The sequence below is a fragment of the Mauremys mutica genome, chromosome 6, assembly GCF_020497125.1.
Source record: "Mauremys mutica isolate MM-2020 ecotype Southern chromosome 6, ASM2049712v1, whole genome shotgun sequence".
NCBI lineage: Eukaryota > Metazoa > Chordata > Testudines > Geoemydidae > Mauremys > Mauremys mutica.
The window spans coordinates 27,072,960-27,342,639 of record NC_059077.1 but is presented as its reverse complement, the minus strand read 5'-3'; the positions used below and the strand labels follow the sequence as shown (position 1 = coordinate 27,342,639).

At 41.9% G+C, this 269,680-nt stretch overlaps 4 protein-coding genes and 1 non-coding gene across 6 annotated transcripts; 4 read left to right on the top strand and 1 right to left on the bottom strand.

Moving 5' to 3' along the window:
• The first annotated feature begins 14,917 nt into the window (after positions 1–14,917).
• RPL37 (ribosomal protein L37) lies at positions 14,918–19,413 on the top strand. The gene is made up of 4 exons (XM_045020146.1): positions 14,918–15,055; positions 16,029–16,164; positions 16,839–16,923; positions 19,299–19,413. Exons 1-4 carry the CDS (start codon positions 15,053–15,055, stop codon positions 19,366–19,368), a joined length of 294 nt encoding a protein of 97 aa, XP_044876081.1. The 5' UTR covers positions 14,918–15,052; the 3' UTR covers positions 19,369–19,413.
• Positions 19,107–19,187, top strand: LOC123373471. The gene has a single exon (XR_006580751.1). It is a non-coding gene; the product is annotated as a small nucleolar RNA SNORD72 (small nucleolar RNA).
• Positions 19,414–42,624: 23,211 nt separating the features above from the next.
• On the top strand, positions 42,625–74,564 carry PRKAA1 (protein kinase AMP-activated catalytic subunit alpha 1). The gene is made up of 9 exons (XM_045021285.1): positions 42,625–42,891; positions 57,328–57,469; positions 61,176–61,269; positions 62,121–62,265; positions 64,143–64,230; positions 66,294–66,518; positions 68,546–69,032; positions 69,188–69,314; positions 71,305–74,564. The coding sequence occupies exons 1-9, from the start codon at positions 42,762–42,764 to the stop codon at positions 71,547–71,549; spliced, it is 1,683 nt and encodes a 560-aa protein (XP_044877220.1). The 5' UTR covers positions 42,625–42,761; the 3' UTR covers positions 71,550–74,564.
• An 8,204-nt stretch (positions 74,565–82,768) lies between these two features.
• TTC33 (tetratricopeptide repeat domain 33) lies at positions 82,769–169,384 on the top strand. 2 transcript variants are annotated; one of them, XM_045021197.1, is made up of 5 exons: positions 82,769–82,789; positions 84,445–84,677; positions 126,578–126,659; positions 149,319–149,450; positions 167,036–169,384. In XM_045021197.1, exons 2-5 carry the CDS (start codon positions 84,454–84,456, stop codon positions 167,387–167,389), a joined length of 792 nt encoding a protein of 263 aa, XP_044877132.1. In that variant the 5' UTR covers positions 82,769–82,789; positions 84,445–84,453; the 3' UTR covers positions 167,390–169,384. The 2 variants fall into 2 exon arrangements, with proteins under 2 accessions (XP_044877132.1, XP_044877131.1); XM_045021196.1 differs by lacking the exon at positions 82,769–82,789 and adding an exon at positions 83,067–83,215.
• Positions 169,385–171,167: 1,783 nt separating this feature from the next.
• Positions 171,168–183,412, bottom strand: PTGER4 (prostaglandin E receptor 4). Its single transcript, XM_045021195.1, has 2 exons — positions 181,634–183,412; positions 171,168–173,317 (listed from the first exon to the last, which is right to left on the bottom strand). Exons 1-2 carry the CDS (start codon positions 182,453–182,455, stop codon positions 172,724–172,726), a joined length of 1,416 nt encoding a protein of 471 aa, XP_044877130.1. The 5' UTR covers positions 182,456–183,412; the 3' UTR covers positions 171,168–172,723.
• Positions 183,413–269,680: the final 86,268 nt, after the last annotated feature.

Sequence of the window (269,680 nt, the reverse complement as noted above, 5' to 3'; positions counted from 1 at the left end):
GGTTTTGAAGGAGCATTTTGACAATGAGCTCCAGTAATGTGTCTTTCTGTAATGAATTGAGCCAAGCATTGTTTACTTGCCACATTGAATGACCTCTGTAATGATTCCTGCCAGAAAGTTAATTGTGGTCTGCAAATGTGCCGATTGCCACTGTGTATGAATTTCTGTTGCAACCACCCTGTGTAGGTCACAAATAAAGAATCCCTGTCTTTATAAGACTAAATTGTTATTAAACAACAATACACAGATTAACATTTCTTACAAGGGACATGACAGTGAGCAGCACCCTCTGATGTGAGGATTTCACAGCTGAGTGTAAATGTAGCTGCCATTACGGGAAATGTCCCTACGGGTGGAGTGCAAGGGGTATTGTGATGGGCCAGGAACATAAGAGGAATGTGTGTAGGGAGTTTGGGGAGTCAAAGAAGGCAGTTCGGTATGGGATGCAGGGGGAGTCAAGCACACATGTGTTCCACCTTCCATGCAATCAGGGACCTCAGCATCTCTATTTGGTCCTCCGTGAACTTTATTTTCTACTCCTGACCCTGTATTATCCACTTCTGGCTTTGTCTCCTCTCCTGGCTATCCATTTCCAATTTTTCATTTATTGTCTCTCTCCATGCTCTGTGTTCACTATCGGCCTGATCTGATGATTGCAGCACTATGCAAAACTCCTCCTCATTTGCTTCTTTATCTGACAGAGGTGCTACGCCAGTGTGTAGGAGCTGGCTCTCAAGAAACAATAAACAGAGTCTGGAATCAGAAAAGTTACACACGCCTCTTTCTCACTTTCCCTTGCAAGCATGAAGCATGGCCAGAGCACCAAACATGGTGAATTCGGCCGGGGGGGATGGTGGTGCAAGATGGAACAAAGGGTCTGAGTGGGTTCAGAAGGGGATCGATCAGTACAAGAACCTAGGGACACTATTCTGAATACTGGCACCATTTTCAAAAAACGGGGGTGATTGAAGCTGAAATCACACTACTGATGCAAGGGTGCATCTCCTGCATGCGTGCAGCTTCAGACTGGGTCCATATGCTGCTCACCTGGGTGTTGCTTTGGTTCCTGCAGAAGTAATTGCCGATTGTCACGGAAAAGTTTTCTACAATGGGGGAAGAAACAAAGCAGCTCTGCCAAGGAACCTTTGGCAGAGGATTGCAGAGTATCTGCAGGCAAGTTTCCTAGAGATCTCTATGGAGGATTTTGGGGAGATCTAAGTGGGCATTAACAAACTTTTCTGCATGGGACCCTACTGCGTGGCTGCATAGGGGAATGTGAAGCAGATGCAAACAGTATCTAGTGTTATTAATTTCTATTCCTTCTCTCATGTGCACCAAATAACAAAATAAAGGACACCTCTACCTCATGTCACTGGGCACTATCAAAGCAAAATGAGCTCCTCTCTCCTGCTTCAGGAACACCAGAGCCGGACTGCTGGGACTGGCTAGACCCCTCCGGAGTCAAAAAGAGGTCCTGACTCGCCACACCACCAGCCGAGCCTGTCCCACATCCTCCTCCAACTCAACCTCCTTGTCCACCACTTCATCCTTGCAGTTGACTCTGTTTGCTGCTGCCTCCAGTCCCCCCAGAATATCCACAGGGCTCTTGGCAGGGTTGCCACCAAGGATGAGATGCAGCTCCTTGTAGAAGCCGCATGTTTTCAAAATCACACCAGAGCGATGTTTGGCCTCATTTGCCTTCTGGTATGCCTGCGTCAGGTCCTTGATCTTAGCACGGCACTGCTGCATGTCCCTTTTGTGCCCCTTCTCATCCATGCCACGAGCAATCTGCTCTTAGGTGTCCAAGTTCTTATGGATGGATCGGAGCTGCGACTGCACAGCCTCCTTTCCCCACAGACCCAACAGATCCAGCAACTCCAGTGTACTCCAGGCCGGAGCACATTTGCTGTGGAAAGCCAACATGGTCAGCTGGAAAGATGTGATGTGAGCTGTCCAAGCGCAGCAAACAGGAAGTGAAATTTCAAAAATTCCCGAGGCTTTAAATGGGGAGGAGTACATGCTTGTGTACCTGGCTGCAGGGCAGCAGAGTAGAAATGCTTACCAGAGCAGTCATGATGGGCATTGTGGGACATCTCCTGGAGGCCCCTTAGGGCAGGGTTTCTCAAACAGGTGTCACCGCTTCTGTAGGGAAAGCCCTTGGTGGGTCGGGCCGGTGTGTTTATCTGCCCCGTCTGCAGGTCCGGCCGATCGCGTCTTCCACTGGCCGCAGATTGCTGTTCCGGGCCAATGGGAGCTGCTGGAAGTGGCGGCCAGTAAGTCCCTTGGCCCGCGCCATTTCCAGCAGCTCCCATTGGCCTGGAGCAGCGATCCGCGGCCAGTGTGAGCTGCAATTGGCCGGACCTGCAGATGGGGCAGGTAACACACCGGTGTGATTTTGAAAACATGCGGCTTCTACAAGGAGCTGCATCTCATCCTCAGTGGCAACCCCTCCTCCACTGCCAAGAGTCCTGTGGATATTTTGGGGGGACTGGAGGCAACAGAAACAGAATCAACTGCAAGGATGAAGTGGTGGACGAGGAGGTTGAGTTGGAGGAGGATGTTTGAGAAACCCTGCATTAGGGTGACATAAGCAAGCGCAGTATCTACACTGACACTGCATCACTCTAAGTTTGTTGCAAAAAGCTCTATGTCGCTCGTTGAGGTGTTTTATTATGTTTATTATGTAGCAAGAGAGTTTAAATTGGGGGGAGGAGCATTGTTGCATGTACGCCTCCAATGTTTTGTTGACGAAACCTGACTTTTGTCGACAAAACTGTGTAGTTTAGACTAGGCCTAAGGCTACTTTCTGCTGGAAAAAAATAAATGATGGGGTTGCCCTTGATCCCAGTAAAGTCAATGAGAATTATTTTGCAAACACCTACACAGGCCAAATAGTATTTAATTTATAAGACTATTCACAAGAGGTGAAATTCATCCCTGTGCTGAAGGGAAGTGGAAGTTAAGTGATGTAGATGGCTGATTTTTACCTGACTCATTTTTTTCCAGGTTCATTATCCATTGTATTCCCAAACAAAATCTGTGAAGCTAGTTTTTGTTCTAGCAAGTATTTTGCAACAGTTTTTCATTACAGCAACTAAGGGTCATTGCTGATTATTTTTATTATATATTAAGAAGAGCACCCAATGTTGCACCCTTTTCTATTAGAGTAGTGTTGTGTGAAAATATCTGGAAAAAGAAGCAAAAGGCCAACCATGAGGCAGAAATTGTCTTGTCCAAAATGAGAATTCCACCACCAGAATTATTAGTATAATGCTTCATTCACTGGACTACTGATATTCCGCCTAGTCTGGAGATGGCATGAAATGCTGCTGTCTGTATTTTAATTCAAACTAAGGTTAGCCGGTATATAATTACATCTGTGATATTTCCTTGTAGGCTTCTGACACTTGTACAGGATTGATGCGTAGGTTTCTCCATAGTTTACAAGGCTTTAAATGGCCTTGCATCTTCACTTTTGTCTGAGTTCATTATCTGTTATGTTCCCAAGTATAATCTATGCTCTGTGATTGCTGCGGATGCCAAGGAGCAAATCACAGTTGGGTGGAGAAAGAACACTTTGTCATTATGGTTTTTAATTGTGCCATTCACTCTCTTTCTGAGCGTTTCTGGATTTGTATGGGAGTGTTAATGTCATCTGGCTTTTTCTAATTAACTGCAATTATCTGCTTTGCTTTCAAGGTATTTATTACATTTCAGAGATTAATGTAAAGTGCCTTGGGATGCGTCTCCATAAAATGTGTCAAATGACATTAATGTTGTACTAACTACAACTCAAATGATTTTCTCCCAAGGGACATTTCAGAATGTTTTCTTATATACGCTAATGTGTGCTTCAGTATCTAGGTAAAACAAACAAAAATGAAATGCTGAGAAAATTTCCTAGCTTGCATGAATTCACGTTAGATTAAACTCGAGGACATATTTTAATCATTCAATGCCTACATTGAATTTTGAGGGATTAAGTGTGACTTGAGTGGTGCAGCCTCATGTTGGTCTGGTGTGGGGCAGAATTTCACCCCATATGCCTGCATGTGCCAGCAGGTTTTTTATGTTATTTAGGGCTAAATCATCACACCTAGTCCTGTGTAAGGAGTGGCATGTAGCTGGCACAAGCACTTAAATGGCCTACAGTAGGGCAGTATGTAGGGGAAGACATATATACTTTATGTGGCAGGGAATAGAACTCCATTGGTCCCAAATAAGTTAGCAAAGAAGGGGCTAATAGGAGTAGGCAGAGGAGGAGCCATTGCCTCTGTGCTTTATATGGATTCAGTGACACAAAACCACACATAGCATACAGATGGGCTGCACTAATGTTTAAGTTGTTTTTGGGATGGGGTATCTGTCCCTCACAAGCCCTAAAGACAAAGAGGGTAACGTTTTTCAACATGCCTAAGTGATTTAGAAACCAAGGTGCCATTGATATTTTTATGGGACTTAGATTTCTAAGTCACTTAGGTGCTTTTCAATATAGTATCCACAGTCTACTCTGGCTTTGAACAGCAAGTTAAAAGTCAACTATGAGGCTTTGATACTTCCAGTTCTTTTGGTATATCTGCATTATTATTATTATTGGAAATATTGTTATTAATTGATCAGAAAACAAAACTCTTCCTGTGAGAAATTTTGAATGAAAAATCTTTGCTTAAAATGTTTCAGGCAAAATCTTTCAATTTTCCTTCAGGAAGTTTCAAAACAATTCAGAACCAAAAATGTAATAAATGCCTCTCAATAAAGAAAACAAAATGTCCTTTATTTTGAAGGAAACTAGAAAAAAAAGGCTGACAGACAAAACTTGACATAAACAGAAAGGCTTTCAGAGTTATGTTTGTCAAAGTACAACGGCATTCTTGGGGCCATCTGAAATTCATCAAGATTTTGTCAGGTTGCACAAGAGGTTTGTAATTAGTTCTGTCTGCAGCTTCAATGCTTCTCATAATGTGCTTTCTTCTCATAGAGACACTGTCAGCTCTAACTGGACCCAAAATTTAAGTTTTGTGAAAATAAGCTTTTGCAAAATTTAAGAGAGTGAGCTAGATTCTTTGCTGTGGTGAAGAACACAGTACAACTTGTGGGGGTGGGTAGTAGTGTTTAATGCACGCAAAGCTGACACTTAGCTTACTTTTGCACTCCCTGATTCTGGGCTGGCTCTATGTTGGTCCAGAACCCCCAACATTAAGTAGAGCAGCCTAAAGACTGAGCTATGTTTAACTAGCTACCAACAACCTCAAAAGGCCAATTTGGCAGGTGGGTTCAGCTACGTTTAAAGAAACCTTGGCCTTGCCTCTTGGCAATGGCCACATCATAGCTATGCTGGATCCATGCCAATGGAAGATATCCCCCCACCCACCCAGTACTGGTGTGATTTTCCCATTGCTGGTTACACTGGCTTTAGAGCCCATTTGCACCAGCAGTTTAACTCAAGGCAGCTGTACTATAGCAAAGACTCTGGGCCACTATGCGTCTATGATATTTTAAAATAATGAAATAATACAAATGTTTCTGTTTGTATGCTTGTATTAATGGTGATTTATTTGTACTTTTTTATTTGCAAATAATAAACATTCATGCAGTATTTACACCCCAAACAATGCAGCTAAAAATGTACAGAACCTGACAGTGAACTTGACTAGAAACTATCTATAAATAAAACTGAAAGTGACTAACCTTTTGTCATTTTCCAAATTATGCTCTAGAGCCATAGCTATATAAGAATGGAGAGCATATCACATGAGGGCTTTAAAAAGGACTTCCATCCCAAAAGGTGTCATTCATTCCAAATTATCTTTTAATCCTTTCTGAGTCTAGGCTTATTTAGAGGGAGGACCCCAGGAGTGGAAGCCAAATGATGATGTTTCTAATTTGAGGAGAATACCAACAGAGCAGTTTATAGCTGACAAAAATGTTCATTGTACAGCTCTGTTGAGACTTCAAGCTAGCAAATGGCTTGGAGAAGTTTTGGATGATAATGAAAGAAGAAAATACACAACAATTCCAAGAATAGAAAGCTAAAATCTAGGCACTAATGTAATAATAAATCTAGAGGCCCCAAATAAGACTGGGGTCCCATTGTGCCTGACACTGTACAGGCGCATAGTAAGAGACAGGTATAGTCCTCAGCATATTTACTAAGGACTGTATTGTGCCTCTAAGGCACAGTCGGCACTGGCATAACCACTACAGCAAAAGAGCTAAGAAGCACTGAACCTGAAAAAGACATACTGGTTGTTACCCTGCTACAATAGAAGTCAATGACAAAACTCCCTGTAAACTGATGGAATGACTCAGCAGAAAAAAGTCAGTCAGCAATGTTTTTTTCCTCAAGGGTTAGTATTTATAATATCTTAGTAAAATAAATTAACAGAGTGAGTAGAAAATTCCCCTGTTTAGGATTCATCCCAGTCCTATGATCTTTTTATTGTGGAGCCCAACCTTTCCAAAAGTATTTTTTCCCTCTCCCAAGCAGACACTCTTAGTGTTTGCCAACACTTAGCGTGTTAAACCATACCTAAAAAATTAACATCATTGTAAATTCTAATGTAGACACAGTCATGCTGCCTGGAGTGGCTCATAACTCTGAGTACCTGTCTCAGGGCAGACTGTCAGAAAAAAGTTTATTCCAGGACACAAACTTTTGTTGCTACTTGGGTTAAACACAATTAATGATAAACATTTGTGCCTTGTTTAGGCTAGAATTTGCACTAATTGGTTAATATGTTAACGTATGAGTAAAAATTCCAGTGTAGACATAGGCTTATAGACCTTCCCCTCATCTGTGCAAGGGCCAGGGGAAGCTGAGCTGAAGTTACTCCGAGGGCCAGATTTTCAAAGGCACCGAAAGATGTAGACAGGTGCCTAGTGAAATGGGAGTTAGGTGCCTAGTCGCTTTTGAAAATCCCACTAGGTGCTTATCTGCATCTTTAGATGCCCAAATAGCTTTGAAAATCTGTCCGCCAGTGACTTCATTGGAAGCAGGATTCATGTTCAATACCACAGTTCCAAAGAGCCCAGCTGCTGTGCCACCTTTGAAGAGAGTGCAGCAAATGCAAGTCTTTGTGCCCAGCTAGCTCCATAGCCGCTCTGGAGAGATTAGCACCACTATAGACTTGCATTCAGTGAAGCACATGGTCCACCTTGGCTCTTCTTCAGGTATGGAATAGTTCAGGAAGCTCCATGTGCTTTCTGTGTTCCCTTTGCACATGCTTGCAGGGCTGGGCACAATCTAGTCCTAACAGTTCTTATTAAGAGAAAGAAAATGAGAAACTGCAGGCACTGCAGATGTTATGTTGGAGTGGAATTCCCAGATGCAACATATATGCTTTGTTTCCAGTAAATGGAAAATTGCCTAGACCCAGACAAATACGTTCCAGAATAAACAGAGGAAAAGATTTGTAATTATAGACTAGCACTGATCTGCTTTATTGGTCCTTAAACATTTAGGCCCAGAGCCGAAGCTGATGTAAATTGCAGTAACCTTATTGACTTCAATGGAATGTGCCAATTTACGCCAGCTGAGGAATTGGCTTCCACTGTCTACAAAGTCAGAATTGACAATTAGCTACTTCATTTTTGTCTCAACAGATTTTTTGATAATTTGTGCAGTGTATCAGAGCATTCAAATAAATACCCAAAGAAAGCCAAACAATTCTGTAACCATGAGCAGAAGACTTTGTGCAAATGACAGTTTTTCCTACTTTAAAATGAGTTAACATATTTAAAGTAGTAGCCGTGTTAGTCTGTATCATCAAAAACAACGAGGAGTCCTTGTGGCACTAGAGACTAACAAATTTATTTGGGCATAAACCCATGAAAGCTTATGCCCAAATAAATTTGTTAGTCTCTAAAGTGCCACAAGGACTCCTTGTTATATTTAAAGTAGGGCAGCAGCTTTCTAAAACAACTTTACTCTTTCCAGACAAGCTACAATTACATGATGATCTATAAAAAAAATGATCATTTGGATCAGTTGCACATCAAGCTCAATGTTTGTAAAGTGCTTTGGGATGAAAGGTAAATTGTTATAAGTACGTGGAAGTAAACATAAATTATTTTTATTATTTTCCAGATCAAGCCTACATGACACAGTTTGCTGTATTTCATCTTCCTTGACTTTCTAATTAATGGCAAAGAGTTCTGTGGCACCTTATAGACTAACAAATGTATTGGAGCATGAGCTTTTGTGGGTGAATACCCACTTCATCAGATGCATGTAGTGGAAATTCCACTCTTTGCCGCTTTTACAGATCCGGACGAACACGGCTACCCCTCTGATGCTTTCTAATTAATAATATTCACTGTGACAAACATTTTTTTTCTTCGCTTTTGCACAATGCTGTAAGCATGTGTCATATTTTTCAAAACTCAGGACCTAAATTACTCCTTGGAATATGTGAGGAAGTGGGCCTTAAGGATTTGTGTTGGCAAACATGCATTTTGTGAACTCAAAACAGATTCCCAACACTTAGCTCATGTATATTTTATACAATTGGCTTTGGCTCATATTCTTAGGTGCAGAGTTTTGAAAATGTGGTCCTTAACCACCATATTTGGCACTAACTCGGACCAATGTTAGCAACCCCAGCAAAGAGGCCAAAGAATGACTGGGTCATGGAAACTGAATTACCCTCTTACCTTTGGGCATGGACGCTGCTGTCAAGCATTCATGCCCATTGCATAAGATGTATAGCAGCTTCCTGGGAAAAGGGGAACAAGATGTCATGCTCTTACGTCAGACTGTTTAAGGGTAGGTTGGTGTCTAGTAAACTTATCAGCATCTATAATTTAAATAAAGGTGAGACACTTGACAATAAATGTGTAACTGGTTGGATGACACAGTGAAGGTATTGTGTTGGCATAGTTGCATCTGGCAGGGTATCCAATTCTGCATGAAGCAACAAAGAATTAAGAGGGTGATGTAACCATCTTGTTTAAATCTGGCCTTAAATTTAGATCTCCCTTTCCAAACTGCATATAAATGAGTGTCCTGGGAATGGGGTTAAGATGGGCCCAAGATTAGTTTATTACCAATTGTCCTGCTATGCCATAGAGTCCCTTTTGAGCTTGTCAAGTTCCTCTCTGCAGTTGTACTGGAGTCGCTAAAGCTGATTGTTTTTGAAGATGGCAAGATAGCTCTGATTTTGTGGCTAGAATGACAGCCGTAAGGCTGATAGTGGTTTCTGGATCAATTCAATGCATCTTGGGTTTAGATTGGGATGAACTGAAGGTTACACCCTTCTTGTGGGCTCTCCTTAGCTTTATGGAAGGAACATGTCTTTCCTGCCGGGGAGATGGTTGTTTCATCCATCTTGGATGTTGTTACCTTGCCCTATGAGGTAAATGGAGCCAAGGCACTTCTAGAGAGTTCTAAGTGAAAATACTGTTCTGCTGACTGTTCTATTCTACTGATGGCTTCATAGGCGGCAGGTTCGTATAATTTTTGGTGGGGCCCAAAATGGTGGTCCCCCCCCGCCCCGCTCTCACCCTGTAAGCTGATATAAAATGAAGCTGCAATGCGTCAGCACCACAAGATTACAAGGGTCAATTAAAAGTGGAAAGTCAGAAGCAGCACTTGCTTGCTTCAATATACAGTATTAAATTTTGTTGCACCTGTTGTGACAAAGTGGGAATGTTCTTAATGTTTTCTCTGAATACTGTGTGGGTGCCTCAGTTTCCCCTGCAAAGTGCCAACTGACGGTGTTGGGGACAAAGAGATCAGGTGGCCTCCTTGTCCGGAAGAGGCACAAAGGCCAGATGAGGGAGTGTCAGTTTGGAGCTGGCTGGGGAAATCGGGAGAGGCCCAGAACTTGGGTCTGGGCTCCCCACCCCCCAAGATGGACCTGACTGAGGGGTCCTGTTTTCTGTACCTACAAGCTCTGTTTTAGACTGTATCCCTGTCATCTAATAAACATTCTGTTTTACTGTCTGGCTGAGAGTCACATCTGACTGCGGAGTTGGGGTGCAGGGACCTCTGGTTGCCCCAGGACCGGGGAATCATAGGGTCAAACACTCAAACATAATAAAAAAAATCATAGGGTCAAACACTCACGGAAGCCCCAGCAGCTGCTAAGGTGAGTGCTGTCCCTCTCCTGGCCGGAAGTCCCGTTCGCGTCTCCTCCAGGTAGGGGCAGGGGAGGGGAGAAGAGGCCCCCTCCACTCCCCTCCCTCTCTACAGCAGCAGTTAGTTAGCATTGTTCTTATGCTAATGCTGCAGCAGTAGCCTTAGGCTACGGCAGCAAAAGCAAGGGAGAGAGACACTCGCTGTGCGCTGTCTTTACATTCAGGCAGGGAAGCTTCGGGGTGGGGGAAACCTAGCTCCAAATATTGGTGGAGCAGAGCCCCTGATTATGAATATTCCTGGGGCTTTAGCTCCAAGAGCCCATATAAGTTGGCGCCCATGGATGGCTTGGTAGGACTTTATAATGATCTTTTGTCCTTGTCTATCAGTATAGTGGCCTTGAATGCCCTGACTCCATCTCCACAGGTCACTCTGGTGTCCAGATGATAAGACAGATGTAGTGTAAGGGAGGGCAGCTAGCAGAAATCATACACTGAGTCTGACTATTTGGTCCCTTAAAGTCTTTTTGAAATCATATGCTGTGGCTTCGCAGGTAGTAAGGAAGCATTTCATTGTCTCCATTGTAACATCCTCAACATCCAGAAATGTGGAACTGTTCAATGTGGCAGACAGTTATCGAGCACGATGTTTTAGTGACAAGTCTGTGGTTTCTAATGGTGTAGATGGAGTCTCTCCTGGGTTGCTTCATCCCTTTCTTTCTGAGAGGTCTGAGAGAGCTCCTGGGTGACTGCTCATCTGCCCTAAAGGCTCTCTCATGGGGTACCAGAGGTTTCTGTCTGTCACTCTTCCTGTTCAATGTGAACATCAAGGTTAGGGCCTGATCCAACTCACAGTACAGTCAAAGGAAAGAATCTTGTTAGTTCAACAGCACCTGAACTGGTTGCTGCAAGACCCATCTATCTCCCCCAGCGTTTGCTAAGGAGCAGATTGAATGACACTGGATAGTCAGATGTGGGGGATTATTATTAAAGTATATTTTGTGACATGGGGTTGTTTTGAATGGGTGGGTTGTAATTATCCTTAATTTTGTAAATTTAAATATCTGTGCAAGCACCTAGAGTCTTGGATTGATAGTTCTTAAAGAAATATGATTAAATAAAGGAAGAAATGTTATGACAAAATGTCCACGGCCACAATCTGGACATCTCTGTACTCAGGGCTGCCTGACACTTCTCATTATAAGACCCTGTTTTCAGTTGATCATAATTTTGCCAAACTTTAACCATTCAGGCTGAAATTTTTCATGCCAGGTGTCTGCTTCAGGCTGAATATTTTTTAAAAGTTTGGTAAAAATGGTTCAGTCATTTCTGAGAATGTGATTAGAAAAAAATACATTGCTTTATCCATGTTAAAAAAATTCTTACAGTCATTTCATTGAGAAGCCCTAGCATCTCCATGCTGTGGAGCAGGAACTTGATATTTGGCAGAGAGGTGGCCTCTGTATCAAGGATACACCTTTTGCTGTTCCTGTGAAAAAATACCACTTCAATGCAGAGAGTACAAGAACCAGATCTGGCGTGGGAGCGGGGTGACAGAGGGAGTAAATTAGGACAAGGAACCAGGGGTGAGGGGCAGAGGGAGAGACTGAGGGTATGTCTGCACTAGAACTGCTCCAGTGGCATAGCTATGCCAGAGACAGAAGGGGTTCTTCCTTCACTGTAGTAAATCCGAGAACCGGTAGCTAGGTGAATGGAAGAATTCTGTGTCTACGCTACCACTTATGTCAGCAAAACTCATGTCGCTCAGGGGTGTGAAAAAACCACCATTCATTAAGGTGGTTTTATTATGCCAATGGGAGAGCTCTCTCCCATCAGTATAGAGTGGCTACATGAGTGATCTTTCAGCAGTGCAGCTGCATTGGTACAGCTATAAGCTCGCTAGTGTAGACATGGCCTAACTCAAGCTAACTGTTGCAGTGAAGATGAGGCCAGAAAGAAGTGATGAATTATTTACTGATTGTTGAAAAGTACTTTATTTGTTGTAGGTTAATTGATTTTTTTTTTAATGCAAAGGCATGGCCAATGAAAAATGAAACACACTGATGTTCCTAGGTGTCTTCTTTCTACTTTGTTCCAATGTGTAGAAAATGGAGTGTTTTATCCCTGGAATATGATGCAAATCATGACACCACACCTATACTGTTTTGAGAAATGTAGTTCAGTAGTTTTGTTGCAGGCATGTTTATTTGTGACTGGGGACATTGAACAGAGGTTCTTAACTGTGATATATGGACCACTGGTGGTCCACATAGTTTTTGCTTGTGGTCTGAAGAGAACTAGCTGGTTATGGGTCATGACCTTCCTCATTTCCAGCTGCATTAAAAGAAGCTAAAACTACAATAACTACTCTCATATTATTTATCTATGTGAGCAATTGCTATAGTTCTAACAAGAATGGGAGGTGAAGTGGAGTCCAAGCAATCGTGAATGGAAGGAGAGGTGTCCATGAGACATTCTCTCTACTCAGATGTCATCCACACTATAAAAACCTCTAAAGAACCCCTGCATTAAAAATATGAGAGCTAAGAAACCTTATTTTCACTAAATTGTGGTACTGATTTGGTTTCATTATATGTGAGTTAATTTTTTGTGTTGTTTTTGTGGAGGAGGAAGATTTTAATGTTTGGGAATGAGGGGATTATGGGTATCTTTTGTTACAGATAGAAAAGAACAGAACATCCAGGGGGTCTCTCCCAGTAAGGTGTAGGAGTGCTGGAGGCAGAAATGGTTACAATAGTCAGTTTTGTTGCAAGCTTTTTTTGGTGGTTTATTATGCATTTTACCTAGCAATTTTTTAAACTAAATATTTTTTCTTCTACCAATTTTCTTTTTTAAATTATTGTAATCAAATAGAAGCTTTTAATACAGTCACTGATTTCTAAATGACATGCCCCAGCTTCTCACATATGTACCATCTTTGTTTTATTACAATAATAGAGATTTAAGAATTAAGCACAACTATAACTTTGCAATATTAATTTCAATCAACTGACACAATTCAGTCATTTAATAGAGAGTCATCAAAGGGTTTCTTAGTAAATTGTGTGATAGGAAGGACTCAGCTAAATTACACTGTCCTCTAGTGGCAATCAGTGTTGCTGTAATCTACATTCTTACTAGAAATAATAGACTGTCTTGTGGTTAAAGGAGAGCAGATATATGGGATCAAATTTTTTGGTAGTGTGTCCACTAATCTTAGGTGCCTCATCATTTGAGTGCTATCTTGATACATTTTGGACCAGATTTTCAGAGGTGTCATGCACCCACATCTCCCAGTGACTTCAGAGAGAGGCAGAGAGAAAGAGCCCACAGCTCTGAAAAATCAAGTTGGCATCCAGAAATTAAGGCACCCAAAATTAGTAAAAGTTGAAAAATTTGCCTTGGGTTCTATTCCCAGCTCTGCCACAGTTTTCTTGTGTGATTGCAAGCAGCCACCTAAGTCACAATGTTCAAACTTCAATGGGAGCTGAAAGCACTCATGGCTTGAGGCATCTCAGTTTGGAAACATAGGTTTTTAGCTTCCTTGGCCTTGTAAAGAAACCTGGTAGTACAATCACCTGCTATGCTTGTAGGATATGTCAGGCCTGAATCTTTATTTGTGTAATCATCTTTTCCTGTGTAAAGTATTTTACATCTACTTTGTAACTCACTGTGCCCAGGTATAAATGACTAAACAGGGTGAAAGACAATGGAAAATCAGGTCCTTCATATCCTCGCCACAAAATTTCTTGCAACAGTGCACCAGTTTTGCTAGCACCAATGCAGTGCTAGTGTGGACTGGAAGTGCTGTGCTGTAGCTGCAATGGTATAATTACTTATTGAGTCCCTGGGCACTCCTACAAGGCTCCTTCTCGTGCTGCTATGACAACTCTGAACACTGAGCTGCTAGTCAAAACTCTCACTCACTCACTGTCTGCATGCAGGGCTGAGAACAGCTGAGATGGTACTTGGTCAATCTTAAGATTTACCCATTTGCCACCTCCAATATCCCAACCTCCCATAGCACTAATTAAAGGCTCAAAAGAGATATGGAAAAAATACACCTTTATTAACATTTTTAAACATGTAAGCAAACTGGGTTTTTTTGGTTCTACAGGGGACTCAAATTTATTTTTTAAACAACATGTACATGGCACACATTCCAATGTGCTTACTTTAGTGGCTGTTGCCATGCCAGTCTGTCCACTACCACTGCAGCATCTCCCAAGCTCCTGATATCAAAATAGAAAACAGGGAAGGGACATTGGTTAAAAGATACATAGCAAGGTTTATATGAGGAGGATCGCCCAGACCCAGTTTGTATGCTGTAACATACATACATGCTGTCCGAGTTGTTTGGATTTCCCATGGTCTCCTGGATCCCTGGACTGTCATCATCCCGATCCTGAAAGATGTCCTGACCAGGCCACCGAGGGAAAACCACATGACTTCATCTCCATTTGCACTGGCTAAATCCCAAACAGTACCAGGCTGTGAGCCTCTTTCTCTCTCTTTTCCCCCGTGTCACCCCGGCTCCCGTCCCCGGCTCCCCCGTGTCACCCCGGCTCCCGTCCCCTCCCTCCGGGCCCCGGCTCCCCCGTGTCACCCCAGCTCCCTCCGGGTCCCGGCTCCCCCGTGTCACCCCGGCTCCCGTCCCCTCCCTCCGGGCCCCGGCTCCCCCGTGTCACCCCGGCTCCCGTCCCCTCCCTCCGGGCCCCGGCTCCCCCGTGTCACCCCGGCTCCCGTCCCCTCCCTCCGGGCCCCGGCTCCCCCCGTGTCACCCCGGCTCCCGTCCCCGGCTCCCCCGTGTCACTCCGGCTCCCGGGCTCTGCCACCCGGCCCTCGGGCCCAGGCTCCCCGGCCGTCTCTCGCCGGGCCGGGCGGAGCGGTTTCCCCGCCGCACCCGGAAGTGGCGGGCGGGATATAGCGGAAGCGCTGGGCGGGCCCGGGTCTCTTTGGTGCTGGCGGCCGGAGGAAGATGGTGAGTGCCGGGAGGGGGGTGGGGGGAAATCCGCCGCCATCCAGCGGGATTCGGGGGCTTGCGTGGCGCGGAGAGCCTGCCCGGGGCCCGGCCAGTCCGTACGTCACGATGGAGCTGCGGGCCGGGGCTCCAGGCCGCCTCTGCTGCGAGGCCACGGCGGGCCCGGCCCCTGCCCCCTCTTGCCGCGCTCGGGGGCTGGAGGCGCTGGACACGCTCCCACTGAGAGAGCGCGGGGTCTCCCGCCTCCGGGGCCCCCTCCGCGAGCATCTGCCCTCGCTGACCCCGAACCACGGGGCTCTGCGTGGAGCGAGGCCTCGTGCTGGCGAGGCGGCCTCCCTAGAGCTCGGTGTTGAGGGGTAACCCGCCAACCTGCCCGGGTGGTAAAGATCCGGTAAAAGCCTCCTGCGCGTTGGGGCTCAGTGGTGCCCGAGGGGGTTGTGGTAGCGCTTTAATAAGGGGAGTCAGGCAAACCTTGCGGGACGTGAGGGGGGGGGCTGCCTAGGTCTGTGACTTGTCAAAACGATCCTGCCGAGTTGTCTTTTTGACGAAAATATAAAAAAATATCATTGGCTTGTGCAAAACGAGCCAGCCCTGTTGGTGAAGTGATGCTATTCCCCCAGTTTACTCGCAATGAGAGATCACTTGAGGGGTTGAGAGAGAACAGAATTAGGAATCTGTAAACATTTCTAAGCAGTTGTGCTATCTCATTTTTCTGTCATAAAGGTGGGATATGCAGGAATGTAAGTAATTCTTGTTTAAGAAAGTGAGATTTGGTACATAAAACTGAGATGTGTATGTTAGATGTATTTCCACCTCTTCATTTGTGTGTACCATTGGTTATTTCATTAAAATGTCTGAGTGAGAGTTTCAGAAGACTTTACTTTGTTTTGAGGTACATGGTTAAGCGCTAGCCAAAACTGTATTTTTATTTAATACAGCTTTCTGACATGCAAATTCCTGAATTGTATTTCAGACGAAGGGAACATCGTCATTCGGTAAGCGCCGCAATAAGACCCACACTTTGTGCCGGCGCTGCGGATCCAAGGCATACCATCTCCAGAAGTCCACCTGTGGGAAATGTGGATACCCTGCTAAGCGCAAGAGAAAGTGTAAGTATGGAACCTTCAAAAATTATTTGTGTAAACTTGTTCTTTGAATTAGTTTTTCATGAAGAAACTGTTTATACAGTACCAGGATAGTCACTTGTGAAAGTGATGGGTCTGTCTAAATAAACACAGCCAAAACAGTGGGCTTTTTTGTGATTTAATAGAAAAAATATTGTTTGTATAAGGAGTTCTGTGGTATTTTGCAATGCGCTTTAGAGTTTTCAAGGAGCTTTTTGTTCACTACCCTCTGTTTTCTTTATTTACATAGGCCTGGTCTACACTGGGGGGGTGGGAAGGAGAGGATTGACCTAAAATATGCAACTTCAGCTATGAGACTAGCGTCTATAGTAGACGCGATAAATTGATCCCCGATAGATCGATCACTACCCACCAATCCAGCAGGTAGTGTAGACATACCCATACAGAAATTACTATGAGAAAATGAGCACCAAGTTGCTCTGCGTATAGCTATATGTCTCCAAATCAAATTTATACATATATACAATGTATCCTGTAGAAACAATCATTGTTCAATGTGTACATATTTAAAGTATTTTAGTGGTATTACTGTTGCTCTGCTTCGTTCCCACTGTAAAACAGGGATGGTATTTGCCTATCTCATTTTATACACTTAATTGTGTCGGTGAAACAAAATAAATCTCTAAATTGCATTCTAGATAACTGGAGTGCCAAGGCTAAAAGACGCAACACCACTGGTACTGGTCGTATGAGGCACCTGAAAAATGTCTACCGTCGATTCAGGTACAACACTGAATTTCAAGCATGCAAGTTACACTGTAACATGAGATCTTACACAGACTTCAAATACCTTTTAAAAACCCATTATCTAAATGAACACTTATTGCCATTTTCTTTTGTAATGTATGCAGTACATATGTAGTCTTAACTTTTTCAGTTTATTGTAAACATCTTGTGATGTAAAAGGTATTTGATTCATATATTTGACCCAACATTCCTTGGTAGCCTTCTCCATTTGTTTAGACTGGAAGTTCTGAGTTCTAATGTAGGATCTGCAACTAACATGCCAAGTGAACTTGCCTAAGTCAGGAAAGGTTTAATGAATGTTTCTAAACGCTTTGGAAAGCTCAGTTAATGGGAGCTACATACTAACAATATTGTTAGTTTTGATTGTAATCCAGTTTGGATTACATGAACATGAATCAGAAATGGAAGCAATATTATTTCTAAGTGTGAAGCCGTGATCTGCACTTGTGGTAACTTAATGGTATTTTTAATTAAATAATTATACCAGTGTTTTCCATTATTGTTGTGGAGTGAAGAACACAAGAGGAGAAGTAGCTAGAGGGGTTTTATGCAATGATAATACATTCTCTTTGTGATGACTGGCTTTCTTTTTTGCACTTTTATTTGCACTTTTTGCACTACTGCATGTTTGGACTAGATGTGCTCTAGCAGACTTTAAAGGACTTTCAGACTTTCACTTCCATTACTAAAATGACCTCTTTAGAAGGTATGTCTTGTCCAGCACTTGTTTCTGTTGAGGCGATTACTTCATAATGTTATAAGATCTGCTGATGCTGCCAGGCACTGATAAAGTGAGTTGAAGGCATTCTGCATCTCACAGGATTGGGCCCATTGTCCACTTGAAAGAGTACTCTTTTTTTTTTTTTATCTTCTGGGTGGTGGTAATTGCATAGTAACTACCTGCAACTCAACCAATTCCTGAAGCAGAACTTCTTGTAACAGATCCTTGAAAGATTTCAGAGGTTTTTGTCCACATGTGGCATTACCAGCAGAATCCTAGGATATGAGTGTGATGATAGTATTTTGTTTTAAATTGTGGAGGAAATCACATCATATAAAAGAGAAACAAATGTTTGACTAATTTTGATTTCCATAACAGCAGCTCATTAATATAGTTAACATATGTTTGTTAGCCTGTTCCTTTTGTAAGAAATGCCACGATTGCCAGTGTTGATGAGTTAGCAATTTGGTATAGACAGTACAGTAATACTAATCCGGGAACATATATCTTTTTAGCACTGAGATAGTTATGTTTGATAAGTTGAAATTGCATTCAAAGTGAGAATTAATCACTTAAAGGTGTGCCTTTCATGTTTCAACATGGAGTTCATGTGTAGTTTAAAGCATCACTGCTCCATGAAGGTATAAAATAAAACTGAAGTTTCCTTTAAAATGAACATTGATTTTAATAGTGATGTCTGTAGTGTTGCTCTTGAAAGTCCAAAAAAGACTTATAGCTAGGGTCAGCGTTAGCTCTTATTCTTTTGGTCCGTGTAGTCCTTTCCCAACAGCACTGTCAGAAAAAAGTTGTAATAAATCACATAATGTCCCGCTTCCTGCAACCTGCTACTTGATACATCTAAGGCCATGTCTATGATACCACTTAAGTTGCTCAGGGTGTGAAAAAACACCCCCGAGAGACATAAGTTACACTGACAGAACGCTGTCTATGCCTTCTCCTGACGACATAGCTAACACTGCTCATGGAGGTGGTTTTATGGCATAGAGCAGCTACACAAGTGATCTTACAGCTGCACAGCTGTAAGATCACTAGTGTAGACATGGCCCCAAGGCATTGGTTAGCTGCATTTAATTGCCTTATCTTGGTGAACTTTGCAGTGACTGTTGCCTTGTTTGTTTCTTTCCTAGCTGCTCTCACTTTTTCTCAGTTTACTTAATTAGTAATTGGAGGCTGGGGGATTTGTGTTTGGAGTAGCCTTACATCTAATCTTACAGTACTTACTAAAGGGAAACCCCCCTTGGCTTCAAAAAATCACTTGCTGGGAAAAGAAAAATAGAATGATTTCAACTGTAGTTTTACCTGAGTAAGCACTGCAGAATTGCTTCCATTATGTTGGGACATGAACTTCTGGGTAATATAACTTAACTGTTCTAGTAGGAGTGAAATTTTAAATAGACACACTGAAATGTTCATGAGCAGCTTGTCAATGATGTTTCTCTTTAAAAATGTCTGAACATATGAGGTCCATAGTGATTTTGACTTGTAACTGAGATAAGCTGAACCAAATACATTGTCTGAAACTTTCTAATAAATACCACTTTATGGAGCCTGGAATATAAAATGCTTTAAAAAGACAGTAACCCTGTTGTTGTTGTTTTTGTACGTACAGGAATGGATTCCGTGAAGGAACAACACCTAAGCCCAAGAGAGCCGCTGTTGCAGCATCCAGCTCATCTTAAGGACTTATCTGTTTGTTAAAATAAATGATCTAATTCAGAAAAAAATTGTTGGGTTTTTTTTATACACATTTTATTTTGGTGAAACGGTAAGAGTATCTATATATGTGTGTGTGTGTAATAGATTCTGACAAAGTGTTGTGTTGAAGTTCATTAAACACATTCCTTTAAGTGATTTCTCATTTTATCATATTTATATCTTTAAGAGTGTTCATCTAAATAATGTAATTGCTGAAGTTTTTTATGGGCAAAGTATATAATTCTTTATACCAACACAATTTTTACGCTGAATAATTTCAAAACTCCCTTTTGCATAACAAGTCTTCTACATATACAGCCGTAGGAGATGTTCATCAATTAGTAGCTTTTGGTTGATATAACTACTAATTTGTACACAAATGTGCACAGTTCTAGATACGACTAAATAAGATGCACAATTTTTTCCTTATTCTGTCTAAAAGAAAGCAATTCACTTACCAAGGAACTATAAATATTCTCATCTCAATAGTCGCTGTATGCACTGGAGTGTACTTTAAATGACAGCCATCAGCTAATTAAAGCCATACGTTATTCTTAATGTCAGTCTGTAAAGGTTTTATTGACTTAGAACTGCCTACTTTCAGAATATAAGGGAAAACTTTTTTTAAAAGGGGTTGTCTGGTCTTATCTTGTATTTTAGTGTACTAATGTTCTGTTCACTGTTTTTTTCACAATTTAAAAAAGACAAGTCTGCAAAAAGTGTCTAACCCATTTGTTCAGAGGGTCATCATTTGGGTTGAGTGAAGTTTACAACTATGGAAAAAATAGTGTTTAAGTCCCTAATGAACAAGTGGTTTTAGCCTAGTCCTTATTACTAACAAGACCTAATCTGCAATTGAGGGTCGGGTATCTGGATAGACACCTCCCCTGCTCCTCCAAAAAGAAAACAACAAAAAAATCAGGACAGTAGTAACATTCTGTTGCTAGGATTAAGGTACCATGTATGAGGGGTTCCACCCCACCCCCAGGGGATTAGTGCTCTGGGGGTTAGAGATGTGCTGTACATGTGAGTTACTTAGGTTAAATGAGCAGATGCTTTGTGCATTAATCTGTATGTTGTGGGAGAGGGCTGGTTAGGAGTCTCTTGGAATGAGTGTTGATGGTTCTCATACTCTATAGCCTGCCCTGGAAGACTTGGTTGGTCACTCACAACTGGTTCTTTCTCTCAGGATGATGCCATTGGAAAAACTGCTGTATGGTGAGAGTGTAGGCTGGGTGCAGTGACTTGAGGCCCCTTAAGTGAGGGAGGGCAGAACAGGCAAGTCAGCAAGGCTGAGCATTTCGTGGCACAGTAGGCCTAAAACCAGGCTGAGATGTTTATGGTTCCTTTTGTTTCACCTTGTAACAGTTCAGGAGTGGAGGGTGTCAATAAGCATCTGTTACTTCACCTTATTACACTATTGAAAGAAGGGTCAGTTACGACTAAACTTTATACTCTAATATTTTAAAAGGATGTTAGTCATGTCTTTGCTTCCATAATCTAGACCTGGCTTGGAACTGTAGAATGATTACTGTCGTGGTAAATGTCTACCATATACCCATCTCCAGCCTAGTATATGGTAGAGCACAAGCAAAGAAAGACTGGGGAGGGAGTACAGCAGATGTATCCAAACTATGTAATTGTAGAACTACTTGGGCCATTTCTAAACTAGGAAAAATTATTACTGCCCTACTCTCCTTCCCTCAGCTGATCCTGTTATGATAGCAGAAACCCACTCTATCCATCAATTGTTTTGATATTATCACTTTTGTTAAAGGAGACATTTTAAGACTCAACTTATTTTAATTTCAGAAGCATTAATTCAACTACATAAAGTGCTGCGGTGGTGGTTTCTTACGTTAGTCCTGTAAGTATGTATAGTTTGGCTAAAAAATGCCTATGCTTCATATGTGTAATGAGATGCATCTGTAGTACATGGACACCATCATGGCAGAAGTGTAACTGAGCAATGGGGATGAAATTAAAAGAAGGTAGGCTGGTTAGGAGAGCTTCCTACTATTGAATGTTTTGGCATATCCCACTTCTCCATCATCCTTGAATGTGAGCATCCCCAGCCCTTGAAGCATAGGGAAAGCTTCTGTCCTAACGCGCCTAGCAATAGTAGATGTGACCTGCTAGGTCTTTCCTTCAACAGTATGCAAATTCTTTTTCTATGTGGCAAAAAAAAAGTTAATCTCTGATTTTTTTCAAGGACACAACTGACCTAGGAATTTTTATTTTGTGAGCAATCAGATCTACTGACTAAAAAATCCAATATGCTGTTGTAAAGAAAAATGCCTAGCCCTTTGCTACTGCTGTTTGTCAGCTTCCCTGATGTGAAATATATTGGTCTGTACTATCTGTCAGAAAAAGGTCAGTTTATGTCATGATCAAATAGAAGTGTTGGAGCAGAAAATCGATAATGTGTACAATGCTGAAAGAGGAATGAAAAAGGATTTTTATACAGTACAGCAGTATAATAAGCTGTTGATTTCTTGAACAAGTGAAAATTGTGCAAACATGTTCAATTACACTTTTAAATTTTATTCAAGGGAATTTCATAAATGATGGATGTTAGAGCAGCAGTGATTTGTATGACTATGCTATGTATAACCTGTATGCTCAAAAGGTCTGTTTCACTTCCCTCCCCTTAATCTTCTCTCCCTCTTGGAATACCTGTGAAGTGGCTTTCCCCCTCCCTCCTGGAATGCTTGTGGAATGAATGAGCTGGTTGAACAGCTGGAAGATCAGAAGAGCTTCCAGGTAGACAAGGTGTCTGGGACTCTAATTAGGCAGCACTCACACACCCGAGGTGGAGTGTGACCAGCCAGATGCAGCCAAGTCATCTCTAGTCCCAGGCCATGAGGAGCAGATCCTTAAAAGGGGAAGGGGCCATGTGCTCAGGAGTGCACTCATAAGCTTGTACCTCCCATGAAGGCCCTTCGCCCAGACCACCTGGCCAGTGGTTTGCCACATTGCATTCCATCAGGCCTCGGGAAGACTTACCTTCATCACACCCTCCATCGCTGTGCTGTGGGACACTTACCTTGAAGGATCCTGACATCTCCAGTGCCGTGTCTGTCCTGGGACCGTGAGTATGCGAGTGAGAGCGTGACGCCCCCCCCCCCCACACACACACACACCTTCTTTTGAGCTTAGCTATCAATATAATAAATGTGCTGCTTTCTGCCAAACTCTGGTGGGTCATTAGTCATCCTTAAGCTTACTAGCTGGCCCAATTTCAGGTAACAATAGAAACAAGTCATACAGGCACAGTTGTTGGAGCTGTTGGTCAATATCAGTTGAACGTTGTTGAATTTGTGGACTGAAGACTGAATATCATCATTTTTTCCAGGTTCTTTGCTGTAATCTGCTAAAGAACTGATGTTTTATTATTGTAAGAAATGCCATAAAATAGTGATAATTACTGGTGAACTATTTAATGTTAAAATCACACTTGGATTTGAGAACCATTTTTCTTGAAGGGTAGGTGTGAATAAATAAAAACTAAAGTTTACAGTTTTTTAAACATTCTGAAGCTTTCCAATACACTTAAGCTTGTCCATATTCTAAAAAAAAAAAAACAACTTTTAAATAAATACCTATTTATTGATAACTATCCTATCAATGGTGACAGGCATGGCAGAGTGGTAGTCATGTTAGTCTGTATCAGCAAAAAGAATGAGGAGTCCTTGTGGCACCTTAGAGACTAACAATTTTATTTGAGTATAAGATTTCGTGGGCTAAAACCCGCTTCATCAGATGCATGGAGTGAAAAATACAGTAGGAAGACACACACACCACACACACCCTACCCCTCTCCCTGGTCACTCAATTACAGACCTAAAAGTCGCAATTATTCAACAAAAAAACTTCAAAAACAAACTCCGAGAAACTGCAGAACTGGAATTAATTTGCAAAATTGACACTATTAAATTAGGCTTAAATAAAGACTGGGAGTGGATGAGTCATTACACAAACGAAAAACTATTTCCCCATGCTAATTTTCCCCCTACTGTTACTCACACCTTTCTCTCAAGTTTTGTTGAAACTTAGTAGACCAAAGTAGGTGGAGGCTGTTTTGTTTTCTTGTTTGTGTGCAGGTTACTTTTTTGTCCAAAGTCTCTTAGAGAATTTCACAGCATTTAAAGTAAGATAGGGGGATGGAGGCATCCATGTGGTGACCTGACATGATGTCCCAGGAGATGTGCTGCCTGCCAGAAGCCCACATCTGAGAAGCTACGGAAAGGGTGCTGAGGATCATCTGTCCCTCTGACAGTTACTTCATTGCTGCTTATCCATGGAGGCACTCATGATACTGTCAGGTCTGACCATCAACAGTGACTACAGGGCTCGCGGAGCGTGAGGGTAAAGGATTCAGGGGCGCAGGTTGTGTTCTTGTCCGTGCTCCCACTCTCAGGGTAAGGGCCCAGGCAGGGACATGCACATCCTGAGGATGAATGAATGGCTGCACGGATGATGTCGATGGGAGGATTTTGGCTTAGTCCACCATGGGATACTGTTTCAGAAAGGAGGTCTGTTGGGACAAGAAGGGGAAGAGCATCTTGACGCACTGACTCACCAACCTAGGGAGGAGGGCTGTAAACAAGGTTCAAAGAGGGCAGGTGACAAAATCCCACAGGTAAGCATAAGTGACCTTACCAGAAGTCTGGGGGGGAGGGTGTAAATAAGAAAAATTACAATAGTGTTATAGGAGCAACAAGAGGGAAATCATTTCAGATGTCCATACATAATATGAGGAAAGAACAGGAAGAACTGGAAGTGGATGAGACATTTCTAGAACAAATAATATCCAAAACACGAGGCCTGGTAATAATTGGGGACTTCAGCTACTCTGACATTTGTTAGAAAAGTAAAAGGCAAAACACAACTGTGATGTTTCACTCCATATTTTTTATGAAAATATGCTTGATGTAAATGACATAACTGAGATGTACTTTATGCAAGATATCATTGGAAAGGTTATAATTTACTGAATGTGATTATCCAATTTGTATGTCTGTATCATTTCTGTATCTGAAGTTAGGAATATTAGCTATGTATCTGTATTTCAACTATATACTTTGGGTGACGCCCACTACTAACACTTTAGGTACAACAATGGAAAAGCCAGACATGGCTAGTGGCCCATCAGCGAGGACAATGGACTGTGAAAAGGCTTGGCCTTCCTGCGGATGCTCCATACTGCCACTGACTCATGGACACTGTAATACTATAGTATTAGGTGACAAGACCACCTGACTCTAAACATTACCTGGGACTGCTTGTAACTTGAAAAGGAAGGGGGAGGGAGCTCAAATTTGGGAAACAAAGGATTCCTGCCTTATGTAAATCCTATTTAACGGTGGGGAGGAAGGTAAACGAGAAACCTCCTCTCCAGGACCTGTCTGCCTAAGAAGAAAGACTACTAAAGCCACCTGAAGGGAAGTCAAGGGGGAAGTCCAGACTGAGACAGGGGTCCAGTCAGAAAAGGAAACTTTGCAACCTGCCTAAAATAATATCTAGGGTGAGAATGTACATTTTGTAACCTGTTTCTTAGCTTGCATATTTTTGTTTTATTGGGTCAGTAGTCTGCTTTGTTCTGTTATCTCTTATATTCACTTACAATTCACCTTTTGTAGTTAAACTGGGATTATAGTATAAATAAGATTATGTAATTTCTAACTGGGGCAGGGGCAAGAAGTGCATAACTCTCTTCACCTTGAGGAAGAGGGTGGATTTTTATGAGCTTGTGCTGTGCAGATTTTTCTATTTTGGGTTTTATCTCCCAGAACGGCACTTTGCCCTACCTGTGTGATGCAAAGAGGTGGGAGAGCCTAATATGCCAAAGCAGGGCGAGGGAGCCGAGGCTGATTGAGCAGGGGAGGCTCAGTGAAATCCCAGTACATCAGGTGCCATCCCAGAAGGGGGGTCCAACCCACCACAGTCTGTCAGAACAACATTTACAATAAGTTCTTGGAATGCATTGGGGAAACCTTTTTTGTTTCAGAAAGTGGAGGAAGTAACCAGGAGGATGGCCATTTTAGACTTGATTCTGACCAACAGGGAGGAATTAGTTGTGTATCTGAAGGTGGAATGCAATTTGGGTGAAAGTGATCATGAAAGGAATGAGTGAGTGCATCAGAATACGGACAATGGAGCTAAAACAAAAAAAAAAAGACTTTAACGTACTCAGAAAACTGCTAGGTAAGGCCTCCTGCAAAAACAATCTAAGAGATAAAGAAGTTCAGAAGAGCTGGCAGTTTCTCAAGGGACGTATTAATGGAACAAGTGCCAACTATCCTGATGTGAAGGAAAGCTAGGAGATTACCCTAACTCATCCCTAGGGCTCTGTGACTTCTGCAGCAGCCCCTCCCCGCAAAGATTTAGTCATGGATATTTTTAGTAAAAGTTATGGACAGGTCACGGGCCATAAACAAAATTTATGGCCCGTGACCTGTCCATGACTTTTACTAAAAATACTCATGCCTAAATCATAGCCTTACTCATCCCTCAACTAAATTTCAGTGGTTTTGTAGGCTTCTAGTTATTGCACCTTGTGCAAAGTTTCCCCCAAAAGACCATTCTTCAGGCATCTAAGACAAAGGAGAATGGGAGAGAGAAATGTTAGTGTGCTGCATGAGGCTTTGTACAAGTCTCCAGTAACTGTAAAAGATGTGTGGCTTAAGATAGTAAGCCAATGACACTGAACACACCTTTTAGGGGGGGAAGACGGTAAATATCTTCCCCTTTGTGCTTTCCCCCCGTCTTCCAAATCCCTATCACTGCACCTTTCTTTCATAGTGAGATGTTTGATTGCATGGGAGAAGCTTGCCTTTCCTTCACTGTATTATGTCATACAAACAGACTAACAACGTTTTCTGCAATAACAGCAAGAAAGCATCCAAAAATGTCTTGAAGCACATACTATAGATTTATGTCTCAGAAAACTGAGAGTTACGACAGCCTTAGCCTGCTCTTCAACTTATGTTCTATTGCTTGACCTGACCTAAGGGATACGCTAGATCAGATCACCCCCTCCCATAGCAGAGTGTGAAGGGAGGAAATGTCCAGGAGGATTTTCTTCTTAGTCATTGCTTTTCTGCAAAGTGAGTAGCAGGGCCTGTTTACAACCCCCCTGGAATTGGTCCATGAGAGACTATGGGATTCACATTCCATGACTTTGTTCTCCTGGCTACTCAGTGCTTAATTTTTGCCAGGGCTGAGCCCCAGCATCCCTAGTCTTGGCAGTTCGTAGCCTTGGCACCTCTGGGCTTGTCACATTAGTTATCAAAGTAAAAAAACTGCTTGAGCCCTGGCACCTCTTTCATTACAAATTAATCACTGTCCCCACTACTTGCAATTGCTATCCATAGGACTGACTCCTACCCCAGCAAGTGGCTTAAGAAAGGCAATTCATCCCTAAAATGTATTACCTTTCTGGAAAATGTCAGTGGAGCTAGTGGACAATGTACATCCCACCCAACACTGGGCTGCTCACTTTCCACAATCTTCACAAAAGACTGCCATTAAAATAGCCTATCCCTCCCCCAACATTCCAGCTGTGGATTTTATAGGTGCATGATCTGGTCCACTTAGATTTTTCTTCAAAGCAAATTAGGAATTCCCATATTTACTTTAATAGAGCTCAATTCAATGCTGTGCTGAAGACCCTCCAGATTCTGCTGAAACTAATAGTTCATAGATTATAAAGCCAAAAGGGACCATTGTAATCATCTAGTCTGAGCTGTATAACACAGGCCATAGGACTTCGGTGAATTAATTTGTTTGAACTAGAGCATACCTTTTACACATCCAGTCTGATTTAAAGATTGTCCATGATGGAGAATCCACCACACCCCTTGGTAAGTTGTTCCTATTGTTAATTATCTTTGATGTTAAAAATTTGTGCCTTATTTCCATTGACATTTGTCTAGCTTCAGTTTTCCAGCCACTAAGTCTTGTTATACCTTTGTCTACTAGATTGAAGATCCCATTATGAATTTTTTGTTCCCCATATAGGTATTTATATACTGATCCCATCAGCCTTTATTCTGCTGTTTGTTAAGCTAAATAGACTGAGCTTCTTGGCCTACATCTTCAAAGGTATTTAGGCTCCTACTTCAATTAATTGCAATGGAAGACAGGAGCCTAAATACCTGTGAGGATCTGGGCTCTTGAGTCTATCGCTAGCGATATTTTTCCAACCCTTTAATAATTTAATTCAGATCCCTAAGTAAGAGTGTTTCAGGATCAAGTCTTAAATGCCACAGAACATGCTGTTCTCTGTTCCATTTATTTGTTCTAAGTTTTGACTGTTAAAGGACGTTTATGTCAATTAATTAGAAGTTTAATTAGAATTTGTAAAGAAATTGGGCACCTGACATTAATTATTCATAAGTTTATAGATATCATGCAAAATTAATTATAAAGTAAATAATCTTCAGCTGTTCCTTGATAAATGGAGTCATTAATAATTATTTTAAATGTATTATATATTTAGAGAGGAGGAAAAGATCAGAGTTGTTTCTGATAAAATTTTGGAATAAAATTTCAGGTAGACATCTACTTGGCCTCAGCTTTTACATGTGCAAAAATTACATGCCTGCACTTTGCAAATGCCTGTGCATTCCCCATCCTGGTTGTTAAACCTGGTGTAGTTACTGCCATAGTATCAGACTATATTCCTTATGAATGGGGTTGATGAGCTGTTTCACCCATGGCCCAGGATACTGTATCTAGTTATATGGTCCCCTATCACCATAGTTACTGAGTACCTCAGAATCACTAATGTGTTTATCTTCACCATATGAGAAGTATCTCCAATTTACAGAGCGGGAACAGAGGCTAAAGGTCACACAAGAAGGCCATGCTAGAACTGGGATTTGAAGCAACAGCTTCAGAGTACCAGGTTAGTGCCCTGACCCACGAAGCCATCTTTCCTTCTTGTATGAAGAGGTACCACTTTAAAACAAATCCTAATGGGACGGAAGCTTGAAAGAGGAAAATGATTCCACAGGGAAAATTATTCAAAACTTACATTTAAAATGTAAAGGGCGGTGGGGGGCTGTTGGGAGAAGTGGCAAGTCTTCATGAAACAAACTGGATCAGAATGAAGTGGACCTGTTATGACAGAAAGCAAGTTGTCCACTGGGCCCAAGAAGGGGAAAGTAGTGAAAAGGTCACTGTGTAGCGTTCACTGCTCAGCAGAGTTATTTTTCATGTGAAACAAAGGCAACTAAAGGAGATTAGTTATTCTAACATAGAAATAATCCTAAATGTGTAAGAAATATAAACATAGTGTAAACATGCTGAAGGTACTTAAGATCAGTTCAGATGTGGATAGTCCATAACAGCCTCCATGCTATGAGACCAATGACCCTCTGAGTAGCATACCGGATGAGTCACAGGAAGGTTAAACAAACAAACAAACAAAAATGCACTTTGTCTACTGTACAATATCAGAGGAGAAAAATATATTCCTGATCTCAGCTAGCAGCCACTTTATAGTCTGAAACAATAGCATCGCAATTTATTATTATTCTAACTAAGGCTGGCCACAAAAATATAGACATATTAGAAAATAAAATTAGGATTTGTCTTCAGTTACTCTATCCAATACTTTCTTCACATTAGCTTTTATTACACACTGCCTGTATTTCCTGTAAACAGGAATTAGTGCCTTCTAAGGTTTCATTTTGACTTCAAGAGGTCAGTTGCTGTAGATGTTAGCAACTGCTTTATTAAATTTACTCCAAATTCCTGTTTAATTTAAAAATATACAGGTGACTGGTTAACATGTTATGCATTTTGAGTCAAATTCTGCTGTCAGTTTCACACAAGTGTAATTCTTATTTTCAGTAGCCACTGTTTCTCTCTCCTGTGGCTTAGAGTTTCTAGTTGGGCTTGTTCATCTAAAGGGGGCTTTTAAAAAAAAATCCCCAGATTAGACAAGTTTCTAGTTGTGATCCCATCACAATTTTACAAAGACAGGGCTAAGGATACAATCAAGTGTCAGATAAATATTAAAGTGCTGATTTAATGTTTGAAATTTGAAGACTAAAAACCATAGACAGCTGCAGCGGCACAGGAGCCAGCAAACAGAGCTGTAAACAGGGGAGTTTGAGTGGGACTTCTGTTGGAGGAGAAGATTTACATGATTTAGGTGGGAAGCCTATGACAGATACAGAGGCAGCAGTTGTAGTGACCCAAGCAGTGGAAGTCACAATAAAGGTGACTGGATGTGGAAGCTGCATGATCCTGGAGGGAGTACCTGAAAAGAGTTTTGTCTGCAAGAAGTGCTACCTGATAGAGCTGAAGGAAGAAAAGATCCGAGGATTGGAGATGCAGGTGGAAATGCTGGTCGAGTTTAGAAGGGGGTTCGAGCGGATGATGGAGCAAAGACATGATGAGGCCGAAGGGAAAAGCTCAGACTTGCAGATGGAAGCAGGGTCCAAAGAACTCTGAGGGGAGACTGCTGGGTGAGGAAAGTGAACGGTGGAAGCATGTGACTAAGGCCTGGTCTACACTAGGACTTTAATTCGAACTTAGCAGCGTTAATTCGAACTAACCGCTCAACCGTCCACACCAGGAAGCCATTTAATTTGAACTAGAGGGCTCTTTAGTTTGAATTTGGTACTCCACCCCGACAGGTGGAGTAATGCTAAATTCGACATGGCTAGCTCGAATTAGGCTAGGTGTGGATGCAAATCGAACTTAGTAGCTCCGGGAGCTATCCCACAGTGCACCACTCTGTTGACGCTCTGGACAGCAGTCCGAGCTTGGATTCTCTGACCAGCCACACAGGAAATGACCCGGGAAAATTTGAATTCATTTTCCTGTCTGGGCACTTTGAATCTGACGTCCTGGCTGGACATCGGGGCGAGCTCCGCAGCACCTGCAACGATGCAGAGCTCTCCAGCAGAGGAGTCTGGCCAATCCAAGAATAGAAAGAGGTCCCCAGCATGGACAGACCGGGAAGTCCTGGATCTGATCGGTGTGTGGGGCGAGGAGTCTGTGCTGTCGGAGCTGCGCTCCAGCAAGCGGAATGCAAAGACCTTCGAGAAGGTCTCCAAAGCAATGATAGAGAAAGGATACAGCCGGGATGCAATGCAGTGCCGCGTGAAAATCAAGGACCTGAGACAAGGCTACCAAAAAGTCAGAGCGGCAAACGGACGCTCCGGAGCCCAGCCCCAGACATGCCGCTTCTACGAGGCACTGCATGCCATTCTAGGTGGGTCTGCCACCACTGCCCCACCAGTGACCGTGGACTCAGTGGATGGCATAGTGAACCTGGACAGTTCCTCCTCGATGTTCGCCGGTGGGGAAGATGAGGAAGGGTCTGTGGAGGACGGCGCAGGCGACAGAGAACACAAAACCGCTTTCCCTGACAGCCAGGATCTCTTCATCACCCTCACAGAGATCCCCTACCAACCCTCCCCGGCCGTTAACCCGGACTCTGAATCAGGGGAAGGATCAGGCGGTAAGTGCTAGAAACATGTAAACATTTATTTTTTATAAAACAGGTATAAAAAAATAGAAATACTATATATAAAATTTTCAATGAAAAACTATATGAAAAGTAGGTCCACACATATAGGGATTGAACAATAATCCTCCAGGGACAATTCAAGAAAGGTCTCATTTAGGTCCTCGAAAAGCCTCCGCAGGAGGTTCCTGGGGAGAGGTGCCTTGTTGGGTGCTCCGTGGAAGCACACTCTTCCGCGCCAGGACATCCTTATGTAGATGGGAATCATCGCCTCCACAAGCATGGCCGCATATGGTCCTGGTCTCTGCAGGGCTTCCCTTAGCATCCGCTCTTTGTGACTCTGAGGGACCCGCATCAGGGTGATCTCGTTAATGAAATGCTGCATCTAATTAGGGCAATTAGTGTATTGTTACTGTTGTGAATGGTTGACTTTTACTTTGCATAACAATGACCCTCGCTTAACAGCCACGTGTTGTAGGCCACATAGGAAAAGCATACATTGATCTTTCCCGTGCACTGGCGGGAGTGGCTGGAAAAGGGTCAGAGTATATGATTTCCAGATTGCCTTTAGCGGGAGGGCACAGCTATCCATTAACTGATAAGCAGAATGTACTGTAAGGCTTACCAGGACTGTCTGCTAGACGGATTCAGCTGTCTCTCCCCACTTGTCCGCTCTCCTGTGCAATGCCGCAGCCAATGAGAGAGTATTCCGAAATCTCGAACTTGGCCCGAGATCTCGTGAGACTTGTTGCCCTGTATGGTCTTGTTCAGAGAAACTGACTAGACTGTGTTCACTGTTCGCAAACATGTATCTGTTCAAGGAAATCAGTTACTTTTCCCATCACACAGCTTCTGCTCTTTCCCGGACTGCCCCGGCATCCCCCTCGCAGAGGCTGGCGCAGATTAGGTGGCGAAAGAAAAAGACTCGGGACGAGATGTTCGCGGAACTGATGGCCTGCTCCAGAGCCGAGGCGGCAGAGCAGACACAGTGGAGGGAGACCCTATGTCAACAGCATCGCACACACATCGAACGGGAGGATAGGTGGCAGCAGGAAGACCAGCAGGCGACTCAAACGCTGCTTGGGCTAATGAGGGAGCAAACGGACACGCTCCGGCGCCTTGTTGATGTTCTGCAGGACCGCAGGCAGGAGGACAGAGCCCCCCTGCAGTGTATCTGCAACCGCCCTCCCCCGCCAAGAAGTCCTGCCCCCCCCTCACCCAAAAGTACAAGACGGAGGGGTGGTAGGGGCCGTGAGAACTGTCACTGCACCACTGCATAGCGCTAATGTACTACACACCTCTCACGCTATACATTTGTAGAAGTGCTTCCCTTACAGGCTCACCCAGTCCCAAATCCAAGTTTCATCCCCCCACTGTGTATTAGATTATTAAAAGCTGTTTGCTGTTATTCACTGTTTCGGTCACGTCTTTCGTGTCAGAGGATTTTTTTGTGTATGGGGGGGGGGATTTATAATTGCACGATATAGCCTACATTACCAGGGTACAGACTTGGGGGCATGATCAACTGCAGGGCACACACACACTGCAGTCAGTAGGCACCAGGGTCACTCTGTGTGGTGTATGCTGCCCCGTGTCATTCTGTGATGTGTATGCTTGTCCAGGGTCCTAGCGCCTGCCACCCCCTTAATGTTAAGGCACGCTGCCCTTACCATGCACTTCCACCGTAGCAACGAGCCTCTCCGCTGCCCTGAGCCCCAGCAAGAGCCCTCATCCACGGACAGATACTCACCCTTCCCCCACACCCCTCACCCCTTCCTACGCCCAAACCCGCAGCCCACTGCCGTCATCCAAACCCCTATCCAAAGAAGGCACCACTCGCCCCTTCCTGCAAACCCACCCCTTCCTGCAATCCCTCCCCTTGATGCACAACCACTTGCAACCGTCCCCCACCCCAGAGACCTATGTAGGAGCAGGAGGATGTCATTCCTCTTTGGAACAAGCGGTCTGTACATCAGTGCACACCGTGCCCAGCACAGTATGCGTCCATGTTTCAGCAACTGCACAGAAATGCAAAGTAAAACAAAGATTTATTAATAATGAGTGTAACAATTAATTTGATTTAAAACGTGCTTTGGAAGTGGGGGAAACTTGGAGAACAGGGTATGTAACCGCAGATCGAAATCGACACATACAGACACAGGCCCAGGGTCAGTTTCTCTTGAAAGCAAGTGGAGAGTCATAGGTTACCCTGCTCTCCGAGGAAACTAGCTTTCAAAGCCTCCCGGATACACAGTGCTTCCCGCTGGGATATTCTCTCGGCACGGGTGTCTGGCTGAGCGTAAACTGCAGCCAGGCGATTTGCCTCAACCTCCCATCCGGACAAAAAGGTCTCGCCCTTGCTCTCACAGAGATTGTGGAGCACACAGCAAGCAGCAATAACTACGGGGATATTCTTTTCGCTGATGTCCGAGCGAGTCAGTAAGCTCCGCCATCTCCCCTTGAGATGTCCGAAAGCACACTCCACCACCATTCTGCACTTGCTCAGCCGGTAGTTGAAGAGTTCCTTCTCTCTGTCCAAGGCGCCTGTATAGGGCTTCATGAGCCAGGGCATTAGCGGGTAGGCTGGGTCCCCGAGGATCACTGTAGGCATCTGCACATCCCCAACCGTTACTTTGTAGTCCGGGAAGAAAGTACCTGCCTGGAGGCGTCTAAACAGACCAGAGTTCCTGAACACACGCGCATCATGAACCTTGCCCGCCCACCCAATGAAGATGTTGGTAAAACGTCCCCTATGGTCTACCAGTGCTTGCAGCACCATAGAAAAGTAGCCCTTTCGGTTAATGTACTCGCTGGCCTGGTGGGCTGGTGCCAGGATAGGGATGTGAGTCCCATCTATAGCCCCACCGCAGTTTGGGAATCCCATCGCGGCGAAGCCATCTATGATGTCCTGGACGTTTCCCAGAGTCACTACCTTTGAGAGAAGTTGCTCAACGATTGCGTGGGCTACTTCAATCACAGCAACCCCCACGGTAGATTTGCCGACGCCAAAGTGGTTCGCTACTGACCGGTAGCTGTCTGGCATTGCAAGTTTCCAGAGGGCTATGGCCACTCGCTTCTGCACACTCAGGGCTGCTCGCATCCGGGTGTCCTGGCGCTTCAGGGCAGGGGACAGCAAGTCACAGAGTTCAAGGAAAGTGCCCTTACGCATCCTGAAGTTTCGCAGCCACTGTGATTCATCCCAGACCTGCAGCACTATGCGGTCCCACCAGTCCGTGCTTGTTTCCCGGGCCCAGAATTGCCGTTCCACACCATGAACTTGACCCATTGCCACCATGATCTCCACGGCGCGGCGTACCCTGCTTTGTGAGAGGTCTGCGCCACTCTGTGACTTCCTGTCCTCACCGCGCTGACGGAGCCTCCTCGCCTGATTTCTCAGCAGCTGACTGTGGAAGAGGTGGACGATAAGGTGCGAGGAGTTGACAACGGCCATAAGTGCAGCGATGATCGCAGCGGGCTCCATGCTCGCAGTGCTGTGGCGTACGCGCTGTAACTGACAAGAGAAGGGCGCGAACAGATTTCCCGCCGGAGCTTTCAGGGAGGGAGGGAGGGCGTGATTGACGGTTCAATGATGACAGTTACCCAAAACCACCCTCGACACATTTCTCCCCCCAGCAGGCATTGGGGGCTCTACCCAGCATTCCAATGGGCAGCGGGGACTGCGGGAACTGTGGGATAGCTTCCCACAGTGCACCGCTTCCAAAGTCGACGCCAGCCCCGTTACTGTGGACTCAGAAATTCGAATTAGTGTATTTACTGTGGATACACAAATTCGACTTCATAAGGTCAAATCCACAAATTCGACTTAAGTAGATTCGAAATAGTCTTGTAGTGTAGACAAGGCCTAAGCGAACCAGGCAAAGGAAAAAACGGGCTAGTGAAGGAGCAATAGAGCTCAGGAACAGGTTTGCGGAGTTGGAAAATGAATATTGCAAGGGTGAATAGGAATCGAGAGGACTTGCAGCCAGAGGGAACAGGGGATAGACCGGAGAATCGCACTGTCACCAGGAAAAGGCAGGTCTACGTGATTGGGGATTCCTTACTGAGAAGAACAGACAGGCCTATAACCAGAGCTGATCCAGAGAACAGAAGGGTGTGCTGTCTGCCGGGTGCTAAGATACGGGATGTGGACCTGAGGCTGAAGAGGATCCTAACAGGAGTGGGAAAGATTCCACTGATTGTCCTTCATGTGGGAACAAATGATACGGCTAGATTCTCACTGGAACGTATCAAGGGAGACTATGCCAGGCTGGGGAAGACGTTTAAGGAAATTGAGGCTCAGGTCATCTTCAGTGGGATTCTGCCTGTTCCTAGAGAAGGGCAACAAAGGTGTGACAAGATTATGGTGATCAACAGATGGCTCAGGCAGTGGTGCTATAAGAAGGGCTCTGGGATGTATGGCCACTGGGAGGCATTCATGGACAGAGGACTGTTCTCTTGGGATGGACTTCACCTGAGTAGGGAGGGAAATAGACTTCTAGGATGGAGGCTGGCACAACTGATTAAGAGAGCTTTAAACTAGGAATTGGGGGGAGATGGTTGGGAGATGTCCAGGTAATCTCCACGCTGGATTTTAACATTGAGAGGGAAGAAAACGAAGCAAGAAAGGATACTGTCGTGGATAGGAGAATGGATATATGGAGGAAGGATAGTGTAGATACCAGTCTAATAGGTGATATTGGCAGTAGAATGTCTGGGCCTAATCGGGTAAAGAATGTGAGCAAAGCCAAACAGCAAGAATTAAGACGTTTGTACACCAATGCAAGGAGCCTAGGTAACAAAATGGAGGAACTACAGTTACTGGTGCAGGAAGTGAAACCAGATATTATAGGGGTAACAGAAACATGGTGGAATTAGTAGTCATGCCAGGAGTACAGGTATTGAAGAGTATGTGCTGTTTAGGAAAGACAGAAATAAAGGCAAAGGTGGTGGAGTAGCATTGTATGATGAGGTAGACTGTAAAGAAATAAGAAGGGATGGAATGGATAAGACAGTCTGTCTGGGAAAAAATCCTATTGGGGAAGAAAGCTAGTAAAGCCTCCACTGAGATGCTTGGGGTGTGCATTAGACCGCCGGGATCTGATTTGGATATGGATGGAGACCTTTTTAATGTTTTTAATTAAGTAAATACTAATGGGAATTGTGTGATCATGGGAGACTTTAACTTCCCAAATATAGACTGGAGGACAGGTGCTAGTAATAATAATAGGGCTCAGATTTTCCTAGATGCGGTAGCTGATGGATTCCTTTACCAAGTAGTTGCTGAACCAAGAAGAGGGGATGCCATTTTAGATTTGGTTTTGGTGAGTAGTGAGGATCTCATAGAAGAAATGGTTGCAGGGGACAACCTTGGTTCAAGCGAACATGAGCTAATTCAGTTTAAACTAAATGGAAGGATAAACAAAAATAGATCTGTGACTAGGGTTTTTTATTTCAAAAGGGCTAACTTTAAAGAATTAAGATAATTAGTCAGGGAAGTGGATTGGACTGAAGAACTTGGGGATCTAAAGGTGGAGGAAGCCTGGAATCACTTCAAGTCAAAGTTGCAGAAACTATCAGAAGCCTGCATCCCAAGAAAGGGGAAAAAGTTCATAGGCAGGGGTTGTAGACCAAGCTGGATGAGCAAGCATCTCAGAGAGGTGATTAAGAAAAAGCAAAAAGCCTACAAGGAATGGAAGATGGGAGTGATCAGCAAGGAAAGCTACCTTATTGAGGTCAGAACATGCAGGGATAAAGTGAGAAAGGCCAAAAGTCATGTAGAGTTGGACCTTGCAAAGGGAATTAAAACCAATAGTAAAAGGTTCTATAGCCATATCAATAAGAAGAAAACAAAGAAAGAAGAAGTGGGACCGCTGAACACTGAGGATGGAGTGGAGGTTAAGGATATATCTAGGCACGGCCCAATATCTAAACAAATACTTTGCCTCAGTCTTTAATGAGGCTAATGAGGAGCTTAGGGATAATGGTAGGATGACAAATGGGAATGAGGATATGGGAGGTAGGTATTACCACATCCGAGGTAGAAGCCAAACTCGAACTCCTTAATGGGATGAAATTGGGGGGCCCAGATAATCTTCATCCAAGAATATTAAAGGAACTGGCACATGAAATTGCAAGCCTATTAGCAAGAATTTTTAATGAATCTGTAAACTCGGGGGTTGTACCGTATGACTGGAGAATTGCTAACATAGTTCCTATCTTTAAGAAAGGAAAAAAGGTGATCCGGGCAACTACAGGCCTCTCAGTTTGACATCTGTAGTATGCAAGGTCTTGGAAAAATTTTTGAAGGAGAAAGTAGTCAAGAACATTGAGGTCAATGGTAATTGGGACAAAATACAAGATGGTTTTACAAAAGGTAGATCGTGCCAAACTAACCTGATCTCCTTTTTTGAGAAGGTAACAGATTTTTTTAGACAAAGGAAATGCAGTGGATCTAATTTACCTCGATTTCAGTAAGGCATTTGATACGGTTCCACATAGGGAATTATTAGCTGAATTGGAAAAGATGGGGATCAATATGAAAACTGAAAGGTGGATAAGGAACTGGTTAAAGGGAGACTACAACGGGTCATACTGAAAGGTGACTTGTCAGGCTGGAGGGAGGTTACTAGTGGAGTTCCTCAGAGATTGATTTTGGGACCAATCTTATTTAATCTTTTTATTGCTGACCTTGGCACAAAAAGTGGGAATGTGCTAATAAAGTTTGCAGATGACACAAAGCTGGGTGGTATTGCCAATACAGAGAAGGACCGGGATATTATACAGGAAGATCTGGAGTAAACTGGAGTAATAGTAATAGGATGAAACTTAATAGTGAAAAGTGCAAGGTCATGCATTTAGGGATTAATAACAAGAACTATTGTTATAAGCCGGAGAGGCATCAGTTGGAAGTAAGGTGACCAGATGTCCCGATTTTATAGGGACAGTCCTGATTTGGGGCTTTTTCTTATATAGGCTCCTATTACCCTCCATCCCCTGTCCCAATTTTTCACACTTGTTGTCTGGTCACCCTAGTTGGAAGTAACAGAGGAGGAGAAGGACCTCGGAGTATTGGTTGATCACAGGATGACTATGAGCCGCCAAAAAAGCTAATGCGGTCTTGGGATGCATCAGGCGAGGTATTTCCAGTAAAGATAAGGAGGTGTTAGTACCGTTATACAAGGCACTGGTGAGACCTCATCTGGAATATTGTGTGCAGTTCTGGTCTCCCATGTTTAAGAAGGATGAATTCAAACTGGAACAGGTACAGAGAAGGGCTACTAGGATGATCCGAGGAATGGAAAACCTGTCATATGAAAGGAGACTCAAAGAACTTGGCTTGTTTAGCCTAACCAAAAGAAGGCTGAGGGGAGATATGATTGCTCTCTATAAATATATCAGAGTAATAAATACCAGGGAGGGAGAGGAATTATTTAAGCTCAGTACCAATGTGGACACAAGAACAAATGGATATAAACTGGCCATCAGGAAGTTTAGATTTGAAATTAGACAAAGGTTTCTAACCATCAGAGGGAGGGAAGTTCTGGAACAGTCTTCCAAGGGGAGTAGTGGGGGCAAAAGACATATCTGGCTTCAAGACTAAGCTTGATAAGTTTATGGAGGGGATAGCCTAATTTTGGCAATTAATTTGTCTTTGACTACTAGCGGTAAATATGCCCAATGGCCTGTGATGGGATGTTAGATGGGATGGGATCTGAGTTACTATAGAGAATTCTTTCCTGGGTGTCTGGCTGGTGAGTCTTGCTCACATGCTCAGGGTTTAGCTGATTGCCATATTTGGGGTCAGAAAGGAATTTTCCTCCAGGGCAGATTGGCAGAAGCCCTGGGTTTTTTTTGCCTTCCTCCACAGCGTGGGGCATGGGTCACTTGCTGGAAGATTCTCTGCACCTTGAAGTCTTTAAACCATGATTTGAGGACTTCAGTGGCTCTGACGCAGGTTTGATACAGAAGTGGATGGGTTAGATTCTGTGGCCTGCATTGTGCAGGAGGTCAGACTAGATGATCATAATGGTCCCTTCTGACCTTAAAGTCTATGATTCTATTATTCTTTATGATATTTACAAGAAATAAAACATGCACAATCTTACTTTCTAATTTCTGCAGTAAGGGCTGATCCAAAACTTACTGAAGTAAATGAGATTCTTCAATAGGCTTTGGAATCAGTTTTAAATTATTGTATTTAATATTTAGGCAGGAGGGGTGTAATGTAAGAAATAATCTGTTTCTGCATCTGTTAAAGAATATTTTGCAAGATTAGTGATCTCTACAGAAGAGTGCCTTTCACCAGGGAGTTGATAACCATTTCAAGAACAAACTGTGGAGCTTTCAACTCTACTAGTGAAGCCAAAAATCCTTTTAAAGTCTACAAGTTCAATAACTGTGACACAGATCTTATAAAAACTATAACACACTATAAATTAAGGCAGAGAGGTGGATGATGACTTCTCACTGGATAACATCTTGCAGGCACCCACATGTTGTTACAGTAACAAATTTCAGGAAAGGAAAAAAGTTAACATTTTCATAGTATTTACTTAGAACACATTGAACACATGTTGTACATCCTATTCCTGTATGAATTATTAAATGCATATGTGAATATACTGTTTGTTAAAAAAATTTGACCAGCTTTTCCTTAGAAAATGCTGTTTCATCAAAATCTAAACATTTTGCAGGAAAGTGTTGACAAAAAAATTCAGTATGATTCAAATTCAGATGGAGATTTCATTTTGTCTCTCATCTAGTTTTGACTTATTTTATTCCAACTGTTTCACTTAGACTATTTTTAACTTTTAAAAACTTATTTAAATATTCTATTCAATGTTTATATCATTTATATTTATATTGTGTTATTGAAACAAAACACTGACATTATCTAAACAAAATACTGTATTTAGATGTCATTTTGATGCTGCCTACATAAAATACTTCAGAATTTTTGTTCTGTGGTAAATTTCTAAATTTTTTACTTTTGTCCTGATTTGCACAGGGAGGAAATTTCAAAGTGTCATAATTTCCTGCACAACAAAAATTCCATTTTCTAATAAGCTCTGTTTATGGTCTTAACTATATAATTATACAGGTTGTACAGTGAGTCAAATTGAAGATTAATATAATTTTTGAGTATTTAAATTAATAATCTTGACAGTGTTTTTATATTTTAATTATCTATTTAAATATTATCAATATGTGTTATCTATCAATATGTAGCATCTGTGCACCCAACTACAGTTAAATTTATGCAAATACATACGTACAGTACTATAGTTTCTGGAGCCACTGACTGCAGACATTTCATCAGTCAACCAAATCCATCTGCTAAAGCACTCTTCGCTGTGACCATCAATTGTGAGTTGAAGGCCTGACTAAATAAAAATTGCCTAATTTGCTTCTGGTGTCCTGCAATAAGCATATTGTTTTTATAAGGTCCTTTGAGAACACCTTGCTGCTAGTTGTGGATATGTTCTAGGATCTGGCAACAGGAACCCTCAAGGTCAACTTATGCCAGGGCTACACTAATAACCTTTGACAGTATTTGTAATGTTAGTTTAGGGGCGTGATTTTTTTTAACAACACTTTTATATCAGCAAAAGCCCTTATCTATTTGCCTATAATGGAAAAGAATGCTTTAGCCAGTGTATCTTGGTAAGTTTGGGGGAGTCGTATAAACTATACTAGCAAACTTCTTCTAGTGTAGATTATACCTTAGTCACTACAATGTGACACACGGAGAGAGATAGTCCCACAGGTAGCTGGGACATTGACTTTTAACGGCTTTATAGATCATAATTTATGTCACCCTACCACCATAACAAAGCAGCAGCAACTAAAGCATTTTCCTTTTCTCCTCCTCTTTGCCAATTTCTCTTACTCCTTCAGGGCCAAGTGTGACCATTCTTACTGAGTAGCAAATTATTCCAGAAGTGGGCTCACTGAAATCAGTAAAAGTAGCAGAATCTAGTCTTCAGTGGAGACTGGATGCAGGGGCTGGGAGAGGAGAGCACACCAGTCTCACTTGTGTATTTGTATTCAAGAAAAGAGGAAGTGCTATAATATCTTGGTTCAATACAATGTTGCCTTCTCTTCTGCAAGCAGTGTTCATGCAATTTGTCAATAGGACCAGTTGGGGGATCAGGGTGCTTATCATTGTGGTGGGAGGATTTAGGGCTCTTCTAGGTTAGCTGATAGGGGAGTCAGCCATCCCTATCTTTTTGTTTTTATTCTCGCAACAGGATCTGAACTGCACATGGGCACGTCCAAAACAGCTAACAATTTCACTCAACTTCCCAAATGATTTAAAATGATGAAAAGGTTGAGGTGGGGGACCAAGTGAAAGACTGAATTTATAGGTGTCATTAAAAATGCAGTCACTTCAGTGACTCTATTTGTGGATCATTTTATTCTGTACTTTGAGCTCATAAGACATTCCTCTTTGTATTAGCTAATGTTTTTTCTAGGTACAGTTCAATGTGTAGGTTTTAATTTTTAAGGCCCTATAAGGTTTTGGTGCTCACTACCTTATAGAGTGCTTATCTCCTTCCATGGTTCCACAGTTGAGCTCTGGAGGCAAAGATAGGCAGCAGAGGTTCCCTGCCTCTAGAATCCTCTCCCTTAATTGGCCTGATAACCTGTTTGTTGACATTTAGTCCCTTCAATGGGACTACTCAAGTCGAAGTTAAGCACGTGTGTATCTTTCTAAGAAAAGCATTTTTTTCAGGTCATTTCTTTAGCAAAGGTAGAACAGGGTGAGTTTGTTTTATTCAGGAATGGAGGTCTCTTTGAATTGACTTCTTGTCGATTTTATTTCTTAATTTTGATGCATAAACGTGACGTATATGGCCAGAACCAGGGATGGATACATATTTAAGTGCAAAGTAAATAACCAATATCTTGAATGGTTCCTGGAAGTGAAAAATACAGCATAGTTTTTATGTTACTGGCATCTCAAATGTGATTAGGATGCAGGCAGCTTCATTTAGCCTCAGTAGAAACTTGCAGGTATTCTCCAGGAGAAGCCTAGCCCCCCAATACTAAAACTTGACATTTTAAAAGTCACTTCACTATTTACAGAGACAGATTCCCTCTCTGCAAAATTGTACAACTGACCAGGTCGCAGTCCATAGGAAATCCCACTCTGATGGCAGTCTAACAATACTCATCACTGAACCTACAGTGGTAACATTTTATCCATATATGAAAAATGGTGCATTCTTTCACAGCATTTTTATTGTAAGTACACAGTATGTGCAATATCTCCCCACTAAGGAGACCTGGTGGCCCTGAAAATTGGGAAGAGTTAGCGAGAGCTTTTTAATTTTCTGGAGATGCTGGTTTCCTGAAGGAACTGCCAGCTGGCTGAGCTGGTAACACTAATTGGCCTGGGCACATGTGCACTTAAAAGAGAGGCTTCATCAAGCCTGTCATAATTTAACATCACCACTTAACACCCTGCCTTCCTCACTCCAGACCTTCCAGTGACTGCCCCCTTTCATTCCGCTTTTCCCCCACCTGTAGAGTCACCTTTGCAAGGTGGCAGAGAACGGTGGTTGCCTGAGATGGGCACCCTTTTCTTTATTCTCCTCCCCCACCTGTCCCCGTGAATGTCCCACCCATTGTTGCAAGGTACAACCCCAGCGGTGGGCGACTACAGGACCAGGACGGAGCAGCAGCAGCCGCCCACTCGCGCCACGCCCCCGCCAGGTGCACAGTTAGATGATTCCAGAACCACCCCGGAAAGGCGAAGTGGTTTGCCCTTGCGGAAGGCGATAAGTGACTGGCGTCCGGACGTGCGTCCGCTTCCGGGTTTCGGTGCGGGCGGGCGCTGCGGGTTTGCTCCTCCCCCGAGCCCCTGTCTCTCTCTGGGCTATCGCTATGCGCAGACTCGGCTCCTGGCTCAAGATGGCGGCGGCGGATAAACAGAAACATGAACACGGGCGGGTGAAGATCGGGCACTACATCCTGGGGGACACGCTGGGCGTGGGCACCTTCGGCAAAGTCAAGGGTGAGAGCCGAAGGCCCCCCCCCTCACAACCCGAGGGGCCGGGGGACCTGCTGCCCTTTTCCCTCGGGGCGGGGAGGGCTGCGGGAGCTGGGGCCGCTCGCCCCTCCCGCCGGCCTGAGGGAGCTGGGTCCTCGTCCCCTGCCCGGTGTACCCGCCGCAGCCACCTCGCGGGCTGGCGCCTCCCCCCGCTCCCCAGTCGCGCTCCCCCCGGGCCTCAGCCTGACCGGGCGCCGCGCCGGGAGGCCTGTGCTGGAGGGCCGCGCCTGAGCGGGTGGAGCCCGCGCCGTGCCCGAGGCGTACGCGGCGAGCGCCCGCGGGGCCTGGTTGCCATGCGGCCTGGGCACGTACCGAGCAGCCCGGGCGCCTGGCTCGACTTCGCTCGTGGCTGGGCTCTCCCGGGGCCCCCGGTTTGCTCCTGACACGTGCCTGCCTTTCTCATAACGGTGCTGCGGCAGCGCGCAGCCCTGGAGCCCCGTTATCTGCCGGGCAGGACTTGCACCTCTCGGCCAACGACTGCCCATCCGGGACTCGCCCCTCCGCTGGCGCTGGCGGGGGTGGTGAAGGCGATCAGGGCTGTGCTTGGTCATGTGCACTAATCACAGTGAACTCCCCACGGTTTAACAGTCATTTTCCCGGTGTTGGCTCGGCCACGGTTTCAGACAGGATAATGGGTTAGATGAATCATCGGGTTTGGTATGGCAGGTCCTGAAGTTTAACTAGAAACCAGTGAGGTAGGCTGGTAAAGCAAAACCGAGCAAGGACTGTTAACCTGAAATTCCTGGAACTTCTGCCCTCAGTGGAGGGACAGATAGCTGGGTCAGGGACACAACTCTTTGAGTGCAGGGGTGATATTTCATTGGGACATCTGTAGAAGGTGGACACATGAGAGACTGGCATTTCAGTTAGGCCTCAATTAAACGTTTAGGTTCCAGTTTCAGTAATGTAGTTACAGCATGGAAAATAATGAAATCAGTGCAATGCTTTTTTAAATCATCTGCAGTAGACAGTGATGTGGAAATGGCCTCTGCTATGTTGTAAGCATTTGTGGGAAACTACAATTGAATTTGCTGATTTTGACAATGGGTGGAACCTATTGTTTTAGAACAAGAAGTTTAGAGGAGGAATAGCTTTTTTTCCATTTAAAAAAAAACACAACCTACTTAAGAAAACTTACTTGCTGAAATTCAGTATCACATCTTCTGAAGAGTGACTGTAACCATATTAGTATTTAGAATATTCTGATTTATGCAATAAAAACATCAAAGTTAACATTAATTTAGTTTTTGTACTTAATTTTGTGATATTGCCACCAAAGTACTTAAAATTAAACTTTGACAATGTAAAGTGCTGCATAAACAGTCATGTTCAGCAGCTTTAAGGCAGGAAGTTTTCCCAGTTTACAAATGGGGAAATGTAGGCATAGAAAAGTTTTGATGAACCCTAACTCATTGTATGGCCTTGGGTATGTCTACACAGCAAATTAACCACAATAGTAGTGAAGATGTGGCAGTGTGGGCTAGCAACCAAAGTAGTACCGCAGATCCCTGGTGGGTTTGTACTTGGGCAGCTAACCTGCACTGAAGTTTGTGCTGCCAATTCCTCATTATTATTGCTATGTGGGCTACTAGATTAAAACGAGTGTGGTTATGCCTCTCTGTGCTTCAGTCACACCACCATTTGGACTTCATGTGCTGAATCCACTAGACCCCAATATCCTCAATATCTTAAAATAGGTGAGAGACCTGTTCATATATTGTGGATGTGTAAATTAAAAATCTCCCCTCAGAGCTGAGTTTGACAAGATAAGTTTTGGGGGTGGGGAGGGGGAAGGGGAATCTTTCAAGGAGGGCAAGATTCTTGAATGAGATTCTGTGTTCGTGTGCATGTGGCTTTACACTAGAAAAAAAATTGTGTTGGAAAATATTAGCTAGCATGATAAACCTATTTTTATGTTAGGATGGATGAGGACAAGTTTTTTTTTTTTTGTTTTTTTTTAAATGTCAGCTGGCTTCGTCACCTTAGAGGTGACCCATGACTAACAAAGCTTTAAGCACAGCTTGATCTTGTCTGCACTGGGTGTTAAGTCATATCTAACGTCATGTTAACCTGTTTTCTAACATGACGCAGTCCCCCGTATAGACATGGCATAGGTGGCAAGAGTGAGTTTGGGGAGCTTGCTGCTGTTCTTGCCACTGAGAAATCTGTAAAGGGAGCATGCTGTTGCCACATCCAAAGGAAAATCCAGCACCTAGCCAGCCATCAGATATTCCATCAGCAGAGTCATTCCTTACCACTGTCTGTTCCTTCTCCTTGAATCCATCTGCCCAAAAGCAGCATGAGGGTTTTGGTCCATGTAATCTCAGAAGCCCTAGAACTGAGAATACCTGGACTTGTGAAAGGGATGGAATTTTCTTCACCTGTGATTACTGGGGTTGTGGTAGTGATATCCTGTAAAGCTGCTGTGTACCACAACAGAGCCAAACCCTAGCCAGAATGTGCCTCATCCAGAAAATGGCGATGGGGTGTGAAAAACAGGATTAAACTAAACTCTTAAAAATTTATTGGAAGACAAGAAAATAACTTTCTGCAGGTAAAAAGAAATCCAAAAACTGAAGTGCCTACCCTGCAGAGTTATTGTAAAATTCTGTATTTATGAACTGATCACATTTCCAAGTGCAGATAGGGGACGCAAGATTCTTCATAAGACTTTTTTCCTCCATTTAAAAAAAAGTAATAAACTTATAGGAAATAGTGTAGCGGAAACTTCTTTCTCGATACACACTGGAGACAAAAGTAAACCCTAAAGATGAAATAGTGCACTTTTTTTTGTCTATTCCAATGCCCAAACTAGTGCTGGAAATCTTAGTCTGTGTAAAATGCCCAAATATGTCTGTCTTGAAGCACTTAACAATAAAATTATTGCATATGGCCAAACCAGAAAATAAGGTGGTGTGGAAGAGATGTTAAAGTGGTCAAATAATGTGGATGCTCAGCAAAGACGTGTGCATAACTTTCACCTATGACTTATTTTAATACGTATGAACTTGTTTAACTTCTATTTTTAAGAGGAGTCAAAGGTATTCTAAACTTAGTTTCTTTACTGGTCAGAATAAGCAAACTCAAGCTACAGTGTGATTAAAACAACCTTCAATCTTGACCGTTTTCTCTTCTAGGTAACTTAAAAACAGGTTTAGCTTATGTTGACAGAACAGTTTCATTATGCAGACTGCAGTCTAGACTAAACCTGTTTTCTAAAAATTTCCATGTTTGAGTTTTTGTTAGCATGGCTTATGAAGCTTGATAAATTGTGATTACTGTGAATAAACTACTGAATGTACATTTTTGCAGATTAACACTAGCAAATATATGCTACTGACTTTCACCATAAGTAGAGGTGATCCATCAGTATAGTTGCTGATCTTGCAGCTTGAAAAAACAAACCAAGTTATTCGAGATGCTTTTGTTCATAAACATCCTACTATAGGTGTGTGTGCATTCCTGATACCTCTTAGCCAGCATTGTCCATTGGAGCTGCCTTTAAACCCTCATGCCCCTGGGAATAGCCCCAATAGCCCTGGATTCCTTCACTAACACAGAAATCCAAGTAATGTCTCCATATCAGCAGGGAAAGAGGGCAGGTCATGGCATCCACGTGGACAAAGGCATCTCAAAGAACAGTTACAATATGTTAAGTAGTCTTTCTTCTTTGAGTATTTGTCCACATGGATCCCATTGTAGGTGATTGGCTTCCTTATCTTATGAGTGTAGAAGAGCCTTGCCAAACTGGGCATCTGATCTAGAAGATGTGACAGTGGATAGGGACTACTTGTATGAACTGAATTCCAGGTGGTAGTTCTACAAATATCTGGGAATAGGGATTTCTCTTTAACAAGCCACAGATATTGACTGGGCCCTAGTGGAGTAAACCTTAACTCAAGATGGAATAGCAAGTTTGTTCAGAATAAGCCATCTTAATGCAGTCTGTAACTCATTTTGAAAGTCTCAGAGAAAACAGCCTGACACTTAGACTTATTAACAAAAGCCACAGAAAGTCTAGGTGTCTTATGAAAATGTTTTTCTACAAAGATAAAAGGGCATAGACCTACGTACATCTTGTGTGTGGACTTTCTTCTCTGCAAGAGAATTATGTGGTTTAGGAGAAAACACTCTTAGGTGTATAAACTGGTTGGTATGAAAGTTTTTTAAACTGCTTAGGTGCAGTTTGAGTGTAACTGTCTTTATGACATGATATATGGCTACCCTACCATTAATACTTGAATTCCTTCCCACCTGCAAGTCAAGAAGATAGCAACTAGGAACACTGTCTTAACAGAAAGGGGAAACAAAACGTTGCCATTGGTGAAAATGGCTGGCCCATCAAATATTGAAGTACTGTATTCAAGTTCCGAGTGGGAAATGGCTCCTCATTTGGTGGCAACACATCAGTCAGGCCTCTTATAAATCTGTATACTGCAGGGTAAGAAAAAATTGAGTGACCAGTCACTGGTGGAGGATAAGCTGAAATAGCAGCCAGGTGGACCCTAACAGAGCTAATTGAAAGCTCAACATGTCTTAAAGATGAGTAATCAAAGATGGTTGATATAGGAGAGTCTGGGGTTTGTACATTATTCTGAATAGACCACAAAGAAAAACATTTCCTCTTTGCTTTGATCTGTCTTTCTAATAAAGGACTTTCTACTTCGAATCCAAATCTTGTGCGTAGCTGCCAACCATGATTTCTCCACAGAACTCAGGCTGCGAGATTCCGTGCTGTAGACTCTGGGTTGGATGAAGTACAGGGCCTTAGTTCTGGGAAATTATGCCTGGTAGATCTAGAAGTGGAAGAAGTGGATTGATTGGTAGATGTCTCAGGTTGGAATACCAGAACTAGCATGTTCAGGCTGGAGCCATCATTATCATCCAAGCCTTGTCTTGGTGAAGTTTTCTTAGAACTCCGGGGATTAATGGAATGGGAGGAAAGGCATAAAGCAGATTATTCTCTTGGATCAGAAATGTATCTGCTATAGAACTCAGACTTCTCCCTGGAGCAGAACATTTAATGCATCATGTTTATGTTGGTAGCAAGCAGGTCTATCGAAGGAAGACCCCACTTTTGGAGTACCTGATTCATAATCAGAACTGAACTTTGCAACTCCCATTTGTGGTAACTTTTTCTGCTTTGGTGATTTGCCATATTGTTTTGGGTACCCAGAAAGTGAAGAGCTATTGGGTTGATCCAGTATAGGATACTAGTCTCAGAGATATATTGCTGTATGACATAATAGGGATTATCTGCTTATGTAATGCATAGCAATTGTATTGTCTAACAGAATTTGAATGGCAGTGCTCTGAATGAGGGGCAGAAATGCCTTGCAAGCTAGACTTAACTGCTGTGAAATACAGTACATTTTTGTGTAATCGAGACTCTGCTTGGGACCATATGCCTTGTGTTTGGGGAGCTCTCCAAACTCATCATGGGAATGTCTGTCACCATAGTCTTTGAAGGGGATGGTACGTGCAACAGAACACCTGGGCAGACACTTGGAGGAGCCATCCAATAAGGAGAGATGACAGCACCTTGTGAGGAATTTGTGTGTCTGTTTGGCTGATGAAATGTCCTCAGCCAAAAACAAAGGGACTAGAGATGTAGCGGTGCATATAATTACTGGGTGCCGTATAATGCAGCAGGCTGAGACAAATCCATAGTTGAGGGAGACTGAATGTGATCAGTGATGTGATTTTATGTTGAAAAATTCTGAAGAAGGAATACTCTTGCTGGCTTGGAATCTAGGATTGCTGTTATGAATTGATTGAATAGGAGTGAGGTAGACTTGACTTGGTTGATCCTGAGGCCTACCTTGGAAAACAGTTGAGGAACTGAAAACACCCTTGTTGACCTGACCTCTGATCAGCCATACGTTCAGATAAGAAGACAAGACCTCTGTGCTTACCAAATGCCTGACTGTAATAGGAGCTCATTTAGGGATCGGTGCCCTTGGAGCTGTTGACAGGCTGAATGGAAGGACTCTGAACTGAAGATGAAGTCCATTGACTGTGAATCCTAGATACTTCCTGTGTGTTGGATAAATTGACCATGGCAATATGAGTCTTGCAAGTTGAGAGTTACAAATCAGTTTGTGGGATCTAAGAAAGGGATTATGAAGGAAAGGATGACCATCCGAAACTTGACATGACAGATTAACTTGTTGAGATGACAGATCTAAAATTGGCCACCATCCACTTTTTTTCTTCAGGATGAGGAAGTAGTGAGAGTGGAAACGCTAAGTGGATCGCTAAGAAACTGGTGGTGCTTCCTTCACTACACCTAATCAGAGTATCTTTCTCTGCGTTCAGCAGAGTGCTGAGAATGTTTCCTGAAGAGGTATGGGGATGTGGAGCTGTCAGAGACTGAAATTCTTTTGGTACAACTTTTAAGACCCATTGGTGGTAGTTAATTGCAACCTATATTCTCCCCCGCGCCCCCCCCCCCAAAAAAAAAAACAGGAAAGAAGGGGTGTAAAGTTCCTCTGTGATTGGACTTGATGAAGAGTGCTTAGTCAAAGAGGAATTCTTTTTCTGGAAATTGAGGTCTCTTCCTAGAAAAATCACTAGCTCTCTGATACAGGTATGAGGAAGACTGAGGCCTTTGCCTTAAAAAATGAAAAAAAATGTTTGTTTTTTCTCTCCTGAGATGGCATAGATAGATCTAGAAATTGGATTGTCAGACTGGAATTCTTCAGTGTGCGCAGTATCTCATCAGTTTTAAAATTAAACATCATGGCACTCAAAAGGGATCTTCACTAGTGGCCTAAACCTCTTTTGGAACACCTGCATTCAGAATGGTCTTCTCATACTGACCACAGTGGCCACTGATCTGGTTCCAGTGTTGGAGGTACTCCATGAGACCTGCCAAATGGTTATTGCTACCAATGGGCCTTCTGAAAGAAATTTATCAGATAGCTGTAACACTTTGTCCCATTGTATGTAATTGTACTTGGCCAGTAAATCTTGGTAACTGACTATATGAATTTGCAAACTAGCAGAAAAGTTAACTTTCCTCCCCAGGGGATACATTTTCTTGGGCTCCTTGGCCCAGATCTATAAAGGGTTTAAGGGCCTAAAGTTTTGTTGTAAAAGTTCTCTATGGACTTGTTCCTGCCTTTGGGCATAACACATTACCTCACTCCAGGTATCTAACATCTAAGCTCTAGCAAGATCCTCAGGCACAAGAATGTCTGTCTTCTGGTTTCTGTCACCTGCAGGACCCAGTATGGTAAGTATACTCAGATGTAGAATGTCAAATTTAGTTGATCTCTCTTGTAAAATTTCATGGGGATCTCAGACATGTTTGCCGTTCTTTTAAGAAGGCCCTCGAAGGTCCTGAAATTATCTATAGTTGATGTACTCCTAAGGAGTCCTACCCTCATCAGGTGAGGAGGAGGATTTGAGCAGAGGCCCAGGTTGAGCCTCATATTCTTCCACAAGGTCTTCCTCTTCACTAAGATGTTTGTGGTCTGCAGGTTGTAGTTATTCCTGATGGACAGATTGAGGTTACCTAGCAGAACTTTTAGGAGGAGGCGATCTTATTACTGGACCTTGAAGTAGAATAAGGAACTAGCAGTAGAGGCTATGAGATTCTGAGATTAATAGGGCTGGATCAGTTTCCCATAAAGGAAGAACATATAGTGACACAATGGAGGGAACCATGGAGTGAGAGACCTCTCTGGAGCATGAGGCTTGTGCTGAGAACTTCTGACAGGAGCACTCTCACAAAATAGTCTGTGTTAGGGCAGATATCTCCTAGGCACTCCTATCATGAGGCTCAGAGGATGCTGAAAAGTAAAGCGCCTATAATGGAGCTGCAGGTATCTGTGGAGTGGAAACCAGAAAAGTCTCTGATTTTTAAAGCCTGTGAGGGAGCTACCCATACTGATGAGACTGGACAGGGAGGGATTTATGTTTGATACCTCTAGGTTCCCATATCAACAGAACCCTGAAAACGTGATAAGAGATGTGTACAACAATGAAGACTCTGGTTCATCAGTGATCATAATGTCCACCTGAGATGTAAATGCAGCTTTAGTAGATGAAGGCAGAACCGGGGCCATCAGTACTGGAAGTACACTCTTGGAAAAAGTCTTGTCAGACTGCAGTGCTGATAATTGAGGCCGATTGTGCAGATGACAGTGTTGTCAAGGAGGTGACGCTGATCACTGATGAAGCAGGAAGCGGTACAGAAGGTAGAAGATGCGATCTTTCAGTCTTAGGCTCTCTGTGCCAATGTGATTTTGAAGGGGCTGATTTTGGTACATGAGCATGGTGAACCTTTGTTCTCTTCTTGGCTTAGTTCTAAGCTCCCCCAGGAGATCTGTGATCTTTCCTGTCTTAGGCAGCAGAAGCTACTGCCTGACCCAAGGAGGGATGGTGAACAAACTTTCCCAGCAGCTGGAGGTTTCTTGACTAGCAGATTTTATTTTCTGGAGTGACATCCATGTAGTTGGGGCACTTGAAGTTGGTTTCACAGCAGACAGCAGCTGCTCCTTTGAGTCAGACACACTGCATAGATTTCTCCATCTAAAATTTTTTCACGTGCATCACAACCCATCTGTGTGCATTTGTGGGGGAGGGGAAGAGAAGCTACAAATGGCACATTGGAAGAGTTGCATCCCTAGACAAACCAACCAAGCATCAGTGTGTGTATTAACAGTTACAGCAGCCTCTGATGCAGGGCACATTATAAAGTCTGGGAACTTGCTCTGCACCACTAGTCATGGTACTGAGGAGTAGATTGAGGTTTTTTTAGCCCAATTGGCTTTAATTTATCAAACAACACTAAGCTAATTATAATCCTAAACTATCTAAGAGCTATGGGGAAACGGGACATTGGGGACTTGGGTGGTAAGAAGTAACTGAGTGGCAGTTGGGGATGTCCTTCTCTTTATACTGTTGACCATACTGATCAGTGTCTCATTATGCTTTATGACTAGGCCATAAGTGAAGTGGAAAACTTGTATCTTCTAGTTTGTAAAGCTACAGTTAATGTAATGCTGCACTGGTAGTTTTACCAGATCAGGAATGCAATTGTACTAAGGGCTGGAAGGAGATTATTCACCAAAAATATGTGAATTGTTTTATTGTTGTAACTACTTGTTTGACTGGCTCAGGTGTGTTGTGCAACTAAGAAAAGAAAGTATTTAGTAGTAAGCAAATAAGGTACAAAACATTCTGAAAATGTGATAGATCTTTGTTAAATTGTTTAGCTATGAGTTGTGTTAATGTTAAGTTTTTTCAAGAATGTTTTTTTTTCTCTTGTTAAGTTGTTTAACTGAGGGGAAATGTAAAATGTAATTTCTGTGCTAGTTGCAGAAACATACCAGAAAGATAGCATAAGATAAAAGATCTTGTTGCTTAACCAACATGCATGTTGTACCAAGTTACAGCTAGTGCAGATAAGCTTTGACTTTTGGAGAGCTAATTTCAAAACAAGATAAGAAACCGGTAAGAACTGGTGTGTAAGTCTTGGATAATGTATTAAAATCTTGTCTGTTGTAACCTGGGGAATATATATGAACAGAGTTGAGCTTGCACTTTGGGACATACTGAAAGATGTAAGTGCTGTGAAATTGTTCCCCCTATAAAGTAATGACCTTTCTGCATTGTGCTGATCTATTTTTGATTGAGCCTAGGTTATCGGAGGACTTATCAATAGAATAATTGAACCCCAATAACACCTTTTTGTGAGATAATGTGCACAGCCTCAGTGGACACTGCTGGCTAAAAGGTTGATGGACAACCTATAGTAAGATCTTTGTGGACAAAGGCTTCAAGAACTGTAAATTTCCTCTGACTCTTTATTGCTGTATTGTTTCATTTTTATTGTAGACTTGGGTGAAAGCAGACTGTTCCTTCTATGGGTTAGTTAACTTTTTTCATCCCTACTAGCTGCATAAGTTGTCTTTGCAAGACCAACATGAGATGTTAATATCCTAACAGGGATCTGACATTTGTGGTCCTAATGCTCTGGTTATGCTTCCATACTTCATGTGGGTTCTGCTGTGCTGACTAATGCAGCAGATATTATATGTAATGCTGCTTTTAGGTTTTCTTAATGGTCTGTCACAATCTCCTATAAATAACCCTTCCGTGTACCTAAAGTAGTAACAGTATGGTTTAAAATGTAGAAATACTGAAGTCCCTGCCTTCAAGGATTTTGAAAATTAATCCATTCACTCTTACACAGGCAGATTTGGGACAGGTTAATATCTCACAGCAGGTCAGGATTATTAATAAAACTGAGTTATCTGGCCCCTGCTGGAGTCTTTTCTTGCTGCAGTGTAAAACTCCAGCAGCAGGGTGCCACAGGAGCCTCCCCCCACCAGAGCCTTTCACTGTATTGTGTACTTACATGCGTAGTGCCTGTACTGTATATGCCACCTTTAGTATAGATATAGCCTTACCAGATCTTTTAGAAGGTAGGAAAGGTAGAGCAGTGAGGCTGGAACCAGGTAGGAGCTGATCTTTTGAAAGTAATGTGGTTAAGATGTCAGGAAGTAATAATGCCAACCACCATGCTGCTATTCCTAACTCAGGGAGAGCTGCTCACCACACTTAACTGAGCTACTGGACCATATGGGAGGTGCAGTTGTGTCAGGGAACAACAGATGCGTCACTACAAATTTTCAAGAGCACTATGATACAAGTTCTACCGCAAGCAGCTGAAAAACTGGGAAGTACCACGTGGTGTAAAGGAAAAGCTGGTGCTAGGTGCAAGAGTTCTTGGCCTCTCTAGAAACTGTTGGAAACATCTAGGGAAATCGGAAGCAAGAGCTGGTGAAAAGTCCTAAGAGGAAGAAAGACTTGAGGAGCAGAATTAGGGGAAGGGCTAATCAATACATTAGAATAATACGCTATTTAGGAAGATTAAACTTCACTGTTTAACTTCCAAATTCTTACAGGCTGTTTTTGTTCAATAAATTAAAAGGAGATGGAGATACTGCAGTCTTTCCCATAGCTTCTTCTCACTATTTATCCAGTATAATCTGACAAAGGATTAGGGAGTTGAACCTGAGAACTAATTTGAACTGGTATTATTAATTGAACCTGAACCATAATTTTGTCCTATCTACTAAACCTGAACTGGGGGAAAAATATTGGGTTACCAGTTAAAATAAAGGTTTGGCATTTTTTAAGCTCAGTACAGTCGAACCCATTTATGTCGACCTCGGTTAACTTGCCAATCCTGTTAAGTCGACGGTTTACAAGTGGAACCGCCAGACTCCCTCTTTGGCTTATGAGTTTCTCATCCCTTATGTCGATTTGCCGAACCCTAATATCTCGAGCCCGTCCCCGACCCACCGTGTCCCCAGCCGCCGGCTCCCCGGCTCTCCAGCCGCGCGGTTCCCCAGCCGCCCGCTTCCCGCGTCCCCAGCCGCCGGCTCCCCGGCTCTCCAGCCGCGCGGTTCCCCAGCCGCCCGCTTCCCGCGTCCCCAGCCGCCCGGCTCCCCGCGTCCCCGACCCACCGTGTCCCCAGCCGCCCGCTCCCCGGCTCCCCAGCCCCGCGGTTCCCCGCTTCGCCGTCCGCCCGGCTCCGCTTCCCCGCCCGCCCCCGCATACCCGGTCCCTGCCTGTCCCCGCCCGCCCGCCCGGCCCGCATACCTGGTCCCTGCCCGTCCCCGCCCCACATACCTGGTCCCGGCTTCTCGTGCCTCCGTCCCGCCGGCTCCGCTTCCCCGCCCGCCGGTCCCCGCTTCCCCGCCCCCGCATACCCGGTCCCTGCCTGTCCCCGCCCGCCCGGCCCGCATACCTGGTCCCTGCCCGTCCCCGCCCGTCCCCCGCCCCACATACCTGGGTCCCGGCTTCTCCTGCCGCCCGCCCGCCGGCTCCGCTTCCCCGCCCGCCGGTCCCCGCTTCCCCGCCCCCGCATACCCGGTCCCTGCCTGTCCCCGCCCGCCCGGCCCGCATACCTGGTCCCTGCCCGTCCCCGCCCGTCCCCGCCCCACATACCTGGGTCCCGGCTTCTCCTGCCGCCCGCCCGCCGGCTCCGCTTCCCCGCCCGCCGGTCCCCGCTTCCCCGCCCCCGCATACCCGGTCCCTGCCTGTCCCCGCCCGCCCGCCCGGCCCGCATACCTGGTCCCTGCCCGTCCCCGCCCGTCCCCGCCCCACATACCTGGGTCCCGGCTTCTCCTGCCGCCCGCCCGCCGGCTCCGCTTCCCCGCCCGCCGGTCCCCGCTTCCCCGCCCCGCATACCCGGTCCCTGCCTGTCCCCGCCCGCCCGCCCGGCCCGCATACCTGGTCCCCGCCCGTCCCCGCCCCACATACCTGGTCCCGGCTTCTCCTGCCGCCCGCCCGCCGGCTCCGCTTCCCCGCCCGCCGGTCCCCGCTTCCCCGCCCCCGCATACCCGGTCCCTGCCTGTCCCCGCCCGCCCGCCCGGCCCGCATACCTGGTCCCCGCCCGTCCCCGCCCGTCCCCGCCCCACATACCTGGGTCCCGGCTTCTCCTGCCGCCCGCCCGCCGGCTCCGCTTCCCCGCCCGCCGGTCCCCGCTTCCCCGCCCCCGCATACCCGGTCCCTGCCTGTCCCCGCCCGCCCGCCCGGCCCGCATACCTGGTCCCCGCCCGTCCCCGCCCGTCCCCGCCCCACATACCTGGTCCCGGCTTCTCCTGCCGCCCGCCCGCCGGCTCCGCTTCCCCGCCCGCCGGTCCCCGCTTCCCCGCCCCGCATACCCGGTCCCTGCCTGTCCCCGCCCGCCCGTCCGGCCCGCATACCTGGTCCCTGCCCGTCCCCGCCCGTCCCCGCCCCACATACCTGGGTCCCGGCTTCTCCTGCCGCCCGCCCGCCGGCTCCGCTTCCCCGCCCGCCGGTCCCCGCTTCCCCGCCCCCGCATACCCGGTCCCTGCCTGTCCCCGCCCGCCCGCCCGGCCCGCATACCTGGTCCCCGCCCGTCCCCGCCCCACATACCTGGTCCCGGCTTCTCCTGCCGCCCGGCCGCCGGCTCCGCGTCCCCGCCCGCCGGTCCCCGCTTCCCCGCCCCGCATACCCGGTCCCTGCCTGTCCCCGCCCGCCCGCCCGGCCCGCATACCCGGTCCCTGCCGGTCCCCGCCCGCCCGGCCCGCATACCTGGTCCCTGCCCGTCCCCGCCCGTCCCCGCCCCACATACCTGGGTCCCGGCTTCTCCTGCCGCCCGCCCGCCGGCCCCGCTTCCCCGCCCGCCGGTCCCCGCTTCCCCGCCCCGCATACCCGGTCCCTGCCTGTCCCCGCCCGGCCCGCATACCTGGTCCCTGCCCGTCCCCGCCCCACATACCTGGTCCCGGCTTCGCCTGCCACCCGCCCGCCGGCTCCGCTTCCCCGCCCGCCCGTCCGTCCGTCCGTTCGTCCGTCCGCCCGGCTCCGCTTTGCCGGATCCAGCCACGTGCAGGCAGCGCGGTAAGGGGGCAGGGAGGGGGTGGGGGGGTGGATAGGGGTTTATCTCGATCATTGGTTATCTCGATGGCTTTTGGCAAACCCCTAGGCCGTCGAGATAACAGGGTTTAACTGTATTTAAAAAACTACTTTGATATTTAGTTATCTGTCTTCTGTCTTTTTTGCTGGGTTTGTAATTGGTTAACTTTTTCATAACCACAACTTTCCATATTTTTTGAACCATTCCTTAGTGGTTGGGCTATTTTTATTACATAAAAGAAATATTGGTAAGGTTTTGGGTATGTTACCACTAATTAGTGTGTTTGTGCTATAAATAAGTAGTGGTAAAATAACTCTTCTAAATTGTATATGGAGTCAGATGGACTGAAGAGTAGTTAAATAGACTTTAATTTCCAACTGTAATTGTGATTGAATAACTGCTAAAAAACCTTCAAAGTAACTGAAGAAGCATAAGGTATGCAATAACTCTATGGGAGAAAAACCTAAGACTCTGATTATTGGCAGAACATTCCTTGGAGAATGCGGGGGGAGCAGACTTTCAAGTTGATAGCTCCAGAGAAGTATGGGCCTGCAAGCAAATCAGCCAAAAAGCTTAAGTGATTTATGCACAGTAGGCCAATGGGATCCCCCCTTAACAAGATGGGTAATGGTGGGAATACAAAATAGCCTTTCAGTTGAGGATTCTCTTCTTTGAGGTATAGCAAAAATGCAGGAACACATGAAAAAATATCAAGGCCCTGAAAGACGTACAGAATCCCTGACTAAACAAAGCTAGTGAATTAGGGGTATAGGTTTGTTCTTGTACTTCTAACTTGACTCCTGATCTTACCCTGCAAGTACAGAAGTGGGGGAGCTTCTAAATAAAATTTCACCTATAACCTTCTCCAGGATAATGGGCATAGGAGGAATACTCTGATCTTGCTAGGATGTTTCCAGACCACAAAAGGTTCCAAATGAGATTTATTTTTCTGAAGAGAGCTTGGCAATCCTGACTGACTGTTCCCTTCATCCTGGCAGTTGGCAAACATGAGCTGACTGGGCACAAAGTGGCAGTGAAGATATTGAATCGACAGAAGATTCGCAGCCTTGATGTAGTAGGAAAAATCCGCAGAGAGATTCAGAACCTCAAGCTTTTTAGACATCCACATATAATTAAACTGTAAGTTTTTAATTTTTATTACCTCTATAATTAGCATTGTTAATATCAAATATAACATGTAAACTTAAAAGTAGAGAGCAATGTTACATTTTATTGGAGCAGTAACCTCCTCTCCCCCCCCAATCAACTGTCTAATTTCAGGTATATGGGATTTTTTCCAGTGCTTTTGTTGCAATGCATTTTAAGGAAACTGATTTTCTGTGCAAAGATTTTTTTTCCTTAAATCTTTGTTGGTTGCAAACTCATCAGTAAGCTAGTGTTCATAAATGGACTCGCTAACAGAAATAAACACACAACCCTTCTGTCTCAACTGCTAGTTAGTATTAAGTGGTTATAGTGGACCTTATTTTTCTGTTTGCAAAATTGCTGAGTAATTTGGGGTGGAGTTGATGGGAAATAGTTCTATAGGGAGGTTCAGACTTATTCTACCCTAAAGTGTTTTTCTAGTTTCATGCCACTTAGTGCAGTATGGTGTATCCAGATGTAGGTTTGCCCTTTAGAAGTTTATTTGAGCCAGGGAATCAGTAATCTGTGGCATACATAACTTTAGTATATAGAAGGGGAAGAACTCTGAAAGGGTGTGTCCTCACTGCAGAGTTAACTCAAGTGATCAGCCTTCAGGTATGAGCACCTGGGTTAGCCTACCTCATCTGTGAGGGGCAATTCTGCAGTCAACTGGCATCCACACTGGTACTTTTGCTCATATGAGGCATTAAAACTTGTAGAGTTATATCTCCTGGTACTTAGCACTGCAGTAAGTTGAGCTGCTCTGGTTCTCTCCTAGTGAATTGTGGGAGAACTTGTCTATCATTCTGGTCACAGGTGGGAGTGGGGGTTGGAGGAAGGCACTGGAGGACTATCAGCAATTAAGTGGCTTAGCCTGCATTCATCCGGCAATGTTTGTGGGCTCCAGTCGGAGTGTAAGCAGCATTTAGGTTTTAGCCTGTACCCCAGGATGGACCAGTTAGCTCAGGTGTTAACCACCACTGAGCTTGGATGGGAAGCTTTTTATATTAGAGCTGCGTTAGGGTAACACCTAAACACCAGAGAGTTCCACCTGTAACAAACAGGGAAATCCTCCATCCCCAAATCCAAATCTTCCCCAGTTAAAACACTGCAAGCTTAGACAACTGAAACCTCTTTTCTTTACTCTGAGATTGCAGTGCACACCTATTTCTAAGAAGTTATTCAACACTATCATGATTTATATAATGATAAAACTTTTTTCCTAACTATTTTTTGCTCAGTCTTAAATGTTTCTTCCCATCCAAGTGTTTAGTTGCAATGTCAAGGTATGGTTTCAAGCTTATTTTATCAATTAAGAACGATTAAAATTCTGTTTTTAAAAAAAAAATTGCTTGCCTTAATTTGAAATATACTCTGTGATCTTGACCCTTCTTAACAGTAGGCCACAACTTTCCGCTTCTAAACATATATTCAGCTGATCAGATCTTAAAATTGCATGTTAAAGGTTGAGAATTTCATGGCTAAGGTGCTGCAATATAAAATTTATTTCTCTACAAACTGGTCTCACTGTCTCTAGAATATTAGTTTAAGATAGTGTTTCCCAAAGTGTGAAGCACATCCCAAAAGACTGAGAGGGTATAAAGTACTAGTGGGCACAGGGGATGAAGGGTCTCAGATGTTTTCCAGAATCGAGTTTTATATTTTGAAAACAGTAAGACCTTGTCTACATTAGGGAAGTTTTTCTGGCCATACAAGCCATGCAAACCTTCATAGTATAGATGCAGCTTGTATTGGGATAAATGTGTTTCTGCCAGCACAGCTTTACACCAGTTCCCAGGAGACATAAGCTATACCCACGAAAGCACTTTTATGCTGGTATAAGTGCATCTACACTAGGGCTTATACCAGCAGAGCTATGTGGGGGAAGAGGAATTCACATCTGACATACCAGCATAGCTATAAGTTCAGAGTGTAGACCAGGCCCAAATCTCTAGCTGTAACAATTGTAAAGTTAACCCTGAAAACATAACCCTAGTGCAACTGGTGCAGTAATGTCTGGCTAAGGCCAGGTTAACACTTAAAACGTAAGTTGACATGGATACTTGTAAGGGGTGTGAAATAGCTACATTATGAGATTATGCTGGCGTAGCTATGCCAGCATAGTTTGCTGCTATAGCCCTTGTGTGGACATGGCCTGAGTTTTCAGATCACCTGAATGAGTAGCTCTGAGGTATAAACTGCCCTATTTATTTTAGTGGGTGTGTGGTACCTGGGATGACCAGTGATACTTCCCATCTTCTTTGAGCAATGAAATAGTTAACAATGTTGACATTTATGTAGTACCATATTATGAAGATCTAAACAATATATTTGGAATGAATGACCACTCCTGTTGGGTATGCCTGATACCATGTGTTGGGATTGAAACAGGGTGTAATTTGTTTAATTTTCTTTAAGGGAGGCTCAGCTTTCACAAGTGTTTAAGCTAGTGTTTCCTAAAATGTTACTTGTTAGAAATAACTTCAGAAGTCATAATAATGCAGTATATTAAAGAGAATTTATTTGTAATGTAAGATGCTAACAAGTCATTAATGATAAAGAACGAGTCACTAAAATGAAGTATCTCAAATTAAACTATGTAATACTAAATAAAACAAGAATTAACTGCCTTAATCGTCTTGTAAGGTAGAATAAGAGCCTCAGAATTCAGGATACATTAGAAATGAGTATTAAAATATATTCTGTTCAATATTTTTGATGGTTTACAAGTTAGCAAGTATTAATTACCCAGATGGTCTGAGAGCTCATTCTTGTCAGTGAAGCTCAAGAATAACTTCAGGTATGCTGAAACTTTTTTGTTTTCCCTTACCCTGGGAAATCTTCCTATAAGAAAACACTGTAGTCCTTCCGTTTTGTCTACAAGAAGTTCATTAATTTGTACCATGACTATACATGGCATGCCTAAACTGAGTCACCACATGACTCTGCTGCTTGTCTGTCTTCATCCATCTCCTACTGTTACCCCTACTTGTCACACCTCCTCTAAATATAGACTGTATAATAATCAAGAGAGAGACCTAGTCTTTGTTTGTTCTGGAAGTAGTAGCTGGCTTTTGTGTTTTGTAGAACTCCTACATCAAATGTTGTATAGGAAACAGAGAAAACAAGTCCAAGCACGTTGAATAGTAGATTAGACAAACTGTTAAATTAATTACTTTTGCATTACTGTAGTAAGCTTCCTAACTTTCTCTGCAACTATTCTATCTCCTTAAATGCCTTCTAAACTCCTTATACCCCTTCCTGCTTGTATTTTATAAATATATTAAATGTTTGACTGCTTGTACAATAACAAGAATATTGTGTCACCAGCGATGCCCTTCGTCTCTAACAAGTACTTGTCTCTTCCTTAGCTTTTGCTTTAGTTATGGAAAGGGGGTTATAATATTTAATAGGCCTGAGAAACATCCGTTCCTAATCTGCTGCCTAAAACTGGGCGTCCTACTCAGAAGTGTAAATTCTCATTAATGTGCTTCCACCTGTTGCTGAACTGGTCCCACTCCCTGAAGAGAGATACTGAAACAGGGACGTCTGAACAACTTAATTTCATATAGGAAATATTTAGTTCTAAGGTATAGCTCATCCAATTAATTTAACAAAGCCCAATACTGTTTTAATTATGAGTAACTTGTTGTATCTTGTGGATGTGCAGTGGAATTAATAGATATGTTACCTTTATCAGGTACCAAGTCATCAGTACACCATCTGACATTTTCATGGTGATGGAATATGTTTCTGGAGGGGAACTGTTCGATTATATCTGTAAAAATGGAAGGGTAAGAGGAACTTCAGCTCTACAAAACAGTAGATTACATTTTATAATCGCTTTTGCAAAAATGTTTCTCACTAGGTGAAGGCCTGTTCTTATCTAGTCTTGCAATTAGCAGTAGCGTGTCTCAAAGTATCCTGTCCTTTTTCTACGTTAGTAAACTTTGCTCTGAAACTAACACTAATAAGTGGCATCTGCTAGTTTAAACTTATGGAATTTCATTCATTCATAAATGTAGTTTTATCTTATTTGAAACTGCACTTGCCTCTTTAATTGAACAGCGATATTAATTTTAATCAGTCAATTACTGCATCTGTGCAAAGCAGACTATACATTTAGAAAGTTAAAAATGACTTTATATAAAGGTTATGATCAAGTTAAATTCACAACTTTTGGTGTTTGTTTCAACCTGATGTATCAAATGCTTTTTCTCCATAAAGCAAAATTGGTGAATGTGAGAGCTCTAAAGATAGTCATTCTTAATCACATGACATCTTTGACAGTCATGCTTCTGAAATTGACTGGGATAAGCAAGTTTTGACTGTGTAATTGACTCAGTGGATAACATTCCTTAAAAGTGTTCTGTTTTAAGGCATTGCAGGCCAGAAAAATTCATTCTGGGTTCTACTACTGGCTTTGCCACTGAATCATTGTTGTGGCATTGGCTAGTCAGTTCATCTTTCCATCTGTTACTTTATCTATAAAGTGTCCAGATTTTAAAATACTTAAGTGTAACCTGTTGCATTCTTTATTTCATCCAAAGACACTTGCATGGAAATGTAATACTTATGTCTTGCAGATTCAAGAAAAATGTTGGACAGATAAGAGTATTTTAAATGGCTTCTTTTCCTTTCTTAGCTTGATGAGAAGGAGAGTAGACGTTTATTCCAGCAAATCCTTTCTGGTGTGGATTATTGTCACAGGCATATGGTTGTACATAGAGACTTGAAACCTGAAAATGTACTACTTGATGCACACATGAATGCCAAGATAGCTGATTTTGGTGAGCTTTTATTTTGTTCTAAACTTGATAATGTTCAAGTTTCATTAGATGCTATTTATTAATGCAGAAAATATTCAATTATTGGAGTTCTGATACTTGGATACCAGGGTGACGGGCACAGTACAAGAACCTAAGAAGGTCCCAAAAAGAGAGATGAGAACATTGCTTAGTGCAAAGTTCTCTTCTCCTTATAGGCCACCTTTGAGCCAGACGTTTTCTGTGACTGGATAGAAATTAATCGTTTGGCCTGGTCTGGTAGAATAAAAGTGTCACTAAAAAGTATTAAATTATATTTAGCATTTAATGCATGCTACTCCATTTATTCCAAGATTGACTTTTCCTTATCTTCTATGTCTTTCTCCACTTGTAAAATCAGGACAACTCTCCACCTTTTATTTTAATAACTCTAATGTCTTCTGATCCACAAGGGCAGTTCATCAAACTTGATAAGAACCACATCATTCTAGTGAAAGGCATTAATGATGGCATAGTACTTAGTACTATTCAGTACTACTTTCTATATCTAACTATAAATTTAACTTAAAATTAAAAAAGTAAAAAGCTCTACCCTGATGATGATGATAGAGTATAAAACTGAAACTTAAGATAATGAAGGGTGAAAGCGGAACTAACTTCTAATTCTTGCACTTGCTATATATTGTCTGCTTAGCCAAGAGAAGGAAGGTTATAGTTCTTTACTTGTACAGACTTGCTATAAAAGAGCACAAAATAGAACTACAGAAAGACAATGGCAGCTAGTTTTCAGGACTGCCAGCATTAGGAAACCTTCTTGCCATATAAACATAGAAAGGTATCCATATTGCTACATAATCCTGATATTTCTCTTGTAGACATAGTGGATTATACCCGCCCTTGTAAAGCGCTTTGAGATCTCTGATGAAAGGTGCTATATAAATGCTAAGTATTCAATTATTTCAAAGGTATGGTGTTCAAATACATTGGGGGTTGGGAATCCTGTTAATTATTTCTGTCAAAGGGGATTACTACGTTTATACGCAGAATGCTTTTAGATGAACGATTACTTATTCTGTTACAGCAAAACAAAATGCAGTATTAACTGTTAAAATGGCTTTATTACCATGCATAAATTTTAGCAAAGCTGTTGAACTTATTTAACTAAACAAAAGTATTTATAAAGAAACCTGTTCAGTTTAATAAGTATGAAAACTAGTTGAGGCACTCTTGCCTATCACTTCAGATTCAAAAAAGGGAATATTGCATTAATGCAGTAAGCTATAGCCAGAACACTCAATCCTATCCAAGCTGTAGTCTGCAACTTCCCAGTGGATGTTAAGAGATTGCACGTCTCCTGCTGTAGGTATAATCACTATACTGTTCTGTAAAGAGCTGCTATTGAATCTTGTGTTCTGTCGAAGCTATTCCTTGGACTGTTCTGTGGTAGTCTTCCACTTCAAGCATTTGGAAGCAATCACAGTTAAGAATGTTTTCTCTTGTTGAAGTCCCACCTTACTGCAATCTTGTGTTTCCCTTAGAACAACTCAGTCCTCCATTATGTCTCTGGACATTTCCAAAACAGACTTTTCTTGCTGCGTCTTGGAATGAATGTATTCTCTCAGGCATGCCTAGATCATGTGCATACATGTCTTTAGTTTTGCTCTTCAACATCAGTTCAGTAAAACTAATTTCTGGTATACTGTATGCAGCATCTTACACTGCATTGTTCTGTTTCTGTATACATTCCAGTAATTCTAAACTGCTGTACTTTATAACTTAGAAAAAGTAAACTGTAATTTATTACTCCTATTAGCATTAGTGGTTGGATTAAGATGCACATACAGTGTGTAATCAGTTTGCTCTAGCTGAATATTTTAGTAGCTGCTTTTGTGCACTTTCAGGTCTTTCAAATATGATGTCAGATGGAGAGTTTTTAAGAACAAGCTGTGGTTCCCCTAACTATGCTGCACCAGAAGTAATTTCAGGAAGGTAGTATCTCTTATATTCAATAAATGTGTGCATGTAGTTGAAAAATACTTTGTTTAATATTAAAGATAACAAGACAGTAGTATAGTATACAAACTCAGAGTTGAAAAATGTTGACTTTCCCTTTCTTGCTAGTTTTTGAAGTTTACCTTTACATTGATTAGTAGCCTAGTCAGCTTTATTGGCCCCTTCAGTGTCACTGTACTGTATCAAGTAGTTCAAACTGCAGTGTGTTTATGCTTTACCCAAGTAAAAATGCAGTTTTGTCAACTAGAAAATTCATGTACAGTGAATATCATAAACTGGCTCTATCACTTTCCAGAATTTCCAAAAAGGTCTATTTAGTAGAGTGTTTTGCCAAACAGTGGGTCCCAACCCACCAGGGGATCACAGGAAGGTCTCAGATGGGTTGCCATGTCCAGTGTTGGATTAACCCATCACTGGGCCCTGACCTAGGCAAATGTTGTGGTGCAGAGGAGTGGACTGGGGGAGATGGACAGCAAGCTCTCCCCACATTCACCCTGCAGTGGCAGCTACTGTGCTGGAAGGCTGGGCGCATCTTTTTGCTCCAGTGCAGGGTTGCAGCATCATTCAGGTTTGGCCTGGCTTCCCCTTTGACATGGGGGGAAGCTGGCCAAATATGAGTGGTTCTACAACTCCATGCACCATGTTGCAATGCCTGGAGGTAGGTGCAATCTCATGTGATAGGAGCTGCCTCTGCAGGGTGAATGTGGGGCATGGTCAATCCCCAACTCCACCAGGCTTCCTCTCCACATTGGGCTGGAATTAGGGTTGTGCTGCCAAGGCAGAGGGGGTATACATATCCTGGTGAGTCATAAAAAGAAAGCAGCAGAGAGTCCTGTGGCACCTTATAGACTAACAGACGTATTGGAGCATGAGCTTTCGTGGGTGAATACCCACTTCATCGGATGTCACCCACGAAAGCTCATGCTCCAAAACGTCTGTTAGTCTATAAGGTGCCACAGGACTCTTAGTCTGGATCTGTAACAGCAGCAAACACGGCTACCCCTCTGATACTTGATAAAAAGAAAAAAACCTGAATGCAGTCAGTGGGTTGCCTTATTAAAAAGTTTGGGAACCACTGGCCTAATGAATCATAGTACACACTTTGGAAGTAGCACTTTACTGCCTGGAACTTAACTGTTTTTCAGAAAATAAAGTTGGGTATTAGTGCAAACTTTTACTGTGGCATGTTAGGCCCAAATGTCACTTTCCCTTTTTTAGCTCAATCCTGTAACTGTTAAATCCACCAACACAGTTAGTCAACAGTAGAGTGCAGTCAGATGTGTGACTTGCAGCTTGTGTAGGTATACCCATGCTAGCTTTAATCTAGCTAACTTGCTAAAAATCAGCAATGAAGACACAGCTCTGCTTGCTAGCAATGCAAATATGTACCCTCCGGGGACTATGCAAGCTTGAACAGTCCAAGCTGAAGTCTATGCCACTGCTGCATCTTCATTGCTATTTTTACAAGATAGCTAGATTAAAGCTAGCACAAGTATACAGTACCTACACAAGCTGCAAATTGTACCTCCAGATTGCAGGATAAACATACCCTTAGTGTCATCTGTTCTGGGCAACCCACTGGCTTCCACCCCACAGCAGTAGTTACTATTGCTGAGTGTAATCCAGGCATCTGATTTATTAGTAAATGGGACAAGGAACGATGGGAACTTAATTTCCCAGCCTCCCCTCCCCGCCCCCCCCAGATGATATTTGTGGTTTGGATATAATTTGCCACATGAATATTTACGTTGATCTGCCTTGTCACTGTAGTATGGTCTTCCCCTCAATTTAGCACTATGGTAAATTACATAGATGGGTGATTCACACAAAGACAGAGCAGAATTCTTCTATATATCCATGTTCTACCTGTCTGGTAGAATTCAGCTTCACAATCATGTGCATACTGTGCCTCCCCTGAACAGTGCTGGTAGGCCTCAATTTGTCTGTGTCCCTTTAACTACTACAACATACAAACAAGTTGCAAAAATATGTATATTGTACTACGCTACTATAATATATTAACAGGTAACTTTTTCCAGATTATATGCAGGTCCAGAAGTAGATATTTGGAGCAGTGGGGTTATTCTCTATGCTCTGTTATGTGGAACCCTTCCATTTGATGATGATCACGTGCCAACGCTTTTTAAGAAGATATGTGATGGTATCTTTTATACCCCTCAATATCTGAATCCATCTGTGATTAGCCTTCTGAAACACATGCTGCAGGTGGATCCTATGAAGAGAGCTACAATCAGAGACATTAGGTAAAACACTAATTGATGTCTAATCACAGATGCCACAGTGATGGTCCCAGTACAAATCAACAGAACTAAGAAATCGTTCATAAAAGTGCTTCTGCCATACAACCTACTGTTACAAATACATATACTAACTTAAAGTGTTTTGGCTTTTGGAAATCTGACAATTCTGGTTCCAAATGGCAAAATTTGCTTATGACTAGAATTCTATTACTAATACACTTAAAAGGTGTTGAAGTTCAAGAAATTAAAGTGTCTGTATTGATCCTTGAGGGGGAAAAAAGATCCTGCTAAAAATTGGGATCAGGGCAGAAAGACATAAAGATGTACAAATCCTAAAGAAAGATAGGTGTTAATGTTAGTGTGTAATATAATACTTTTCTTGCACCTTCCATCAGAAGATATCCAGTGCTTTATGAATGCTAGGCCTTTAGCATTCATAAAGCACTGGGTAGGTGGGTGACGTACTAATCTTATAGATCCTTTTAACGAGTAAGGTACAGAGAAGCTAAGTGATGTGATGAAGGTATCTGGGGAAGACTGTGGCAGGGTAGAGGTAGATTTGATGCCTAAGCAAGTGCTTTAACCATAAGAACTGCTTCCACTCCTTGACAGGACAAATAGCAAAATAAATCTATTGGTTTCCTTGATTACATGCCCTGTTACATTTTCATATTTTTAGATGAAGATTTTCATAGACTTTACTACAAATTGTCACTGTAATATTCTTGTTTCATGACATATCACTGGACAGTTATGTAGCTAGTTCAATGCACTGAAGTGACAAATCTGTTCTTTATTGTATTTTCCAATGGATTAGAGAACTCTGAAAAATCAGGTTTCTGTTGTATTTTAACTTTTATTGAGTTGTGAAATATAAACTGTTTGTTCTTTGTTCTTGTATGCTGGTTAATACCAGACAGTACCAAAGGGTGGGTTGCAGCCTGACAGACTTTTACCCTTTCCTTGGTAGTTCAATCTACTAACTTTGGAGGCAGTGAGGGAAGGTGACTCTTGAATACAGATTAGAATGAACAATGGCTAACAAAATGTCAAAATTCCAGTTTCATTATATATACCAATCCCTGTCCTAATACCTATCAAGGAGATTATTCTATACAACAGGACTAGGGAACTTTTCTTATGCACAAGTAGTATGTGGCTGTTGGGATTGGAGCAAACTGAAATTTTTCAACTAATAGTAAATTTGCCAAAAAATGCATTTTTGAAGGCCCCAGAACTATTTGTGAATTTGGGTCAAATTCAACAAATGCTTTTGGCAGAAAAACATTTTTTGAAAATCAACAATGTTTTTTTTAACCATTTCAAAACAAAACATTTTGACTATTTCAGAATTTAGCTGGACTTTTTTTAAAACTGAAAAAAACACAAGAAAAAACCTTAAAATTTGTTTTGGGTCAAATAAACCTTTTTTTGAGGTTAAGCCTATGGATCGAAAAAAACAGTTGTTGGTTCAGGTATAGTTGGGAGGAGAAGGGAACACCTAATGCCTGATAACCAGCAACCAGTAGACATTGTTAAAATCAGGCTGAAAATTCCAAAAATAAGGAGTTTGTGTTTTTGTTACTGCCATCAAGCAGTTGACAGACAACCTGCTGGAGTGTGGTTCAAGTAGAGTAATATAGAGTTGAAATATTAAGGCCATGTCTATGCTAGGTGAAAAAAGTGGCCAATACAATGTAAAATCCTAGTGTAGACAAAGCAAATTGTAGTTCAGTGTTCCTAGTGTATGAACCTCTGCCCCCCTATGTCAAGTAAAACGTACTAACTTTTAAAAACACACCTCTTTTTCTGGTCTTGACCTGACCTAAAACAAAATAGAGCTTTCAGGTTTACTGCTAATGGTACATAATGGGTTATCCTGACATCAACAATTTTCCTTTTTAGGAACCCTAAAATGCTTTTCTAAAACTAATAATTAATGAAAGTTTGTTTTTAACTATTTGGTTTTCCTTAAAAGTTTACATAAAATCTGTGTGGCTGAATTCAAAACTACTTATTTGTATATCCAGGGAGCATGAGTGGTTCAAGCAGGACCTTCCCAAGTATCTCTTTCCTGAAGACCCATCATATAGCTCAAACATGATTGATGATGAAGCCTTAAAAGAAGTGTGTGAGAAGTTTGAATGCACAGAAGAGGAGGTGCTAAGCTGTTTATATAACCGAAATCATCAAGACCCCTTAGCAGTTGCCTATCACCTCATTATAGATAACAGAAGAATAATGAATGAGGCCAAAGATTTCTATTTGGCAACAAGCCCACCAGATTCTTTTCTTGATGATCATCATTTATCTCGCCCTCATCCTGAAAGAGTGCCATTTTTAGTAGCTGAAGCACCACGGCCACGCCACACACTTGATGAGCTCAACCCGCAAAAGTCAAAACACCAAGGTGTAAGAAGAGCTAAGTGGCATTTAGGAATTCGGAGTCAAAGTCGACCAAATGACATCATGGCAGAAGTTTGTCGAGCAATTAAACAATTGGATTACGAATGGAAGGTGAGGGCACAAATGGCTTTCTGACAGATAGTTATGTTTCGCTTAAAACACTAAATTGATACCTTACTTTAGGGGGTTTGTCTTTTTATACATTTGTCACTCATTCTTTAAAAATTATAATGGAAATTAACTATTTCATCTTTATCCTTTTCCAGGTTGTAAATCCATACTACTTGCGTGTTCGAAGGAAGAATCCAGTGACTAGTATATATTCTAAAATGAGTTTACAGTTATACCAGGTGGACAGTAGGACGTACTTACTGGATTTCCGTAGCATTGATGGTATGTGAAGGAGAATAAATACATAACTATTGGAATAATGTAACTATAAACAATTGAAGAAACTGTAGTGGTGTAATTCAGACTTTCACACTTAAATATCAGTTAGAAATGTGGTTTGGAAGGCTATAAGGACCTGGGGCATTGTCTTCACTAAAGAAAAAAGGTGTGAGTGGGCTTAATTTGTTAGCTAAGTTTGAGGTAAAATCTTGGCAAAGACAAGGCAGTTGTAGTTTTCACATGAGTTGGCAGGTCAAGATCAAGACAATGGGGCAGACTAGTCTTAACCTGGATCTGTTAACTACAAACTGCCTTGTCTCCACTAGGATTTTACTTCAGGTTAACACATTATTTCCTAGTGAAGGTAACTTGACAAAACTAAGAATGCAGAGTTGTCCCATATTCTGCCACATCATGTATCATATGCATGATGTATCTCTGTCTGCTGTTACTAAAACTTCTGAAATAGTTAACGATAGACACATCGTATGTGCAGTGAATCTGTTTACAGTAGGTATGGTCTTAGGCTAGACAAGCTCATATAGAATGAGACACTTTTACGTGCCAGCTCGTATGTGTAAAATGAATGTGTTTGTGGTAAATATCTAGTTCTATGTTTGGGAGTTAAGGTAGGATAGAGGTAAAGTGGTCCGTTTCTGAATTTGTTCCATATGGCTACATTAGTTATAATGATGGGTATTTGGGGACTACATAGAAAGCAAAACTTGGATCACAGGACTACGCTGATAGGTAGAGGGAAGATGGTGCAACAGACTGAAAAGTTTGAACGGGAGGAGGATGTCTGGCTGAGCGACTGATATGTAGTTCAGCTTGAAATTCACTTGCGTATAGGATGGTATAGCAGGGTATAGGGTTCATACAAAATATATAGAAAAATATGTTGTGTAAAGGCGGCTTATGCTGTAGAGTGACTGGGTATGCAAGGAGGGCCCAGAAGAGAGATTCTGCAAAACTTTGAAGGTAGGCTTTGTCAAAGGGTGGTGTTGACCTGCAAGTACAGTAACCCTGCCATACTTTCTGATACCTTGGCTTTGTGAACTAATATACAGCGGTCTAGCTGTAAAATATTAGTTGAAACACACATACTGTTATAGTTGTAACTCTCAGAAAAACGTTGGTTTGGGGATTTGCTTCACAAAAAAGCTGCATTTCTTATCTACAGATACCCTTATTATCCCATATACACCTATGCAAATTGACTCTTTTTTATGTACTTGTAAAATTGATCTGTGGCTTGTAGACTAAGTAGTCTGATATTCCAAAAATAAGCTCCTTTTAAAACAAAACAAATAAGCTCCTTTTTGTTTTAAGTTACTCTTCCAGTTGCTTTAGTTCCACCCCTTTCCCCCCCCCCCCCAAATCCAGTGACAGAAGACTGCAGATGAAAGTCTCAGACAGAATTGTTAATAACAAATCAGGTTTTGGGGTGGGTGTGCCAGATCTAAGAGTGAATGGTTATTTACAATCTTTACTATGGAATTCCAATCTCATAAACTGGTCTGTCAAAAACTGCAAAGTGAGGGACAAGTTCAGTGGTGTGAAAATTTAAATATATTTTAAAAAATTGTAGAAGTTCATAGTTTAGATAGACCATAACTCCATGCAAACATACTTTGTAAACTAATTTGAGCAGATGGTAGTTGAAGAATGGACTAGAGGGCTATTGCCCTCGGTTTCTTCAGCTAATTTGATAACCTGTGCCCAAATGTCTCTGAGTAACTTGAATGTCAAACACCTGTGTTAACCCTGTGAAAAAATACAGGGGTTTGCTGCATCTGATGTACATATTTTGATTTGTAACATACGCATGCAAATGCTGTGTAAATAAAAGTAGAAAACTAGATTACCTTTCAAAGACTTGGTATTAATTGGGGGCGGGGGGAGAGAACCTCAGATTCTCAGTTTAGTGGCTATCGGTTTCATTTGCCATTGTAAAGGTGGTTGTTTTTTTGTTTTTTTCTTCTTCCCCTAGATGAAATTATTGAAGCAAAATCTGGGACTACCACACCACAGAGATCAGGTTCTGTGAGCAGCTATAGATCTTGTCAGAAGGAGTCTGATGGTGATGCACAAGGAAAATCTGCAGATGTGTCCCTTACCTCATCAGTGACGTCTTCACTTGACTCTTCTTCAGCTGACTTAACCCCAAGACCAGGGAGTCACACCATAGAATTTTTTGAGATGTGTGCAAATCTTATTAAAATACTTGCACAATAATTTTAAAGATTGGCTTATTTCTTTTATAGCAATAAGCATGCCTAAATCATAGTCAAATGCTTCCTATTATAATCAAGTTACAATTAACTAAGGCGCTGAAGACTAGCCACATAATGCAGTTTGCACAGGACTGAAACATGATTAAGAGCAGTTAGACCTCTACTACACTGAAGCTGAAGTGAGTTATGATTACATTGTCCACTATTCAGTAGTATAATACAGGTACAATAAATTACAGGCCCTTTGGGCGGTTCTCAACATTTTACACTGAGTGCACATTAGGCTTCATAGAACATTACTGTTAACCATAAAGACTGTTTTGTTTGATTTTTATGCTGGCGATAATTTTGTTGCAGTGTAGGTAAATGTTCACCTGCTAGCCCAGTGGCCTATGAAAGCGACTTGTTGGGCACAATCTGCAGTTGTGTCCCAGTTTCAGTATACTATTCAGTTGTCTAACAGCAGGAACGTGTTCAAGCTGCTGTGGTGTTCATCCCACTTATAATTGGCAGTAAATAGTCAAGCTCGTTTGGGTGAATATTTTAAAAGAAATCATAACTTTGATAGATTTTGATTGTGTATGTGTTGGAGAGTTCAAACAGTCAGCATTTCTTATGCATTTGAATACTAAGTAAGCACTAAAGATGAAATCCTGTGAGCTATATTAAGGTCAATGAAACAATTGTGGTCCCATACCACAAGGTTTGAGAAGGCTCATGGAAAGGAGATTCTTCAGTCTCCTCTTCACCATGGCACAGTGTTCCACAAGAGGGAAGGCTTTCAGTGGGTTCATGAACTGTACAGATTCACTAGCCCATCTTAGAGTAGTAGCAGTGGAGCAGCTCCTGGCATGCTGCTACAGGCTGAGGATTCTGTTCCTTAGCCCTATGTGTGTGTGCTTTTCCAGAATCTTGCACTGAGTTTATTCTTAAATGATCAGTGTTCTTTATATCACATGCTGGGCCAGCTATAGGACTGTATAGAACTCATTTTGCAGTTGGAGCTATTTATCTAGATTAGGATGCCCAAATCACTTTTATAGCACATCTTGTTGTTTTTAATTAAATGATTCTAAAGTTAACAGTGCAATTGATCAGTCATATTTAAACTGAAATATACAACTGATCAATGCTCATAAAAGCACATAAATTTGAGTGTTAGTATTCCAATGAACTTAACACTTGATCACAAATGTTGACATAATTGGCATGAATAGTTTAAGGCTTCTAAATTTATCAGGCCTGTTTCAGTTTTTCAGAAAGAAATGTGATTTATTTGATTTAAAAAATAAATTAATATTAGAGAAATCATAGCATTTCACATACAGAAACATTTAAAATGTTTTTCATTATTTGTAATTGGACATATTTTTGCTCCTTTAGCTATGATAAATACAAATTTAAAGCAATTTGTGTATGCCAGAAAATATGTTTAATCTTTCAGTTGAGTTGTATGTTAACTTCAAAATGTAGTCCGCTAGAGCTCTTTCCCCCTCCCCCCCCCGTTTTTCTTTACAATACCACTTTATAATTGAGAGAACCCAAACATACAGAGTGAAGTCTTGACTACAGTGAAGTTAATGGGAGTTTTGCCAGTGAGTTCAATTTGTTCAGGATTCACCCGCAGTGAACTGCTAAATACAGATGTAGTAAGAATAGTTTATCCTTGCATAGAGTAATACAATAATCTGGGTTATCTGACTTTAGAAGTTCATCCATAAGTGTTTCTAATATGCACTGAGTTTGAAGAAACCTGCAGCTGCTTAAGCCCCAGGATTTGCTGTGTTTTAGCATTATGAAATTGGGAGTTGCCTGGTCTATCCAGTAACTCGGTACAAGTTCCAACTTCAACTCTTGTTCCCCTGTCTTCAGAGAAGTGTCACACATGGTCCTTATAAAGCAGGATTACACTACTGTATTTCAAAAGAGAAGGCTGTATTTTTTGTTTAAAGATGATGCTTTGGGTTTATACTGCTGATGTAATTTAGATGTTAGCATGGGGGACCATACACAAATTCTACTTTTTAAAATGTTAGTCTTGTCAGAATTAATTCTGATACAATTATTCAATAAGTTATTGTGATCCCTTTTAGCTATGCTGTTTTATTTTGAAATTGTTAAATATTGCACTTGTACAAATAGCATAACAAACGCACAGTCTTTTAATGCAGTATTTCCTCATTTGGGAACACGTAAACTGTCTCTTTTGCATATGTTAGATTAAATCCTTTCAACCAATAGCTGTTCCTAGCTTGCAAATACTTTGTAATGCTGAATACACATGTAAAATGTCAAAGTGCATATAGCTTTACTTTTTTATACTTTTCCAGCTCTTTTTTTGCTTTAAGGCGACCATGTTTTTACTTTGTCTTGGTATATGAAGTTTAACATATATTTCTGGCAGAATGCATAGTTTTAAATAAAGTAAATTTTATTGGTATGATAAGTCAGGTTTGATGGCCCCAGGCTTTCTCATTGAATTGATTATTTTTTTTAAACACGGGGCAGTGAAGGAAGAAGTGAGACTATTTAAGCTGTTTGATTCTGGCTTTATTCATCTGTTTCATAACTTTACCTCTGACAGTTTAAACTACTTTCTTCATCAGACCTTCTTATTGCTCTTGCAATGAAGACATAAAGCTGACTTTCTTAAAATGTTACATTAGTATCTGGCAATAGGCTATCAAAACAAATTATTTCACTGCAAGACATAGTGGGGCTATGTTTGGGGAGATCTGACTCAACTACATCGTTGTTAATTGCAAAGGGAATACTGAAAACTGCTTTTTAGATTATTCCCTCCTCCCCCCACCCCCCAGCTTGCTATACGTGGAGAGGCCCCTCAAATATTCTTGCTTTTTTCTCTTGTAATTGTTCATAAGACGTGGATAAATCTGTCCACGTGTAATGTAACTTACACTGGTAAGGTGGTAAAAGTCCATCTTTGTGGTGCAATATTTCAGAGACCATTTTCCATACGTCTTGACATTGAAATAAAATATTTACTGTCAGTTGATTACTATTGTATGTTGTAAGAAATGGACACTTTTTTTCTTACAAACAAGATGTGCCTACTTCCTATTGCAATTTTTGGCAATACTGAATGAAAAATGCTTGTTATAGCTGTATGACTTTTTACCTTTCAAGGATGTGAAATTGTATGTTAGTCAATATAAAATACTCAACTATCTCTTGTTTGAAAATTGTGTGCATGCTACTTTGTCTTTTGGTATCCATACATAAAATTTTGTATACTAATTTAAAGCGGATGCTACATTTATTTCAAATCCAGAAAACTATAGATTAAACTAATGGAACAGCAATAACTCTGACCACTGAATGAATTCCATCTTTCATTTCTGTAGCACGCTCACTGTTGATGCTACTATCTTCTACAAGACAATTATCAATAACCATGCTTTATGACTGCTGCTGACTACACTAGCTCACTAGTTTAATCTGCTTTACACCGCACAAGTCTACACCACAAAACTTGACTTCAGATGAAAGATTAGTGCTGAATGTTCAGCACTAATGTCTAAACACATAGAATATCAGGGTTGGAAGGGACCTCAGGAGATCATCTAGTCCAACCTCCTGCTCAAAGAAGGACCAACCCTCAAATGGCCCCCTCAAGGATTGAACTCACAAGCCTGGGTTTAGCAGGTTAATGCTCAAACCACTGAGCTATCCCTCCCCTTAATGCGTCTGTGAATAATGGCTCCAGTTTTATAAGCATGGGCAATAAAATCTGTAGCAAATCTTGGCAATACCTGCAAGAATTTACTCCATACAATTCCCTACCGGTATGAACTTCCTCTTCAGGTAGTCACAGACAAAGAGGGTTATACCAAGAATCCTGTCTGTCAGAGCTTGCCGAATGCTATTGTAAAAGGCTCCTAGGATCCATAATTTCTACAATAGAAGTCCTAACTCTTGAAATGCTGTTGAAAACCTTTGTAGCTTACAGATGGGTGTTAATACTTGCAGGTTTTCAAAGAAAATATTTAAGCAGGTTACTGTGGCATGACATGATATAATGGCTGGAAGTTGGAAATAGACAAATTCAGACTGGCAATAAGGCATATATTTTTAATGGTGAGAGTAATTAACCATTGGAACAATTTACCAAGAGTTGTGGTGGAGTTGACATCACTGACAATTTTTAAATCAAGATGGTATGCTTTTCTAAAAGATGCGCTCCAAGTATTATTTTGGGGAAGTTCTATGGCCTGTGTATACCAGATCATTTAGTCAGTTCTATGGCCTGTGTTATACCAGACTAGATCATAATGGGCCCCTTCTGGTCGTTGCATCTATGGGAGAATAAAAAGGCTCCTGATGTTTGGTGGTTCTGTTAAATGCACCTGCATTGAAGTGGTTAATGTTGACAGACAAATGATTATACCTTTGCTACTTCAGTATTTATTTACAGACTAAAATAGCAATGCATTCTTTAATGGAGAGGGCTGGTTATGTAACCAGGCTTAGCATCTAGTCTCTGAAATTGGGGTCTTTTTCAACCCTGCAACACAACCTGAATTCTACAACCTGGAACTGGCAGTGGCCACCAGGAGTGGGTCAGTAAGGGTGGTGGCCTAAGTAAGTATGAAGAACTATAAGGAGACACCATTATTTGTGTTGTGTTCAGATCTGAATCGTAGCACTTACCTGTACTTCCAGCTGCCTTCACTTAAGTATAGATACTTAAGACTAGAAGAGACTATTGTGATCATCCAGTCTTCCCTCCCTCTGAGGGAAATATACATTATGCAACTAGAGACACTGAACCATATCAAATGTCTGTATTCCACAGGAATGAATGGCTCACAGTCCTGGAGCAGGAATAGCTTGACTGTTGAATTCTAGTATAAAATGTGTAACTTTTTTTTTAAATTGCAAAATAAGCGAGTATTTCTAAACATACTAGACATGTCATAAGCAACAAAGAGTCCTGTGGCACCTTATAGACTAACATGTATTGGAGCATAAGCTTTGGTGGGTGAATACCCACTTTGTCACCATTCACCCACCAAAACTTATGCTCCAATACATCTGTTAGTCTATAAGGTGCCACAGGACTCTGTCGCTTTTTACAGATCCAGACTAACATGGCTACCCCTCTGATACTAGACATGTCATACTAACAACTGGCCTTTTTAAAAAAACTGAAATGCTGGCACATGTTACAGATTTCTATTTTCTTCCAGGGGTTTAAAGGTAATTCACTTAATGTCGCTTAGTAATTCTGTTTCATACACAATACTTAAATTAGGTGTAGTTGTATTGAATGGTGGAAGGATTTGTTGGAAGAGTTGTCAATGTGTTATGAGGAGAGGTGTATGTTGAGGGAACAAGTGTGCTTCCTTTCAGTGCTGAATGGAGTAGGCCATCAGTGCACAAGTATAATTCTTGTCATGGGGATTGTTGGCAGTCTGGTAGCATACATGACTGGACTCAGGTGTAGTGAGGGGGTAAGAGCAGGCAATGTCTTGAAGGACTCCCCAGGGCAAGGATGAAAGGGGGGTGCCAATGCAAGTCTGGGGTGGCTTGTGTGAAGTTGGCTCAGTATTTTTATAGGCTAGTTGTATGTAGCTCCTGTTTGATCCACCTGACTTAAACCAGTGTTTTGCCTTGACAAAGAGGAGAGCTTGGACTTTGTTCTTTAGTGCTCATGTGCTCTGTTCCCCATGCGTTCTATAGCACCTGTGATGGTAGAGCACTGTTTGAAGAGAACAGAGCTAAGGTACACACCACCTTTGCAATATAAACTTTAACTGTTCCCTGGTTTTTCAGAGGTTTGAGTGTAGCTGGACTTGACGTTCTAGAAGGTACAAGGCAGCACTGGGCAAAAAAGTCTCAGCATTCCCATGCTTTACAGCCCACTTCTCTCCTCTCTACTGTCTCTGGCTCCTTGGTAATGATAAAACTGGCCACAGCAGGCCCTGATTAAATGACAGTCCCTGCACTGCTCCTAATCATCTCCTCTCCCAATTCTCTGCTTGTCAAGCCCAGCCATCCTCCACATAGAGGGGTGGGTGTCAGTGAGGGCCCTACAGGTCCATCTAAGCAAAGAATGCAGGGACAGACATGGAGGCATGTTTTGAAGGCAAGGACAACTGGAATGATGTGCATGTAAGGGTCTCGGGAGATACAGCTGAGGCTCCCCTGCAGAGCTGTGACCCCCTTCATTTCTTCCCCTACTCTTCTCTGTGAGGAATTTGGTGATTATTTGTGTGGGAACAGGACATATAGGTGTACTTCCCTTCCCCTGGAAGTCTGGAGAGAAAAGTGCCCAACTTTCCTCCCTTTCTGATTCTCCTGTCAGTAATTGAGCTCCCTCAGATCAAAGGTGTCAGATCTATTATTTGTCAAAGGGTCATAAAAACACCTACATTTTTTTGGAAATCCAGTTCTTTGTCAAAGCACTAGTCATCAAACTGGGTTTTCAAGAGCTGTATGGATGCTCTCTTGCACAAAGGGTTGTGATGTAGCTGTTCTAAAGCACAGCCCAAGAAGGTGAGGGTTGGCAGTGGGGCACAGTCCCCAGATTGCACCCTCCCAATTCCCACCACCACCACTGTGCCAACCCCTCACTCCCTAATTCTGCACCAAAAATGTTACACAGTCTCCTTAGTGTGAGCTACTCATATCAGGAACTCTTGACAATGACTCAGCAACTTGCTTTTCTTTGATCATACTCAGTTCATTTGTTTTGGAAATTTAATGAGGTGTATGAATCGTGATTACAATATCCTAATTTCAAAAAAATCTTTCATTCTTCCCTCTTTAATGCTAATTTCCTTCATACTATTACTCAAAGAAAATCAGAGAGGCCATCTGGATTTTAGAGCACTTTAAAACTTCAGGCCTTAAACCAGAAACTTGGCGCTCAGAACAAAACTTGCAAAAGGAACTCCTGCACAACACAGACTGAGAACAAATCTGCATAACATTCTCTGAAGGCTGCCAACGGAGGGTTCAACTCACAGTTCATGGGTGCAATGTTCAGCTTAAATGCAATGACTACAGTTACCTTAAGCTACACACAACTTGTGACACCAGACTGTTTAAAGTTAGAGCATTTGCAGGCAGAATTGCAGCACAGGGACTGAAGTGTGCTGCATCAGGTTAGCTTAGGCTGGCCTGGAGTTACAAATTTGACCCTTAGTAACAGCTGCAATGCTGTTTTCTCAAAGTGGCAATGGATGCTGGGCCATAGTTGAGATAAATCCAAAGCAGGTAAAATTAGTTTGGGGAGGATTATACCACTAGGTTGAGTTCCAGTTCAGTGCAAAAAAAATAAGACACATAACCACCAGGTGATTTTTGGAAATGTATTTCTTTTTTTCCTTTCTTTCTTTCTTTCTTTTTTTTTTTTTTTAAAGGGAGCTGTATCTAAGGAACCTCTTGGTCAACTTTCTTGATCCTAAATTTGCACCATTAATCCTACCCAATACCACAATGATCACCTCATTTTCTAGATCATTTCTTGTTTATTTCCTTTTTTTCTTTTTTTGAAAAGTGACCAAAGGTCTCTACTCCTCTGGTTCTCATGGTCCTGACCATGTGCTGGTCCAGCTGGAGGTGGTCCCTGCTGGGGAAGGGAGATGAGAGTCCTTAATTCCAGCACAGTAGTTGCTTTGTTGTACTATACTGTGGAGGAACCAGCTGAGCATGAATACTGACTGCTCTTGGAGTGAAATTTCTGCCAAGAGTGCAGTCTCCTGGATAACAACTTTCAGTACTTTAACTCACTGCTCAAATCATTGAGAGACAAGTGGGTGAAGTAATATCTTTTATTGGGCCAACTTCTGTTGGTGAGAGGAACAAGCTTTTGAGCTTACACAGAGCTCTTTGGGTCTGGGAAATGTCATGTCATATTGTCCGATGGCTTACACAGCGTTAATTGGTCAGGCAGAAGACTTGTCACTTCAATTGGTGCAGAAAAAGCTGATGAGGTACCGGAAAGATTTCATAAAAATAGCTGTAGCCTATTTGAGTCAAGAGGATGTGAATCATCCTATAACACCATGATTTAACTTGAGCAACAGTCCCCCAAAAATTAGCAGTGAAATTGAAAGATGGATGATAGTCACTCTTGGATCTTTTCATGTGCTGTGGACCACTTCCTAAGACTGAGGTCCCCTACAGGGACACCTCCCTGGAACCTGATCCCTGAAGTGTATATATACTTTAGTGCATCCCCTCTATTTGTAACTAGATTAGTATAATAATTCTGATCCATGTTTACAGTTTCCATTGCTCTAATCTTTCAATGATGTCACTTTACAATTTGGTTCTTTCCTATATATTCACTCTGTTCTGATGTAGTCCTCCTTCAAATTTGATCACAGTTGAATTTACACCAGGGAAAAATACAAGGTGAAGGACACAAGCAGTAATACAGGGCGCACAGAAGTGTATTTTGCTAAATCAATCTTTAGAAACCCAAAAAAGTCCTGTATAGGGCTACAAGTACTTATTCAGTGACAGATGCTTTACTGTTGTGACAGAAGCAGCTTCACTGACTATACAGAAGTGCTTGGCAAACCACCAATGGGTCACAGACTGCAGATTGAGGAAGAATCATAAGATTTTGTAGTGTGGAGAACTACCTTTAGAAGGACCTACTTTCATTATCTCCGCATCAGGCACTGCCAAGAGGTTGATGAGACAATTTTAGTGAGGCATTTAATCATGTGTAATGAACTACAGTAGCACTTTGTAATTAAGTGCATTGTAAAAGATGAAAAATAGGAAGTATATTTCTTAGAAAGTTACATAATCAAGAGTAACATTAACTATCTTTCTGTAAAAAGTTGTAAAGTTATACAGTGACCATACTATCAAACTTTATCAACAAACCTTATCAAGAGTTCTTTTCAAATAGTATTGGTCTTGTAGCATTAGACAGAGTTTGACGCTAATTAATATTTTACCAGATTGACTCTGTTGTGGTTGGTATCAATAAGTAACAGAACTGCTAGGAAACAGTCAGGCTAAGGACCCTTGGACTAGAAGTTGTAATGTTTGATTTAAATGATGTTTATCATTGTCAAGAGACTGGAAGATAAAATATTACATGTATATTTCCCTTTTCATCCCATGGAATCTCCAGACATTTTACAAGCAGTCAGAAATCTATGGTACCCAGTTGCAGAAGTATGAATTACAGGATCAACCCGTAGTTAAGTCCACACCCCTACAGGTAGGCCTACACCTTGGCATCTAACTCCGTGGTCTAAACTTTTCAAATCCTTCACCTTTTATTTTTTGAACTTATTAAAAACTAATCCAACCACACCCAATGTTTACATTAAGGCCTTTATTCTAAATCAGATAAACTACTTCTCCATTAATAAAGGGAATTTGGTCTATTTTTCAACCATTTCTGATTTCTATGCTCTGGATTTAACCACTTTCTATACCAAATGAGTGAAGACAAATCTCAGAGGTGTGGCTTTATTTACATAGAGCTTACTGTTTCCCAACGGACATTCTTCTTACTGATTGGTGATTGTACATTGCAAGTAGTTCAGGGGCTATCTGGACATCTACCTTGGCAAGTACAACTGTTGCCACGATACATTTTATCCTGACAACACCCCCCCCCCCCAAATGTGATTTTCTTGCTGCACTTTTACCAATGCATTGATTCCTACATGTCTAAATCTACAGTTGCAGAAAAATGAATTCCTTATATTTGCAACACCCTTTTTTTTTTTTAAAACCATATTTTCTGCCAAAGCTGCTGCACAGCTTCTGTGCTTCTCTGGAAATATTTAGGCTCTATCTGAAGGAATGTTTCTAGGAGTTTTTGAGTTGGTTACTATTTTTCTTGCTCTTTTCTGGGTGAGGGGTCAGGGACTGTTGATAGATGGATAAAAGTGCTAGTAAAATAGGAAGTTATTTTCAAAGACAAGGCAACTGAAATATGTGGTAGGATCATACATTAAGGCCTGATCTTACGTCGACCTAACTCTGTAAGCTTCTATATTAAAATGTAGTTCCCACCAACATAACTCGCCCACTACACCAACTTAACTCCACCTCTGTGAGAGGTCTAACACTAAATCAATGTAGTTAGGTCAATGCCATGTCAGTGTATACACTGCATTGCTTATGTTGATTGTTGCTGCCTTTCAGAAACCGTCCCCCAGTGCCCCACGCTGGCAGTTAAATCAGTGCAAGCCCTCCTGGTGATGCACACTGCTGACACAAAGCATATAGTAGGTGTATAAAACTGAATCAATTTCTGTGCTGGCTGTATGTTACCATAATTTAAGTCAACTTAATTTTGTAATGTAGACTTGTCCTAAGACTATAGGATACCTGAGGCAGGAAATATTTACAATTTCAGGCACTGTTGAATTCAATATACCTACTTTATGCAGCAACATACATAAAAAGAGAAGTCAATTGATAAAGCTTAACAGTTGCAAGAGAATTACTAAATGGTGTCATTCCTACTACCCCCACCATAATTAAGAACATAAGAATGGCCGCACTGGGTCAGACCAAATGTCTATCTAGTCCTGTATCCTGTTTTCTGACAGTGGCCAATGCCAGATGCCCCAGCAGGAATGAACAGAACAAGCAATCATCAAGTGATCCATCCCATTCCTAGCTTCTGGCAATTCCTGGAAAGCAGTTTACAGTTAAATCTATTGAGATAACTGGGAAGCTTGAATGTAATTACTTTTGCTCTCTTCCTCCACGCTGAGCTGCGGAGAGTGCCTGGGACCTACCCAAACCTTCATTAAAGTAAATGGGGGAAGGTTTGACATGCACATGGGCAGCATGGTGCTGAGGGTCGCTGGGTAGCTGAAACACCCTTGGTTCTTGAATAAAATGAACACTGTGAGAAAACCAATAAGCACTGTGCGAAAAGAGCAAATATTCTAATGACAGCACTTTGGTAAGAATAACGGGTAGCTCCTGTCCCGGATATTCCACAGCTTGCAATTGTTTGGGGCAAGTTTTTTGGAAAACGACAGCTCGGGCGTTCCTGTGTGTTTCGTTTGCGCCCTGCTCCCCAGGCAGGTGCGGTGCACGATTATTAAATTAAGCCTGTTGCGTGGCCATGGTCCAGAAGAAGCGAGAGGCGAAGGGAAGGCGGGATCTCCTGGGGCAGGACCTTTTTAGGTCACTGGCCGCCTCTGCGCTTTGGACTCGTTACCTGGCTCGCTCTCCCAGTGCGGTTACTGCCCGGGGCAAGCACCTCCCGTGGAGGCAGCTGTCAGCGCTTGGTTCCCGCGTGTGTGAGACGGGACGGGGGGGGGAGGGGGGGAGCGGACCGTGCACAGGCCACGTGATCTGCCGGTGGCCACGCGCTCCCACCCCGCACGAGGCTATTGCCTAGGGAAGGGCGGCTCCCAACCGGTCAGCTCCGCACCGCGGCGGGGGCGGGGCAGGGCGGGGCGCGGCGGTTCGCCTCAAGCCCCAGAGAGCGGGCGCACGGCCTGCTGGGAGTTGTAGTCTGCGGGCGGGGCCAAGCCGCCCCCCCCCTCTTTCCCCCGCGGCTGGGTGAACCAGCGGACAGGCCCAGGAAGAACAACTTCCGCTTCCCCCCCAGGCGGAAGCTGTTTCCGCTTCCGTGCTGGGCGGGTTCAAAGGTCGTGCGTTTCGAGGTGGCGGAAGAGCAATAGCCGGAGAAGGGGCCAGGTAACGGCCTCCTTCCGCGGTGCCCCGCGAGCGAGCCCCCCGCCCTGGCCGCGCTCTGCTCTGCTCTCCCCCTCCCCTCCCCCGCTTCGGGCCCGCTCCCCAGTGGGTGGGCTCCGGGGCTGCGGCTGCCGCTGTGAACTAAACTAACCCGCTGGTTCGGGGTCGGTCAGTCTTAGGCAAAGCGCCAGCGCCCCCGCCCGCGCCCCCTCCGAGGCTGGTGGGTGCCCGGGAGGTTGAACCAGGGAGCCCCGGAGCCTGTAGCTGTGAGTCAGGGCAGCTCCTCCTCGTGTGGAATGGATCAGGCACAGAGGGGAGGCGTAACGTGCTGATCGGCAAGTTGTACAATCTCAGATTTCCCCCCCCCCGACCCGGTATTATACGTGCCAGTGATTTAGCCTTATAGCCAAGTATAAACAAATCATCTGCGTTTCCTTGGCTCTAGGTGGCTTTGCCAAAAATAAATGTTAAACCATCATCTTTCCATTACATGTTTCCGACAAAGTGGGTATTCACCACCAAAGCTCAGGCTCCAATATGTCTGTTAGTCTGTAAGGTGCCACAGGACTCTTTGCTGCTTTTACAGATCCAGACTAACACGGCTACCCCTCTGATACTTGACATCATCTTCTGGACGTTCTTCCTTCCACAACTGCACCAACATCTCCCCGCGCCCCTCTTCCCCCCGCTGCTGTTCCTTGCTGAATGAGAAGAGACCTTCAGCCTGCCCCAATGGTCAAAAAATTAAAGCCCCTCACAGAGAACATCTTGCTGATAATGTGGTAGCAGTATGCAGAGAGAAAAGTGCTCCCAAGTAAGCACTTCCCTAGATATTTAGGGCTTTATAGATTTAGACCAGTACCCTAAATTCCATTCACATTCCAAAACATAGTCAATACACATCCTAGTTATCACAGGTTTTTGTAATTTATGATGCATGTTTGATCACCTCTTGTGCCCTCTGTCCTCTCTCTGTCAGGACTACTTCAGCATTCAGCTGCTTCAAACAACTGCTTCTCTTTTTAATCAGCCCGACAGAGAAATGTTTCCCATACAGTTTCAAAATTACACTGACGTTGTGTGGTCACTAGACTGCCAGCAAATTCAATATTCATGTGATTGAATGGGAGTTTGATATGTTATTTTCTCTGTATCAAGATGAGCAAATTAATTTACTGTTTTTTTCCTCTATACACATAGAAACCAAATTGTTAAAAAATGTTTTCATCTAGTTTTTTAGAATGGCTTCCTTTGGGTGGAAGAGGAAGATTGGGGAGAAGGTTTCGAAGGCCACTTCCCAACAATTTGAAGCTGAAGCTGCTGATGACAAAGGTCTGGTTGATAATGATGATGATGTTGACTGGCTCCATGCCACTAAGAGAAGAAAGGAGATTCTGTTGGAAGACTGCATGGAGAAAAGTAAACAGCTGAAAGATGAAGGTGCACGTTTGGCTGAAAATAGGAGGTACCAATATTATTTTAATCTTTATTAGGGTAACTTAACACTAAATACCATTTTATTTGTTTCTAACTCATAGGAAGTATCCAATAGAGGCTTCCGGATTCACATATGTTTAAAAAGATAAATCCTGCTAAACTACTTATTAAGTCCAGTGCTGAATCAGTCATTACTAGAGCTGAATGCATAATTGATTTTTTTCAGTTTAGTTGCTGAACCAGAACATTCAACTTTTTTTTGCTCATTTTGAAACAAAATTGAATTTTGTTGTTATTTATTCTCAATGAAAAACTGAAAATTTTTTGTTCAGGTCAAATAAAGCATTTTGAAACGTGATTCAAAATGACATTTTGAAACAACTTTTTGAACTGTCACAGTTTGATTTTAAAAAATGTTGTTTCAAATTTACACAGTTTGACTTTTTTTTTTTAATTTGGTCAAAACTGTTCATTGAATTTGACTTGCAACTGCATTTTTCTGCATGCTTACTAATTGACTGAAAAATTTCAGCCAGTTCTAGTCATTACCATTGACAACACTTTGGTGGCCTACATGAATGCATAGTCTTTCCTTTTTTTATTAGATATATGTTCATACCGCATAAATCAACACCATATGGTGTATCTTTGATGGTAGGGTAGTCTCAGCAGAGAGATGAAAAGCTTACTGAATATGAACACTGAACTATCTTCTTAGCCTAGGATACCCAAAACAAGCTTTTGATAACTTTGGAGGGGTGAGGTAGAGACATTTCCACGTCACTATCATACTGCATCCAGAAAAACAACCTTAAGATAGAGAATATATTTAGCCTATTCATAAAACAAGTTAATATAATTGTATACAGCTTTTGTGTCTCTTAGGTCTGTTATTTTAGGCCTAAAGTATTGACATTCCTCAAAAATAACTAAAACCAGTTTTAAGTACACCTGTACCTCGATATAACGCTGTCCTCAGGAGCCAAACAATCTTACCGCGTTATAGGTGAAACTGTGTTATATCGAACTTGCTTTGATCTGCTGGAGCGTGCTGCCCCCCCCGGAGCGCTGCTTTACCACATTGTATCCGAATTTGTGTTATATCGGGTCACGTTATAGCGGGGTAGAGGTGCATGTTGTCAATATTTTTTAAGGTAGCAACATTTACTGCTTATGTAGATACTTATACCAGAAAGCACAAATTACACCACATACCAAGATGCATTGTTAATTACTTTGCAATCATTCAGTATTGGAAGTACCATTTTATCTGTTTCACCTTTTTGATTTATACATTTGAAAGAGATTGTATTTTCAATCTTGACAATATGAAAACATTCCTATTCTATTGTATTGAATAGAGTTTTATACCACACTCATCACCATAATATTCCTAAACACCTGCACTCCTGTAGCTGAGTATTTCACTTGATACTGACCGTGTGTGTGTGTGTGTGTGTGTGTGTGTGTGTGTGTGTGTGTGTGTGTGTGTATATATATATATATATATATATATATATATATATGGTATAAGCTGGATCTGATTCTTTCTTTCTTTCTTTCTTTCTTTCTTTCTTTCTTTCTTTCATTTTGCTTTGGGATATTGGACATAATGAAGGAATTCTTGGCTCATTATGTATCTTGGTATCTTTTTGTGTATTTTTACCTTATTTTTGTGTATTATATAAAATGCAATAAAGCTTTTAAAAAACAACGAAGAATCTCTGGTATATACATGGGCAGGACACGGATAGCATTAAGATTAACGGAAAAAGCTTATTTTTTTCTAACTAAATATTTTGTTAACATAAATTCCACCATCAATGTCTATGGCCTTTATGGCTGGTACACACTATGGTAGTAAGATGCTTATAGGGCTTATAACTTTATGGCAGTCCTCAGGTTTTAAAAAAAATTCAAAATATTTAATGTAGTTCAGAATTGAAAACCCTCAGTATGGACCTCTCTCAGTCTTTTCATTACTGCATTGTATTGACTAGTGGAGGGTCTGAAAGTGAGTAGGCAAACCTGGGGTAATCGTCTTCAAGGAAACTTCAATTAAAATTTCTTGTTGGCATTGTGGCAGTGGTGTTTTTAGGAGTGACACAGCTTAGCACATAGTTTTGGGGTGGCATTTCTTGCATGGGGGAAGCCTGGAAGAAGACAAAGTTGGAAGTGAAAGAAGGAAACGGGGGTATTGAGGCTGGCGTTACTGGTGGGATGAAGGGGGTGAAGTAGGAAAGCAAAAGGAGACAAGAGCGAGAGAGGCTAGGAATGAATTGTCTAAAGACTTGACAATGCAATTGACTTGATAGGGAGTGGAAGGATTCAAAGGGTGTGTGTGTACTGTGATTAAAGGAGTAGGTGAAGATGATGATCTTTGGCAACAGCATTTTTGATGGACTCCAGGAGTGCAAGCTAAATAGGTGAAAGTCAGAAGAGTAGGAGAGGTTACAGGATTCAAGGTGGAATAAGGTGCAAATGAGCAGTTTGGATTAGGAAGGAAGAAAGAAAGAAAGGACAGATCTTTGAAATCTTGTGTAAGAGTGTGAGGTTTGGTCATTGCATAGAGGATTTTACTCGTTCTTTTTGCTGATACAAACTAACATGGCTACCACTCTGAAACCTGCTTAGATGTGGTGGAAGAAGTGGGGGAGGGAGAGGAGCCAAAGATGTGCCCTCAAGGTAATAGAGAAGATGGTTATGTTATCAACACTAAGGGATGCACTGGAGAAGATTTGAAAATAAAAATCAGATCAGTTTTGACCATGTGGTGCTTGTAATAATGCAGATCATCCGAGATGAGATATCAGTATAGGCTTGCTTACCCTCAGAAGTTACACTTAAATTGGAATAAAAATCAGGTTAGTTAAGCAAGTGCAACTTTCTCTGTGGGCACTTATAATCTATATGGCACATGCGAAACAGATATATTAGTTTAAATCTGTTTTAGGAGTGTTCATATAGAAAGTTGCACTGGTTTAAAGCAAATCAGTTTAGAATCACACCTTTGTGAAACCAGTGTAACTTTGTGAGTAGATTAGGTGTAACAGAGAAATCCAGATTGGAATAAGTACTAAAGTCCTGTTTCTATCTATCCATGATCCTTGAAGTTTATGATATGGAGAGTTAATAGTAAAAGAAAGTTAGAGGAAAATTCGAATTTTAGATAAAAAGATAATTAACTTGTAAGTATTGCTGTGGATATGTTTTGGCTCTTTCCTGCTCCTCTGCAACAGGAGTTGTGATGGCAACTTATCCAGGAGATGGAGCTAGAGACCTTTTTAACCAACATACCTTTGTAGAAGCCTTGCTTATTATCTTGAAGAATGGGGGAGGGAGGGAGAGACAAATATTTTATTTTGTACAGGCAGAAAATTTTAATTTTTTAAAGGTTCTTACTAATAATTAGCATTTTATATTGTAGTTATGTAGATTTCATGTTTTTAACAAAGTTAAAAGTTTGTAGAACCCTCACATTTCTGCCGACATGTATCCTTTATTCCATTTTGTACTTCATTAAAAAAAAACCCCAACCCTCTCTCTAAAAGCCCAGCACATGCTATGAAGCATGGTGATAAAGCATTTCAATAACACTTTTTCATTCAGAACAATCTAAAAGTTGGCCAATGTCCTATATTTTTACCTTTGTTCAAAGAAGATAAATAGTTTGGTTTCTCTGTTTCTCACATGTTAATGTAATTTAGGTTCCAGATTGATAGTTGTACTGTACCCATTCTCAAATTTTTCTTCTTGTGGCAGCAAACTCAGCCAGGGATGCCACAGTGTTGTGGGCAGAAGTAAGTTATTGTTAATCTTGATAGCATACTGATTGTACAGGACCGTTAGGAATTGCTCTATTTACCATTTGTTAGTTATTGTGTTTTATTATTACCACATATACTCGTTCATGAGCCAAATATTTTTGGTAAAAAAGTGACACATCAGAGAACGGGGGTTGGCTTATAAATGGGTCTTCACCAAAATTTGATGACTTTAAACTCTATGGAATCATTGAATTGAATATCTAATACAGGAATCGGTAACCTTTGGCCCGTGGCCCGTAGGGTAAGCACCCTGGTGTGCCGGACCAGTTTGTTTACCTGCCGCGTCTGCAGGTTCGGCTGATGGCGGCTCCCACTGGCTGTGGTTCGCCGCTCCAGGCCAATGGAAGCGGCAGCCAGCACATCCCTCGGCCCCCGCAACTTCCCACAGTCCCCATTGACCAGTGGGAGCCGTGATCGGCCGAACCTGCGGATGCGGCGGGTAAACAAACTGGCCTGGCCACCAGGTCTGCTTACCCTGGTGGGCCGCGTGTCCGCAGGGAGCTGAGGGGCTCCATGCCTGCAGACGCTTCAAGTAAACAAAATGCCCCAACCTGTCAGCAGCTTACTCTGATGGGTCGGGAGCCAAAGTTTTCCAACCCCTGAAATATAGGGTCAGCTTATGAAAGGGTCATACAGTTTTTGCTATTTTTACCTATCAGTTTTGGGGGGTCAGCTTATAAACGAGCGGGCTAATGAACGAGTATATATGGTACTCATTTCTCAACCTACTGGGAAATCTCACTTAATCCTCACTTGAGAGATTTGTTTTTTCTTTTCTAGATGTACGCCAGATTCCCACAATATGTGTTTGGTACCAGTATCTAGCATTACTACTTAAGAAATGAAGTGGGTTTGGCACTTTCTGCCTAGATGTTGAGATATCAAACAGTAGAGAAGGATAGGAATATCCTTCACAAATTATTATGATTAAGGCTAAGATTTAGTCATGGGTATTTTTAGTAAAAGTCATGGACAGGCCACGAGCAGTAAATAAAAATTCCCGGCCCGTGACCTGTCCATGACTTGTACTATATACCCCAGACTAAATCTTGGGTGCTTTGGAGAGGGGGGTAAAGGCGGATGCCGTGGGTGCTCTGGGGCAGGGGGCAACCCGGAGGCGCTGCTGGTGCTCGGGGGGGAGGAGGGGACCTGGGGGCATGGCCCAAGACCACCGCTGCTGGTTGGTGGGGGAGGCAGCCTGAGACTGCTGCTGCTCTGAGGGAGGAGAGGGCGAGGTGGCCCCAAACTGCCCCAGCAGCAGCAGGTGCGGCTGCCCGAGCTGCTTGTGAGGCCCTGGCGTCAGTCAGACCAGCCGCTACAGAAATCATGAGGTCACAGAATCCATGACTTCCATGACCTCCGTGACAGACTCGCAGCTTTAATTATGATAAAAGTATGTTTGCTGTGGTTATTGGCAGGATGAGGTACTATAAAAGAGGTTTATTAGAAAAGTGGGAAAGGATTAATAAGTGAAGATACTTCTCTCCTCTTGAGTCAGCACAATCATATTTATTTATCTGTATGCACATACACTCTTCCTTCCTCCATAAAATTTTTATAATGCTTGTATTCAAACAATTTAAGAGTGTGTTTTTTGGTTTAAATGTACAATCATTACTGGCTTAATAATGATTTTTGGGAGCACGAAAATAATAATATTCCATCCTGACCACCTGTTTATTTACAATGTTTAGAAATAGCTAAAATGACAGGACAAAGATTTTGGGGTGGAAAGCCCCTTAATTTCTCAATCAGGGAAGTTGATATTCCTTGCATAATGAGAATATAATAATGAAATGTTTTCCCAGAAGATCTAAAAGCCATTTCTGGGATGAAACATGGCAACTGTTTAATTAGATTTAATTAGATTTCACTGTAGTCCAGGGCAAGAAGTGAACAATATATTATCTAGTGAAAACTGCAGATAAATGTAGATTGGCAGAATGTCAATTTGTCAATTTAGAATTTGACTAGGACACTAGGCTGATATCACCCTTACTCTTACAAAAATGTCCATGGGATATTCGTGGTCAGGACATCAATTTGATCATTTAATCAGAAAGAAAGCTTCTGTGGAATATATTCACCATGCCAAGGTATTTCAGAACTGACTTAAAGGGAAGAGTGTTTCCTACTCAGTCACCAGCTCTACTGCCTGCAGCAGCTGGATACACTTTGTCCATATCTGCTTAATTTGTGAGAAGTGATGGGATCATTATGACATTGTTTTCCTCCTGGCAGACACTGTTTTCCTCCTGGCAGATCTGATCCCATACTTAATAAATAAGCAGTTCTGCTTATTAGTTTATATATTTGTATATCATATAGTTACATAAAGTTGTAATATCGTTTTAGCTTGTGTATAAGTATATTGTTTTAGGAGGCTTTTTGTCTTAATTAAAAAAAAACTTGAAAGGTCTGCATTTGTTGTTCCATATTCTGTTACAGAAAAAAATAGCTAATAAAGATATTTGTAATTTTACATTAAATATAAAGACTTGGCTTGGCAAACAACACTTGTGGGTGTTTCCCCACTATGTCTCTTTCATGCAAATGCTGGTAGCTGGTTTGGAAACACCCCTGGTGTATATACAGATACTGCACAGGAGGAGTCAATAAGTTGTGTTGTATAGTCAATAATTCTTGTTAGGTGAGAAAAATATTCAGCAACAATGACACAGTCTATAGAAAAGATTTTTCTAGCCATGCTTCCCAATGTGGATAGTTTTTACAATTAATAAAATTACTACAGTATATGATGATGCATAAAGCACAAAATCAATGTTGCAACAAATATTTCCCAATTTGCTTAATATTTTGAACTAAAGTAACTACATGGCCACCAAAAGTATCCCACATATTAAAACATGACTGTGCAAACTGTAAATATTGTGATGGCCTTTGAACTTTGAAATTCAGATAGATAATGGCTTTGGTAGCCATTTAGAAATGGATTTGGTAAACAATGCTATCCAGGTAATTCTTGGGTACAGTTACCTCAGGGAGAATAAAGACTTCTGTTTTAAACAAAACAAAAAAACCCAACAGCACGTAGGTTTTAATAAACACTCCAAAGGGTGTGAATAGGTATGTATGTATTAACTGTTATATCCTCAGTGGGGTGATCTGGTTATGGAGGGGCGAGAGAGTAAAGAGCCCTTGCTCAACCTCCTCTCTGTCTCTTTTGTTGCTGGGAGGCCTCATTAAAGTTGCACAGTTAAAAAAGTCAAGAAAATCAAATGTGAAGGTTCCTACCACAACATTAAGTTGGCTATATTATACATGTGTTCTGTTTTCTATTAATATTTTCTTTGCTAAATGAATAACATATTAATTTATATTATCAAATGAATGCCACAGATTATGTAGGATGTGCAGTGTATTATTGCTTTGGGAACTTTTTGCATTTCCTGGCTTTGTTTTAACTGTTCCACAAACATAGGTTTTCTTGCATTAAAATATTAAACAAACTAGGGAAAGTTGAATAGGGAAACATGATGTTCTCATTTTAAGACGTTTAGTTTGATTTTACATCCTTAGATTTTGCTTGAACTGCCATTCTTTTATTTGCCTATTCTTTTTAAACCAGTATCTTCATGATGAGTAAAAGCTCTCCACTGTTAACATTCTTTGCTGAGATATGAGGAAATTATACTCATAATTCTTCTAACAAGGCATGGATAATACAGTAAGAACTCATTACTATTATTTGTAAGTGGAAAAGATTTATGTAATGTTGTTGTCTCTTGATATCATCTGGGGTGCATATATGGTATTTTTAAGCGTGCCCATTTAGTACTTGACTCTTCCACAAGGAGCAGTGATGTCCAAATAAATTGCAATGAAAACGTCAATGGTAATTATCTTTGGTTAGTCTGCTTTATGTGAGTAGTCATAAAAAAAACTGAAAAATTAAATAGCTTTATCGCTGTTTGGAAGAACATCTGGTCATATCAACAAGGGTAGCATGATGATTTTAAGGCAGCATATTTGAGTTTTGTCTGTAGATTTTTTAGTGATTTAGCATGGCTTAAACCACTCCATAATAAAACTGTCCCTGGTGTAAAAGTGTCTTCCACTGAAAATGCTCCATCACATATTCCCCCCATAAGAGGCAGAATATGTGAATTGTAATTCATGCAGCAGATTTGGGTTCTGGGGTGATTGTGGGTTGGTCTTCCCAGTGGATGGATCAGGTCAGTGGAACATAGGTATCTCACATTATTAATGCACTATGAGATCATCAATTCTTTGTACCTGTGTACTCCCAGCACCTGACCCAGCTATATCACTAAGCATCATGGACTTCAGTTTTGAAGGAAGTCTTAGCTGAAGACAGTGTTGACTTTACAAAGCTGATTGGAAAGGGACAAGCAGGGACATGGATATGTATGGGGTTAGGACCTGAGGACCTGGTCTGGGGACTTGTCTACAAAGAACTGAGGATTTAAAGATGGGATTGGAGGAAGTATAGGAAGGGGTGTGTGCGTGTAATACTAAAGGAATAAATGCTTTATTCTGAAAGATAAATGTTATGAAGCCCTTTAAAATGCGATCTTGGTAAAACAGACTACTTAACAAATCTAAACTGATTCTCCTAATAAAATAAAGAAAATAGTAACCGATCTGTTGAAAATATCTTCTTTGTGTCAAGCTAAATAAACTGCATCAAACACTGATTCTATACAATTAATTTCTGTTGACAAAATAGTCTTTTTTCAAATAATACTTTTTTGAAGACAAAATACTTTGGCTTTAACTTTTTTTTAAAAGTGAAAGCAGTACCGGTGAAGTATGCCAAATTGACAATCTTGGAGACTGAAGTCTGTTGTGTATCCATAAAAAAAGAAAGCAAAGGCAGCAACAGTTTAAGTTCTCTGCCCTAGCAGTGTGCTTAGCCCTGACCTGGAGAAACCACCTCTAGGGGAGAGGGGATTGTTCGGAGCTTTGTTGTCTCTGCTGATATTGTTAACAGGCCTGCCAATTAGTGTCAAATGGTGGTGGCTGTGGATGGGCGCTGGGATCCCCAATACATTAAATTGTGTACCAGCTCATTTCAGATTACCACCTCACAGATACTTAGTGGGCAACAACTTCCAGTTCCTAACTGACTGGGTAAGATTTGAATTGGTGACCTTGTATCCTAGTCTCAAAGAATTTTTAACTAAAACTTTATCATACGTTAAACGTTTTCACTATAGAACTTCCTTATTAATAATACATTACTTTTTCTTCTTTGCTATGTGTTCTACATCATGATCTTTCAGGATAAGTATAAAATAGCTGATTTTAAACTCTTGCTTCATTGATGGGCAAAGAGGTTTAGGTGCTTTTCTTTTCTTAATGAAGGGTAGTTATAATTCTGAGCACCAACATTACAAATGGTTTCACAAGGCTAGAGCTTTGTTGACTTCACTAGGGCTCCATGCAGACTCTGGGCATGTCTGTGCTGCCTTACAGTTTGGACGGGTCTGAGCAGTGTGCGCCGAAGTGCTGCATTGTAACTCCCCCGTGTGGGTGCTGCTGGTGTGAACTAAAACGTTCCTAGTTGTTTGCATTAATATAGTCCTCCTCAAACAGGACTGCATTAGTGTGAAGTAGGAGCCTTTTAGTTCATGCCTGCAGCGTCCACATGAGGAATTACAGCATAGCACTTTGGTGCTTACTGCTCCACACCCCTGTAGTCCGAATTGCCAGGGCAGTGTAAATGTGCCCTAGGAGAGCTGTCTGCATGGATTCACTCACAGGATTAGGGCCTCAGTCACTATGATTCATTGGTAAAGTGGTAACTTTTGGGGAGCTGAGGAAAGACTTTACCTTTCATACTGATCTAGATTTTGTTTGATCTTATTTAACTGATGAGTAGTCCAGTGGTCAGTTTGTTTAGAGATGAAATACTCCTCTACGAGGTACAAGGGCTGAAATAACCAGAATTAAGAACATAGATACGTCTAACATGACTGAAAAATGCAGACTGTTTTTGTGCAATACAGGATTACACAACTGAATGTGTTTACACATGGAGAAATATATTGTTGGACCACATTTCTGAGGTTATGTTTCTTATGTTCAGAATATTTTCCCTATCTTTTGGCAAAAAGTAATTATGTAACTTTGTTTAGTGGTCAGAATTTACAGTGTGTTCAGGAGACATTTTAATCTTACTCAATTTTTTAAACTCAATAATAAGTGCAGAAAGTGTTTTTAAAGTGTTTAACATCCTCACATCAATTGGTACCTGTAACATTTTCATGTTAGTCTACAAGTTAATTATCATTGCCAGTTTTATTATTTCTCTCTCACATGGTGAAAGTGCTGTTGCTTCCTGGTGATTCCTCCAGCTGGCTTATATCATTGAAAAGGAAGCTCGGTGTATAACACAGGCCTCAAATGGTTGCTTCTATATACATTTGTTATGTTTATCTTTGACTTGGTTCCTTTCCTCTGATGATTCTAGCAAATATTGTTTTCTAACAGCTCATCATTCTGCTGTCAGAAGAGAAGTTCAGTTTTTAACTGATTTTAGTGATGTTCTGATTTCATTTGTAGATGTTTCCATGTTTATGTGTAGAAGGAATTACAAATGTTATGAAAACTCTATGTGGATTTTGGCTTTTTAAATAATATCATTTGCTTTAGAACTTGTTACTGTCATTTGACAATAGAGAACTGTAGGACTGTAGCATCAATACCTACTTGGACCCTGTGTATGTTTTTGTATATATGTTTGTTACTATGTATGCATAAATACTGAAGGGAAAGAATGTACTCAAAGAACAGCTGTAAACAATGAGTTTTTTACTAAGTGAATACACACGGTATTCAATAACTAATTTCTCAATTCCTATTTGAAGAGGGAGTCAGAGCTCTGCCTTGCCTCTCAATGCTGTCAAGGTATGAGGCACCATTTCTTCTGTGGAGGGAAAATCATCCAAATACTTGGATAATCATTATCACCTTTACTAGTGGAGAAGTTTTCATGTTTCCCTAATTAACCTGCTCTGATTGGGTCCCTGGTTTGATGCATAACTGAAGTATTTTTTGTTTTAAATGCTACTCATCTCCTGGAAGTATATGTCAAGTTACATACAAAGTGATACGTTAGTATGTGTAGGTAATATTAATTGAGTGGAATAAATATTTTTTAAAAATAGCAGTTCCTCTCAGATGAGAGTTCCATGAATGTTTCCATGTGAATCTAATCCTCCAAATTCAAGTATTCCATGTAGAGGAACTACGTCTCATGCATTTTATTCTGCTGTCCTCTTAATACATGCTATATTTGAAATTAGTGAATGTCAGTTAGTAGATTTTTATATTTTCTGTTTGATTTTACATTTGGTTTCCACATTCAATATTTGCTTTTTGGTAATCAATGGAAAAATAATTAATAATACCCAAATTCCCCCAATACAAGCCTTATCCATTTTATTCCTAGCAGTTTTAGCAAAGGACATAGAATTTCTGTTCGTGTCCAAGTAGAATTTGTGGATTTGAGCCCAGAAGTTATATTAATGATATACTTCCATGTACAATGATAAATTTGATGGTGACTTTGCTATATCTTATTAGAGATTGTAGGAGAGTAGTTGAATCTTGGGTGATAAAAATGCTGCATCTGGATATATCTGTTGCACGCTGAAGATTTCTGTATCATACAAAGATTTTGAGTAATCATATGAAATCACTCCATCCAAATCTTAGTTTCATGCTTGAGGAGCATATAACCTTTTTCTGTGATTGATATTTGAAGAAATGAAAGGCAATTCCAAAATGCTTTCATAATTAAGTCTTTGATCTGCATATAAATATTGAATTATAAGGTTTATTAACCAGGCACTTCTGTTGAAATAGTGTAAAGAACACTTTTTATTTTGTAAAATTGTGTGAAGCATAGGTGGTGGTAGGGACAAAAAGTAATAAAATATTCCTAATGAGAGAGACATTTGGACACTGGCATATATGGCATTTATTGTTTTATGTGCATGTGAGATCTGTAAGTTCAAAGAATAGTTTCCCAGGGTAGGTGATGGGCATTTAAAACTGAGTTTTGATAGATCATTGGCGAATGTACTGTAGAGGACAGTACTATATTATCCGAGAGATGGATTCTGTGACCAAACATGTCTTTTCTGTTTCTGATGTCTGTGATTGTTCTTGAAAAAATGGACTCATCCTGAGGGTCCAACCTTTTGCTGGGCAATAAATCAGAAAATTGGCTGAAGAGAGAACACACGGTAGATATGTTTAAAAATGCTACTGGTTACCGTGGTAGATATGTGAAAGGGCTACTGGAAACAAATTAAAAAGGTGCAGGACCGAGGGATATGTGAAAATTGTTTGCTAGTCTTTTAAGAACAAAAAGGATACAGAAAACTGAAAGTGATGGAAGCTGGAACGAACCATCAATCTGCTCAGGGGAGCTGAGGTAAGCTAATGTTCTATAGAGAAGGAGTAGGAGTTAGGAATGACTCTCTCCTGACTGAGATGCAGAATGATGTCACAATACCAGAGTGCTAGTGAGATGAGCTGACCAGGGGCCTTGGGCACTGGGACAAGTACACATATTGAAAGAAATAATGCCTGTGTTAAGCGAGGTCCAGAATAGTGAGTGTTAGTTACTCAGGGGCTTCTGAGAAACAGTTCTGGATCAGGTGCTTTTTGAAGTTGAGCATCCTTTTGTGGCAATCCAACAGTAAGTGCTAAATTAAATTGAAACCCAAAGGTTAGCCTATTATCTTTCAAAAGCTTTCTCTCTCTTGTCTCTTTAACAGATCAAGTGAGAGTAAATATACAAAAATGGTATTTTAACTCTGCATTTCAAGTATATTTTGTAATGTTATAGATGAAGCTAGCCCAGTGGAACCTGAGGTTAAAATTTTAATGAAAATAGCTATAATTTCAAATAACTAACAAGCCCCTGTGAATGTCAAGGTTGTGATTCCAAAGGCTCCATGTTAATGTATATGGACAGAGAGCAGCAGCTTGTTCACTTCTTATTTGTGTGGCTCTGTCTGCTTAGATCAGCAGAAAAAATATTTAGAAAAAGATTGTATTTGTGTTTTACCTCAGTGTGTTAATTCAGCAATCGAGCACAAACGTGTATCATTCCTTTTATTCTCATTTTCCCTATTTAATAATGTCCTTTCTGGAAGAGGCTGAAGCCAGCTTCAGGATGTTTTTTTCAAGGGCAGTATTGAAAACTTTGAGAATGACAGAAACCTTCCCGTTGCTGGCAACCTTGCAACCTCTTCAGGAGCAAGCAAAGATTTTAGGAATAGCAGGAATGTTTAGTATTTACTCGTATCTCAGTTTTCATCAATAGTATATTTTTCCTTCTTGTTACTCCAAATGATTTGACTTTGTTGAACATTTTTTTTTACGCACTCTTAAGAGAGCAAGTTCTCAAGGGAACCCGCAGTTGAACAAGTTTTATTCCCAGTTGTGATGTTAATTTTGCCTTCCCCTTCTTATCTCTCTTTTTCAGTATAAAACATTGTGATTAATGCTTCTCAGAAAAGTTTCTTAAAACAGTGATAAGAATTAGACAAGAGAAAAAAGGAAGTAATCTAAAGAAATACAATTTGTTTAACAGTAGAGAAGACAGTAGAATCCTTCTTAGAACATGTAATTCTGTTTACTGCTCAAAATGTAACTCATTTACCACATCTTGCTTATTACAGAATAAGGGCTGAAGTGAAGAACATGCCCACTGGGAATTAATTTGGACAACCTTTCCGAAGTGTGGTGTTCAGGGTTTCAGTCAAGATCTATGTAGTTCTATTTGGCAGCAATCTCTTTCAGTAGTTTGTATGAATTTTAAAAGGTTAGATAGTATTCAGCAGGAGGAAGCACTGTAATCTAGGAGTTAAAGTGGGAAGTGGGAGGACTGAGAATCCAGACACGTTGGTTCTGTTTCCAACTGTCTTGTATTTTGATCTTGCTCAAACCATGCAGCCTCTTTGTGCCTCAGTTTTCCCATGTGTAAAATGGGGACAATCCTAACTTTTTAATGTGCTTTGAGAGCTTCTGCTGGAAGGTAACTGTGTAAGTGCAAAGTGTGTTTTATTACTGTTAGTTGATTGTTGTTACCCCTATCCTTTTACATTTATGCCATTCTGATCACTTTTCTAGGAACAATGTTTTAAAAAGTTTACTGGATCTGAAAACATTGTTGCTGGTTTGCCAATATTTCAAGTCCTGGTGGGCTTTATTACTGCTATTTATCATTTTCCCAATGCAAATATTTGTATTCTGTGTTGTAGTTGAAATTGATATGTTTGAAAATGTAGAAAAACATCCAAAATATTTAATAAATTTCTATTGGTATTCTCTTGTTTAACAGTATGGTTAAAACTGTGATGAATCGTGATTAATTTTTTTAATCACGCTTAATTGTTTTGAGTTAATTACATGAGTTAACTGCGATTAATTGACAGTCCTAATTATTTCATGATCTGCAAGGGTTAGAAACATGCAACCACTCTAGGTACATAGGTCTTTTGTAAATCTGGAACTCCCTCAGTTTAGCAGCGTTTTTCGGCATTGGTCCAAAACAGTTAAAAGTCCCAGGTAATTTTAATTCTTTGATGTAAAAGTCATCAAAGTTTAGAACCCCTTGAGATAGCCTAGGCTTTTGAGGAAACCAAATCCTTTTTTTAAAATATGTGTTTAAAGGAATTAAAATTTAATGTCATGGTAATTATTGATAAGAAATGGGGAATTTTACTTACCCGTTTCCCCCTCTTTAATTAAAATATGGTATTTGTGTGTTTGTGCAGGTATCTTAATTTTTTAAACATATTGGGTGAGTTTCTGTGCTAAACTAGTAAGAGATACAGTGTGGAACTTAGATCCCAAGGTGGGTTAAGGTAGCTTTAAGCCATCTTTGTGCCAACCTGATCATGCACTGCTCTAAGGGCTGGAGGGGGTCCATGGTGTAACTTAGCTGCCCCTACCACACCCTTCTCCTACCACACACTTCCCACCCCCATCATGCCTCCTAGTCTGGTGATTGCAAGGGGATCCTTGGAAGACAGGGTTTTTGGAAGGCAGGGAAATGGTCACTCACTCGGAATTGAGACTTTTAGTGCCTGTTTACACCATGTTAGTCCTTTACCTAACATAGAGCAGTTGGAGTGGGGTAGATTTTACACTAAATTTAAAATCAAATTAGAAGCTGTTTTGTCACAGAATTTTATCACAGAAAAGTGATTTGTTAGAACCTATGAAATTTTTGCAGTTGTTTGAATTTATGTTAATAAAGGTCATAGAACGTTCTGCATAGTTTCTTGCTGTTTTAAATGTACATTCAAGGAAATTTATAGAAAGTGAGGGCAGGCATATTTAGTGAACTCTGATGTGTGTGGACTGGACTTACAGTACCTGGTACATTTGGTAACAGTGAAGCAATTAATACTACATAAGTAAGCCATCCTTATGAGCTGAGTTCTGTAAATCCCTAGTCAGACCTCTCATGGATCTCATTCATAATAAAGTTTATCCTTTCTAAGGCTTGGTCTCAGCACAGATTTGCACTGGTTTAACTTCTTCCTTACATTAATCCCATCAAATGGGGTCTGCTCTACGGGTCGTCTCCCTCCAAAGTGCTCTGTTCAGTACCATATCCTCTATCACACTACCTGCTAACGTATCTTTATGACATCCCACACTTCTTCTTGAATGAGCCTCTCTGTTTTTTTTCTCTTCAGCCTTGATCTGTTGGTCTCTCTTTCACACATAGTTGTCAGGAATGCACTTTATGTGACCAAACCATCTGAGCCTGCACTCCTTCATTTTTTTTGTGTAGGGATGTTACTTTGAGTGTGTCTCTAATATACACATTCCTCATGCTTACACCACTCATCCATCTTAACATTTGCATTTTTTGTGGAACAGATCATTTGCTCATGTTTCTTCTTTGTTGCCTAAGAGTGCCATATATTAAAACTGGACAGACCAGTGTTTTATAGACGGTTCTTTTTGATCTTACAGTTACATAAGAACATAAGAATGGCCATACTGGGTCAGACCAAAGGTCCATCCAGCCCAGTATCCTGTCTTCTGACAGTGGCCAATGCCAGGTGCCCCAGAGGGAATGAACCGAACAGGCAATCATCAAATGATCCATCCTCTGTTGCCCATTCCCAGCTTTGGCAAACAGAGGCTGGGGGACACCATCCCTGCCCATCCTGGCTAATAGCCATTGATGGACCTCTCTTCCATGAACTTATCTAGTTCTTTTTTGAATCTTTTATAGTCTTGGCCTTCACAACATCCTCTGGCAAAGAGTTCCACAGACTAACTGTGTGTTGTATGAAAAAATACTTCCTTTTGTTTATTTTAAACCTGCTGCCTATTAATTTCATTTGGTGACCCCTAGTTCTTGTGTTATGAGAAGAAGTAAATAATATTTCCTCATTTACTTTCTCCACACCAGTCATGATTTTGTAGACTTCAATCATATCCACCCTTAGTTGTTTCTTTTCCAAGCTGAAAAGTCTTAGTCTTATTAATCTCTCCTCATACGGAAGCAGTTTCATGCCCCTAATAATTTTTGTTGCTCTTTTCCGAACCGTTTCCAATTCCAATATATCTTTTTTGAGATAGGGCTACTACATCTGCACACAGTACTCAAGATGTGGGTGTACCATGGATTTATATAGAGGCAATATGATATTTTCTGTCTTATTATCTATCCTTTTCTTAATTATTCTCTTTGTTATCATGGTTCAATTAATTTAATTTTAAATACTGTCATTCAGGTGTGATACAGTGCAGTACAGTCATAAAACATGATGCCATAGCTACAGCGCATCTGGGAGCAGTTCTAAAATTAAAACATACTAAATTGAAAGGGCCATAATTATCAAGTAGCAGTTACATTAAAATAACTTTCTAAAGATGCAAGACCTAGAAATGCTGTTTGTTACTCCAGCTGACAAAGATATTTAAAAATTATACCTTGATGCATATTTTGTTTTTACTATTAGTTCAATAAACAATGTCTCCTATAACTTAGTATTTCATAATTGGCTTCATATCTATATCTAAGAGAGAGATATTAAAAAGCTCAGATTTAAAAATATCCAGCGAAAAAAATCCTTTTTTAATTAATAAGCAAGCCTTTGTAAAGTGACTTCCGAATAAAGAGATGTGGAAAATAAGCTCTGTAACAACTGTTACTTTTCTTAACGGCTGGGTTTGTCTTTATAGTTACGCAAAGTGCTTAAAAGTTTTTGTAACATGGACCAATACAAGAAGAGGGATCAGGAGGTCCCCTTGAAGGGTCTGATAATGCTTTTTATGTGTGCAAGGAGATATTTGCAGAAGAATGTAATATAATATACATATGTCATCTGTGGAGGTGATATCGGTGTGATAAATTGCATTTATTGTGAACCTTGACTGTCTCAACTGCTTTCTCAACCACTACTTTGTTTCTTCCAGTGTTTACAATTTTTATATAGAGTTTTTATTAAAGACATATCAGCTCTACCCGATTACCCCACAGCCTCGCCATTATCATTTAGTTTATTTTGTGGAAGGTATTATGAAATAACTGGTTCTTTAGGAGAGATTTGAAGGAGGAGAGGTTATTGGCATGATCAGTTCAGGGACGGCGTTCAATGTGTAGGGTAGGGGTAGAGAAGAAGAAAGCATGCAGAAGTGGGCAAGTAGGCAGTTAAGGCTGACATCACTAGTCATTTGAACAAACAAAATCCTTATGAAAGGAAAAGTATAAAAGGAAAGAGACAACAGTACTTGACATACAAATGTAAATCCAGTTGCTGGCTATGTGTGTAGACTGAATATACTGATAGTACTGTACCATGTTTTATTGTGAGATTTGAAGTAGGGAGTGAGGGTAGTGAACATCTTGTAGGTGACTACCATCAGGAAATGTTTGGCATATACTTAACAGTGCAACTTGGGTCTTAAGAAGGACACTTCACAGGCATTTTTATGAGTTGAACTCATTAGAATCAGCCTAATTCTCCTTTCAGTATAGTGCCAGACTTGTAATAAGAGGCTGTCACTAGTCCAGGAGTTCTCAGGGCAGGTTTTTTGGTGGCCTCAGAATGTGGCCACCAGCAAGAGTTGGTGGCCGCTCTCACACTTTTTCTTAAAATACTTAATTAGCTTTAGGAAAACCAGATAAATATGCACATAGACACATCCAAATAATTGTAATTCATTTATTGATAGCTAGTAAGTCTGTTGTGAAAAGTGATACAAACAAACATACAAGTATCATTTTTCACAGCAGACTTACTCAGCCCTGGCAAGCCTGGGGACAAATTAAGCCCTGGTTGGAGGGTTGTGGGATGCAGTGGGGGCCAGGGGAGATGAGGCTTGGTGGAAGTAGTGGGGGGCTGGAGCCTGAAGCTTTGTGGCTGGAGGACGGGGCCTAAAGCCGTGTGGCTAGAGCTTGGGGCCTGCCATCATGCAGCCAGGGGCTGGAGCCCAAAGCCCTATGTCCAGAGCCTGCCGCCCTGCCTAAAGCCTGAGCCCCACTGCCCCAGGGAAAGTGGGGAACTCACCGGTTGCCTGCTTCTACAGCGTTGTGCCCTAGGTGACTCCAGAGGGGGGCAGGGTCCAATCCCTGCTGCTAGCCCCAGCAACCAAGGCAGTGCATCCAGGAGCAAGAGGGTGGGGGCACTACTTTGCCCTTCCCCATCTAGCCTGATTTATAGATTATGAATAAAAATTCCTAGTCATCACTTTGAGGGTTGACAGGTTCTTGTCCCAAGATTAGGCCCAATATTAAAAATATATTGTTGGGAACTCCAATGTGCACAGGTACAACACTCACACTATAGGAACTCTTTTTTATATTTACAAATAAATAATTTATTAATACATTTAGCAAAGTTACACACACTCTAACTCAGTAAGGTAGATAGAGATAATACAGAAAGTACATCTGAACATCCGTACTCATGCTATCTCTTGCAGAACAACCTGAAATGTTAGCCGTTATCTTCCTCATCACCGTCACCTTCCTCATCTTCACCAGTGGCCATCATTCTGGCTTCTCCCAAGTGCTACATCTCTCTCCGCTACTGCCCTGGGATGCCACTTTTATAATATGTTATGCTGACGTTACCATATCTAATGCATATTCAATATGGGTTTCTCCCCTCTTCCTTATTTGAATTTCCTCCTCTTACCAATGTTAAGATGTCCTTTTTCTATAGGTTAATGTATTTATGATTTCACTCCATTATCATATATGTCACTTCGTTGCCATGCAGGATGGATTTCATTTAAATCACTAGTCAGGAAGACTCGATTTAATCATGGATTTCTACATAGAAGTGCATTCTTGTTGGTTGTCATAACTTTAATACATATTCTTCACAACTCAAAGATAGATGTAGGTTTCATTTTTAGAAGGTATACACTATACATTTTTAAAGTGATTTATTTTGAAAATTTTTCAGATTAGTTTAACACCTATATCAGAAAATGAATGATTGTTTGGTTATTTCATTTACCAAAGGTAATCGAAGCAGATAGTTCACCTCCCAATGACTTCATAAATATCTCCAATTCTACAGGTTAATCATAAATATTTGCATGATTTTCTTGCCAGGCTGTATTAGGAGGAGAACATCACCAGGCAGTCATTTAAATTGTTTTATTTAACTAAAACAACAATGTTATGTATTCTGGATTTTTTTCTTCAACAGCAAACATATTATATTTTAACAAAACAAGCATATGAATTTTTAAATTTAATTAAATATTCAAGTTTTTTAAAATCAGGTTTGTTTTTGTTAAAATTGTTTTTAACTAAAATAGTTAAATGAAATATTTAAAAAAAATCGACTGTCAGCCAGGTCAACATGAGAAACTCTGTCATTGCATATTTCTCTTTTAAGATCTCACTCAGTTCCTTCCAAATTTCAACAGCATCAGCAATAAAACAGCTATTTCCCTGCATTTTGTTCAAGGCTACAGAAATAGGCTTCAGGGTACTCAGCATGTGTTCAACATTTCTCCTAAGCCAATGTTGAGAACTTTGGCTGTGAGAGTGCCATCTATTTTTTCACAAATTTGTTCACAAACTGTCATCAGATTAGGCTAATTCTTGATATAGTGCTCAAAACAGTCCACTACTGAATTCCATCGCATGTCTTGTGGGTTTGGTTCCTCCCACTTTTTTCAGAGCAGCTGCTGCAAAGTGGTTGTTATGGAGGTATTTTGCAATTTCAACAACATTAGCCTTTATTTCTGGAACACTGAAGTTTTTGACTAGGAGGTGCATCAAATGAGCACTGCAACCGTATGTTATTAGCTTGGGACTCTTCACCGTCTTCTAAATAATTTCTTCTCATCTTGGATACATTTGTGGCATTGTCTGTGATCAAGCTGCATACTTGACATTTGAATTTTTTTTCACAGTTTGTTATAGCTTTTACTGCTACTTCTTGTAAGTATTCTGCTGTGTGTGCATTTCCTGATGTATCAATTGTTTCTGTAAGGAAGACATTCCCTTCTTCTGTTGTCACAGAAGCACATACAACAGGATCGTTGTGGACATTGCTCCACTCATCAAGACTCAGGTTAACAATTTGACCCTCTAGACCTTTTGCACACTGCTAAATTTATCTTTCATACACTTTATCCAGCAATTTACCTGCAACATCTGCTCTGTTGAGTGGACTGTATCCTGGTCTTAATGACTGAACCATGTTAATGAAGTGTGGGTTCTCAGTCATACAGAAAGGAGAGTTTGTTGCATAAACAAACAAAGCAATTTTTCCATCAATTACCTCTTTTTGTAATCTGCTGGTTCTTATCACAAATTTATCTTTGGTTATTTCTGGATGATGGAGTTTTTTTTTCTTTTTGCTGCAGGTGATATACTGTGGCTATGTGACATACATGATGTGACTGAAACACTATCATTGGCAGATAACTCTGAAACTATAGAAAATGATGGTGATCCTGAAGATGGATAGTCTTCAGAATCCTGTAGGTTGAGGAGGGATTCTCCTAAACAAAATAAGTCAATGCAGTTATTTAATTATTACCACCATACTGCTTATTTAGTAATCTCATTGCATGCAGACACTCAGTACTACTTTAAAGGTGAAATTGTAAAAGGAAGATCAGGAATTATTTTTTATCACAACTGCATCTAAAATGATAGTACCATAGAGTAACAACTATATTTTTTATTCAAACATGAGAATTCAAGAATAGTTCACAAGGAAGAGAGGCAGTCCTTAAGAAAGTATGAAATACAACCTGAAGAGTCCTGCATGTTCCTTTCATCATCATCAACGCAGCTTCCTCCTGAGAAGGAACACTTCTCATGATGGTGTTTCATTTGGGCAAGCAAGCCTTGCATTTCTTTGTTGCACTGTTTGCATTTTGCACGCATGCCTGTCTTACCCACAGGTAGAGGAACATCATTAAAATATTCCCAAACTGGGTCTCTCTTACAGCCTGCTGCCATTATAGGTTTTCCCTTCTAATGAGAGAATGGTATGTTAGATCTCAAATCAATGAAGGCTACACTCAGGCCTGGGCTACACTAGCGGTGGTGGAGTGGTCTTCGAACTAAGATACGCAACTTTAGCTATGCGAATAGCGTAGCTGAAGCCGAAGTATCTTAGTTCGACTTACCTGGCCGTCCTCAGGGTGGCGAGTCGAGCGCCGCGGCTCCCTCGTGAACTCTGCTTACTCCTCCTGCCGAGATGGAGTACAGGCATTGATTCGGGGATCGATTTATCGTGTCTAGACGAGACGCGATAAATTGATCCCTTATACAACAACAGCGGCGGCTCCAGGCACTTTTTTGTCAGATCACCCTATTATGTATTCCTACTAGTGTGTTAAATAAATAACTCTCTAGGGCAGAAACAGTGTCTTTCTGTATGTTCAAACTATGCCTAGAACATTAGGGCTCTACCAGAATGTAAACAATATGGGATCATGTTTAAAAATTATAGATATACTTTTACATGCATACTTTATATGCTCTGTGTATATAAAGTACAGTTCTTTGGCGGTCTTATGATTTCTTTTTTGTTTGTATGAGCTCAGATTTGAAAACAGAAGCAATTCTAGACATTCTGTTATTTCTGAGAACTGAAGTTTTGGTGTTGGTCTGTGGAGAAGCCAGTTCAAAATGGTCATTTTCCAGGTCTGCTGTTCTCGGTTAGTGGGTACTGGATATCTTTATATGCCAAACTGGCCCTGGCAACTAAATGACAGTATTTAGACAGCATAGTTTATTTTGTCTTTGACCTGTTAACCAGTAGTATAAACTGCATGTTGTAGAACATTGTTTAAATTGTTTGTCTTCTGTAAAATTTAAGAAACAACATTTTAGACACAGTATGTTTCATGGTTGTTGATCACTTAATCAGATCCTTTGGATCAGAGCTGTTAGCAGTGGTTCATATTAATTTAGTTTCACAGTCAGACTGTACTGTTAAAAATGGAGATGTATTAAATGTGTCAGACAAAATACAGTTTCTAATAGGAATTCTGCAGCCCTGCTTTCTCTTTAGTTTCTCCTACTAGAAAATGTCAGTGATTTTGGAGTGTTGTCCTCTTGATGCTTTAAGAATGCATCTTGCATTTCTTGTCCATTAACCTTTATATTAGTGGTGAGTTCACCTTCAGTGAGTTTGGCTATTGACCAGGGTAGAGTTGGATGTTTCTTTTTCTTTCTTCCAGGCTGTCCATTGTTAATGAATAAAAAAGTTGCATTAGTCAATAGGGAGATTCTCATTTGTACTTCTTAATTTAGAACAAAAGGATGGTTATGGTTTTCATCTAGCCTGTTTTTTTGGTATATTTTATTTTAACCTTAGATAAAATATATGTGAGTGCCTAAACAGAGGCATAGTTCTACCCGTTACAGCTCATTCAGTCATAGGAAGCATTTTTATAGTGTAATCCAGAGTTCCTCAGCCTGGGAGGTTACACTGGTGTCAGGGGGTTGAGATGATTCTCCCCTTCCCATATTGCAAATGGGAAGGAAATCCCAGGGATCCACAGTATAGAAAAAGTTGAAACCGTTATTTTAGTCCAATAATCTAGTGGAAGGAATATTTCCAGAACATTTGAAAGAGTCAGTATCAATAAATACATACCTGGGATGGTAGCTCTTATGATTTATTATTAAATATTTGTACATAGCATTATAGGTGTGCATGACACTTTAGGAAGAGACTAAACACACTGTGCCACATCTTCTGCTGGTTACATCAGCTTAGAGGAGCTTAAGCCTTATAGCATCCCCATTCCCCATAGCCAGGGGGACTTCAGGAAAGAAACTGCAGGGAGGAACCAGTCAGAGATACCATAGGTGCTGCAGGAAGCCATTCAAGCAAGGGCCTATGGACATGGATGATATCATCAGACTGCTTTTTGCAGTTGTCACTCTGAATGTTCTATTCCCCAGGCTGATTGGTTGTTTGCTCCAATACTTTCTGCCCTCTCCCTTCCTTTGTCTTTCCCTCAGCTAATCCCCCTCTAAAATAACCCCACTGAAAGAATTTGTGTTTTAAAAAAAAATCGTGGAACTAGCAAGATGTTTGTCAGCCATCACGTTGATTGTTCTGCTTGTATGTTATATCCCTTTCTTATTTATAATGATGGCCAAAGATCCATGACATGTGTACTCTGTTTTTGTAGCCTGGGAAGCAGACTAAATCTGTCAATCAGAGGCAGGAGCAGTGTGGCTCCACATCTGATAAACTCAAAACTGCCAGATTTCTTCTGTCTTTGCAGACCAGCTTCAGAGCAAATTTAAAGAAGGAGAAAAAAGGGGGAGGGAGGAAGGGTTTAAATCTCCAGGCTGTCAGTGTCTGCCTTTATTAGCAGAGAAAATTCCTTTTCTCCCCACTCTGTGTTCTCTGCTCACGCGTGCGGAGTGCAGCATAGTACACGAGGCTAAGAAGAGTGGGAAGGCTTCTGACAGGGATCCAGAAAGATACACCAGACGTGTTCACTTTAAGACACACGGTATCCTCTCTTTGAACCCAGGACTCTGTCAGAAACTTCTCTCTCTTCATCTGGGGGGGAAGAGGATCAAGAGGAGGCATAAGAAAGAGGTCTCCCAGATGTTCAGTGCCTTTTACTCACCTGAACATAAAGCACTAACAACAAAGAGCCCCCCCCCTTCGCCTGTCCCTTTTATCTTCTGAAGAGTCTGATATAGGAGATTCATCTTGGAGGTACTGTAAGAATCACATAGTGAAAACTGTTTCCCTCAAACCACATAAATCTGCAGAGTACAATAGGGCAAATAATCCTTAGTGCCTGGTTCCCCTGCTCACCTTCACAAAGTGCAGCATGGAAATTCAGTGAAGAAAAGATCAGGCTATAGACATATTGTTTCCTCTAGGCATGCATACGTACATCCCCACAAAGGAATTTTCTCTGCTTAGGGGAGGAGGGCAAATGGTTCATTCTGGAGGAAAGCTAAGAGGTCCTGGCACCTTATCGTCCATTGGAGTATCTCACAATATACTAATTTATAATATTTTTTAAAAAGTAGACTCGTTATGGGCCAAGCGAAGCAAGACCCTGCACTCAGTGTGATGGTATTTCTCTATTTGTTTGAATGTAATTTGATAACTTTTGAACACTGTATCCAAAGGTCCTAAGCATGAGTGGGAAGAACCTTGGTGAAAATTGGAATAGAAAAATGGACACACAGTGTTCTTGCATCTAATTAGCAGACTCAATGGCTTCAGCCACTGACTTATCTCCCTAACAGAAAGAAAAGAAGTAGGAAATGTGGCGGAGAGGATAGAATTTGGGCACATACAGTCCTTGGCATGGGAGTGGTAGAATGGGCATCTCTGGTATGTAGGGAGGAGGAGTAGGGGCACACACAGCCCCTGGCAGTGGGAAAGGGGTGTCTACAAAACCCCTCGTGTGGGGGCCTCAGACAGTTCTTGGAATGGGGGGAGAATAGAACCCATGGTGAAAATAGCCCTGTGGAGAAAATTAATTCCTCTGTCCTCTTGTGAATCCCCATCAATCCAAATGCTGCATGGAGAAACCTAATGCCAAATGTTGCAGTTCACTATAACATGAAGTATAACGTGAAGAATATCACAAACGGCTTTGGTTTTGGTTTCTTTGTTTATGTAAAGATCATTGCATCAGGCCTGTCAGACTCTCTTTAGTTATATGCAGTGTAGTTGTAGCTGTGTGGGTCCCAGGATATTAGAGAGACAAGGTGGGTGAGGTAATTTCTTTTATTGGACCAACTTCTGTTGGCGAGAGAGATAAGCTTTCCTGTGTGGCTTAAAAGCGTCTCTCTCTCACCAACAGAAATTGGTCCAATAAAATGCAATACCTCCCCCACCTTGTCTCTCTCAACTCTCTTTAGTTATGGGCCAGTTTTCTAATATACACTAGATTTTATTGTTCAGCAAATAACAAATGTGCTTCTGACTTCACACAGAAACATTAGCAGTATTGTGTAAACTGCTCATTAGCACACTTGTTCCGTGTGTTTGATTTAACTGGAGGAAATGTTTTATCTTGTTTATGGGAAACGTGATCAGTTAATTAACTTGTGCTTCCAGATGGGTAATTTGTATTTTTTTTTCCTACCATGTGTTGCTTTAAATAGATAAATTCTACAGGAGTTTGCTCTTTCTGGATTCAAACATTAGTTTCTTGTTGAAACACCTGCCATCCATCGCTTTCTGTCCAGAGTATCCTTATCTGTTTCTTTTGGCAACGTCTATGAACATTTAAGAAGGGATTTCTCAGCATTAGATTGATGATGTCACTCCCACTTTATTGACATGTATTAATTCCTATATACTTCCCAACATCAGTATCTGTAAATATTGTTATATTATAAGAACTAAACAATACCAGCATCACCAGAAATATATTTATGAAATTATGCCTGCAAACTGTATTTTCTCCATTTCCATTGTTCTGTTTCAGTTTTCTGTTATAGTTCTTTTATATCATGGCTCTCCCTTGTTAGTGGTGCAAAAACCTACATGTGTTTCTTCCTAATTAACCTCTAAACATGCTGTTGAGTATCCTCCAAAAGGTGGGTACACACTGCACTTTCCTTTGAAAATGTGTCTCTGATTAGCTAATGCATTTGTAGTACTACTGAGGAAACAGTCACATTAATTAGGTTTAGAAATTGATCTCCCTTAAAAGTCAATTCTTTTGTTTGTTTCAAAGCAGGAGCTGCAAGCTATTCCAGAAAGTGTAAAGGGTTCTAGCTGTAAATTTTCTGTGCAGATGTTGGTTGTATTTAGAATGAAAGGAATAGATATTGTAACTGTAATTCTTAAATATTAAATAAAAAAAATTACAGGATCAAATGCAATAGTAAATTATAGATGTGTACCAGATAAACAAGAGCTGTCATGTGAAACAGGTGCCTCTGAGCAATTGTGGAAGACCTATGGTGCTAGGAGTCAGAATTTTTGTAATTTTAGCAGACTCCCAGGTTGTTTAGTCACTGTCAACAAATCCTAATACCTAATGTGAAAAGGGATAGAAATGTAAATATAAATATTGGGTAAGATTGTGTTAACTGCCTGGGACAAAAAAGGCAAGTTAAGTGTAGCTCATGAAGCTGGAGCTATTCAGTGACCTTTTTAAAGGTCCATGGAGCCAGTTTTCATTAGATAAGGTGAAAGAGTTTGAAGAGGACATATTAATAATGCTTTTGCAAATCAGCTTTAATTTTTTTTATGTATCAAAGCAATGTGATCAATCTAGAGCTGAAAGGGAGAAAGCAGTGGGGAACATTTGCTAAATGCCATACATTCATGATGCATTTAGGCGCAATCCTCCCCCGTGCGCAAAACTTAAATGTCAGGTTTTGAGCATGAACTCTCTCCATGTGTGTGGCCAAGGTAGGATCGTCTCTCCTAGGTCACAGACCACTGTCAAAGTTGCATTGTGGCTGCTGTTGCATCGTTTGAGTCCAGTTTCCTCTGCTGCCCTATCACTTCTCTTTTATATGGGTGTCTTGGTTAGTGGGGCTTCACAGTTGTAAATCCATTGGTTACGCCCACCAGCCCTCAGACTCCTCTCCATAGCTATGGAGGTGGAGTGCAAAGCATTCTTTGCAGGCTTCCACCTATGCAGTAGATAGAGGCATAGGATTTGGGTTATACAGTGAGACAGTAAAAATGGGAGAACGGGAAAACTTTTTTAATTTAAAAAATAATTTAGGACCCAGAGGCACAGAACAATGGATTGAGTGGGTTAAACATCTTCAACAGATAACCTAACACAAATACATGAAATGTTAATTTTGTGTTGAATCTTTTGTGCTTTTATTTCCCCCCTTTTGCTTTGGTGTGCTTTGCTTTACTATGACTGACCATTATCACATTGCAAATAAAATTTCCATGTGACAGCCTAAGTCCTTCTTACAGCACAAGTCCTTCCTTTTATGTTTGTTCATGAGCTAAAATTTTTTACAGCAGACTTTTAAGCATATTTTCCGATCTTTTAGTGGCTGTATCTCTAAATGAGATTGGAGCACAAACTCATGCCTGCCTCTCTCATGCCCATACTTATGCCCATTTATTGAACTAGGTTATCCTGATGTCGTACAGAGAGGGCATTTCATACTTGGGACATTGCTAGTGTGAGAGCCCACTCCTGCAGCCAGTGAAATGTATACAAGTCCTGTTTAGGGCACTTAGGAGACTGATGATGGCTTTCATACATCTGACTTTGGCCCTTGGTGGTCACATCTAGCTTTTTAATATATATTACTTTAGTTACTGGGTATCCTCAGTTAGGAATCAGTTTATACCCTTTCTGGTTTTTTTTCTCCTCCTATTTGTGCAGAGCGTGGCTGTGTATTATTTGTGAGGTATCAAAAACATGCTGATCCTGAATTTGCTTTGCCATAGTTGAGTACATCTCCCTCATTGACCAATATATTTAGTTTGTTCTAATATTTTCCAGCTTCCTAATTTGCCTTGTATTTGATTGACATAGCAACTGTAACATTTAGTTTGTAAACTAAGGGGGCTACATTTTTCAAAAGGGGCTAATGGAGTTAGGCACTCAGCTCTCACTGACATAATGGAAAAAGGCAAAACAAATAATATATTTTGGTTTTCAAGTAATAGTCTGTCATATATAGATAGATAGATAGATTACACAGATGCACATGTATCTGTATATATATGAATGATATACCTGTGTGCATATATACACACACACACACACACACACACACACACACACACACACACACAGAGGATATGTGTTTGAGCCTACATATACTTATGTGTATAGGCCAAAAAAATCATTTTACTTAGTTCACCATGCTTAGCATTCTCTGATCAACAGAGACTCTGGACTGGAAATGTATGGATCTTGCATATCAAGATTGAGATTAATTGTCTTGCTGTGTAAAGAAGTTTACATGGTGCCTGCCCCTTAATCTATTGGTCCGGTCAGGAATACTAAATTATTATTGCCTTTTATAAGTCTCAGATGCCATACAGAATTAAAAACTTCCTATGTATATCTTTACATATGGTCTCCTCTTTTGTCCATCTCTTTATCTATACAATCTAAAATCTGTGTTTCTGTTTCACTTACCAATAATATGGAACTTGTCCAGGGGCGGCTCTAGGATTTGCGCCGCCCCAAGCAGGGCGGCATGCCGCGGGGGGCGCTCTGGCGGTCGCCGGTCCCGCGGCTCCGGTGGACCGCCTGGAGACGTGCCTGCGGAGGGTCCGCTGGTCCCGCGGCTCCGGTGGACCTCCCGCAGGCACGTCTGCGGGAGGTCCACCGGAGCCGCGGGACCAGCGGACCCTCCGCAGGCACGTCTGCGGGAGGTCCACCGGAGCCGCGGGACCAGTGGACCGTCCGCAGGCATGCCCTGCGGGAGGTCCACCGGAGCCGCCTGCCGCCCTCCTGCGGGACGCTGCCCCAAGCGCGCGCTTGGCGCACTGGGGTCTGGAGCCGGCCCTGAACTTGTCAACCATTATACAAAATCCAGAAATGGTTTAGGAGCAGAAAATAAGGGGAAATACCTTATCTGATTAAAGTAACAAGAAAATAATATCTGGATAAATTGTAATTACTCATAATGCAATGTGTATAGACCATCAAAGCTAACTTTTTTGTGTGTCATCCAAAAGATGTTTCCAGAAGCACACTGTCCCAGCAGCACGGCACATGAGCATCATGTTTTGGTCATAAATTATTGTGATTCACCAATGGTACTTTTTGTAGTGTTCCCATCCAGTTATTTTCTGTGGTTAGTTGAGAGATCTGCTAAGATCAAAGCTTGTGGTGGTATATACTTGCAGGAACTGACAAATGTATGTAAGATTAAAAAGATAAAATGTAAATTCGATTTAAGAAAAAAACAACTCTCATACTCTTGAATCTAGATCTGCTACTGTGTTTCTAAAAGAATATATGAATACATTCTCAGGAAAAGAGAAAAGTACTTCTGAAAAATGATTAAAAATTCAGCACCAAAATTAATTTCCCCTTTTATGTTTTTCTGCCTACTGCTTTTAAAGGAAATACAGTTAAAACTTATTTTGGAAACTAAGCTCGGGCTTTTAAGATTTTGTATTAGCAGAGCAGCAGCATGAAAGGGGACAATTTCCTTTAGTGTTTTAGACATCTGTAGAATATTTTCCATTCAGACACTGGAGATTTTATATCTACTGCATGTGCAATCTGCTTGTATGGCTTCTGAAAATAATGAGTGATTTGATTTTACTTGAAGGCTATAATATTGCTTCCCTTATCAAGCTTGGAAGGTCACAATATAATAATCTTATCAGTTAAATTATGCTATTACAGGTTCAAGATTAATAAGCTTAATACTCCAGTTCTTGAACTGGGTTTCCTGATGTAAAGCTCCTATTTTTCTCCTGTTTGTCATTGTTTATTGCAGTTTCTTACAGAATTATTGTCATCTGAAATGACGCATACTGCCCAAGTTTAATTGTATAAAATGTCTGTTGACTTTGCTGAGATTAAATAGAACACCCACATATTTATAGGCATGTGCATTTCAGACATCCGGCATATAGATAGCTCCCTAGGTATGTTCCCGTTTAGCTATTATCCTCCTGAAATAGTGGAAGTTAAAATTGTACACTTAAGCCATTGCTAAAGTACTGAACTATTTTCAGTTAGATGCATATAATTCATGTTTGTTCTGTATAATAATTTTACAATACGTTTATTTAGATTTATACAAAGTGTTATAAAAGAGCTCCCATCCAGTGATCTGGGCACTCATGCTAATTTTTTAAAAGTATTAACAGAACTGTTACTTGCCTGTGAGCAGGAAGAAAAAGGTTTGCTTTGCAGCATTTGTAGTTTTTTAATCAATCTTGTCTTTGTTATAAAACTAAAATGACTCTATTAAGATCCCCTCCCCCTATTATTTTAAAGATAATTTTGGTGCTCACTGGGGAGAATGGGCAGTGGTAGGAGATTGGATTTCTATTTCTGGCTATGCTATGGTTTTCTTGCTTGTTTTACATTGGGTAAGTTAATGTACCTCTCTGCTCTTTTGCTTAAGAGTATTGCTTAATAGAAAAAGGAACACTAAAACACTTGTTTAATAACAAACAAGCCTATAAGTTACATGTAGTTTGTGAACAGATGCAAAAAGAAATATTAGATAAAAATTTTGGCCTAACAATTGTGAAGTGTAAATGCTGTTGGACTCAGTTATAGTCGATTTTGTATTTACCATCAATCTCATACTGTGTTGTCCTCTAGTTTTCCTTTTATGTTAATAATTGTAAAATTTGCCCCGCTTCCTTTGGTTTATCCTCACAGTTGTTTTTATAGGTTACTAAAATCACAGAACTAGGGGCTTGGAGTTTGCCTGAAGAAACTAGAACAGCAAAACTACATACATGAAGGAAACATAATATGCCCTTTGATTCTGTATTTTCTGTTGTTTAGCTCCATAATATTGAGGTGTTATGCCCTTAGCTGATCAGATCACCTGTGCAAATGAACCTACTTTGAATGTCTGTCATGTGAAAACTGTCACCTTATTTTTTTTGAAACTCTAGTTATCTACCGAGGGTCACATATCGAGTTGATGGCAGTGCAAGATGTAGGACAGCAGACTCCTAGCTGCTAGTCATGTGCTCTGACCACTAGATCACATTTGCTTCCATATTCTATATTGCCAGTTTACTCTATTAACTTGTTGATTGTTTGTCATTAAATTGTTATTTGTGTCAGAAATATGCCCTTCTATGGTGGATTCCATTGAAGGGTCTCAAAACACTTCAACAAACTTAATGAATTAAATCTCTCAACACCTGTATGATTTAGGTAAATAATATTATCCCCATATTGTAGATGAGGAAGTAAATTAATGTCTTTCCCAAGGTCACACAGGAATCTATGGCAGAGGTAGGAACAGATCCCTAATCTCTTGGCTCCCACGCCTCTGCTTTAGCCACCAGACCATCCCTCCCACACCCATTTTCTTTGTATAGATTTTTTTTCTGACAAGGTATATAATGAAATTATATTTGCATAATAGTTGAAATGACCAAGGGGACCATATTTGCACATGTATATGAATTAAAAATCTGGAAATTGAAATTATTACTCTTCTTAAAAATCTAATTTTCTAGTACAGCATGATGGTGAAGGTGGTAATTGCTTCTGTTGCACAATGAAATGTTATTTTTCATGTGTTCCTTTAATGTAAAAAAAAGTGAATTAATGATCTTCACACTGTCCATTCATATAACCACACTGTTCTCTCTAATGCATTGGACTGATTTATTTTTAAACTGATCGTTCTGTTATGAAACTAAATAAATTTGAAACTTGCTATGTAAAAATGATTTTACTGTAATTTCAGTACAGTCATTTTCAACATGTCCATCACCAGTATCTAGGAATCAATAACAAAATTGGGACTGAACAGCTTAATAGTTACTAAAATAGAAATTCAGACTAATAGTTATATGCAAATCTTAAGGTGGAGTTAAACAAGTGTGATATAGTGTATTATGAGTATTCTAAGTATGCTATATTGTGATATAGTACATAATGTGATACAGTTGCTACTCTTGTATTCCTTGATAAAGCTACTCTTGTATTCCTTTCCCTTAATGACATCTTGTTTCCTTGGCCCCAGAACCAAAATTCACTCTGGACTAAGATTTTGTGTATAAAGATGCCCCCTCTCCCACAAAGGTTTATTATTTTTCTCAGGGAATACATGAATAATACAAAATAATTTTTTTCTTGAGTAAAAGAATTTGCCCTATGACTATAACTAAGGTACAAGTCCTGCGATTTTTACTCAGGGAAAACGTTCATTAAATCAGCCTATTAAATTAAAGATTGATTTATGGGGAGTTTTGACTGAGTGATGATGTCAGAATTGGGGCCCTTTATACATTTCAAAACAAAAATCTTTAAGGTTGCTAAGAGCTACTGAAAAGAACATGTACTTCTACACTCACATTTAACAAAATAAATAAATAATAATTAACAAACTTGTGGAAATTACCAGCCAAGGTTAAATATAGAAGTGTGATGCTTAGTTTAACATCCCATTCTTCAACGTGCACCTATTCCCTAGAATTTTCTGTTTGTGCTAACCATACGACATTGCTTCGTGCTCTTTAGTGAATTTACCTTCTAATCTTATGCCATGTCTTCATTACCAAAAATAAAAATGTATTTTTACATCAGGATAACTGTCACACAGTAAAATCCTACTGGTGACAAGGCACTATAGTTCTTTTTTACCACAGTTTGGCTAAATGAGGTCAGTCATGAGCAGTATAGTGTTGACCTCACTTAGCTAAACTGCAGTAAAAGCTACTTGCACATCATCTCTACTGGGATTTTACAGCAAGATAGCTAAGCTATTTAGTTACCCCAATGTAAAAACCACGTATTTTGGCAGTGAAGACGTAATCATAGTTTCTTTCGTACCTGATGTCTGACCTGTAAGTTGAGGCTCAGAATTGTAGGATGTGTTGGTTTGGCATCAATAACTTCTTAAAGGGATTTTAGAATGTCACAGATTATAGCTGTAGACATCTTTTAAGTAGAAAAGCCATTATGCTTCTAAATGGCATTTCATTGCAGTGCTTCCACATGGCCATACCATTGCCGTCCATCATCATCATCATCATCATCCCTTTTAGAAGGGATTTAAAAGTTTGTAGTTTTGTAAACATAAAGTGATCTAGGTTTAGGAGGCTTATAAATGTTGATGCAAGTGTAGATACTTGTATAAACTGTGGCGTTTTGATTATGATAGTGATTATATACCCAGATCTTGCATGCATTTAGAACAATAAACAAACAAAGAAACAAAAAACAGCTAAGGTAGGTAGAGGCTTTTTTTCATAATAAACCATGGGGAATGCTGTATGCAATGTTGTAGCCGTGTTGGTCCCAGAATATTAGAGAGACAAGGTGGAGTATGGGGAATGCTGTCTTCTGTATGTGTCCAATTAGAAATTTTTAAAATACGTTTCTTTAGCATGGTAAAATCCCTTGATTCTGCACTGGATCTTCAGATACCTTCATTCAGCTGAAGAGCCTGCCAAATTTGTTCTGTCTTCATAGCTACATGCAGGCTTGATCCTTGTCAGCTGCAGAGTTCTAGGTTCTTTGGATCTAAAACTTCTCTTAACTAAAACAAAATGAAGTTTACATTTTGAGGTGATTGGACTTTAATTTGGCTGCATCTTTTTCAAGCTTGTCAGCTAGCCTTTTGAGCTGAGCCGCTTGACTCTGCTTCCTTTCTTGAGTCTCAGCAGCAGCACATGCCTGGCATACCTGTGCAGTTTCCTCTTTGGTCTCTGCACTGTAGACCTGAGTACAAAGAGGAAGACTTAAAGGGAATATTTCTCATCCTGCACAACTTTCTGGATAGTGCACAGATAGTGAGCTCTGCTCATTTTTGTAGCCAGAGAGAAGTGCCCACACACCATTTCCCAGTTTTAAATGCACTATCTGTGCACTATCCAGAAAGTTGTGACCTGTGGGTTGTGGAAGGAGAGATATTTAAGGGTAAGAAGAATGATCTGATGAGCTGAGTGTATTAGCGGGTTGAGGAATAAAGTTACAGTTCAATCTTTTTATATTGGATAGTTGTGTGGCATAGCACTTTAGAAATTAACTGATCTTTGATGTTTTCTATCACTTCTGCACATTGGAGCTATCATCAATGACCATGTATTCCATTCATCCTCAGTTGAGAGTGATTTGTCTTTCCACTCTCTTAGGATGATCTCTTATGCTATCATTAGACTAGTTCTCAGCCATTTGTTCTTTTGAATTTGTGACTCCTTAGGTCAGAAAAACAATTCAAGTAGCACAGGGCTTCTGTAGATGGGAATTTTGTATCTAACATCATGTCTGATTGTATTCCAGACATTGTATGCCTCTCCAGTTAGTGTGATAAGTCATTTACTTGTTTTGAATGAGTTATTCCATGTATCTGTTCTTCGCTGAATTCCATTACCAGTCCCTGGCATTCGCTTGATGTCCCATCTGCATAGGGAACTACTTACTAAATTTGGGGATTTGATATCTTTGGAGAGAGAAATTTGCCCCATATTTCTATTTTCTTTAAGGCCCTGATTTTTAACAGTATACCTAAGCTTTGTGGCACACACATAACACTAATATAGTTGTTAAACAATAACTCGTATTGCAGAAATTAATAAGGGTTTGTTTGTGTATGTGTGACTTGTTTGCGTAAAGATTGCTGGATAGGGTCTCGCTCATATAATGAGTAACTAAAGACAATACATTATCGCATAAAACACTGAAGTAATGAATAATTAAAACTGTATTTTCTTTATTAGTATATGATTTATGTGTTCTGTAGCACCTAAAGATCCTCTTTGGACTTCATATATGCAAGCAGGATTATAAAAGCAGTGGCCCTGAATATATGTGATTCAAGCTGAATATCAAAGACCAGAATTTGTACCCTAAAGTGGGTATTTTACATAGACGTTTTTAATTACATATTTATATGGAAATCTGACTTTTGCTTAATTATCTTGTTTAAGAGTGTCAGGGATTCAGTTTCCCAGAAGTGTTGTTGAAATAGTAAGTGCTAAGCAGGTGATGTTTGTGTTTCATAGATTTAGCAAGCTGACCTGAAATCCTGCCAAGCCTGTATAGCTCCCAGATGGTTGGTTAGCATAACTGAAGAAAACAATTATGCTACTTTAGAGGAGCTTTGGGATTTCACATTCTATTAAATAAAAAATGCCAAGATGCTTCAAATCTTGCTTTCTGAAACCATTGCAGAAGTATCACATTTTCAGTCACTTGCTTCTTTTTTACCATTTCAAAAAAGAAGAGAGAAAACTGTATTGTTCTGGAGAGAGTCATTCAATCTTTAATGAAATCACAAAGCCTATGTTTTGTAGCTGAAATGAAGTATGCCATGTTATTCCATTGCTGGCAAGTGAGAATGAAATATTAAAAAAACCTATGTAGATTTTTTTAAAACATTCTCTGCTGATGAAGATTAAACATTTGGATTTAAATTATTTGTGGAGTTGGGTTTTGTTTTTACTGGAAATAAACATTAATTAAGTATCCCATATAATTCAAATGTGTGTCTATTACTTGCCCTATGTGATTTGTCCAAGGTTACATAAGATATTTAATTTCTTTTACATCCATATACATCTGAAAAAGGATTTCCTGCTTCCTGTGATAAAACTGCTCCCTGTTCTTTCAAAAATAATATTCATGTGGCAAAAAAATAAGTAAGCTAAGGTTTCATTTTCACCTACCATGTCACAATTCTGGGGTGGCTGTTAGCCATAGCCATCACCTCATATCATGTCATTAAAAATAGGTATTCTGGATACATCTATAGCATAGTTTATAGATACTTACTTTTCATTTGGAGAAGGGAGGGTAGCACATTTATTTACATGTTTATTGTTCGGATGTTTCTGACAGTTGAGAGCAACACAGCAGTTGTCATTTACAGTTCTTCGAGCGATTGCTCATGTGTATTCCACAATAGGTGTGCGTGCTTGCCATGTGCACTGGTGTTGGAAGCTTTTCCCCTAGCAGTTACCCGTAGGGGAGCGCCCCTAGTGATCCCTGGAGTGGCGCCTCCATAATGCGGTATAAGGGACGCTGCGTGCTCCCCCGCACCCCAGTTCCTTCTTGCTGCCAGTGAAGGTGCTTTGAAACTGCTCTGCTCCAGTTTTGCTGCAGCTTGTCCCCAGAACTTTTGTTCTTTCAGTGTATGGTACCTATAGTTAGTAGTTTGATTAGTTTTAGTTTAGTTTAGTTAGTGCGCCCGGGCCAGGGCATGCCCTGCGCCCTGGGTTTTAAGTCGTGTGACACTTGTAGGTGACCAATGCCAGTGAGTGATCTGCACGCAGACTGTTTATGCTGTTTGGGTGAAACCCATCTCAGTGATTGCTGCAAAATTTGCAAGTCATTCAAGCCTCACACTGAGAGAGAGAGAGACATTAGGCTCCGGGCCGTCCTGATGGAGTTGGCGTTGACCATGACTCCAGCATGCAGCTCCAAGTCGGCACCAGGTACTGTGGTGTTTGTGTGTGGTGACCCCCTGGCACCATCTACCAGTCGGCACCGCTCCCCGTCTATAGGGCATGCCAAGAACGCTAAGAAGAGGCCTTCGCCGCCGCAGCACCAGAGCAAGACTGGGGGAGAGGCTAGACCCATGTTGGGCAGTCCTCAGTCCCCGTCGGCCTCCAGGCCTCCGACTCAGGTCAATTGGAGTTGCCCGGCCCGTTTGGAGCAGGCTTCCCTGGATGTCTGGATGCCCTCCACACAAAAGGCCTGGGACATGTCCATGCTGGTACCAGATGAGGCAATTACGGCCCGTCTCCCTCCATCCCGCAGGAGGACTCTTAGCCCTGGTCTACACTGGGGAGTGGTGGTGGTGGTGGTGGTGGGTTCGTTGACCTAAGATACACAACTTCAGCTACACGAATAGCGTAGCTGAAGTTGGAGTATCTTAGATTGACTTACCTGGCCGTGAGGACAGTGGTGAGTCGACTGCTGTTACTTCCCCGTCAACTGCGCTTCCGCCTCTCGGACGGGCCCCCCCGTTTGAGCTGCTAGCTACATGCTTCTGGTTGCACCTCTCGTGGAAGGTAGCCTTCCTGGTAGCGATCACATCGGAACTCAGGGCCTTGACCTCTGAGCCCCTGTATACAGTGTTCCAGCTCCACCCACATCTTTCGTTCCTCTCGAAGGTGATCTCCGCCTACCACATGGGTCAGGACATTTTCCTGCTGGTCCTCTGCCCCAAGCCCCTTGTGTCTAGTGAGGAGCGCTGCCTCCATACTCTGGATGTGAAACAGGCTCTGGCTTTTTACCTGAAGTGGACTAAGCTGTTCAGGAAGTCCTTGCAGCTGTTCATCGCCTCAGCCAAATACATGAGGGGTTGGCCAATCTCCACTCAGTGGCTCTCCAACTGGATCACCTCATGCATCCGTACCTGTTATGACCTGGAGGGAATCCCTCCGCCATCAATTGTGAGGGCACACTCGACTAGGGCGCAAGCCTCGTCGGCTGCCTTTTTAGACCATGTCCCCATTCAGGACATTTGCAGGGCTGCCACTGGTCTTCAGTTCACATATTCACCTCGCATTATGGGATCGTCTCCCAGATCAGGGAAGACACCGGGTTCATCAGTGCTGTGCTTCATCCTGAGAATTTGTGAACTCCTGCCCACCTCCAACGATATAGCTTGGAATCACCTATTGTGGAATACACATGAGCAATCACTCGAAGAAGAAAAGACAGTTACCTGTTCCATAACTGGTGTTCTTCGAGATGTTGCTGATGTCTATTCCACAACCCGCTCTCCTTCCCTACTGTTGGAGTTGTCTGGCAAGAAGGAACTGAGGGTGGGGGGAGTGTGCAGCACCCATTATACACCGCGCCATGGAGGCGCCACTCCAGGGGTTGCTAGAGGCGCTCCCCTACAGGTACTGCTAGGGGAAAAACTTCTGGCACCGGTGCACGTGGTGAGCACGCACTGCTATTGTGGAATAGACATGAGTAACACATCTCGAAGAACACCAGTTATGGGAAAGGTAACTCTTTTGTCTATTCCTTTCTTGCTACCCCATAAAAATTATCCAGTCAGCATAGCTTTGGATAATCTGAGCCTAATTTTCATTGTTATTTTCAGGACAGAGTTTTAAGGTGCCTTGTTTGAGAAGTGCAGTTCCTTGATTTCTAACATTTGAATGAAAATAAAAAAGCCGTCCAAAATGTTCTTGGAAGATGTTATGGAGTTTGGGATACAATCCAAACAAGTCAGGGGTTTTGTCAGCTCTTACCCTGTAACCCTGGGTGCCTCACAATGCTTTGCCACTGTAGCTCCCAGTCTGGGATGCTCACAGTCAGCAACAAGCACACGGGTCACACCCTGAGTGTCTGTGTGCTATGCAACCAGGCCTGGTTCACCAACTCTGACCTCAACAGCCTGTCTGCAACCCACAGCCCCATGCTGGCTTCCACCAGCCTTGGTTACAACCAGCAAGCTGACCCAACACACTCCCAGTCCCAAATTTTCCCCCAAACCATGTGCTCGTCAGCATCTAGCCCTCTTCTGGGCAGTTCAGAGAAATAAGAAGATTCTTTTAAAGAGAGAAAAGCACATCACAGCTTATTAACTTAATGGGGGTAAATATACCATTTACATTTTTTAGGGCAAACCACCAATCCTGAACCACAGAATTAAGATTTAAAACAGCCAACAAATTCAATTTGTCTCTTCACTCATCTTTTTGCCTATCCACTTCTACCATTCATTCTGGTCAAATACAGTGTCATTACGTTAGTTTCTTCTTTTGCAATTGTCACATAGTTCCCTACAGAGTTCTGTTGGACCTTAGCTTGCTTCCAAACATGGTTTTCGTTTCCACATGCCACTGCTACACTGACAGTAATGCCACTTGCCTTATGCTTCCTTGCCAACATGTCTCATGATTAAGGCTACATTTTAGTTACAGGTAGTTTTAGTAAAAGTCATGGGCAGTAAACAAAAATTCATGGCCTGCGACTTGTCCACGACTTCTACTATATACTCCTGACTAAATCTTGGGGGGGCTGCCCGGGGGGCGGAGGGCAGTGTGTGAGCCACAGGCCGTGGCACATGGCCTGGGACCCCTGCTGGTGCTGGGGGGGAGTTGACGGGGCCTGCACCAGCAGGCTCCCTACCTGGCTCTGCCCCTCCCCGGAAGTGGCGACATTCCCCTCGCTCAGCTCCTAGGTGGAGGCATGGCCAGGCAGCTCTGTGCGCTGCCTCTGCCCAAAGCGGTGGCTTCACAGGAGCCGCGGCCAGTGGGAGCTGTGGGGGCGGTGCCTGCAGGCAGAGGCAGCACGCAGAGCTGCTTGGCCATGCCTCTGCCTAAGAGCTGAGTGAGGGGGACGTCACCGCTTCTGGGAAGCCCCCCAGGTAAGTGCCGCCCAGAGCTCACCTGACCCCATCCCGTGCCCCAACCCCCTGCCCCCTCAACACCCAAACTCTGCTGCTGCTGCTAGGGGAGGTGTGTGGGGGGGAGGCACGCGGTGGCCAAAGACTGCCCCAGCAGCGGCTGGTGCGACTGGTGCAGAGGCTGCCTGAGTTGCCCCTGGGCCAGGCACTCCGGCCACTGCAGAAGTCACGGAGGTTCTGTGACCTCTGTGAAAAAACCCGCAGCCTTACTCATGATTGAACCAAAGGGTTTCCATGCTTATCTAATCCTTATTGCTATTTCACATTCATATTGTGATACTGCTGTACTAGACATTGTACAAACATATAGCAAATGACAGTCCCTGCCCCAAAGTTTTGACAGTCTAAAAGACATCTTGCTATCCCGGCTGAGATTGCCAGCAATTGTGATATTTTCCGAAATGTGGGCACTTGTCTACTAAGAATGAACTGAGGTCATAAACACTAAGTTGGTTGTTTAACTTTGAGAAAATGTGAAAACACATTGAAACATCCCTTTGGCTTATATTTAACTTGAATTCTAAACATAGTTGTTAGCCATTTTTATCTGTAAACTTTTTTAAAAGGGTAATTATAGCTGAAGCACCAGTGACAATTATACTTTAAGATTGCCCAGGGGGTTTCCATTATAACCTGTTTTCAGTCACTCATAAAGTTCTGAAATCTTCATCTATTGGGCTGAAATTTTCCAGACCTGGTCCCTGCCAGAGTGTGTTGTTTTGTTTTGTTTTTTAAAGAAAGATAGGATAAAAAAACCTGAAAGCTGTTTTGAGTATGAAAAGAATGTGTGTGTGTGTGTGTAAAATTTTTCCAGTTTTATACATATTATATAAAAAGTTGCAGTAAATATATCTTGTGACTAATTTTAATAACTCTAGCACCTAAGCAGTTGAGTTAAAAGCTGAAATTTTTCAGAGAGAAAGCCCTCCTTGAGGACAAGTGCCTTTGAATACAGTGGAAAAAATAATTATGATTTGATCACTTTATGTGCATTTCAAAATTACATTTAACAGGCACAATAGTTTATTGGTGTAAAAATGTGATATTTTTAACACTGATCCATGAGAAAGGTAGGCTGCACTGTGCATGCATGTATACATGGCTAATTTGGCTGTATATTTAAAATAAATAGATACATCCAGTTAAAGTTTACACAGTATAGGCCTGATCAAAACTCATAGAAGTCAATGGAAAGACTCCCATTAACTTAAGTGGGCAGTGGATCAGGACATGTATGAACCAGTTGTCTATACCAATAGTTTTAAAACTTTTTTTTTGAGGACCCAGTTGGAGAAAATTGTTGATGCCCGCGACCCAACAGAGCTGGGGATGAGGGGCTCGGGATGTGGGAAGGGCTCAGGGTTGGGTCAGAGGGTTGGGGTGCAGGGTGAGGGCTGTGTGGTGGGGCCAGGAATGAGGAGTTCAGGATGTGGGAGGGGGTAGATTTTGCAGAGAATATGTGGAGCCCTCTCCAACAGCATTCCTAGTATTTATCTCAGGCCTTGTCTAAATTAGAAAAATTGCGCTGGTGTAATGAAATTAATTTAAATTCTCTCTCATTACACTGGTGGAAACCCCTAATGTAAACACACTTAAATCAGTTTAAAATCTTAAATATATCAATTAAGCTTAAGTTGTACTTGTGTAATAAAAATAAAGCCTTAGCCTTTTTCATTTTCAGTCTGCTTCTTTCCATGTTCCCTATTGGAGGACAACTTAATGGCTAGCAGTCAAATATTTTCCCGGTCACGTTGATGACTGAATCTTTAAATTTTAAGATCATAGTCTGTGCTCCGGTTTGCACGGAATATTCTATTATATTTGAAATTAAAGAAAGATAATTTGATTTACTTTTTAATATGATCTTTTAAAAAAATAGAGTATGATTAAATGCAGTGTAGTGATTATACATTGAGTGTCTCTCTAGTTGCAGTAGAAAAAATAAAATGGATAGCCCAAATTTCAGTAGGCTTCTTAGACTGGAAAGAATTTTAAAAGGAAATATATGTTGAGTGATCTGATGCAGATTGCATTTTTTTTTCTAAAAGAGATTAGCTACTATTTAATCCCAAATCAAGGGACAGAGAAAAAGGATGGGTTTTGAAATTAAGGAATTGGACTGAGATTCAGGAGATCTGGTTCTAGTTCTCAGCTCTGCCAAGGGCTTACTCTGGAACCTGTGACAAGTCACTGAGATTTTCAGAAGTGCCCTGCACCCACAATCAGGGTCAGATTTTCAAGAGAGCTCATCTTTTAGGCATCAAAATAAGTAGTAATTTTTTCCAAATGAGCCCAGCATGTTGAGTGCTGAGCTGTTTTGAAACTCTAGACATAAATGGAAGCTGTTGAGTTCAGAGCACTTGTAAAAAATCTGGCTCCAGATATCAGGCCTGAGCACTTGAAAACCTACCTCTTAATCTCTCGGTGCCTCAGTTCTCCCATCTGTAAAATGGAGGTAATAGTTCCCTATATTGTGGGGTGTTTTGAGAGTAAATTCATTAATATTTGTAAGATGCTCCAATACTTTGGTGATGAGGATGATATGAATTGAAATACCCAGTCTAAACCATTCATAAACATAGTGAGAACGTAATATTGTTTTAACAACTACAGGTACTGGGAAGCTGTTCACAAATGGGATGAAGCACTTCAGTTAACTCCAGAAGATGCTACACTTTATGAGATGAAATCACAGGTAACTCATGAAAATTCTTTGTCAATTTAGAAATCCAAAGTTATATTGTAGTCTTAAACAGAATATGCCTAAAACCCTGCCACCACTTGTGTATGTAAAAGGAGAGTGCAACTGGACATGGGCCACTGAATTTAAGAAATACTGGTTGTTATAGGCTCAGAGATAGATCCCTCTCTCCTCTTTCAGCATAACAGGGAATCTAAGAGGTTAGAGTATTTTTACTCTTGCCAAGCGTGCCATGATAACATCTCTGTCCAGGTATGAATTTGGCCAGTGTCTAAATGTAAATTTTAAATTGAGACATTTAAAAATTATATTTATTATATCATTACTCCAGGTAGGTAAAGATCTCCAAATCTGCCATTAATAATCCATATGATTTTATGAAGAATTAGTTTATTGCCACTTCTCTCCTCACCCCTCTCCTAAAAAAAAAAAAAGAAAAAAAAGGTATATGCTATGTGAAATACATATCCCATATTTTGGTGTCCACTTACTGCACAGACAAACTTTGAAGAAAAGTGCATTTAGTCAAATACATTCATTGGTCTCAACCATCCTGGCTCTGTTTCAGGGCTGTTTTGGTGGGTTAAGGCTCCAGCAACCACCAACACTGCACTGAAACCTTGATATGTAATGTCCCTTTTCTGTCCAAGCGGCTAGTCAAATTTTGGGGCCATGGCAACTTCCCAGTTAGAAGTAGAAATTGATGGAGTCTGGTATTCTCTTTGATGCAATCTTGTTTATTTACAAGGAATGTACAAAGCCCCGCGTCTCCAAACACCATAGGGACTAAGAACAAAAGGAGCAGTTTCTTAGTTTATAGCTCGAGACCTCTTTAGCCAACAGACCCAAAGCTCTCTAGTTTTTCCCAACATCACGTTGTGCTCACAGGCTACTTCTTGGCTTTCTTATTTTGTTGCTTCTGCCTCTTGCTTTGTTATTGTCTCTTCTTAGTTTCTGTGTGTTCAGTCACACACCTGCACCCGTACACACACCTAGTTGCAATACCAAGTGGCCTCCTGACCCAACCACACATGGTGTTGGTTTCTGGCAGACTGTATTAGTCCAAGTTTTAGGTGTGGCTCCTTCACTGTCTCATACAACTACCTTAAATAAAGGACGTATTCACACACCAGTTTGAACTAGGTTGTAACTCAGCCCATAATAAAGTTTCACCCAGTTAGTAACAGTATCAGCTGTATGGACTAAGAAAACTGCTGACCTCACAGCGACTTACTTTTTATATGGCTTCAGTGGCAAAGTTACTGGACACTGTTATTTTATGCATGTCCATGTGCTTGTGTCCCCTTCTTGCCTAAGTAGAAAAATAAGATTTTCCATCTTTTTGTAACATACATTCAATGGATTTTTTAATTGGAAATGAGGAGCCAGTTAGAGGGAGAGAAGACAAGATGTGTGGGTTCAACATCCTATCACCTCGTTCTGCTTTTCATTTAAGCTTTTGTTATGCCATTCTCTGTTTTTCATTTAAGATGTTTTAGGTTCACATGGCTGATTTGCTTCTTTTTGGTCCTTACCGTTTAAAACAATGTTAACTGTCAAACTGCTTCTGAATGTAGGCATACCACAGTAGAACATACCTGTTGTGATGCCAAATATATCTAGTATTTCACTATTTCACAAAATGACTGCAGCCCAGCAGGTGAGATGGAGGACCTGGAGAAACAGTGTTAAATGTTTACAGAAACCAAACCCTAGTATTTGACTGATTCCCTAGTTTGGCACCAGCAGTATGTTCTCCTCTCTCCACTTAGGCTTTCTCCCTGGCCTTTTAAAAAGATACATATTCCTACTTTCCAATGGTGTGCAGAGAAGAAGGCAATTAACATTCACAATTGCCTGTGTGTGCCTGGGGTATATTTCCGAGGGAGACATTCTGCTTTCTCTCAGACCAGTTGTATTAATACTTTGGGTGCATACTTGCTCTTAGCAGAGGCCTTAGTAAAATTTAGGCACCAGTAACCAAAGGTGAATAGTTCTGGTATTATGTTGGAATTGCTGTATTTGTTGACTCTTACTGCCCATTCAGATTTCCAGGAGAAGGTATTTCCCTATTGTTTGGGAGTATGTGATGACCAAAAGCCACTTCTCCCCCACTCCCATCTCTGTGAATCCTCAAATGCAATTTTAGAAATTAAGCATATATAGATCATGTTTTGTCACAGTGCCCTATTGGGATAAGAACCAAAGGGCTGGTGATTGGAGAGGGGAGGGCACCAGCGGGTGGAATGAGACAAAGACAGGAGAGAGAACACTGCATGTAAAAGAGGAAGAAAGTCCACATCAGAAAAGAGAGAGGATTAAAGAGTAAGAGAATGAACAGTTAAAAGGGGAAAAATACTCTGAAGGAAAATGTGGCTATTGAAAAATATGGATGAAAAAAAAAACAGGCTAGTGGTAAAAAGAAAAAGGACAAAAAAACCCATGGTGCTATAGTAAATTATTTGTTGTTTATTTTATGGAAAATATACTTTATTCACTATTAGAATCTATAATGTTATAAAAAGAAAGTAAATAATGGCAAAACTAAAGAAAAACAAAAACCTGAACATTTTCCCAGCATTTGAATGGGGTCTGATGATGATCCTTCTCACCCTCTTTGGATGTTGTCATGTTTTGTTTTTCCTGGGCTGGAGAATGTTTAACTCCTCAAAAATGTGGAAGTTTATTAATAATCAAATGTACAGAGGCCAGTTGTAGTGAAATAACACCAAGATGGCATCCCATTGTGCATAGATACTGAAGGCTTAGTCCTCCTTTAGTTGTGGCTTTATGTTCTTTAGTAGTTTTAAGACACACCCTTTACAGCTTTTGTAATTTTTCTTCATGAATTCCCGTGGGTAACATATCAAATATACTGAATTATTTGGCTCACATATCTATGCACATTACATGTTACATTAGAAAGGCTCTATTGAAACAAAGGAGTAGGCCCCTAGATTAATTGGAAATGGTCCTTTTATTTCAGTGGAGTAGACAATAAGGATCCATTAATAGTTTTCTTTTGAAAGCACTGAATGTTTCTAATGAAACACACTCATAATTTGTTTTACATTAATGGATCAAAGAAGTGGACATTTATTTTTCCTTTCACATCAGCCTACAGTTCATAGTCAATTATTTTCCTCTTGATTTTATACAACAAATTGCTTCTCTGAAATGCCACTTAACTCTTTGCATTATTCAAAGCCTGTAGGAAGCAAGAAGGGCCACCTACCACACCATCAGATATACTTAGAGCCAGGTTTACAAAGGCATATATGCACCTAAAAATACAGATAGGCACCTATGGGGATTTATAAAAGCACCTAAGTGAATGAGAGTCCTAACTCCAATTGACTTTAATAGGAGTTAGGTGTCCAACTGGTTTATGTGCTTTTGTAAATGCCACTAAGTGCCTGTCTGCATTTTTAGGCACCTAAATACCTTTGAAAATGTGCCCCTTAGTTCTTCAAGTAAAGCAAATGGCTTAAGATATGAAAACTGCTTAGGTTCTTATAAGGACATGAATGCAGGCTGAGCAATTTCTTGAATAAAAAAGATCAAGAAGTGGGATCCCCTCTGTGTCTGGCCGTGGCATATCAGCCTCTGGCTTTTAGATGTCTTATAGGTTTGAAGCTCTGCCCCCTCTCATTGCTGGAAAAGAGAAGGCATTTTCTGTCTTCTCCTCACTCCCAGAACTTCCTAGGTGCTGAAGAGAAGCACTTCACCTCAACTCTATGGATTCCCCTACTCTCTGTGTTTTATGTAGGGTTACCATACTTCTGGGTTTTCCCGGACATTGCCTCTTTTTTGAGCCTCTGTCCAGGTGGATTTTTCAAATTTTTGCAGAGCAGACACTGCAGCTCAGAAAGAGCCTCCATTGATCTGCTTCCTGATTGGGCCTTGCCCTACATCTGAAGCTGATTGGTCCATTTCTCTGCAGCCAGAGCTGCCGGATCTCTCCCACCCAGGCCCTGGCTCCCAGCCCTGGGGAGGGGGTCCTACAGGGATTCGCTGACTGATGGCTGTCTCTGCCTCGAGACTGTGACAGAGAGCAACACTGTCCCCCACCTCCAGTGAGCACCCCTGCTGCAGGTACCCCCTCGAGTTCCCCTGCTGCTTCCCCCAATGTCCTCTTTTTGAGAACCTGAAATAAGGTAACCCTAGTTAGGTCCTCCTCCTCCTCCTCTCTATGCTGCTGCTCTCAGCTTTTCCAAGTAATGGCAGCAGCAGGAAACTAAATGATTTGTGACATTTTCATTGCTATATAAAAAGTTCTAAATAGCTTCAGAGAAAATAACCAAAGTCTGGTTACTTTAATCTGCTGCTTCTTGGAGTAGTCTGTCTGTCTGAGGATATGGCTACACTACAGATGCTATAGCGTCACAGCTGCAGCTACGCCAGTGTAGCACTTCAGTGTAGACACTTACTATACTGATAGAAGGGTTTTCTGTTGCTGTGGTAAATGTACCCCCTAAAGAGGTCGTGGCTAGGTCGATGGAAGAATTCTTCTGTCGACCTAACTGCGTCTCCAGTGGAAGACAACATTGCACAGGACATGATTTTTTTCACAGCCTTGAGCAAAGTAACTTGGTAAACCTAAGTTTTAGGTGTATACCAGACCCAAAGAATTATAAAGACAATACTGCATCAGTTTATACTGTGTGCAATTTGTGAGGTTACTGTAGCAAAGTGAAGACTCACTGGCGCAGCGCCTCCTGCTGGTCGTCTTGGGAATTAGATCATCCAGTACTCAGAGCGTCCTCTGCTGGCCAATGTCTCGCTTGCCTCAGCCCCCCCCCCCCATGTCCCTCCCAGTCCCAGGGCCCCTTACTTTGGGGTTCTGCCCCAGCAGTACCCCACCACACTCTGGGTCTCCCCTCCCAGGGGAACCCCCAACCCTCTCACCCACTTTGCCTCAGTGGCTACTGCCAGTCACCATCTAGCCCCCATTCACTGGGGCAGATTGCAGTCTGTCATGGCCACTCATCATTGGCAAGGAGGTTGAACCAGCTGCCTCTGCCTATCTCTGGGCTGCTGCCTCTGCAACCCCAGTACCTGTTTTGGCCTTTTAGCCAGGCCCACAGCCTGGGGAATTACCAGGCTGGTGCACCCCTTGCCTTTCCCTAGCCCTGTTCCATTCCCTGTACCCTGAGCTCCCAGGCAGCCAGGCCCTTCTCTCTCCAGAGCAAGAGAGAGACTGCCTCAGCCCCTGGTTCACAGCCCTTTTATAGGGCCAGCTGTGGCCTGATTGGGGCGTGGTCCCAGCTGTGGCTGCTTCTCCAATGTGGCCGCTTTTCTCTCTCTTTTCTGTCTCAAGTGCTTGGGCGAGTCGCACGTAAAGGAGAACTCAGAAGGAATGGGATATCCATCTCCAAGCTTTCCTATTGGAGTCAGCCCTTTGCCTGGCATCTGAGCCTTCCCACCAAGAATCAGCGAGCACCTTGACATCAGTGCGTAGTGCACCCCCAGCACCGGGCTCCACCCACTACCGCTCCACATCTCTGGTGCCTAAGAAGAAGGCACAGGTCCCCAGCACCAGGCAAAAAGGCCCAAGGGTCCTCAGGCAAGGGAATCTAGTTCGGTACACCCGGCCACTCCAGAGTCCGCAGACCCCAGTTTGAGAAACACTGCTCTAGGAATTATTTTGGGGAAATTCTGTGGCCTGTGTTATAAAGAGTTTAGACTAGTGAACACAGAGGTCCCTTCAGGCCTTAGAATTTATTAATCTATGTTTATTACTCAGTTAATGATGTAATTGTGCAGGCCCATCAGCAGGGCTTTTTTTCTATACTAATCTTTATATATTTTATACCACACTCATCACAGTAGTATCTGAGCACCTTTCAGTGGTGCATTAAGGATTGTGACTATATATCTGTCATATGTTGTTTGTTCTCTCATCTCCACAGAAGGGGAAGCATGTCCAGCAGAGTGTCTTGTTTTGGTAGTATCTCTCTCTTGTTTTTTTAAAATATAAATGTACTTGCTTCTATTTTTTTATATTAGAAGAAGGGTACGGTCAAAGAAATGCATTTTACCCTTGGAGCAGAAAGCAGTATGGTTTGTAACAGTCCTTATTTTCTGGGGAAGTTCATTCCATAGTCTCAGCACAACCCTGAACAAAGTTCTATCTCCTGCAAAGACTTTATGCTTATTGTTGAGAGTTCCCTTGTTCCAGAGGAATGCAGTTGTCAACCACCAGCTTTGTCTTAGAGCTTTAGATGATCTTTTAGCTACCCTGGGCTCAGGCCATGGAGCATCTTGAAGCTAAGGACCAAGAACTTGAAGTTCATTCTAGATTTATGGGAAGCCAGTGTAGAAAGTGGAGGACAGGTTTGATGTGTTCCCAGTGGCCTGTGTTACTGAGGAGATATGCTGTGGCATTCTGTGGTAGTTGGGATTTCCTAAGTGCAAAAAAGCTTCATGCCCAGTTATATTATATGGCTATAGTCCAGCCGAGAGGTAACAAAAGCATGAGTAACTGAGGCCAGGTCTTCGTCTGGCAGGATGTTTCCTAGTCAAGCAGAGATGGTAGAAGGCATTACTTGCGGATGCTGCTGTGTGAGGAAAGCTCAGCGGCAGTGAGGAATCCCAGAGTACTCATAGACTATAGACTGAATTGACCAGTTGTGAATCTTTATCCAGCGGAGACAGCACTGTGGAGGCAAGCTCTTCAAAATACTTTCTTCTGCCCACCAGCATTACCTCTGCCTTGCTCAGGTTCAATTTTAGCCAGCTGTTCTTCATCCAAGAGCTGATCTCATTCAAACACTGGACCATCTTGATAGTACTGGTGTGTCATATGTGGTGATGATGGATAGAGCTGTGTGTCATCTGCATGTTGCTGGGACTTAAGTCTGTGTTGTCTGACAAAGGCATCCACCTGCATGGAATACTTACAGAGCTGGAACCATAGTTTGTAATTAAAAAGATACTGGCAAGATTAATATATGTGTTTGTAAAGTGACTTGCCTATCTTTTTAATAACACTGGAGAAGATTGAAAATTGAAAGAATTTTTTTAAATAACATTTAGTTTTCACCATTTATTTTGTATCCTTCCTGCTTTTCACATTTACTTGGACAATTGTAACACAATTGTTCAATTTCATTGTGGTGCTCCTAGTTAGGTTTACTTTCTGATCCTCTTGCAATGCATAGTACTGTTGTGATCACATTCAGAACACTGCAGGAGAATGTTCAAATACAAAAATATTTTTAAAAATTGTAAAGAAATAATTTGTTATCTGTGCAGTTTTCTAAAACCTTTTTAAAAAACAAACCTAAATGTTGGGCCGTAACTAAGTTGGCAGCATTCTTCTAATGCAAGCAAATGGCTAGTACAGATGTCATTTACGGTATGACTTGTGTTAACTAACTTCCAGTAAGCATAACTTTGTGTAATTTGATGCCCCTTCTGCTTTTAAAGGCACTAATCTGAGCAGTGAAAATCTTGTTTATGCCAAAATTGGAACGTGTAATTCATTCCAAAAATATTACTGTTAATATTTAAACAGTATTTTCATACACTTGGGTAATTTGTTCCAACCCATCATACCAACAGAAATAATAAAGCTGTTATGCAGCTAAATCAGACAATTAATTTTTTAACTGCAGATTTAGAGGAACAATAATGGATTCACTGAGCAAAGGATCAATTTGTCAGAAAAATTGTTGAAGTTTTGGGAAAACATCTGCCTATCTCATTGTACAAGTAACACACTACAGAATGTGTATCCTATTTAGAATTTCTTGGGATAGATACAAGGATTCTTTAGAATCACTTGCAAATCTTTTCTTTTCAGGCATGAAGAATAATAGCTGTTAGGTATGTTCTCAGGATTAACACAGAAAGAAACCACTTACATAAATCTTTGCATATCTGTAGTCCTCGTAATTAGTTAGGTTTGTTAAGAAAATTTTATGCTAATATGTAGCAGCTTCCCAATTTACGTAGTCAGCAGCAAAGTAATGTATTGTAAGTGTACAGATTTCTTTGTTGTTTAATAAACAGTTTAAATAAATATGCTGTCTAAAGACAGTAGGAATCCATAAATATTTACAGAAAGTAACTGAACAGTCATCTATCCATATTTTCATTAACATATGTTTTATTTTACTGGACAAATATATTTTAAGACTTTTTGAAGAGACAAAATGAGGTTTAAATGCCCTAATTGTCAGTGAAGGGCATACAGTATGTGCTTACAGAAACCCATCTGGGATGTGTGTAATTGCTTAACTAGGGCTTGATTCAAAGCCCACATAAGTCACTGAGAATCTTTGCATTGCTCTCAGTTACTCATTGGCCCATACAGAATCACATACAGACAGGACATAGAAAATTTTGTAAGTAAACATATGATGCCCTACTTTGAAATTACAATGCAAAATGTACAAGGAAAGGTTTAATTTTACAGATTTGAGAGAGCTTGCACCATTGTTTCTGTGCCATCTTTTAATCACTCACATGGCCCACTGGGAAAAAGTTCCAAGTGGTGTGGAGAAATCTATGCAAACAACCTTGTTCTAAGGTTTTGCAATATTTTTTTTTTAGGACCCCTTATATATTAAGTTAATTTTAAATATATTTACCTATCATTGAACTAGGGCCCAATGGAATAATAATAATATTTAGATAGTACTTTATACGTTCAAAGTGTAGTACAAGGATCTTCATGTATTATGTAATTTAAAGTTTAGTGATAGTACAACGACGTAGGCACTGGTTGGGTTGTTTTATTGCTGCTTTGAATTAGAAATTAGAAAGAACAGTTATTTCATGCATTTAGACCCTGATTTTCAGTTAGCGCTGCAGGGAAAGATACTTGTACCTGATAAAGAATCCCTTGCCATCAGTGCAGTTCCATGCAGACAGAGCACTCTACCTGCCCTTAGCTCATTGCTCCTTTTAAAAGGTAGAAAATTCAAAGTTAGTAAAAGGATATATTTTTTCACACAAAACACATTTAATCTTTGGAACTCATTGCCATAGGAAGTCATTAAGGCCAAAAATTTAATAAGATTCAGAAAGGGATTATACATTTATTTGGATAAATGGATAACAAGAATATATGGAGTTAGGAAGGGATATTAAACTTTATGCTTCAGAGTTTAAATCAGCCTCTTTTGAGCATTTAGATGAGATCTAATGTGGGGTGTGGCGGGCAGATTATCCCACAGCTGCCTATTGTGGAATTCTTTCTCTGACATCATGTGGAACTGGCCATGGTTAGAGCCAGGATACTGGTTTACATGAACTCTGTGAGATCTAGTATGTCAATTACTATATTCCTTTTGGAGTCTTAGTGGGTATTATTAATGTATATATGATATTGACTCTGTGTTCCGCATTCTAAATGCTCTCATAATAGGTGGTTTTCAATTTTTTATAAATCTGTGTATTAATGAAATGTTATAATGGTCTAATAATACCTTAAACATTACACCTAGTGAAAGAAACAGAATAAATACAAATTTTTATCTATAAGTATTTATTTTGACCTGTAAAGGCCATATTAAAGTAGAAAAATATAGACGTCAAAGACATTTTTAAAGATCACTTTTAAAACTGGAACATAATGGTAAAGGTTTAGCATTGAAAGAAGTTAGGTTAATTGCAGAAAACTAGATGACAGAAGTAGCAGATAGGTCAAAGCCTTGTGGGACAGTAATTAGTTATTACAATGCGAGTCTGCTAAAAACTGCTGAGTACAATTATGAAGAATTTTATTCATCAGCACTTTGAAACTGACTTTATGGAACAAGGAATCAGATCAATTTCACTAGACTTGGCATGTGCCCACATGCACTAAAGTGATCCAATCATAACAATACACAGAGCTCATCTAAAGCAGAGGTTTTATTCAGTCAAAGTCACGAGAATGTAAGGCTTAAGTAATTCCCAAGTAATGTGAGTAAGAAGTAACCAGTCATAATACTTCTTAGATTTGATTGTACAGCCAACCTCTTGATGAATATTACGTGTTTTAATTAATTTTTATCATAGTTTTGTAATTCCAATCATTTGCCATACTTAAAACTTCTTTTAAATTAGAACCATTAAACTTCAGTGCACCTTAGTTCTATGAATCTTCACTAATTTAATGCATGAAATGGTACAAAGTCCATTGTACTTCTGAGGAGCCATCTACTGGAAATCTTCAAAAGAGATCATGTAATTCTCTACAGTATTTAAAATGACAAGACAGAAATGTTTGTTTAGACAAGGGGTCCTCAGACACTGAAATTTCTACTCCATTTTATAGAACTTTACTTTTAAACCTTTAAAATTTTATTTAATTTTTTAAATAGATTTAAGAACTTGTACTAATGAAGTGTTTTAATTATAACTGGGAAATGAATCAAACCTGCAGTCAGATTACATAATCAGTATGATGAAAGCTTGACTGACTAGGAAAGGCAGATTTCTTCTGCCTTCCAAAGGAAATTTGAGAGCGAGGTAGGAACCAGCATGTAAAATGAATTTTTCAGGAAAAGCGTGTCAGAAAAGAGCTAGAAACGTAGATATCTATGGTAGAAAATCCGTAGAGAAAACTATATGAGTTAGTGTAGGCAATTTGAATCATACTTGGGAATTTTTCAGACATTTTGCCTTGAGCACAGAATGGTAGCATGGAGGATTTAAAAATAAGTCTGTGATTAGTAAGAAAGTTCTCATTATTGGTAGGGTCTGTTGGATCAGTAGAGAAGTGTGATGCAGAGTGGCATTCATTGTGGAATGAGGTGGAACACAGAGAAATTTGGATATTTGTGTGACTTTACTGGGGGATATTTGGAAGCTTAGATGTATATCCTTGCCGAAAAACTAACTGGACCTAACTGTTTGTTAGAGATTAAAGACTAAATTCATAAAAAATCCTCTAATGAGGGTTTTAGAGGTAGCTTTTAATGGCATATACACCTCTACCCCGATATAACGCTGTCCTCGGGAGCCAAAAAATCTTACCTCATTATAGGTGAAACTGCGTTATATCGAACTTGCTTTGATCTGCTGGAGTGCGCAGCGCCACCCCCCCCCCCCCACTGCTTTACCTTGTTATATCTGAATTCATGTTATATCGGGTTGTGTTATATTGGGGTAGAGGTGTACTCCCTTTGTAAAGCATCATGGACATTTGTCTGTAGAAATACAGATCTGTGAAAATACTATGCGGAAATGTCTCGGGAGGCCTCTACTCACCGTTAGGGAAGCATCCTCCCGGCTGCTGCAGGGATTAGCTCTTTCAGGCTGACTCCCTCTTCTTGTGGTTCCTTGGCCAATTATTTCATTCTGTCACTCTGCAGCCCCCTCTTACTCCTCAGGAGCTGCAGCACCTCATCTTCATGGCTTAGCCCTCCAGCCAAGTCACAAGAGTCCTCCCCTTGCAGCGTATTATCACAGTCTTCCACACTGTTCCAGGCAGTCCTTAACTCCATTGCCCTGGCTGGGCCATTCCCTCAGTGTCTAGACCAAACGGACTTGGATGGGCTTCAAGTTCACTGCACAGACTGCGCCACCCACTCAGTGATAGGGGAACCCAAGTCCACACTCTACTCTGGGTTCCAGTCCAGATCCCTATCTCCAGCAGCAAAGGTCTGAGCAACCACTAACCTTCCTGCCACTCCCCTGGACTACTTCCTACCTTGCCAATATCCCATGGTTGCATTCTCCACCCTTCTAGCCAAACCCCTTTCTTCTGTGTCTGCTAGACAAAGCCTTCCTTTTGGGTCTAAATCTCTTCTCTCATTCTGGGGTGAGTGACTGTAGGTCTTTTCCCTGTAACCCTCTTTCTGCTACCAAGTCCCTGATCTTATAGAAGCCCACTGTTCCTGCACAAGTGAGCTTCCCTTAAATAGGGTTCTCTTGTCCACCTAAATATCCCCCTTTCAGCCTAATAGGTTAATTGGCCCATCTGGCCTATGTTAACCCCTTCAGAGTGAGTGTGGGGAGCACATCCTTATACAGGAAGAGACCTCAGTATTGATGCAAAATGATATTAATAAAAGTACACCTCTACCTAGATATAACGCTGTCCTTAGGAGCCAAATATCAGAGGGGTAGCCGTGTTAGTCTGGTTCTGTAGAAGCAGCAAAGAATCCTGTGGCACCTTATAGACTAACAGACGTTTTGCAGCATGAGCTTTCGTGGGTGAACACCCACTTCTTCGGATGCAAGAAGTGGGTATTCACCCACGAAAGCTCATGCTGCAAAACGTCTGTTAGTCTATAAGGTGCCACAGGATTCTTTGCTGCTTCTTAGGAGCCAAAAAATCTTACCGCGTTATAAGTGAAACCGCGTTATATCGAACTTGCTTTGATCCACCGGAGTGCGCAGCCCTGCCTCCCCCGGAGCACTGCTTTACCGTGTTATAGCCGAATTCATGTTATATCAGGTCGCATTATATAGCGGTAGAGGTGTATTATAATTGAATATATTTTAAGTCATTACAAACTTGTTTGCACCTTTACTAAACCTTAAGATACAGCTACAAGAATGTCATAGTCAGGATGCTTGGAAATATAACAATACATATATTGATCTAATTATGTTAAAGTTAATCCAAGAAATTTCAGGTTTCTGCTTCTATCTCCCAAGGACAAATAAGCCTCAAGAAGACAGACCACGTGAAATATTAATGTTTTAAGTAGAGGCCTAATCGTAAAAAGGAATGTAGGGTATATTATCAGAGCAATACATCTAAGGGCTAGTCTACACTTACCTGCCAGTTCGACGCGGAGAGTTCGACTTTTCGGAGTTCGAACTATCGCGTCTAATATAGACGTGATAGTTCGAACTCCGGAAGCGCTCCGTTCGACTCCGGTACTCCACCACTGCAAACGGCGGTGGCGGAGTCGACCTTGGAGCCGCGGAGTTCGGTTCCGCGGCGTCTGGACGGGTGAGTACTTCGAACTAGGGTACTTCGAATTCAGCTACGCTATTCACGTAGCTGAATTTGCGTACCCTAGTTCGACCCCCGTTCTTAGTGTAGACCAGGCCTAAGTAAAGTTGGCTCTACCAACCCCCACCTTCTTGCAAGCAAACCTGCTTGTGTTCTTAAAAATTTAAGAGAAAAACATATGTGTAGTAGGAGAAGTTTTAAACTTTTGTTTATTTCTTAAATGTTGGAATGACACACACCTTTTGCAAAGTGCATTCTTGCAAATATGTCGGCTAAATATGCTGGCTAATGTCATTGCTATATAAATGGTAAAATGCTTTATATGCCAAAATGGAATCTAGTCACGTTGCTTGACTAATGTAAGAAGCCATTTAAGTATAGAATATTTATATTCATGGAGAATTAGCTAATTACTGGCAGTGCACAAGCAAACCATCAACCAACTCTGGAAGACAAGAATCATATCTCCAAAGTCAATAACTTTTAATTATATTTAAGCTAAAGAGTTTTCAACTTATTTAATTTAAAAAATCTTTTGATAACTAAAAATTTTTGTATAAAGAACAGAAGTGCTCAGAATTTTTGAAAACAGAATTTCATTTCCTGTCAGACTCTAATAAAATCGACAGACTATCTCATAAACTGGACTAAATAAAAAGAGTTAAAACTAACTTGAAAATTTATCTGAATCTTTCCTATCACAAGAAGAGCAAAGGCAACTAATGAAATATTTCATATGCATTAAACAGACTGCTTATTCAGAAGCTGAAAGTGTCACCTAACTCAACCCCAAGGGCATGAAGCCAATGAAAGGGTGACAGCCACCAGCTTTGAATCTAAACAACCCTCAGAGGGGTGCATTTTCCTATCATTTCATGAAAATAGGAAGAAGGATATAAAAACTCTGAAGTGAGCAGACTTCACACATCCTTGGCTGCCCTGCTCAAACACAGTACAGCGCTCAAACACAGTACAGCACTCCATAAGCAAGCTGCAACAGACAAATAAGAAAAACTGAGAAGACTCAAGAAGAAACTAACCTAAGGAAAACCTCCCCAAGACTTCTGCATGGATTGGTGAGAGGGAGCTAACTAAAACACCACCAAAGGATTAGAATTAAAACTCTTGTAATGATTTTGTTGGAATATTGAAATACTGTAACTTAAAAGACTAACAATTTGCCCCGTTAATCACCATGTGGATAGGCCATGTATTCCTGGAGAGGAGACAGGGCTAAATAATGCTAAATAGAGAAATAGTGGGATATAATTGGATTTAGGATTCTTAATATTCATAATTAGCCTGTTTTAACACAGCTGCTTCTAAGTAACTAATTTAAATATCTTTGATTTCATAGGATTTAGTTAAGATTCTTATTTTGCCCAGCTATGAATTGATTAGGTTATTATTAATAACTAGATAGGCTTCACTGCTCCTTAAATTATCTTGGACATACATAAACGGTTTTAATTATCTAATAATTAGATAATTAGGGGGAGGGATAGCTCAGTGGTTTGAGCATTGGCCTGCTAAACCCAAGGTTGTGAGTTCAATCCTTGAGGAGGCCACTTAGGGATCTGGCAAAAATTGGTCCTGCTAGTGAAGGCAGGGGGCTGGACTCGATGACCTTTCGAGGTCCCTTCCAGTTCTAGGAGATTGGTATATCTCCAATTATTACCTATAAGGTGCTAAAACTGAATTCACAATAATTTTGTGAAATAATATACTTTTGTTTACTAAGATAAAAGCAGCCCCCAGAAGCGGTTCACTCTCAAGGGTATAATCTCTGTTAATAGGTCTCCACAGAGAGGCATACGGAAGAGATTGTAATGGAAGTAACCAGTTTATCATTTGTGTTTGATCATTTGTTCTGTTTTGTTTAACGTTTTCCTTTCTTTAATGATAAAATAGCCATGGTTAATAATTTTCATCATTTTTGCTTGGTCTTGATCATGGTGTCCCCTAAGGTATGTGCAACAACACCTATATCTAATTGCTCACATTCTGAATACTGCGTGCAGATGTGGTCACCCCATCGCAAAAAAGATATATGGGAATTGGAAAAGGTTCAGAAAAGGGCAACAAAAATTAATAGGGGTATGGAACAACTGCCATATGAGGAGAGATTAATAGGATTGGGACTTTTCAGCTTGGAAAAAAAATGACTAAGAGGGAATATGATAAGAAGTCTCTAAAATCATGACTGATGTGGAGAAAGTAAATAAGGAAGTGTTATTTACTCCTTCTCATAACACAAGAACTAGGGCTCCCCATATGAAATTAATAGGCAACAGATTTAAAACAAACAAAAGGAAGTATTTTTTTCACACAACGCACAGTTAACCTGTGGAACTCCTTGCCAGAAGATGTTGTGAAGGCCAAGACTAACAGGGTTCAATAAAGAACTAGATACATTCATGGAGGATAGGTCCATCAATGGCTATCATCCAGGATGGGCAGGGATGGTGTCCCTAACCTCTGTTTGCCAGAAGCTGGGAATGGGTGACAGGGGATGAATCACTTGATGATTACATGTTCTGTTCATTCCCTCTAGGAAACCTGTCATTGGCCACTGTCGGAAGACAGAATACTGAGCTAGATGGACCTTTGGTCTGACCCAGTATGGCCGTTCTTATAACTAAATAGTAGGAGCCACACCCCTGTGTTGGCAGTAAGAGAAACAGTGAAATCTGGCCTACCATTTCTTGTTTTGCCTGTTATTTGCAGTGTTGTTGTAGATAACAATCTAACCCCCAATTGCCTACTTCATTTCAAGTGACCACATCCAGCATGTTATACTAATGCTGCTTAACAATCTGTCCCAACTTGTGTTTAGCTCAGAGACACTGCTTTCTTCCCCAGATCTGAAGAAGAGCTTTGTGTATCTCAAAAGCTTGTACCTTCCACCAACAGACGTTGATCCCATAAAAGATATCACCTCACCTACTTTGTCTCTCTTAAATATTTTTAGTGATTTTTTAAAATAAAATTATTCATTGTCCAACCATTTAAAACTACTACTTTTCAACCCACAATGCCCTGTTGAAAGAAGGTGTAATGGAACCAATTTTTCTTTAGCGTAAATGGGATTTCAAAGAGACATACTAAAACTGCATAATCCAATTTATTCCAGTTTGTGGTTGTTTTTTTAAAAGCCCTGGTTTGTTCCTGATAATTGTTTCCCCTAGTTTCAAGTGACTGGTAGAAGTATGAAAGATTAATTTCTTTTCCATTTGCCAAAGGCTATACCAGTGTCTATGAGGACATAACTCGGACACACATAGGGGTAGCACAGGTATCACTGAAAGCATAATGTGAAATCTGCAGAAGCTTTTTAACTGGTGGTGATGATTATTTCAACTTGTTTGTATTTGTGCTGTGATAGTTCCCAAAGGGCCCAATCAGGGTTAAGGGCCCCATTGTGCTTAGTACAGTACAACTAACAGCAAGACACGGTCCCTGCCTAAAAGAGACTACAGTCTAAATTAATCCACTTTGGAAGTGAATAAACTAACTTGGAAAAAGGCCCTCTTATTCTGGAGTGAGTATCCACAGGTGGGTTTATATTGAAATGGCTATTTCAGAATAATTATTCCTGAATAGCAGTCATGGTACATTTCCAAGTGTAGATAAGCCCTTAGGAAAGACACACAAAGTGAGTTTAAAAGTAAAAGGAAAGGGGGAAGGAGAATAAGGGTAATAGTAATAATAAATAGTATTTTGATAGACCACCTATGGGCCTGGTTCAGGGCCCATTGAAGTCTGTAGAAGTTTTTCATCAACTTCAGTGGGTTCTGGATAAGGCCCTATAGGTATAGCTCGAGAGACTTTAAAAAAAATAAATATCAGCCGTCCATCTCTCGCTGTCTGCCTAGCCATTACCAATAGGCAAATTCCTGTCAGCATTGCAATAGAAGTTGGTTATGAAGAGTGATATGAATGAGAAAAACTATTGCCTTACAGACCAGTACAGTAAGGCATTCCAGGTGTAAGGGGTGGAAGAGAGCAGGTTCATGCATGTGAGAGAAGCAGACAAATGAGCTATCAAGGCTGATGTGATGGAGCAAAGGAGGCAAGAGCAACTCAGTAAAACACAAGAGCAGATCAGTAAGGAAGTGCATGGAAGGATTCAGTGGGAGTGACATTTTGAATTGACTGGCTGGAGTTATTGGGTGTCAAGGAAGTAGAGGGGATTGCTATAATCAGGGGTGAAAGTAGAAATAGAGACTTACCGGTACGGGGCTGGGTTGGGGCTGGCTCTGGCCCCGGCCCCCAGAAGGGGCGGGGCCTCAAGTAGAAGGGGCGGGGATAGGGGGTCAGAGCCAGCCCCGGCCCGCCCTGTACTGGTAAGTGCTCCCCCTCCCCCACTGGGGTAGCAGCAGCAGCCGGGGTCTCCGGCAGCAGTTTAAAGGGCCCAGGGCTTGGCCGCCGCTACCGCCCCGGGCCCTTTAAACTGCTGCCGGAGCCCCCGGCTGCGTCTGCTACAGCAGGGCTCTGGGGGCTATTTAAAGGGCCCAGGACTCCCCTGCTTCGTCCCAGCCCTTTAAATAGCCTCCGGAACCCTGGGGTAGTGGCAGTGGGGCTCCAACGGCTATTTAAAGGGCCCAGGGCAGTAGAGGCAGCGGGAGCCCCGGACCTTTAAATAACCCCCGGAGCCCTGCCACTACTCCAGAGCTCCAGCAGCAGGGCTATGCCGGCAATTTAAAGGGCCTGGGGCTCCAGACACTGCTGGGAGCCCCAGGCCCTTTAAATTGCCGCTTGGGGAAGCTGGACTGCCCTGGTACGGCGCACTGGCTTACTTTCACCTCTGGCTGTAATCAAGACTGGCTTGGTCAGGATGAAAAGGCCTCAATCTTAGAAGTGTTTGTAAGGAGAGGGTGGCAAGATATGAATATGGGCTGGATTTGGGTGGGGCAAGACAGAGGGAAGATTCAAAGATAGTACCTGGGTGACAGTAAGGGTGGTGGTTATGTCACTACTAGAGAAAGGAGGAAGTAGGAGGGTTTGGGAAGGTAGATATGGGTTTACTTTTAGCCATGTTTTGTTTAAATTGGTCATGAGTCATCGAAAAGGAGATGCCATGACCTGGAAAGAAATCTATTTTAGGGTATGTTTGAGGGACTGGCAATTAGAAGTAAAATATTTTCATTTGCAAACTGGGATGTGAAAATTAGTAAAATTAGTAAAATGCAATAAATATAGCACCGCGCAGTAGTGTTTTTACAAATTCATTTGTCAGGATAGAACTGCACTTGAAAGTAAGTTTTGAACAGCTCCTCTTACATTCACATAAAACTCAGTCACTAGGTTTTAGAGCATTCGGTGCACCATTCAAATGTATATAAATGCTACAGCATTTCCTGGGCATGTAATCTTGAAAATGGATTTAGAAATATGGTAGATTCTGTCTTGATAGTATGATGCTAATCTGAGCAGAACAAAAGCTTCATAGTACATATTTCATTTTTATTCACTGTTACAGTGTATTTACTGATCTAGTAAAATCAGGTATCAGAGGGGTAGCCGTGTTAGTCTGGATCTGTAAAAGCAGCAAAGAATCCTGTGGCACCTTATAGACTAACAGACGTTTTGCAGCATGAGCTTTCGTGGGTGAATACCCACTTCTTCAGATGCATCTGAAGAAGTGGGTATTCACCCACGAAAGCTCATGCTGCAAAACGTCTGTTAGTCTATAAGGTGCCACAGGATTCTTTGCTGCTTTTAGTAAAATCAGGTTCTGCTACCTCAATTTATAAGTAGTAATATGATCAAAATTTCATTCTGTTTACATGAATTCCTCTTTGCTAGTCCCTGCAGAAGTCACTATTAAAATGTTATTTGTTAAAGCAGAAAAGTCACAGGTAGATTAATCTAAATCAAGCCAAAATGCTAAAGCAAGTCAGTTTGGTGCTGATATTTCTGTTTGAAGACAGGAAGGAAGGAGAGTCATCTGTATTGTGAGTCTCCTAGTTTAAAAATTATCTGAGACTTAAGCAGTTTGATAAGCATTTTGTTCTTTTGTATACATTCTCAGCTCCTGCTCAGAGCAATTAAAAACATTATATATAAATTGTGCCAAAAAATACACATGTGGGTGTACACTGGTATCTGTTTTGCAGGCAGAAATTAGGCATCTCTTTTTGAAAACCTCTCTCTAAATTGAAGAGTTGATTTTAATAGCATTTATTATACATTCTAAATTTAATTAAAACTCTCTTCAAGGGCTTAAGCCTTAAAGGACTTTGAAAGAACATTGGTTTGCTGCACAAAATACACATACCCCAGTTCAGCCAGGTACTTAAGCAGATGCCTAACTATAAGTACATGAAGCCCATTCAAGTCAGGCACTGCACCTTGCTGCACTAAAGAGCCTTAATGGGCAGGGCCCTGATTCAGGAAAACACTTAAGCACATGCTTAACTTTATGCACATGCTCATTGTAGGGGAGATCAGAATGGAAGAATTTTCCCCATATTAGAAAATGTATAGCTCAGTAAAAAACAAAGTAGAAAAAATGATGTTAAAACATATGTATTATATCTCTAAGAGTTTACTTTTAGGAAAGGACATCTCCAAACTGCCAATAATATCAGCTACATGAGAAAACACTCGGAGATACATTTTGGAGTTATCTTACACTGGAAAAATATTGGCAGGAGGCATTGAATGCCATATTAGGCTCCTAAAAGTGCCCTGGCCAGTGTTTCCTCAGATTTGTACTATACTCTTGTAACAACAGACATATCAAGAGATGAATATTAAGACAAATTTGTTAATGCTGCAGTTTGGGCAGCTAACAAAATGATCACTTTTTAAACTGGAAATCTGAACACCAGCCAACTATTAATTATTGGATGGTTCTGTTTACAAATCGATTGTAAATGGAGGGAGGAGGACTAGTGCATACAAAATTATAAATAATCTGAAGGTTTTGGAAAAGTAGTGGAATATTTTGCAGGCTTTCCTCAAAAAGCAGGTCTGCTGACAACTAATATGAAAAAGAAATGGAAAAAAGGCATTAAATCATGCATTTCTCAAAAGAATACCAGCCACCCATTAAACTCTCTTCAAAGATTATCAAGTGGAATTAAACTGAACCCAGATTTCTAAATTGTACCATAGGGTAGTCACACTAAAAAACACCAGCAGCTTTGATTTAAAGTGTTCATTGGAATGCTGTGTTTGTTTTGTTTCTCTTGTACAGAATTATTAGCTTTCTTATCTATCTAGTGCTTGTACTGTGCTCATCATAGTGTTATCAGAACACTTTACATGTTATAAAACTAAACAGTCAAAATATCTTTATATCTTTTTTCCCTTCCATCCACAGTCAAGTCAATATGTGTTGTTGTTGGTTTAATTTATTGTGGGACATCTAGGTGCAAGAAATAGGTTTTACATTTTGATACGAAGACACAATCATTCTGTAATTTTCATAGTTGTGGGCCAGCTGCTGAGAAAACAGTTTCCTGTACATGATTATCAGTTGTGACATTTCCATCATTTCAGTGGAATGTAATTGTCAGTATCTTATGCTGGTGTCTATTGCCATTTGTCATAGGTCTCACCCCCACTTGGAGCTGTTGGGTTCACAACGTGGGGACCTGCATGGATCCTTCTAAACTTAAATCCTAGTTTAGATCTGGTAAAAGCTGCCACCACCCAATAATGTACGTGTATTGGGACACAGTCCTTCCCCAAAATCCTTGGGGATCCCAAGAGCCCCAAATCCATGGAGTTCTTACACCTAGGAGAAATAAACCATTCCCCCCTGCTTCGTCCCCCCTCCCTTTTCCTAGGAGAGATACCGGGATCCAACTACAGAGGGATGCTCCCTCCTCCCCTTTCCCTGAGAATCCACCCAAGGAAAGATCAACCAAGTCCTTAACAGAAAAGATTTATTAAAGAATAAAAAGAAAGTAAACTGCCTCTGTAATACCAAAATGGAACAATACACAGGGTCTAAACTTATTAATCTCTGGAGAGAATCCCCCCCTCCTTTCTTTCTCAGTAAAAGCAAAGTAACAGCAAACAGAAATAAAGAATTTCCTTCAGCAAACACACAATTGCAAATGTAGAAATCAAATTATAAGACTAATCCGCCTTTCTAATTAATACTCACTATTGGATAGTAGGAACTACTCCAGGAGAACTTGGAGACATGTCTGGCCTCTCTTAGATCCAAAAAGAGAACGAACAATCCAACAAAGAACACAGACAAAGGCTTCCCTCCACAGAGATTTGAAATCCTGTCCCTTGATTGGTCCTCTGGTCAGGTGTTTCTCAGGTTACTGAGCTTGTTAACCCTTTCCAGGTAAAAGAGACCTTAACCCTGATCTGTTTATTTATGACACCATTTATTTATGACACCAATAGCACCTGCCAGTTGTGGGGGAGGGATAGCTCAGTGGTTTGAGCATTGGCCTGCTAAACCCAGGGTTGTGAGTTCAATCCTTGAGGGGGCCACTTAGGGATCTGGGGCAAAAATCAGTACTTGGTCCTGCTAGTGAAGGCAGGGGGCTGGACTTGATGACCTTTCAAGGTCCCTTCCAGTTCTAGGAGATTGGTATATCTCCAATTATTATTAATTCCACAGAGGACTTGAAAAATAAGTGGATTGTGCTGCTGAATAGGAGGGTCTCTGCATTTTAAAACATATGCAGCTTTTTTAGATTGGTGAATTTTCATTCCTAGGCATAGTGCAAAGCCCAGACCTTCCAAATATAACTATCATTGTTAATGACAATGGAGATTATATATTTGTTATTATGTGATCTGTGATTTGTAAAGTTTATTTCCACACTTAAGTTACTCGTTTGCTGTATTTGTATTTGATATATTTTAGCCTTCTAATAAAAAAATATTTTTTTTGAAAAATACTTCGAGTTAGTGTCAGAGTTTGATCTTTAATGTTTTCTCCTTCTAATGTATTTAAAGTAATTATGTTACTAGTTTAAACACAGTTAATGGAATCACTGTGGTTTACTGGTAGATAGGACTGGAGACTTCCACTCTGCTCCTAGTGCTGCCACTGATTAGCATTTCAAAAATTACTTTGCTATTGAGCAAGTCCCTTGACCTGTCTGTGTCTCAGTTTCCCCACCTGTGAAATGGGATATTTAACTTGCTTTTGTAATACCCTTTGAGATCCATGAATGAAAAGTGCTCTGTAAGAACTAAGTATTCTTCTTATTATTAGTGGCTGTCCGATAAGTCAATTCTGTCTAGTTTTTACAAGACAACTAAAAAACAATCCCCTTTGTAGGGAAAGTAAGGAAGCTGAAATTGTTTAAAGATGATAGAAACATGAATGAAAGCTAGGCAAAGTAACCCATTTCTAGCATGTCAGATTCTGAGTATTCTTGATGAAAGTTAGTATTGTGTAGGCTAAACACGCAAAACGTTGTTGCTGGTTGTCAAATCTACCACTGATGTGTATACTGGGCAAGTTTGTGGCCCATTTCATATGTAGATATGCATAGGAGCTAACCAGACTAGAGGCCTCTGTGCTTAGAGAAGCATAGGTGCTGCTACTGATGTGCTGCCGCCTGCTACAAGTTGGCCAAAAAGAGAGCAGGCAGTTTGTGCTCCTCTCAGTGCAACTGGGAGATCCCCCAGAGCCAATATACTTATGCACAATCAGTAGCAGAGGGCTCTGGCTGTTACAAGCTAGCTATTTGTGATTTTCTGTGAGCTGCTTGAGATTTTTGGATATCCCTGACTAACCTACACCAACTACTTTTTCATAGGTCTTGATGGCTCTACATGAGATGTTCCCAGCAGTGCATGCAGCAGAAATGGCCATCCAGAGAAATCCACATTCTTGGGAGGCATGGCAGACTTTGGGACGTGCTCAGCTTGGATTAGGAGAAATAGGACTGGTAAGAAAACAGCCTTATCAAAGAATGGAACATGCAAATCATGAATTCAGAACCACACGTGATAGAGTAAAAATACCAAAATGCCATAGTAATTTAATTTCCTTATAAAACTCGAATGTAAACAAGGCAAAGGATTATTGTTCCTTTTATTTCCAGTAAGCTCTCCTACTTTGTTTCTTAACAAACATTTCCTGTATAACATTATGGTTGGGTTTGTGAAAGACCTGGCCAGATCAAAGCCATTCATCTTATTCACATGAGAGATTTAACCAATAGTATTGTTACACTTATCTAACTACACAAGTACAGATTTCTATTGCCTATCACGATGCAGTGCAGTTTACCATGATTTGAAATCAATGTTCACTGCACCTGTTCAAGTCATGGTCTACATTGGCTCAGCTTGTCTATAATAGGGGTTTGTACCGTTGCAGCTACATCAGTGGCTAAAATAATCATCTAAACAAGACCTTATTCTTTTCTGCAAGGAGAAGTTTATGAATTTAGCAAATCTATATGAAACCAAGATTGAGTTGTCTTCTCCACTAGAATACTTAATTTTGGGGATCAAATATTATAACCCTCTATTATACCTAGTTTGGCACTGATAATAAGTTTTACATTGTGTTTAAGAAATGTAGGTACATGTGCCCAGAGATAAGTGTGATGGGTGCTTATGTGTTATGACTGGGACATTGGTGGTCAGACCTAGTGGTTGGAGCAGGAGTTGGTAGTCCAGCCAAATCAGGTACAAGGAGATCAAGACAGGCAAGTGGGCAGATGGAAAATCAGGGATTAGGAAGCAGGTAAGGTGAAGTCACCGGTAGGCCAAAGTCCAAGGAAGATCAAAGGGCAGACTGAAAGTCAGGTGTCAGGAGGCAGACAGGGTCAGGTTACCAGGAGATCAGGGCTGGGCACCAGGTTACAGATAACAATTAAATAGCGAAGTCAAGGACAAACCAGGGTCGGAAGCTAGAGTTTAGGGTCTGTTGCAAGCAGGGTCTGGAGCAGAGAGAGGCAAGTAGTCTGTGGTGTTCCTCAGACAGCTCTCTTCCATGCTTCCTGGTTTAAGTATTGGTACCGGCCAATCGATGGTCTGTGAGGCGCTGCCACTCAGGTCCTGCTGCGTGGTACTTTCTGCTAAGCCCAGCCCTACAGGGCCCTCCTGTAGGAGCCCAATCTAAGCCTCCTGTGATGATGTGGTGGCATCAGCCACCCAAAATCCCCATAGTCTCTGGTTCCAGCCCTGCTGGTTCATACATTGTGTAAAATAAAATATACAGAGAGATGCAATTGCATTGAGCTGAAAGCTTGCAAGTTAATGTTGTTGATTTTTTTAAAAAACGGTTTAAAATTCTTTAACAAAATAAATGAATAAATATAGGTTGCAATAACACTTTTACTGGGCAATTGCATTGTCCTTATGCATACTGTACATACGTACTTGTGTGTGTGTGTGTGTGTGTGTATATAAGAGTACTGATAAATGAGTAGGTACACAACAGTTATACCCAGCTGCTCCTCAACTTACCTTTCCTTGTTAGTGTTTCAGAAGAAGTAGATCTTGTGAAGGAGGAGTGGGTGATGGTCTTCTGGACTAGTTCAGGGAAGTCATGCCACGCATAGCAGTCAGTATGTAAGAAAGTATGGAGATGTTTATGACAGAAGTAAACAAGTGGATGGTTAAGGCTAGTGTAGCAGAGTGCAGGACTTCTGATCATTGTGTCTCAGGACCAAATTATAAAGATAAAAAAACAGTTTCCTACGAAAAGCTCACATGAACGCATTGACTAATGAACTGGAACTACAAATAAAACGGTGGCTATAATTAATAATATCTATCTCAAATATCATTCAAACCAGCTATCCTATAATAAAGAGCAATATGGGTGAGACACGAATGTTTGTGATAATTAAACATATGTGACATTCATATCTATGTACACAGTTTTCTGGCTGTGTTAATTTGAAAGCACAACCAAGCAGAACTATTGATGAAAACAAATGCAAAAGGCCAGCAGTAAAATGACTAATAATGGATTCTGAAATAAAAAAATATTTACTTTATTTTATTTGATCGTTTGTAATACATGGAGTTGAGCAGCTATGTGATGATCCAAGAATAATACATTTACAGGGAATTCAGAGTCCTATTGAAGAGAGAATGATTAAAGGTGTAATGTTTTGGCTGATATTTCTTTGGTTATTTATGAGAAATTAATATGAAGTGTTTTCTTTTTTTGTTTGTTTTTTTGGCTGGATCACTTAATTATTATTATTATTATTATTTTAAATAGAAGCATCAGTGAGGACTAGTGCCTTTACTGTATTTGAAAAAATATGACATAAATAACATTTGAAAGCTGTATACTACATATAAACAGTGTCTATTTTCTATTGTCTTGATATCACAAGATGAAGATGTTTTACTTACAAACTCATGCATATCTAAAGTCTGGCACATTGACTCACCGGTGAAATTATATAGCCTGTGTTCTGCAGGAGGTCAGACTTTACAGCTTTTCACAGTCTGTTTTGGATTTACGGTATCTATTTTGAATCATGTGCAGACTTTGTCACTTTACTGTTTACCCTTTTCCCAGATCACATATGAATATGTTGAACAGCACTGGTCCCAGTACAGATCCTTGGGTGACTAAACTATTTACCACTCTCCTTCGAGTGCTGATCCTCATGTGGATTCCAAGCGTGGATGTGCATGCATGCCATGCACTGGAGCCAGAACAGTTCATAGTATTGTCCATTGACCCGCATCGTGCGTCGACCATGTGGTGTATCCGAGGCTTTTAAGAGGCTGTGCAGGTTGACGCAGTTCCAGTTCCCTCTTACCGCTACATGGCCAGAGTTGAAACCCTGCCCCTCCATGCTCGTAGTCACCTAAGAGTACTGCGTTCAACCTTTTTCACTGTATATCATTTCCTTGCTTGGTTAGTTAGGAAGTTGTCTGGTTTTTGTCCGTAGCCAGTTAGGTTCTTCGTTAGATTTCTCCCCTTCTAGGACATATGGCGTCTTGCACTGCTATTACACCACATGTCTGTCTCCATATGCACAGCCTCCAACATTGCCACTGAACAGTCTATAATCCACAGGTAGACTCCCTCACCAAGCTGCTGGTCCTTCCCATCCACGTACTGACCTTCCTCTCGTGGTGGTACAACCCCTCCACAGTCGTGGTGGGCATGCCATTCACACCCCCACACCCACCGCCACCCTCACCACAGACTCGTCCTTAGTTGGCTGGGGCACCCACCCTGACAACCACACAGCTCAGGGTCTCTGGTCCATGCAAGAAGCACGGGTGCACATCAACATCCTCGAGCTCCGAGCAGTCCATCTGGCCTGCCAAGCCTTTCTAAACTTCCTCCACTCCTATCACATCCTTGTATTCTCAAACATGATGGCAGTTGTCTATATAAACAAACAAGGTGGCACCCGATCCCCCTCTCTGTGCGCGGAAGCCATCCACCTGTGGAATTGGTGCCTCCACCACCAAATCACGCTACATGCCATACACCTCCCAGGCACCAGCAACTCTCTGGCAGACTGATGTCTTTCCACGCCAACCATGAGTGAGAACTCCATGACCCCACTCTCCAGTCCCTCTTCTATCAATGGGGCATGCCTCACTGCGATCTCTTTGCAACACCACAGAACAGCAAACTACCCCTGTTCTGTTCCCAAGGAGGCCTGGGCCCAGACTCTCTAGGCAATGCCCTTCTCGTTCCCTGGCCTGCACATCTACTCTGTGCATTTCCCCCAAACCCCGTCCTTCCCCAGGTCCTATGCAAAATACGCAAGGATCGAGCCACAGTGATCCTTATAGCCCCCTTTTGGCCTCGCCAATATTGGGCTTGGTATTTGGTTGGGGATCCAGTGTAAACCAAGCCTGCACTACACCCATCCGCAGCATCCTCACTAATAGCAGATAACTCTCCATTTTCACCTGCTGCTCTGCCAAATGGTGTCACTTTTCAGCCTGGGCAAGCTGAAATAACATTCCTACCAACTGTATCTCCATTCCTACACTTCTAAACTACCTCCTTCATCTCCACCACTTGGGCCTGGTGCATTGCTCTAGCTGAGTTCATTTAGCCTCTCTCTGCATCTGAAGAAGTGGGTTTTTTACCCATGAAAGCTTATGCCCAAATAAATCTGCTAGTCTTTAAGGTGCCATCGGACTCCTCGTTTTTGTAGCCTCTCTCAGTGCCTTCCTTCCTCCCATGGATGGCTTCTCCATCTTCACTTATCTGACGACCTCCAGATTTCTCCAGGGACGACTCAATGTTTTTCCTCCCGTAAAACAACCCATCTGTCCCCACCCAGAACCTCAATCTCATCCTCTCGGCACTCACCAACCCTTTTTTTGAGCCCTTGCCACCTGTTTCCTTGCCCACATCTCGTGAAGGTTATCTTCCTGGTGGCCATCACCTCAGCACGTCATGTCAGTGAGCTAGCGACTGTGATGGTAGATCCCCCCCGTTTACAGTCTTCCATAAAGATAAAGTCTCCCTGCGCCTCCGCCCCAAATTCCTTCCCAAGATGGCTTCCTCCTTTCACTTCAACCATAGTATACCTCTCCCAGTCTTCTACTCTGAACCCCACACCTCCTCCCTAGAACATGCCTTCCACTCCTTTGATGTTTGATGGGCACTGGCCTTTTACCTCCACTGAACATGAGCCTTCCGCACATCTCCGCGACTCTTCATCGCTGTCGCCGAACGTTGCCAAGGCTCTGCCATATCCTTTCAACGCCTCTCCAAGTGGATCTCCCACTGCATTGAAACATGCTACGATCTCTCGGGAGCAACACTTCCACTCAGGGTCACAGCCCATTCGACATGGGCTCATGCTACCACATCCTCCTTCCTTGCAGACGTACCTTGGCAGGACATATGCTGGGCAGCGACCTGGTCCTCCATACACACGTTCTCCATGCATTATTCTGTTGCTCCCTCCACGGTGATGGGTGCCATCATTGGGCATGCAGTCCTATGCAGTTGGTCCTCTCGAGAGACCTGCCTCCTTCCTGAGTACTGCTTGCTACTCTCCCACACTTGGAATCCACATAGGGACCAGCACTCGAAGAAGAGAAGGTTACTTACTGTAACTGGAGGTTTATTGAGGTATGTGGTCCCTATCTGGATTCCAGTTCTGCCCTCCATCCTCACTGCTTCGGGCTCTCCTACTGCCTGCTAAGAAGGAACTGGAGCGGCATCAACCTGTGCAGCCTCTTAAAGCCTTAGATGCACCACGTAGTCAACGCATGATGTGCGTGCAGATCAATGGACACTACTATGAACAGCTCTGGCACATGGCGCACATGCGCACCCATGCTTGAAATCCAGATAGGGACCCCACATATCTCGAAAAACCTCCAGTTAAAGTAAGTAGCCTTCTCATCTGTTGAAATGCATGGAAACAATTCGGATCCTTCACTACACTTTAGTCATTATAAGTGGGTCATTAAAGGTTGATTTCACTGTACTGCCAAAGACAAATTAAACAGTAATTTTTCCTACACTTTAGGATCTTCATCAGTACAATAGCTTTTCATGAGGAAAAACAAAATGGGTTCTGGGTTTTTGTAAAACAAAAATAAGAAAGCTGCGTAAAGCAGAATTTTGCTAACTGACACTGTTATAGACGTTTGCAAATTGACAAATAAGAGAACAAACATAAAACAAACCAACACTAAGTGTTCTTTATTTATTTATATATTAATAAATTAATATAGTTAGTTATGTAATTATTTGATAATAGTTCACGGAATACTAGTAAATGTTCTGTAGTATATTTAATAAAAGTAATGAAGTCTTGGTAATATGAGAACTCTCTATATCATTCTTCTGTTACTACTTCGTAGAGAAATTGGGTATAGAGCATCATGTCTCTTTGGTAAAATGGGGTTTGCAGATCAACAAAGAGCAAAGTGTTGCATTTCTGCTAGAATGCGCATATGCCAGATATACCCAATATTATTATCTAGCCAACTCTTGTATTACATTGGAAGTTTCTATTATAAATTCTGACATAAACCATTTCCAGATTTTAGTTGTATTCCTGTGTCATTTGCCAAATTTAGCTAATTAGAAATACAAATATATGATAATCAGTGGGAATGCCAACACAGTGTGTGACATTTATTAGTCCATGTAACTTCTGAGTTAGTGGTTCCAGTGTAAAGCAGTCAAATCTGTGATGTTTCAGACCAGGCTGCTGCCATCCTAAGGGAAACAAATCACAACTCAAAACTGATTTTTATAGTTCTGTGTAGGATTAAGGCATTATGTTTTATCACACTGTTATAATATTCTTTTCTCCTAAGAAGGACACAGTATGCAGAATATTTTGCAGTAAGTAAAATACTGTTTTGAGCAGTGTTGGAATAGTATAACTCTGCCATTAATATTAAAATCATAAGTGGACACTTGCTTTTCTATTAAGAACACAAATACAAAATAGAGACGCAATTAAACTTTTAACAATTGTTTGTTTTAGTTTTGTGAGACAAGGCAAGTGAGGTAATATTTTTTATTAGACCAGCAGAAGTTGGTCCAATATATTAACTCACTTACTTGTCTCTCTCATATTCTGACCAACACAACTACAGCAACAGAGCAAACATTTTATATTTGTTTCAGCCAAAAAATTGGCATCGAGCTTTTCTTTACATTATTCAGCTTGTAGTTCTTTATTTTTGTGTGTTCTGTAAATATTGGTATATTCATCAGGTTTTGGTGTGAAATCAATTTTTTCTTGTTAAGGCATATTTCTCCAACCACAAAGCCAGCAACAGTGTCATTCTAGTGCACAGTATTAAGGGAGTGTTTGGCCAGAAGCTGGGGGAAGTGGAGCTGAGGTGAAGCTAGGACTAGACTGCTAGAGCTAAACTAGCAGGAGTCTAATGGTAGCACTGCACTTAGGCTAACTAGCCATGCTTCCAGTATTGATGGGGCGAGAGAGTAGGCACTCCGTACTTCAGACTTTGCATGGTTAGATGGTCACTTTAATGCCTCTGATAGTCTCACCAAAGAGGAGAAGACAACACTTTCTCTGCATCCACAATATGGACTTGGTTTGTAGCTTTTTCCAATCCATTGGTTTTCCGTGGGAGACAATAATACTATCCCAAGTGGCTATTCCCAAGCCAACTTGGGGGGCAAAAGTGGTAGAGAGGAACCCTGGGGTCTGAGAAAGCTGCATGTCCTCTAATTGGAAGTAGCCAAAAATTGCAACCAAGAAAAACATACACTTTGGACATCTGTGCTTTCTCTGGCAGCATGCACAGTGAAAATGGGAAAATATATCGTAGGTAATAAGGATTATCAAGTGTTAAATTATCCATCAAAAATAAGAGAGATGTACAGTGAAAATTTAATGAAACAGTGCAGACACTTTGATGTAAGAAGAAAGAACAGAGGAAATGTGACTCAGTCTTTAAACTGATGGCACAAAATATTCTTTCATTGCCAATCCATTAGTTGATTCATTTGCAACAAAACAGTAAGTTAGATAGCAAATAGTTAATACTTTCAATCTGTTCTTCAGTATATGAAAGTTGATGATTATCCAATCAGAACCAAAATTGATTTGTTTTAATTGTTTAATGTATAATTTACTTTAATATCTTGTCAAATGAGCTAAACTTTGGCCATTTTCCATCAATTCTAGAGCAAATATATAATAAAAAAAATCATGTTTCTTTGGAAGAATTTGGTGCTCATAAAAGTAAAAGGTTATAACAGTCAGGCATAAGAAGCATTCCTCACAAAACTCTGCCAATACACCTGAATCCTAATCTGCTACACTTCTGTTACTCCAGTCTTTGACCTCTCTTGAAAGTCTTAGTTACATTTAGGTGCTCCCACCAAACTCACTTTTACTCATTCTGTAACTGCACTTACCCACTGAGCTTTCCCATTTTCCAAATCTATAAATGAGAAATGCCTGCAGTTTTCTAAAACCCTAACTGTTCTTTTATAAATAATTTTAGGATTGTTATCGGTAGACCTGGTAAAGCCACCCGCAGGCAAAAGTTGCCCAACACTTCCCATTATAAGACCCTGTTTTCAGTCACTTACAGCCGCAAACTTTAACCATTTGGTCTGAAATTTCCCAAGCTGCTGATTTTTCTTAAAAGTTTCATCTGTTTCTGATAAAGAGATTAGGAAAAAAAAGTTTTACCCATCTTAAAAAAATTCTTACAAAAATTTTTCTGTGAAGCTTTAATACCTTCATATTTTGGAACAGGGCCTTGACATTTGGCAAGGGGGAGGGTTACTTTGATGCCTAGGATGTGCCTTTTGCTGTTCCCTGTGAAAATTTGCCCAAATTTGGCTAAATTATAAACCTCTGAATAATCACAGTTCACCCATGCTCGTAAGAACATAACATAAGAATGGGCATACTGGATCAGACCAAAGGTCTATCCAGCCCAGTATCCTGTCTGCCGACAGTGGCCAATGCCAGGTGCCGCAGAGGGAGTGAACCTAACAGGTAATGATCAAGTGATCTCTCTCCTCCCATCCATCTGCACCCTCTGACAAACAGAGGCTAGGGACACCATTCCTTACCCATCCTGGCTAATAGCCATTAATGGACTTAACTTCCATGCATTTATCTAGTTCTCTTTTAAACCCTGTTATAGTCCTAGCCTTCAAAAACTCCTCAGGCAAGGAGTTCCACAAGTTGACTGTACGCTGTGTGAAGAACTTCCTTTTATTTGTTTTAAACCTGCTGCCAATTAATTTCATTTGGTGGCCCCTAATTCTTATATTATGGGAACAAGTAAATAACGTTTCCTTATTCACTTTCTTCACACCAATGATGATTTTTATATACCTCTATCATATCCCCCCTTAGATTCTTCTTTTCTAAGCTGAAAAGTCCTAGCCTCTTTAATCTCTCCTCATATGGGACCCATTCCAACCCCCTAATCATTTTAGTTGCCCTTCTCTGAACCTTTTCTAATGCCAGTATATCTTTTTTGAGATGAGACCACATCTGTACACAGTATTCAAGATATGGGTGTACCATAGATTTTTATAAGGGCAATAAGATATTCTCTGTTTTATTCTCTATCCCCTTTTTAATGATTCCTAACATCCTGTTTGCTTTTTTGACTGCCTCTGCACACTGCGTGGACGTCTTCAGAGAACTATCCACGATGAGTTCAAGATCTCTTTCCTGATTAGTTGTAGATAATTAGCTATATTGTATGTATAGTTGGGGTTATTTTTTCCAATGTGCATTACTTTACATTTATCCACATTACATTTCATTTGCCATTTTGTTGCCCTATCTCTTAGTTTTGTGAGATCTTTTTGAAGAGAGAGTCTGCTTTGGTCTTAACTATCTTGAGCAGTTTAGTATCATCTGCAAACTCTGCAACCTCACTGTTTACCCCTTTCTCCAGATCATTTATGAATAAGTTGAATAGGATTGGTCCTAGGACTGACCTTTGGGGAACACCACTAGTACTATTGAAGACACCATCCTTGGGAAACAGCACTCAGTATTATTATTTATCTTACCATAGCCTTAATCATGGACCAGGATCCCAGTGTGCTAGGTACTGTACAAACATAGATCAAAAAGACCAACCCTTCCCCAAAGTGCTAAGTCTAAAACGAGAGAGCAGATGGATACAGACAGATGGGAAAGTGCAAGGGAACAATGAGACAGTATTGGTCAGTATGGTAGTCAGTGGTCTCAGCAAAGCAGCAGACTAATCATTATCAAGGGTTTGGGGTTTTTGTAAGTGTCATAGAAAGGAAGGGTTTTAATGAGAGTTTTGGAGGATAATGAGGTAGCTTTGTAGATGTTAATGGGGCAGGGCTCTAATCAAGCGAGAAGGGTAGCCATGGGAGAAAGCATAATGGTGCTTGTTTGGAGGTGAGTGGTGGCATGGAAGCGAGAGTCGACATCTTGATAGTGAATGAGAGATTACACGGAGCTTTGAAAATGTTTGATGCAGTAGAGAAGCAGAAGCCCATGGAGGGATACAAAAGTGAGGCAACAGGCTGGGAACATGATTTGAAACAGCATTCTGAGTGCATCTAGGTGGGGCAAAATTGCATTTGTCAAGGCCACAAAGAAGGATGTTGCAGTATAAGACAGTCAGGGTCCGGATGGTTTTTCCCTGGATCCTGATTGTCACACAGGTTTTCCCTGGATCCTGATTGTAATTCAAGATGATGAGCACCTGGACTAGAGAGAGAGAGAGTTAATTTTAGCTGTGTGGTCGGATAGGAAAGGCCATATCTTAGAGGTGTTATGCAGAAAGAATTGGTATGATTAAAACATTGGCTGAATGTGAGGACCTAGGTTATGGGCCTCACTGGCATTCAGGATGAGTGCGGGCAGGTTGGGGTGGGAAGCGGAGCAATGTGGCTGGGAGCTGGCGGAGTGGAGAGGGCTCTGCTTCTGCCGCTGCTGGTGAGAGCTACATGGCTGGGGTCAGGGCGAGGGAAGCAGAGCGGGCGGCTCCCAGCCCCCCGCTAATCCCCCGAGCCACTCTGGGACTGCGGGGCCCCCAAAAGTGCCTTCCCACAGCTTCTGGCCCCCAGGCCCAGGAGGTAGGGGGAGAAAGCCCCTGACCACCCCCAAGACCCTCTGCCCTTTACCGAACCCTTTGGGCCTGGCCTGGCCTGGCACCCTTAACATGCGGCTCAGAGCAGCGTGTCAGAGCGTTACCGCATTGTATGCGAACCCACGTTATATCGGGGTAGAGATGTATGAAATAAAAAAGTTTACCAACCTGAAGATCCTGCATGTTCAGACACGTTCCTTTCATCATCTTCAACACAGCTTCCTCCTGAGAAGGATTTCTTTGTTGCACTGTTTGCATTTTGCACACATGCCTGTCTTACCCACAGGTAGAGGAACTTCATTAAAATATTCCCAAATTGGGCCTCTTTTACAGCCTGCTGCCATTATAGGTTTTCCCTTCTAGTGAGAGAATGGTATGATAGATCTCAAATCAATGAAGGCTACACTCAGAAAGACCTCAAGACTTCTGGAATATGCTGCTCAAACAGTTTCACCTTTGTTCCTACTACCTGTCCCTCCCTTCTCACATTTATCTGCAGACGACATCTCCTTGTCCAGATCTATTCCGCCCCCAACAATCTTCTAGTCATTGAACTTTTTGAAACTTTGAGATTTTAGAGAGAGGTAAAGGACTGACTCTGTGTACACAAATTTGCAGAGGGACAGTAGGGTTGAGGTCTGTTATTTCTCACCTCTCTCTCTCTCTCTCTCTCCTCTTATTTATTTAAAAGAATTTTTGCTGTTAACAAGCATGTTATCTCTGGAGACACAAATTCACAGTTTGAGAACTGCAAAACTAAGCATCTCTGATGATATCTTCTAGACTGAGCACTGAGTCCCATTGGGTAGATAGAAAGATTAACCTAAATAATCTATACAGAAGCCCTTGGAACCCTATAAGATTGGGTCCCTAATCATGAACGATTGGAATTAATTTACAAAACTTTTCTTAAACATTATGTGAATATATTGTCTCATACTATAGAATTAGAATTTATAATCCCTATTCCATGATGAGATATCTTTGAGATATTATGTATTTTAATTAAAACTATCTTTAGATAGGTTTTTTCCTCAAAAAGCATTTTATAAAAAAAATCCAATTTAAATAAAAAAAAATCTGATTTTTTTTTAAATCACTGATTTTTATCCACCCTAGTTGCAATGGAGAATGTTGGCGGCAGTCTTAACTATCGGTGTCACTATCAGCTCTTCCTATAATAAATAACTCCTTCTACAGACAGCAGTGTGATTAAAACCACCTTTTTATACTAAAGACTGCAAACCAATCGTGGAAATGCATCACAGGAGAAAGGTGTAACCTACAGAGCTTAAAAGCGATAACACAGATAAAATCTTTTGAAAAACTGAAGTTTTCAGGTGTGTAATGGAGGAGAGGAATGGATTAAAATTGATATAAAAGAAAACAAGTTCTCACCAGGCTCCCAGAAAAAGTACATGTGGACTTCAAGTACAATGGTGGAATCCCTAAAAAGCAAGTGCTGTCACAGCACAGATGTCCATAAGAATAAAGCTGTGTCTCGACTATAGCTAGTGTCTCATATTTTTTTTAAAATACCAGTTAAGCAATTAGAATAAATTAGGGGGATGGCCATGCTGTTCCAGAAATGTGAATTAAAAGTAGCTGATTTACACAGATATGAATGGTTTTAGCGTAATAGTATTATCCAGCAGAATTTGGTTTAGGGCAGCAGTCTGTGTGATTAAAGATGTGAAATAAGAATAAAAACCAGTATCTTACCTTCTGTATGGGTGTTTCAAATTAGATAGGAGGGCACTAGTAAGAGGTTACAAATATTTTAACCAACATTGGGTGGATTCATGGATTGCTTTGTTTTCTGTTGTTTTCAATTCTTGATTTTGGCAGAAATTGATAAACATTAAAACATTTCTGATAGCAACATAAAATGTTTTCCATAAATTACAGTGCTGAATTTTTATGAGGATCTTTGATCTGATATAAATTGAATCCCTCTAGTTTTATGCACCTCTTTATATTAAGCATTATAATATGCAAATACTTAGCTTTAATATCAGGCTTACAAAGAAAGAGCATGATCTGTTGTATTCATGTTGAGTATCCAGGCTACTTTTCAAAATATTGAGAGAAGCGCTGTTGACTCTAAAACATCTGTCTATCTGCCTACAATTACTAATCTAGATTTTATGATAATTATATTTTTATAGTGCCATAAATGTGAATGGGACTTTATGGACAATGATAGGTCCCTGCCCTGTGGATTTTAAAATCTAAGTGGACGTTTTTGTTTTCATTTTTCAACACTTAAGAAGTTCTAGTTGAGGGCATTTCATATTTACTCACAGCGCAAATATCCTCTTGAAATTAAAAGCTGATTAAGATCAGTAAAATGATACTGTTCTGCAAGAATTGAACTGTACTGTTCTCTGTGTCTGGAGTCCCTTGATTGCAGAAACTTTAGATTTGGCAATATGCCTCCAAAATAAAAAAATCATTCTTTTCCTGGAATTGAATGGCAGTTTATCAGAACAACAATACCAATAACATATTCAGCATTTCTTAAAAGAAATCATGGGTTCCTATTCCTTGTGTGCTAGGACCAATTCATGTCACGGAGTACGTAGATTATTCTGTACTTTGACAAGAATAACTTGCAGCTCTTTTAACCAAAGAAGGACAGAGAATTTTGAAGCAACTCAGATATTTTGTGTACTCACTAAATTAAAGGGAAAACATTGCTTTTGTAGTTAAACAACTGATCACGTCTGTTTTCTTGTCAAGTATCTATATAAATTGGTTGTAAGGCTAAACTATAGCTCAGCATTATCACCACTGATTTGCAGCACAGTAGCATTGGTTTTGTAGCCAGTTGTAGCTGATTTTGGATCATTCAGGTGGAAACTTTAATAAGCAAAATACTTTGGTTTGGTCAGCAGTCCGCTTTGGCTGTGATTGCTTTTAGGAATCAAAATACTTTTCATTGGCTTGAAGGTTTTGTCAGTTTTGTGTGAAGAGGTACTGACTTTACGGTGAATTTAATTTTACTGTGAATTCATAAGAGAAAAGCAATGCATATAGTAAATCAAAGGCTATACAGTAAATCTTAAATCCATTTGCATTTAAAATCTAATCAGTTGTAATTTGTGCTCCAGCATTTTTCCAATATTTCAGTACTTTCCCCTTTATAACTAAGGCCTGGTCTACACTATGGGGTTAGGTCGAATTTAGCCGCGTTAGGTCGATTTAAAAATGACTGCATCCACACAACCAACCCCATTCTGTCAACCTAAAGGGCTCTTAAAATCAACTTCTGTACTCGTCCCTGACAAGGGGAGTAGTGCTAAAATTGAATTTGCTGTGTCGAATTTGGGGTAGTATGGATGCAAATTGACGGTATTGGCCTCCAGGAGCTATCCCAGAGTGCTCCATTGTCACCGCTCTGGACAGCACTTTGAACTCTGATGCACTAGCCAGATACACAGGAAAAGCCCCAGGAACTTTTGAATTTCATTTCCTGTTTGGTCAGCGTGGCGAATTCAGCAGCACAGGTGACCATGCAGTCCTCCCAGAATCATAGAGCATAGAATGTTTCTATGCTCCCCCTATCGTCTCCATCCCTGAGATTATCACAGATTAGAAGGCAAAAAAACCACACTTGCAATAACATGTTTTCCGAGCTCATGCAGTCCTCCCGCACTGATAGGGCACAGCTTAATGCACGGAGGCCTTCAGTGGCAGAGGCCAGGAAAGAATTAAGTGAGCGCGAAGAGTGGAGGCAGGACGCGATGCTGAGGCTAATGGGGGAGCAAACGGGCATGATGAAGCGTCTGTTGGGGGAGCAAACGGACAGGATGAAGCATCTGTTGGAGCTGCAGGAAAGGCAACAAGAGCACAGACCCGCACTGCATCCACCGTATAACCGCCTACCCTCCTCCCCATGTTCCATAGCCTCCTCACCCTGATGCCCAAGAACGCGGGGGTGGGGAGGCTCCGGGCACCCAGCCACTCCACTCCAGAGGATGGCCCAAGCAACAGAAGGCTGTCATTCAAACAGTTTGATTTTTAGCGTGGCTACAATAAGCAATGTGGCCTTGTCCTTCCCTCCTCCCCAACCCCACCCGGGCTACCTTGTCCGTTATCTCATTTTTTTTTAATTAATAAAGAAAGAATGCATGGTTTCAAAACAATAGTTACTTTATTTCGAAGGGGGGAGGGTGGTTGTCGTACAGGGAATTAAAATCAACAAAGAGGGCGAGTTTGCATCAAGGAGAAACACACACAACTGTCACACCGAAGCCTGGCCAGTCATGAAGCTGGTTTTCAAAGTCTCTCTGACGTGCAGCACACCTTGCTGTGCTCTTCTAATCACCCTGGTGTCTGGCTGCTCAAAATCGGACGCCAGGAGATTTTCCTCAACCTCCCATCCCGCCATAAACGTCTCCCCCTTACTCTCACAGATATTATGGAGCACACAGCAAGCAGCAATAACAGTGGGAATGTTGGTTGCACTGAGGTCTGACCAACAGTGCCAGTGAGCTTTTAAACGTACAAAGGCACATTCTACCACCATTCTGCACTTGCTCAGCCTGAAGTTGAACTGCTCCTTACTACTGTCCAGGCTTCATGAACGGATCCCCCGAGCCGGAGAGCAGAGTTGCAGCGGAAGTGGTGGACGAGGACGGTTAGCAGTCCTACTGCACCGTCTGCTGCCAGCAGCACCCAGGAGGACCAGAACAGAGCCCCCGAGGTTGTCGCTGGGATGCAGGAGAGCAGAGTTGCAGCGGAAGTGGTGGAGCCATACACCATGCCCTGGAGGCTGCTAGGAGCCAGGCAGGGAAGACGTTCCCAGAACCCCCAGCCAACCTACATGCCCGACGAGGATGGTTAGCAGTCCTACTGCACCCTCTGCTGTGAAGGCAAGGAGCTGCTGCTGTGTAGCAGCGCCAGCTGTTGCAGGTGCTTCTGTGTCTAATGCTTGGAGGTCCAGGTAGGGCAAGGTACCTTGGCCAAGGCAAACAAGCAAGAGCCCTGGAGCTGTTACATGTGTCAACCACAAAAGTGCAATGGGGTGTTACAGCACTGACCGGACTGGAATGTGTGGCTGCAAGACTTCTTCACCAGCGACAAAGGACAGGAATATGATGCACCTAAAATCTAAAAAGGCCTGCATATTTCCCAGAGTCATTACCCTTGATAACAGAACGTTAATGATTGCATTGGCTACTTGGATCACAGCAGCCCCCACAATAGACTTGCCCGTGACAGCAGTGGTGACGGTGAGCTGAGCAGGCCCCATGCTTGCCGTGGTATGGCGTCTGCACAGGTAACCCAGGGAAAAAGGTGCGAAACGATTGTCTGCCATTGCTTTCACAGAGGGAGTGATGACTGACGACATGTACCCAAAACCACCTGCGACAATGTTTTGGCTCTATCAGGCGTCGGGAGCTTAACCCAGAATTCCAATGGGCGGCGGAGACTGCGGGAACTGTGGGATAGCTACCCACAGTGCACCGCTCCGTAAGTCGATGCTAGCCACAGTAGTGAGGACGCACTCCGCCGACTTAATGCGCTTAGTGTGGACATACGCAATCAACTGTATAAAATTGATTTCTAAAAATCGACTTCTATAAAATCGACCTAATTTCGTAGTGTAGACATACCTTAAGTGTAAAAGCCTTTATTTGATCTGACAGTGATGCATCTGAGATTTACTGCCATCTTCATTTTGTCCTGGATAATCCTGCAGTGCCTAGTACTTGGATTTGCTGGAGACAGCCATAACTTAGATTAGCAAACAGGAAGTTGGACACTCTGAATAGATAGTATTCTTGCTTGGGAGGAAAGCTAGATCATTCACAGAAGTTCTCCACTTCCTTGAACAGCTCTGCAAAGTGGGAGAGTTTGTCTTTTGCCATAGTTCCCTGATTAGATCAGGCTTACATGCTCCAGAAAGCTGCTAATCTTGTGGCCAAGACAGTGGATAGTATCAGATCTATTTATGAGATATGTGTTAATTTAAATGGTCAACGTGGGTGGTGTTTATAAACCTCAATAATCCAGGTTTCTCTTTTAAATTAAACTGCATCTGTCTGCTTTTGCCCTCCTGTGTGTGTGGGGCAGGGGGGAAGGAGGGGAAATGGAAAGCCGACAAAATAAAATGAGTTTGGCTTGATTTTTTTCTTTTAATTGATAGTATACTTTTGTCGTGTTCTTATTAGCGTTAAATGCTCTTACAACAAGCAGGGTCAAAATTCATAATTATAGGGAAATGACCCTTTTTATAATTTTGGGTTAGCAACATGTAACGCTTCATCTGCATTGTGCTTTAGGGGATTTCATCATTCTTTTGTATAACAGTGAAATTCTGTGATCTGCTTTTAAATGGTGTTTCTGTTCAGGATGGTTCATGTTTCCAGAGAGAGAAAATTAGTATTCATTGTTTGGCACTACCATTTAAGAGAGTTTTATATTTGATTTTGTTGGATTGGCTAATTTGTATGAAGGTTGTTGCTGCCTTGAAATATGTGAAAGGACGCTTTATTATATTAAAGGCTTCAATCCTCTGCCAAACTCTCATTTGAAATAATAGCGAGCATTTTCATAAGGGCTTGATTTTCAAACAGTTGTGTGTTCAGTTGCAATCCTAATTTGCATTGGTAATTAGCACAGTTGCATGCACGAACTGGGTATTTGTATGTGACAATTGCAAGGTATATACTGTTTGCTGGACAGGCTCCTGATTTGTTCATGTATTCTTTCTATTTTCACACAAATTAGGCATGCACATCCAATTTTTCAAAAATCAGGCCCAAATTACATGTAAAGCTAACCATGGAAAAGCATTCTAGGGAAAATGGGAGAAGTGCTTTCACTTGATTTTAAAACTGAGCTGGACAGAGCAATAGAAACATACTGAAACAATCATCTTAGTCACAGCTGGACTAAACGACCTGGAAGGTGTGATTAAACATGTCAGCTCAAAAAATGCTAACCGCTCTCTGTTCATTTTTAGGCAATTCGCAGCTTTCAGGTGGCCTTGCACATCTATCCAGTGAGCCCTGAACTATGGAAGGAAGACCTTACCTGGGCAAGAAAGCTGCATGAACAGCAAAAGAAAGCCACAAAGACTAAGGCGATGCAAGCTGAGGCAAAAGAAGCAGATGTTGCCCATGAATCAATCCCAGACTATGACTTTGAAAGTGATGAGATTGTGGCAGTTTGTGCAGCTATCGCGGAGAAGGAGAAAACTGTTTCAGCAACTAAAACAGTAGTGATTGTGTCTGCTTCGGGCACAGTAGAGACCATAACTGAGAAGGAGGAATGTTCTACAACCCCCGATGATGCCGTTTTTATCAGAGCCCGATAGTGCAGCATAATCTTTTGCTGGTATTCTTTTGAAATCTAATGTTATTTATCAAGTGTTGGAAGAATTTTTTTTAGCAGCAGTGGAACAGGGTAAAATAGAATGGGTCATTATTTCTGAAGTAGATTTTTCAGAGGAAAAGTGTTTTAAAGACAATGTGAAAAAACAACAGATAAGCGAAAACCTGAATTCCTGCTGCATCCATACTATCAACTAGGCGTTGATATTAAAACCCATATTTTAAGACTTCACAAATATAATTTGAAAACACTAATTATATTATCATAACTGCTTTCATCCAACTCAATTTCTTAACTGCACAGTCTAAACAACATCTGCTGTTTCTCTTGTAATTAATTATCAGTTACTTAAAAAGAAACCGGAAAAGAGAGAGTTGATTTAAGTATTACAGCTCAAACCTGTTAATAATTAACATTATAGATCAATTCAAGTGAAGTGTGACTCTGAAAGCTTGTTCTCAGAAGTCTTTATTTTCAATAGGGAATAGGCTTTTTCATGAAGAAGTTACAGATCACAGATACTCCTTGTAAACCTGGGGTCAGATTCCAAGCCCATGTACTTACCTTGACCCATCCCAGTATAGTTAAGTATATCTCCTTATATGCCACAGTACATAAAATGTTAGGAGTCCCCAGTGCACAGTGGGGAATGGATTAGGAATAGATCTTTAGATGCAATTCTTTTGTGCTATGATGATTCTACAGTAAGACTACGAAGAAGGGAATCTATTTCTGTGTTGTTTGGTCACGTTCCCTGTGGTATGGCATTGCACTCATAAAGAGTTAGATGATTTTTGGTTTTTAACAGGCCACTTATTCAGGATAGCATTTATTCCTGTTGCTTTGTGGGGACTGTGTACACTTGCTTAAATAAATGAACAAAATACATCTTGTGCTGCAGAGAAGGAACACAGAATGCTTCATTTTATTTGCTGGCTGGTTAAATCTGAAATTTCAGTAATTCATAATGGGCCTCCCTTTCATGGGTGGGGTTCTAATGTATATATGGGATATATACATATATGGGATATGTGTGTGTATAATCTTTCCCTTCTGTGACAAAAAAACATTTAAAGCTCTTTGTTTTGTAATTTGGAAAACATATCTTCTCCAGGGCTGATATGCATAGGCTAAATTTCAGCTCAGATTAAATTTTCCTTAAAAGACAGGCTTTATAATAGAACTACTGATAAACCTATACTTGTTGCACTAGCAGGCACTGTAAAACTGTTTTACTATATATGTTAATAAGACCATCTATACAGCCATGAAAGGGTCATCCTGTTATTGCACAGCCTCAAGAGGATCATTGTTCCATTAAGGTAGTGTTGGCACTGAGAGGGATCAGAGAAGATCTTTCAGGTACAGGGAAATTCTCCTACTTGAAGATTTGTTCATGGGGCTGTAATTCTACTTGTATGCATTGGTAGGATATATTTGCTATGTCTCACTTGGAGAGAATTGGACTAGATGACCTGATATGTCTTTTCATTCTATGCCTTCCAGTGTGTGGTACATTCATGGGTGCAAAGAGTTTTCCTCCTTCCTCCTGTCCTAAATTTATATAAACCCATATCTGCTCCCATTGAAATTAGTTGTAAAATTCTCATTGACTTCAGAGGTGCAGTGTCAGGCTCATGAAAAGATGCCCTTGCATACTGTCAACTTGGGTGGATTGCTGGGCCAGGTTTGAGAGGTCTGCGCTTACATCCCAAATGTGCAGAACATGTGTTTCCCTCTGATTTGATTAAAGATTAGATTATTACTTCCAGGTAGTGAGGTGAGCAGTAGCGTCTTGTATGAGGGAGCACCTAGCACACTTCTTGTGATGGTGTGTTATTCCCAAATTGGGAAGTTTGACATCTGGTGCTATGAACCTCATTCTAATGTTGTACAGTGTTTTGTGTTTTGCATGCTTAGGTCTTGCTTGTTGGATATCTCCATATTGTAAATAAAGCGTGGACTTCCCTGCCCATCATTGGTGGCTGTTTATTGTGGAAACTGGGTCATCAGAGGGAGGTGTGCTGGGAAGGGAGGTGTGCCCCTGATGTTTAGTATGTTACGTAGTGTACTTGATCAACCTATTGCCTTTTGTTTCTGAAAGTATTAATATTTTTTGTATATTACTCTAAAATGTAATCATTACAGTAAAAATTGGTATCTTGACCAATACTTAAAAATATCCAGCTTCTAGCCAAAGCAAGAGTTTTCAGTCCCAAAGAGGGAAAGCATTTGAACTGAAAGGGAAATATCTTTGAAACATATTTATGCTTCAATTGCCGGAATTTATAGCCTCAGGCAATTACAGGTAGCAATGGAAACAAAATTGGTATTTTCCACTTTTCAAGACTTCTAACAACTTACCCTTTAATATTTCACACCGTAGTTTAGTAGAAAAACTACAGGAAGTGTTTGTGGTTTATCTGTAGGGGCACAATTGTGGCAAGATCAGGCAATAAAAGGATGTTGGAGAACAGTTTTTTGTCTATATATTTTCCATTCAAATATACTGTATACTACATAACATAGCTATGTCACAGAGTTAGAGTTAAAAATTAGAGAAATTAAGATGTAGGCAAGGGTTGCAGCACTTCATCACCATGATAAGGAACTTACACACACACCCTCCACAAAACAAATTAGATCAGATCAGGAGAAGAGAGATGCTTTCCAGTTAAATTTGAGAAGAGATGAAGTGTGGATGAAGGAGGACTGTTCAGATGACACAAGCATCACAGATGGCTGTTACACAAACAGTGGTGAGATAGCATGAGACCAGTCAATGCTAGAAAAGTAGCAATTTTCTCCAACGTAATGGGCAGAGCTTGGGACCTGGATGAGAGCTAGCTAGCTAGCTGAGGCTCAATTCAGTCGAGACACAGGTAATATTGGTAGGTGTGGGAAGGAATGCAAGAGGTTCTGTGACTGAGGTAGTGTCACACAGGTTCACGACTTTGATAGATCGTTTTAGATCCACATCTAGTCCTGGATGCTGAGATAGCTGCAGTGGTTAAGAGTGTTTTCCCCCTCCTCTGTGCCTAGTGAGAAGTCTGACTATTAATTTTAGATGCTGATTGTCACTTCAAGAGTTACTCCAGGCCATAGAACTTCCCCAAAACAATCCCTCAAGCATATCTTGTCATGGGATAAAAGGGAAGGTCCTTCCATGGATTGAGAACAGTTCATTCACGCAAACCTCAATTGCTCCAAAGTTAGTGGAAAGCAAGCACAGCAAGGGTGAGAGCACCGCCAAAGATTTTTATGTAATAATTTTGAATGAAGACTCAAGTGTGTTTTGGAATAATGTATCCAGCTCAGTGGTCCCCAACCTTTTTGGCTGGCAGGCGCCAGCCGAAGGACCACTGTGGCGGTGGAGCTCCCACCGAAATGCCGCCGAATTTCGGCGGCGACGCCTCTCAATGACGCCACTTGTTGGTGACAAGCGTCGTCATCAAGAGGCGTCCCCGCCGAAATGCCGCTGAAATTCGGCGGCATTTCGGCGGGTGCTCTCCCGGGGGCCAGGATGTGGGCGCATTGTGTTGGGGACCACTGATCTAGCTATACTCCAACAGAGATTCTGCAGGATTACTCCTCGTTAACGGTGATAGTTGTGTAGTGCTTTGGAAACAGAAGGAATGGAGGACATTTTAACAGCTGTTAAATAGCGTGGTTTGAAAGTTGTGGTTTATTAAGATGAGGGCCGATGGGATGGCACTGAGTGAATTACACACACAATTAAAGACTTGCATAAACTCCTGAACTCAAGCGGAATGTTTCCATTTAATTGCGATCTCCAAAATGATTTTGGTCAGTACAACTGCTTCTTAACATATCATCAATATCAGGCTCAGGATTTTAATTACAATAAAGCAATTCACATGAAAACACTGTAAGCAACATAACATGCTTAATATTTCTTTGACAATTTTTTTCCCAAAGATCTGTACAGAATTAATGTTTGATACTACAATGCTGCTGGAACAAGATCTATCTTTTAAAACATAAACACAAAACTCCTTTTCATCACTGGTTAACAGTTATTTATGGCACTACATTTTAGTGGTAAATAATTCTCCTTGGGGACTGAGTATGGGGTATGGGATTATATACCTGTACTTTGTAATGAAGATTCTGCTTTGCTTGTTTCATATGATTATGTGATGGAATATCAGATTACGCAATGATAAGATTCTTTTTACTCATTTAAAGTAAAAGGATAAATGTTATAAAAAATACCTTTAGTACATTGGGGATTTTTAAACTAGAGTGAATATTAAAAATATTAACCAGGAATTGAAAGTTTTAGGCCCCAACCCCAAAAGCAGTTTATCCAAATGCTTAATTTTATTCATGTGAAGAGTCTGATTGACTTCAGTTGGACTGCTTGTGAGTGCCATTAAGCATGTGTGTAAGAGTGCAAGGTTGGGGCCTTAGTACTTAGAAAGGAGAAATTGTGTTCGGCAGATAAATATTCACAGCACATAAATAAAATCTAGCTTTTTAAAATGTACACTCACTGGAAAGAATATTTTAAACTAAAAAGGTGTGTTTTCTTTTCTCCCTTAATAGCACATAATGTTTCCATTTAATTCAAAAAGTTTTTATTTGATCCCATCTAGAGAACTAGTTCTCCACCTGCCTGTAAACTTGTATGGAAAACAAACCTAACTCAAGAATGTCTATCAGCAGCCAGCACTATTCGGAGGAAATGAAGGCTGGCAATTGTTTCTATATACCTTGTATTAATAATAAACCTTCTCATAGAGAAGAATAGATTTTTAAATATTTTAAATGATGATATTTACAGCAATAAAAATTCACATTTTCACGCATTAGTGAGACTCTTTAAAATTGTACACCAGGCAGTTGTCATAGTATCTCTACTCAGGTCCCAGTAACTGTCTCGCCTTCAGCTCTCTAGTACCCAGAGACTTAAACCCTTGATAGTTGTGGCAAGAGGGGGGAGAGAAAATACGTTTCTAGCAGATTTGGACAAAAAATGACAGATCTTTTCAGCCATAGAGTCCCAGCAGCAATCCTATGTCACAGAGCAATACAAGGTAATAACGGTGTATGTTTCCAAACCCATTAGATCTGTCCTGTATGTTTTGTGACGGCAGGGCCTGTTTGTAGCAACTGCTCCAAGGTATGATCCTCAGTAGTCTGGAAGAACTGTACCCATCACATGGCAAGAGAAAAATAGCCCTTCAGAGTGTAGCTGACCCCCGGTCCCCTTTAGTAGGCAGAGTGCGTGTCTATTGCACCAGTTTTTCCAAAGTATTGGGAAAGGATCATGTGTGTGTGATTCCTTTCATTGCTATATACACTTTTCTGATAAGTTCAATGTTTCACTGGGAAAGGTGACCTGGAGGGAGCTGCTTTTGGGCACAGAGCTGGCTTCGCCAACAGACCCAACTTCATTCACCAGAAAGACACTCTCAGAGTCCTGTCCCGGCAAAGAGTCTGAGGTCTCTGAGCTGCGTAGTGTCCTCACTGATGTAGTGTCACACTGAGCCAGACCAGCACTGGTTCCTGGCAGCAGCATGCGACCCCCAGTGCTACTTTCGCTTAGCTCTGGAGGGTAGAGCAGTGTCTGTGAGGTGCTACTGATCTCCCTCAGCTCCCGAGAGATGAAGGAGGGTGAGTGGCTGGACATGGCGGAGGAGGTTCGGCGTCCATCCGCACAGTTGAAATTGCTCCCAGAGTGTTGCCTTCGAGCCCCTCCAATGCGGCAGAAGAGGCACTTGATTTTCTCTATGACTTTGCTGAGCACTGTCTTGCGGAGGAGGATGTAGACCCAGGGGTCCAGGATGGGGTTCACTGAAGCAATGCGGATGGCCTGCAAGTCGGGGTTTTGACTGACATCCTTCACTACGTCTGGCCGGTACAGTTGGTTCACAAAGACACGTACCTGTCAAGGGGAAAAGAAAGACCCATATTTACAGTTCAATCCAGCAAACTAGAGATGACATTTTAAAAAAATCAGGCTTAGCAATTGCATGTTACAACGAGGGGAGAAGTTGGCAAAGCCAAGCTTCTCATGTCAACAGCAGCTTTATTTTTGGAAAGGGCAAAGATCAAGGAATGAACTCTGCTGTAAATTGACCTTTTTTCCTTACTCTTGAGGGAAAGAACCGCTCTCTTTCCCCCTCCTGATTACTGCCTACACCTCTGAAGTATCCTTGTATCCATGAACCTTTCCAGTTCATCCCTAAAGTTTTTTAATTTTCAAATCCCAGGTGGTGGTTTTTCCTTCTCTTTATAGAACCCAGAATTCAAGATTTAGACCCAAATCCTTGTATAACCAAATCTTTGCCAGCCAGGGGTACAGGAGGCCCTAGGTCAATTGAGGAGACCTAATCATTGCATATTTCCTCCAGCTAGGCTCTCATAATTGTATGTTTAAAACCAAATGAAACCCACATTACCAGCTATCAGGCAAACTGGTCTCCAGAGACAAGCCCAGAGCTGCCTAATCCCTAGTTTAGAAATATTTGTGCTGACAGCTTCCATTATTAGAGCTTCAAGGCAATGTTTTAATACCCTCAACATTCTGCTTGTTGGAGCTTGTTTTAAGAAATGCTAACAGCTGCCTCTAACGGCCAGATTTTTCATTGATTAGGATGATTCCAGCACTGAGCAGAATTGTTTAGATCTTCCCAGCTGGGTCTGCATCTAGGTTTGGATTGAAAGGTGCAAAAGTAATAACCCTGAAATATTCAGGATGTTCAGTTCAATTGTTGAGATACAGAAGTTTGTTTCAATAGTGTTTCTAAGTAACCACACAGAAATTTTGTAGTGAATTAACACTTGATTGGGATCTTGTTTATCCATGGTAGCATTTGACCATTCAACTCCTTGCTTTAAAGAGAGGGGAAAACAACAGCACAGTTCTAGCTCATTCATTAAGAGCCCTTGCAATCACTACTGTGCATAAAGTCCAGTCCAACACTAATGTCAATGAGGTTATCTTTCCAGCGACCTTAATGAGTACTGGCTTGGACACACAGAGCTTATTATGTTGAACTGTCCCAAGCTGAAAAGTTTCAAACAATAACTTTAACTAACAATCAGGACTTGAAATGTGTCCCAGGAATAGGAAAGCCATTGGAAAGCCGTTCCTGTGGAAGACTCTACCTGCTTTGCAGACACTCAGGTAAGTTTAGGCAAATCAACTTTCCTTATATGATATCATAAATATCCAGTACCAATAATAGATTTTATGAATTCCCCTCTTTGTCTTGACTTCTGAAGTGAATGTTTGTCAGGTTTTGGGCCAGTTGGATACGGTTTCAGACAAGGGGTTTAAATGAAGCGAAGGAAAACATAAGCAAACCTCTAAAGTCATATTTACCAGAAAAGTGTGTGTGAAACAATCCAAGTCTGATGAAAAATTTCACAATTCTGTACAGTAATGTGAGGTTTGGATTGATTCTTCCTACATAAGAATTCAGGACTTGAATTCATGCCCACCAACTTTAAATTCAGCAACTTAAAAAAAAAGCCAGGTCCACCTCTTGAGTGGGAATTTGAGTCTAATATGTGTATCACTGAAAGATAGTGAGTATCTGATGGTTCCTGTGCTGTCCTGCTCAGTCTGTAGTAATCATTTTCTGAGCTATCGCTGTGTAATCTATATTCAGGAATGCATTCCTTTACCTGCTTAAAGTCAGATAATTACTAGGTAGAGATACAAGTATCAGTCAGTGTATCGCAATCAGTATAGCTACCAATTAGTTCCTCTTAAAGGGATTTTTTTTTTGGTTACTATATTAGGAAGCAAAATTGCTACCTTTTCTGACCAGAGTGGTCCCCTTGTATCACTGCTTGAAGAATAATTGAAATAAGACACTTATTTAAAATGTATTTCCTCTATACATTAAAATACATAAAATGTGGCCAAATTCTACAGAATTGTAGTGAAGAAAGGCCTTCACCATTTGGCCCTGAGAGCTTGTGTTAGTGTAATAAAAGTAATCCGATTATTTAGCTTGACCACAAAGTCTGGTGGAGAATCTTACCACTAGGTGGCACCATTGTCACACTTTTAAAAGCTCCTCTTCCTGTCTCTAGTTTGAGGAAACACCGGAAGATCAGTTACCAGCTATGGTACTTGCTTTGATAGAGAGAGGTACCATGAAAGACATGCCATGGGCAATTTAATGTTCTTTGAACGCATTACCAATGCCAGCCGCAAACCATGCAGACACTAAAGAGTTCTGCTGCTTAACTCCCACCCCTCTGAGATGAACTTCAGCACTGGAACGCTGTCATCTCTCTTACACAGGCTCTGTGTCTGAGAAGAGGCTGTCAGAATTCCAGAAAGCAGCAGTGTTAGCTTTCTTTGACATCTGCTCTTTGGTTTTAAAAGCCATTCTTGGAAGAGTCAGTTAGTTATTTGTGTACAGAGGAGAAGAATAATGCTAATATTTAAAAAAAAAAAAGAATAAATCTAAGAAATATAAAGTTTAAATTGCCAGAGAGGATTTTTCTCCTGATCCTTTCCTCCTAGAAGATTATTTTTAAAATGCAAAGGACTTCTTCCACAGCAAGTTCAAATATACCCTGCAAATGTATATACATCTGTCTTGACACAGACCATTTCATCTTTGCTGAAGGACTGCCTGCACTGACAGCTAGGGCTCCATAAGAGAGCATATTGTGATTAGAAGCACAGTATTTATTTTCCTTCAGCCCCTTCCAACTGACATTTATACTCCATGTAAACAAGATCAGGAAGAAATCAGCAAAGGAGGATACAGTACCACTGATACATTCAACTGATACAGCAGTGGCATCTTGAAAGAATTTGCCAAAACCACTCATAAGAAATGTGTTATTGTTCCAACTTTAAAATTTGATCTTTTTCATTCTGTTTTTACATAGCTGTAATTTTGGACCATCAGTTTAATGTGAATGATTAAAAAGTAAATGTAGTTATCAGCTAGCAGCGTCTGAACAGGAAATTCATGTACTTGACACATAGCCCTTTATGTTTACCTGGTAGAGCTTACTGTAATATGAGAATCTATTGTAGTGCTGATTAAATAGTTGATAATGATTTCCAATCACTAACAATGTCTGGTTACATTGCAGCAAAGCACCTTTTGATGTCTATATTCCGAATAGTCCACTGACAGATGTATCCTAGGTATGTATAAAAGACACTTAATTCGGGCCTACTTTGTGAAAACTTTAGAATGTACACAGCTATTACTACATTCCCAACAAGCCTATTTACCATAGCTTTTATCACAAAATCCAATGGCATATCAAACTAGTTTTACTAGTACATGCCTATACAAACTGCATGTATCATTATTAATCATATGTCTGGCAAAAAAGAAACTGAATGGATCTTCCAGTTCAGTCATTTCTTAAGTAATTGAATTAATATTCACGTACAGCATCTTCTGCAGAGCAGCACTGAAGTGCATATAATGTTTTGCTGAAAAATGCTCTTTTACAAGATTGTTTGATGAAGCAAAGTCATCCTGGCCTCTTATGAACATCCAACCAGTCCACTCAGTTACCTTAAGGCAATGGATTACTGTGTATCAGAACTAGTTTGACACTTGAAGTTGTCCAGTTTGAAGTTCTAATTAAAGCAAGAAGCAAACTGGGCCTGATAAAAGCCTGGCACCAGAACAGGTTTGCACTAGTTAGATTTCTTGATTACTGGAAGCAAAGAGTGGTTTTTTTAAGGTGTATTAACGAATTGCTTCTCGTGGCTGTGTTGAAATTGTTCTGAAGTTTATGCCCAAGTGATTAGATTCTAGAATCACTTGGCTGCTAGTGCTTCTGCTCACACAGTGCAAGAGTCTGGTTTTTGCTTTTCCTTCTGACTAAACGTAAATATAAGTGGCAATTTCTACCCATCTGAAGTACCATCAAGTGCCTTTTATGATAGCTGTTATGCAGAATAAACAAAGGAGCAGCCCTCTACCCAGTTTTCACCTCTCCTCATAAAAACTTCCCCATATCATATATTGACATGCTATAAATAGACACCTAGTTAATAGCAAGCAGGAAACAAATTCTGTAGTTGTGTAAGCCAAATATGCTTTGTCCCACAGGGACTTAGTATTTGTCATAGCTGATCATGCCATTGCTCTAAAATCTAGTCTGCCATCTCATCTGTGGCCATGGACAGTCCTGATACTTCAGAGGAAAAACAAACAAACATTGCAAACACTGGGACAATTATAAATTAAGTTTAAAAACTCCTTTCTGGCCCCTTCAGGTATCAAATGTATGTGGTGGAATATGAGATTTTATTACCCTTACTACCTTGGCGTACCAAGCTAAATTTATTGTTAGAGAGCATTAAATGATCATGCCCTTTAAAAAAATTTGACCACCGGCAGCAATGAATTCCAAAATTTGACTATCATGTATCTTTACTCTTGCGAGAGTGTAAAAGCGAAAACACAAATACTAGTTTCTACAATGTTTTCAATCAAATCCCCTCTAATATCACCTTTTCCATACCTTTGACTACCTTTACTGCCATTTTGTAAACCTTGCAATCCTTTAAATACCGGTATTTCTTTTAAGATGAAGTGACCAATGATGAACTCTGATAAAGGTCTGGACACGTTTTGTATTACTTTCTATCTTATTTCCTTGATCAGACTCTTCACCATGACATCCACAATAACTTCCTGCAAGTTTAGAGCATACAGGTGTATGTGAAAGATTTAGATGATTTTTGCTAGTGTGCATTCCTTTTAGTGTTGTCAGTTCATTTTATCTGTCTTCATGCTCTTTTGTTCTCTCAAGTCCATCTAAAGTTTCTCACAATATTTCATAGGTTTTATCAATCAAAGCCATTTAGTGCCATCATAAAACTTCACTGATTCACTGTCCAAATCATTAAAACATTAAAAACACTGAGCTCTGAGAGCATCCCATTATTACCTTCTGTTCACTATGATTCAGTTTCCTATTGTTTAACCATTCTTTAAATAAAGACACGACTTTATTTATTACACCATGGTTATTTCTTTTTCTGAAGTTCTTTAAAAACCTTTTATAAACCTACGTCAATAAAGTCCACTGGATCACCTTATCTATTTTATTATCTCCTGAAAGAGCTCACTCTGAGAAAGTAAGATGATATGATTCTGTCCTACAGAAGCTGTGTTGCTCTGACCCTATTAGGTTATGGTTTATTCAGCTTCTGTCACCAATAGGAAATCAGCTCATCAGAAAATTTCATAGCCACAAAGAAGCCTCTGTGTCTGCTTTATGTAACTGCAGAGTGCCACCAACAGTATCTGGATGCTGCTCCTCTTCCTTATCAGAACGGACTGTTCTGTAACAAGTGAGACCTATCAGTTCCCTCTGTAGTGAGGGCTCTAAGTTTAATCAACAGGATCTGCATTGGCTCATAAAATGTATAGGCGGGTTAATGATTTTCCAGTCTTTCTGCCCAGTGGCTGCTTTTAAAGGTATATTGCATATTCATACCTTCCCTCCACTATTCCACACCTTATTTCCTTCAGAACTCTAAGGGCAGGTCTACACACAAAGTTGTACCAGTGTCATTGAAGCAGGCCAACCTTGCAAGTGTGGATGTAGTTATAGCAGTGCAAAGGTGCTCAGACGGTTATAGCTTAAGCCTGGTCTATGCTTAAAAGTTGTTGATATGGCTACGTCAGGGTGTGAAAAGAATGTTTTCCCCAACCTAGCAAACGTAGCACAGAGAGGTGGTGTTCCTACAGCTATGGTAAAACCCCTTCTATTGGAGTCGCTTGCGCCCACACTACAAGGTTATGCCGGCACAGTGATGTGCCATAGCTATGCTATTTAGTGTAGATATGGCCTGAAACAGTTAAATCAGCCTTCACTGCTAAAAAAGGTGCGTTTTTACCTCAGGGTAACTAATGTGCATGAGCTATCCTGAGTTAAAAACACAGTGAAGACCAGGCACTTTAGTTTTACCATGAGGTAAAGTAGGCAAGGCCAACCCAAGATCGGGGTATAGAGTTGACCTCCCCTCGCTTACCTTGCAATAAAACTAAAAGTGCCTTGTCTACGCTCTGTTTTTACCTCAGGACGCATGTTACCTTGAGGTACAAAGTATCACACTTTTAGCAGTGAAGACAAGACCTGAGATAGCTGCAGCACATCCTAGCCCTCTTTTCTCTTGGCACCTGCCCGTTCCCACAGTTTATGCACCAGCCTCCCACCAAAACCGCTTACCCCCCAAGACCATTAATTTTGATTTTCAACAATCCAGTTGCCTTTCTGGTGGAACCACCCTCACCCCGTATGTTTTGGTTGTTCTTTCTGTAAAAGTTTCTCCATGAATCTTAAATGAAATTGAACCACATCTCTTTGTATTCGGCACTGAAACTTCTTAGTTCCGCCTCTCTATTTGGTCCTGCACGAGATTCACCCACTAGTTTATATTTAGCTTTCAGATCCTTTCTCTTGCATTTACCTATATCCCTTCCAATAATATGGTATTAAAATATTTTTCAGAGTTGTTACAATGTCAGCTTAATCTAATTAAGTATCTTCAGTCCAATGTCAGGAGGTTAGCAATTATATTACCTGAGTGTTGATTGGGTAGGAAAACAGAATAACTGCACAGTTTCTGATCTTGGGCTACACAGCTCTAAGCACAGTTCTTGGATCTGTTGTGTGCATGCACATGGGTGCACATACATTAGGGTGACCAGACAGCAAGTGTGAAAAATCGGGACAGGGGTAGAGGGCAATAGGAGTCTATATAAGAAAAAGACATCTGGTCACCCTAACACACATGCACACGCACAGTATATGCTGATACAAAAACCATGCTTTAACTGAGTCAACCTTCCAATTCTTAAGATGTTTTGCAAGACATTACGATGTCCTGCAAGCAATAACATGGCAAAGTGAGCAGTTGTGCCAGGGTGCACTGCAAAACATTAGGCTGAAGGCCAAGTGGCTGCAGCCAAAATGCCAGGATCCAGGCACAGCTGCACTTCACTGAGTTTTATACATGTTAGTAATGTGGCAAAACTGGCCTGACCCCTGCAATTATACTATTTAACTGAATAGTTCACAATCCTAGTTGGCCAATCATATTTCACCCTCATTATGTGGCTCCCTGTTATAATAACCCTGATATGGGGCTATTCCAGGATAGCTGCCACCTACAGTAAACTCCATTACAATTATCTGCATTCTAAAACCATCTCTTTCTAATAACACTCCTACCGCTCAGCTCACAAGATCCTGTTTTGGGAAGGTGGCAACTATGCATAGCCAATTGTTTTTTCTTTTAATGTATCTGAGTCAACAAGAGAAAGAAGTTTGCCAAGTTTTATTTGTAATTTTGTGTTGAGTAGCAAGCACGGACTGAGCCTCAAACTGGTATTTTTGGTATTAACTTCCCCTGGAGTTAAGGTGGAGGGCAAGAAGGAGGTGTAGTTCACTAATCAAAGGTTGGATCCTACTGCCAATGATGTCCATGGCACCAATGGTAGTAGCTTCAAGATTGGACCCCAAGTGATCTGTTCATCTGTTTCAGGAAGTTAGCCAGTCATCAGTGATCATGCCTAGTACTAACGTGATCTCCTCTAGATTACTTAGGGCCAGATTCTGCCACTCTTACTCTAGTTAAGAAATCAACAAGAGTGCCCACAGATTAAGGCATGACTCAAGGAGAGTAAGGGTGGTAGACTCTATCCCTATGATGGTAAACTCTTCAGGACAGGGAGCTTGTTTTTGTACTTTCTGTGAAGTGCACAGCACACTGTTGGTGCTATATACATAATAACCTCGCTCTCCTCTGTGTCTTAACACAGCAACACTGCAAATACTTTAAAAATGCATCAAGCGTCCTCAAGTGCAGGCCTGTCCCAAACCACATTCACTTGCAGTTTGATTTAAAAACAGATTTTAAGATACCTTACAGTCTTGCCAGGATTTTGCTATGATATTTCTCTGAGATACTGGGGAAGCCACTCTTTTTTTTGTTGTATTTTTAACACTACAATGTCAGAGGCACCTGGAGCTGAGGATAAGCATTTATTTTTGTTATTCTAAATCAAAATAAGTTTAGATCACTGCCTATGTGCGTGTAATCTCATTAGAATTGTTTTAATAACTTGTGAGAGCCCAGAAAATAGAAGCCTTGTCCTACAGCCACAGACTAAAAGGAGGTGGGTGAGTTTTGCCCCAGAGGACTTGGTGGTGGGGAAGATGGAAAGGGCAGTGCAGTGTTACTTACCACCAGAGGAATGGAGCAGATGACCACAACCAGGGAGGTGGCAATAAGCAAAATGACCATCTGGATCTCTGCTCCAGCCATGCGACGAAAGCTCCTGCGCCGGCGAAAGTCAGACAAGCGGCTGGCGGTGTTGTCTGTGCCCAGGGAGGTGCGTCGCATGAACTGGCGGTGCATGCGAATCAGGGCCACACACACCAAGACATTGCAGACTACCGTGACCATGATTAGGAAGGAGCTGAAGCCGGCATACATGTAGGAGTAGGCGGCATGGGTGGCCTCCTTGGTCTTCCAGTCTATGAAACACCAAGTTTTGGGGTACTGTAAGGTAGATTTGCCCAGTCCCATGCTGGGCAGGGCGCAGAAGAGCACATTGGAGACATAGATGGCAAAGAGAGTGAGCCCTGCCAGCTTCTTATCCACATAATGGTTGTAGAAATAGGCATGGTTAATGGCCAGGTACCTTTCTATAGACATGGCACAGATGATACTGAGGCCAGAGAGCCCGAAGAAAAGGAGGATGAAGGAGCTGTATTCACACAGTGCTAGTCCACCCGGCCAGCGGTTCTGCAGGTATGTGGCAATAGTGACTGGGCTCACCAGACAGGTCCCCAAAAGATCGGTGATTGCCAGCCCACACACCAGCGTGTAGAAAGTGGTCTCCTTCTGCTCCTTCCTGGACTTGCAAAGCACCACGATGGCAATCAGGTTGCCCACCACCCCAAAGATGAACATGACAGTGGGGATGGTGGGGGGCTTGCCGTCCCCATGCTCACTGGCGGAACTGTTTGCTGTTGTGTATATGGTGGTGTGGTCAAAAGACATGATGATGAAGATTCTGTTGTTGTGGGTTGTTAGGGGAGATGAAAACAAAAGTGGATCCAAAAATGCAGTTCAAAGACAAGTCCCTCCCTCTCCGTTCCCCCCAAAACGTCAAGGAACAAACTGCAGTTCAAGACAAAAGAGATTCAATTAAAAAAACCTCTGCATTTCAAGGCAAGGGGGGTGAGCTTCAAAAGCAACTGAATTCAAGAAGAAACAGACGCAATGGAAAGTGAAGCCACCAAAAAAAAAGCCTTGCAATTCAGAAAAGCCGCAGTTAATGTTTTTTCTTGGTACAGCTTTTGTTGTGGCTGCTGTTCTATCAGTTTTGGGGCAGGTTCTTGCGCTTTCCAAAGTTCAGCTCGGAAACAGATCCCAGCTTCTGAGCGTGGGGACTTTCCCCCTTTCCGGTACAAGCTGCTCTTTTCCTTGTCTTTACCCCTCAACTTTGTACAAGCAAAGTCTTCCCAATGGTCTTCCTCCAAAAAGAGGTTCAGCTAGATCCTTGAAGCATCGGCGTTGCTTTCCAAACCCTCTTCTTTTGCCGTGTGTGTCCCTGCGAGCCAACAGCTGCTGAGTCCAGTTCCTTGAGAGGTGGAAATGAGGCTGCAGAGGTGGGGACTGTCCCAGCCTCGTTCGGGACCCTTTGCGGTGGCCGCGCGTGGGGCGCTGGAGTTGTAAAAGCAGCGGGCGCTGGATGGCGGTGGCAGGTGCGTGTCTCTGCTCCCAGGCGCCTCCGCTGGGTGCTGGACTGAGCGGCGGGCAGCTCGGTGCTGAGAGTCCCACTCAGCCCGGCTGTGCGAGCTGTGCCAGTGGCTGGCCCCGGGAGCTCATCCCTCCTCGGAGCATGTGCTGCCGTGTGTGTCACCCTCGCTCACAGGCGGGGCTCGCTGCGCTCCCTTCAAGTGTCTCCAGAGGGGGAGGAGGCAGAGGGGGCAGCTCCCCTGGGCTCCGCCCAGCCCCCGCGCCCGATTGGTCGGGGCAGGGAGAGCACCGCCCGCGGGCGCTACCGCCTGGCCCGCAGCAGCGGCAGCAGCAGCGCGGCGAGCATCTGCTCAGACGGGCTGGGCGGCAGGTTGTGCAGAGCCGCGCCTGGGACGGAGCTTTTAGATCCCTGGGGCCGGAGGGAGACACCGCAGTGGGGCTGGGTCGGGGGGGACACAGGGAATTGGGGGCTGAGGGGAGAGACCAGAGTGGGGTGGGGGGGCACAGGGAATTGGGGGCTGAGGGGAGAGACCAGAGTGGGGTGGGGGGAGCACTGGGAATTGGGGGCTGAGGGGAGAGACCAGAGTGGGGTGGGGGGCACAGGGAATTGGGGGCTGAGGGGAGAGACCAGAGTGGGGTGGGGGGAGCACAGGGAATTGGGGGCTGAGGGGAGAGACCAGAGTGGGGTGGGGGGCACAGGGAATTGGGGGCTGAGGGAAGAGACCAGAGTGGGGTGGGGGGGCACAGGGAATTGGGGGCTGAGGGGAGAGACCAGAGTGGGGGGGGGACACAGGGAATTGGGGGCTGAGGGAAGAGACCAGAGTGGGGTGGGGGGGCACAGGGAATTGGGGGCTGAGGGGAGAGACCAGACTGGGGTGGGGGGACACAGGGAATGGGGGGCTGAGGGGAGAGACCAGAGTGGGGTGGGGGGAGCACAGGGAATTGGGGGCTGAGGGGAGAGACCAGAGTGGGGTGGGGGGGTACAGGGAATTGGGGGCTGAGGGGAGAGACCAGAGTGGGGTGGGGGGACACAGGGAATTGGGGGCTGAGGGGAGAGACCAGAGTGGGGTTGGGGGGGTAAAGGGAATTGGGGGCCAGGGAGGGAGACCACAGTGGGATTGGGCAGAATGTTAGAAAACTGGGGGGCAGGGGAGAGTGACCCCTGGGTGGGGTGGGGCAGGGTGGGGACAGCAGCTGGAGGTGGGGATGGTCTCAGCGAGCGGTGGGAGGGGAGGCAGAGACAGACACTAGAGTGGTGGGTGGTTGTGGCAGGCCAGGTCCAGTAGTGACATGCATCCATTCTCCCTCCTGAGACTCCAGTGCCATCCTGCAGTCCTGGGCTGAGCAGAGAGCGTGGGAAGAAAAGGGGATTCAGGGGAGCCAAAGCTATAGGAGACACTCTCAGGAGGAAAGGAGGAAAGCAAGACTGGAGAAGTGGAGCCAGAGGAGGAGGACGAAGGGGAAGGGAAGGGGCCTGGTGATGGGACAGGAGAACCTATCCACATGCTGGCATGCCGCATGTGAGGTGTCAGCATGGTGTGTCCCAGCACTGCATTGTGAAGCACACTAGGGAGGCAGCAGCTGGCCTGACTTGAGGGTGAGACGCTTGGAGGGAAGCAAAAGGACTGGATGGTGAAGAGCAACTAGCCGGCATTCTTTAAGAGACCATTTAAAGTGGATGTGATTGGCATCATACGCAGCCCAGCCCACCCCCATTTTCAACTCGCTGTTCCTTTGCTTTAAATGTTCAGTAGCTTCCCAGCCAAGCCATATGGGATGTATTGTCTCCCAAGTCCTTTCTGTATGGTTCGGTCATGGCTCCACAGCTTGGGGAAGTTTGTCTGGCTTCCTCCGCATCTAAGAAGTACATAATTAAATCAGACCCGGGGTCTTGTACCAGTAGGGAGAAAGCAAGGCCCCTGAGTTTGCATTTCAGGTTGAGTGCTCTCCATTCCAAGTGATTGCAATGGGAGTGGAGGGCCCTCAGCACCTTGCAGGATCAGGCTGTGAAGGGCCTTCCCAAAAGTAAGTTTCTCTGTACTGCGCACTGGCAGTTTGCTCAGCAGTGTTTTATCATAGAAGCCTCACAAATTTCTGGAATGGAACTTTGGGAGAGGCCCCGTCTCTTCCTCCTCCAGGGCAACGTATAAACTGAAGATGTGCATATGGGAGGTGATGATGTGCCTTGCAATGAGGTAATATGATACCACTGCTGATGACCATATAAGGAAATGCCTCCCATGTAAAGTTAATTTCACCTCTTGTTTATTAATGACAAGCAACTAAAAGGGATCTCACCTGGGATGGTTTCTAACAGGACGAGTGCAAGAAAAGTGACATGACATTCCAGAGTACAAAATAACAAAGCCCTACAGCAAGAGTTTCTTGTGGCATACAAGAATATCTGCCTTTACTGTCACAAGATGCTCTCTCTACAACATGGCATGTTGTAATATATATAATAAAATGTACCTGCATTTGGCATGAGTTCTTTATTATTTAAATATTTACTAAACTCAGGAAGGGTGTGTGCACGTGCGTGCATGTGTGTGCACACGCACATGGGGAAGGGTTTATATATTACTGTGAATAACTTGTTTTATCATGATCAGGAGAACTGGATAGCTCAGCAGGTTGGTAATGGGACTAATTACATTTAAGGCTAAAGCGTAGTTAGTTCAAATTTGGCTCAGGTTGGTAGTGGACAAAAATTGTTGCCAACTGGTCGCTATTTGGTGGGCTTTGTGAAAGGAGCAGATGATCATAGAGTTCCTGGTGCAAAAGTGTCTAGATACAGAGAGACAACTCAAACAAAAATCGCTGCCACAATAGTTCTCTCAGCAGAGGGGCATTAATGACAAGAGTTAGTACTTTCATGTCAGGGTGAAAAACATAGGAGCTGGTCTCCCAGATGTTTCAGAGGAAGATGAAAAAGCCTGTGCCCTGAAGCATGTGGTTTATATCCCTTATTAAAAAAAATCTCATCTGATGTAACTAGATGTTCTCATTATGATATAAATGTCTAATCCTTTTTTGAATCCAATGAGTTTGGCCTTTCTGAAACGTGGCAGTGAATTCCACAGGTTAATTATGAATTGTGTAAAAAAGTATTTTGCTTTATTATCAGTTTGGTTAAGGCACATTGACACAGTAGACAGGGTGTGTGTGTGTGTGTGAGAGAGAGGGAGAGTTTATGTGTTGGAATGGGACACACTTCTAGGGATAGATGACCATTTTTCAGTGGTGAGTCTGCATACATGTCTGTGGTGTAAGGAAGGAGCGTAATTTGTGGTTCAATCACTTCAGTTTCTAGTGCTGTCAGTCTGGCATATTCAAATACTAAATTAAATTTCAGAATAAAATAAAAAGCTTTTCTGTAGTACACTTTATATAACTAAATAGCTGAGACTAACTGATGTTGGTCTTCCTATTGGGAAAAAAACCACACCGAATTAAACTATTTATGTGCCTTTCAAGTTAAAAGTATGAAAGCTCTTCCTCCTTTGCACCTGCAAAATCAAGTAAAAAATAAGTTATTTTTTGCTGTTGTTAAGGTGTGATAGCAAAATGATATGTTATGGCAGCACAGCAAAATTGTGTGTGTGTGTGTGTGCGCACAGGATTTGCCTGAGAAGGTAAATTGATAAAATCTTATGCATCTTTTTATAAACAATTAAAAATATTTGAAAACTAAGGTGTAGCACAGCGGCTGTTTTTCTTAATTTTTTTATTGCTTTTTCAATAGATTTTTCAGGGCCGCCCAGGGGGGGGGGCAAGTGGGGCAATTTGCCCCGGGCCCCGCAGGGCCCCCATGAGAGTTTATCGGGGTCCCTGGAGCGGGGTCCTTCACTGTGCCGGGTCTTCGGGGTAATTCGGTGGTGGGGGCCCCCCCGCTGCGAGTCTTTGGGGCACTTCGGCGGTGAGTCCCGAAGTGGAAGGACCCCCCTGCAGCCGAATTGCCGCCGAAGCAGGGCCCCCAGCCGCCGAAGACCCCAGGCCCCCTGAATCCTCTGGGCGACCCTGTAGATTTTTAATCTATTGAAGGAGGAGACATCCTGTTTCTCCTGATCAAAGAGACTTCCTGCACAGATAGGGTGATCAGATGTCCTGATTTTATAGGGACAGTCCCGATTTTTGGGTCTTTTTGTTATATAGGCTCCTATTAACGTAGAACTAAATATCAGTGCACAAAACACCCCTCAAAGATACAAAAGTCACTAAACTACCCTTGGAAAATGCTACTTGCTCTCTGAATAGGCCTTTTCTCTGGCAGCATAAAGAGGCCTTAAAGTGGATGTAAGTGCAGTGCAGGGGTAGCAGTCACTACTAGCATAGGGAAGGAGGAGACATCCTGTTTCCCCTGATCAACAGAGACCTCCTGCACAGATAGGGTGACCAGATGTCCCGATTTTATAGGGACAGTCCCGATTTTTGGGTTTTTTCCTTATATAGGCTCCTATTACCACTCCACTCCCATCCCGATTTTTCACACTTGCTGTCTGGTCACCCTATGCACAGAGTCCATTTATAGAATCTAAGCACAGAAGAACACTGTTTGTTCTTTAGTGCTTCCTCTCTGTTTCACTTCCTGCTTATTATGAATCTGATCATATGAGATGTTGAGATGGTTGCCTCAACTCCAGTTGACATACAGAGGGTGCTCAGATCCTTCATCTCTCTCTCTCTCTCTCTCTCTCTCTCTCTCTCTCTCTCACACACACACACACACACACACACACACACAATTGTGCAAGAAAATAGACACATGTGTCAGTCTTGTTCAGTTGCTCCATGTTTCAAATGCATGTAAAGAGTTTGTAAAATGCAGGGGAAATAAGAGAAGTGACTGAAAAAGCCATCAGAAGTATACTTTTGAATGCAAGGATACTAAAATCAGCTTCTAAAATGAATATTGTTCTTTTACTAGAACATCCCATGTGACAACATATTAGAAAACAGTCATAAAATAACAAGACAGATTACACACAGATTTGCTTTATCTTGTTTGTTCATTGTGTGAAGACTTGCAAAGCATTAGAAGAATTTAGAAGTTTTAGTAAGCTTGAAACCAAGCTGGAATTTCCTTTTGAACTCAGTGTTCTGATTCCTTGTAATACTATCAAGATGAAAATCATAACCACACAAAAGATTTAAAAGCTGAAGAGGAAAGAAGAGGCTTAAAGTGGAACTGAAAAAATTGAAGAAATTCCACTTGCAACATGAACAATCATCAGGCCACAATGACAGTGTCATGCATTTAATAAACAGGTAACCACAAGAGAGTCTTCTGTCTATGCGGAAATCACTAGAGCGACTAAATATAGTGAATAAAAAGCAGCAGAGATAATAAAAAAACTTTGTTAGTATCAAGGGCTAAACTAGAAAACGGTGGCACCTATGCACCTTCTAGTAATTCAAATACCAGCTGCTCTTTTAGTACAAATAAATCAAATACACTCAAATACTTATTTGCATGTATAATTATCAGACTGCCACATGCAAGAAATAAGGTGCAGATTTCTAACGTTGATGGTAATTAACCACTGGAGCAACTTATTTAGTGATGTGGTAGATTCTCTATCACTTGCAACCTTTAAATCAAGACTAGATATCTTTCCAAAAGATATGCTATAGCTCAAACAGAAGTTCTGGGCTTGATGCAAATTATCTGAGATTCTTTGGTCCGTGTTATGCAGGCAGTCAGATTAGATTACCATAATGGTCCCTTCTGGCCTTGTGTTAAAATCTATGAATGTGCCTTTGTGCCTGTGCATGTTTTTGCTGTTGGAGCTTAGGTGGTAGTGTTGAAAAAGTGTTGATTACAAGAAATAAACCAATTTGCATGTAATAGGAATAACATCTTTGCATTTTAGTTCTAGTTAGCTTCCTAGTATGCTTCCTTAAAGAAATAACCAAACCAAACCTTCATTCTGATCTTTGTGCTGATGGAAGTTAGAAGCTTGTTTGCACTGACGAGAGCCAGGTGCAGTGTAAGCAGATCTGCTATATAGTGTCTACCTACAGCCCTGCCATTGTTTTTGAATCATGATCTTCACTACTGATCTTGACTTCTTGGGAACAAAGAGAGCCAATTAAAGAAAATGGTCTGGTGGTTTGCAATACGGACAAAATGTCCACAAGTAACTAGGATGTATCTACTACATGCATTTTCAGCAGAAATGAAAATCAAAACCTGCTGTTAGGACACCAGTGGTGAAAGTTTTGTGCCTCCTAGCATCATGTCTTTTTTTGTGTGAGCAATTTTAGTTTATATTGAAGATTGGCAGCCTCTAAAACTGGTAATATAATATAAAGGCCAAAATGTTAAAATGTGGGTGTTTAAATTTAATCTCAATCCCTGGAAGCAATTATGCAGGTGCTTAATTGTATTAAGATACGTAGGCTGATTGAATCCAATGTGCATCAAGTTGAGCACCTGTGTAACTGTAGGATGGGAGACTTTGGCACCAAATCCATTTTTAGCCACCTAAGCAGGTGGCTTGATTTCTAGCAGTGCTAAGCAGTTCAATAGCAGTTGCTAGTCATCCGTCAGGCCACAAGAACCTAAATATGGACGTAGGTGCTCAACTTTGGCCAGCCAAGTCTGAAAATCTCCCCGTGCTGTGAAGCACTGCATACTCTCTGCTCCCACTGAAGACTCCAAGGGTTCATCTGTGCTGCAAAAAATACAAACAAAAACCTTACGGCAGCAAGTCTCAGAGCCTGGGTCCATTGACTTCAGCTCATGCTAGGGGACTAAAAATAGCAGTGTAGACATTCCCACTTGGGCTCTGAACCCGTCCTGCCTCGGGCCCTGCTGTGTCAGAGCCTGAGTTCCAGCCCGAGCAGGAACATTGACATGGCTATTTTAGCCCTGTAGCATAAGCCCCACATGACTGAATCAGTTGACCCAGACTCGGAGACTTGCTGCTGAAGGGTTTTGTTCCTGCAGTGTTTATGTACCCTGAAGGTATATCTTCCCTGCACAGTTAACCCCGCAGATTGGGACCTAGGTCTCAGCACCCAGGTTAGCCTAGGCTAGGTACCCCTCCCCAGAGCGAAGCTCTACCCACTTGATCATGTCCTCACTGTTTCTGCACTTGCCCATGTCTGTCTCGGGGCGTATCCCAGGCTTCTTTGTTCTGAGCTGCGCTAGGATTTTTTCCAGTCAATTGTGGGAGAACTTGTCTGTTCTTCGAGGTGAACTGTGGGAAGGCATTGGAGGACTATCAGCACTTGAGTGATATTGCCTGAGTCCTCACTACAGAGTGGGTAGGTTCCAGCCCAAGTTAAACCGGAGCCCCTTTTCTAACCTATACCCCCCAGCCAAATAAGCTAGTTCAGGCTTAAAGCACCTCCAGTCATGGGTCAGAGGGTTTTTTATATGATGGTGAGGGAGTTTGGGCTAAAACCTGGTAAACGCATGGGTTAACTGTGCAGTGAAGACTTACTCTACATGCTAAGGGTGCTCAGTAACTCTCATGAATTGCTTAGCACTTGGAAAAAATCAGGCCCCTGACATGTAAAATTTGGTTTATGGAAAGTTTATTTTCCCCTTTTTTGTTTTTAATTTTTGTAGGGCTAGTTCTAATATAGTAACATATTTTCCTTTCTGGCATATATATCAAAAGTTATTTATTTTTAGAAAAACACATACAACATTGAGACAGAATATTACTAACGTTGAACCTGGATGCTGAAATAAAATTGTTATATAATGTAAAAATAACAGAGTATGGAAATACTACTCTGAATCAAATCTTATATAATAGTCTTTCTTTGGTTCATCAAAAGGCAAGAAAAGTGCATTTAAAGAGTAACTAGAAAACTCATACAAAAGAAGCTGGGAAATCCTGTGCAACATTCTCAATGGATCCAGCATTGTAAGTAGGTAAACATTTTAACTTCAAAATCTATAGTATGTTCACCAGTCATCATATTTCTTGCCAAAACAACATATTTAGTTTAGTAGTATTAAGGATTTTCCAGAATCTATCTATCTATAAAAGTAATTTCTGGAATAGATCCTTGACATTTACTCCAGCAGATCTGGTGAGTTGGGGATTCCCCCCAATGAGGGGGAATCCCTGGGTGATTATGCTCTCTCATTGCAGGTTCCTTCTCATGACTCCTAAGGTAATATAGAAAGCCAGCCAAACTCTGACCAGAGGAGCAAGCATGGCTGATGCACTGTTGCATTCCAGTCATTCTTTCTGGGGTGGGAATCCTCTGGAAATTTGTTACCAGCTGGCAGAATTTAATGCAGTTCCAAGGCTTTTCTAAATTATCCCCAAGCCCGAATCTGCTCACAGTAGTCCCAGGCCACTTTTCAGCCACTGTTGCCTCCTCTTCTGCAGCTGCTCTGAGTAGCTGTGGATCTGTCCCTCTATCTTTAAATATGGACAAACATCTATTAGATTAAACAGAACATGAGCCACAGAGGAAGTGTGTGATTGTCATTTGAATGAAATTTACACATCCAAGACAGATATATTTGCATAACACACATTTTGAATTTCCTTTTGCCGACATAGGGTCAATAGTGTGTTACATAGCACCTTGTCACTTGTGTTAATGGCATTTTTTGCTCACGTCTGTGGCATTTTTTTTATACTGTGATGAGAGTGACTTTATCTCTATTTGAAATTGATTTTTGTGACTGCAGCTGTACTCTTTTTCACTTCTTAAAAAAAGGTTAAAGAAAACCCCCACAACCAAATGTCTTTTAAAAAAAAACATAAAATGAAACTGGAAAAAGTATCTGTCTATGTACATTAGCAGTTAAAGTTGCATTCCTTTAATGAATTGTCCTCTGCCAATTTGCATGGAACTGTATGGATTAAATTAGATTATCCCTTTGCTCAGATGCAGCTCCCAGGTCTATTTGTAAACAAAGGTACCTTTGAAAACATATTGTATGATTTGTTAGATTTGACAATGGTTGTGTTCCTTTCAGATGACTGCAGCATATATATTATTGTAATGAACTAACAATAATAATAATTAGCATTTAACATAACTTCTTCCCATTTCAAAGTCCTGTGCAAAATATTAACTCATTAATGATGCACACTAGATATATCAGACACCGTCCATGCTGACAAACACATTAAGGGACAAATTCTCTTCAGGCATAATCTGTCGCAGATCCGTTAATGTCAATTAATGTGATTTTTTTTATAATGGCCTGTTTTCATGAGGGACTTTAGTGTGAAATGTATACATTATTAGCTGATAAAATGTTATGATGTTATTTTTCCCCAGGATATTTTAAATTGATTTTATTGCATTTATTTCATAAATTGCATTTATTTCATTTTATTTAACAACCTCCTTGTGGGTACAACACTTTACAGTCGTGGTGAGGGAAGAACCAATGGCAGCAGGGAGCCATTTGCTTCAGAGGCTTGATTAGGGATCTGCAGAGTTCAAGACTGTTTCCCATGAATCCTCTTCACTTCCTGTTCTGTGAGGCTGCCTCCAGTTCAGGGACTTCAATCAAATCTGTAACTTTTCCTCTCCTGTGAGATGGGATAATTCAATGGTCAGCTCTTCCTGCTTTGAGGAAGAAGCTCCAACTCTTTTATTCCATTTGAAAGAATCAAGTTGAAATTGTAAAATTATTGGACCAAATTCAACCCTGTTTTATGCCCTGTGCAGCCCCAGTGGAGTCAGTGGAACTTCACAGGTTGTGAGACAGGCTTTTGGAGTCAGGAAGCCATTTATGAAGATGACCTTGGAGTCTCCTGAAGTTGATCATACTATAATACTTTTGTTATATTCATTTACTTGGTCTTTCACATTAGGCTTCCTTTTTTCACTTAACACTTCCCCTGAGAAATAAGCATACCCCTTCATGGAAATCCCTGTCTCTAGCCAGGGGCACCATTTCAGATTTTGGCAGGGGCGGGGCAACTTGAACCATGATTCCAGGGGCTACTTCGGCACTTGAAAACTCTAGTTTTGTGGCCGATAACTTAGCAGTTAGCTGACAGGAGCCCTGTGTCTAATTCCTATATAAACAAAAGAAAATTAAATAAATATTAGACCCACTCAGCTCTAATAATAACATGTTTTGACATCTTGTGGCAAGTCACTTAAGGGACACTCGCTAGGTTTAAAATGTTAACATATTCTTACTAACTCTGCAGAGAGAGAGACCACATGAGGACTCCTGGGTTCTATCTCAGCTCTGAGAGGGGAGTGGTTCTAGTGGGTTACAGTGGGGGCAGATGCATCTGGATTCTATATAAGAACATCAGAGTGGCCATATGGGGTAAGACCAATGGTCCATCTAGCCCCGTATCCTGCCTTCCAACAGTGGCCAATGCCAGGTGCTTCAGAGGGAATGAACAGGACAGGTAATCAAGTGATCCATCCCCTGTCGCCCATTCCCAACTTCTGGCAAACAGAGGTAAGGGACATGCAGAACATGGTGTAGGGTCCCTGCCTCATAGCCATTGATGGACCTATCCTCCATGAACGTATCTAGTTTTTATTGGAACCAAGTTATACTTTTTACCAGGGGATGTTGTGAAGGCCAAGAGTTCCACAGGTTGACTGTGAAGAAATACTTAATTATGTTTGTTTTAAATCTGCTGCCTATTAATTTCATTGGGTGATCCTGGTTCTTGTGTTATGTGAAGGAGTAAATAACACTTCCTTATTTACTCTCTTCACCCCACTCATGATTTTATAGACCTCTATCATATCCCCCCTTAGTTGTCTCTTTTCCAAGCTGAAAAGTCCCAGTCTTTTTAATCTCTCCTCATACGAAAGGTGTTCCATACTCCTAATCATTTCTGTTGCCTTTCTCAGTACCTATTCCAATTCCAATTTTTGAGATGGGGCAACCACATCTGCACACAATATTCAAGATGTGAGCATGCCATGGATTTATATAGAGGCAATATGATATTTTCTGTTTTATTATCTATCCTTTCCTAATGATTCCCAATATTCTGTTCACTTCTTTGATTGAGCAGATGTGTTCAGAGGACTATCAACAATGACTCCAAGATCTCTTTATTGATGGGTTCAGCTAATTTAGACCCCAACATTTTGTTTGTATAGTTGGGATTATATTTTGCCATGTGCATTACTTTGTATTTATCAACATTAAATTTCATCTGCAATTGTGTTGCCCAGTCACCCAGTTTTGAGAGATCCCTTTGTAACTCTTTGCAGTCTGCCTGGGCTTAACTATCTTGAGTAATTTTGTATCATCTGCAAATTTTGCCACATCACTGTTTACTCCTTCATTTATGAATATGTTGAACAACATTGGTCCCAGTACAGACCCCTGGTGTCAAGTATCAGAGAGGTAGCCGTGTTAGTCTGGTTCTGTAAAAGCAGCAAAGAATCCTGTGGCACCTTATAGACTAACAGACGTTTTGCAGCATGAGCTTTCGTGGGTGAATGCCCACTTCGTCAGATGCAAGAGTGGAAATTTCCAGGGGCAGGTAAATATAAGCAAGCAAGAAGCAAGCTAGAGATAACGAGGTTAGATCAATCAGGGAGGATGAGGCCCTGTTCTAGCAGTTGAGGTGTGAAAACCAAGGGAGGAGAAACTGGTTCTGTAGTTGACAAGCCATTCACAGTCTTTGTTTAATCCTAAACTGATGGTGTCAAATTTGCAAATGAACTGAAGCTCAGCAGTTTCTCTTAGAAGTCTGGTCCTAAAGTTTTTTTGCTGGAGGATGGCCACCTTAAGATCTGCTATTGTGTGGCTAGGGAGGTTGAAGTATTCTCCTACAGGTTTTTGTATATTGCCATTCCTAATATCTGATGTGTGTCCATTTATCCTTTTCCTTAGAGACTGTCCAGTTTGGCCGATGTACATAGCAGAAGGGCATTGCTGGCATATGATGGCATATATTACATTGGTGGATGTGCAGGTGAATGAACCGGTGATGGTGTGGCTGATCTGGTTAGGTCCTGTGATGGTGTCGCTGGTGTAGATATGTGGGCAGAGCTGGCATCGAGGCTTGTTGCATGGATTGGTTCCTGAGCTAGAGTTACAATGGTGCGGTGTGCAGTTACTGGTGAGAATATGCTTCAGGTTGGCAGGTTGTCTGTGGGCGAGGACTGGCCTGCCACCCAAGGCCTGTGAAAGTGTGGGATCATTGTCCAGGATGGGTTGTAGATCCCTGATGATGCATTGGAGGGGCTTTAGCTGGGGACTGTATGTGATGGCCAGTGGAGTCCTGTTGGTTTCTTTCTTGGGTTTGTCTTGCAGTAGGAGGCTTCTCCTCTGGTGGACACCACTATTTACCTCTCTCCATTTTCACCATTTATTCCTACTCTTTGTTTCCTATGTTTTAACTGGAGTGCCCACCAGTGCTTTCAGGGTCATCTAACAATACTTAATTTACTTTAATGACAAGCCTTTTGTTATTTTAATCACCCTGCCTCTGTTTATAAAAAAAAACTCCTTGCCCCCAAAGGCTGTGCTGCTCCCAGGTTCTGAACTCATCACATATTCCACTCAAGCTGTGTTGCAATTAAAAGTTCCATCTGGGGCTAGGGCAAGTAGACCTCTGGTATGAAATTCTTGGCTCCCCTGAGAATGGCATCCTCCAACTCTGTGCTGGTGAGTGCACGGGACTCTAAGCATTCTCTCTTTGTTGTCAGGAAAAGCACGAAGGCTCTCCTTGTTAATTTTCAAAGGCTGCACTGCCTCCCTCTCTGCGGTGGCACTGAACTTGTCTACAGCAAAACTAGTGTAGTTCCTCTGTTAAGGGAGGGCAGGATCCTTTTAGCCTCTACTGAGCATGCATTCTATTTGCACAGCATGGAGACCAGCTTGGGCATAGGGTGATGGCCAGCTGAAGGAGCTGTATTTACAAGGATTTTCTGGTTACTGCCTCTTATGTGTCAGGGGGTGTAACGGCTCTGGAGGCTACTCTAGCTATTAGGCTTGAGTAGCAGATCTAGTGAAGCATTATTCTTTCCACATTCCTTTGAAGAATTCCTCAGCAGTCACCTGAGTTACTCAAGACAGGGCCCTGGGAGCAGGATTTTGCCCCTTTTATAAACACTTAGTATCACAATCATTCAACAAACACTTGGTACAATGATTTCAAGGGCCACGGTAACTGACTGCATGCTGCACGAGGCCCAGTATTTTACCTCCAGCATTGCACCATTAAAGTCTCTGTGCCTGGGAAAAGAAACATGTTCCTATAATCAGTGTGTTACAAAGTATCGTTACTAAGTCTGCAGGCCAGGTTAGAGAAGTTAGAGAAGCTATTCGTACTCATTTGAGAATGCCTAATTCTATGGGAGTGACTCATGCATTAGGTGAGTCGGTTACCTTTCACCAGGAAGATACTGTCTAAAAATAGCTGAAATAAACACCAGATTTATTCAGCTTGTAGCAAAAGGCAAACTGTGTCATCTGGAACTGATGGGTGGTTTTGTTCAAACTCTGTTACAGTATTGTTCTCCACTTTAAGGAATCCATTCCTTGCATGTAGACTCTCTCTTGCTCCAGCAGAGGGTAGTTTATCCTCTAGGTCGGAAGTTAGGCGTATTAAAAGAACGATCAGAAAAGGTAACTACTTACTCCCACCTCCCTGTACTAGGGATTTTTTGGATTTTTTTAGGGAAATAAAAACAAACACCAGCAAACGGAACTCAACAAATTAATACACACAAATATATTGCTAGGCTACTGTATGTTCCCAAGCTGGCATTGGAAAGGCAATCAAGTTCAACATAAATCCTATTTCTGTCCTGCTACTAGACATTTCATATGACCTGTAGGAGGATTTGCTACATTTTGCTTCATATGCTGACACTAGTTTCATCATCAGCCCGGTGCTTATGAGCTGGGTATAGTCCTTAAACTTCATTTGGCAGCTGGTAAAATTCATAGAACTTGAATGTTTGTTTTATATTTGATGAATAAATGTGATCACCCTAACTCAGGGGTCTCAAACATGCGGCCCGCGGAGCTCTTCCCTGCGGCCCGCGGAGCTCCCCAGGGCCGCCCAGGGGGGGGGCAAAGGGGGCAATTTGCCCCGGGCCCCGGGCTCCGCAGGGGCCCCCAAGAGAAAAGCGGAGGCTCCCGCCTCCGCCCCTCTCCTGGAGCCTCGGCGCATAGAGCGCCGAGTCTCCGTCCGAGCGCCTGAGCCCCACCCCGCTCCGAGCCGCGTGGGGAGGGGGCGGGGCTGGGAGCTCTGGGCTGAGCGCTGCGCTCGGCGTGGAGCTCACAGCCCCGCCCCCTCACCACGCGGCTCTGAGCGGGACGAAGCTCAGGCCTCACCAGAGACGCGCTCGGGTAAGGGGTGGGGGGAAGCGGGACCCGCCGGGGCCGGGCCGGGGCCTGGGTGGGAAGCGGGACCCGCCGGGGCCGGGGCCGGGCCGTGGGGGGGGGGAAGGGAAGCGAGACCCGCCGGGCCGGGCCGGGGGTGGGGAAGGGAAGCGAGACCCGCCGGGGCCGGGCCGGGCCGGGGGGTGGGGGAGGGAAGCGAGACCCGCCGGGGCCGGGCCGGGCCGGGGGGGGGGGGAAGGGAAGCGAGACCCGCCGGGGCCGGGCCGGGCCGGGGGGTGGGGGAGGGAAGCGGGACCGGCCGGGGCCGGGGTGGGAAGCGGGACCGGCCGGGGTGGGGAAAAGAGGGACCCACCGCCGCCGAAGCGCAGCCCGGTCTTCGGCGGTGGGGGGCCCCTTCTGTTCCGGGACCCGCCGCCTAAGTGCCCCGCCGCCAAGCCACCAAACAGCTGTTGGTGGCGCTTAGCACTTTCCAGGAGGGAGGGGGGAGGAGCGGGGAGCCGCGCGCTTAGGGGAGGAGGTGGAGAAGAGACAGGGCAGGGGCGGGGCCTCATGGAAGGGGTGGATTGGGGGTGGGGCCAGGGGCAGCAAGGGGGCGTGTCAGTGATGCGGCCCTCGGGCCAATGCACTAGTCCTCATGCGGCCCTCGGGGTCATTTGAGTTTGAGACCCCTGCCCTAACTTAAACATATTTATTCAGTCTGTTTTAAACAATCCTATGTGCATGGGAGCGATGATGTCACTACTTCTAGTGGCCTTTTACTTTAGGGGACATTTGGTCCCAGAATGCACCTGCAGTCAGATGATCTCAAGCATATCCCTTGATCTCAGCTGCTGGTGAGCTCTTTCCTGGTTCAGTAGACCCCTCTAAGACTAAGCAACCAACAAGGATGTAGGAACCAGCGTCTGTGGGCATGGCTTTTCTAAAACGCAGCAGAAATAGAGCTGAGCAAATCCACTGGTAGAGCAAGGTTCTTAAGTCCACAGAGTCCCTGAGGAATTGGAAAAGAGATTGTGGAGTAGATCTGCAGCCACTGTGTGGCTTGGGTAGCGAGGGATAATTCATCTTCCTCCCCCACCCCCAGTATTGCATAGCTGAGCTGGGAACAGGATTCGCTCCAAAGTTCAGGTCCACTGGTAAAAGAGATATGGGAAGAGGAGACACCGGCAGCTTCTTCAGTTTCTGGTAGGGGGTAGTAACGGCTGAGGTGCTCTACCCTTAGATTAAGGGGCGAGAGTAGGTTGCAAGCCTTCTTCCTGCCACTATAGCATGAAGCCTCCTTACTCAGTCTTTGCTCAGGACAGCCGCACATGGACTCTGTACAACACCTCACAAAGGTTACCTCATTACCATAGCTGGGTCCAATAGGAATTCTGGCTTTAGAGTAGCAGTTCTCAAACTTCATTGCACCATGATCCTCTTCTGGCAATAAAAATGACTACATGACCCCAGGATGGGGGACTGAAGCCTGAGCCTGACTGAGCCCCACCGCTCTGGTGGTGGGACAAAGCCGAAGCCCAAAGGCTTTAGCCCCAGGTGGGGGGCCTGTAACCTGAACCCCACCACCCAGAGATGAAGCCGAAGCCTGAGCTCTGCCACTCGGAGCTGAAACCAGTGGACTTCACCTTCGGCCCCAGGCGGTGGGGCTTGGGCTTGGGCTTCAGCCCTAACAAGTCTAATGCCAGCCATAGTGACCAGGGCCGGCTCCAGGCACCAGCTTAGCAAGCAGGTGCTTGGGGTGGCCACTCCGGAGCAGGGCAGCACGTTCAGGCATTCAGCTGCAATTCGGCGGAGGGTCCCTCACTCCTGCTCGGAGCAAAGAACCTCCCGCTGAATTGCCACAGATCGCGATCGCGGGGGGGGAGGGTTTGTTTTTTTTGGCTGCTTGAGGCAGCAAAATCCCTGGAGCCGGCCCTGATGGTGACCCCATTAAAATGGGATTATGCCCCACTTTGGGGTCCCGACCCACAGTTTGAGAGACCCTGCTTTAGAGGGAAAGGGCGGGTGCTCTTTGAGCCTGACAATAGGAAGCTGGATGGGGTGCTGCTCTTGCTCCACACAGGGCTCTGCAAAACCTTGGGCTAGGGCTGCACCTACAAAAGCTGTCAGTACAGACACTTATAAGCCCCTCTCTTCATTTTCAAGGCACGTCACAGTCAAGCCCCATCCTAGGTAGCATCTCTCATTTGCTGTAGAGCTGTTGGCAGTCTTTTCATCAGCCCACAGGGCCAGCCTTCATTGTCCACTTGTTAAGTTTTCAAACAAACACGTTTGTGTGCTTTCTCCCAGGCTGCCCCTCACACTTGGGAAGTCCTTCCTGTAAACATGTGGAAAGCTACCTCATTAGCCTCCTATAAATCCCTCCTCCAACCTCCCCTTCACCATTATGTCCACAAAAAACTTGACAATCATTAGGTTGCTGCTGTACCGAGACCACTGCCTGCCACCAATATTGTTACATTATATTCCTTCATCTATCTGTTGTCTCTTGTCATGTACTTAGATTGTGAACTCATTGGGCCATGGTCCTTTTCTTCTGTGTGTGTACAACAGAGGTCCTAGTTCATGAATGCTAACCACTACTAATAATGATATGTCACTTAATTAAATAACCAGTGCTTAGTGCTTTATTGTACATAGTTTAAGTGATTCAAAAACATGAACTAATGAGCTCATCTTTTAATTCTGAATTCCACTTTCATTTGCTCTGAAAAATAAAAATTTGAAATACCCCTTTAACACTCTTGTAACTAGGGTTATGCTATGTCCATGGAAATAATTTCACAGCCAGTTTGTGCTCGCTGTTAATATCACTCAGACAAAGTTTTCACTGTGGTGGATGTGACTATATGTTTGTTCTGTTTTTTAAATATTATATCTGAGTCAGTCATGCTTGTAAAGTAAAGTCTGGTGGTCTCCTTTTGCTTCCTAGACAAATGTTAAGGATTTTTTTCCCTACCCTTACTTTGAGTGTAAATCCAGAGATACCAATTTAAATTGTTTTTTTTGTTTTAATTTAAAGTCATTATTCCCAAAATAAATCAAGGGGGTTGATAAAGGATCTAAAAGTCTTGTCTTTTGGGTGACACTGATATTAGCAAAAATTACTACTTCGATTATGTTATATGGTAACGGTAATGTAAAGTAGTCCTATATAAGTTGTCAAATCACACTCATATATAACAAATAAATACCTAGATATCATTTTTTATTAGCGTGACAGTATTTCCTAGAGGCCCCAACCAAGATCAGATCCTGCATTGTGCTAGGTACTGTGCAAACACAGTAAGAGACAGTCCCTGCTCCAAAATGATTACAGTGTAAATATACATGACAGAGGTAGGTGAGATAATATCTTGTTATTGGACCAACTTCTCTTGGTGAGAGGGACAAGCTTTTGAGCTGACACAGAGTTCTACTTTGAGACAGACTAAGTATGAGATGGGAAACAGGTGATTTGTCCAAACTCACACAGCAGGTCAGTGGCAGAGGCAGGAATCTAGTCTAGGTCTCCTGAGTCCTGGTCCAGTGCCCTACCCACTGACCAGACTGCCTTTCCAGATAGCCAGACAGAGCTAGCTGTAGTTCTGTTTTAAGGAATTTAGGTCATGTTTTATATTAAGGTACCATTGTAAATGGTTAATAGCTATTATAAGCATATTATAGATGTGTTGCATTATTGCTGGGTTATAAGCACATCAGTTAAAGGTGTTCTAGACCAGTGGTTCTCAAACTTTTGTGCTGCTGACCCCTTTCACATAGCAAGCCTCTGATTGCGACACCCCCCTATAAATTAAAACCACTTTTTTATATATTTAACACCATTATAAATTCTGGAGGCAAAGCGGGGTTTGGGGTGGAGGCTGACAGCTCATGACCCTCCCTATAATACCCTCATGTCCCCCTGAGGAGTCCCGACCCCCAGTTTGAGAACCCCTCTTCTAGACAGTTATAAACAACCTACTGATATATTGCACTCTATAATGATTAACCAATTCTTAAAACACATATGAACTATTTATAAGCTATTTATAAATGGAATCTTAATATAAAGCATGACGGGTATTTATCTATACTGCTGATCACTGCAGCAGCTAGGTGTTGTAATACAGTCAAATAAGCGACTCAAACCAAACTGAGCTTCATTTTCAATGGAAAGGCAGTCGGAATGTTTGCCATATGGGTGAGGGATGTTTGGTTCATTGTAAATGGTACTCTTAGCAACTAACCACACCCTTTGATTGTGACAATCTGAACCTCCACCTGTCAAAAGGAATCTAATTTTCCAAAAGCTAAGTGTACCTTGATTTGTGTACCTTGGGCGTCTCTCTGCCCTTTTCACTCTTATTTTAGCAGTTAGGTATAACACTGATTTTATATGTGTGCACGTTTCAGACCAACACAAGATAATGTGTTATCCAACTATTCTTAACTAAACACTCAGAGGATCCAGCTACTCAATGTAGCAGTAACAGTTTGGGTATCATATATTGAAAGTGCAGATTACACTCAGTACAGATAAAGATTTAGGCCTGTGTTATATAATGCAGTGCTGCTGAGTCCACCATAGTTTTGAGTATGGATCTCAAAAAGCTGGTTGATTATTAGGGCCTGAATTGTCTCCCAAGAAACCTGGTTTGTGCTCTTCCCTGGCTATGCATGAGGGACGGGGCGAATGCTCTTTCTGCTGCACTGTCTCCGCTTACCCCCCTGTACTTTGTTTCCAGCTGGAAGAACTCTGTAGGACACAGGGGTGGAGGCTAGGGGCAGGTGCACTATGTGCACTGTACTACCCTGGAAACAAGCAGGCATTCCCCAGAAAAAGCAAATAAACCTCAGAATGAATTAAACTTTGCACCAAGCTCTGTGTTGCGGGAAATCCCTTTAGAGGTGCTGAAGTGGGGAGGGGGGGAGAAGGAGCAGAGCCTCTCTTTGGATGGTCCTGGCCTCTCTCAGTCTCAGAGGATTATGCCACTTTGCAGCCTCTCTTTAAATTTTTGCATGTAGCTTCTCCCCTACTTCCATTTCTCTAATACACTCATTCAAATAAACTCCAGTCACCCCTAGTTGAACAGCTGCCCGAACTAATAATGAAAGATCACATAAAAGACAGCTGGAAAGAACTTGTATGACACGTGTCTCATTTCACTGACATGTATGCCACAGAATGCTGCAGCCCTGACTGCCTAGAGCTGCAATGCACATTAAACCCACAGGCCAAACCAGATCCTTGGGTGATGTGAATCAGCTGAAGTCATGGAGCTATACCACTCTGCATCAGCTCAGGATTTAGCCCACTGTCCTTGTTCACATGCATTTACAATCTACATTAAATATAACATGAAAGAGATGGTAGAAACAGCTGAGGTGCTCTACCCTCAGATTAAGGGGAGAGAGTAGGTTGCAAGCCTTCTCCGTGCTACTATAGCATGAAGCCTCCTTACTCAGGCTTTTCTCAGGACAGCAGCTCGTGGAGGTCCACATGGTGGTCCATGTGGTGTTGGTCAGGCTGTGAAGGAGACAGAGATGCTGTGGGAGACAAGATAATGAAAGACTTTGCCAGTGCTGAATGTGAAAGTATGGAAGTGGTGGTAAAAGGAAAAATAGCAAATGTAGCGAAGCAGTTAATGGACAAAGCTTGTCTCTTAGGTGCATTACCTGGGTTCTGTCTTGATTCCTTTCTTCTTCATCCACTAATCCTGACACTTCTTCCCCTAGACTGTCTCCAAAAGCTAGCCTTTCCTCTCCAGCTGCACTGCTAAAACTTTCAGATAATCTGGATTATTGTAGCCTTCCTTTCTCTTGCCTCTTCATAGATTATTAGGGTTGGAAGGGACCTCAGGAGATCATCTAGTCCAACCCCCTGCTCAAAGCAGGACTAATCCCCAAATGGCCCCCTCAAGGATTGAACTCATAACTCTGGGTTTAGCAGGCCAATGGTCAAACCACTGAGCTCTCTCTTCCCCCACTTCACTTTGCAACTCTCCAGTTAAGCCAAACTGCCACTGCTAAAATCATCATCGTCCTGCTCTGACAATGACACCCCATCTTTGAATCTCTTCACTGCATGTCTTAACTGTTACAAGTGAAACTCCCCAGACTTATTTTTAATGCCCTACACAGCTTTTCCCATGCTTCCCTTTTTCCTCTCAAACCCATTTGCTTTCCCCATTCTGGGGTCACACTTTCTTTCGCATTGCTTCCTATGTTGCCAGTTCCTATCTGTGAAGTCCCCTCTCTCTCTTATGTCTGAAATCCCTCCTTTAAACACACAATTTCCACAGATCTGCTCTAGGCTGGTCACATCACCAGTGATTTATGTTCTACATAGGTTCGTATACCACCCTTATCACCCTTGTTTCTGAGCACCTTCTAGTAATGTGCTAAGTAATGTGACTAACATCTACCATATGTCGTTTGACATTGCAGTGTGCTTGCTATCCACTGCTTCTCTGCTAGAGGAACAGATCAACCTCCCTAATCTGAACAGTCATCCCATGTTGTGCAGCATCTTTATTACATTGCTATTGCTGCAGAAAAGGCCACCAGTCAGATTCAGTGCTTTGCAAAGTGCTATTTATAGCACTATATAAAGCTTTCACAAATAATAGAAATGACCTGCCATGATGAGTCAGCCCTGCATAGAACCTGATTAATCCATATGCCATGATGAGTCATGCCTGTGCTAGGCTCCAGCCAATCTACAAGCCAGAAGTTGGTCTGGTGACTCTCAGGGCAGGCATATAAGCATCACAGGAGAAACAGCAGCTCAGTCTCCCTGATGTCACTTCGTGGCTTGGAACCTGATAGTGGTGACAGACTCCACAGGCCTTAGCTCCTGTTCCAGTCCTGCCCGTGCTCCAGCCCCGCTTCCAGCCCTACTCTTGCTTTGTTCTGACCCTGCTCTTGACACCTCTGGCTCTGGTTCCTGCTCTGGCTGCCACCACATTGGCCACTAAACCTGACTGCTACTGTTCTGAGCACTAGACCTGGTCCTCCACAGCCTGCTTTCTGACAAACAGTCCCTAGCTGTTGAGTTTAGATCTAGAGCTAAACTTTCCCAGAGTTTTGGAAATATCCAAGTCATGAGTTTTGGTTTCCATATCATAATAAATAACAACAGCAAGAACACCGCGAACAAGGCATTTTATTTCAAACCTACTCCTGGTTCAGAAGAAATTGTGATGACAATTGAATCGTTAGTGTTCAGATTGGAGCATCATGGTAATTGTAATGTACAGTGCATATGGATGTCGCCTCAGTTTTAAAAATAGCCTGTGGGCTAATGTAATGTTAATACCTGTTTGACAGGAGCATTGTGCTAATTGATAAAGAGTGTTAAATTGTTGTGGTGATTTGGTTTCACTGACACTTTTAAATTTGCTGATACTTTTAAATAGTTTTCTTTTGCTAAATGGATACTATGTTTAGTAAAAATACCCCATCAGGAAAAACAACGAACACACTAAAAATCAAAAACACCTAGGAATCTCATTAATAGGTTTCTTTAATAAACTATGGTCCTTTCAGGAACTAGATCAGGTTGTGAAGTCTAAGCATCCAGAGAACATAATTGACAGATCACAGGGACGTGCAAGGTTTTAATATTGTTGTCATGTAGCCAATGTCTAGAAATGATTATTGTACAGTGACATGCTGGAGTCATTACCAGTTTCTGAAGCAGTCCCTAGCCAGGGAACTTCACATGCTGGATGCATCCATGAGGTCACCAATATAATGACGAGTATTCTGAAAGTGTACGTTTTTTATCACCATGGGACCCTGATGCCTGTTCTGAGCACCTGCCATGGCTGGACTAAGAGGAAAGCATGTTAGAACAACCGTGTGATGTCACTCCTGGTACCGCCACACACCTTAAACCAGCTCTGTTGGTGGGAGGAGGAAGCTCTATTAGCTGAATGGAATATCACAATGTGGCAGGTTAGTGGATAATTTAGAGCTGCTTATGGAAACATGCAGGTATAATTTTAATACACAGACATGACGTTTTTAAATTACTGGTTGCGTCTAAAACAAATGCAGGCATTTAGAAAGTACTAGCCAACATTTCACTCTTAAGACAATATATCACTGTGCCATTTCAGTCAAGGCAGCTTAGACTGTTAGTGAGGTTTTTTTACTGATTTAACACAGAAGTGAGTTTTCAGATATATTCTTACAATAGTACATTTATCTGATGTGTTTTCTTTTATGTTACAATATATCTAAGTAATCTTACTACAGTAGGATGGTCTCTGTGTTGGAGGGGATGCTTTGGTTCTGATCAACACACCCTTTCCATTCTTCAGATAGATTGAGTAATTTTTGAGGTATAGTTGATGCAAAGTTTGTTGGATTCCCCACCTCGCCCAATTCCGGGTGTCCCAGCAGTGTAACATGAGTCCATTTGGTTCACTGTTCAGGTTCAGTGACTTTCTTCCAAAGATCTTACATCATCATCCCACTATCTGCCGCTGATTTTCTACATGCAGTGTAGTTGTAGCTGTGTTGGTCTCAGGATATTAGAGAGACAAGGGGAGGAGGGAGTGAGGTAATATCTTTTATTGGACCAGTTGTGTCTCTCACCAACAGAAGTTGGTCCAATAAAAGATATTACCTCACCCACACTGATTTTCTACTCATTATGTTATGCCTCTCTAGAGATGATACTCTATATTTTCATCTGCTGCGGTTCTATTATGTTTTTAAAGCGTTTTTCCTTTTAATTACTTACTGTACTTTATTTTTAAATGGCAGCAGTTTGCTGAATTACAGAGAAAGTTCATTGTCCATGAGCTCACTGTTGACTTTTACTCTTATTTGTACTACACTTTGTGCATATTAAAAATGCGATTCTTAAAAGTATGAGATTGAGTATATCTGAAAACCTTTAAACCTCTAAAGGTGAATTGAGAAAATCAGGCTTTTAAACACATCTGACTGTAGTTCTGAAAAAGAGGGCTTCCTTGGGCAAAAGTTACTAAACCCTATGCTGAAAAGATCATGCAGGCCTAACGCATTGACAGTCTATTCCACTCATGTGATCAACAGCAAAGACACAAGCATGTAAAGTCTTTTCGTTCTTTTGTTAACTCCTTATTGTTATGATTACATATAGTACTTTTCTGTATGACTGAAGAAACCAGACATGGTAAGCCAGACTATACTCAGTCTGGTCCAGCTCAACATGTGTATTTGGTGTGTTCCACTGCATTAGTCTCGGGTATTTTCATTCTGAATTGGATTGAGTAGTTCTTAGTTTTGTGTTAGCAAAAAGTGTATTCATTTGCTGCCTAGTTATGTTCCTTCTTTCAGTTTACTGATGCAAAGTCAATCACTCTGAATGTTCATCTAGAAAATGGCTGAAAGAGGGATTTAAAAAAATACAAAAACAATAAAAATAAAAAAAAAAGTTAGTCATATCCAGATGGCCCTGGAGTTTCCCAGTCATTGACTTCTCTCTAGCCTTCTCCCTGAAAGGGAAGAGGTTAGAGACTGGTAGTTAGCCAAGATGTCACACCATGAGAAGTGTTTTAAAGCAGAAGATGAACTTCCATGCCCACTAAGCATGCCTTTCTTTTTGTGAATTTATGCGGACTATCCATAATTAACCCACAACATATTCAAATATGCCTGGTCAGTGTTTTCCATATGTTCCCTATGGCAGAAGTCAGTATGGGTTGTACTGGCCAAATGCAGTCCAAGATACTTCAAATAGGTTTCGTAATCAGGACTTAGCTAGATAGATCAGCTGTAAAGTCCCTTATCTCGTTTGTCAGTCCTTCTGAGCAGGGCCACCCAGAGAGGGGGGCAAGTGGGGCAATATGCCCCAGGCCCTGGGCCCCCTGGGGGCACCCATGAGAATACAGGATTCTCTCGTATTGCAACTTTTTTTTATGGAAGGGGCCCCCGAAATTGCTTTGCCCCAGGCCCCCTGAATCCTCTGGGCAGCCCTGCCTCTGAGTTCTGAGTTGGAGTTTGTTAGTCATTGATTATCTATTCTGCTGTGTTTTCCTGATATATTTCATTTTATTCCTTTAGGAAGTTTGTGTTGTTTTTGGCATACGACCCATCCACCTTTTGGTGAGCAGTGGGTTGAATGTAACTGTTTAGTTATGTCTACATCATACATTAACAAATTTATCTTTGCTGTGTATTTTGAAGCCCTGCTGGTTCCTGCATTGAATCTATTGAATCATTGAACCTATTGAATCTTACGTACTTGAGCCTGTATTTTGTTACTTTTTTATCTTAGTATTTTTGCGCAAGCAATCTTCCTTTCATTCTCCACTCTCTTTTAAAAAACAGTCTCTGCATCAATCTGTAATTTTTTCTATACTTTCCTGTAAGCTCATGTTTTATAACCTTACAGATGCTTATTTCACAGCCTCAAGTTAATTTTACATGGCTTCATTTATTCAAATTGGTCTTTTTATGTCATGATCTGCATGGAGGATGCCTCTTCGTGCACACTAGGAAAAAAGCAATAATTAGGGCACAAACAAGTCTTAATTCATACCTTCTTTTTACCTTAAAAATCAGTGCAAAGTAATACACAGCCCCTTCTTCTCAGCCTGGGCGAATCCTTGCAGTCCTTCAAAGCTCCCTTCACAGCTTACTTTTGCCAGGAGCATGAATAATCCCAGTGAGATGTGTAGGGAATCAAAGAGTTAAAAACTCAAATACACAGACCACCTCCCTCAGCCCCAGAACCCAGCCCACAATGCTTTTCCTGCAACTCCAGTGGAGTGTGAATCTCGAGGTTTCTGGAGAAGGGGGCAAAAGTAGAACTGCCTCTTACACGTATGCTTCATTTCTTGCATACGCTTAGGGAACAGCTTGAATTTGGTCCTCAAGAGTTTGTTTTGCAGCATGCTTAACAGAAGCAACAGTGATTCTTCAGAGTTCTGAGATAAATACACTTCATAATAAATTCATCTTACTTTCCACTCAGAACAAATTTTTAAAAAAGGGAAATGAAAATTAAATATTTATAAATACAATTTGCTGAACGGCAAAACGAATGCCAGCCCTTCAGAGAAAGGGAAGGCCTTTTGAAAGTGGAAATTACAGTAACTACAAGGGTCAAATATTGCACAAGATAGTCCAGCCGACAGCTGATGATCAGTTAGGGAAAACAGCAACTGAGCATCATCTGCTTCCAGAGCACTTGTTATGGAGATATTAGACTCCTGTCCTGCGGACACTAATGCATATGGGTAACTTTATCCTAATGAGCTCGGGGGACTACTCACCTGTGTAAATGTTTGCTTGATCTGGCCCTTGATGAACCAGTTTTATAAAGCACATGAGTGGCTGAAGAGGTTCCGCTCATGCATTGTTTTAACTGAAGGGCCCTGACTCCATTAGTGACCTTCTTAGTAAGGAATGGGGATCTGTGTCGTGACACCTTCATTTTGTAGGAGCTCTGCTATTGTACCTTAGCCTGCCCCAAGGCCTTTGCTCTGCTGGCTGTGATGTGTAGAACTCACTCTATTTGGTGTGTTAGTTCCTTTTATTAAAAATAATTTCTATTTTGCAAGAATGGAGAGTTCATCAATGTAAGGGCGGTGATGGGATGAAAACTTTTGCACAGTTGTTTACTATTAACAGCTGAAGCTCTGATTTTGTATTCCGATCTACAATGGCAGACCCGGATACCCACGTGGCTCTAATTGCAAGACTTGGGCCTGCATGGAGATTTTCCTGGTAGACTTCAGAGGCCTGATTTTCAGAAGCAGAGAGTGGCTCTGGCTCATCTGAGATTCCATAGTCGAGTAGTGATTAAATGTGGAGATTTTCCATCACAAAGCCTTCATAAACATGTTTATAATTAGCACCATAGCACTGCAACCAGGGAAATAAAGAAGCACAAAGAAAATAAATGAAATTAATTGAATTAAAAAGAAAAGGCAAAAAGGCAAAATGTAAGAAAGAGAAACACCAAATATGAAGCACAAAGACAATCTCTGCTTATGAGGCATCCATGTCCTATGGTGATATGAAGAGTCAATATTGCTCTAATGAGTCAGGAGTATCCACAAGAGGGCAAGAACTAATAATACCCCAGAAGAAAAGATAATGACAAAGAAAATTGTGGGTGTACACTGGACTGAGCTGATGCATTCTCTTAAACTTAACTGATGCATATTCATGAGGGAAGCCTGCATTCACAAAGTTGATATTAACACACCGGTAGTTATAAAATGGTAACCAAAGAACAATAAAGTCCTGATATTTATCATTTTGGGACTAGGTGAGTTTAAAGTCAGTTACCAGTTAAAGAAGTCTGAACACATCTCTGCTGTTTAATTTAATCACAGGTGTCTATTTTAGGATTTTAAAGGTCGTAAGTGACTTGAGGTGGGGGTAGTTTTATAAATAAAATTATTATTTCAATAAACGCAGGTCAGAAGTCATCCACACAATACTAGATGTAGTGTTACGTGCATGTTTCCCTTCACTTCACCCTTGTGTATAGTATGTTGTTATAGAACCATTGTATGCACATATATGCCCATCCATGTATGCACACACCCACAGACCCTAATGTGTACATCTAACAGAGATACACATACATAATATAACCAGGAGGGCTATAATAATGATATTCTACTTTGTACAACCTTTCATTTTAGGCTAAAAAGAACAGGAGTACTTGTGGCACCTTAAAGACTAACACATTTATTTTAGCATGAGCTTTCGTGAGCTACAGCTCACTTCTTCGGATGCATAGAATGGAACACACAGACAGGAGCTATTTATACATACAGAGAACATGAAAAGGTGGAAGTATGCATATCAACAGGAAAAGTCTAATCAATTGAGATGAGCTATCATCAGCAGGAGGAAAAAAAACTTTTTGAAGTGATAATTAAGATGGCCCATAGAAGGTGTGAGGAGAACTTAACATAGGGAAATAGATTCAATTAGTGTAATGACCCAACCATTCCCAGTCTCTGTTTAGGCCAGAGTTAATTGTATCTAATTTGCATATTAATTCGAGTTCAGCAGTTTCTCTTTGGAGTCTGTTTTTGAAGTTTTTTTGTTGCAAAATTGCCACCTTCAAGTCTGTCACTGAGTGGTTAGAGAGGTTGAAGTGTTCTCCCACTGGTTTTTGAATGTTATGATTCCTGATGTCAGATTTGTGTCCATTTATTCTTTTGCGTAGAGACTGTCCGGTTTGGCCAATGTACATGGCAGAGGGGCATTGCTGGCACATGATGGCATATATCACGTTGGTAGATGTGCAGGTGTACGAGCCCCTGATGGTGTGTCTGATGTGATTAGGTCCTATGATGGTGTCACTTGAATGGATATGTGGACAGAGCTGGCATCGGGCTTTGTTGCAAGGATAAGTTCCTGGGTTAGTGTTTATGTTGTATGGTGTGCGGTTGCTGGTGAGTATTTTCTTCAGGTTGGGAGGCTGTCTATAAGCGAGGACTGGCCTGTCTCCCAAGATCTGTGAGAGTGAGGGATCATCTTTAAGGATAGGTTGTAGATTTGTTAGTCTTTAAGGTGCCACAAGTACTCCTGTTCTTTTTACGGATACAGACTAACACGGCTGCTACTCTGAAACCTGTCATTTTAGACTAGACTGCTCTTCTCAAACACTTTGTAAATTCCTCATTTCCCTTTCATCAGTATGATTTTTTTCCATTAAATGGTGAAAGAAAATAGCTGTTATCGTGCACTTTTCATCCATATAGCTCAAAGCATTTTATAAAGAATGTCAGTATCATTATCTGCGTTTTACAGGTGGGAAAACTGAGGCAGAGAGAGGGGAAGTAACTTGCCCAAGGCCACCTATCAGGCCAGTGTCAGTGCAAGGAATAGAACTCCTGAGGCCTAGTCCAGTGCTTTATCCACTAGGCCGCACTGTCTCCTTTGCTTCACTGACTTTTTTGTCTCCTCCCTTTCTTAGATACCCATTGCCCAAATGGATCCCTATGGACAGGGAATTCCACACATACCCTCCTGCACAGATCCCATCGTAGAATCGGGGATTTAGAGGCTGGATAAGCAAAACCGAGCTCTCTGTAGGCAAAAATGGTAGCTTCCCTTAGAAGAGTGAACTAGACCTGGCTGCTGTGTCAGTTTAGATGACTAGCTTCCCATAAAAGGCTCTACGGAGGCAGAAGCAATTGCAGAGTGTCTTTTCATTAAAATCTCTAGTGTTTATACTGTATAATTTTATAGTAGTTTGTTGCTTCTCCTGTACAATTACTAAATGCACACAGACATGAGTATGGGCCTGATCCTCCCTTCACTTCCACCACAGTTATTCAGGAGCTACTCTATTGAGGCCAGTGGCGAGTGTCAGGGCAGGATCATGTTAATTTCTTCATTTCCCTTATTCTTGGATATGGCATTACAAAAAATGATGTGTACAGTCATTAAGAAACAGTACTGAGTTTACATAAGGAATATGAGTCAGCTTCTAGTCTGAGCCTAATTTTTGACCCCTCCTTTAACTACCTAAAAAAACCCATTTCTCCCTACTTAGGCAATAGGCGTATGCTGCAGTAAATCTGAGGTTAATCAGCTAAGATGCTGAGCGTTGGACTTGAAAAAAATATGTGTGGATTTGTTCTACTTTTTTGAACTGTTTCTGATGATGTCACATTTGCTTTATGCATTATTCTTCAGTTTAGCTCATGTAATGTGAATCCACCTTTAAAGCTCTCTCTAGCACTAAACCAATATAATGTTATGTTATACTATAAGGAAGGCCCAGAGAATGAGAACAAACTCCCTTGAATAGTCCCATAATAAAAGCTACATTGTTACACTGTTCATGTCAAGAAGGGTTTGCAGGATTGGACCCATAATCTATGTCTGCTAAAGTGTAAGAATATAAGAGTTTGAGTCACCATAATGTTCTGTTATTTGGTGCAATAACAATGCAAATAAATTATTTGGTGTAAATAAAAATTTGGTTTTATAAAACTGGATCCACACTAAACGAGCTCACTATTTTCTCCACATTGCATTGGCTCAGTATCTCAAGTACCTCTTTATTAAGTCTTCATTTGTGTCTCATCTATAGCTCAGCATTTCTTTTCTGTCTTTCTTATTGTCACTTTTCCCCAGTCTTCATTTCATTTCCCAGATGGTTACTTTTCATTTAATTCCTCCTTGACGGCCTTCACAAACCTGTAAGATGTACATAGAAAATAGGCTTAAATAGTATGAGGGTTTTTTTTTTTTAAAGTCTCTCTGTGATGTGAAAAATAACGTGAACTTCTACTAAGTTTGAAAATACAAAAACCTTTTTTTAAAATCAACGCAAACCCCTGCACTACTTGTTCCCACACTAATTTATCTGGATAACACGATCTCAACTGCTACGAGTTAAGCAGCGTCATGTACTGGAAGTTGCTTGCAGGAAGCCCTTTCAACTTTAACTTTTAGAGATATTGACACGAATATAAAATAAACAAGATGTGAAATGTTTGTGACAGACCCGTTTTCCAGCCATATAATTTTCACCACTGAGATCAAATATGTTGTTCTTTGGCCCTTGTTTTTTAGTATGTTTCCCCTCAGAGAACCAAACCAAGGAGAAAGAGCCCCAGACAAGCATACTCATGACCCAAAGAAAGCCACTGTAGTGTTTCCAGCCTTCATCGTACTTAAGAACAAAGCGAGTTCATTGAAGCATTATATAATGAGGTGAAATAATGGAAAGTGAGTCTGTAAGGTTAGTGTAATTGTAGTGATATGATGTGGTGAAAGTGGGCTTTGCAGCTGAGACACACTAAGAGCCTGTCTGTTCTTGGCTTTTATTTCATATGTCAGCCATGACTAAACACAGTTGACATATTCGCTTAATATCAAAGTACAACATTCTTATTGCCCGTCTAGCCTGTAGAAATGGTGATTCAAATCTTTCTTGTCCAAGCTTTTCACACCAGTCCAGCAGAAGTACGTCTTCAGCAAGCAATCCACTACAGCCTTGTTCTTGTTTATGCAATTTGACTCATTAATACCAAAAGTATGAATTCCCTAGTCCAGATTCTGCCGCCATTGCTCATGTTGTCTCGTGTAATCCATGAGTAGCCCCAGTGATTTGAATGGGACTAGTAAGAAGCTGCTCCATGTAAAGGTGGCAAAATATGCCCCATTGTGATTTTCCAAGGCCTTTCCTGGGACATGGAGCCTGATGGAGGTTACCTGAATTACATGCTATTATCATGCTGAATGCATAGGGCTAAATCAAAGGAGCTGTTAGAGGAGCCAAGCGGGAAAGGCAAAACCATGACACAGATAAGAGGAAACAATAGAGACCCGTTCATTGGAGAATATCCCCTAACTGGCTTCATCCAGGCTAAGATGGTTTGCTCTTCCCAGGGCTAAGCCTAGAACCAAAGCAAAATGCTAAACCACGATGAGCCCCCTGGCCTAGAAAAACAAGGGCATTTGGGTGAGCAAAGGTGGGGGGGGGTGCCCAGAGAGTGTCAATGAGAGCTGACAAGGTGACGCACAGACAGACAGAGCATGCGGTGAGCAGGACAATCTGCTTCTCCCAGTCAGAGACGGGGGGTTGCTGGGCCAAGTGCAAGGAAAGATGAGGATGGAGGTAAGGGGAAATATGTGTATAGGGCTCAGTTGTTTTAACCCTTTGCTCTATGTGCTTTGTACCTTTGGGTGAATGAATAATTAATGCTGTGTTGCTGCAAGAAAGGCTTAGCAAAGCCCTATTCATTTGGGCCTCTCATGTGAACATGGTACCAGGGGGCTGCAGCTCAGAGATCCGGTCTAAGAGTTTGCCTTGTGACTGTCATATGGCATCCCAGATTTAATTTCTCTGCTTTCTTTTATGTCTTTTAACAATGTGGGCTCATTAAATGTGCTCTATTGTTCTGCTTTGGGAAGTTTTGTGTATGTGCTAATTAAAATACAAGATACTTGTCCCAATACATCAGCCAGTGTTTAGAGACTTTCTTCTCATCTCTGATAAAATTATAGTTGAGACGGGGTTCTTCCTGGATGACAGCTATTACACTGCTTCAGTGATGGCAAAAGTCTATTCTCCTGTACTTGAGATGTCAAATGAAGGTCTCTTCTGCCCATTCCTGGTAGCAACGGAAGATATGTTCCTCAAAGATTTGGCGTGGAACCCTGGTCCCACCGAAGTCAATGACAAGACTAGCATTGACTTCAATGGGGCCAGGATTTCACTCTGGGTGTCCTGGACAACATTTCCTCTGGGAGCCAAATAAGTTCTAGAGTCCTTCTGTATGGGTGAAATGTGTCAGAAACGAGAGGGACAGCCGCCGAGCCTGGGACTGACTAGCTCAGGCTGCAGGCAGACTAATGAGTGCAGATGGGTTGCAGCAGGACTGCACGGTTGACTGAAGGGAGCCTGCTGGTGTTCTCTTAAGCCCTGCAGCAGCAGGTCACCAACTGCTCAATGCTTATGCCTAGAGCTGCAATCACCTGTGCCTGCCTTGTTCCTAGCCTTGCTTCTGCATCATTTCCAGCCTGGCTCTAGTCTTGTTCCTCTCAGCTCCCAGCCCTTCCTCCAGCCTGATTCTTTGTTTCGCTCCAGCTAACCCTGGCTGTGATCCTTGGCTCTGGCTCTGCCTCTTGGCTATGTACTACACCTCTGACCCTCGGCTCTGGTTCTTGGCCCCACCTTGCTCAAGCTCCAACAGCTAGGCCAGACCTCCCAGGCCTCAGACCTGACAAAATGTACAGGAGGCCAGGGCAAAGGTTTAAGTGGGACATAAATGTGGCAGTGGGGCATGAGCCCTGTGCTGGCCTCTGCACAGAGGTGTCCTCGTCCAGTGTGACCCACAGTACTGTAAGATACTGCACTACCAATATCTTCTTCACTGCCATGTAAAGCACTCTGGGACTAAGTACAGGAAATGCCATATAAATCCAAATTTGGTTTTAATCTATCCTTCTTTTAGAAATAAAACCGTTGACAATGACCTACAGATCAAATTATACGATTCATTAACTTTGACGATTGGAACATAAACATGCACTTTACAATGCAGCTGTGCTCAAGTGTAGCAAGATTATTGATCATAAATCTATCTTACCAAGCAAATGACTTCTGCAGTCAGTGACGTTTTCAACGATCACACCGGGATTGTAAATTACTTTGCAAATCATTTTATGAGTTTAAAAATGGAAGGTCTGAATAACAGATTGTTTCTTCATGCGCTATTCTGGAAGAGGAGGATGGCACTGGAAAATTACAATTTCTTTTCACCTGTGCTCACTTTTCACAGGAGGATAATAGGGCTCTAAGTTCTGTCTCTTTTAGATGCTTGGATAAGCAGCTGCTCTGCATTAGAGTGTGTTCATTCCAAAACAGTTACTTGATGGCAGTAAAGATGCAATAAGTATAATTTGATAAGGATTGACCCATTTTGGTTGTTTCCCGCTTGTCCACTTTATCTGAATAAATGTTCTTTGAAAGCCTGATACCATTAGCTTTTTCATTGGAGAGCTCTAATGGAATGAGGACTGTCAAACAGAACCTGCTCCATTGTCAGACATGCAAACTTAAAATCAGAAAAGCATGACTTTTGTTCCAGCATAATGTTATAGGAAGTGTTTCTTGTGGACAAAGACAATGACACTCTCCATTTACAGGCCTTGATTCAGCAAAGCAAAGCAAGTGTTTAGTGCCACGAAATCAATGGTGCTACTCTATTAAAGTGAGGCACTTGCTTAAGTGTTCTGCAGAGCCACAGTGCTGTATTTGAATTTCTCTGATATCTCGCCATCCAGCTATCTTTGTTCCTGTCGTTCATTATGGTCTACATGATACAAACTGCCTTGCAACCTTGTTGGAGCCCCTATGTCAGTGACACCCCCCCAAAGAACAGTTGTCGCATCACTGTTCCTGCAGATGCATTTCAGTTATATTTGCTTTGCAGTAACAAGGGGATGCAATCATCAGGAAATGGGAATGGAATTTACAAAGTATGATTAATAGAGTCACCAAACCAGTTAATTCATTAGCACAAGATGTTCTCATCTTAAGAACTTCCAATGAAACAAATTACATCAAAACAGATTTAAAGCCACACTATATTTTACCCGATAATCCATCTTGCTGCCTGATGCTAAGAATCAGTTTTGGCTACACATGATTAGTCTATATCATTATGCATTTGAGGTGAAATTCATCCCTGTGCAAAGCAGCTGTACAAGACCTACGTGCTGCTTAAAGCCTATTTACGCTCACAAAATAATGGCCCATAGGTCTTGTGCTGCTTCTCTGTGCAGGGGTAAATTTCACCCTTGAAGACTGATCAGACTGATAGAACTTATAAATACCAGACATACCTAACTTGGTTGTATACACCGCTGAATAAAGTAGAATCCCAGGTGCACTAGAGAATCTCTTATGATTCAAAGACTTACAAAGTCATTGTGGAGGGAACATTTGCTGTGGTTTCTTTCATATTTACTAAAATGCAGTGACTTTTTTTTTCTTTTTCTTTTGAGGTTATATCTCATGAAACTGAATGTTTTAAAAAAGTTTCCAGTTTAAACATGGTAAAAAGCACAGGCCTCATCATGCCACTCTTGCTAACGGTGAGTAGTACCCTATTACATCAGCAATACCATTAAATCAACAGGATTGTGTGTGTAGTAAGGTACTGTTCAGTAAGAGTGGTACAACTGAAGGTACTATGAAAATAGTAAATCAACTCTATTGGGGTTTGAACTGAATATGACCAAAGAAGCAATTCAACATTCTCCCCAGGCAAAATAAAATCAGCACAGCCTGAGAAGTATGGTACATATGTTAAAGAGGACTCTGTGTAGCTCTAATGTACATGGTCCTCGCTTATACCAGCTAGTGTGATAGGAATTCATTATTTGTATAGCATCAACAAGCAAGTCCTTTGGGCTTCATTCAGCAGTCTCACAAAGTCATCCACAGCATTTACACACGTAGCACAATACTCATTCATGCAGGCTCAAAAACAAAACAAGTTTCTGCTTCAGCCCCCGCCCTTTCCTCTGGGTAAGCGCCAAGGAGAGCTGCTATCCCATTGGAACCCCAGACATGTTTGCATATAGCTCCTGAAGCATTACCCGTACTTGGTTGCCAACATAAATAGCTGTGCATGAAAAAACAACTTGCAAGGTCTTTGCAACGCACAACAGTTCTGAAAAGGGAGAGTATAATTTTTAGGTTACTTTTCGGACCAACCTGCGTAAATCCTTTAGGCTGCACAACGAATTCAAATTATTCGCTATGTTCCTTAGGGAAAATGAAAAAGGCTCTTACCCAACAGCCAGCGCTTGTGCTAGTGAAGTTAATGGCAAGTTTTCATTGACTTCAGTGCTACATGATTAGTCTGTGAGCTATCAAGGTGTACACATTGTGTGCACGACACCGAGTAACTGCATTATCATATTGGTCCGCCCCTTATCTTCCCACACTCAGTTCTCTCCCACTGTTTGTCACACTCAGTTGTATTGTCAGATCTAAATCATAGGCCCCAATCCTGCTTCAGCTCCATGTAAGCAAACCTCTAGGGGCATGTGCACAGCCCTGTTGACTTCAGTGAGGATCTGGGTGGGTGCCGGGGTCCACCCGGATGGAATTCATTGGAGGACTGGGGCCATAGACTAGATATTCTTCTGGGCAGGATCTGTCTTTCTGTGAAGTACCTAACACACTCTCAGTGTCTATTAATAATAAAACCATAATACACCCAAAACGGGGTTAGAGAAATGTAAATTGCAGACTAGAGCCTAAAGGACTGAGGGTCAAACCCTGTTCCTAATAAAGTCTATGGCAGGATTCCCATTGAACTCAATGGGACAATGACTTGGTCTTGGAAAAGAAGGTGAGATGGAGAGAGGAGGCTAATAGGAGCTAACTTTTCTTCTCGGCGGTAGACGTGTAAATGTATTTTTCACTGCATGTTATTATCTGGAATATATAGCAGGCTGTGGTAGGACAATGCATACCATTTGCCACACCCTAACGGGTTATTTCCCCTTATTTTTAATGACTAGCTCAGGATATTAAGCAGTAAATATTATTTCAACAGCAAGCTTAGTTCCTTGGCAGACTCCTTACACCTCTGAATTGACAGGTCTGGAGCTGCCTCTGGCCAGAGGCCGATTAAAATTTATTGTGGCCTTGGGCACAAAGAACATTTGCCCCCCCTCCCCCGCACCATGGTGATCAGCTCCCCCGTTGCAAAGCACCAGCCTCTTCCTGGTGGTGGGGGGTGCAGTGGGCCTTAGCTCCCCTCACCCTGGGGCCCTGCTGCCTGCTCCTCCTCTCCCCCATGAGGCCCTAAGAGCCTCCCAAGGACACAGGCCAGGGGCTGCTCTTGGCTCCCCACTGCACAGCAGCCTGGGCTCCCTGGGCAGCTCTTACCTCTGCCCAGCTCCAGCTTCCAACCTGGCCAGGGGTGGGGCCCCAGGGGAAAGAGGAGCATCAGGGGTGGGACCCCAGTTCTGGTGCTGGTGGCCCTCTGCCCTTCGCTCCTGGGGCCCCACATTGGTAAGGGCCCCATGGGCCTGTGTGTTAATCCACCACTGCCTCCAGCCACTGCTTATAGGCTGCCGTGACTTTCTTTCATGGAGAAGAATGTTTGCCTAACTGCAGTCATGCAAATCCTGCAATGTGATGTTATCATAAACTGTTGTAAAGTGAAAAAGGGCAGGATGCCTCCTTGCCCATATATGGCTCCTGCATTAATCTTCTGGGCATTGGCTCTGAGGCTGCCTGAATGTAACATATATTTCACTTCTGTTTTAGGCTACCTTCTGCAACAGAAGGAAATTATGAAGCTTCTCTGGATGGGAGAAAAATGTTTTAAAACAACAGAGGGATGCTGACCTGTTTGGGGCCTCTGGGTGCTAGCGGACTGCAAAGCCTCATGCCTTACTTTTCCCGGGGAATGTGTCCTCCTAAGACATGGTTCAAACATTGCTGACTATAAGCCCTGCCCATAGTCTAGCGGTTAGAGCAAAGAGCTAGATGCTAGCAATTGTGAGTTCTATTTTTTGTTGTGCCACTAACACTGTGGATCCTTCAGCAAGTTATCTAGAAGATAGATTTTCAAAAGCACAAAGGGGAATTGGGTGCCCAGTTCCTATTGCAAGTCAGTGGGCGCTGAGCCCATAATTTCCCTTTGTGCCTTTGACAATCTCCCCTTTAACTTTCCCTGAGTCTCAGCTTACTCACCTGTGACAATGGGTGGAATATTTACCTTGTTCATTAGGGTGTGGATGTGTTATACAGGCACACAGGAATTGGCAGACTAGATCAGGCCCAAGTGGGGCTGGCTCCAGGCACCAGCGGAAGAAGCACATGCCTGGGGCGGCACATGCTAAGAAGAGGCATTCTGTCCATTCTTGGGGTGGCACAGTCCGGGCGTTTTTGTGTTTTTGCTTCGGCAGTTCGGGCGGCAGCACTCTGAGCGGCTTTTTTTTTTTTTTTCCTTGGGGCAGCAAAAATGATAGAGCCGGCCCTGGGCCCAAGGTCCATCTAATCTAGTATCCTGTCTGATGGTGGCCTGCACTGGATGCTGCAGAGGAAGGTACAGCAAACCTTGTGTATTGTGAAATGAGTTAATGAGTACAGCAGAATAAGGACAACAAGCTTCAAAAAAAGCAGACTTTAACAAACTGAGAACTGGCAGGTGTAGAAACGCTAAGGGAAAAAGGAGTTCAGACCTGTCTGTTTCTTAAAGACAACATTAAAGGCACAACAGCAAACTATCCTGGTGCAGAAGAAAGACAAGAAGAATAGACAGAAGCTAATGTAGCACCACCAGGAGCTCTTTAATAACCTGAAAATCAAAACTGGTGGCCAGCTTAAGCTCTGAAGCATGAGCTCTAGATACCTGAGACAAAAACTGTAAGTGAGTCCCAGGGCTGTTGACCCTGTCCCCCATTATCACAAGCAGCCCTATCATGCAATTGAACTCATACATTTGTCCAACTCTTAAAACAAATTAAGTTGTTTGCCTCCACAAATCCTATTGGGAGGCTGGTTTCACAACAGGTTTAAAGACCATACTCAAAGAGAAGTTATCAGTGGTTTGCTATCAAACTGGGAGGACGTACCTACTGGGGTTCCACAGGGTTCTGTTCTGGGTCCATTTCCATTCAATAGTTTCATTAATGACTATTCATCCTCCTTTCCAGCTCATTAAGATATTAAAAAACACTGGATTGTGTATGGATCCTTGAGGCCCCCCCGCCCATGGGAAATCTTCTCCCATGATGAAAATTGCCCATTTATCCTACACTTTGTTTCCTGTCTTTTAGCCAGTTTTTGAGCCATGACAATGGTTTGAATCTCAACCCAGGGCTATTTAGTTTCTTTAGTTATCCTTTGTGAGGGACTTTGTCAAAGACCTTTCTGAAAAGCTAAATAAACTTTGCCAACCAATTCCCATTTATCCACTGCTCTATTGACATGTTCAAAGAATTCTAATAGGCTAGTGAGACATGGCTTTCTTGTGCAAAAGCTGTGCTCGTTAGACCCTGTCATACCATGAATTTCCAGGTGTTTTATTATTTATTGATTCAACTAATTTACTGGGTACAGATGCAAGGTTTACTGGTCTGTAATTCCCTGGGTCACTCCTTGGGCCTTTTAAAATATAGCTACAACATTTTCTACCCTCTGATTCTCTGGTACAGAAGTTGTTTTTACTGAGAGAGTACATATCTTGGCCATCAGTCCATCAACTTCATACTTAAACGTCACAACTCTTCAATGTCTACTAACTGGGCCTGGTGTCTCAGGCTATGGCTACACTGGCGCTTTACAGCACTGCAACTTTGTCGCTCAGGGGTGTGAAAAAACACCCCGTGAGCGCAGCAAGTTACAGTGCTTAACGCGCCAGTGCTGTAAGCTAATCCCCTCAGGGAGGTGGAGTACCTGCAGTGCCGCAACCACGCTCGCACTTCAAAGCGCTGCTGCGGGAGCGCTCCCGCTCAGCGCTTTGAAGTTTTGAGTGTCGCCACATCTTAGTATTTTTCAAATTAGGTGTCATTGTTAGTGTAACGCTGACAGACCCTGGTTGTCAGCAGGTGGGATTGAACCTGGGACTTCTGGAGCTAAAGGCATGAGCTGCTACTCCATGAGCCAAAAGCCATATGGCTCTTAGTTAAAGCTGAAGAGGAGACTCATTATTCACGCTCTCTCTCTAAGTGGTCTCGGTGCCACTAGATGGGACAGAACACCACACTCAGGAGGTGTGTGAGTTACATTAGAATTCATTGATTAAACATTGCAAAGCAGTTTCATCTCCTTGGAGGGAAGGCACTAAAAGAGCACAAATTATTACTCACTGTTATTCATATTAAATATTAGGGCCAGATCCGCAGCTGGTGGAAATGGGCTCAGCTCCATTGCTTGCAATGCAGTTACACTGATTTACATCAGCTGAGGAGCTGGCGCCTAAATGTTTCTGAGGAAGCCGTGTTCTTTATCAAGCACCTTCTCCTCACAAGTATGTAAAAACTCAAGTTTGAAACTGAATGGCAGAGTAAGTAGTCACATAAAGCTTATCTCAGTAGCTCAGACACAGCTATGCAGAGACTTGTTGGATTTGTGGTAGAAACATGTCTTGGTCTGCTGATGCCCATCCCTCCCTCGTTGGGCTTCCATAGCCCTAAACCCTGTCACAGGGTTGTGACAGTATGTTCGCTAGTTCCGTGTCAGCTGTCATAACGGTGGAAACTTGTGAGTGACATGCACTGCAAAATCCCAGGCCAGATTCTAATGTTGCTTGTGCTCCAGGAGCTTTCAGTGTTAATGTCCCTAGTTATCCTTCATAATATGTCACCGCTGTAATTGTATTTTGTCTCCCCACCCTTTTCTTCCTGGGAACTTTGCTGTTTAAGAATAAAAAGTGTGCCCTCTGGCTGGAGGGAAGAAGGGAGAGGCTTAGCAAGTCTGAATTTGTTTACTTTTATTTGGCATCCTTATCCCACCATTCTCCAGCTACAGTTTTCATTGTGAAACTATTACTGCGGTACCTCTCCTCATTCTGTTAAAGACTCGGGTAGAAGGCTCTGTTACAATTACCAGGTTGAGAACAACCCTCTCTTTCTAACAGACAGAAGTATTAGCTTCTAGCGATGGAGTAATAAAAAGGGCAGCGTCTGTCTTTATTCTCTCTACAGGACAAGATTCCTGGCCTTTTCCCATCAGTTTATAGGAGGAGAGAGGATGCAGAGAAAAAATCTTGGGTCAGCTAATGTAGTTTGGCACAGTTACTGCTTTATACCACTTAAGGATCTGGTCACTTATTTACATACACAAATATACAGCAGTTGCACTTAATGACTTTCCATTTTGCCTTTATGAACTAGACCATGTCACCTCTGACTGGAGCATTCACTATACTTCCTTCTACACAGCATAGGGAATATGTAGGAAATATTACAAATGCTTGACAAGGTCCACTTTCTTCACCTGGCCTTTGAAGAGAGGTAGGTGGATTGAGTCATTGGCAGATGCAAGGATGGGTTAGTATTGGACTGTGTGCTGCAGCTTGGTGGGAGGGAGGGGGAGCCAAGGGTATTGCATTTTGGCTTTGTATGCAGAAGCCATGGGAGTGGGGCCAATCTCTTCTCTCGAGCAGATGCAGACATCTGTTTAGAATGTGCGGGGCAGTTGCTGTGGCTGTAGATGAGCCAGTAACACAGAAAAATTCCTTTTTGTGCAAAAAACATGATCCTTCCTTCTGAAAAACAGGTCTAAGTCTCTTTGGTAGCACCTGTGCTCTCATCTTCCTTGGTGCCCAGGCTCATCACACATGAGGTTGACATGAATGGCTTGAGATAACAGTTCATTTCCTGGGCAGAAGAAATCAAAAGGTGCAGGCAATGGCAACCCAGGGTTTGGTGTGAAGGAAAGGGAATGCAGAAATATCTGAGGATGGAGTGATCAGAACGGCTAAGAGTGGAGGGGTCAAGGAAGCAGCAGCATTGCTGGATATTTTCAAATTTGAGAAAGATTCTGAAAGGTAAACTTTGAGAGTCTCACCTTCAGTAGTAGTGCCCCATTTACACATCAGAGCAAGCTGTGCAGCCCCAGCAGTGAACGGTGCTTTATACCGGTGACTGAAGCTAGATTGTTTCATTCCTATAAAGATGCAGGACACTAGTGGGATTCCAGGGGCTAAGCCCTCCAGGAAGGTGGCATCTGTGCAGGAATTTCACACAGGGGCAACAGGAGAGACAACTACCATTTTTCCCATGGAGTGAATCAGTTTCTCTCAAGATAACACTGCTGCCCTATTTGTGTCTCAACTGTCAGCAATACATCCTTGATATGAACCAGGCACCCAGCTAGCATAAGCTGAGCATTCACTAATGATGTATGTTTCATAAACTGGTTTAAGACAAATGGGGGAAAGGTGATTGGGAGCATGCTGTTACATGCTGTATGAAAAGGGTCCGTGTCCTACACTTCCCAGGCAGATGTGTTACTGATATACCTATTTAGCTCTTCTTGATCTCTGCAATGATTTTTTTTTCACATGGCAAACAATAACAAGTCTCTGGAGAAATTTAACTTCTCAGCTCATTCCAGGAGTAGACATTGCTCATATTTAAGTACCTATGTAATGAGTGTCTAGTCTGAATTCTGTAGGTGTGTTTTGTCTTGCCAAAATCCTTCCTGACTGGTTCCGGCTCTATTGAAACAAGGAAAACCTCAGATTAGAGACCATTTAAGGGGGTCAGCATTGGTATACAAACCAACTGTGTAAGTAAGTCAGGCTTGGTGCATATTTAATTGAAGGAAGGACATGTAAATGTTTTGCATATATGTCAAAATATTAGATGGACTTGCTCAATAATCAATAAAAAAAATAAAAAACCACAGTATAAAGGCATAAAGTCTTGTTATGCTCATGAATATAAACACCATGTAGCTTTAGCATATAGGCAAATTAAAATAGAAAGTGTAGCAAGTCTCACAGATATTTTTGTTCTCTCTATCCAGGACAGAGACTTAGTCCCACCTGGAAACAAACTGTGATTTGAGAAACATTTTGGACCCAGGTCCACACAAGCTCTTTTTTGAGGACATAGAGTCTTATTTTCCTCTCACATCCACCCACTTTTACATCAGTGCAACTCCACTGATTTCAATAGACTTATTTCTGATTTACACTAATGCACATAGGTGCTGGAACTAGGTGTGGTGGGGCTGCTGCCAGATCCCCTGGCTTGAAGTGGTTTCATCATATACAGGGTTTACAGTTTGGTTCAATGGCTCTCCGCACCCCCCACCGTACAAATTGTTCCAGCTCCCCTGCTAGTGCAAGAGGAGAATTGGGCCTATGAAGTTTTTACAAGAGAATGAAATGCCACATGAGCCAACCAATGATGGTCGCTAGACTGAGCAACAGTTAGGGATAAAAGTTTTATTTATTTATTGCATAAGTGTTGGACCCACCAAGCAGTGCAGGTACCTAATCCATGTAACCATGTGATTTTCTTATTGTTTCTGTCCCCTTTCCCCTTCTCGCCTACTGTCGCTGGTTGTATCTTCTTTAAAATTAGACTATATGTTCATTGAGGCAGGAACAGTGCCTTCTGTGTACAACACCTTGAACAATAGGGCTCCTTATGCTGACTGGGGGCCTTTAGGGTCTATTGCTATACAAATCATTCACCACTAAATCCAGGTGAATAATGAGAAAATGATGTATACAACATGTGATGTATTTATTAGTCTCTAACTTACAGGATGTAGAAACTGGTTCTATCCTTTTCGCCAAAAATAAAAAATTACACATGGGAACTAGTTTCCCACAGCCAGTAGGACTATCCCCATGCATAACTGTGGGTTGTAATACCACAATATTGGAAGGCACCATTATTCAAACAAGCAGATGTTTGGATATGCACCTTACTTTTTTGCTCCGCTCTTGTAAACATGCACCACTAACCTGTAATTTCTTCTGCAAATCCCAATTACATGGCCCACATTTTAAAAGTTGGATTCCTAAATTAGACATCTAAAGCCCTTGATCCCGCACTGTGATCCACACAGGCAAACTATTTGCTCTTGCTCAGCGGGGCTTTATGCTGGCATAGCAGTCTGCCTGCTCAGCTCACAATGCAGGATCGATGCAGGAATTCCGTATTTAGGCACCTAAATAAATGGCCTGATTTCCAGAGCTGCATAACTTCTGCAGCTCTGGTTCACTCTAGTGCGAGTTGTGGATGCTCAGCAACTCTGAAAATCAAACCATGTTTTTAGGTACTTACGTATAGATTTAGGTACCTAACATTAGTAAAGAAGTTTGAACATTTTGGTCAATATCTATTCACATTTTTTAAAGAATATATTTTGGGGCATGTTCCCACTGAAGTCAATGGGAGATTCCCTTTGAGTTAAACAGAAGCTGAGTTGGTCCTCTGTAAAATGCCTGCAATTTAAAGTTAGAAACCATTTAGGGCTTTATATAAAATCCCGTAAAGCCCTGGTTAGAAATATGCATCCAAATATTTGCTTGGAGTACTTGAGAACTGTCCAGAGGTAAAGTACAATTGGAATGAGCATTTGATAACAGTTCCAAGAATCCAGCTGTTTGCTCCCAAATATATCACAACCATGACAGCTTTTGTAACCAGAGTTTACAGAGATAGTAAACTGACTATAAGTAATATTTCTTTATGCATTGTATAGGATATGTTTGGTAGTGCAATTGTTTGCCAGGTGGAGCTAAGGGTGGAGTGAAATGTTTCCACGGGGATGATGGCAAAACATAGTTTAAGTGTGAGACAAATAAACCACAACTAGTTTTTTTTTATTATTTTTCTGACTTTTTTTGTCAGTTTTTGGCATCATGCAGGACATTTTTGTGGTCTACCACAAAGAAGCCCTTGTAGTTATGACTATTGTTATGTTAAACACAAAAATGCTACGTTAATGCTACGTTATGGAAGGAAATTCAAAGTTACATTTCCTGCAGTAACTGTAACTTATTGAGGAAGTATTTTGTTTGTCTCTATATTGCATCAACTTTAAAGCCTTTATATAGGCCAGGCCCCATTTATCACAGTTACCACACGGGGTATCCACCACACCACATTTATAGCCTGTTCTAAGTGTATGCTGTTTTCTGGTGGTACTGCAAACTTCCAGCTCACAATTAAGATTTAAGTTTCTCCTGCTGTGTCACTTTAGGCGACTCCTTCATCAATCTTTCCACAGGTTTTAGCAGATGCTCTTATCTTGATGCCTGGGGATTAATTGAGTTATGTGTGCAAACTCCTTTAATCAAAATGAGACTATCAATATACTTCCTAATTTCGAGCTAGTAGTTGTTCTCATTTAGACCATGTTGTCTTGTATGATTTACCTCCTAAAGGGCAATATAAACTTTCTGAAACTGGAGAAGTTACAAACAAAAATAACACCTGGGAAAGATATCTCTCCAGTTCCTCTTTATAGCAATGGACATTGATAAATAGATTACTGGTTTGAACCATTTAAGCATGTTAATTTAGTCTCATGAAACACTCTTCTATTTCCTTTTGACAGTATCCTGGAAAATGTACTATGTAATTTTACTGCCTATGACATTAACAAATAGATCATTGATTTTATCCACACACCAGAGTCTATTCTTGTGAAACAACCAATGACAAACTGCGGGCTGGAAATCCAAGGTAGTTTACCCCATTAATGACATGCTAGAATCAATGGCTGTGAGTGATGAGATATTTAGAGACTTGTACAACTTAATTTTGGTTAAACAAATGCACAACTCAGTGCTTTGCTTTAGCAAACAGTGATGCAGTGAGCTTGCCTGTCATGGTGTGAAAAAATAACACAAAAGAGAAAATCCTGAGCATAAATTTGGCTGAACCTGTTAGGCCATAAAGCAATTGAAAAGGCATGTCAGGTGAATCATCTTGCTCTATTCTGAGAGCTGCTAAAGAGCAATATTGAACAAGATGGTCTGCCAGTTCAATACTGTCTAGGCCTAACGTGTCAGTCCTCAACTAATGTATGGCCTATTCAGCAGGGTGCGTCAGCATGTTTGAAGCATGGGAATAGTCCTATTGACTGCAGTGGGACTCCTTAAGGGTTTAAAGTTAGTCGTATGTTTAGTAAGAGCTCTGTGATGAATGGGAACCTTAAGGCCAGATCTAAAGCCCATTGTAGTCAATGGAAGTCCTTCTGTTGACATCAATGGGCTACGTGTGGGCCACACATTATACATCAGCCACACAATTAAATGCTTTACTTTGAGAGACACTAATATAGAATTCTGCAACTTTGAGCAGAAGGTCTCCTATAGAAGAACTTCTCAACATGTAAACACATTGACAAATCTCACTTTACTCTCAGAAAGAGAATTTTATCGACCGTGCTCCCATAATTCACCATATGCAGCTACTAAGGAAACTGATTGAAAAATTACAGATTTCAGCTTAAGTCAGAATTTTGGAAATAGTTAATGGTCTCACCTCGCTGCCACCCTGGTCATGTAACAAAAGGAGACCTACTGTAATGCACTAGCAGCAAATCTTGTATTGGGTGATGGCTTCACGCATCAGATCTGTTGAAGATAGCAATGGTTTGACCCATTTGGGTTTACTTGTTTCCACAGGGCCACATTAGAATCATAGAATATCAGGGTTGGAAGGGACCTCAGGAGGTCTTCTAGTCCAATCCCCTGCTCAAAGCAGGATCAACCCCAACTAAATCATCCCAGCCAGGGCTTTGTCAAGCCTGGCCTTAAAAAACCTCTAAGGATGAAGATTCCACCACCTCCCTAGGGAACCCATTCCAGTGCTTCACCACCCTCCTAGTGAAAAAGTGTTTCCTAATATCCAACCTAGATTTTCCCCCAGTGCCACTTGAGATACTGCAACATTTTGAGGTTCTAGCTCAATGTGCATCCCAGATCCATGTATGAAGGAGCCCCCTTGCTCAGGGACCATCTGTTGTTGCATGGAAAGTGGATTCAACAATCTCTATGGTAATGTTCCACACCTGCCCCCTCTCCCAAGACCATGTGGAGGGTACTTCTGGAGGGTGCGATCCACACATATGGAAGAGGCTGGGAGACAGGCTTGCGTAGGGCAGCGGTAGGGCTACTGAGAAAACTCATTATCCCCTTTCCAGCCCTTCAAAGATTAGGTGGAAAAGGTAATACAGGCTGTAGATATCTTACTTTTCTGCACCTCTTCTCCATGGCGGACAACTCCCTTTTGCTTCAGATGAAATTGTAGGTGAAAATCAAGACTCTGGTAGACAGCTTGACAGAGTAGATTTTTGGTAGCACAGGCCATCCACTGAGAATGTTGAACTGCTGGCTGTGAAGACAGTAAAGGATGATGCTCTATGTCTTGATTATTTTCTGGTCAATTGGGTACATACTGGCTAGTTCTGCATCTGTACAGTAAAGGGCCATTTGGCAGTGTGTCAGTTTCACAGTGGTAGTTCACTGGTGCCAGTACTGAAAATGGGAATCAAAGCATCAAACAGCAAAAATGACAGGAATCCCTGGTACAGCCTGGCAACTGGAAACCTCATTACATGCTAATGACTAATTCCAGCATATTAACAATAGTCTTTCAAGCCCATGAAATTATCCATGATTTTCATATGACAGTATCAAGCTGCCATGTCTTAAATGATTTGCAGTTAAAACATATGCCAAAGATTTAGCTGAAGGTGCTGGTGAGCGTAGGGAAAGAAAGGCTTTTTTTTGCCTCTCTTATTACATTGTAACCTGAGGTGGCAAGCATGGGAAAGTCAACATAATAAAACCAATAGAAAATGCTGTGACCAGCTCTCATTTTCCCCCAACATACTGATGTTGCACAGCACCTAGCACAATGGGCCCCTGCTCAATGATTGGAGTTCCTACATAGTCTGATAATACAAATAAATTAATAATAATAATAATATTAGTATAACAATAAATAAATTAAAAGTCTTACAACAAAAGACTCCATTCCCACATTTTGTGGATCCAGTAATGCTTGCATTGTTTTTGTTCAGTAGTCTACAACTTACTGAACAGAGTATATATGTAGTATATTCCCCAGTCCTGTATCTCTAAAATTCTAGCACTCTGAAGAAGAAGAAAGAATCTCCTCACACACGTCCAGGAACTCAATGAAAGTCAATGGACTTCACTCTGCAAGAGTGGCTTATAAACAATGGCTGTATCCCTTCTGCAGGCAACCTGTTACATGGCCAGGGCTGTTCCATTGTGTACGTATAAATCCTCTTATACGGCACAACTTCATTATAACTGACAGCTCATTGTAGCTCAACATGTAATTTTTATATTGTAAGACACCAAAAGAATTTGGGATTTGACTCTGGGCCACCTTCCCTGCTCTGATGCATCAGGGAGAAAATGGGGGGAAATGCGTGAAAGAGATGCACATGCAATGAGCCAACACCACAAGCTACAAACTGGAGTTACAGGATGGGTGCTGGCTTATTTTGTCTGCAGCTTGGGAGAACAGTCCGAAATGACCACAGTACCGCTGAGCATTTTGCTTCTGGAGAAAGCAGCAACAAACAGTGCCCTGCAGTACACTGGTCGCACAGCCTGCTGCATATGGCTTTTGGCTCTAGGACTAGGATCTAGTGCAGGGGTCTCAAACTCAAATGACCACGAGGGCCACATGAGGGTTAGTTCATTGGCCCGAGGGCCACATCGCTGAACCCTGCCCCCCTCGCTGCCGCCAGCCCTGCCCCCACTCCACCCCTTCCATGAGGTCTCGCCTCGTCCTACCCTTTCCTGCCCCCATTCCAACCCCTTTCCTGAACTCCCCACCCCAACTCCGCCCCCTCCCTGCCCCCAGAGGGTGCACGAGAGGTGTGGCAGGGGCTCAGGGCAGGGAGTTGAGGTGCAGCAGGGGGTTGGGGTGCAGGCAGGGGGCTCAGGGTGCAGAAGGGGTGTGGGATGCAGCAGGGGGCTCAGGGCAGGGAGTTGCGGTGCAGCAGGGGGTTGGGGTGCAGGCAGGGGGCTCAGGGCAGGGGGTTGAGGTGCAGGCAGGGGGCTCAGGGCAGGGAGTTGTGGGGTGGGGTGCAGGAGGGCTTCGGGTTCCGGGCTGGCAGCGGCGCACACCAGGGCCAGGGCAGGCTGCCGGCCCCAGCCCCGGCCCTGGCCCTGGCCCCAGCCTCGCTCCGCTCCAGGAAGTAGCTGGAACCATGTCCCTGCGGCCCCTGGGGGAGGGGGATGCAGGGCTCAGCATGCTGCTTGCCGCGCCTCCAGGTACCTCCCCTGAAGCTCCCATTGCCCGCGGCTGGTATCACATCCCTGCAGCGGGGGGGGGGGGGGACGGGGACGGTGCCTAGAAGCCAGGGCAAGACATGGACGAAGCCCTCTGTTTCCCCCACCCCCCCGCCATAGGGATGTGATACCAGCTGCTTCACGGAGCGCCGCGGGGCTCAAGGGGTGGCAATCCCGCAGGTGTAGTTTGCCCACCCCTGGCCTGGAGGTAGGTCAGGGGGGCAGGTGCGGGGCCCTTGGCAGGCCACAGGAAATAGTCCCGCAGGCTGCATGTTTGAGACCCCTGATCTAGCGCCTGTAAATAGTGTTTAACTGATCCAGACCCCACTGAAACCAATAAAAGAAATGTGTTGAGCTTCAGCAGGGACGAGACACATAAATAAAACTACACAAATGCTCAGGTGTTTTCAGGATCTAGGCTTAGAGGAGGGTTTCACTCTATAGGCCACATTATGCAGTGTTTTTTTTTAAACTCATAAATGGTGCCCCTAAATAGGCAGTTTAGTTGAAACATTCGCTCTTTTTTAAACAAGACCACGTGGTGAATGAATTTTAATTCTGTTTGTGCTATTGTTTGAACCCACTGCTTTTAGTGTTTAACTTAACATAAGTTCATTCCTCCCCTCCCCGCCAAATAGCAAACAGGTAATTTATCACATTCCATGATGAAAAAGGTACAACAGCATTAAGGTGCTAGAAGAGCTTCTGGTTAGAGTAATAGATTAATAATATTTAGTTTTCCAATCTGCATAAAAGCTATTTCAGAGCCATTTATTTAACATCAGACTGAAAGCTGTTTGACATCTGCAGTGTATTACAGAACATAATGTTAGCATTTGCTTTCCATAGACTTGACGTTCATCTAGTGTCAGTTCTCAAATAAGTGCTCTTAGTCTTACACATATATTGTTGCCAAAACACTTGAGAAAGAAAAAAATGGATTTATTGTTTCTTAGCAAGTATTGTTTCTATGGGGATGGAGGAGGAGTATTTCTCCATGTGCTGGCAGTACATCCCACTCTGCTAGTAAATGCTAGATTTCCAAAAGCTTTATGATGTAGTTTCTACAGTAAAATATACAAGGACCCAGCACAGAAGCTAGCTGGTAGCCAGAGCAAAGACATGAATAAAAGGGGTTTCCGTCATTCTGTTAAATATATTGCGCTTGTATACTCTTTACATTCAGAAAAAAGAGTTATCTTGTACATTCCTCGACTGCAAGCTGTCTGGGGCAGGGACTGTCTTTACATTGTTCTTTGATGCAGGGCCTAGCATAATGGATCCCTAGTTAGAGCCCGTAGGTGATACCACAATATAAATAATAATAAAAATTATTATTAATTGTGATGGCCCCCCCTGGAGTGCAACCTGGAACTGGGGTACCACTGAACTCTCCGTCTCACCAGCCTGGGCTCCCTCTCACACTGTGCTGGTGTGACAAGCTGCAGACTGCTCCTGGCACTGCACTCACACAAACCTTTACAAAGGCAGGGACACACCCAACTGCAGTTACATGAAGGCTTCTCCCTAGCTCCACAGCCTAGGACCGCAGAGCTGTACCATCTTGCCCTGGTCAAAAGCCTGACCAGTATGTTTTTTACCCAGTCCATCCCTCCCTCAAAGTGGAGAGGACAATGCACCAGTTTTTGTTCCTGAGCAGATTCTCCAAGCACTTCTAGCAAAACACAGTTTTAGGTAAAAAATATATTTATTAACTACAGACAGGTAGATTTTAAGTGATTATAAGTAGTGAGCATACAGATCAAAGCAGATTACCTAAGGACAACAAAACAAAACGCAATCTAAGCTTTATAAACTAGACAGGATTTGAATCAAGCCGTGTCTCACCCTGTTAGATAGTACAAACAGTTCACCAATCTTTCAGCCACAGGCAGGCCTTCCTCTTTCCTGGCTGGGATTTCCTTCCCCACTTCAGTCTTTGTTCCATAGGTGTTTTCAGGTACTATGTTGTAGGTGGAGTGAGGTCCAGGGGTGCTGTCACTTCCCCTTTCATAGCTTCTTCTATGGGGCTTCTTTGTTTCAAGACAAGCCCCCCAGCACAGTTTGTGGAAAAGGGCAAGCACCAAGGTGGAGTTCAGTTGCATATGATCTAGTCACATGCCCTTGCATGCTTTGATGAGTCATGGCGGCCATTACCCATATTTTGGCTAAATCGTCCACAGGCAAGCATATCAGGTGAGGCTAAGCTTTTCCCATGGCCCATTGCCATTACCTTGGGCAGCCCCTTCACAATGTGCTGACTAGACTGGAGTAAACGACTCTGTGGGCATTACCTAGGAGTAAACACATTTGAAATACAGACGCATAGTCAATATTCATAACTCCAGATACAAAAATACAAAAAAGATATATGCATAGAAATAGGATAAGTATATTCAGCAAACCATAACATTTCCATTGATACCTCAAATGACATATTTTGTACAAGATGCATCATAATTATGTCATAATCACATCATAATCCTATCACTATGGTGAATATGGGGTGCAGAGCACCACATTAATAATAATAATTTATGACAATGATGCCTTTCCAGTATTGTGGAAAACATCAATAAACTTTAAATAGCTTAACTGCTTAAAAGTGTTTGGATTTTTTTGCCTGAAAGTCTATAAATGTCCTTAAAAGCCAGTGCAATGATATAGGGCCCAAAATTGAGTCCTGGCACAAGTAGTTACAATTCATCAGACTTCAGCAGAAGGAAAAAAACTGCATTGACAACTGCCTTGTGCATTTGCAGCATTGGAAGGTCAGGATGCACAAAATCATGCCTACTTTCAGCAGAGCTGAATTAGGCCCATGGCTTATAAAATAAAATCTCTCTAAATGTTCTGCTTGCAGATTAGTATACAGCTGCATCTCTAAGATTGCCATGCACAGCTATAGCACTCAGCAGATGATGACTTATAATGATAAGAGTAATAGCAATGAATGGAAAGATATGATCTTCTTTCTTTCTTTCTTTCTTTCTTTCTTGTTATATGTAATATACCTAGAGAAAGAGAATGAGTTATCTTAGAAGTTTGAACTGGTAGGAGAACAGCGCTGAAGGATGGGAGAGAAAGCCAAGCCACAAATAACTGTGAAACACTGAGATTCCTTAAGTCCAGCATTTGAAAAAGAAAAGAATATCCCCAGTGAGACGTGAGAGACAGAGAAGGCAATGGAAATAAGATGGGTGAACCGCGAGATGGAAAACCGGTTCCAGACTGCGAGGTTCCAGTGACGCAGGCTGAAAAAAGGTGCTGCAACACAATCACACTCTTCTGAGACCCAGCAATAGCCCGTCGGAAAGCCATTTCTATAGGAGAAAAACCACAGGAAAGCAGTGAGTAAGAGAGACTTTAATGCTGGAGTAGACTGAGAGACACTGTAAACGCCAACTATTTCGGGAAAGCAATTCTGTGTCTGAGTGGGAAACAATAAGGCCTTATCCAGCAACTATCCTGATGGTGGAGTATGTACCAGGAACCAAGAGAGACATAGCAAAACAACTGCAAAAACACTAGGAGAGAAGGCAAAATCAGTACCAAAGTAGAGAACTGTGAGTGAAAGAGGAATGGTACTGGGGGAAGACCTAGGAATAAGAGGGAAGCAGATCGATCAGAGACACATGGCAGCAAGAGAATATGTGTGTGATTTTGCAGTTTACTATTTATATGTTGTACAGGTTACTGGAACCAGTTAGGAGGTGAACCTGGGGAGCAACCTGTATCTGAAAGTGAAACAAAGTGTCAGTATGGATGGCAAGTAATTGGGAACAAAATTTAATTTTAAAAAGGGACATAACATTTCTTGCTACATCATTCATGAATAGGGTGACCAGACAGCAAATGTGAAAAATTGGGACGAGGGTGGGGGCTAATAGTGCCCTATATAAGAAAAAGACCCAAAAATTAGGACTGTCTCTATAAAATCAGGACATCTGGTCACCCTATTCATGAAAGACAGGTCCTGCAGTACAGCTATTTGAAAAGGATAAAGCACTATTTAAAGAATCTTTAAATAAAAAGTCTACTGTTCTGATTCTGTTGCCTCTGCTGAAATTGAGTAACAAGTAGGTGAAGTCGCCCCATTACTTTTCAATCCCTGGACAAGTTCCCGAAGGGTAAAATTTTTTAAAGCTCCTAGGTGATTTAGGCTCCTAAGTCAAGTAGGCACTTTTCTAAGTGTTACCATAACTGAGCCTTTAGCCAGCACTCGCTGGCACTGATCATCAGAAGCTTGCAAATAGAACAAATAACAAGATGATATCTTTCAGTATGTTTAGCTTTGCATTCATAGCATATTCACGTAAGAACAAGTGAGTCATGATAAATGACTCAGGAGTGCTTTAGAAGACATCTTTGCAGATCTTAGTGAGATGATATCCATAAACTAATTACAAATGCAAATGCAATTGATTCCTCAATGGAACTACTCATGTGCATAAGTGCAATTCCACATAAGTAAAGATTGCAGAATCATGACAAATCTATTTCAAAATTAATTTTTGGTGTTACCATTACTTATATAAGTAGGGTTTTTTATTTAATTGTTAGCAGGAATATTTTTTGTTTGTACCTTTGGAGTTAGAGGTTATATAAAATATGTATTGGAGATTGGAAATTGGAATCTGAGGATAATCTGTATCTTGGTTCAAAGAAATCTGGTTGTACTAAGATTTTAAATCAGCTGCCTGAAGTAAAATATAGTTACATTGTGTGACAGAAAGGGATTGGCAGTCAACAGCTTGAGCCATTAAAGCACTACAGGTAAGATACACTAATACCTCATTTTCTATACTGGAAACAGAGTGAAATCCTGAACTAACTGAAGTCAATGGCAAAACTTTGATTTCAGTGGGACCAGGATTCTACTCTTGGTGTCTGATTTTCAGAAGTACCGAGTACCCACAATTCCAGTTGAAGTCAATGGGAGATGCAGGTGCCCAGCATCTCTGAAATTCAAGCTCTTAGAACATAAAATAGTGGGAATAAAAACATTCACACACAGACATATTTTGATGTAGTAATAATAAAGTAGCCTTGTTTTTTACTTCTCATTTTCAGTACAAGGAAGACCAAGGAGCTGTTTCTTTAATTATCTTTGACTCGGTCAGAAATTCAATACATCGTTTGCAAATATTTTGTGCATATGTTTATTTTTGGATGTGTAAGTTTCTCCAAGTTTTAATATTCAAATTAAAACACATCATTTGTTGCCTGACTGTTAAAGATGCCAGTTAGGATGTGGGCATTTTTTCATTGTCCTATAATTGCATTTTAAATTAATCCCTTAACACTATTTCTAAGCCTGTATTAATAATTTACTTAACTATTACTTTTTCCTGCCTCTCTTTTGGTAGATGAACTTACTATGAATGCAAAGCTAAACATAGAGAAAGACATTATGAAAGCATTTGTACTGCTGCGAGCTTCATTTAATCAGTGCCAGAGAGTGCTGGCTGAAGGCTCAATATTTTGAGATACTGTAGTGGTTTGGGAACTCCTCCCAATAATTGTTATTAACACACTCAGGTTTTTACCCCTCACTGGAGGGGTCTTCCACTTCACTGATGTGACTCTGAGAATCTCCCTGTTCTTCTCTGTTTTAGCACCCTGGCATGCCAGCACATTATTCGAAGCACTCTCAGGCCCAAGAATCTTTTTGACTAAGGCAGTTTGAACAATATTTTCTCTAGATGGTCTCAGAGATGCTTCTTATCTAGCCAAAGAGATAATTATTGAGCAACACAAGACACTTCTTCCATGTGACCAAGTGACTTCCTACCATCCACCAAAAAACCGTATAGAGTTAAAACTCATCCATTTCTTAGTTGCAAAGAAACTCATGATGTTACAGCAAACTCCAGGACAACTCTTTGCTGCTCCGAGGGTTCTTCCTTCAGCCCAGCTCCTCTCTAGCCAGGGAGCCACTCCCATCTCCAATACAGGGTGGAGGTAATGAGCCCCCATCTAGTGCAACGAGTCAGGCAGGACTCAATTAGCAGTTCCTTACCTGGTTCCAACACCTGCTCCAAGCTGTGTCAACAGGAGAACCCTGCCTTCCTGTTACATTTCAGTGCAGGGAATGAAGTAACTGTTTCTGCAGTACTCAGCCTAAGGGAGAAACTACAAATTGGGAGATGAACCAAGATGGACAGGGAGCAGAGCCTGAAGTGTTCAGTTCCCTGGGAGACCCCTTTATCAGAGACCATATCAAATGGAGCCTGTGGTTATAGCCAAGCCACGGCTCACGCCACGGTCCTGAAAAAAAGTCTTGAAAGAGCAGCTGAGAGTAATTTTAAAGAGAATGTGGTGCTTAAAGGCTTGATCCTTCAAAGTGTTGAACAGCCTGGCATGAGTTGGTACTGAAGCACATTCATTCCACAGACTTGTGTGTTGTCCCACCGAGTGCCATTAGGACTAGGCATATGCTTGAAGCTAAACACGTTTAACGGCTTGTCTGGATCAGGCCCCACTGCTCAGGACTTTTCAGAATTGAGCCCTAACAGTAGCTGAATGGTTAAGACTAGAGGCTGAAGTCTCATATGCATGAGCATAACAGGAGCAGTGGCAGTGCCAGCTTCCTCTCACTGTACCTCAGTATTATTTTGGGAGGAATTTCCTTTGGGGGTAAGCAATTAGTTTATCACATTTGTTCGGTGCTTGACCACTCTGCTAAGACTGCCAACAAGGGGGGCAATTATTACTAATTTTGCCAGTGATGGTTTTTGTAATAAGGGCACCCGTTTAGTCAGAACTGGCCTGAGTCCAACCACTTGTTTCGTACAGGCCAGTGAGGGTACTTTGCATATTTCAATCCTAGCCTCATCTGGCATATATTTAGTTTGTAAGGACAAATACTTCCCACTTTAGTTTGTGGAAGGAAAACGTCCAGGGGCTCTGCTTTATGGAACATCACAACAACAATTATTAATTATACCATAGTGTATGCTTGCTATAAAAATCATAGTCATTAAATATATTGGGTTGGTATGTGCAAAGAAATGAGATTGATTTTGATTTTTTTTCATTCCTGTTATTATGTAAGCCCACTTTTAAACTATTCATTTCAATAGAATATGATATTTGAGTTAACTAAACAAGTGACAAAACAAACATTTGGCAGAAATCAATATCTGGACCAACCAGGGAAAATATAAAGTCCTTGAAATTGTATCATATTATTATCTGCCCGGGAAAGTGGTAGCCAAAACTGTTTAATCATAAGAAACTCAAGAAATGGTAAGAAAAAGAGAATGGATAGTGTTTTAATTTAAAAAACAAATCTCGGAGTAGCTATTCTTGTGCATGAAATAAAGGAGTAGTAATTAAAATGATCCTTTCATGCCTCATGGAGAAGACATCTAAATTCTCTGTGGCCTGCAAAGAAGGTGAGCAGTCAAAGAGACAGAAACAACACTTTCCTCACATATTTATCCTGATCTTGCAATGCCTTGTACGGTGTTTTTGTTAAGTCAATGGCCATTGAGTGTGTAAAGGTGTCCTGGTCCCTGGGGGATGAACAGTGTAGGACTATGCCTAAATTAGACCAATGATAAGATAAAACTAGGAATAGCAACACCTTTAACTGGCAGAAAGAAAGTTTGAAAAGTTGCTTAATTTGACTGGAGCTGTGCAGTTTATGAAAATATTAAGCCTGTTGGTATCTTTTGCCATTGCTATTTTGTACTGATTCTCTCCTGTTAATAAAATCTCTCCTCCACTCTGACAGAGACAAAATATTGGCCCGGATGGTCTTCTAAAGATTCAAGGGGGTTTACAAGGCAGAGTAACCTTGAATATTAGAGTGACTGTCAGCAGACAATTGGTAGGCATCTTTTCTAGTTGTGAAGTCCTGTAGACAACCGGAGAGAAAATAGTTAAAGGACCTATAGTGTATGATGACTGACAGAAGGAAAGGACCTGACTGGAAGCAGGTGATGCATTTCTGGAGAAGTCTTCTCTTAACCTCTGAAATTTAATGCAAGGTAAAATACAAATTCATCTTTTTTGATGTACTGGCACAACATCAAAGAATTCCTATGTCATGCTGGTGCTGAAAAAGTAGAGAACTGGCTTCCAAGTGCATTATGAGGATACTTAGTGCGAAATGCTGTGCTGCTGTGCAAGTGTGGAGGGGAACAGAGTATAGGAAGACTTCCACCCACACAAGAAGCTGAACACTATAGTGATTCCATGTGATGCATACAGCAGACACTGTCACCAGTCATGCACTCTCAACAGCCAAGAGGACATAAGATTAGCACGCTGGTCCTTCAGCTCCCAAAACACAGGCCTTGTTACCTGTACTCAGGTAAACAAAGAGGAGAGCTCTCTCAGTGGACAGAAGTGGTAGATCAGCCATTCTCTGCAAGGTACTTTTCCTCTTTTCCAAACACCTCTACGTGTTCCCTTTTTTACATCTGGTACACTGAGACACAGAACATGTAAGTAACTTGTGCAATATCATTCCATGGCAGAGCTGGAGGTAGAAGCTTGTTCTCTTGACTCCGAGTCCTGTGCTGAAGCTACAAGACCATCCTCTACATGGTAGGAAACAAGCAACAATACAATAAACTGTAACAGACAGTGCCTTCACTTGGCAAAGTTTAATGGACACACAATATGTAGGGCTTTACATATGTGACTGCAAAGTTTCTACAAAGTGGTTCCTAATCTTAATCACTGGTTAGGGTACAAGTATGAACCGCCTTGTATTTTGTTTTAGGACCACAATGATAGTACTATCGAGGTGAATTAAGCAGGAAACAGAAGAGGTTAGTAGAAACATATAGAAAGACAGTCAATTTTCACCATTAGTGGATAGGCGAGTGAATAATAGTTCTATGAGTATGCACCTTTCTGATGACAATGTACTCATCTTGGTACATTTCTATTCACCACTCTTACTACAAATCAAAAATGGGGCCCTCTTTTGCTGGCTTTATTTCATTAAAGGGACTGCTTTTCACAAAGGAGGAATTCATCTTTCTGATCCTGATCCAGAACCCATTAAAATCAATGGACAGACTCTCATTGGCCTGAAAGTGCGTTGGCTTAGGTCCTTTAATAGTGAGCGTAAAGAGACTTGAGTTACTCTTGAAGAAACATTTCCATTAGGTTGTACTTGCTCTCTCCATTCACAGAGATAGAGGGGATGACTCTGTATCATCTTGGCATAATATAAATCACAAATGGAGAACAGAGGTTTCTGCCCTGCTCAGTCATAAAATTAAATGTAATGAGTATTCTAGTTAAACAACAGCTTCATTTCAAAAGTTATAACTCTAATGACTTGGTAGTAATACATTAACGACAGTTAGTCATTTACCAGCATGTTTAAAACAAATGTTTTAATGGCACATGCAACTTGTCAGGACATGGTTAAAAGCACAGGCAACTTCTTTTAAATAAATCATTCATGATGAATTTTACCTTATGAGATATAGATTGAAATCTCTCTCTCTCTCTCTAGAAAACAACCCCTATGTTTACTTTGTTAACACTTGCATGATAAATGATTACTGTGACTTTTTTTTGAGAAGCTCTCACACCAGACCTCAGCCTGTAGAAATGCCTTTTCTTTATCACATGATATTCCGTTCAGCTCTTGCTTGTGAGTCCCAGGAAAATTGTTGGCAGCCTGCCAAAACAGCAAAGAAGCAGGAGCAGCACCCGACACTGTATTGGGAACACATGGTAGCCACCAGAGCAGCTATGGGAGGGAGAGGGAGAGAACTGGACTTGGCTCCCCTCTGAACCTGGCACATGGCCCTAGTTCCCCATTATCTCCCGGTTGGGCTTGGCTCTTTCCTCCACAAACACCTCCAATAGAAAATGGTTTAAAGCATTTTTAAAAACTGTATTGGGACTATTTCTTGTACCCTTCTGCTTTTAAGGCCAACTGCCATAGTTACCATGAGTCTGACTGGGCAGGAATCACGTGGAGAGAAAAAAAGTAACTTAAAACATGTAAAATGCCTCAAAAATTACCTCAAAAAGCTGGCGTATACATAAAAATACCATGGTTTTAAAGTCTGCCTGTGCTAGAAACAATGTCTGGGTTTTATTGGGAAGCACCTGGAAATTTTGCTGTTTCAATGGTATAACGCTCCCACATGTAGTCTTTGCAGGGGTGCAAAACCACATATGTGAAAGCTGTGACATTTTTATATAAAACAAACCTGCCCCAGACTCTCATCTATCTAGGTCTATGCAGAGGTAATGTGAGGCTGAGAGGCAGTTCCACATTTCAGGGGGGAAGGAGAAAGCATAGCTTTGAGAGGTTGATTGTTCAAAGGAATAGTAGTGGTGGTTTAAAACTGGTGAGGCATTTGGAATGCTGCAGTAAATCCCAGGGAGATGGAGTGGGAGCATATGATGCAGCTGGGGGCATGCAATACAGTTATCAGCTGGCTCACTAGTTGATCACATCGACGTCACCCTAATACATAAGGATCTATATATAAATATATAATTATCTATCCATCCACCCATCCATCTAGCTACACAAGTACATAAGTATTTACCTAGGAAGCCTAGTAATGTAAAAGTAAGTAGGCAAACCTTGAGAAGGGACACATTTTATTATGAAAGATTCCTTTAATGACCATTACACTTTCCACATAAAAGTCCTCAATGGGTTTGGAAAAGACATCTGAAGTTAAAAAAAAGTAAGCTGGAAGCTTTTGGATAGATCAACCTAATTATTCAGCTTACCCAGTTATATTTGGCTGTTGAGTCTGGCAAAACTCAGTGGCAGTCTCCAGAATTGAATATCTGACATAGTACTTGATTTTCCTCAGCAATATTTATTTAATGAGTGCATGACCAGCTCTTCACAAAGAAAGAAAAGACGGTCATGAAAACATACAAAGACCCGCATTCTTCCCAAGTTCTGTGCTTATATCAGTCAAAATTTCTCCCTTTAATTTATGGTCTTTGTATATTAACATAATTTCTCTACTGCACATACACAACTTCACTTTTTATTTATGGTGGGTAATAGAGAACTGGGTGAATTTTATCAAATGTATTTATCATATGAATCATTTTGATCTCTGCATCAACATATGCTTGTTTTATGAGTTTTAGGCTTGTACTGTTGATTTATGAGTTGAAAATTCAATAACCATATTTTAAAGAAATCCAGGAAAAACATCTGAAAGTCTTGTTTATGGTTTAATGACACTATGAGAAAGATTTGGATGCTATATGACTTCATACTCAATCTCCTCTGTTAGTTATCGCATAGTAAAATAGCATTTAGCAATCTTCTGTCTGCTTGATAGATTTAAAGGAACTAACAGTACTGTTATTCAATAAATCATGATAGATTGGACCTTGAAAATATGAGGGTACTCAGATAACTTACTGACTCCTTTATAGCCATTATAATCAGACATATCAGTGAAGAAACTTTTAATTTGCTTTAACAACAACAAGTTTAAAACTACAAACTGCTGTTGTTTCTGGGTTTAAGCTCAAAATAAAAAGACCAAAAGAAAAGAATCTATCCCTATTAGGAATGCCTTTGAAGATGAAAATACTGAAGCAGTAATGATTTTTCCAGCCACATTCTGGGTCATACGCTCAGCCAAAGGCCAATGAATGAACACATTAACTTCTGGGCAACGTAAGTAAAGGCTATCTCATGAGTGACGTCAATGAGGATTTAGACAAGGGAATTAAACCCCAATTCAGCACATGTCTAACTTAGAGCATGTGAGTCAATACACTATTTGCTTGCTTTAAGTTGGGCATGTGCTTAAGTCCATTGGTAAACTGGGGGCTTAATGCACCTTTCATGGCTGCTTTGTCTGTTAGCTAATGTTGTTTTGTTTTATTTTCGGTTTTATCTCTTTTATAAACTAGCAAAAAGTTTAGGATTAATTGTTGCCGTTAACTAGGCATTGGATTAATGCCAGATATGTTTTCCTCCAGTTCCCAGCTCAGATATGGCACTGAAGAGATGTATAAGTGTTCTGAATAGGCACCCTAGCTGAGAAGAGGGAATTAAGGTTCTCCTGTTTTCAAGGGGTGTTCAATAGGAATTGGACATCCCTACCATATCACCGACGTTTCCCCATAAAGCTAGGACTTGCAGAGCTTTTCGGTCCTACATTTCAATCGAGCAGCTGCTTGCTTGGATCCAGATGATCCCATCAAGGATCACAGAGGACACACTGTGCCTGGGTCTCTCCATTGCTCAGGTGGAAGGGGTTATGCTGTCTTTGCGACCCGATAGCCTCCCTCCTTTGCCCCACACAGAAACCCCACAGTTGGAGTTTGCTTCACAGAGTTCAGGGGAGATGGTGAGGGGCAGAAGTAGTGGCAGAAGGGAGTTGTTGCCCTGTGCCTCACAGTCCCCTGCAGGCCCCAGAGATTTCTTCATGGAAATCCATGTGGCAGGCTCTGAGCAATATGTATCCTACTAAGCAACCACGAAGATGTGGGGATCTTGCCAATGGTAGGTTGCCTCCAGCTGAAGCCATGCTGCCCTGGTAGGGGGGCATAATGGAACAGCAGCTGACCCTGCATACAACTTGGCTTCATGCTATTGGGTTTACTATTGGAGGGAGTGATCTGGCCCTGTTGCCCTATGTCCTTTATCAGACTGGAAACTCATGCTGCAGAGTGGTGTGCTTCACTCAGTGCTGCTATGGTTATCTCAGCTGGAAGTGGCTTTTTGTGTAACTTACATTGAGCTCCTATGTTGACTCATCTAATTCAATCCTTTGAAAAGGACAGTGACATTTGTCACTGAATTGTAGTTGGCAACTCAGATCCTGGGCAGCTAAGGCAGTGGTTTTCAAACTTTTTTCCTCATGACCCAGTTGAAGAAAATTGTTGATGCCTGTGACCCAACATAATTATATCTTTTGACTAGAGTTTTCATAAAATCATAATATTGAAATAGATTCCAGCTTAACCCACTTTACATAACTAACACTAAACACTAGGCTTAGTAAGCCTATGGTAAGGAGTGTGGGAAGTGGCCCAGGGTAGGCCAGAGAGTGGGGTGCGGGGTGAGGGCTGTGGGGTGGGGCTAGGAATGAGGGGTTCAGGATGCAGAAGGGGGCTCAGGGCTGAGGCAGAGGGTTAGCATGCGGCGGTGGTGGAGAGGTTCTGGCTGGGGGTATGGGCTTTGGGGTGGGGCTGGGGATAAGGAGTTTGGGGTGCAGGCAGGCTGCCCCAGGGCTGGGGCCAGAGGACTCCCCCCAGCCCTCTCCCTGCTGGCAGCAGCTAGCTCTGGGGGAGGGGCCTCTCTCTCTTCCCTGCCGGCAGGCAGCACAGAGCTCTGGGGGGAGGGTCCCCCTCTCCCCCCTGCTGGCAGCAGGGAGCTCTGGGACCAGGGGAGAGGCCCGCAGCAGCCCTGCAAGTCCCAACTTGCTCCCTTCCCCAGTTCCTGCCCACCCCCCACCTCCCTCCTCTCCAGGTCCCTGCTGTGTGGCCCTTTAGAGCTGGTGCACAGCAACGGTCATTATAATTTGAATCAGCAAGGCGACCCAGTGCCTGACATTCAGCGACCCAGCGCCTGTACTTTGAAAAGCACTGAGCTACGGGATATGACCACTGGCCTTGTAAACAGAAGAGTTTGGTGTCTGGTTTTTATGTGTGTTTCTAAAAGTGGACAGCCACCTTTAAATATGTGATGCAAGGGGGCATTGAGTATGGCAAATATCATATGTGCAGTGTCACATGCAACTCTGTCCACAGCAGCACTTGCCTCACATTGAACTAAAGCATGAGATGTGGAGCAGCACCTGAGCAAAAATGGCTTTGCCCCCAAGGAAAATGACCCAAAGCACAGCAGAGCTGAGGGAAGGAGCTCTCAACCACACCCAAGGTTTCAGAGCACAGCAACCCACAGGTGGACTGGAGGGATGCTACTGTGCGATTTGACCTTCATGGAGTCTCGTTGTGCTTCTGCCCACCCACCTCCATTGCATGACAATATAGGCAGGCTCCATGGACACCTCTTCTGTGATGCACAGGGGTGGGGAGTTTCCTTACCTGTGTTTTTCACTGGATCCCATCCGAGCAGAAAGACAGTTCCCGCTGGTAGGGGCCTTGAGGGTCTGTCAAAGATTCGTTAGTTTGTAGGTGGTATCGTCTTTCCAAATCTAAGAGAAGAGTGCTAATATTAATAATCACAACTCCAGGCTACTAGCTAATAATTGGAGGCTCCCGGAGGAGGCCGTAGGCTCTATTATTACCCTTGAGGTTGTCATTAGTTCAGAAAAAAAAAAAAAAGGTACCCTATGGAATGTAGCTGTGTAGCTTTTATTTTCAGCAATTTAACACCATGATTGAAGCCCATTACCTTGTAAATGTCAAGACAGCCCCTGGTGATATGGCCTGTTACACATAAGGGAGGCAGTCACTTCGCTTTATATCTGATCCATATGACTTGCGCAATTCACTGTGGCAAGAAATAACATGACGCATCCCAGAACATGTGAAACCGAGTTCAGTTACTAAAATAAGTTTATGGATTAAATAAAAAAAATCTGCACTCCCTTTTTTCCCCTGCCTCCCACAGAGAGTTGGTGGGATAATTCACATGACTAATATATTGGTATATAAGGGTACAGCTTGTTCAGGAAGGACTGGCAAGGGAAAAAGTGAGGAGGAGATGCCTTGTATATCAAAGACGTATATACTTGCACTAAGGTCGAGATAGAAATGGGAGGCAGACCTGCTGTAAGTCTCTGGATAAGGAAAAAAGGGGTAAAAAACAAGGCTGATGTCATGGTAGGTCTCTACTGTAGTGAACTAACCAGGAAGAAGAGGTGGATGAGGCTTTTTTCAAACAACTAACAAAATCATCCAAAGCACAGGACTTGATGGTGATGGGGGACTTCAGTTACCCAGACATCTGTTGGGAAAAATAATGCAGCAGGTCACAGATTATCCAACAAGTTTTTGGAATGCATTGGAGACAACTTTTTATTACAAAAGGTGGAGAAAGTGACTAGGGGAGAGGCTGTTCTAGATTTGATTCTGACAAATAGGGAGGAATAGGTTGAGAATTTGAAGGTGGAAGGCATCTTAGGTGAAAGTGATCAAGAAATGACAGAGTTCACAATTCTAAAGAATGATAGAAGGAAAACAGCAGAATAAAGACAATAGTCTTCAAGAAGGCAAACTTTAGCAAACTCAGGGAATTGGTAGGTACAATCCTATGGGAAGCAAGTCTAAGGGAAAAAAGAGTTCAAGAGAGTTGGAAGTTTTTTTTAAAGAGACAGAGCACCAAAGCAAACTATCCCAATGCATAGGAAAGATAGGAAGTATGGTAACAGACCACTCTGGCTTAACCAGGAGATCTTCAGCAACCCGAAACTCAAAAAAGAATCATACAAAAAGTGGAAACTAGGTCAAATTACAATGGATGAATATAAAAACACCACAAGCAGATAGGGATGATTAAGGCAAAACCCCAAACACACACACACACACACACACACACATTCATTAAACTAGCTAGCTAGGGACATAAAAGGTAACAGGAAAACATTTTACAAATATATTGGAAGCAAGAGGAAGACCAAGGCCAGGGTAGGCCCATTACTCAATGAGGAGAGAAAGACAATAACAGACAATGCAGCAATGACCAAAGTGTTTGCCTTTATTTGTTTCAGCTTTTACCAAAACTGGTTAGCAGTGATTGCATGACTAACATAAGATCTGTGGCTAAAATAGGAAAAGAACAAGATAAGAATTACTTAGACAAGTTAGATGTCTTCAAGTCAGCAGGGACTGACAAAATGCATCCTAGAATATTTAAGGAATTGGCTGAAGTGATCTCTGAGCCATTAGTGATTATCTTTGAGAACTTGTGAAGGACAAGAGAGATCCCAAAGGAAAAGAAAAAAGAAATGAGGACAACCCATGGAATTATGGACCAGTCAGCTCAACTTTGGTATCTGGAAAAATAATGTAGAAAATAATCAATTTGTAAGCACCTTGAAGACAACAAAGTGATAAATAATGGTCAATGTGGATTTTTACAAGAACAAATCATGTCAAACCAACCTAATATCACAGGGTAACAAGTCTTGCAGGGGATGTGATGCTGGCAGACCAGGTACCAGCTCATGGTCCTCGCTCATGCTGAGAGATAAACAAGTAATCACAAAAGAACTGGTACACTGTATAATTGAAGAAATAATTTGGAAATAGGAGGCTTTTGCAATATGGTCACTGTAGAGATAACAATTTATCTGTGTCAAAGTGGTTAAGAAATTATTAAAAAGTTGATTGAAGCAGACAGCATATGCCAATGATTGTGGTTAGCCTAGGTGTGGTTATCTGTAATACCAGACATAGACAAAGGGTTGGCCTAAGTTTGCTATGGTCATGGAAACCGTGAAATATGTTCATAGATCTGAGCAGGTTATATAACTTAAGAGCAATAAATGATCTGGATATTTTCCTACACATTTTCTCAAAGAGCCAGATTGGGCAGAATGGGTGGCAGGGTAAGGACCTTTCCTCACCCACACCTCAAATGTCCTATATAAGGGCCAGGTCAGTCCCTGCGCAAGGGAATCCCTACTCCACTTCAGGCAGCAATTCCCCAGAGGGGGAAGGGAGGAGGTGTGCCCCTGACTTTGCTTTCCTATATGCACTGGCCAAGAAAGCGGTCCAGCTGTGTATGGGGAGTATGGTACTCCACATAAAGGGATGTAGCGGTGGGCACACACCCTCTGTGCAACTGGGGGCTCCAAGAGGCATTCTCCAGAATGCTTCCTGTTGCTTCTTCTGAGGCAATGCAGTCCTGTATGGACCCACCCCGCAGCCCTCGCCCCCGCACCCCACCCTCTGCCCTACCCTGGGCTAACTCCCACACTAAGGGCTAGTCTACACTTACCAGCTGGGTCGACGCGGTGAGTTCGACTTCTCGGAGTTCGAACTATCGCGTCTAATGTGGACGCGATAGTTTGAACTCCGGAAGCGCCGGGGTCGACTTCGGTACTCCACCACTGCAAAAGGCGGTGGCGGAGTCGACCTTGGAGCCGCGGACTTCGATTCCGCGGCGTCTGGACGGGTGAGTAGTTCGAACTAGGGTACTTCGAATTCAGCTACGCTATTCACGTAGCTGAACTTGCGTACCCTAGTTCGACCCCCGCTCTTAGTGTAGACCTGCCCTAAGGCTAGCGTCTATTGTTATGTAAAGTGGTTTAAGCTGGAATGTATTGAATATTATGATTTTATGAAAACTCTGGTCAAAAGATATAATTATGTTGGGTCATGGGCATCAACAATTTTCTTCAACTGGGTCAAGAGGAAAAAAGTTTGAAAGCCACTGATCTAATCTGACCTATAACCGGTCATAGACCTCCCTCAAAATAATTTCTACAGCATGTGTTAGAAATCCATCCAATCTTGATTTAAAAATTGCCAGTGATGGGGAATCCAGCACAACCCTTGGTAAATTGTTCTAATGGTTCATTACCCTCACTGTTAAAGAAGTGTCTATGCAGATGGGCCTCTGCACTGCTTGTGCATTATGGAGGTGGACCCTGTGTGCACCCAGAATGAGCTAAGAGGAAGATGTCTGTTGGAGAAGGGTGTAGAAGTGCAGCAGGCTGGAATAGCAGCTGCCAAGGGAAGGTGCTGCAGCTTGGCCTCAGGTTGGGGGGGGGATTGTTATTCTGTAGCCTTGACTCTTGCTGGGACCCTCTTCCGAAGGCCAGTTACGTGGGCTTTTATTACAGGGAGGGGTGAATTTCACCTTAACAGAAAGTGTTCCTATTTCCTAAAAGCAGCAAAGAATCCTGTGGCACCTTATAGACTAACAGACGTTTTGCAGCATGAGCTTTCGTGGGTGAATACCCACTTCTTCGGACCCACTTCTTGCATCCGAAGAAGTGGGTATTCACCCACGAAAGCTCATGCTGCAAAACGTCTGTTAGTCTATAAGGTGCCACAGGATTCTTTGCTGCTTTTACAGAACCAGACTAACACGGCTACCCCTCTGATACCTATTTCCTAACTTGTGATTGGCTAAGGTGGAGCCCCCTAGAAAGTACAGTGAATATTTAACAAGTTCATTCTAGTTCTACCAACACTAGCAGCCCTGGAGGTATTTAGCACCTTGATAACCAGGCACTGTGCAGTCTTTTGCTTGTATATAATAACTCCAAGTTCTGTGCGTTGTCTAGAGTAATGGAAAATTAAACATGTTTATATCATCCAGTTCCTGATGCACGTTATCTGATGGTCTGTGGTAATCGTGATATTCTAACGTAGACTGTTTAGCTTTTACACAAACTCCTCTTTGTTTTCCTAGCTGCAAGAAACACACTCTCCCCATCAAATAAGCACTGGCCCATCCAGTGGGCAGTGTGGAATTATGCACTGAATCAGGAGGTGGCCTCTTTGGGGTGATATGCACCCTTGGAGTTCAAGGGTAGAGCAGTCCCTGTAATCCTTCAGGCACAGAGGCTTTTCTGACGTCTGGTCCTTGCCTGGAGGATGAAATGGAAAGCTCCTTGCAGCCCAGTCTCTGCTCCACATTATGCTAGGACCAGGCAAAATCTGGCCCTATGTGTCTCAAGCTCCAAGCAGTGTGCGTAATGCAATATTAAGAAAATGCATCCCCTCTGATTGGAACACAGCCTAGAGAGAATCAAACATCCCCTCTCACAAATATCCTAACACCCTTATTGGCAGCACTGCTCTGCTACATTATTCCTGTGACATTTAATGGAGGGCACTCACTTTTCCTCTGGGCCTTGGGACAATCTTCCCTTTTTTGAACCCACCCTTCAACAGTTATTCCTCTAATTGTTCTCAATCCTAATGGATGATTGAAGAGACACTCCCTAAGGAGATTCCAGTGCAACATCTGTCTGAGAAAGGCTTAGCACAGGACTTTCACACCCTCCCGAGGGAAGCACATGTTCTCTGTGCCCAGATTTGTTGAACCTTTGGCACTGGAGAAAACTCACACTCAGCCATTCCTAAAGTCAAACACCTGCAAAAGCTACGGTATTTATTGCCATGTATGCGATGTTGCCATGACCATATCCCTCTATTATTCTGAAACGGAATCCCAGCCAATCACATTCCACCCAGCAGGCTGTGCTAGCTCCTGTTGTGGCATATCAGGAACAAAAGAGAGTGAGGGTCTGGAGGAAGCCCTTGGGCCCCTACCTGCCAGGCAGAGAGGCTCTCTCTTTGCACAGCTCACAAGCCTCTCCTAGCACTGGTAGCATGGCTGGCAAGGTTTTCTTGCCAACATGGGCAGCACTCTCTGATGGGGGTTCAAAGTGAAGAACAGGGAAAACTGAAACTGCTTAGAGCACCATTAATTTCACAGTTTATAGGATGGTCGCCCTGCTGGTTATAGGAGGGGCAGTAGCAGTGCTCAGCAATCTAACCTCAAGATGACAAAGGCAAGCGTAACTGTGGCAAGGTTCACATCAGCGAGAAAAGGTGGCAACTGCGTGGTGGCAGATCCTCTGAGGAAGGCAGCTGTTCGCCTTTCTTCTATTCTTGCTCGGGTAGCATCTTACTTTATAAGTAGCCCAATGGAAATTACTGAGCTTATTTGTGGTGTAAGGTGCTACTCAGCATGAGGAACATTTGCACAATTAAGTCCTGTGTAACTGCAATGATTTCGCTTCTCTCTTGTGTAAATAGGACAGGAGAGCCTAGAAGTACTATAGATATAAACAAACAGCAAATACAGCCAAGTTTTCAAGCGTTCAGTGCCCACATGTGGGCCGGATTTCAAAAGAGCTCAGATCCCTAAATGGCCATATTTTTTGCTTGCACCCGGCATTTTGGGTGCTGACACCTTTGTAAAATCTGACTGCATGTGACACAGTGGAAATTGCTGCATGTGGAGCATTTTTTGAAAATGTGCCCCTTATTTTGAGGCTTAAATGGTGCCTTTACCCTGGCCTCAATCATGGCTCTTGAGTACTTGAAAAAAAAAATCTAACCATGAGCGTTTTTGAAAATGTGGCCCCCACATGACTAATTTCCCAGATACAGCAGACTGCAATAAATGTTAAGATAAAACTATCATAACAGTGAAAGGATACTGATGTTTCTTCTTCCTGTCTCGCTTGAAAATCATTGTTTCATAATCTTAATCATAATCCTACCAACACTGGATCCAGGTTTGCTCCTGTGAACCATATTTCAGAAAAAATTTACCACCATTATCCCCAAATATGATTTTATTTTGGAGCTGCATCACAAAGATTAAAGAGACAGAATATAACAAACATATCATCAGCAGTGCCTTACTTTGTTACCTAGCTTGTGAGGAGTTAGCTGTGAAGTTGTGTTACAGGGTTAAACAGAGAGAACAGATTTCCACTTGCAGGTCCCTCCAGAATCACATGAGCTTTGAGGCATTAAAAAGAAAGTTACATGCACAAATGTTTGCAGGATCATACCCAAAGCCTTTACATTAAATGCTGAAAGTGAAGTAGATAGCACAAAAGTGTGGGACAGTTTTATTTTATGGCCTCTGGGCTAGTATTAACATTTATTATGATAGACATGGTAGATAGGGACAGCCCCTAAACTATACACCAGGAAGATCTTTGTGGCATGTTTACGCACTCATAGACAGTCCAGCTGCTCTTGGCATTGCAAAGCATTTTCCTATTCAGCTTGTCACGTATACATAGTTTTTCAATACTGACTATTTTAACCTTTATAATAACACTTTATACTTACCCATGGCTTTCTTCTGAAAAGCACTCTACAAACAATTTATTAAGGCTCACATACCTTCTTTGTGGTAGGCATTATTATTCCCGTTTTACAGGTGTAACCTGAAGTATAGACAGGCTAAGAACAAAATGTGGCACCGTTTATTAAAGTTAACCATTCAAATACATATCTTGGTCCTCTAACAAAATGCCCTGGTTTTCAGAAGTGCTACTGCTTTACATAACAGCTGGAAAAATCGGGCCATGGATTTAGATGCCAAAATATGTATTTGGGTGGCTAATTTTAAGCACCTAATTTTACTCAACCCAACTATGACAGCTTTGGCCTAAACCCACATTGTGAGTCCCTGGTAAAGTTGGGAATTGAACCCAGAACTCCTGGGTCCTAGCCTCCTGCCTGAACGTATGAATTTCTCTTATAAGCAAATGTCAAAGATTGGTTATGATCAACCAAGCGGCAGTCATAGTTTTGGTTTCACTCAGCAGCCTGTGGCTGTGAATTTTGTATTAAGGTGTATTGTATATTTATTTGTATTTATCCGGGGAAAAAAAAAAAAGAGGAAGGGGTCAATTAGAATTTGTGAATTGCTCTAAAATTCCCAGATTAAAGACGCTAGTTGTGAAGTATTATTAGGTCTATTTACCTTTTTTTATTGAGTGAATGAAATATGAATCTGACTTATTGTGGCTCTCTCTGAAAATCAACTACTGAGCTGGGAATAAGAGTGGAGGATATTTTCTTTGCAAAAAATGTTCTCCTGCAAAGGTATAATAAAAGCTAGATATGCAGCCTCAGTGAAAAGCAGTGAAAACCCAAACTCAAATGCTAGTTTAATTCAGCTCAGGAAAATCTATTATATAAATGCTTTGAAAAATCATGTTATAGATTATTGGGGATACAAACTTTCCTCACAGGCAATAGTACATCTTTCCAGATCAACATATCAAAACACTTCAGTCTATTTCCCCAAATATTTTTATGCTTGCAAGCCATAACCAGGAAACACCCATATTTCATTATCAGCAAGTCAAATACAAAGAAAAGGATCCAGGAAGCAAACAGAAGAGGCTAATAAGACACGCTGTGCCAACACTACGTTGCTACATATGTATCATAATTAAATTTTCACTGAGGCTATGAAACTAATATTTGCCCTGTTGATTTTTGTTCAATCAGCCCTTCTGACTTCTTTTAATTTGCTTGATGTTATCCTGTTATAGGATATTGCCTAAAGTAAAAACGAGTCATTTGCACATTAAAACGACTAAGGGCAAAGTTCTGTACAAGTGTAAATAATGGTGGAATATGGCCCTAAGAACTGAACACTCTTTGAAAGTGAGAGAAGGGAAATAATCACACAAAATTCCAGCTGCTACTACAGTATTTCTTGTTACAATTTTTTTTTCTGTCCAACCCTTATTTTTGCAAATGACGTTGAAATTACAAATTCTTTCCTGTATTTTATCAGGACAGAAAAAATAAAAATGATTGAGCTGTTGATGGTTATAATGGGTCACAGCATGTCATCAATTTTTAAACAGAACTCTCCATTAGTTTAAGATATGGGCCAATATTTCTGCTTCACAGAATGTGTGCCTATTCTTGCTCTCTCATTCATGAGATTAGCTCCATTGGCTTTAATGGGATTACTTGTGTAAAGCAGGCACTTTTATTTCTGCTAGACTATCATTATCATAACATGAAACAACCACAGGTGTGTAGGGATGGCCCATGTCTCATTATACTCTCACGCTTCTCTGGCAGTACAAAGAGGCCTTAAAATGAGAGGTGCAAAGAGTCCACCGTACAAATGAGAATAAACCCCAGTGCCTGCGGGACAGATCCTCAGCTGCTGTACATTAGAATAGCTTCAATTACAATGATTTACACCAGTGGAGGAACCAGCCCTGCATTCCTAGCACATTTGTTTTGGGTGTTTCCCCACTGATTTCAGTGGGAGTTTTAGTTATGCAAGCAATCCAGGACTGGGCCCTGGGCTATTGTTTATCTGCACCAGCCTTTTGTGGTTTGTGATGTTTTGCACTTTACTGACAATGAAATAACTAGTGAGTTTGGGTGCTCAACTTGAGACACCTTAGGCTCAGAGTAGCTTTGAGTTTCGGATACTGGTCTCTTTAAGCTGTCTCAAACTCGGTTCCTAAGAAGTGGAGGCAGTCAAAGTCACTAGGCATCTTTGAAAATCACCCGTGTTTAAACAAATTTATCTTTGAAAATTTCTCATTAAAATAATTAAAAGAAATATTGCAACGTTCAATTAAAATCTTCAATTCCATTTTAAAGAATCAGTGTATATTTGAAATGGAAATGACAGGAACTTTGGACAAGCTTTATCTAATATCTTGGATTTACTATTCAACCATTAGTGAAAAACCATATCCCCTACATTCTGCTAATTTTCCACGGTACCTGCCACATGCTGTAAACTAAAGATCATGAAGATATTTAAAATAGGGTCATATCCCTGCTCTGAGGGCCAGATCCCTCCATTTGACTTCAGTGGCCTTTGGCTCAGACTTTATCTTACACCAGTGCAACCCCATTGACTTCAGTAAAATTGCATGGGGTAGCTGAGAACAGAATTTGATTTAATTTTTCTACAGCACCATGCCTGTTACTTTTTGCAGGGGTTTGCAAAAGAAGTCAAGTGGCAAACTTTTCAAAGGTGTTGTTTGGAAATGTTAGACAAAATATATTCTTAATCTAGCATTGAGTTGCTTTTTTCTGCAATAATTATCAAGGACAAACAGTGAATCAAATTAAAAAAATATTTTAATATATTAAGTAGTGAGGGGAAACTCTGGGAGCTTACATACCACCATGTGGCCATCGTTGGCAAATGCTGGCTTTTTAATGGTGTTCCATATGTAACAGTCTAATTTGCTGGAAAACAATCAAAGGAGGTAAATTAATCCAATTGCTAAGGTGTTAACAGTTCATCTGGTTTACATTGGCTTAAAGTTAATAGCTAACTTCATTCTTTTCAGCATAAGGGAGAATTTTTTCCATGCAATAAAATCATTAAACCAAAACAATAAGGCAATTCCAGGGGCATTAGTCCATAAAGGGTTGAAATAGTCAGCTGTGTCTCAAGCCTCATAATTGGTGTGGTTTTCAAAAGCTAACCAGTTGCATTCTCCCCTGTTTTGCCTCATTGCTTCACTGGTAGTCCTTGGACTCCTGTTGGGTTTTGGTTGTTCTTGTAGAAGCTGAGTGTGAAAAGCTAGCCAGGTGACTTGTTAAAAGCAGCAGGATGCTGTGGATGAGAACTCTTTTACGGATAAAAATGTCATAAATTTAGCAATACAATAGAAATGTTTTGCCAGTCCAGTTTGTTACAGATTAAGTAGCCCTCTGGGGCTTGGTAATAGCTTAAAACTGTTCTCAGAGAAGCTTCATTGATTTCACTGAAACAGAAACCATGTCAAAGTATATAGGGTCTGACTCTCATTTCCACTTTAAGGTCCCTTTACACAGCCAGAATAATGTAAAAGAGCCTTAGAATAATTAAGAATCAGGCCCATTATGTTTCTTAGCTGTTTTAATTCAATACATTAATTTTACAGGATTTAATAAACTAACAAATTATTATAATTTATTGGATCAAATTCTGCCTTCATTTTCCTCCATTGATTACAGTGGAATTTTACTAGGGATGAATTTGGTCCATTATGGGGTCAAATGTGTAATCTGTATTCAGATAAATTGTGGCATTAAACTGTGTAAGTATCACTACTACTAGTCCCATCCAACTAGGACTACTTGTGTAAGTATTTACCCAGACAAATAAGAGTTGCAGCCCCTATGTTACAACAGATATAATCTCCCAGATTTGAAAGTCTGCAGTTCACCCAGTGATCCACACAGAATTGGAATGAGTCCAGCGTTGAGGAATTGGCAGCGGTGATCAAGACATTCATGAGTTTTTGTGCCTTTGTTTTTCATTTCAGCATGAAGAGAAACGTAATCACCTGTTCTCACTAAAGTCAATAGCAGAACTCCTATGAACAGGGGGAGGATTGGCCCTGATATTAATCTCTATCATTTTTAAAATTATCAGTTAACTTTGATAGGTGTCCATATTATTTTAATCAACAGTATGTACTGCATGAGCACTGTACGAAGAGACAGATCGAAGAGTGTTTTGCACATTTCCCTCTCATTTTATTTCTTTCTCTAGGTAATGGGGATGATTACTGTGTTTGCTCTCCCAACTCTCCTGCAAACTTTGTAATGGTTGAACCAATTTGAGGTTACACAGAGGGTATGGCTACACTGGCGATTTGCAGCGCTGGAAAGCCTCCACCAGCGCTGCAATTAGTAAGTGGCCACACCTGCAAGGCACTTCCAGCGCTGCAACTCCCTGGCTGCAGCGCTGGCCGAACACCCCTCTCGGCATGGGGAATAAGGATTCCAGCGCTGGTGCTGCAGCGCTGGTCATCAAGTGTGGCCACACACCAGCGCTGTGATTGGCCTCCAGGGTATAAGGATGTATCCCAGAATGCCTGTTCAGCCACTCTGCTCATCAGGTCAGACTCTACTTCCCTGGCCTCAGGTGACCCGCCCTTTAAATGCCCCAGGAATTTTAAAAATCCCCTTCCTGTTTGCTCAGCCAGGTATGGAATGCAATCAGTGAATCTTTACAGGTGACCATGCCTCCACGTGGCAAACGAGCCCCAGCATGGAGCAATGGCGAGCTGATGGACCTCATCAGTGTTTGGGGGGAGGAATCTGTGCAGGCACAGCTGCGCTCTAGCCGTAAGAATTATGATACCTTTGCCCAGGTATCGAGAGCCATGATGGAAAGGGGCCATGAGCGTGACGCGGTGCAGTGCAGGGTTAAAGTAAAGGAGCTGCGGAGCGCCTATTGCAAAGCACGCGAGGGAAACCGCAGATCCGGCAGTGCCCCCACGACCTGCCGGTTTTACAAGGAGCTGGATGCGATTTATGGGGGTGACCCCTCTGTAAATCCAAGGACCACGATGGACAGTTCAGAGCCGGTAGAGGAGGGGGAGGGGGAGGCAGACAGCGAGGCTACTGTGGTGGGGGAAGCCAGCCCGGAGGAGGCATGCAGTCAGGAGCTCTTCTCAAGCCAGGAGGAAGCTAGCCAGTCGCAGCCCCTGGAACTTGGTGCAGAAGAATCACAGGAGCAGGTCCCAGGTAAGCAGCTTTTATTGCAATGCAAAGGTTTTGGGAGAGTAGGGGGGATGGTATGGGTGCATGCCTGCATGGCTAGACATGGAATATCCCATTGATGTGGTCTATCACGTCGCAGTAATCTGCCTCTGTAATCTCTTCAAAAGTTTCTGCAAGAGCATAGGCAATTCGCGTGACCAAGTTTAAAGGGAGAGCCATTGTGGTCCCTGTCCCATTCAGGCTAACGCGTCCGCGCCACTGTTCCAGGAGGGGTGGGGGAACCATGCTTGCACAGAGGCACGCTGCATAAGGACCCGGGTGGAATCCGCATTGTTGTAGGAGACCCTCCCTTGCTTCTTTGGTAACCCGCAGAAGGGAGATATCTTCCAGTATTAACTCCTATGGGAAATGGAGGGAGTGTTTCAGTGCTGGTTTCCCCAACTGCATAGCGCGGCAGGCAGGAACCCCAGGAACCCCAGGGTTAACAAAGCCCCGAAACAGGCAGCCTAGCCATGAAGCAAGAAGCACCCTGCTCGAGCACACCGCGGAAGGAAACCCCAGGGTTAATTCCTGAGGGAGATGGAGGTGCTGCGTTTAACAAAGCACCAGCACCCTGTTCGAGCACACCGCGGAAGGAAACCCCAGGGTTAATTCCTGAGGGAGATGGAGGTGCTGCGTTTAACAAAGCAGCAGCACCCTGCTCGAGCACACCGCGGAAGGAAACCCCAGGGTTAATTACCATTACCATTTCTGGGAGGCTGTGAATTCTCTAGCAGTTGCTGAAATGTGTGAGGAATGCTTGTGAGACTTTAAAATAACTTCAGATTATACACAATGGAAGCTCTCTTAAAATGTATCATTTGCTGCATTTTTACAGTGACCTTGAGTAGTCCTGGGCCAGTCTTATCAGTGACTGAAAGAAAGCTGCAAAACCTGAGGAGGAAACCGAACAAGAGCAAAGAAGAACTGGTGAAGGCAGTTATGAACCAGTGTGCAACAGAGAATAAAAATGCGCAGGAATGGAGAGAAAAGATGCATCACTGGAGGCAAACAGAAAGCAGGAGAAAGGCGTTGACGCTGAAGAAAACCACGAGGCAGCTTATAAACCTCATTGCGCGCCAAACAGACTGTATGCAGTCACTGGTAGCAATGCAGGCAGAGCACTACCGTGCCAAACCCCCACCCTCCCAAACCTCTTTCCCCTATGCACCAATGTCAGCTCCAAGTCCCGTTCCCCAGCATCCAGGTTCTTACCTACACCATCACCAGCTGCCCCTGACACCTGTACGGTCACCTATGAGCCCAGAGAACTACGACCCTTACCCTCTGCACTCAACCCCCATCACCATGCAACAGTACAATGCTGAGGTGCACAGCACTCCTGGCAGTACATATGAAAAACTATGAATGTACAGTTCAACAACCAACCCCCCTGCCCGTGTACTTCCTTTTTTTTAAATAAATGATTTTTGATTATGAATCAGTTTTTATTATTGCATAAAGTGAAAGATAACAAACCCCAATGAAAACACAGGTAACAAACATCAAGGAAAACACAGGCACTTAAAAGCACTGTAACCAGTGCACGTCACTCCTGGTCAAGGCAAAAAAACATTACTGTTGGCTTTCAGCCTCAAATTTCTCCCTCAAGGCATCCCTAATCCTTGTTGCCCTGTGGTGGGCGTCTCTAGTAGCCCTGCTGTCTGGCTGTGCAAATTCAGCCTCCAGGACTTGCACCTCGTTGGTCCATGCGTGGCTGAATGCTTCACCCTTCCCTTCACAAATATTATGGAGGGTACAGCACGCGGATATAACCGCAGGGATGCTGCTTTCCCCCAAGTCTAGCTTCCCATATAGACATCTCCAGCGAGCTTTTAAATGGCCAAAAGCACACTCCACAGTCATTCGGCATCGGCTCAGCCTGTAGTTGAAACGGTCCTGGCTCCTGTTCAGCTTCCCTGTATATGGTTTCATGAGCCAAGGCATTAATGGGTAAGCGGGGTCCCCAAGGATCACAATGGGCATTTCAACGTCCCTTACTGTGATCTTTCGGTCTGGGAAAAATGTACCTTCCTGCATCTTCCTGAACAGGCCACTGTTCCGAAAGATGCATGCATCATGCACTTTTCCAGACCAGCCTGTGTAAATATCAATGAAACGCCCACGGTGATCCACAAGCGCCTGGAGAACCATAGAGAAATACCCCTTGCGATTAATGTACTCGTAGGCTAGGTGGGGTGGTGCCAGAATAGGAATATGCGTCCCATCTATTGCCCCTCCACAGTTAGGGAAACCCATTTCTGAAAAGCCATCCACAATGTCCTGCACGTTCCCCTCAGTCACGGTTCTCCTCAGCAGGATGCGATTAATGGCCCTGCAAACTTGCATCAACACGATTCCAACGGTCGACTTTCCCACCCCAAACTGGTTCCCGACCGACCGGTAGCTGTCTGGAGTTGCCAGCTTCCACATTGCAATAGCCACCCGCTTTTCCACCGTCAGGGCAGCTCTCAATCTTGTGTCCTTGCGCCGCAGGGTGGGGGCGAGCTCAGCACACAGTCCCATGAAAGTGGCTTTTCTCATACGAAAGTTCTGCAGCCACTGCTCGTCATCCCAGACTTCCATGACAATGTGATCCCACCACTCACTGCTTGTCTCACACAGAGACTCTAACTGCCTCTGGTGCAAACAATCCAACTGTAACTTACAATCATCATACCAATTGCAAACGTCAAGGTATTTCACTATACGGCATGCCAAGATTTTGATCATAATAGGCCCCATGTATGTCCTGCTGTGTGTGCATCTACCCATCTCTTGTGGGAATACAGAATTAGGAGCAGCTGTGGCCAAGGGAATACCTTGCAGCATGTTGCCAAGGTGTTGGATCAGAGCTGCGTGGGGCCAAAAACTGCTGAAGGTGTGCAGACCATCTGAGCAGAAGGCCCTGGCCTCACAGGATCTGTGGATTTGTGGGGAGACCTCTGGCATGCACAAGGGGCAAAACCCCGTTCTCCAATGGAACAAAGAAAGACTGCAGAGATTTCCTCTTTCCCTCTATCCCTTTCCCATGGGTTTTTCCACAGGGGAGGGTGATCAGGTTCTAAAGTAAAAATATGTTTGCTGAATGTATTTGGTGTTGCAAAAATAGGTTATTTCATGCAATCATAAATAATATCACATGAGAGATATTGTATTGTCCTGTAGGAAAAGTTGATGGATGAGTATGGTCTTTTAGTATGACTCCTAGGCTCTATGATACTACTACTACTACTAATTTGCAAACTTGACACCATTAAATTAGGCTTGAATAAAGACTGGGAGTGGATGGGTCATTACACAAAGTTAAACTATTTCCCCGTGTTTCCCTGTACAGTTCCTCACAACTTCTTGTCAACTGCTGGAAATGGGCCATTTTGATTACCACTACAAAAAGTTTTTTTTTCTCTCCTGCTGGTAATAACCCACCTTAACTGATCACTCTCCTTATAGTGTATATGGTAACACCCATTGTTTCATGTTCTCTGTGTATATATATATATATATTCCTACTGTATTTTCCACTGCATGCATCTGATGAAGTGGGTTTTAGCCCACGAAAGCTTATGCTCAAATAAATGTGTTAGTCTCTAAGGTGCCACAAGTACTCCTGTTCTTTTTGCAGATACAGACTAACATGGCTGCTATTCTGAAACCTACTACTACTAATCACTATGCAATGACAAAACTCCATAACTGAAACCATAAACCTACAACACTATATAATGGACAAAGAGAATTTAAACAATATTGATAAAAAGCAACTCTATTTTGTAAAACATGGGGCAGTAATTAACTCTTTCTCTGTACAGCATGGCTTATTTGGATTCTTTCCTTGGCTAATAATCCTAAAATTTCCTCACAGGCGTTGTCTCTAGTATCCTGGGACAAACAAACACCACAGATCCTAAAACGAGACATTCTGGATATATATTTCCCCAGCAATCTATTTGCATTTTAATATTTTGGTGTTGATAGAGTTATCAACACCTCAGAGTGTTTACTCCACCCTTTTTCAATGCAATGGTTTTAATCTTTGATTTGTTCTAATTGAAGTCAGTAACAAAACCTGTGCCGAACTCATTGGAAGCAGAATGGGATTTTACTAGGTATTTCAAATAATATTTATTTTATATTTGAGATTACAGGGAAGACAGCCAATGGTAGTTTGAAGATGTCACCCTGCAAGGACTATTCACATGCATAAGGGCTATTGACATCCATTAGTCTACTCTTAAGATTACTCATGAGAGTAAAGGTTTGGAGGATCAGGCCTGCAATGACTGACCATGTCAGGTGCTAGTGAACTTGCAGTTCTGTCAATAAAAGCTTTAAAACAGCTTCCATTGTTATTTATTTGGTTTATTTCTCTGCAGCTTCTTTGTGCCACTTACCACTGAAATTCTGAACTGTATTTTAAGTAGGATAATGCCATTTTGGATTCATTTAAACAATGGACCCCACCTTACTCACATTGAAATCAAAAGTAAAATCTCTCATTGAGCTCAGTGGGAGAGCAGGATTCAACCCAACAGAAGCAAGTTGGAAGATGTGTGATTTTAGAGATGTACAAAGAAACAATTCAGGGTAATAGATTTTCACTGACTTGCTCCAAATTATACTCTTTTATAAGAACAATTAGTGCTCACCAAGGTTTTGCTCCAGCCAGGTGTTGAGCATTTCCTGCAAGATACTAAGTTGCCGTTAATTCTTATTGAAGTCTACGGGTGCTCAGCAACTCAGGCTCCATAAGCATGATCTGGTTACTTTTATATGTTGTCATGTTAAAAAGACACTGTCACGGTATTTTATATCATTTCAATGATTTATCTCAAGGTGAGATAGAAAAAGATTATGACACCTATATAATGACAACCCCGAGAAAGCAGAAACATGGGGAGGCTCCTACAAGTTCTGACTTATAGAGTAGTCCTTGAAACTGCAAGTTGGGCTAATGACTAAAGCTGACTGAGTACAGCAAAACTAATTTTTCAGCTATTTCTTAAATAATATGGTCACAGTTTGAGTTCTTCCTACTCAAGCCTATTAGTATTAGCAAAGCTTTGGTCTGCTTTATGTGGTCAAATGTATTCAACATCAAATAAATGTATTTGACTCAGAAGTGCTATTTTAAGGCTCCACATACTGCTATAGTTCCTCCAAGCTGAAAGCCATGCAGTAGCCTACAAACGCTAAATAAAAGTATAGCTATGTACTGCAAGTTTATCCAGACCCTGGTCCACTCTCTGCTCTTGTGGTTGACTTGAAGTCCATATGAGCTTTTCTCTTTTCAACAATACTATTTTTTTAAATGGATCCGCCCTCTCCCTCAGCAACAATAAATACCTTTTATTAGGACTGGTTGAAAATTTTCCATTTAAATATTGACAGAAAAATGGGTTTTTGACAAAATGAAAGTTTTTGTGATGTGTCTGCTTTCACCAGAAAAATCTGAAAATCAAACACCTAACAACTGAAAAGGTTTCAGTTTTTGTTCGAATACCAAAACCAAACTGAAAATTTCAATTTGGAAATATTGAAACATTATGTTTTGACACTTTAAATTGAAAGAAAATGTTCTGTCATTCTTGAATCTGTTTCTCTTTGACTCAGTTTACCAGTAAATGTATCTGTTTGAGCCATCGTGGAGCCCCAGGGGAGTTTTAGTTCAGGTGCCTCATGCCTACATTCTTCTCCAAAGACCAGGCTCTCTGGCCAGACTATGTCTCCCATGATTTATTACAGTTATGTGACTCCCATGATGTATCACAATGGGTCAGCTACAGGCAAGTCTGATTCATGAGAGATGACGTTCATCCTGGGACCCCCGCCCATTGGGATGAGGCACCAGATCTACAGCTCCCATGAGGCATTGTAGTAGTGCAGGGGGATGCAATTTGGTGTTGAATTTAACCAAAATGAAACATTTCAATTTGGATTAACAAATATCGGTTTGAAATACTTTGATTCATGCTGTCCCAATCAACCAAAATTAAATATTTTGTTTGATTTTCTCAATGGAAACTTTTGCTTTTTGGCCAAAATTTTGCAGTTTTTGGGTTTTCAAGAAAAAGTTGAACTATTCTGTGGAAAATTTTCAATGAAAATGGATTTTGTTCATTTTTTGTTGAAATTTTCTGGAGGGAAAGAAACCATTTTCCAACCAACTCTAGTATTTTATCTACCTTCCTTCATTTCCCAGGGGGCCAAATGTGTATGTCCAAAAACCTGAAAGCTATATAAAAGAAAAAAGAAATATACATTTGGAGTGGGCTTTTCAAAAGTGTTCAACACTGGTAGAACTGTATCAGAGGGGTAGCTGTGTTAGTCTGGATCTGTAAAAGCAGCAAAGAGTCCTGTGGCACCTTATAGACTAATAGGTGTTAGTCTATAAGGTGCCACAGGACTCTTTGCTTGTTTTACTGGTAGAACTATACTCTCATTGCTCCTATTGAAGTCAGAGTTAGGCCAAAACTGATTGCTTCTGAAAATTCCGTCCCCATAATATTCTCAGCTGGACAATAATATCTCAAAGTGAGAGGCAGTACTACCATTAAGGTACAATACGATTTTAAATTAAAAATAAACTTCAAAATAGAGCTTAAAACTAAGCACAGAGTTTAAAACAGAAAAGATTGGCAGGCACTAAGTGCATCTAGTTTTGCAATAATATTCATTCTAAGTGTCCTCTGGTCATCATGCCTTCATATTAAGTAAGCAGAGTTACAAAAATTCTTCCATTCTGGGGTTATTGGGTTGACAGAAATTATATTGGATTCATCCACATTGTTTATGATCAATGTTCACATCAAAGTAAATATTCAGTTCTTCCATATCCTCGGCTCCTTTTATAGTTGCTTTCTCATTAATCTTTACCAGAAGACTGTTTACAACTGTCTGCTTCCGGAAGTGGCTTCCCCGTGCTCTCACCCCTTCAAACACAAAACAATGTAATGTTTGCTGGGAACAGTTTGGAAGACTGCTCCCAACTCCGCATGATTTTTAAATTAGAATAATTTTAATGATGTTTCAAATTATAATAATTTTAAAATAGTTTTAAAAGGAGTTGACAACAACGCCCGTAATAAGAATCCTCCAACTTTTACAAATGCAAATTCATAAAGGTATACATCCTTCAACATTGATCGTTAAAAGGAAAATGTCACCACTGGAGTCCCTGAATCTGTTTTGTAACTTGTTTGCCAGTCTTCTAGCATGGCAGAACAAAACCAAAGCCATGTTGTATCTGTTAGTTTGGGGCTTTTATGAATGCTGTAGTGAAGTTTTTCTCACAAAAGGAATGCTGTTAATTAGAAACATAAGTCATGAACAATCCTTACCAGTAAAGTGGTTAAATGGAACCGCACTGTGGTACTTAACAATGTCAAAAAAGAAAAAGAAAAAAAAGAAAATCCTTGTTCTGATACCATTTTTTTCTACTGTTGGCACATTTCCAATGGGAAGAAAATGCCAGTGAAAATAAAAACATTTGAGAATCCTTAAAACACAGGGCATTTTACACAGAGACTGAATTACATTGTTTCACAATTCTGGCTCCACAAATTCCTTCGGAGCCCAGTTTAAAATTTTAACACGGCAGAACAGTAAACACTTAAGTTGGACTAAAGGAAATCCTGTAATGGGGAAAGTGTTCAGGCTGAAGAATGCGCTGGGGACGGTAGAAGGAGGGAATAAATGGGGGATTTCCCTGCTTTAGTTGAAGTTCATCTTCCCTCTGGCTAGTGCTAAGCCTTCCCTGCTACAGATGCTTTTATCCCTGCTCATACAGTACTGAAGAGAAACTTTTTCCTTTGGCATTCACCAGGTGATATCAAGTGTTATTTACAGTACTTCCCTACAATTTTCCAGAGGGACGATGGCTCTATCAGGTTGGTGTTTTTTCTCACTCTGTAAGTTACTCACTTCACACAAATATGCCATCTTATGCTTGTTCATAGGAATTTTCCAAAACTAGATGCAGTATTAAACAAAAGTAATGTGTTTTCTGAGAGTCACTGTGTTCTAGCGGATTGAGCACTGAGCTGGAGATGTGAGTTCTCTTCTGGCTCTGCCACTGATCTGCTGTGTGCAACATGGCAAATCTACCTGCCTATCTTTCCTCTCCCAGCCATTGTTCTCCCTTGCCTTTTTAGCCATAATTCTGAGATGGTTTCAGATCCTTTTTATTTCCTGCTTTCAGGGCCCTACAAACTCAGGGCCTTTTCTTTGTGACAATAGTAAGGGCACCCTGTGGTAAATTTGAGTCGATTCTGTGGAAGTGTGCATTGATAATGTATAGCGGTGTGGAGTTCCACGTGAACAAAACCCATCATAGGCTTTGCAGTTTCAGGAACTCTCATTTTCAGACCTTCACAGATATCATCATGCAATCACTCATTAGCTTTGGATTTTACATTTAGTGTAAACAGTTTTAATTAGAGCTGCTCAAAAAATTTCAGAAGGAACAGCATTCCATAGAAAAATGCTGAGCAGGTGAAATAGAAATATTTCATGGGAATGTATCTATTTCACTGACACTTTTGGTGAACAGTCATCAAAACATTTCATTTTGATAAGGTCAAAGCACTTTGTTTTCAGAAGGGTGAAATGCTGTGTTTTGACTTTATTTTGTTTATATGTTATAATATGAGAATTGAAATAATAAAGGTGAAATGAAACACTTTGACCTTATCAAAACAAAAAAAATTCAATGAGGATATTTCAATATTTCCAAAGCTAATTTTTCTTTTCCAGAATTTTTTTGAAGGAAATTTCAAATTTTCAAATTTTTGCTCCAATTCAGGATAAAAGGAAATTTCAAAATGTCAGAATTTTCCATGGAACAGAAATTCTGAGTTTCAACTAACACTAGCTGTAGTGTCAGTGTCTAAAGAAATGGCCAGATGTATGCATGTCTTAACGAAGAGTAGATAGTAGAGCTGGGTGGACAATGTTAATTTCATTTCATGGACAATTTAACAATTTCAAAATCTGAATGATAATGAAATTCCTCATGAAATGGAATTACCATTCTCCACCCAGCTCCGCTGGCAGATGGAAGTCTGAAAGCCCTAGGAGCCTTGGCTCGGCTGCCAAAGACCCAGGAGCCTGGCAGCCCTAGCCCAGAGGCTGTCTGCTTGGTGGACTGCTGAGGAGCTGTGAGCCTAGAAGCCCAGCCTCTCCAGCAGCATGGGCAAGCTGGCAAGAAACCAGCAAAGTTTCAAAACCAGTATGGCAGGTAGGATTCCATCAGAAGGCTGCCTGGGTGCCTGCAGAATTTTGTCAAAATAGACATGGTCCCACAGAATATTTTGATTTTGACAAATTGGTAAATTCCAACCAAAAAAAGGTTATGTCAAAATTCTTCTGACCAGCTCTAGGAAATAGTTCAGTTATCCACCATCATCACTGCATGGGAAAGCAGCACTTACAGGAATGAGGTTTTATTATCGGATAGCACTGGCTGCCTGAAGCTGAGAGCCAGATCCATGAGTGAAGATTGCTGAAGTCAAAGGATCTACGTCTAGTTACACCAGCGGGGGTTCTGGCCTAATGACCTCATTCCTGGAGGAGTGGAGATGCCAGCTCCTCAAAACGGGATTTCTGGGAAGGATATAAAACTAGGACACCAGCTTCCCCCACATGTTCAAAGTGCATCAGATAGTGAGGCCCTTTGGGGATATGTGTGACTGTGCTTCTTTTCTATTTTCAGTTTATCTCTAAGGACAAATAATGTCATTTGGCAAATAAAGTACTACCACATTACCATGAACTCAGATCAATGTAATGCAAAACGAGATTACCCGCCTGAAGAGCTGTATATGGAAGGCGGGAAGAAACAGTTGCATTATTCAAGATCTTTAGGATACTTCTCGTAGCACCACTTTGGCTAGTATTTCTTTTGTGATGGCTTCTTAATGCCAGATTAATGTACCAGTATGGCTGTTGGCAGTGATAGCCTGTAAACTTGATACATTAACTGAACACAGGGCACAGGGCATGCTCTTTAAAGTAAAATGCCGGACTCTTTTTCTTTACAATTACAGAAGGATTTGGTTCAGAGATGTGTGGCCAGTAATTGAACCAAAGCCTCCTCCTACCAGCTTCCTGTGTACGATGTGAGAGGTGCGTGTGTTTGCAGGGAAAAGGGGTGAGGGAATGGAGAATATATTGATTGGTATTGAGAAAAAGGAGCAACAGCTCCCATCAAAGTAACTTACAGGGAGATAGCCCTAACCCTTCTGTTGATACAATGGCAGAATTTTAACTGAAGGCATGTAGACACAAGCCTCTCCTTCTCCTCCCCATTAAGCACTCTGCTGACCTGCTTTCTTGTTTATTGTAAGCCAGAAGGTTAGCTATCTTATATAACTCTCACACTGATTGCCAACAATGTAGTCTCTGGCACAAGAACTGTCTTTTGTTATTTCATGTTGCAGCCAGGTATAGGACCGTGAATAATGGGGGGAGATCTTGATTCCTAGTTGGTGCCTCAAAGTGCTATCACAATAAAAACAGCAATCATGAGAATAATAATACTGAACAGTGTGGTCAACTTTTGTGACTTTTTTCTTTTAAATGAGTCTTATGGTATTTGGTGTGTTTTAGAGCTGTGTGGAGGACAAAAGTTCTGTTTTGCAAAGAATTCTGAGATTTCAAAATTTGTCTTCATTCCAAATCAAAGTGGCAACTGAACTTTTTGAAATTCTCTGTATAGTAAAAATCCCTCCAAATGTTCTGTTTTGGGCTGTTCAAAACATTTCATTCCATACGTTGAAAAATGGTTTGATTTATATATATATTATATAATACAATACATGCTAAAAATTCAAAATGAAAAGTCATTTCAATAAAAAAAAATACTTTGTTTGACAAACCATCCCATTTCCACATCATCAGAACTCTCTCCCCCTTCTTTTTCAAAATGAAATTCTAGTGAAATTGACCTGATTTTGTAAACCATTTAGATTTTAGTAGAACTGCATATTCCCACAGACTACAGTGCTGTCAAAGTTGGAGAAAAGCTTTCAAATGTCTCACGAGTGTACCTTAAGGGCTCAGAAATCAGAAGACCAAAAATATATATATAAAATAAAATAAAATAAAATAAAATAAAAAAATAAAAAGGACACTAAAATATTTATATATTTTAAATCTCATGATTTTGGGGCCTGGCTCATGATTTCTGAATACTTGGAATTTGGTAATAGTCTGTAAATGCTCATACAAAGACCTCCTCCACCCTCTTCCCCACCCAACTGATTGTTTCCTCCCCATGTTGTATCTTGTCATTAACCCATAAGCAATTTTTGTCTTTTTAGCATGTTGCCTAGCACAATGGGGCCCAGTTCTGATGTCTGATTTGGGCCATTGGGCATTACTGTAAAATAAATAATAAATATTGAAATTTAAAGTTTTTGTTATATATTTTATAATGAACTAAAGTTTTTTTTTTAATTTTATTTTTTTCTGACTCGCTGTGAATTAGATCCCTGCTATTGATATTTATGTGCTTTTCTTCATTTGTGGTGACACAATTGACTTTGCTCAGGATGTTCTGGTTTGCTAGATTATGGAGTATGGTATTTTTCTTGTCTTGGGTTTCAGTACATGCGGATGTTTCTATTTCTCTGTGTGTAAATTGTTTGACTTGTTACCACTGGAGTTGTTCCAGGTGTTGATTTGAATGAAGACTTAAATCTTGCTGTTCATTAGAGCTGTGAGAATGCTTGCAAGTTTACTCTGAAACAGGGTCACAAATTGTGTTTGGGAGAAGCAGCTGCAGTAGGTTTGCAGGACCTGAAGTCAGAAAAGGTTTACTCCATGCTCAAATATTGTACAACCATAGGCAAGGTTTGGGTATGAAAGATAAATGGCTATTATGGCTCTTACACAAAGATAAGCAATATGGGCTACATCCTGAGGACCTGAGTTGTTGCTCCTGGTGCAGCTCTTTGGGGGTGGGAGGATGAGCAATGGTGGTTGTGAACCTGGGCCACTGAACTTGTCCTTGGCACAAGTAAAGCAGCCTTGGCTTCTCTATCTTACACCTGACTTCCTGTGGCCTTCATGGCTCCAACAGCTGGGAGTACTGTCTGGGGCTTACAGCTCCCTGGCCATGCCCCTTTTTTCCCAGCCATGCCCACTACTTGGGAGAGGGGGGGGAAAGTTACTTCAGAAGCTTTATCGGGAGACAGAGTCTGGGCCATCATTTCAGTCAGTTGATCTATTTCAGAAACCAAGGCTGAAACCAAGGCCCAAGAGAATATGAAGTGGGGAATCAAGCCCAAAGCATTTATGAGAGAGAGTTCTCAGTTTTCTCCATCCTGAGCTAACTTGCACTCCAGATAGTGCCTCTCACACGACAAGGAGACTAGGTAGTCCACCTTATTATTAAAGGGGCAAAATACCGCCTTACAGTTTCATGTTACATACATCACAATACCCATTTACACAGCTTAACACCAGTTTGTTAGTGCATTGGCACCGGAAGTGGGACTAGGCCTCAGTATTGATGCAATAATTGAATTTAGAACTCAAGGAAATAAAGGTCCCCCAAACAACTGTCATAATGAGATGCTTCCCAATGAGCAAGCTAATTTTAGGAGATAATAATATGTTAGACCTTTGCCTGCAACAGGCACACACAAGGGGTGGAAGAAGATGACTTCTTTCTGAAATTTCCAGCTGACTCAGAAAGCTCGACTAAAATGCAAACCCGGTCTGGGGAAAAACAAAACAAAACAAAAAACAAGTGACAATTCTTCTGCTGTGTTATTCTTTCTTTTTTTGATCACCAATCTGACTTGTATCAAGTGATCTACCTCAGTGACCCAGGACTGAATACAAAATACAGCTTCAGCAGGAGCTTATTACATTTCACAGGTATTCACATATGGGGAAAAAAGAAATTTGCCAAACAGTTCTATAGAGACAAGGTAGTTGAGGTAATATGTTTTATTGGAGCAACTGCTGGTTGTGGAAGGTACATGCTTTTGAACTTCATAGACTTGAAGAAGAGCTCTGGGAAGCTTGAAAGCTCGTACCTTCTGCCACCAGTACTTGGTCTCCCCCCCGTTATCCCCCCCAAAA

Bases quoted from the DNA above. Each gene is read 5' to 3' on its own strand.
- RPL37 (XM_045020146.1), top strand. The intron at 16,165-16,838 runs GTAAGTATGGAA...ATTGCATTCTAG, and splicing joins TGCTAAGCGCAAGAGAAAGT to ATAACTGGAGTGCCAAGGCT. The intron at 16,924-19,298 runs GTACAACACTGA...TTGTACGTACAG, and splicing joins AATGTCTACCGTCGATTCAG to GAATGGATTCCGTGAAGGAA.
- PTGER4 (XM_045021195.1), bottom strand. From the start codon at position 182,455: ATGTCTTTTGACCACACCACCATATACACAACAGCAAACAGTTCCGCC. The intron at 173,318-181,633 runs GTAAGTAACACT...TCCCCTTGACAG, and splicing joins TCTGCTCCATTCCTCTGGTG to GTACGTGTCTTTGTGAACCA.
- TTC33 (XM_045021197.1), top strand. From the start codon at position 84,454: ATGGCTTCCTTTGGGTGGAAGAGGAAGATTGGGGAGAAGGTTTCGAAG. The intron at 126,660-149,318 runs GTAACTCATGAA...ACTTTTTCATAG, and splicing joins TTTATGAGATGAAATCACAG to GTCTTGATGGCTCTACATGA. The intron at 149,451-167,035 runs GTAAGAAAACAG...GTTCATTTTTAG, and splicing joins GATTAGGAGAAATAGGACTG to GCAATTCGCAGCTTTCAGGT.
- PRKAA1 (XM_045021285.1), top strand. From the start codon at position 42,762: ATGCGCAGACTCGGCTCCTGGCTCAAGATGGCGGCGGCGGATAAACAG. The intron at 62,266-64,142 runs GTGAGCTTTTAT...GTGCACTTTCAG, and splicing joins TGCCAAGATAGCTGATTTTG to GTCTTTCAAATATGATGTCA. The intron at 69,033-69,187 runs GTGAGGGCACAA...ATCCTTTTCCAG, and splicing joins AATTGGATTACGAATGGAAG to GTTGTAAATCCATACTACTT.